Genomic DNA, 288,358 nt, shown 5'->3' on the forward strand with positions numbered 1-288,358 from the left:
TAAAGATGAAGAAAGAGAGAAGCAGCAATTTTTAATAAGCTTTCCAAAGGTACAGGCATTTTGGATTGGACATTTGTTCTTCTGTGAAGACTGTCCAGCACATTGCGGTACATGGTGCATTCCTGGCCCCAGGGACTGGATGCCAGTGGTCACATAGACCCCGTATCCTGACAAGCAGAACTGCCTCTTCCCTTTTGTTGCAGGCAGTAGAGTTCCAAGTGGTACCATCGAACAGCTCATTGATACCAGAGTCAGAATTATTATGCAGATACGACCCCTATACACTGCACTTCTGTAACAGCGGGAGCACATTTAACAAAAAAATGCCCCAGGGAGCCTCCCCCATTCCTGCTTCAGAGAGTGGTCTGCATCTTGATAGCGTTTATCTTGTATATAAATGCTCCTTAGACATGCTGGTGAGGAGGACCATTCTAGGCAATTCTCTGCTAGTTCAACTGGCCTTCTTTGCATCGCCACACGAGTGAGTGAAAAGTTCCTCAAAACCAAACCGTAGGGCTTCCCTGGTGGCGCAGCGGTTAAGAATCCGCCTGCCAATGCAGGGGGATGCAGGTTCAATCCGTGGTCCAGGAGGATCCCACATGCCGTGGAGCAATTAAGCCCGTGCACCACAACTACTGAGCCTGCGCTCTAGAGCCCGTGAGCCACAGCTACTGAGCCCACGTGCCACAACTACTGAAGAGCCCGTGCTCCGCAACGAGAGAAGCCACTGCAATGAGAAGCCTGCGCACCACAACGAAGAGCGGCCCCCGCTCGCCACTACTAGAGAAGAGCCCGCGCGCAGCAACGAAGACCCAACGCAGCCAAAAATAAATAAATAAATAAATAAATAAAATTTATTAAAAAAAAAAACAAAACTGTAGCTTTCCATCCTTTCCACGTAAGGCTCCTTCCTTCCCACCTCTGCCCCCATCTTTCCCTTCTAAATACACGACACTTCTCTGCAGCTAGCTGTTCAAGCTAAAAACCTGGGAACCTTCCTCCATCCTTCTCTTTCTCCCCACATCCAAAGAGCAGATTCAGTTGGCTCTGTCTCCAAAACATAACCAATATCTACTCTCCTCCGTGTCCCCTGGTGCCACCCTGTCCAAGCCACCATCATCTGTCACTTGCACCACAATGACAGGCTCCTGTGTTCCCTATTGGGGAGCATAGCAGCCAGAGAATATTTTTTAAATGTAAACCAGATTTTTTAATTTTAATTTTTATTTTACATTAGAGTATAGTTCACTTACAATGCTGTGTTAGTTTCAGGTGTACAGCACAGTGATTTAGTTATACATATATACATTCTTTCTCATATTCTTTTCCCATATAGGTTATTAGAGAATATTGAGTAGAGTTCCCTGTACTATACAGTAGGTCCTTGTTGATTATCTATTTTATTTTTGTTGTTGTTGTTAGTATTTATTTATTTGGCTGCATCAGGTCTTAGTTGTGGCATGCAGGAGCCGAGTGCACACACACACACGCGGGCTTAGTTGCCCCGCGGCATGTGGGATCTTAGTTCCCCGACCAGGGATGGAGCCCGCATCCCCTGCACTGGAAGACAGATTCTTAACTGCTGGACCACCAGGGAAGTCCGATTATCTATTTTATATAGAGTAGTGTGTACATGTTAATCTCAAACTCCTAATTTATCCCTCTCCCACCTTTCCCCTTTGGTAACCATAAGTTTGTTTTGTTTTTGAAGTCTGTGAGTCCGTTTGTGTTTTGTAAATAAGTTCACTTGTATCATTTTTTTAGATTCCACATATAAATGATATCATCTGATGTTTGTCTTTCTCTGTCTGACTTACTTCACTTAGTATGGTAATCTCTAGGTCCATCCATGTTGCTGCAAATGGCATTATTTCATTCTTTTTTATGGCTGAGTAACAGTCCGTTGTATGTATGTACCACATCTTCCTTATCTATTCTTCTGTTGATGGACATTTAGGTTGCTTCCATGTCTTGGCTATTGTAAATAGTGCTGCAGTGAACATAGGAGTGCATGTATCTTTTCAAACTATGGTTTTCTCCAGATATATGCCCAGGAGTGGGATTGCAGGATCATTTGGTAGCTCTATTTTTAGTTTTTTAAGGAAACTCCACACTGTTCTCCATAGTGGCTATACCAATTTACATTCCCATCAACAGTGCAGGAGAGTTCCCTTTTCTCTGCACCCTCTCCAGCATTGATTGTTTGTAGGCTTTTTGATGAGGGCCATTCTGACTGGTGTGAGGTGATACCTCACCGGAGTTTTGATTTGTATTTCTCTAATAATTAGTGACGTTGAGCATCTTTTCATGTGCTTTTTTTGGTCATCTGTATGTCTTCTTTGGAGAAATGTCTGTTTAGATCTTCTGCCCATTTTTCGATTGGGTTGTTTGTTTTTTTGATATTGAGCTGCATGAGCTGTTTGTATGTTCTGGAGATTAATCCCAATTTCGGTTGCTTCGTTTGCAAATATTTTCTGCCATTCTGTGGGTTGTCTTTTTGTTTCGTTTATGGTTTCCTTTGCCGTGCAAAAGTTTTAAGTTTAATTATGTCCCATTTGTTTATTTTTGTTTTTATTTTCATTACTCTAGGAGATGGATCCAAAAGGATATTGCTGTGGTTTATGTCAAAAGAGTGTTCTGCCTATGTTTTCTTCTAACAGTTTTATAGTATCCGGTTTTATAAATATAAGCCAGATTACATCACACACCTGTTTAAACCCCTACTGCCCTTAGAATAAAATATGCATTCTTTTTTTTTTTTTTTTTTTTTTTTGGTGGGATCTTAGTTCCCCGACCAGGGATCAAACCAGTGCCCCCTGCAGTGGAAGCACAGAGTCTTAACCAAGGCACCTCCAGGGAAGTCCCTAAAACATGCATTCTTTACCATGCCTTACAAGGCCCTCCGTGATCTAGCCCCTGCCTACCTTGCTGATTGTGGCTCATGCCACTGCCTCACTCAGTGACTATATACCAGCTCCCCTGACTCCTGCTGGACCTCTTAAACGGCCCGAACTCAGTCCTGAGTTCCTTTGCTGTTCACTCTGCCTAGAATATTCCCCCCAGATCATCTCTCAACTGGCTCCTTGATCTAGGACTCAGATTAAATGTCACTTTCTCCATGAAGTCTTCCTTGACCACTCAAACTAAAGCACCCCTCCCCCCATCATTATCCACTAATATCCCTGTCTTATCTTCTTCATGTCATTTACCACCATCTGACTTTATTTTGTTTATTTCTTGTCTCCCCCTTGTAGAATGTAAGTTTCAGGAAAGGAGAGGCTCTGTCTGTTTTGTTCAAGGCTGCATCCCTAGTGCCTATCCCAGCCTGCACAGATTGGGTTCTCAAAAATATGAATAATACTTTTGATGTACACAGTCACCAATTCCAATCAATTGACTAGATCTTTTGGCTTTCAATATACAGCCTCCAAAGTGCTGGGGTTGTTGTCTTATACACTGCCAATTGTCAACATGGACTTCAACTCACAACTGGTAGACAATATTTGCTATTTGACTATGGAACATGTAATTTCAAAAGAATTTTTTTATAAACAAACAAGTGAGGGGCCCTTGCTCTCTGATAACTGCTATCGTACCTTTATTAGGTTGGGAGCTAATTCTTCCTGGTTAGCCCCTAAATTCAGTAAATGCCTCCTCTCCCCCATCACATTTCTACAAGCTGCCATCACTAACAGAGAAACAATCATGTTCTTTGAGAAAACAATTGGCTTTCTCTCTGTATATTTCCATACTTTTTTTTTCTTTTTTCTGTTTTTTTGGCTGCGCTGCGTGGCTTGTGGGATCTTAGTTCCCTGACCAGGGATTGAACCCGGACCCTCGGCAGTGAAAGCCCAGAGTCCTAATCACTGGAGTGCCAGGGAATTCCCTCGCATACATTTTTAACAACCTCAAAACTAAACTCTGCATACGTAAAAGAAGGTAAACTACAATTATCCTGCAAGCAAGAAACAAAGGGCTCGTTCATGAGCAGAGAAAATTTTCTTGCTTCAGTTGTGGTGTGTGTGTTAGGAGAGCACTGTGGGGACCTCTTTTTGCACCAGTCACCGATCCCTTAAGGACTGAAGTCTTGCTGATGGAACTCTACCCAGAATAAGAGAGGAGAGAAACTTTTCTAAGAATGCTCACCATCCTAGACATTTCTGGGTTTTTTTCCCCCCAAGGAATGTGAACTATCTTGTTACATTTTTTTATTTTATCATTTAATCCATTTGCATGGCACTGTTGCAAAGCATCTGAAAAACACATTCCAAAGCAGAACTCATTGGAAGTAAGGCCACTGGCCTCAAAATTCAGTGTTCAGCAGTGCCTGGCACCTAGAGGACACTCAGTAAGTATATTAACCAAACCCAGAAGTTTGAGGGGGTCCTGAAAGGAGACTGAGCCCCAATTCCCAATGGCTCAATGATGAGTTCATTGCCACAATTACCAAGAGAGTAGGTGGAAATGTGGAGGATGAGGTGGTAGTAAATAAATCCTAAGATGCTGAGAACTCTAATCAAATATGAACTGAGGGTTCCATATGCAGACACTCCAAGAATTTTCCCAGGCAGAGACCAGTAGACCACAGACTATTACTGTCAGAAGCCCATAGTGAGACTTAAACATAAAGATGGCGGCAGGTTTGCTGCAGATGAACAAGATTTTGCTTTTCTAACCCTTCTGTACATGCTGCACGTGTAAAATGGAAATTAGTAGGCATGCCTGTCCCTATCCTCCTTGAGGGCTAGGGAACCTAGACTCTTGAAAGTCTGAGGTGGTGTTTTGTTGTTGCCAGGTGGGGATCACGGGTAAAAAGCAGTTGTTCAAGTGATTAGGTGCAGATTAAGTACAGCTTTATGGGCAGGGGGCTGAGACCTCGCATCCTATCCTTGGGCAGATCAGCAGACGCTGCAGTTCACTGAGGGCAGGGATAATTGATTCTCTAGCTACTCGCCAAGGAATAAAAGAACAGCTGGGGTTTGCAACTGTTGCGGCAGATCGATTTCAAAAGAGGCCTGGGGAGAAGAAGCTTGTGGCAGGAGCCGGGCTGGAGATAAACGCTTGGGTGAGCACAGCGATTCCCATGGGAGGGACCTGGGTGACATTTCACCTGAAGCTGAGAGGGTGAGAGTCACACCCTGGTTCTTGGTCCTGCCTTTATCAGTCACAGCGACAGCAGCAACTCTCTTGCTTGAGCAGGTGCAAGTACAAAGAAATGGAAGGACCTCCCCCCGCCGTGGGCCACAAACTAGAATGTCCTCTGTGCAGAGAGGCAGTGACTGGCCGCACTCACGTGTCCACGTCCTGCTCTTCTTCCCCGGCACGTAGCTGCCTTACGTTACCCAGGCGCCCTGGCGTCGATGGCCGTGCACTTGCTGTTCCTGGGGAACAGCCGGGGAAACATGGTGGAAGTGCCGCCGGCCACACTCAGGCCCGGCCCCCAGGTGCAACCGGTCCTCTCTCCTCATCCACCAGCTGACCGGAGACGACTTCGGGAAGCGGAGGGGTGGCGGGAGCCCGGGGCCCCAGTGACTGCCCACCCATGAGGACTACGGCAGGGAGACGAGGACTTGGGGGTGCCCTACGACAGCTAACATACTCCGAACAGCACCCTTCTAGAGCTGCAACTGCTGGAAACCCCATTCCCTGAACGAGCCTCACCAAGTCCCGTTGAGGGAACTGCGCGTCCGGGAGATGGGGCTCCACACGCCCGAGCTGCCTCTCGGGGTGCTGGGCCTGTGGGGCTTCCCAGCCTCCACCTCCGAGCCTGCTGCCCGGGCTCGCGGCGGGGGAGAGGCGGCTTCGTCCCCCAGGCCGGCTCAAGTGCTGCTGTTTCTCTAAGTCGAGCCGATGCCGGAAGAGCCTGTGGGTAGGCTCTCCTGCCTTTGCCTGCATACCCTGGGCTGTGTCCATGTGCGTATGTCTGTGTGTGTGTGCTTGCCTGTTTTTTTGTTTTTTAATTGTGTGCGTCTGTGTGTAACATAAAATTTTGCTATTTATTTTTTTCGCCAGAAATACCTAGTTTTTATCTAATATGAAACAATGAAACTCTGGTTATTAACTAGTTGAAGATAACACAAGGTCACTAAACACTTCATGAAAAAACATGAAACAAGATATAAAATTTGCTGTTTAACCACTTGCTTGTTTTTCTTTCTTTCATTCTTTCTTTTTGGCTGTGTTGGGTCTTTGTTGCTGCACGCGGGCTTTCTCTAGTTGCGGCGAGCGGGGGCTACTCTTCATTGCGGTGCACGGGCTTCTCATTGCAGTGGCTTCTCTTGTTGCGGAGCACAGGCCCTAGGCACCCGGGCTTCAGTAGTTACAACACGCGGGCTCAGTATTTGTGGCTCGCAGGCCCTAGAGCACAGGTTCAGTAGTTGTGGCGCACCGCCTTAGCTGCTCCGTGGCATGTGGGATCTTCCTGAACCAGGGCTCGAACCCGTGTCCCCTGAAATGACAGGCGGATTCTTAACCAGTGCGCCACCAGGGAATCCCCTTGTTTTTCTTCTTGCTATTAAAACAGAGGGCCCTAGGCCTTTGTAAGGATCACTCATCCCCGTTGGAGTTGAGATAGGGTCATTTTTCCCAGCTCCTTTTCCTCACAGCCCCCAGCGTAGCACATAGTGGCCATTCATCCTTCCCCCTTCCCTGTTTCCAGAACAGCCTCTGGACTCCGCCTGAGTAGGAGCTGCAGCCGTGCGTTGCCTCATCTCTTTGGGGGTCATGTGCTATGGAAATTCCAAAAGGTGTCCCATTTTCATTCACCCCCGGCACCAGCCCTACGGTGTAAAGAGCCTTTGCCGAGGTAGCTGCCGTGCCCTCACTGAAGTAGCCAGGTCGCAGAGGAAGTCTCATGGTGGAATGCGAGAACAGCTGACGGGGACCAAGTGTTGCCTCCAGAAGAGGTTCTGGTCAGGACTTGTTTGTGCCCAGTCCAGCATTCAGTGACCCAGACACAGAAATGCGTATGTGGGTGGCGGCTTTCGTCTCTTCCCCACCACTGATGTCCTCTTGTGCCCAAGTTTCCTTCCACTCCCGATACCCTCTTCTAGAAGAGCTGTCTTTCGCTGTTGCAGCTGAAGCCTCCAGAGTTCCTTTGGAGCATAGCTTTTGAGCACAAATTAGAAAAAGGCTCCTCCTCTGGCAGCCGCAGGTGCCCCGGTTCGGCTGGTGGAGGACGGACTGGATCCCAGCCCCGCTGGCCCCTTCCATCTGGCTGCGGAGTCTTTCCGGCAGCGGTGCCGCGAGTTACAAATAAGCAGTCCCCCTCCTCCAGCTCATCACCGTCACCCAGGGGCTCAAAGGCACAGGCTTGGGGGCTTTACAATGACCAGAGGTGCTTTCGATTACACTGCGGCAAACAGAATTCTGTGGACTGATCAGAGAACACAGCTACCGTAACACTGTTGCTCCTGTGGGGAAATGTATTCCTAGATCTTTTCAAACAACCAGCTGAAAAATAAGTCTCTAGGGGACAATCTGCCCATGAAAACCACAGGACCTGGGAATTCCCTGGCTGTCCAGGGGTTAGGATTCCATCCACACTCTTCACTGCTGAGGGCCTGGGTTCAGTCCCTGGTCTGAGAACTAAAATCCCACAAGCTGTGCGGCACGGCCAAAACCAGAACAAAACACAGGACCTATAGTGTGTGCGACTTTCTTTTCCTCATCCTCAAGCTTGTGAATGTCTATGGCTTACTCTGACTTTGGCCTTAGTTGGCTCAGATTTGATCTTGGCTCTCGCAGACGCTGCCCTACAAGTTGTACAAGCTTTGGAGAATAGACTTCTGCATGTAGGATTTTCTTTGCAACTTGAACCCCAAGCACAGGATGTATCTTTGTAAATGATTTTATTTATTTATTTATTTATTTATTTATTTGTTGGCTGCGTCAGGTCTTAGTTGCGGCACGCGGGATCTTTCCTTGCGGCGCGTGGGCTTCTCTCTGCTTGTGCGCAGGCTCATTAGTTGCAGCACGCAGGGTCTCTGGTTGTGGCGCGCAGGCTTAGTTGCCCCGCGGCGTGTGGCATCTTAGTTCTCCGATCAGGGATCGAACCGGCATTGCATTCCCTATTTGCAAGACGGATTCTTAACCACTGGACCACCAGGGGCGTCCCCTGTAAATGACTGATTTAATTAAAAAAGTGGACAGACGCTGATGATATGCATGGCTCCTCTCAGAGTGCTTATTTTGGTGCCATCCTAAAGCTGATGTTTAGTGGCTGATGGGTTAGGAGGGCAGATGTTTTAGCTTAGCCTTTTCTCCTGGGTAGTTCTCATCTGGGCATCATATTGATATCAAGGGACAGACAAAGCTGAACTCAACACCATCACTTGACCCCTTTTCTGATTTAGGAATTCTCCCCACGACTGTGCAATTTGAGGAGGAGGCCATCTCTGAAGTGTGTTTTGAATTTTAATATCTTTTCATACTGGCCTCTTTCTTTGTCAAGGCACCATGTGCGCATCTGGCTTAACTTGCTGACTAGAAAATTGAAACATACTTCTAGCTGGTAGCCAGAAACAAAGGGAAAAATTGTCTGTCTAAAGAGCCATTGAGCTGCCTGCCTTCCCCCTCCCCTCACACTCTCTCCTATATGAGCAGCCCCACAGGAACCTAACTGCTTTTGTATTAACGTCAGTCATGGCATTGCCCACAGGGATCTGTTGAGCTTTGAAAAAGTGAGTCAGGTTCTGTTAATTCAGCGTGGTTCATCGCAGCCCGGTGAAGCCTGCCACAGGGGAGGGTCTTGAGGGGGTCTCAAGTCATCTGCCAAGCCAGATCCTGGGTTAAGATGTATCTAGAAACCTCGCTCCAGGTTGTGTCCCTTTACCTCTGACTGCTTCTCCGCTCCTTAGACACCACTCCGGATAGGTTCAAGGAGTTGGCAGTGATTTCATCTGGAACCATTTTCCTGAAACACGTAAATATTTGTACCTCGGGGGACTCTCTGACTCCAGAAAAGCTTACACCAGTGTACATGCTGTGGAGGTGAAGCCTAACTCATGGGACACTCTGAGGGAGTACCGAGTTTTACCTAAGCAATAAGAGAATTTTGAATTCCAGCAACAGGAATAACCCATGACAGGAAAGGTCTACAGGAATAGAGAGGCAGGGTGGGTATGAAACTGGCAGTACCTGAAAGTCAAGCTTCCAGATGTTAACTGGCCTGTGGAAGAGGCGCCTGGGGAATGTCATCTCAGTTTGTCCTGCCCTGACCTTTATAATGACACGCCGCAGATGCTGGGCCCCGACATCCTGCGTAGAGTAGAAAGGCTGTCAGGTTTTCAAGACAAGGGCTTCAGAGGACTGGGAGGCCACCGGGCAACAGGAAATGAGAACAACCCTCCTCCGACGTGAAGGCAGCTGCGAAGCCTCACTATTCCCTGGCACCGGAGGAAGAAGAGAAGGGCCCTGCAGTGGGTTCTGTCTGGAGATGGGCTGAGGCTTCAGCACTCGAGAGTTTCCTGATCATTCAGCACTTGCCTGTGCACTTTCTTTTCTTGAAGACACCTGTGTTTTTTGGCTACCATGAGCGGGGAGAAAGCCAGGCTCTTTGGCGGCCTCCTCTGATCTGGTGTTCATGGCATCACACTGGTCATTTCCAGCAGTTATCTTCCTACCACAGGTGTTCTGTGGAGAGATTTGTGACATTTTCTTTGTACCGTTCCAATGCGTTCATTAAAACTGGGAGATGAATTCTATTCAAATGGTCTCTCCTCTCTTCTTGTCAGGTTCCCAGATGCTGGCCGCGCCCGGCCGTAAGTGGCTACATACACAGACCGAGGCGTGCTGGAGGACGGTGGGGACAAACAGAGCGAGTTTTGAGATTCTGTTGGTGCTAGAATCACTCGCTTTATTATTTTTTTTAACATTTTTTTTATTGGTTCTTTTATTTTTTTTTTTTATTTATTTTTGGCTGAGTTGGGTCTTTGTTGCTGGGCGTGGGCTTTCTCTAGTTGCGGCGAGCGGGGGCTACTCTTCGTTCCGGTGCGCGGGTTTCTCACTGTGGTGGCTTCTCTTGTTGTGGAGCATGGGCTCTAGGCGTGCGGGCTCAGCAGTTGTGGCTCGCGGGCTCAGTAGTTGTGGCTCACGGGCTCTAGAGCACAGGCTCAGTAGTTGTGGCACATGGGCTTAGTTGCTCCACGGCATGTGGGATCTTCCCGGACCAGAGCTTGAACCCATGTGCCCTGCATTGGCAGGAGGATTCTTAATCACTGCACCACCAGGGAAGCCCTAGAATCACTCACTTTAATCTATTCTTTCTGATAGGCAAAGGGGAAACATCCTTCTACCGAGCTCAGACTTCATAGTTTATGACGTTTATGAGCTTCCTCTTACCCTGAATTAAGCCCAGTTTCCCCTTTGATTTCTCCCATGGCTCCCTGAACCTTTCTTTCATGGCTCCTACATCACAGTTTGTGATTGTAGATTTGTGTGTATGTATGTGATTATTTATTTTATGTCTTCCGCCCATTAGACTGCAAACTTTATGAGAGCATGAGTCACATCTGTTCTCCTCGTGATTGAATCCCAGCACTAAGCACAGAGACTGGCATATGGTTGGGGTCCAATAAATATTTATTAAACTAATGAACAAGTGAATGAATGAATGAATGAATGGAGCTTGAAGAAACCATAGAGAGTAAGTCTAGTGCCGTCGTTCAATAGATGAAAATATAGAACTTAAATTATTCCAGTCTATGAAGCTTGTTTTTTTTAATTTTACATGTATGAAGACAGATTGAATTTGTCAATTAATTCCAAAGTATTGATTGAACATGTATTCTGTTGTGAGTGTTAGGGAACTCAAGGATGACTAAAAGTCAATTCCTACTTTTAGGAAACAGCAGTTAAACTGTTAAGAGAACAATAGTGACTATTCATTAAGTGCTGACTACTACATTATTTCATTTATGAAATAGGTTTTAATGTTCCCATTTAATAGATACACAAGGCAGGCTCAGAGGTAATATTGCTCAATTGTATTGAGCTTTTACTAGGTGCCAAAGTATTTCTACATGTTTTACCTCCATTCATAAATTTATTTAATCCTCAAGGCTTGACTCGGGGAGGATCCACATCCAAGCTTGGTCATGTGACTGTTGACATCTTTACTCACTGTTGGCCAGAGACTGCTCCTTGCCAAGTGGGCCTCTCCATAGCAGACTCACAACGTGGCACCTTGCTCTTCCCGAGAGAGACAGAGAGATACAGAGAGAGACTGAAGTTAAAGTCTTTGTAACATAATCTCAGAAGTGACTTCCTATCACATCATTATTATCATTTTCTATTCATTAGTAGTGAGTCACTAGGTCCAGCCTACACTCAGTGGGAGAGTATTACACAAGGGTGTGAATACCAGGAGGCAGGGATCACAGATCGTCCTAGAGACTGCCAACCACAATAAGGTTGGTTTAATAATCCAAAATCATTGTAATTCACCATGTTAAGAAAAGTATGAACACCTCAATATATGCAAAAAAAAAAAAAGTATTTGATAAAATGTGACACCACTGATGACAAAAACCCTCAACAAACTAGAAATGGAAGGGCTTGGTCTTATTCTGATAAAGATGTGATAGACTGCATTAATGGCCTGACTTCCTCACCCCTCCTGTGTCACACCCTTTGCCATGTAACTATACGGTGCCCTTCCACCATGGGCAAGATTACTGTTGACTCTGGACTCAGCCATATGACTCATTTTGGCCATATTTGGCCATAATATTTAGGATATTTACAGATGTGATGCCAGCAGAGTTCTGAAATGAGACTGCCTATTGGGGCTTGCTCTTTTGTTCTACCATTTACTGTGAGAAGGACCTACTCAAGCTAGCCCACTGGCCCCAGGAAGGGGATTAGAAACAGGTGGAACACAGCTGGCCCAGCTGCGGTACTCAGTCAAGCCCAGGTGAGAACGTAGCCCCTAGCGACCTGTAGATGCATGTGTGAGCCCAGCCAAGGCCAGCAGAACAGCCCAGTGAGGCCCAGCCCAGATCAGCTGATTGCCACAAATGTGTAAGAAATATCTATCGTTATATGACCCTGGGTTTTTGTGGTTCTTTCGTTATGCGACAAAAGCTAACTTATGCAGGTTATCTGCAAAAGTACTGTCAACTAATATCAACTTAATAGTGGTATGTTGAAAGTTTTCCTCTGAGACTGGAAACTTGTTAAATTTGACTGCAATTGATACCTCTTTTTAACTTGGTTCTGGACACTTTCGCCAGTGTAATAAGGCAAGAAATAGAAAACAATGATAGAAGGATAGAAAGAAAAAAAGTTGTCCTAATTTGCAGATGACATGACTATGTACACGAACAACCCTGAAGAATCTTCAGATCAATTATCAGAATTAATAAGTGAATTTATTTAGGTCACTGGATTCAAAGTCAATATACAAAACCAATTGTATTTCTGTATGCCAGCAATAAAAAAATTGTAAAATAAAATTTTAAAAATACAACATTTATAGTGGCATGAACAAGAATCAAATACCTAGGAATAAAACAAAGATTTTCAGCACGTCTGTACAAAAGACTATTGAGAGAAACTAAAGAAGCTACACTGAAAGAAAAAAGGAGGGCTATGTTGTGTTCATGGATTGGAAGACTCAACATTGTAAATATGTCAGTTATCCCCAAATTGATCTCCCCAGTGCAATCCCAATAGAATTCTCAACAGGTCTTTTGTGAAAATTTACATATCAATTCCAAAATATATTTGGAAACACAAAGGGCCAAGAATAGCTAAGGCCATCTTGAAGAAAACAATATGGAAATTATTTTTTTCTCAGAAAAATTAAATCAATATAATTAAGGCTCTGTGACTTTTTGGCTCAAGGATAAGCAAATAACCAATGGAACAGAATTGAGAGCCCAGAAACAGACTCACACATTTATGGATATTTAATTTAGGACAAATGTGATGCTCTGAACAGTCTTTTAAATAAATGTTTCTGGATCAGTTGGATATATATATGAAAAAAGAAAAAGAAACTTGACTCCTATCTGACTGTATACACAAAAAATAAATTCCAGTTAGATTGTAGATCTAAAAGTGAAAACTAAAACAATAATGTTTCTAGAAGATATCATAAGATGTCCCCATGAGCTTGGGGTAGGCAAAGATTTATAAAGTAGGATGCAAAAAAACACTAACCATAAAGGAAATGATTGATATTGATAAATAGATTAAGGACTGGTAAACTACAGCCCACAGGCCAAATCTGGCCACTTGTTTTTGTAAATAAAGTTTTACTGGAAAGCAGCCATGCCCATTCATTTACGTATTAACTATGGCTGCTTTCATGCTGCAGTGGCTGAGTTGAGTAGTTGTGTCAGAAATCTAATGGCCCACAAAGCCTAAAATATTTACTATCTGGTGCTTTTCATAAAAAGTTTGCCAACCACTGAATTAGACTAAATTAAAATTAGGAATTTCAGGTCATCGAAGAGCATCATTAAGAAGGTGAAAAGGCAAGTCTCAGAGTGGGAAAAACATATCTGACAAAGGTCTCCTATCCAAAATATATAATGAACCCCTATAAATTAATAAGAAAAAAAGCTCAATAGAAAAATGGGGGAGGTACTTCCCTGGTGGTTCAGTGGGTATGACTCTGTGCTCCCAATGCAGAGGGTCCCTGTTCAGTCCCTGGTCGGGGAACTAGATCTCGCATGCATGCCACAACTAAGAGTTCGCATGTCGCAACTAAGACCCGGCACAGCCAAAATAAATAAATAAATAAATATTTTTTAAAAAACGAGAAAAGAAAAATGGGGGAAAGAGATGAATAGGTACTCATCTCACAAAAGAAGAATGGCCAACACATTTTTTTTTTGGCCACACTGTGTGGCTTGTGGGATCTTAGTTTCCCGACCAGGGATTGAACCCAGGCACCCTGCAGTGGAAGCACAGGGTCCTAACCACTGGACCTCCAGGGAATGCCCTGGCCAACACATATATTAAAATTTGCTCAACAGCATTAGTCAGGAAATGCAGATCGAGAAATTGCTAATCAAGGGAGTTCCCTGGTGGTCTAGTGGTTAGGATTCTGTGCTTTCACTGCCTTGGCCCAGGTTCAGTCCTTGGTTGGGGAACTGGAAGCCATGCAGCGTGACCACAAAAAAGAAAAGAAAAAAAGAAATTGTTAATCAAAACCATAAAGAGATAGCACTATACCGCAGAGTGACTAAAATTAAAAGACTGAAAATATTAAGTGATGACAAGAATATGGAGCAACTGGAACTCCCATATGCTGCTGGTGGGAGTGTAAATTAGCACAAGTACTTTGAAAAACTATTTGGCAGTATCTACTAAAGATGCAGATACTATAACCCGTTATCTTCACTCCTAGGTATATGATGAACAGGTAAGCATGTGTTCTCCATAAGTCATGTACAAGATGGTAATAACAACATTATTTATAATAGCCAAAAACTTGTAACAATCCAAATATCCATCAGTAGTCGAATTGTGGTAGTCAATGGAATACTATACAACAATAAAAATTGAGTAACTGCTACACTCAACACTGTGGATAAATCTCACAAACCAAGTGTTGAGTCTTAGAAGCCAGACTCAAGTAAAAACATACTATACGATTCCAATTAGAATTGGTTGAAAATCAGGCAAAACGAATCTGTGATGTCAGAAGTCTAGAAAGTAATTTCCTTTGGGGAAGATGGAAGGGACCATAACTGGAGGGGGCCTGAGGGGCTTGATGCGACCAGTGTTCTACATTTTAATCTAGGTGGTTACATGGGTATATTTACTTTGTGATGATTCATTGAGCTGTACTCCTAAGCGTTACACATTTTATGTATGTAAATTATACTTAATTAAAAGACTTCAGTTTTGAGTTTCTGGGACTGAGTAGGGGAATGGCAAGGTCTGATTAGCTGAAGACTGGACACCTCAACCAATCACTGTGGCAAGGGCAATGAGTCTATCTAGACTGATTGTTGACAAGTATTTTTCAACAGGGGTGCTATTGGCATTTTGAGAAGTTAGGTCTTCAAGGTGCAAGACTGTCCCACAGCATCCCTGGCCCCCCAAACAGTAAATGCCAGTAGATGCCTCACCATCCCCCCATTTCTCAATTTGGTGTGTAGGGTGTGGGGGAGGGCACATTCTGCTTTGTTTGAAGGCAACCCCTTTATTTGTTGGTTGATTGATTTTAAAGAATTTAGGTATTTATTTATTTATTTATTTATTTATTTATTTATTTATTTATTTTTGGCTGCGTTGGGTCTTTGTTGCTGCACACGGGCTTTCTCTAGTTGCAGCGAGCGGGGGCTACTCTTCGTTGCGGTGCACGGGCTTCTCATTGCAGTGGCTTCTCTTGTTGCAGAGCACGGGCTCTAGGCACACGGGCTTCGGTAGTTGTGGCACACAGGACTCAGTAGTTGTGGCTCGTGGGCTCTAGAGTGCAGGCTCAGTAGTTGTGGCGCACAGGAGTCAGTAGTTGTGGCTCATGGGCTCTAGAGCGCAGGTTCAGTAGTTGTGGCGCACGGGCTTGGTTGCTCTGCATCATGTGGATCTTCCCGGACCAGGGCTCAAACCCATGTCCTCTGCATTGGAAGGTGGATTCTTAACCATTATGCCACCAGGGAAGCCCAGGAAACCCCTTTAGACTAATCAGGACCAACTTTTGGAGCTGGAGTAAATCCTACCAAAGCCACAAGGCTGATACATAATAAAAAATGACGGATGGCTTTGGGGAGAAAACCACAAAGGCCACAACACACTGATGAAAAACTGGGACCGAAAAAACACCCTTCACCCCTTTCTGCCTGCTCTACTGTCTTTCATTACAATGAGAGGGAAATTCCATCTTCCAGGGGAGATAGTGTGTTATGTTAGTGAAAATACTGATTTAATTGCTTTGATTGTGAGAAGTAGGTCAATGAAAAATAACTGATGGGCTGGTAAGTCTTATTTGCAAGTTAGTCTAATATCTCAAATGTCCATAAATGTGCTTCTACTCACAGGAGGAAGGGAGTTAATTTGACACAAATGCTTTTGTGAATATATACTTAACTCGTGAAAACTAGTTTACATGACAAAAAATGGGGGAATGGCTTAGTAAATGATAGCGTACTCACACAGTGGCCTAAGATGCAGCCATTAAAAGTAATTTTTCTAGGATTCCCTGGCGGTCCGGCGGTTAGGACTCTGTGTTTCACTGCCAAGGGCCAAGGTTCAATCCCCGGTCGGGGGACTAAGATCCCACAAGCTGCAGGGCACAGCCAAAAAAAAAAAAAAATTCTTCTGATGAAGTGTAGGACCCTGGAAAATGATCTGTATTTTGCAAAGTAAAGGATGCAGTATGCACAGAGGTACACACGCTATGATGGCAGATACGTAAAGTGTGCACACCTCTGACCAAGGACTGAAAGGTATTTTGCAAAAGCAAAAATAGTTGGTAGGATAATTTTTTTCTTTTCTGCAAATGATTCCTAAATTTGTTGCGTGGTCTTCCCATGAATGACAAACTAAAAGAAGGGAAAGCCTTTTTTCCCTTTCAGAAATCCCATTTCCCCCAGAAATGTACTGTAGTTTATTAAGCTCTACTCTGATGAGGTTCTTTAAAAAGGACTAGCCCACCCTATAGGGGTCGTGCAGTCAGGAATTCTACCTTCTGTTTCCAGCCCTGCTGACAGACAGATGATGGACCTCACGTGGGTCCTTTAAGCTTTTCCCATCTTTGAAGTTGAGAACAGTTCCACTTGCTGCTGCCATTTAGATTAATGAGGTACATTTAATGCCCATGAAGTTCATTGTGGCATTTCAGATTAGTCTTCCTTTGAGAAATTGGCAATGTTTATGCAGGAGAAAGAAACAGTAGGAGTGGTGGTGTGTTCTCAGAAGTGAATTCCTACAACCAATATTATTGCACAACTGCCCTGTGCAAGGCATTGTGTTGGAGTTATGCAGTGAATGCAAAGATGTCTAAATCATGGTTTCTGCCTTCAGGGAGCTTACAGTCTTTTTTTTTTTTTTGGCTGCATTGGGTCTTCGTTGCTGTGTGCAGGCTTTCTCTAGCTGAGGTGAGCGGGGGCCACTCTTGTTGCGGTGCGTGGGCTTCTCATTGTGGTGGCTTCTCTTGTTGTGGAGCACAGGCTCTAGGAGAGGGGGCTTCAGTAGTTGTGGCACACGGGCTCAGTAGTTGTGGCTCCACGGCATGTGGGGTCTTCCCGGACCACGGCTCGAACCCGTGTCCCCTGCATTGGCAGGCGGATTCCTAACCACTGCGCCACCAGGGAAGTCCCATAATTAGGTGTTTTAATAGCTGTTATTTGAAGGAGTTATGAGCAATAGCCAAATGTTATTAAAAAACAATCTCTTCTTAATGTTACAGCTTTGTGTTGTCTAAGATTAAAATATTTTTTTTCCAGAATCTATAAGGAATTATAGGGTAAAGCTTGGTTATACTGAGAATAGGGTACAAAACTAGGTCTTTTTTGCATTCTGCTTCTTCTGATCTACGTCCCATTTGTGTGTCATAGAGTTACAGACTCTCAAGTTTTGAAAGAGCCTAAAGAGCACTTCTAGTCCAGTATTTTCATACTGTGGGTTGTGAAATCAGTGGACTGGGTTATGACAGCATTTTCAACAAATACAACAGAATATAATAAAATTGCACATGGTAAAGATAAGTATCATTTAGCAAAAACCCTGTTGTAATGATTGTATTAGTTGCATAGGGCTGCCATAACAAAGTACTACAAACTGGGTGGCTTAAAGCAACAGAAATTTATTCTTTCACAGTTTTGGAAACTAGAAGTCCAAAATCAAGATGTCAGTAAGACCATGTTCCCTCTGAAACTCTGGGTGGAATTCTTCCTTTCCTCTTCCTAGTTCCCCATGATGGCTAGAAATCCTTGGCATTCCTTGGCTTAACGGCTGCATCACTCATTTCTGCCTCTGCTGTCACATGGTGTTCTCTGTGTGTGTGTCTGTATCCAAATTTCCCTCTTCTCATAAGGACACCAGTCATACTGGATTAGGGCCCACCCTAATGACTTCATCTTAACTTGATTACATCTGCAAAGACCCTATTTCCAAATAAAGTCACATTTACAGGTACTGGGGATCCCAACTTCAATATACCTTTGGAGGGTGGACACAATTCAACCTATAACAATTATATATATGTAAAACCTATGTATTGAGTCACAATGTAAAGTGTGCTTAATATTAGCCGTGATTTAAAAAGAAGAGGCTTGATAAACACTGTTTAATCTAACCAGTCATCCAGTTCTTGACTTTTCTGTAATAAGTTGACAATGGTAGTTGGGGCCACATGGAGCACATCAAAAGTAGCTGAGCATCTCAGTAGACACCCTGTGGGTCTGTGGACAATTCTGATCGTTGGCAGGACTTTTATCAGGGAAGGATTTATTAGGACTGTATACACAGCTCATAAGAGATCTAACAGAGCACCGTAAACCATCAGATTGGTTTTTGGTGTTTTTTTTTATAGCAGCGGTTACAGATAAAGTGCTCTTTCAGAACAAAGTAAAATATGGAAATAATAATAAAATTCAATAATTTAATGATAATAATAATTATTATATGGAATTATAATACCAGAAAGTAGTCACATCTAGTAATGGAAAAAATAAAGATTAAAAAAAATCCGTTTTGGGAATAACCTGGTGGTCCAGTGGTTAGGACTCATCGCTTTCATTGCTGTGGGCCCGGGTTCAATCCCTGGTCAGGGAACTAAGATCCCACAAGCCACGTGGTATGACCAAAAAAAAAAAAAAAAAAAAAGTCAGTTTTAGAGGCAAGTTTTAAACGTGACATATAAGGAGGATATCATTGCCAAAGCCTGAAGAAGGATGCGTCATCTTTTCAAATCTGAAAACATTATTCAGAGATCAAGATACTTTTCATTGTAGAAGACAGAAAAAATGAACTAGGTCAAAGGCTCCCCAAGCAGTAGATCCAGGTCTGCTGTAAAATCGTGAAGCCTTCCCTTTACAGATCTCCCAGTGTGTCACCACCAGTCTGCCCAGCTCTTTGAAATTCACCACATTTTCCTCTGCTTAGACACCTGGCCACCAGCACCGGCCAGCTCACTCTAGTGAAAAGACTACGTCCGGAAAAGGGTACCTAGACTGACCTTTCCTTATGTAATTTCTAAATAAATCATTATGTTTATTTTTACATTAAAAGCTTTACCATTTGATTCATAGGAGATCATTTTTAGAGTTTAAAAACACTCTAGGTAACAATATTTTTTTGTCTCTAAGGCATTCAGGCTACAAACAGTCCTATCAGTGATAACTCATCACCCTGCAGAGATTCTTGGAGGGGTGGGACTTAGGGGGGAGTGGCGGGGGGTACATCTTAAGATGAGAGAAAAGAAGGTATGGAGTTTGAAAAAATCTCATTCTGAAACAACCTCCCTCCCAACACCCACCTTCACACCTGCTGCAGAATCATACCTGGGGTCTTTGGTGGCTCCTGTGCTTTGGGCATCGCAGGGCAGGAAGGATGCTGAAGGTTGGGCCAGAGTTTTGATTTGGCTCTGCCAGTGATTTTCCTACCATTTTGACCAGTTTGTATGCCCATGTATTTTCTCACCTCTCCCTGGGAAGGCTGAAAGCGCAGAAGGAGCTTTGAGCCACCACTCATTTTGAAGGGCTTTATCCACACTAGTACACAATGGCATAAACCCTAAGTACACATTTCAGAGAGAACCCTCTACTTTCTTTTTGCTTTCAACACGAGCAGTTTTCAACCCTCCAGAGATCTCCTTTACCCCACCTCCCCTCCACTCCCTACACAAGGTAATGAGAGGGACTCGGGAACATACACAAGGCACAGAGTATTTAGTCTTTGTCCCAAAGTGGGAACAAAATGGTCTCCACCCTCTGGCATAGTTAATGCAGCTGCTTTGTTTGGGCTCTTTCTGAAATGAAAAAGAATCCCTTTTTTCACTCGCTGTTCACGGGGTATAAAGAGCTCAAGCGTTCCGTGTCAGGTAGGGGAAATCAGGCTTGTGTTTTAGTCATCCACACGATATTTGCTGGCACCCGGCACACCTCTCCACCCCCCTGTCCCTCAGGTCTTCCATCCTGGCAGCCCTCACTGTCCTAGACTAGAAGAGACCAAGGCTCCTGCGTGGAGTTTGCTTGATGTCTTGTCCCCCAGTCCTGTCCTATCCCCCCGAGTCCCCTTTTCTTTTGAACCTCACTGCCAAGTCTTATTTTGCATGAAAAACATGGTGGGTTTATCTGTGCTATCAATTTCTGATAAACGTACATTTTAATCTTCGTCAGCCAATGTTCCAGGCTCTAACCTTGCTTCAGTGTAGCTGCACAGCTCTTGCCCAGAAATGCTGTCGGCCAACTAAAACCATGTATTCAGGCAGCTGATTACAGCCAGAGACCCTGACCTTGAGCTGCGTTGCTGTGCAGTAATCCAAGCCATCTGTACTCAGCAACAATTAAAACCTTCAGATCTCTCAGGCGTTTCCTTCCTTTGATGATAACTTATGGGTTGCAGCAAAACTCCTAGGGAAACAGAGCAGTCTTTGGTGCCAGCTTGATTTCTGCAGGGCAGTTCTAAACAGAGAAATCCCCACTTGATGCAACAGTTCTTTTCTCAGCTGAATTGCAGGTACTTAACATCTAACAAACCCTGAACATTTAATTATTCTGATTGCCTCTTTTGCCCAGAGGGGCAGAGGGACCTTTTGTTTATGAAGCCAGAGTCAGACAAAATTATGAGGTAAAGTTTGTCGTGAAGAGCTCATGTCTCCCCTGTTGTCCAAATTTCTGTTTTTGGCCTCTCCTGCCAGCTTTCCATACCCTCAGAGGTCTTGCTGCCTTCTACTAATGAGATCCAAAAAAAAAAGAAAGTTATTGTTCCACTCCTTATCTCCTTACCTCCTTTCTTTCCCTTCAAAATTCTTGAACCTTTATGCTTGTGACCTTTCCTATGAATTCCAGGGGAAATGCGTATAATAAATACATTCAATCAAAGTGTCCAAGAAAGTCTGTCACCCTTGGGAGATGGAGGTGAGGAGTTATAAGGAAAAGTCCTTACAGGGAAAAGAATTTGAAAAAGAAGAGCTATATGTATACGTATAACTGAATCACTTTGCTGTACACCTGGAACTAACACATTATAAATCAACTACAGTCCAATATAAAATAAAAATTAAAAAAAAAAAAAAAAAAGAAAGAAAGGTCTTTACAGAGAATTGCTTTCTAATGGAAAGCATCAAATCCTTAGCAAATCCCTGGGGAGGAGGAAAGACTTGGTTGGCTGGAGTGTAGCAACTTACACTGTGTCCATTGCACTGTTATTCTGTAGAAGCAAGCTGTTTTATCTATAAGACTGCTATGTTGCCTGGCCAGGGTATTGTTAAGTGGAATGTAAAATACATAATTTAATTTAGTTTTTATTTTATTTTTAAAAATATATTGAAGTATAGTTAATTTACAGTGTTGTGTTTTTTTAATGTCATTTCTTTTTTTAAAAATTTATTTTATTGACGTATAGTTGATTTACAATGTTGTGTTTATAATTTAATTTTAAAGTCCTGGGTTTTGATAGTGGTGGGTCACCATCCAGAGGACTAACGTGCCTGGAGCTTGGTGGTGTCACCCGATCTCCACCCCCATTTCACGTGTGGGATAAGGGACAGATGCTTCTAGTGCAGAGGGTGGTATTCTGTTGGTATTTGCCAGGCGCTTGAGCTTGCACAGTTGTGGCTTCTATACTAAGAGGCAAGGTCCTGGTTGGTTTTTATCATTCCAACAACTTACAGCATGTAACTGTGTGAAGAAAATGGAAACTGTAACAGTTCTATTTTTGTTCTAGTTAAAAATACCTCAACACAGACAATGGCATCTCAACCCAGTATTTTTTCAAGATCATAGTATTCAGTTCTTTCATGGCTGACCTTATTTATTTCTTTAAATAAACATGGCTGCATCTTTAGCTTTCTATATTTATCAAAATCCATTTGATAAATTAGTACATCAGGGAAGAGCAAATTATTCCAAGTTTTATTCACATGGTTACTGAGAATAAAGTAAGGGAATAAAGGAAGATGTCACAGGGGAATATTTCTATACATTTGAGCTTTTGCTGCTGTGATGGATAGAAAACTGGAAAAGTGAACTGTGAACTGTCCAGTCAATTGTACATTTTGTAGTCCATTTCTACATGCCACAGAGTTGGTGAGGGCTCTGTATAATCACTATTTAAAATATTCATTCGTGTAGATTAAAATCTGGCATAGAAAAGATTTTTAAATATATTTTTCTTATGATAAAAGCAATATATATCTATTATAGAAAATCCATTAAATGTAAAAAAACATAAAAAAAGAAAAGAAAAATGACCCATAATTCCTCCAGGCTAAGATGATATATATAAATATTCTAGGCTTTTAATCATTTTTCTGTGCATAAATTATTTTTAGACAAAATTGGGGTTGTGCCATGTATTTAGTTTTGTATCCTACATTTTTTACTTGATATGAAATCATGGATATTTCTCCATGATACTAAATAAGATGATTTTAATGTCTATATAATATACATATATAAAAACCTGTTTCTATGTAACTTCTAATGTGGTTGAATATTTTTAATGGGGTAAAAATATTTACCTTTTAATTCCTATAATTTTTTCCATGACTTGTTTTTAGTTTTTAATTTGTAAAAAGTTTCTGTGACCAAAATTTTAAAAAACACTGAAGGGAATATAGCTGATATTTTATAATAACTATAAATGGAATATAACCTTTAAAAATTGTGAATCAAAAAAAAAATTGTGAATCACTATGTTGTACACCTGAAACATATAACATTGTACACCAACTATACCTCAATAAGAAATTTTTAAAATAAAAATAATAAAAAATAAAAAAACTTAAGGAAAAATTAGAAATAATTATACTGTCTTTTGAAAAATAGTAAAACCAAGTATTCAAATAATACCAAATGTGTTGGGCTTCCCTGGTGGCGCAGTGGTTAAGAATCCGCCTGTCAATGCAGGGGACATGGGTTTGAGCCCTGGTCTGGGAAGATCCCACATGCCATGGAGCAACTAAGCCTGTGCGCCACAACTACTGAGCCTGTTCTCTAGAGCCTTTGAGCCACAGCTACTGAAGCCCGTGTGCTTAGAGCCTGTGCTCCGCAACAAGAGAAGCCTGCGCACCGCGATGAAGAGTAGACCCTGCTCGCCGCAGCTAGAGAAAGCCTGTGCACAGCAACGAAGACCCAATGCAGCCAAAAATAAATAAATTTATCAAAAAAAAGAAAAAGAAGAAGAGGAGGTGTTCAAGACTTCGGCTTGCCCTGTAACAATGCATTCTGTGATGATTTGATGAACATTAACCTCCTAGCTCAATTCTTCCCTATATAAAGGAAAGGATAGTTTGTCTATCTTGTGTCAAGATAGCACAAACACATTAAATAACCACTGTGTTCTGCCACGATTATTTTGTAGACATATGCCCATGAACCTGACTTTCAAATAAACGGGAAGGGACACCTTTGATTTCCTAGTAGTGTTGAAAAGGAAGACAGGTGGACACACACACACACACACACACACACGAAAAGCCCAAATGCATAGCAAGGTTTTTAACTAGTTCTAGACTATTCATTACATATGAAATTTAGGGGTTTAAGGTGATCTTTCTAATGTGTATACTATTTAACCAGAGTGCTCAAGTAAAAGCTAAAATATTGTGAATTTTAATCTCATCTCTTGCTGTTAATTTCCTCTGTAGTCAGTATAAAATAGTTGACGGGCTGGTAGGAAACCTGAGTCCCAGGGTCAGTTCAGCTGTGATCATGGGCCCATCGCTGAAATTCTCCAAGACTCAGTTTCCCACCTGTGAAGTGGCAGTAATTACAGAGCCTTTAGGTGAAGCTGAGATAACTATGTGAGAAAGTGCCATGAGCATTTTAAAAACCATGGCCCAAGATACATCAAACTATTATTATTATACTCCTATTGTTTAATTTCTCCACGTAGAAGTGCAGCAATTAACTGAAATACCCCCCAATGACACAATAAAACTCTTATCTTTGAGGTTTTTAAAGAGCTTTGAAGATGAAAGTACGCTAAGAGGTTTCTTCATCGGAGATCGGGTCGCAGCTGAATTTATTTTTAAATAATGTAAGAGAGTCGGTGATTGTATTCAAGTGGAGGTATTAAAAATAGCATCTTTTAAAAATTTTTATTATAAAACTTAACATGAGAACGAATTGTATAATGAATTCCCATGTACCCATCAGGAACATTCAACAGTTGTCAATATTTTGCCACCCTTGTTTTATCCATTCCCTTTTCCTTTCTTTTGCTCAAGCAATTCCCAGACATCATATCATCCATACATACTTCAAAATATATTTCTAAAAACTATGCACATAAAAACAATGCCTTCATTGTCACTTAATAACTTTATCCTACAAATATTCCTATAATCATTTAAAAATAATACCATTATAACACTTTTGCAGCTTAAGAGTACTTGGTAAATGTTTTATACTTAGAACATCTCACTAAGGGACATACAGTCAAAATACTATTTTAAAGACATTCAGAACAATTATTTTCTTTGTGTGTCTGCAATACTAAATATCGTTAGTTTCGTTTATCTTAATGTGTTTTCAGTTTGTAGGGGGGTTGCTTTTTCCCCCTTTTGATAAAACTTTGATTTTAATTATGTAAACATTCACACAGTTCCAAAATCCAAACTATATACCAAGATATGTTCACATAGTTGTGATTCTGTCTCCTGTGCCTCCACTGGTTCCCTCCATCCCTCTAGAAGTAACTAATTTTTATTATTTCTTTTTTTGGTTTATCCTTCTGTTGCTTCTTTTAAAAAATATTCTCCAAATAGATAGCATGTGACAAACTGTTCTGCACTATTCTATTGGAATGATTAATGCTGGAGATCATTCCATAGCAATAGGTTGAGATTGTTCTCATTTCTTTTTATGGCTACATAGTATTATTTAGCCCATTGCCCAATTGATGGATACTTGGGTTTTTCCATTTTTTTAATTGTTATAAATAATGGTACAGTCATAACCTTGACCATGAGACATTTTATATTTTCATCAGTGTGTCTTTGAAATTGTTTCTCGCAAGAGGAAATGTATATGTAATTTTGCTAGATATTGCTAGATTATCCTCCCCTAGAGTTGTACCCATTTTGCATTCAAACAACCATATGTGATGTACAGCACAGAGAAATATAGCCGTTATTTTGTAATAACTTTTTTTTTGTGGCCACACCACGCAGCTTGTGGGATCTTAGTTCCCCGACCAGGGATCGAACCCAGGCCCTGGCAGTGAAAGCAGCAAGTTCTAACCACTGGACTGCCAGGGAATTCCCTGTAATAACTTTAAATGGAGTATAATCTATAAAAGTATTGAAACCCTATGCTGCACACCTGAAACTAATATAACATTATAAATCAACTATACTGCAATTTAGAAAAAGAAACAAAGAGGTTTGTATAATTGAAGATGTAATATAATGACAAGAATTAACTGAGTAAAAGGCAAAATACTCTCATGATAAAAAAGAAAAAATAGTCACTGTGATGGTTAATTTTATGCGTCAACTTGACTGGTCTGAGGGATGCCCAGATAGTTGGTAGAACATTATTTCTGAATGTGTCTGTGAGGGTTTCTTTTTTTTTTTTTTTTTAATTTATTTATTTATTTTTGGCTGCGTTGGGTCTTCGTTACTGTGCAGGGGCTTTCTCTAGTTGCGGCGAGCAGGGGCTACTCTTCGTTGAGGTACGCGGGCTTCTTACTGCGGTGGCTTCTCTTGTTGCGGAGCTCGGGCTCTAGGCACTCGGGCTTCAGTAGTTGTGGCTCGCGGGTTCTAGAGCGCATGCTCAGTAGTTGTGGCTCACGGGCTTAGTTGCTACACAGCATGTGGGATCTTCCCGGACCAGGGCTCGAACCCGTTTCCCCTGCATTGGCAGGCGGATTCTTAACCACTGCGCCACCAGGGAAGCCCTCTGTGAGGGTTTCTGGAGCAGATTAGTATTTGAGTTAGTACACTGAGTAAAGAAGACCCCCTCACCAGTGTGGGTAGACATTATCTAATCCGTTGAGGGCACAAATAGGGCAGAAGGGTCAATTAGCTCTCTCGGCTTGAGTGGGGATGTTTATCTTCTCCTGCCTTCAAACATCGGCACTCCTGGTTCTTGAGCCATCCGATTCAGACTGGGACTTACATACATTATTGGCTATCCTGGTTCAGAGACCATCAAGCTTGGACAGGGACTATACCACTGGCTTTCCTAAGCCTCTGGCTGGCAGACCAGATCATGGGACTTCTCAACCTCCGTAACCTTGTGAGCCAATTCTTCATAATAAATCTCTTTTTATATACCTAAAAAACCAAAAAACCAAACCAAAACAAGAAAACAATCATGTGAGAATGCCTGTTTCCCTGCAACCTCAGTAACAAAGTTGTCTAACTTTTTTGGATTTTTGCCCATTTGATAGAAAAGATGTTGTATCTTGCAGTAGTTTTAGTTTGCTTTTTTTCCCTTTCCAGTTTTATTAAGATATGATTGACACACCGCATTGTATATGTTTAAGGTCTACAGCATAATGATTTGACTTACACGTATCATGAAATTATTACCACAGTAAGTTTAGTGAACATCCACCATCTCACATAGATACAAAATTAAAGAAATAGAAAAAAATGTTTTTCCTTGTGATGAGAACTCTTAGGATTTATGCTCTTAACTGTCACATATAACATACAGCAGTGTTAATTTTATTTATCGTCTACATTATATCCCTAGTACTTGTCTCATAACTGGAAACTTGTACCGTTTGATTGCCTTCAGCCCATTCCCCTTCCCCCACCCCCATTTTGCATTTTTATTGTGAGGTTGCACATTTTTTTTTGTAGGTTTAAGGGCTATTTTCCTTTGTTTTTCTGTGAACTATCTGAACTTATCTTTTGCCTATTTTTCTGTTGGGTTACTGCTCTTCTTGATGTTTAGGAACATTTTTTGGATTATGCTGTTTGTTACAAAATTTACATTATTTTTGCCTGGTTTGTTAATTACCTTTCCCCTTATTTAAAAAATTAGGGCATAATTTATATACAGCCCAACTCACCCTTTTTAGAGCACCATTCGAAGAGTTTTGACAAATGTATACAATTGTGTAACCCACCATGACCACAATCAAGATTTAGAATAGTTCCTGTCATTTATCTTTGACTCTACCCATTGTATTCTATTTTGCCATGATTTTGTACTTTTTTTTTAGCTGCTACAACCATAACTTAATGTAAACAGTTTCTTTCAACAAATATCTCATTATTCTTTTCTGGGTTTTAAACAAACATTACATAGCCTGAATGTACATTCTACCTGGTAAGGACACATATAACTAATAAAGTGCTTTTTTTTTTTTTTTTTCTGTTAAAGCTGTTAAAGCAAAGCTGAATAGGGTTGCTCTTTTTTATTTGAGGGGTTGGTTGTGGTACAAGCAGTGGTGTTGCAGGAAAGGGGGACCCCTTCCAGGGCCTGAGAGTGGGAAATGAATTGTCCGAGGAGACACATGTGCTGACAAAGCAAGAGACTTTATTGGGAAGGGGCGCCAGGGTGGAGAGCAAAAGGGTAAGGGAACCCAGCAGGACTGCTCTGTCACGTGGCTCCCAGTCTCCGGCTTTATGGTGATGGGGTTAGTTTCCGGCTTGTCTCTGGCCAGTGACTCTGACTCAGGGTCCTTCCTGGTGGCGCACGCATTGCTCAGCCAAGATGGATTTCAGCAAGAAGGATTCTGCGAGGTTGGTAGGACATATGGACTGGAGTCTCCTCTCTTCTTTTGACCTTTCCAGAATTCTTCCGGTTGGTGGTAGCTTGTTCTGCATTCCTTACCAGGACCTCCTGTTTAAGATAACTCATGCAAGTGGTTACTATCGGGCCTGGCCGGGGTGGACGGTTTCGGTCAGTGGTTCCCCCAATAGTAGGTTGAAGGTGCAAAAAGGAATATGGCAGCCTTTAAAGGACTTTTGGTAGTTTTGCTATTTCCAATGTGCTACTGAGGGGCGTCAGGACACAACACCCCAAAATACTAAAGATCCTTTTGAGTGGAAAGCAACTGAGAAACAGCCAACTCCAGAAAAGCTCTAAAACCAGAGTATAAATTTCCCTTTTGTAAAGGAAATTTCCATTTTTATAAAGGAGATTTCCATTTGTAAAGGTGTCTTCCTCTCCTGTAGGCAGAGAATGGCCAGAGACTCTTATCATATGAGAGGACTTAAGTCTGCTTAACTAATCCTACTAAACAACCCTTATTTACCTGGTGCCCTTCCTACAACCTCCCCTCCTCCTTTGCCGTAGTCCAAAACCCCCTTCACACTGATAGAAAGATATTTAAACCCTGGGTCTATCTGCCCCTTTGGGCTTTCCATCGTTTTCTGGGAAGCTCCCTCATGCCTATGTAACAAATCCTTTTCTCTAAATGTGTCTTTTGTCAGTTTAATTTGTAGGGCCCTAGAACCTGGACCTAAGAGGATAAAGGAAAAATTATCTTCCTCCCCCTGTGACCTCCCCAGGTAAAATGTACATTCAGGCTGTATAATGGTCATTTAAAATCCAGAAGAGAAACATGAGATATTTGTTGAAAGAAACCGTTGACATTAAATCATGGTTGTAGTAGGTTTTTAAAAAAAAGGACAAAATCATGGTAAAATAGAATACAATAGGCAGAGTCAAAGATACGTGATGGGAACTGTCCTAAATCTTGATTATGGTCATGGTGGGTTACACAGTTGTATACAATTGTCAAAACTCATTGAACTGCATTATCACTTGCATTTTTTGAGTTTAGCGGGAGATTGAATTTTGCTAGGTTGTTTTTGACAGCAGCAGTCAGTGATACAAAGTTCAAGGATTTGCAGTCATGTCTCACAATGCAAAACCAGCACTCATCCTCTATGCACTGTGAGAGTCCCTCAGAAAACCACAGGAAGTTTCACAAGAGATGGTCAAGCTTGTTTGTTCTTCTCTGGTTGGTGTTACAACACAAGCCCCCGACCCTGCCTCCCAACACCCTCCTTCATGTCAAACCCGGGCTGGTAGTTCCCAAATGCCTGGCAGATAAAGTCTTAACTCCTTGGCTTATATTTCTTTCTTTTTTTTTTTTAAAATTAATTTATTTATTTTATTTATTTTTGGCTGTTTTGGGTCTTCGTTTCTGTGCGAAGGCTTTCTCTAGTTGCGGCAAGCGGGGGCCACTCTTCATCGCGGTGCGTGGGCCTCTCACTCTCGCAGCCTGTCTTGTCGCAGAGCACAAGCTCCAGACACGCAGGCTCGGTAGTTGTGGCTCATGGGCCCAATTGCTCCGCGGCATGTGGGATCTTCCCAGACCAGGGCTCGAACCTGTGTCCCCTGCATTGGCAGGCAGATTCTCAACCACTGCGCCACCAGGGAGGCCCCTTGGCTTATATTTCTACACCATGGCCCCTCATCTCTCTTGTCAACTTTTCTTCTCATCTTCAAGTGTTTGAATCAGCCATTTAATAGGCTGTGCTTAGGTTTTTGCTGGTGACCTTTCCTCTCGTCCCTGAACTTCCTACTCTCTTCTCCACTTGTCTCTCTGCTTTATGTCTCACCAAATCTCTTCACATTTTCTGATCTTTGGGTTATATTTTGACACATCTTCGTAGATGGCCTTGGCACAGTCTGTCTGTCACCATTATGTAATGGTTCCCTTGGGTATGTTTTTCTCACCAACTGAAGTATGAACTTTCGGAGGGCAGGGAACCTACCTTACACTTCTTTTATACTTTACCTGGTTTCTCTGGTGCTGTGCACATAGTGAGGTCTGAAATGGTACTTAATGTAACAAAAGAATGGAGGTTACAGAGCACCAGAGGAGAGCAGGGGAGAGCTTTAATTCTCCTCCAGAAATCTAGCCCCATCAGCAATTTGTCTCCTTTTTATTTTTTTAATGTAACTTTTTTTTTAAAATTCATTTAATTTATTTTATTTTTTTGGCTGGGTTGGGTCTTCATTGCTGCATGGGCTTTCTCTGGTTGCGGGGAGCAGGGGCTACTCTTTGTTGCGGTGCGTGGGCTTCTCATTGCAGTGGCCTCTCTTGTTGCAGAGCATGGGCTTCAGTAGTTGTGGCTCACGGGCTCTAGAGCGCAGGCTCAGTAGTTGTGGCTTATGGGCTTAGTTGCTCCGTGGCATGTGGGATCTTCCCCCACCAGGGCTTGAACCCGTGACCCCTGCATTGGCAGGCGGATTCTTAACCACCGCACCACCAGGGAAGCCCTCTTCTCTTCTTTTATGTGGACAATTTATGTAGCCCAGTTTATGCTGCCCCTAAGGCCTCCTCCATAGAAATTCTGAAGCCACCATTAATCTTTCCTGGACGAAAAAAAAAAAAAAAGCATTAATATTTAGCTAAAGCAGTTGTCTTAAGACACAGATTTCAAAGTCAGACATTTTGGGCTCTGGGTATAGGTACTATTTACTGAAAAACAGTCATCAGATCTCTGCCTTGTGTTTGTGATAAATGTTCCACAGTCAACTAGTGTTGAGGAGAATTTTCCTCTACCCTTCAAAGGTTCTTTTGGCTGGTCTAATAATCAGATTGACATCAGACAGATTAACAGGAGAAAAGCAAATTTAATTTCATATGTATGGGAAGTTCGAAGATAGAAGGCTAAAATGAGGTGTATATGCCATCCTGTGCTAAGGAATGGGAAAGGGGCCTGGGTCTTCACAGGAGAGGAGGGCAGTTCACAGGACAAGAAGGAGAGCAGATGTTTGGTAATCAGATGTTTGCCCTGCCTTGCAGATAGGTCACGCAGATAAATTTCTCTCTGGTAATAATTATCATTCTGGGAAGGACCCCCAATTTAAATTCTTCTAGCTAGTTAAGGCAGAGGCAGACGTTTCTCTTGAGCCCGCAGGGTTTTGACTGCCTTTAGCTCAAAATAATCCACATGCCAAAGTGGCACATTTTGGGGAAGCTTGTTCTGAACCCCTTCACCACAGAGCTCTCCCAATTCTCCATTCTTCCCTCCACCTCCCAGCCCCTTGAGATTAGTTAAATTTTAAGCAAAAATTGCAGAAAATGTCCTTTTATTCTTCACAGGTTATAAAATGAACATGTCTGTGGAGAGAACATCCCTTGACAAGTAGGCTCAGCAATAGATAGTGACTCCTTTTTTTAAAATCTCCCGGTCACAGCTCTGCTTTTAGAGGCCCCTGCAAGAGACGATGCCCGTGTGAATGGGCCGTAATAATGGTGACTATTCCATGGCCGAATGAGTGCAGGTTCTCCCTACCTGTATTCAAAATAAAAGATCTGGAGCTAAAAGCCCTTGGCAGAAGTGTCGGGGTAGGGTGGGGATTTAAATTAGTTGGAAAGACTGGTCAAAATAAATATTGGAAACTTCAAAGTCCCAGCCAATTGAATACGAATAATCATTTCTCTCATTTAAAAACTTCAGATAGCAAATATTTTTCACACAAGTACACTCTATTATAATGCATTTCAAATCAATTCACTGCAAATCATTCTGGCTGGCAGAAACCTGGTTTTTCTCTGAGGCAGTCTGACTAGATTGGTCAAGTCCCAAAGGCAATGTAGTACAGTGGTAAGGAGGGCAAACGTAGGAGCTAAGACTGTTTCATCCAGGGTAGCTCTTAGAGTTACTCCATGCTTCTTCTTCATCAGGGTATAACGATGGGGCTTTGGGGGATTAAATGAGTTAATACAGACCAAGTACTCAGAATAGTGCCTGGCACATAGTAAAAGTTGAATAAATGTTCAGTGAATTTTATTTATTTATTTTTAATTGAAGTAGAGTTGATTTACAATGTTTAGTTTCAGGTGTACAGAAAAGTGATTGATATACATATATAATTTTTCAGATTCTTTTCCATTGTAGATTATTATAAGATATTGCATATAGTTTCCTGTGCTATACATAGGTCCTTGTTGTTTATCTATATTTATTTTTGCCTTGTCTGAGTGATCCTCTATGGTAATAATATCTTAGGAATTAAAAAACAAGATACCAGTCGCTTCAGTTTTTTTCCTATAGGATTTCTTTCACTGAATGTGACTAAACTAGTACTTTAATGAAGGCAAACAAAGTATGTTTACTCAGTAAAATTCCCAACTATTTGAGGAACAACTCACCTAATTAAGTTTTAGTTTCAAACGCCCTTTGGAAGTCCTGTATCTTTGCCAAAATGATTCAAAATGATGTTTTTAATGTTTCGTTTTGGGTTTGGGGTTTTTTTTGCTCATTTGAGGGCAACTAGAGTTTTCATTCTAGAATCTTCATTCACCATGTATAGGTCCATCTTTTTAGCTTGGCTTATAAAAATTCTCAACTGACCCATATGTAGTTAATGGTAAGTGGAAAATACCAATGAACGTCTTAGACCCCCGTGGTGGTTTTGTGTGGTGTTGGGTTTTTACAGTTTATGAAGCTATAGCAAACAAAATTTTATTTTTGCTATATTTGGTTTTTCAGTCTTAAACTGATTTTTACTCTGGGGTATTTTTGCTTGTTTTCTGTTGAGATTTGCGTGAGAAAAGAAACGCTTAGGCATTGAAGTGCTAAATGTTTTTTCTCCTGTCTTCATAATTTTCTCTTACCACCATCGCAAACCCCCAGAGTGCCTAAACCAAGATCATATTAGATTTTTATCCATCTGGGCCTTATTGAAACTATTCTAGTAGTTATTGTCTTTTTCAAATAAAATATTTTTCACAAAATAGTGAGAGTCTTCAGATGTTTCAGGTCTGAGACCCCCTCCTCTCATTCTATAATCCATGGATGAAGTTCCTTGTAGTGTTAAAATGTAATTGTTTAAAAAGTTGCAGTTACTATCTTTTAGTTTCCTTTTGATTTTAAAATTAAGAAATATTCCAGGCATACAAAAAATACAGAAAATACCATAAAAAATCTCTTTTCAATACCTATATAAAATATTTATTAACATTTTAACATATTTGCTTTGCTCTTTTCCTTTTTAAAGAAATAAAATGCCACAGCTACAGTTAGAGATTGCTCCCCGATCTTCTTCTGAAGGGAAGCCTTCTCATCTGTCTTTTGTTTATCTTTTAATGGAGACAAGTAATTATCACTTGAGAGTTCGTGTTAATGTCAAGGGCTTTGAGGGTCTGAGAAAGAAGGTAACATGATAAAGTATCATAATGATAAAGGACTTTTTCATCAGCTATGTGCTTTCCCTTGGCCAGTTCTTATCAGAGTAATGAGGAAATGCAGAAGGCCAAGATGAAATCTACTTGGACACAGACACCAAACTATGGGGTTAATTTGGGAATAATCAAGCCAGGTAGTATCCTTTGTGTAAAATATTTTGGCTCATTCTAGTAGGTCCTAGTTAGGTTGGATTGGCAAATCTAGCGATGGGAAAGACCATTTGTTTTTTCCTTCATCTTGTCCTATACACCTGGGTAACCTCCAGGTTCATAGGTAGTGTATCATTTTCTTGTGTACTGGGGATGTGTCCAAACATGGAACTATTATCCTTACCTGTAATCATATTAGCTAACGTTAATTGAGTTGTTTTTATGTGCCAGGCACAGTGTATTATGAGCCTCATTTTATTTATTCCCTGTAAGAACTCTTCAAGATAAGTACTATTATCCCCCATTTTCCAGATATGGAATGGAAGGTAACCAAGTTAGACAATATGCTGTTGGTTACACCATCTTGGCCTGCATTTCAACATAGGCAGTCTGATTTCCAAGCCCATATAGTTAACCACCAAACACACAGCCTTCCAGTTATTATATTGTTTATTTCTGTTGTCATGAACAAAATGGATGTAATAAGAGTGATAGTTGATGACACAGTCCCTGTTTGTGTTGAGAAGGAAGAGTTACTGATTGTACTAGTGTAGCTACCCTGGTGCATATCCTCTAAGTATCAGCCCTGAAGTGATGAACTGCCATCATCTTTAAGTCTGAGCATCATAGAATTTTTGAGAGAAATTTTAGCATGTCTCGTTTCCTTTTTTAAAGCCATTTTATTTTTTAAAATTTTATTATTATTATTATTTTAGGCCACGCCATGCAGCATGCAGGATCTTAGTTCCCCAACCAGGGATTGAAACCGTGTCCCTGCACTGGGAGCACGGAGTCTTAACCACTGGACCACCAGGGAAGTCCATAAAGCCATTTTAAAGACCAATCCCTTTGGATGGGTTCTGCTTGTTTCAATGTGAGAGAATGACCTTTCTAAATTATTTTCAGGGGAACAATTTATCATTTTGAAAATCTTACTTCTGATTCTCTCTGTGTCTCTATTGATTCTATCCAATGTCAAAGAGAACAGAACTTGGCAGAAACATGATGAGAGGGACTTTCCAGCAGGAAAAAAAAAAAAAATGATATGATGGGACTATCTCAAGATAATAATATGGGCTGACTCAACTGGCTTAAACAGTTTTAAAAAATATATTATCTCACATAACAAGGAGTCCTAATTGGGGCATCTTCAAAGTTGGTAAATTCAAAGACCCATGCCAGTTCTTTGCATCATTCTGCTTTGCCATCTTTAGCCTCTCAGTTTTGTCTACAAAATGGCTACAGAATTCTCGGGAACCACATTTAGGGATGACAAGATCCAGTGGAAGAGAGCCTTATTTGGTGAGTCTCTTCTCAAGGTGAGGAAAATTTTCCCAAAAGCCACCCAGCTGACGTTCCCTCAGGTCTCAAAGTCTCAATGGCCAGGTCTGTAGGAGACCTGCTCACACATAAAGGGATCCCTGGCAAGGGCCATGGGACACCACAACTGACTGAAAATCAGGCTTTCCTCCCAAGCTGGGATTGGATCACCTTCCCTGGGAGGGGAGGATTCCTGAACTAAAGTCCTTGTTTGGTTAACAAGGAAGTGAGTAGTGGATATTGAGTATGTAACAAGGTCTAATATTTAGGGCAAGAAAGACTAATATTTGCTTGGCCTTATTTTTGTGCCAAGGGCTTTACATGGATTCTCTTGTTTAATCCTTTAAGTAAACTAAAGGAGCTAAAACAGGGACATTGTTATTTCCATTTTACTCATGATGAACCTGAGGCAGAGAAGCTAATTAAATTATTAAAGATCACACAAGAGTAAGTGACAGTGTTATTCAAATTCAGGTCTGCCTAACCTCTGAGGCCACGCTTCTTCCATAGGACAAAGGTATCAAAGCAACAGTTGTCTGTCAATGTGACCTTTATTATAAATCTCCCGGATAAATTACCTCAGTTTTTAGCATAACTTAAGAATATTACCTACAATTATGGTTACACAAATGTAGTCATAGCGTACATGCTGTTTCATGACCTGTTTTAAAAAATACTTGCTAATCTCATGAGTGAAAAATGTACCTTGTTGTTTTCATTTGCTTGAGTTTTCATAAGCCTTAACAGTTTATTTTCTGCCCAGCAACCAAAGGATTCCTTTAAAAAGGTAAGTCAAATCATGTCATTCCTCTGCTCAAAACCTCCAGTGGTTTCTCATCTCAGAGTGAAAAGCAAAATCAAAGTCCCTATAATTGTTTTCAAGGTACTATAGGAACAGTAACCTTTCTGTCCCTGTAACCTTTTGTATCGCAATTCCTATAACTCTTCCACTCACCCACGTCAGACACACTGACTTCTCTGCTCTTATTCAAACATGCCAATGCACTCCTGCCTCAGGGCCTTTGCACTCGCTGTTCTCTGCCTGAAATATTTTCCCCAAGGATATCTGCATGGCTAGCTCCCTTACCTCCTACATCTTTGCTGAAAAGTGACCTTTTTGGCGAGAGTGTCAATAACCAGTCTATTTAAAACATTCTTCATCTTTCTTCCATAATTTTTATGTGAGAGTACTTATTACCTTCTAACATATACTTTCCTTATTCATTTTGCCTAGCTCCCTCTAACCTTCACTAAAATACATGCTCTCCTAAAACAAAGATTTTTGTCTCTTTTGTCCAGTGATATATCCTGTGCTGAAATTAGTGTTTGGCAGATAGCATGTGCTCAATAAATATTTGTTGACTGAATGAATGTTTTAATTTATAAGTGACTGATAAGGTATTTCTATTTCTCCTTTTTTTAATAGTTTTTATTTACTTTAAAAAATATTTATTTATTTGGTTGCACTGGGTCTTAGTTGCAGCAGGCAGGCCCCTTAGCTGTGGCATGCAAACTCTTAGTTGTGGCATGCATGTGGGATCTAATTCCCCGACCAGGGATCAAACCCGGTCCCCCTGCATTGGGAGCACAGAGTCTCAACCACTGCACCACCAGGGAAGTCCCTATTTTTCCTTTTATAAACTGATTGTCATGTCCCTTGCTTATTTTTTCATTAGGTGTCGAAATTCTAATTGATTTATATGAGCTCTTTGTATTTTAAGGATACAGTTATGCACAAAATATTTCCCCCAGTTTTTCCCTGTCTTTTGTCATTATGTGTGTTAAAATATTAAAAATTTTACATAGTCAAACCTAGAAGTCTTTTCCTCTGTGATCTTGTGTTTTATTAGGACAAGTTGACAAAAGAAAAATTTTACCTCTAAATATATTTAGTCAAAGGGTGAGCTGTGTCTAAATTTTTTTTCTACATTTATTATATTGATATTTGAGTTTCTACTATTTGTGGATATATAGTACTTAAGGAATCTGATTTAAACTTCGTGATTTATAATCACATTTATAGGATTATTTTTCTCCTGGGTGGTTTATTTGGTGAGCAAAAAGGGTTAAAACTGTTACTAAAGCCTCTTCTTACAAATTCTTACAAATTCTCCTGTGTATTTGACAGTAAGTCCATTCACCTGAACTTGGTTGCACACATTTTAGTTATTCCATCCCCTTCCCTGAATTTTAAATGTTAAAAATGCTTAATGTGACATTTTGAATTTTTACAGACAAATTTTACAGACAAATACTAATTTCATGAACCAAATTTTAAATTCATAATATTTTTTTATCAAGAATACTACCAGGGGAACTGCCTGGCCGTCCAGTGGTTAGGACTCCACGCTCTCACTGCCTAGGGACCAGATTCAATCCCTGGTCAGGGAACTAAGACCCCACAAGACACGTGGTGTGGCCGGAAAAAAAAAAAAAGGTACTAAAGTTTGCCCAAGTGTTTAAAAAAAAATACTATCAGAAAAATATAGATATATGATTACTATGCTGATTTAGGAAACAGAATGCCAATTCTTCCTTCCTTTATTTATTGCTTTTTGTTGTTTAAAAGCAGTGCTTCTACTTAATTATTCAATTATGCCTTTTTGTTACACCTGATTCTAATGGTGTGCTGACAGGTATAAAAATTAATTCTGTCCTTTGGAACTTAAAAACAATACCAGGAAAAAAATCCTATTTATGGTATGGTGGATCACAAAGCACTTTAATGTATTTCTTCTTTTAATATGTTTCTTCACAGCATTCAGAAACTGCGTAAAATGATTTGTTCTGTGTGGGGTTATTTCCTTCTTTCCACTCACAATAAAACAAGTTATTTAAATTCTTTAACATATACATGACTCTTAAATTGGAGTATTTAATGAGGATTATGTTAATGAAATAATGGAAACCAAATGACAAAAATCTATTATAAAGTAAGTATATCATCTCATTCCCTTACATTAGGTTATGTGTATGGCATACATAGGGATCAGCTTAGACTGGGCGAAACAATATAGAATTAGAATTCCTGGTTTCTAATTATTCAGTAGCTGTGCGGCTGGGAAGGCGTTAATGTTGCAGGATCTTTAAAATGGGCTGTAACTCCAAGGCCTGCCTCCTGGGGTTGCTGTGAATCCCTTGGGTTAATAGACAGCTTTGCAAACTGGACGTGAGTAAGCCTGAAGGAAGATAGAGCAGGTATGCCAGCCTTCTTTCTGCCTGAAATAGGATGACTCAAGAGCCAATTCTCTCCTTCTTGTCATCTCTGGGCCAGCTCTCCCTCCCAGCTAGTCCACAAGCGACCATGGCTGACACGGACCAAGCAGAGGACCTAGAAGGGTATCTGAAGCTCTTCAGATCAGAATGATCCCAGCCCTGCCACCTTACAGCTCCCTTCCTTTCTTTAAGCCTCAGCTGCTCTAGGTGTAAAATGAGCATAAAATAGTCCTAACTACCTTATAGAGTTGTTTTGAGGACTAAAGGAGATAATGCGAGAAAGTTTAGCTATAATGGCTGAAAAATTTGTTTTCTAACCCGTCTCTTCCCCTCCTAAGAAACCTCTCCTAAAGCCGGCTTACTATATAGCAGGGCTGAAACTTCAAAACAGCCTTTCGGTCAGTATCTCTGCAAGGAAATTAGTATGATTTAAATCAATTCAATAACCCCAAGGTGTAAATGACTAACATCCACAGGTGGCTTGGAGGAAAAATTTGCATTTTAAAAGAGGATTAGCTGACAGGATTCAGAAAATAGGGATTTTTTTTTTTTTTTTTTTTTTTGAGGAGGGTGAATGGAGTTCCCTGAACCCTTCACCCCAACGCTGAAATCATGCCTTGTAGGTTTAAAGCGGATTGTGGAAGGGGACATTTAAAAAGCACGTTTAATTAATAAGTACTCGAACTGCAGAACTACTTCACCCCCCCTTCGCACCAAGTGGCCTCAAAGATCATAATGACCTTGGCGGTCCTTATCTGGGAATGAGCCCTCACTAGAAAGAAGGGCGAGAGGGAAAGACCGAAGCTCAACTGAATTTCCGGAAAGGATGTTTTCATTTGAATAAACTCAACCCAGTCGTTACCTCCCCATTCGTCTCAGCTAACTTTTAACCCTCCTGGAGGGCCGAGTTGCCGGAGTGCAGGACGGGGCGAAACGGCTGCAGGACGCCTGAGGGTCTTGCGGGGGTGGGGGGTTGTCCCTCGGCCGGGCAATCTCCACTGCCACCAGCTGGACCCCGGGAGGGGGCGAGCAGTGCGGGGACAGCGGAGAAATTTCCCTGCTCTGCTTGGGCCCTCCCCCAAACCCGAGCTAGCCGGGCGTGGGGCGGGTGGACTGATCTCAGAGGAATTGGCAGGATCCGGGAGGCTGGGGAAGCGACCGGGAGCACAGACGCAGCCATCGTGGCGGGGCTCCCGGGGTTCCCTATATACTGCTAGGGAAAAGCAGCACGCCTGGAACAAGCCGGCTGCGCCGCCCCCACCTGCGGCCGCGCGGGGAGCGTCCCGGGCCTTTCGGGGCGGGGCCCCAGGGGCGGGGTCGCAGGGAGCTTCAGGGCCCCAGCCGCGCCCAGAATCGGGCCGGGAAGCCGGGAGGCGGCAGGAGGGGCCCGGACGGCCGAATTGAGCGGCGGGCGCAGCTGCAGCAGGACGGCCCGCCGGCGGCTCGGGGCCGCGCGCCGGGAACCTCGCGGGGCGGGCGGGCGCGGCACCCCCTGCCTGGCCGCCAGCTCCCCGGGGAGGCGGCCCGCGCGCGACGGGACCAGCAGCATGAGCAGCGGCTACAGCAGCCTGGAGGAGGACGCCGAGGACTTCTTCTTCACCGCCAGGACCTCCTTCTTCAGGAGAGCGCCCCAGGGCAAGCCCCGCGCCGGCCAGCAAGTGAGTGGCGTGCCCGGTAGGCGCTGTAGCCGGCGCTCGGTCGCTCCTGGGGAGTCCCGGCGCGGCGGGACCCCCAAGTCTACGGGTCTCCGCGGGGCGCGCGGGGGATGCTCGCGAGGAAGGAGGAGGAGGAGGAGGCCTCCGAGAAGGGGTTTCTGTCTTTCCGGATGCCGGGGTAGTGCCTTGAGCTTGTGCGTGCGGGCGTGCGCGGGGCGCCCTGGGGAGGGAAGCCGGAGGGAGGGCGGGGAGGCGGAGGTCCCGCTCCCGCCTGCCGCGCCAGATGGCCTCTGTTGCTCTGCCTCCGGCGGCCGGCGGCTGGGGGGCAGTTCTGAGAGCCAGGAGGTGCCCGCCGGCCACTCCCCGCTTTTCCCCTGCGCCTGGGGACGTCCTTCGCCCCCTCGCGGGCCTCACGCCGGCCCCCACTATTAGTCCGTTCCCTGGCCTGTGGCCCCTGGAGTGGCTTGGGGGCCGTGTAACAGCCAGGAGTGGACGTGGGGACCTGGCCTCCCCTACCTTCCCGGTCCAGGCGCCTCTCGTGGCGGGATCGGTGGGGGAGCGCTGAGAGGAACGCCTGGCCTGACCAGAGCAGGCGTTCATTAAATCTTGGTAGCGGGAGTCAAGGTTGTGCGTTTCCAGTAAAGTCAATTGTATAGGTGCCTCGAATGTTTTGCAAACAAGTTCCGGTGCTAGGTAGGACCGGCCGGCGAGAGCTGAGCCTTCGGCCGGTTTCTTCCTTTTTTGGAGGAAGCGTGCCGTGGGAAGCATGATTTGGGAGAAGATGGGAAGAGTACTTGGGCCGGTTTCACCGACCGTGACAGTGTCTTTCAGGGAGGTTACCCCGAAACAGGACACTTGGGCAGACTTCGAAGTCGGGCGCTTGAACCCCGCGGCCTCCTGGCCCTGGGAGCCACACCAAGGAAGCCCTGCCAACCCAGACGTGCTCGTTATCAGATGAGAGAAGGCTGGACCGGAACAAATTGGTTGCTCTTAAAAAACAGTAGGCGCGCTCCAGACATCGCCATCAGACTTATTAGTTCTGGAGACTAGAAGCAAGGAAAATCGTTCAGGCCGGGTGATGCCTTCTGGGAGGGGTGAGGACGGAGTAATGTGTCAGGGTTTCCTTGCCAGACTTTTTAAGTTTATTTAACCACTTTATGAGGTCAAATTTCTTGTTACGATTCGGAAGTTTTTTGAACCTCTCAACTTCCAAACCAGAAGTAGGGGGGAGAGGGGAGAGGGAAGGGCAAGAGTGAAGTCGGGTACCCTTATTCAGTAGCAGGTAGCCCAAGTGAAGTTCTGGTTCAGTAGGTCTCCGTTCTTTATTGTTTCTAAACCTTAAGGCCATACTATTTACCAGTCACTTTAACCTGAGGCTGCTGTAACGAATGCCGCAAGCTAGGTGACTTCAACAAGTATGTGTTTCTGACAGTTCTAGAGGCTAGAAGTCTGAGATCTGGGTGCCAGCATGTCGGGTTCTGATGAGGGCCCCTTCCTGGCTTGCAGACAGCCGACTTCTGGCAGTGTCCTCACCCGGAGAAAGGGCTGCCTCTTTCCCGCTTAAGAGGACACTCACCCCATTGTGTGGGGGGCACCCTCAAGACCTGGTTACCTCCCAAAGGCCCTGCATCCCAAATCCTGTCACATTAGGGCTTCATCATGTGAACTGGGCAGGGGTGGGGCAAAACATTCAGCCCATAGCAAGTGAAATCTTATTTTTAGTGGAGTGTATTTTAAGGACATGAATTTGCTGTGAGGTTTCGAAGTCAGAAATACCCACCCTCCAGTCATTCGTAGAAGGATTGCATTTCCTTGTGCTTTTTTCACTTTGCTTTTCTCTTTCTTTCTTGACTTCCCCTTTCTTTCCTTTCTCTACTTTCTTGCTGTCACCATTTGACACTTGGAATAGAGATTGTCAGAGATGGTTGTGGTAGTTTGAAGTCTATTCCGGAGGTGACTAGTATCTCCAAAAAACTAGCTGGTCTTGAATTCTCCAGGTGTGAGATGCTCCTTGACAAGGACCAAAGTATCCGTGTTGAACTTGTATGAAAATGCTTTAGTGCTTTAAAAGTAAAAATATTTTTTTCTGGGTTTATACACACACAGTGTTTCTATGTTATACTCATTAACTTACGTAATATTCATCTAGTATCTATATATTATACTCATTTAATGTTACTTATTTAGCGTTTAGAATTGGTCTGACATCAATATGTATTTCGAAGATTGTGCTGAAAATCAGGACAGTAAGACCTAGACCTTTGCTTAAAGAGCTTCAAAGTATATTCTGAAACTTTATTGCCTGTGTATTTCCCCTTCTAACATAACACATACAGGGTGCTGAGTTAGAGGACTTATTTGCCAGTTACAGAAGGTGTTCTAATTGAATTTTTGTGGGCATTTGGGTTTATTTAAAGAGTGAATCTGTTAAATTCCTGATAAGATTTGTGAGTTAAGGAAGTAAAACATCATAAATTTAAAGCAAGGCACTCTTAATACAGAATATTTCTTTTACCGAAGGTTAGATAAGCCTTTTTTCATTTTTTACGCTGGTGATTGTAAGAATTAGGTAGGCACTTCTGACATATGGTGTAGAAGTGAAGTTTATCTTTTCTTCAGAGAGGTGGAAAGAGAAATGTTGTCAGAAGGATCTATTATTGATAATAGTGAGTTTTTTGGTGCTATACCACCTGGTGGAAAAGCCAGGAAAATATGGTTTCTAGAACTCTTGAAAATATCCAGGGAAAGCAAATTGTTTGTGGTAAAAGCAGGATGGGGAGAAAGGGGGAAGGAGGTTGAGAAATTTCTTTCTTCTCTTGCCAGGCAAAGGAACATAGCCCAACTTCTTTCTTTCTCCAAGAATAACAAAAATGTTATTTTCTTTCTTATTTTATATTGGTGCCCTCTTTAAGAAAGAAAAAAAAAAAAAGGAAAAGGCTTAAAAACCGGTCTGAAAAATATAGAGGGGATGAACATGTGTGCCCTTTTGGTGGTAGTTTGAATGTCATGCTTACTGCTGTATCCCCAGGGCCTCCATCAGTGAATATTAGTTGAAATGAATGAATTCTTTCCTGGTTTGATAATTGTTGGCTCTTTATGGGTTTTCAATGTACCCTGTCTCATGATTCTTCCAAGAATCCTCTGAGCATTAACCTAATGAAAGGTTAGGCCTTGTTAAGTGGTTCACCAAAGACCTCCATTTAGGTGGGGGAAAGGCAGAACTCGTTTTCCTGACTCAAATTCTGGTCTCCTTTTTGCTGCTTCTCGGCTATAAAAATAATTTTTGTTAGTTTGCTTTTTTATTTTTGGCCGCACCATGCGGCATGCGAGATCTTGGTTCCCTGACCAGGGATCGAACCTGCACCCCCTGCAGTGGAAGTGCTGAGTCTTAACCACTGGACCGCCAGGGAAGTCCCCAAAATAATTTTAATATTCCATTTTCCTTTTGCAAAATGGACATCTGTAGTTTAGGAGTTTCTTAAAATTTTGACACCTGATAGGTGTCATTCATATATCTTCATTACAGTGTTCATAAGTCATACTTTTGAATTCACCGTTTTGTTTCATGCAGAACCAAGAATGTCAACAGTCTGTTACCATAATTTTCCTTTTCTACACATTCAGGCTTCCAAGAGTAGAAATGGACTAAAATTGTTGGACTTCCCTGGTGGCACAGTGGTTAAGAATCCGCCTGCCAGTGCAGGGGACACTGGTTCGAGCCCTGGTCCAGGAAGATCCCACATGCCACGGGGCAGCTAAGCCTGTGTGCCACAACTACTGAGCCTGCGCTCTAGAGTCTGTGAACCACAACTACTGAGCCTGCGTGCCACAATTACTGAAGCCTGCGCGCCACAACTACTGAAGCCTGCGCACCTAGAGCCCGTGCTCTGCAGCTAGAGAAGCCACCGTAATGAGAAGCCCGCACACAGCAATGAGAGAGTAGCCCCCGCTCGCTGCAACTAGAGAAAGTCCGCCCAGAGCAACGAAGACCCAACGCAGCCATAAATAAATAAAATAAATAAATAAGAAATGGACTAAAATTATTAATATAATCTGTCAGCATGTCTTATTCTGCTTTTACTGTAAGCTAAGGCTTGAGCCTTGTGTAGATAATAGGAATAAGACATGATACTATATTCGCTTTAGAAGTAGAATAGTCAAGAAGTCTTGAAGAACTTGAAATTGTCTTCTGAACCATCCACGCTTTTAAAAACGTTAAACTGAAGAATGGTTTAATGGTTTAATAAGGCAAGCCTGTGAGACTCCACATAACAGGCCTCATAACAGGCCTCTGGGTTTTTTTCCTTATTATAATTTAAATAGTTTTGTGGTTCTCTGGTTCTGTGTCTCATTGCTAGAATCAACAGTAATGAGTTGCACTGTTTTATTCAGTGTTTCCATTGGAAGTTTTGGTGATAGACTGCGGGAGGTGGGGATGCAAAGAACCATGGTTTATAACATTAAAGGTATTTCGGTTAAACTTTTTATACTAACATTGAATCTCTATATTACTGAATATAAACATTCCCAGCAGTCAGTTTTGCCGGGTGCACAGTCGTGTGCACGTTTTGTTGCCGTGTCCGATATATTCTGTTCTTGCACAGTATTAATCCATTGGAATTTTGTGTTTGTGTGAGCAGGACTCACAGAGGCACATTCCTTTAACTGAATTGCAAAAGGAAGTTAGTCACCAATCTTATATACCCGCATACATGAACAATACACTCTCTCTACCTCATTTCTTCTTCTGGCTAACTTGCAAGATTTGGAATTAATTTGGAAAGCAGTGACACAAAACATTTACGAAAAGAAAAGCTAAAAATATCCAATAATGTGGTTATTCTTTTTAGACTTCCTTTGGCAGTCAGTGCATGTCATACTGTAAACATTCATCTTCTGGGACAAAAAAATGAGGCTGACCGAATGCTTTCTAGTGTGGCCTGATCACCAGCTTCTAGCCCGGAACATCAGTTCTTGCTTACTCCCAGCTTCCCACATAAATATCTGCCTTTTGATAAAAGCCCCAGTTCGAGGCTTGTTTTTCGCTTCCCATTTGTCCCAGGGTCATTAGCTAGCCAGACCCCTCTTTGGAAGGGATGGTGAAAGACAACATTAGATATGATAAGATATATGCTTGCAAAGGTACATCTTGGCTAACTTGGCCCGTTTGCATCCTTGTCTCATTGAAGAGCTGATACATATGTTGCCTCGTAGGAGGTTTTATTCTGGCTCAGCAAGTATATTATATATGTTATATAACAAGGCTCAGCTTATTGTTCGCTCTCTGATGCAGCAACTTTTAAATAACAGCCTGTAACTAGGACCCTAGTCTTTTTTTTTTTTTTTTTTTTTATTTATTTATTTTATTTTTGGCTGTGTTGGGTCTTCTTTACTGCGCATGGGCTTTCTCTAGTGGCGAGCAGAGGCTACTCTTCGTTGCGGTGCACAGGCTTCTCATTGAAGTGGCTTCTCTTGTTGAGGAGCACGGGCTCTAGGCGCACGGGCTTCAGTAGTTGTGGCGCATGGGATTTGTTGCTCCACGGCATGTGGGATCCTTCCGGACCAGGGCTCGAACCCGTGTCCCCTGCATTGGCAGGTGGATTCTTAACCACTGTGCCACCAGGGAAGTCCCAGGACCCTAGTCTTATTAAGCCTTCTTCAGTTGCCTTCAGTATCCAAGTTATTCCCCATCACAGAACCTGGGCCTGGAATTGCTTCCCTTAGTTCCTCTTCCCTTGTCAGCTTACATGTCACCTTCCCAGAGAAGTCTTCCTGAACCACCAATCCGAAGGAGGCACCCTTCCCTCTTAAAGTCCTCTGCTCTTTCCCTTCATAGCAAAAATTATAATTTGTTATTATATTTTGTTTAGGACAGAGACTAGCACGTTTACCCAGGGTCTAAAATAAATACCCGGCAGTTAGTAGGCGATTGAATGAATGGAAGCCTACTCATCATTTTGGTTGGAAGTCCCAGTACTTGGTACTGTGAGTTTTCCTTTATACACAGATGTACACAGTCCCCCCCCCCCCCCCCCCCCCCCCCCGCTCCCAACTAGACCATAAGCCTCCACAGTATCTTAGCCATTTAAAAAAGGATGATATTGGTATATCTGTTACTTCTAGTTTAGATATAACTGTTTTTTCCCTTATTTTAAGAAAACCATTCATTCATTCATGCAACAGTTGAGTTTAGTTTTGCAAACAGTTTATTTTTGCTATGAATGGAAAGAGTAGAAGGCTGAGGGGAGGGGTGTGTACTCGGATTGCTGATTCAGGAAGACTTCTCTGAGAAGGTGACGTGTAAGGAGGATCTGCATCTCCCCCCCCACCCCCAAATCTGGCTCTGGGGACAGAGCAGTGAAAAAATAATGTCCCTAGCCTCATTTAGTAATTTTTAAAAAGCTTATCAAATACACAAATTAAAGCATCTCTCATTTTTCTTTAAAGAGCTAGCTCCTTTAGTAAAAGGGACCTTTTAACTGTTTACAGTTTTTCAGGAACCACCCCTATTGTGCAAAGTCTGGTAAAGCTATTACATCTATTTAGATGGAAACGTTGGCTGAGATGTGTACCCCTGTAAAACAAGCCACATTTCTCTGCTGACATCTGTCCTAAACTTGTAGATGATTGTGTTCCAGCAGAAACATAATCATCCTATAGTTAGTTCTGGTTTGCCTCTCAGTGGCTAGGTGAAATGGTTTTTGTTTACTTGCTATATACATATTTTTAATGGAGAGGGCCCAGATACACACTAGGAAAGAGATGTCAGAGCCCATAAAAAAGATTAAAATGTGAAATAAATGTAAAAATGTCACAAAATAGAAGTGGCCATCGTTCTAAAACTGCGCTGCCCACATAGGGTAGTTATTAGCTACATATGGCTGTTGAGCACTTGAAATGTGGCTCGCCTGATTTGAGAGAGGCTGTGAGTCTGAAATACATACTGGATTTCCAAGACAAAGGAAAGAGAATATAAAATATACCAGAATAATTTTTTAATATTGGTTACATGTTGAAATAATACTTGGGATATATTGAGTCAAATAAAATTAATTTTTACCTGTTTATTTTTTACCATGGCTATTGGAAAATTTCAAGTTAGTGGCTTGCGTTATATCTCTGTTGGACAATGCTGTTTGCGCTAACTCTTGCCAGGGGTATGAATCTCCGTCTTTTAGATGGCTGCAGATGAATGGATGTGGTACCAGCCAGGCCCACTGGGAAGATTTTTCTTTGTGAAGAGGAACTTGCTGTTTGCTGTTTGGTATAGTTTCTTCTCAGCCTAGCTTGGGTCACACATATAAGCATTTTGAGATTGTGAAACTTTTCGTGTGGGGGGACTTCCCTTTTTTTCACTTGTGAGCTGATAGGATAAAACCATCCTAATGGCATTCTAGCTGCAACTGTGCCTTCAGTGTACAGAGGAGAGGGCTCATTCTTTCATAGAGTATTAAAACAGCCAGAGTAATCTGCATTTTATAGACTAATTGCTCACTGCTGCTACATGATTCCATCAGCTAAGATAATTTACCAATTATATATTGCAGCACTCAGTTCTTTTGCCAGATACTAAACAAAGTGAGATAATAAGAGAAGGAAAAAGGATGAGTTGGGGAATTGGAGACCAGAAGAATAGATTTAGAAGATCTTGGATTTAAAAGATTTAGAATGTAAGCAGCAAAGTGTTTTCATGAAATTAATGCAGGTTGGGCAGAGAGAGAGAGAGAGAGAGAGAGAGAGTGTGTGTGTGTGTGGATTGTGAAAGGAGTTTCCTAAATTCATTTCCCAAGTGTTTATTGAATATTCACAATGGCCTAGACTGTGCTAGGGATTCAGTGAACAAACCAGACTGAAACCTGCTCTCATGCGGTTTAGTTAGATCAACTCTTATCCATGGTAAAGAGCAAGATCTGAGTTCAAAATTTGGCTCCATGTTTGTTTTGTATATGCTGAAAAAATGAGTAATTTCTCATATGCATGTCATTTGTACTGGAAAGATTTTAAGATTTTATGAATAGCTAGAGCAATATGTTCTTAAATTTTATTTTATTTTTTGTTAATTAATTAATTAATTTTTGGCTGCTTTGGTACTTCCTTGCTGTGCGCGGCTTTCTTTAGTTGCGGCGAGCAGGGGCTACTCTTTGTTGTGGGGTGCGGTCTTCTCATTGCGGTGGCTTCTCTTGTTGCGGAGCACGGGCTCTAGGCGCGGGCTTTAGTAGTTGTGGCTTGAGGGCTCCAGAGCGCGGGCTCAGTAGTTGTGGCGCATGGGCTTAGTTGCTCCGCAGCATGTGGGATCTTCCTGGACCAGGGCTCGAACCCGTGTCCCCTGCATTGGCAGGCGATTCTTAACCACTGCGCCACCAGGGGAACCCCTTAAATTTTGTTAACAGTGCTATAAAAAGCACATCACAGATATTATTTATATATAAATATTATTTTGTACAATTGTTTTCTAGGTTTTTTCATTTTTCTGTTTTGCACGTATATAATCATACTGTACTATCATTTTTTTAAATTATGGTTTGGGAACTCTCTGGCCGTCCAGTGGTCAGGACTCTGCGCTTTTACTGTGGAGGGCCCAGGTTCGATCCCTGGTCAGGGAACTAAGATCCCACAAGCTGCGGTGGCATGGACAAGAAAATAAAAATAAAAATTGTGGTTTAGTACAGGTAACAAAATTTGCCATCTAAACCATTTTTAAGTGTTCAGTAGTGTTAAGCACATTTACATTGCTGTGTATCCAGTTGCCAGAACTTTTTCATCTTGGAAACTGAAACTCTGTCCTCATTAAACTACAATTCCCCTTTTCTCCTCCTGGCCAGCTCCTGGCAACCAGCATTCTACTTTTTGTTTCTCTGTGTCTCTCATCAGTGGTATCATACAGTATTTGTCTTTTTGTGACTGGCTTGTTTCACTTAGCATAAGGTCCTTAAGGTTCATCCATGTGTCAGAATTTCCTTCAAGTCTGAATCATGTTCCATTTTATATATATATGTACCTCATTTTGTTTATCCATTAATCAGTCGATGGACATTTGGGCTGCTTCCACCTTCTGGCTATTGTGAATATCGCTGTTGTGAACATGAGTGTACAGATATCTCTTAGAGACCCTGGTTTCAATTATTTCAGGTATATACCCGGAAGTGACATTGCTGAATCATATGATAATTCTATTTTTAATTTTTTGAGGAAAATTATACTAATAGATTTGAATCCTGCTATTTAAACTTAGAATTATGAGATATTGCTGCGTGATTTCAGCTATCATTTTGATGTCTACATTGTATTTTACTGAGTAGCCTGTTATTCCTGAAATAAGGGAAAACATGGATGTTTCTAATTTTGCTAATAACACTGTAGTGAACAAGAGCAAGAAACCTTTACCATTTATGGATTTTTTTCTATTTTTAGTAAAATTTTTATTTATTTTTAATTTTTTTTGGCTGTGTTGGGTCTTCATTGCTGCGCGCATGCTTTCTCTAGTTGCAGCGAGCGGGGGCTACTCTTCGTAGTGGTGTGCGGGCTTCTCATCGCAGTGGCTTCTCTTGTGGAGCACGGGCTCTAGGTGCGTGGGCTTCAGTAGTTGCGGCCCACGGTCTCAGTAGTTGTGGCTCGTGGGCCCTAGAGCGCAGGCTCAGTAGTTGTGGTGCATGGACTTAGTTGTTCCACGGCATGTGGGATCTTCCCAGACCAGGGATTGAACCCGTATCCCCTGCACTGGCAGGGGGATTCTTAACCACTGCACCACCAGGGAAGTCCTGGATTGTTTTCTTTTAGGGTAGATGTACAGAATAGAATTTACTGAGCATGAGGGTGTAACCATTTTATGGCTCTAGTTATTTGTTGTCAATTTAAGACTGTATTTTTATCTGGTTTCACTGCACCCTCAGCTCCACTGGATGTAGTCATTAAGAAAGAGGAAAAACTTCGTAAAGACACCTCATTGTTACTGCATTCCTTTAATTAACAGTGAATTTAGGGACTTCCTTGACAGCCCAGTGGTTAAGATTCATGCTTCCACTGCATCACTGCAGGGTGTTCAATCACTGGTTGGGGAACTAAAGATCCCACATGCTGCGCAGTGCGGCCAAAAAAACCCAAAAACCAAAAAACAACGGTGAATTTAATTTTTTTTGTACTTCTGAGTGGGTCTTCCTCTTGGTGTGAGCAATGTTCATGGCTTTTGACCATATGTCAGGTAGGTGGAAATCTTGAGAACACCGGTCTTTGAGTCTCATGCCTATTTAGCTGGGTAGATGCTTCCCCTTTTTTGTGGTCAGCTGAACTAAAGGTTATTTTTGACTTTGTTTGTACCAAAGGGTGGTTGCATGTTCTGGCCTTTGGAAATACTTTAGAATGTGTTTCAGGCTGACATCACTGAAACTCAGAGCAAAATACTTTTTGAACTCCTATAATTACACCACAGGAAAGGCATTGCTAAGACAGCATCAGCATCCTGTGAATACACTGTGGAATATTGAGGGTGGGGAGCTGGATGATGTGTCTCTTGCTAACCACGTGAAAAAGGGTGACTGGGAGTGCCTGCTCATCTTTGAATTTCAATAAATTTAGCATCAGTTTTCCAACCACTATGGTAGAATTTTGAGGAATCTAAGCTCTCTTGTAAATATAATGGGAACTGAAAAAAAGTTTAGGACAAACTAGTAAAAATCCCACCTACAAAAGAGGATTTTTATACTGTTTACCTGTGAGCTTATTGTTTGTGGTTGAGAAATTGCAATTAGATGGAATCTGTCCCCACAGTCTGCTTTAAGGTTCACCTGTGTCTGAAATTGTGGCTTAGTGTGTTATAATCTGATTAACCGCAAGTTTGGTCTCATTTAATTTTTTCCTTCTTTCAGAATATTTTAATTAAGTGAATCTTTTAAAAGGATGTGAAGTTATTTCTGACTTTAGATAGATTATGAACCCTCCTTAATCCTCATATTCTTAGACAACTCAAATTTACCCTGAAAATTTCCTACAGATGCTTGTTTTGAGGAATATTTTGTTTTGGTATTTTGCCATTTAGGTCATAGAAATTTGTGTGTCTGATACAGTTCTTAAACAGTGAAACAAAAACCAAAACAGTTTTATGAAAATAGAAAACATAGCTAGGTGCATTACATAGGAGAAAAAAAATACCAATACTAAAATGAAGTTTAACATTCCATGATTTTTTACAGTTAAAGGAGCTTTCCAGGGGAATTAAGGTTCATTTGGTTTATTTGGAGTCTTAATTTCAGTGGAGCTTTGAGATGAGAAACAAAGCAGAAGTTTTATTGGTTTACGCAGGTCCAGGTTTAATGGCACGGCAAAGGTGAATTCAGGGGTTGCTTGACTGTAGTCAGTGATTTCCCAGCTATGGGAAAATATAAATATTATGTAGGTGGCTTAAAGAAACAATATTACTTTTGTATGTTTAAGGCCTGTTTCTGTTTGTTTAAACACGCTTGTGGATTGCTTTTTCTTGCCTGTTTTCCTTTGGGGGGAAGTACTGCCGTTTCAGATCTGTCTGAGGTTTGGGAATTCCTTTCTTGCTTTTCCTAATGGTCTGGGGTGGGCACGCAGTGCAGTTGGCTGGCATGAGTGTGGTGGTTCTGCTGTGCTGAGGTGCGCGGTTGGATCCTCGGCTGTACCGTGGGTCTCGGCTAGAGGAAATTGGTCCTGTGAACTGTACCCAAAGCATAATTATTCCTGCCATTCAGTGGAGAGTATTTGGAGGTAGATCCTGTAGAAGAAGGAGTACCTTTCAAAAAGGCAAACCTAGCACCAATATCAGCAAATCAACTTGAGATCCATTCTCACTGCACTAGTTCCTGTGCAGTTTTCATTAAAATGGATCTTAGCGGGGAGGGGCAAAATAGGGGTAGGGAGTAAAGAGGTACAACTATTACGAATAAAATAAGCTACAAGGGTGTATTGTACAAAACAGGGAATATAGCTACTATTTTATAATAACTATAAATGGAGTATAACCTTTAAAAATTGTGAATCACTGTATTGTACACCTGTAACTTATATATTGTACATCAACTGTACTTCAATTTAAAAAAATCAATCTTTATAAGAAGAAAAAATAAAATGGATTTTGTTCTTTTTAGGTGAGGCTATTACTATAAAAAAAAGGGGGGGAACTGGATTTTGTTACAGGCTAAAAGGGCGGTGTGTTCGTTTTTTTAAAAAAAATTAATTTATTTTTGGCTGCATTGGGTCTTTGTTGCTGCACGCGGGCTTTCTCTAGTTGTGGCGAGCAGGGGCTACTCATTGCAGTGCGCAGGCTTCTCACTGTGGTGGCTTCTCTTGTTGCAGAGCACGGGCCCTAGAGCGCGCAGGCTTCAGTAGTTGTGGCACACGGGCTCAGTAGTTGTGGCTCGCAGGGTCTAGAGCACAGGCTCAGTAGTTGTGGCGCACGGGCTTAGTTGCTCCGCGGCATGTGGGATCTTCCCGGACCAGAGCTTGAACCCGTGTCCCCTGCATTGGCAGGTGGATTCTTAACCACTGCGCAACCAGGAAGGTCCCGGGTGGTGTGTTCTTGATTAACTGATTGCAAGCAGTCGTGTGAGGCAGCCTGAGTTAAATATTTGCTAGCTGTGTTGTCTTGGGCAAGTCATTGCACCTCTTTAAGCCTCAGTTTCTTCATCTGTGAAGTAGTAGCAGGCCTGGCACATAATAAGCAGTAATTAATGTTAGCCATTATTATTTGTAAAAGGTTCTACTATATATAATCATGTACTTTGAGTGTACTGGGTTGAATGGAGAACTGACAGTGGTTGAGAGATTTGAAGTGAACCTAATAACCTAGCCAAAGAATGAAAGACAGCAGGAAATTAGGTTGTGTCTCTGACTTTACGGACCAAAATGAATTGGGAATCTCAGTGTAATTGATCAGGAAGGCGCTTCAGTCATTCCTGGAGGCTTAATTTTCTTTTTCTTTTCTTTTTTTTCCCCCCTTCTGTATCACCGTGGTGCCTTTGTTTTCTGGTAAAGGGCTGATTCCTCCTGACCAAGCCTGAGGCCACCTATCCAAGTCTTCACCTTCTTCTTTTCTCCTTTAAAGCAAGCCACCCCAGTGGAAAGAGAATAAGCAGGCATATGGAAGTGGGGTTCTTTTGCCCAAGCCTTTATGAAAAAGTTAACACACTGTACGAAAGCTTTTTTCTTTTCCGCTTCCTCTGTTCTCCCTGTCTGATCTGCCTCTGAGTTGCAGGATTTTAGCTGCAGTTTTGCTCGAGGCTGCTGGCTTGACCGGGTGACAAATTACGCTTCTTCCTGGGGGCTTTCCTTTTTTCCTTCCGAAGGTCTAAATCGCCTTGTGCTTCATTGTTGAGGGACTTAGTCACTGTCTTGTTTCTGGTTTTCATAGGGTCGGATCAAATGCGGTAATTGATGTGAGCTTTGTACCGTGCTGCAGGGCAGATACTGCGGTACCGTGGAGACCCGTTCCACACGCGTGGCTAGCTTCCCACCCACAGAGTGTCTGTGTCCTCGCTTAGGCGTTTCAGGGTTGCTGGACGCATCCGCAGTTTGGAAACAAGCTCGCTTATGCAAAATTTGAATGCAGGCATGAAAGAAGCTCAGTGAGTCATGTGACCTGTTTGGCTAACTCTTCAGAGGTCACTTATGCTCTGTGGAAGTGGTCCGAGTGTTGGAATCTTGGTGGGAAACCTCTTCCTTTGGGCCATGTGAGCCTCCTGGGGTTTGCTATTCCTTTTCTGCCCCCAGCCTCCCCTCCCTTTGCTTGTGTGTTTCTTACAATAAATTGGTTGTCCGAAACCGGCTTTAGATTAATTCTGAATGCCGTTGTGAAGAATTTTAATCACTTTAAAAACCTCTAATTTGACTGAGCTGTAGTATTGCTGATGTACTCTTACAAATAATATCATCAATTCGTATGAAAGACTTGGAACAGTATCTGGCATGTGAGTACATGTTTAATAAACTAATGTTAACTAATATTATTTCTACTGATATTAGCATTATCAGTTTAAAACAATTTGGTAGGTGCTTATACTGAGACAGTGTGGTTCAGTAGAAAAATCTAGGGATCTAGAATTGGGAGACTCTTGCTTTTGGATCTGTCGTTTATCAGTTCTGAGAGCTGCAGCAGGTTCCTTAACTTCCTTGAGTATCAGTTTGGTAATCTTTAAAAGAAACTGTCATAGAGGAATTAAATGAGAAAATGCGTATGGAAGGTATTGCTAGATTATAAATTGTTGCATAATTGTAAGTATGACAGCATCACAGGTGTGTTTAGAGACTACTATAAAATTTTCTCCTGTTTTTAGTGTATATCTTGTCTTTTATAAATTGATTATAAATTCTCAGCCTATCAGTATTGGAGGTGACACTTGACAAATAGTTGTTGAAAAATGAATTTATTCCCCCATCTCATTCAGGTATGTCTGTTTGTATCTGCAAAGCGGTGATTTGTGTTTGGGGACCTGAACAGTTATATCTCCGCAAGTTTGAATTACTTTATGGATGGATTGTGCTGTTTATGAAGCACTCGGATGCTTTGGAAAAAGATGGCATTCTAGTTCATTGTTGGATGCATCAGGGAACCCGAGCAAATTTCATTAGTTTTAAGCCTTCCAGATTATCCTGTCTGTAAGCTTCATGAGGGCAGACCACGTCTGTCCTGATCACCACTGTATCTTCACTGTTAGTGTGGTGCCTGGCACAGGGCACGGAGAGGGGCCGTTGATATTTGTTGATTGACCAACTGATCAGACTTGATCAGACTTGCATCAGAATTATAATCAAGAAAAAGAAGTTGGGTGACATAGTGAAACAGATTTCTTTTGGTTTCAAGAGTAGTAATGATAAACAATGGTAATAGATTCTCTATCATGTGAAAGTGAGACATTTAGGTGAAATGGAAAGTATGCTGGGCTGGGGATGTGGAAACCTCCTAGGCCTGCTCTTTGTTAAATAGCGGATGTAACTATGGGAGTTACCTAGCTGCTTTGGGCTTCAGTTTCTTCCTCAAAGGACCTGTCCAGTTCTGTGACAAATAGTTAATTTATTCTAGAGCTGCATTCCTTATTGGAGGGAAAGTAACAGATAAGGCTTGAAAGGGATTCCATGAAACGTATTGAGATGCCAAATGAATTAGTTTGGAAACAGCTATCTTAAGTCGTATCTGGTTGGGTAGGGTTGAATTTAAGTGAATTGATTAGTCATCGTTTGAGAAATGTAGAATATGTAGAATTATTTCTTTTCCTGAAGAGGGAACATCTTGGGAAAGAAATCAAAGGGGCTGGGACTTTCCTGCTGGTGCAGTGGTTAAGAATCCGCCTGCCAATGCAGGGGAAATGGGTTCGAGCCCTGGTCCGGGAAGATCCCCCATGCCGCGGAGGAACTAAGCCCGTGCGCCACAACTACTGAGCCTGCGCTCTAGAACCCACGAGCCACAACTACTGAGCCCGTGTGCCATAACTACTGAAGCCCGCCCGCCTAGAGCCCGTGCTCCGCAACCAGAGAAGCCACCGCGATGAGAAGCCCGCGCACCGCAACGAAGAGTAGCCCCCGCTCGAGGCAACTAGAGAAAGCCCCTGCACAGTAACGAAGACCCAACGTAACTCCCCCCGCCCCCCCAAAAAAATCGAAGAGGCTCTTCTGCGGTGTATTTAATTCATCCATGTATAGTGCCAACAGGAATGGGTTTTGTGCAAGTTGAAGGGAACAGTTAATTGTTCTGAACTTCTATACTGCAGGATTTAGAAATATAGTGTCAAGAACTATTTAGGAAAGAGCCCACCAGGAGTGCCACATGGCTCAGAGACAGGGCAGGATGAGTGTATGAGAGTCATCTGCTTGCTGAGAATGCTAGGACAGGAGCCATTGTGCTCATTAAGCATGTGTGCTTGTGGGCTGGTGCAACATTGGGGAGTGAGGAACTGTATTCATTTCCTCTGGAAAATCTAATTTTTTTTGTTTCTAGCGTCTCCTTTATTCCAACTGCACATACCCTTGCCGGGTAAATGTTCCTGGAAAACTTCTTTTAGCAAGTTAAATCCTATTATGAAATGTCAGAGTCTATTGTCTAATACAACATAGCCAAATGCCAGACTTCTAGAGGCTTCTCTTGCCCACACTCTGTGTTGAGTGCCTTAAGCAGCCTCTCCATTCACTGATCCAAAAATACCCAGTTGAAGACTCGTTTCTTACAGTCTCTTGTCCTCTGATTGCTACACGTGTATTTAAGTATTGCTGTTGTGACAGTGAAAATTCTTGAAGGCTAGGGACTTTTGCTTCATAGAGGCCATGTCGAATGATTCATGAATGTGATGATTAACTTGGTTCCTTACTGAGGCATTGTCTTTCCAGGGAAGTGGGTTTTTTTGTTTGTTTGTTTGTTTTTGGCTGTGCCAGGGGTCTTGTGGGATCTTAGTTCCCCGACCAGGGATTGAACTCGGGCCCTCAGCAGTGAAATCACGGAGTCCTAACCACTGGACAACCAGGGAATTCCTGAGAAGGATTATTTTTAATCTGAGCAGTTTATTTAGAACTTCCCTCTCATACGATTCTTTTTTTTTAAAAATTATTTATTTATTATTTATTTATTTTTGGCTGTGTTGGGTCTTCGTTGCTGCACGTGGGCTTTCTCTAGGTGTGGCGAGCAGGGTCCACTCTTAGTTGAGGTGCGAGGGCTTCTCATTGCGGTGGCCTCCCTCGTGGAGCCCGGGCTCTAGGCACATGGGCTATAGCAGCTATGGCACACGGGCTTAGTAGTTGTGGCTCACGGGCTCTAGAGCACAGGCTCAGTAGTTGTGGCACACGGGCTCAGTAGTTGTGGCTCACGGGCTCTAGAGCGCAGGCTCAGTAGTTCTGGCACACGGGCTTAGTTGCTCTGTGGCGTGTGGGATCTTCCTGGACCCACTGCGCCACCAGGGAGGCCCCCTCTCATATGTTTCTAATTTCATATATACTTTAGGGGATATTTCAACAAGAAGCTGTGGGGGAAGCTTTTTCCTTAAAAAATTGGACTTTTAAACATTTGAGGGATTATTGATAATTTAGAATGATATAAATCTAGGTGGAGTGGTTCCTTTTCACCTGAGGAGTCTGAGGTTTTCAGCTGTTCTTTTAGCTGGAAGGAATATGCTTAAATGTATAATTACATCAAGTTTTGCTTTCAGCCATGGAAATCATAAAAAAATTATTTTTCTAGCAACAACTGTTTTTTTCATTAAACATATCCTAGTATTCCTGAAGTTTTGTGGTGCATTTTTGGTTTGGAAGATGTGTGATGTGATAATACAGAAGAGATGGTTGACTTAGTTAACTGCTCACATTTTGTGTTTGTTTTAATTTGAAATGTTGGCCTTATAAAAGTGAGTATCATGTCAGAATGGTTTATGTGAACTAAAATGTTAGCATTTTGTGGCAGTAAAGCACTGAGTCTCCAGATCCTAAATGTTACAGTCATTAAACATTATTTGCAGTATCTCTGAATTTACACAATGGCATTCCACTCATTTAGACACTTACTGATGTTAACAATTTTAGTGATCAAAAGGGAAAATATGGGCTGAACTATAAAGTAATAGATTTCTCCCAGAAGTATAATTTATGTCTCCAAAAAGGTTAGAAATATAAAGTTAAAAAGCTGCTTGGAGGGCTTCCCTGGCAGTCCGATGGTTAAGATGCTGTGCTTCCAATGCAGGGGGCACAGGTTCAATCCCCTGTCGGGGAACTAAGATCCCACATGCCGCGTGGCATGGCCAAAGAAATAAGATAAAATAAATTAATTTTTAAAAAAAGCTGCTTGGAAACACTAAAAGTTCTTTGTGGCTATCAGAACATATTATGTCCAGTCATGTCTACATCAGGAGTCAGTTCTAGCCAGTCCCCAGTGGTTGTTTAGTGATTGAGGAGGAATAAAGACAGTGAGAGTGGGGACAGAGTGGAGGCGGGGCCAGATTGGAGATACTGCTGACTTGGGAGGATTTGGTAGCATTGAATATGTTGGGGCAGTGATGGGACGTCAGGGATGAATTGTGGGTTTCTGGCTTGGGTGACTGGGAAGATGATGCCGTCACTCACCAAGAAAGGGAATATAGAAGAAAGACCAGATTTGGGAGGGAGGGTAAGTTCAGATAATGTATTGACTCCATGCAGTCGATAAATGTGGGATGAATGAATCTGGGAATGTGTATTTTGAGATGTCTGTGGGGTATCAACGTTTACTGGGTTTGTCAACCTGAAGATAGAGAAGGTAGACATGCTCTGGAGACAGAGCTTTGGGATTTGGTGAAGCCATGGGGTCTTCAACCAGAAGCATGGAGAATACCAGCGTTTAAGGGGTAGGCAAAGCAGAGTGTGCTCACGGAGATGCGTCAAGAAGGAGTGGCTGGGGAGGTAGGAAGAGAGCCCGGAGAGAATGGGTGTCCTGGGAGCCGAGGCGGGGGCCTGCCTCAAGAACAAGAGCTTGGCATGAAAAGATGCTCAGCGTTGCTAATCATCAGGGAAATACAGATCAAAACCACTGTGAGATATCACCTCACACCTATCAGAATGACTGTCATCAAAAAGAACATACAATAACAAATGTTGGCAGGATGTGGAGAAAAGAGAACCTTCATACACTGTTGGTGGGAATATAAATTGATGCAGCTACTGTGGAAAACAGTATGGAGGTTCCTTAAAAAACTAAAAATAGAACTACCATATGACCCAGCAATTCCACTCCTGGGTATATATCTGAAAAAAACAAAAACACTAATTCACAAAGATAATGTACCCCAACGTTCATAGCAGCAGTATTTACAGTAGCCTAGATATGGAAGCAACCTAAGTGTCTACAACAGATGAATGGATAAAGAAGATGTATATGTATACAATGGAATACTATTCTGCCATAAAAGAGAATGAGGGACTTCCCTGGCGGTCCAGTGGTTAAGACTCTGTGCTTCCAATGCAGGGGGCATGGGTTCGATCCCTCGCCCGGGAACTAAGATCCTACATGCCGCACAGTGTGGCCAAAAGAAAAAACAAAACAAAACAAAACAAAAAAAGAATGAGATAATGCCATTTGCAGCAACATGGATGGACTTGGAGGGCATTATGCTAAGTGAAATAAGTCAGACAGAGAAAGACAAATACTGTATGTTATCACTTATATGTGGGATCTAAAAAATATAACAAACTAGTGAATATAACAAAAAAGAAGGTGACTCACAGATATAGAGAAGAAACTAGTGGTTTCCAGTGGGGAGAGGGAAGAGGGGAGGGGTAATATAGGAGTAGGAGAGTAAGAAGTACAAACTACTAGGCATAAAATAAGCTATAAGGATATATTGTACAATACTGGGAATGTAGCCAATGTTTTATAATAACTGGAGTGGGACTTCCCTGGTGGCTCAGTGGTTAAGAATCTGCCTGCCAATGCAGGGGACACGGGTTCAAGCCCTGGTCCAGGAAGATGTGAGCCACAACTACTGAAGCCCGCGTGCCTAGAGCCCGTGCTCCACAACAAGAGAAGCCACCGCAATGAGAAGCCCGTGCACCTCAACGAAGAGTAGCCCCCGCTCGCCGCAACTAGGGAAAGCCCGCGCACAGCAACGAAGACCCAACGCAGACAAAAAAAAAAAGCCTTATAATAACTGGAGTATAATTAAAAATGGAGTAAAACCTTTAAAAATTGTGAATCAGTATGTTGTATGCCTGTAATTTATATAATATACATCAACTATACTTCAGTTAAAAAAAAAAAAAAAGAACAAGAGCTTGGTCAGTAGGACAGGAGCTGCAGAAAAGCCAAGAAGGACTGAAGCGGAGCCAGTAGGAGGTCTCTGGAGACCAGGAGGAGAGGCTCTTCAGTGAACTGGAGGGGCAGTCAGACTACGGTGGGAGGAGGAGTGAGTACCTGTGGACGGACTGGGGAAAGTGGCTGTAGGCCGTGGCCCCAGGAAGCTTGGCTGGGAAGGAGAGGACAGTGTAATAAAATGAGGAAGCCATAGGTCGAGGAAGCTTGTTGGGGTGTCGTCATTTTTAGTTGAGAGGCTTGAGTAGAAAGAAGGAGTATGGGCAGTGAGGATGCAGGTGAGGGGAAGGGGATTGTTGAAGGGGATAGCTAGCTGCCTTCCCCAGTGGAAGGGATGGTATTTGGACCGTAAGTGGAAGAGGCCTGCTTAGAAAGATGGCTTCTTGGAGAACACATGGGGAGTGAAATCTGGACGCATGTACATGGTACAACAGGAGGTGACTGGGAGTTTGAGTCGATGGCAGGTGGACTTGGATGGAGGAGGGGGTTTGCACGGATGGGGGGCGGGGTGTGGGCAGAAACCCGCAGAGGCAGAAGAGGGAGTGCTCGTGTGCCGGGACAACCAGCGGGTGTTGTAGATGGGGCAGCTGGTGTCACCCTGTGGGTGTGGTGAGAGCCACGGCTGGAGAAGGAAGTTTGGCTGGCTCTAAAGGGCCTTGCTTGCCAGCCTGACGACTGTGGATTTTGTTTTCTGGGTAAGGAGTTGCCATTTAGGGAGGAATAATGTGGCCTATGATTTTGAAACCAATAGCAGTTTATGGGATAGTTGAGTGAGAGACAGGGCTGCTGTCTGGGAGGCTATTGCAGTAACCTGTGTGAAGGTCGTTAGGGCTAGAAATAGGGCAGTGCCTTGGGACAGCTGAGGATTCCAGAAGTTAAGTGGGCCCATGGGCACCTGCCTGACTAGGTGAGGGAGGGAGAGGAAGGAGAGGAGGAAAAAGGAGAAGGAGGTGTGGAAAGCGGCTGGGAGGATGGCAGCACCGTTGTGGAAATAGCACAGGAGGAAGAGAGAAGCGGGTCTAGTGAGGAGGTGCGGGACAGTTCAGTTTTAGGCACATTTACAGAACATTTATGTAGTATCCAGCTGACCACCAGGACCAGGGGTCTGGAGCTCAGGAGAGAGGTCAAGGCAAGAGGCAAAGATTTGGAAGCATGAGATCATCATCCTTGAATTAGAAGTGGTTAAGATTTATTTCAAGGAACAAGAGAAAAATAAATCTTGATGTGGACCGTAAATGTAAACTTCTCAGACCATTGCAGTATATTTTTAACTTTCTTAGAATAAAGCCTTTGATGACTAGAATGTGGACATGCCCCCCAAACAGCTCAAAATTAACATGACAAGAAGATGTTAGGAAATATATTTAAGAACTTTCGGTAGAAATGCTGGTATCTTGATAGCTTTTTCTTCTCCCATTAAAATCTGTTTCTTTAATCCTTTTATTCTTTTTGATGAGACGTCAGAAGACTGGTGGGGACTACCTGTTTGTATTTTTGGAAAGTCTTTGAAGGTGAAGTATACTGTCCTGAGTGTGGTATCATTGCATTTTGTTTCCTGGCTTTGGCAACGGTGGATACTTAATAATTAGGTAGTCTAATGCAGTGTCCAGGGATGGATTTAAAAAGAAAACAACTGAAGTTGTTTATATATATATTTTAAAATTTATTTATTTTATTTATTTTTGGCTGCGTTGGGTCTTTGTTGCCTCACGCAGGCTTTCTCTAATTGCAGCGAGCGGGGGCTACTCCTCATTGTGGTGCGCAGGCTTCTCATTGTGGTGTCTTCTCTTGTTGCAGAGCACGGGCTCTAGGCATGTGGGCTTCAGTAGTTGCAGCACGTGGACTCAGTAGTTGTGGCTCGCGGGCTCTAGAGCACAGGCTCAGTAGTTGTGGCGCACGGGCTTAGTTGCTCCGCGGCATGTGGGATCTTCCCCGACCAGGGCTCGAACCCGTGTCCCCTGCCTTGGCAGGCGGATTCTCAACCACTGCGCCACCAGGGAAGCCCTGTTTATATTTCTTTTCAGGAAGTAGGCTGATTACAGTTTGCATTTAGCGAAATACTAAATGAGCCTTGCCTTGGGATCTCCCATAAAATCTACATTTTCCTGCTTTCCTTCCTAAAATGTATAAGCAGGTAATATTGCTGTTCTGTGGAAATGTTAATTACACAGAAGTAAATTCTTTAAATCTCTGGAATGTCCAGCAGTGTGGTGGGCATTCTAGAATTTGTGGAGGGATGTTAGTGATCATCCTCCCCTACCGCCAGCTACTCTCTGTCGAGCTATCTCTACTACTTCCATGTTGATTTAATGCCTAAGAGAGATTACTATGCCTGCTTTTCTGGTATCAGTAAACATTTATTGAGTGCCAGCTTTATACCCAGTTGCTGTGCTTGGCTATGGGGATTCAGAGAGGAATAAGCCAGTGTCCCTTCCCTCCAGAGCACACTGTGCAGTGGAAAGTCATAAAGAACTGTTGTGATTTTGTGACATAAAAAGAAATATGTATTTGTGCCTGGTACGAAACTTCTAAAAACCCTTGGCATTTCCTAACTGTTAAGAGTGAGAAAAGTGAAAGGAGTGTCTTTTATTATTCATAATAAGTTCCTTTCAACCACCCTGAGTTTATGTTAACAAGGTGACTTCTGAGAAGCCCCTAAGGTTTGAGGGGCTGGTTTCCAGGGGAACCAAGCACCTGATTCGAGAGTCTAGGGAGGGGAGAGGGGCCAGAGATGGGGTTCAATCACCAGTGGCCAATGAGTTAATCACTCATGCTTACGTAATAAAGCCTCCATAAAAATCTTAACTGAAAGCGTTTGGAGAGCCTCCTGGTTGGTAAACAAGGACAGGTGCTGGGAGGGTGACGTGCATAGCCGCTCCTAGCCCTTCCCACAAACCCTATCCTATGCTCTCTTCCGTTTGGCTGTTCCTGAATTGTATCCTTTGTAATAAACGGAATAGTAAATAAAGTGCTTTCCTGAGTTGTGTGAGCCATTCTTGCAAATGATCAAACCCCAGTTGGGTGGTTATGGGAACAACCTGATTTACAGCCAGTCGGTCAGAAGCACAGGTGACAACCTGGACTTGCCATTGGCATCCAGAGTGGGAAGGAAGCCGTGTGGGCCTGAGCTCTTAGCCTGTGGGGTCTGCTAACCCCAAGGTAGATAGTGTCAGAATTGAATTAAATTGTAGGACACCCAGGTGGTGTCTGCAGAGAATTGCTTGGTGCGGTGGGGAACTCCCACAGAGCTGGTGTCAGAAGTACAGTGTTGTATGAAGTGGAACAGAAAGTACAGAAAGAGTTTTCCTTTCAGAGACCATTGTGGATGCACATGGAAGGGCCGTACTGATGGTTGATAACAACAGTGGCTCATGTTTATGGCCTCATTACAGTGCATTTTACCTTGATTGCTTCATTTCATCCTCACACTGACCCAGGAAGTAGGCATGGCTATTTTCTTTGCACAGAAGAGGCACAGAGAGGTTCAATAGTAGATGGTAAATAGAGGAACCAGGAATAGAAACTGGGCAGTCTGGTGTGAGAACCCACACTTTAAAAAAGTGAGGAAGAGAGTAGGGGAAGCGGCAGTCTAGTTAGGGTACCTCTGCCATGTGTGCAAAATCAGGGGAAGAGTGTGTGGAGCTTGGGCTGGGGGTAGGGGATGGTGGGAGGAGAAATCATAAGGTTAAGGTTAAATTAAGCCTCATGGGCTAGTCTGAAGTCAAGTAGTGGCAGGTGATGCTAGAGAGGGGGATGGAGACCAGATTGTGAAAATAGGATGTGTCTTGGGACTTCCCTGGCGGTCCAGTGGTTAAGACTCCTTGCTTCCACTGCAGGAGTCCCGGGTTCCATGCCTGGTTGGGGAACTCTAAGATCCCACATGCCACGTGGTGTGGCAAAAAAAAAAAAAAAAAAAAAAAAAAAAAAGAAAGGCAGTGTCTCCTTTTATATCAAGGTTTACCATGAAATTCCTAAAAGTATACTTACAGTTTTGTGTCTATTGCACATTTACTGTAGACATTCAGAAGAAGCCTTTTGAATTTATAGCATTCTTATTTTCATCCCAATTGTACTGTCATCTAAAAAATATGAGTGTACCATGTGGGTGGAAATTATAATGATTATGATTGTCGCTCACAACTCCAAAGAAGTTGGGGGTTTCTGCGTGGTTTATTGTAATTTAAAGAGCAGTCTGTAATTAGCAGGCTTTGGAAGTTTGTTTCAAGGAGTGGTAGATGAAGGAGCTCTAGAGGCTGGTTGTACATCGCTGAGTGTTTGCCTCGCAGATGAGAAAGAAAATTTAAAGGATATGGATGAGTTTCAAGAAGTAAAGTCAGACACTCACCCTTATTGGCACACTGAGATGGCTCAGATGTTTGCAGTAAGGATTAATTGAGCACAGATCATGTGCAGAGTTTAGTACTACATGTAACTGGGTTATTATGAAAGAGTCCTGCTCCCTCCCTATAAAGAACTCTGGGATTATATGGGGAGACCTACATAATAGGATGCAATTTGTGAATAGTAACAAATAGCTGTATAAATGAGCATAGAAGAGATTAAAATAAATACATTTAGGAGACATTTAAAGTAAACACGTTGCAATACTACCCCTGATCTGTTCATCTGTGCAACTCTTGTTAAGCATGGGGACACCAGGAGGCAGAATAGAAAAGGGCAGACCTAATTAGGAATACCTCCTGAAGGTTGTAGAAGCTTGCTTGGATTTGGGTGTTGGAAGGATAAAAGCTCAAAAATGATGGAGTGGGTGTGTCTTTTATTTTTCTGTAGAAAAAGCACTGGTTTGTGTTGTAAAAAGGTTTAGATTGCCTCCAAAACATATAATAAGTTTTATAGACTTATTTTCAGAAATGCCATGTGTGTCTCTAATTGAGGTTATCTCCAGAGGTAGGTGGTTAGTGAGTACTTTCTAGAATCATTACAGAGTGTTATCTATGAGATTGGGATCGATCTTAAATTGGGATGTTCCTTCCCACTCTTTCTCCATAGTTATCAAATCAGATATTTCTAGGGAATCCAAGGTTGTAATAGAAAAGGAAATTATTTTTTAACTGTTATATTGTCAAAGTAAATAGTAATTTCTTGAAGCAGGTCAAAATGCTAGGAAAGAATTTTTCTTTTTACTATTGTAAAGTAATTCTGAATACGGTAATTATATAAAAGGAGTATGAATACCTTTGTAGCTGCCATCCAACTTAAAAGATAAGACACTGCAGATAAGAGTTGAACTCTGGGTTTCACTTCTGGCCCCATTTTCTCTCTCCCTCCCTTTCTCTCCATTTATTTTTTTTACCACTGCCACCCATGTATTTTATATTTTTACTACGGGTGTCTATGTAAATATTCATCATCAATAGTTAGTGTTAATTTTACATGTTTTTAAAACTTGTAGCTGTGGTGTCATAGTGCATGTTTTCATCTGTCACTTCTATTGTTCAACCTTGTTTTTGAGGTTTTTGCTGCTCTAGTTCATTCTTTTTAACTGCTCAACACACTATAGTGTATCCATTTTCCTGTTCATGGACATTTAATTATGATTTCCTCCCATTTTTCTCTAATACAAATGATATTGCAATACACATTTTTACATGTGTGTGACTTTCTGTAGGTTATAATCCCAGGAGTGGACCTACTTAGTCATAGGGAAGGGAATGCATCTTCATGTTCTTTGGGTACGTTCCTCAGTCCCATCTTTGAAATGGAAGCTTGAGGATTAGGACATTATTTCTTTTTAACTTGTATACTAATTTTCTTGAGACTATAATGGGCCTCTGAAAACTTGTGGTTTGGGGAAAAATTGGAATGCAGAAGAGGTAATGTTTATTATGTGTTAGTGGTTTGTAACTTTTGGTGATATATGTAAAGTTCCATTTAACTGAATAATGTATGGTTGCATATCTTCACCTAGGAACTATAAAAAAGAAATTCCTAAGCCCTATTTCTTTGATTACCAGTACCCACTTGAAGTTACAGTGAGTGTGGCTTGGTGGGGCAGGGGAGACTTTTTTTTTTAATTTTTATTTTATATTGGAGTATAGTTGATTAACAATGTTGCATTAGTTTCAGGTGTACAGCAAAGTGATTCAGTTATACATGAATAGTTAACATGTGTCTATTCTTTTTCAAATTATTTTCCCATTTAGGTTATTACAGAATATTGAGCTGAGTTCCCTGTGCTATACAGTAGGTCGTTGTTGGTTGTCTATGTTAAATACAACAGTGTGTACATGTCAATCCCAAACTCCCAATCTATCCCTCCCCCCCACCATTCCCCCTGGGGGAGACTTTTGAATAGATTATAACATTTTTTGATGGTGTTTAATTTAAGTTTTATACAGTTTACTTGAAAATCTCTTTAAATTAAAAACATTCTGTTGAGGTATAATTAACATACAAACATTATATTAGTTTCAAGTGTGCGAACATAGTGATTCAATATTTGTATATATTGCAAAATGACCACCACATTAAGTCTAGTTAACATTCATCACCGTACATAGTTATGAAATTGTTTTTTTCCTCGTGATGAGAACTTAAGATCTACTCTGCTAGCAACTTTCAGATAGGTACTACAGTATTCACTACAGTCGCCATGCTGTCCTGAATATCTCTTTTTAAATCCTCATTATGTCTCAGGGTGATCAAGTGGAAGGGAACAGGTGCCTGAATTATTAAGCGTGGGGTAAATCACGGCAGGATCTTTTTGAAATAACCTGGTGTGCTCTCTTTGGGTGAAAGAGTGTTTTGTTTTCTTATCATAGTCTTCCTGCTCAAGCTGCCTACGTGTAATTTGTGGCTTCCAAGATACCCATTGGACTGGCTTTAGGCTGATAATATCAGTTCCTTCATGTTTCTTCCTCAACTTATTTTTTAGAACTTTTTTGTAACTCTCTTTTTAATAAGATCCTAAAACCATTTGCCATTATGGTTTAGTTGTTTCTCCAAACATTTATTTCCTTCTGGCAGGAATCAATAAGAGGGCTACTTCTCATGGCTGTTGGCCACAAGTCCTGTGATATGTCATTATTGAGAGACCTTTTTTTTCTAACTTTATTTTTATTGATTGATGGGTTGATGTACAATATTGTGTAAGTTACAGGTGTACAATATAGTGATATACTTTTTTTTTTTTGTCAGTCCCAAACTCCCTAACTATCCCTCCCCCGCCCCTACCCGTCCCCCCTGCTGACCATAAGTTTGTTCTCTGAGTCTGTGAGTCTGTTTCTGTTTTGTAAATAAGTTCATTTGTACCATTTTTTTTAAGATTCTGCATGTAAGTAATATCATACAGTGTTTCTCTTTCTCTGTCTGGCTTACTTCACTCAGTATGACAATCTCTAGGTCCATCCATGTTGCTGCAAATGGCATTATTTCATTCTTTTTAATGGCTTAGTAGTATTCCATTGTATATATGTACCACATCTCTTTATCCACTCCTCTGTCGATAGACATTTAGGTTGCTTCCATGTCTTGGCTATTGTAAACAGCGCCGCAGTGAACATTGTGGCGCATGTATCCTTTTGGACCATGTTTTTCTCCAGGTACATGCCCAGGAGTGGGATTGTAGGATCATATGGTAGCTCTATTTTTAGTTTTTTAAGGAACCTCCAAACTGTTCTCCATAGTGGCTGTACCAATTTACATTCCCACCAAAAGTGTAGGAGGGTCCCCTTCTGACAGAGACCTTTTGAGCAGCATAGACGATCTCCTGTTATTTCTATGATGAAGAAATGAGGGGTAAACTTTGCATTTATGGATTTAATGTAGATCACTAATTCATCTGAGGCTTCTGAGGGCCTTTTATACTCTCCTCCACTGTCCCGCTGGTTTGGACTTGAAACTTTAAAGTAGGTGATGGTCAAAACTGACACAAATGGGAAATCCTGTGGATGTGGTATCCTACAAGTCTGTACCGCTGTTGACACTGGGTTTGAGAAGTAACTGACTCCAAGGAATATCTAAGCAAGTAATCTGTTCTTGAATACCGGAATTTCTTTGGTCATGTAAAAAGTACATAGTGATTCTTATACCTATACCTGGAGCCATCTAATTACAACTATTTGTTGCAAATTATCTTTTCTACTGCATTAGGCTTCCTTGTAAGCTGATAAGAATGAGCTCTGGTTGACAGCTCACCTGGTTAAATTGTTTGCTTTATCCTCTGACCTAGCACTTATTTTAAAAGTTTATCCTTAAAAAAACAAAACTATGTAGGGACTTCCCTGGCGGTCCAGTGGTTAGGGCTCTGTGCTTCCGCTGCAGGGGGCACAGGTTCCATCCCCGGTTGGGGAACTAAGATCCCACATGCTTTGCGGTGCTGCCAAAAAACCCCAAAAAACCCAACTATGTAAAGATCTGTTACAAGAACGCTCATCAAAGTCTTGTTTTTAATAGTGGAAAATTTGGAAACAATTTAAAGGCCCAACATCACATTTGTCAGGTATATAGATGTTCTACTGTTTTAAATTACTTGCAGATCACAGTGGTTAAAAGTATATGTGTGTGTGTGTGTGTATATATATATATAACAAAATTTACCATTTTAATCCTCTTTAAGTATATAATTAAATGGTATTAAGTGCTTTCACACTGCTGTGTGGTCAAGTTTCTTAATGGAGTTGATGATTATAACTATTTACAGCTTTCTTTGGGTTATTTTGGATATCAAAGAAGTGAATACATGTAAAAAGCTTAGACTGTGCCTGGTCCATTGTAAATATTCAATAAATATTAGCTATTTTATTTTTATATAAAAATAAAATGTGTGTATACATATATATTCATTCTTTATTTTAATATAACGTTGTATATAAGGTATACAACACGATGATTTGATATACATAGTGAAATGACTACTAGAGTCAAGCTAATTAACATGTGATTTCCTCACATAGGTACCATTTTTTTTGATGTGTAATGAGAGCACCTGAAATCTACTCTCAGCACATCTCCTGTATTCAGTACAGTATTCTTAGCTGTAGTCATCATCCTGTACAGTAGCTCTCTAGACTTATCCTGTATAACTGCAACATTGTACCCTTTGACCAACAAACATTAGCTGTTGTTGTTAAAGTATTCAATACGCAGATACTCACGGAATTTTTTAAATGGAAAAGATTTTTTTTTTATATATAAATTTATTTATTTTATTTATTTATTTTTGGCTGTTGGGTCTTCGTTGCTGTGCGCGGGCTTTCTCTAGCTGTGGCGAGCAGGGGCCACTCGTTGCGGTGGCCCCTCCCGCTGCGGAACACGGGCTCTAGGTGTGTGGGCTTCAGTAGTTGTGGCTCACGGGCTTAGCTGCTCCGCGGCATGTGGGATCTTCCCGGACCAGGTCTCGAACCCGTGTCGCCTGCATTGGCAGGCGGATTCTTAACCACTGCACCACCAGGGAAGTCCTACACATGTTGTTTTAAAAATCTTTTCCAGGGGCTTCCCTGGTGGCGCAGTGGTTAAGAATCCACCTGCCAATGCAGGGGACATGGGTTTGACCCCTGGTCGGGGAAGATCCCGCATGCCACGGAGCAACTAAGCCCATGCGCCACAACTGCTGAGCCTGTGCTCTACAGCCCGTGTGCCACAACTGCTGAGCCCACGTGCCACAACTACTGAAGCCCGCGCACCTAGAGCCCATGTTCTGCAACAAGAGAAGCCACTGCAGTGAGAAGCCTGCGCACCGCAACGAAGAGTAGCCCCTGCTGCCGCAACCTGAGAAAGCCCACACGCAGCAACAAAGACCCAACGCAGGCAAAAAAAAAAGAAAAAAAAGAAAATCATCTGTTCCAATCATGTTAAAAAAAAATGTGTAGTTTATCATTATATACAGAAAAAAACCCCACAAAACTGGCAGCATCTCTCTGGGTAATAGGTTAATCTCCTTTTGCTTCTGTGCTATTTTTCCTCCTATAATTGTCCTGTTTTTCTTTTGTAATATATATAAAAAAAATTTTTGCATACAAATTTTTTTCTGGAGTCTTTGGGTGAAAACACCCAGAGGTTGTTACTGGCAGGTTAATCCTAAAAAGGACAATTTGATTTTTCACTTTATCTCAGAGTTTCATTTGTTGTTGACTAATTATGTAAATAAAGTTAAGGTTCATTGTGGCTTGCATACAGTTGTGTCGAAAACATGCTTTCATACAAAGGCCACTTCCTTAAGGGTATCCTTAAAATTGTATATCGTTTGTTAATCTTACTGTGGTATTTTGTTTTTCTTAACTGTAGTTTCCTGTTCTTTCGATTTTGCATGTCAACATTGCTGAAAATAAATATTTTGCTCTGCAGGGTTGGTAAGCCAGATGGAGTGGTGTTTCTAATTCAAGGAAATAGCCTAAACCGTCATCAGTTAAAATTGCATAAAAAGCCAGGTGTACTTTGATTAGAGTAAGGTAGAGAGCCAGGAATAGTCTAGATTCCCTGTGCCCATGCTGTTAAAACTGTTCCCGAAGTAAAGGTGGAGAGAATATAGGAAGGAGTGGGGAACCAAGGACCGAAACATTTCTCAGCAGGGCCATGTGTTAGCAAATGTTGTAGTTTTCTTAATACCTGTTTATTTTATTGTATTTATGTTTTAAAACATGTATTTATTTATTTATTTGGCCACACCGGCAGCTTATGGGATCCTAGTTTCCTGACCAGGGATCGAACCCAGGCCCTGGCAGTGAAATCACGGAGTCTTAACCACTGGACCGCCAGGGAATTCCCTTAATACGTGTTTAAACATCAGTAAGTTTTCTTCTCAGTTTTCAGTCAGATTGCCTTAGGCATATGTGCCATATTTGTCCTGATTTCTAGCATACCTTGGAATGCCCAGAGGCTTGTGTAGGCGCTGGTATGAGAAGCAAGGGCCAGACAGCTTGGGTATTTTCTTATGGATTCAGGTGGAATTGTTGATGGTTTGCATGCTTTGAGAGAGCTTCTCTGAGTTTATTCAACAAATATTGAACACTCACTGGGTTGAGAATTTTTGTGGGTTGGGCCAAAAGGGAGTGAAGGAAATGGACAAATAACGCAAACAGTTATTAAGTGATGAATATCGTGTACTGTATTAATGTGTACTGAATGAATGAATTATTAAGTGATGAATATTGTGTACTGTATTAATGTGTACTGAATGAATGAATTATTAAGTGATGAATAGGTACTGTATTAAGTGCTTAATTGTATTATCAGTTCATCATCATCACAGCAACCCTATGAGACAGGTACTATTATCATCTTCACTTATAGGAGAGAGTACATTAGGGAAGAATTTATCCTTTCTTAAAAAATGTTTTCATCTTGAAAGTTTTTATGTACTTTTGATATATATTCTGTTTTTTTGGGTTTTTTTTGGCCGCACAGCGTAGCATGTGGGATCTTAGTTCCCCGACCAGGGATGGAAGCCTCGCCCCTGCAGTGGAAGTGTGGAGTCTTAACCACTGGACTGCCAGGGAAGTCCCTATATTCTGTTTTTTTCTTTTTTTTTAATAAATTTATTTATTTTATTTATTTTATTTTTGGCCGTGTTGGGACTTTGTTGCTGCACGCGAGCTTTCTCTGGTTGCGGCGAGCAGGGGCTACTCTTCGTTGCGGTGCGTGGGCTTCTCATTGCGGTGGCTTCTCTTGTTGCGGAGCATGGGCTCTAGGCACGCGGGCTCAGTTGTTGTGGCTCATGGGCTTCGTTGCTCCGCGGAATGTGGGATCTTCCTGGACCAGGGCTCAAACCCGTGTCCCCTGCATTGGCAGGCGGATTCTTAACCACTGCGCCACCAGGGAAGCCCTGTATTCTGTTTTATAAAGTAAAACTTTTTATTACTAGCCCTCTATCTTGCCATCTCTTATCAAAAGAAGAAAAAAGGATAAAGATTTTATTCCTGAGGTTAAGAATGGAGTATGTTGTGTCTTCAGACACAGAAGCTTCATCTTTATTTGTGTAGATATTTGAATGTTAAAAATTGAGATATAACTAATATAAAGTAAAATATACAAATCTTAATGGTACAGCTTAATGCGTGTCTCTCTCTGCCCCTTCCTCTCTCCACCACCAACTATCACCCAGATCAAAATACAGTACATTCTGCCACCCCAGAAGTTTCCTTTGTGTCCATTCCCAGTCAGTAATCTCCTCGCTCCTTGGCTAAAACCACTGTTCTGACTTCTGTCCCTGTAAATTAACTCTGCTTCATCTTGAACTTCATATAAATGAAACCACGCACTCACTATGCAGTCTTTTGCCCAGTGCAATATCATGTGATTCATCCGTGTTGTTGCATGTGTCAGTAATTCTTTTTTTTTTTTTTTAATTAATTAATTAATTTATTTATTTTTGGCTATGTTGGGTCTTCGTTTCTGTGCAAGGGCTTTCTTTAGTTGCGGCAAGCGGGGGCCACTCTTCATCGCGGTGCGCGGGCCTCTCACTATCGTGGCCTCTCTTGTTGCGGAGCACAGGCTCCAGACGCGCAGGCTCAGTAGTTGTGGCTCACGGGCCTAGTTGCTCCGTGGCATGTGGGATCTTCCCAGACCAGGGCTCGAACCCGTGTCCCCTGCATTGGCAGGCAGACTGTCAACCACTGCGCCACCAGGGAAGCCCTGTCAGTAATTCTTTATTGCTCTGTGGTATTCCATTGTATGAATATGCCATAATGTATCCATTTTCTTCATGAACATTTGGATTGTTTTCAGCTGCTTTGAACATTATTGTAGTACATGTCTTTTGATGGACACATGCCCTCATTTCTCTTGGGTATATACCGAGGAGTGGAATTGCTGTGTCATGGGGTGAGTGTTTGGCTTTAGTAGATATGTATTCTGACATGGTTAGACCAATGTAAATGCCCACCAGCAATGTATGAGGAGAGTTCCTTTGCTGCACATCCTTGCCCACAAGTTTTTTTTAGATGTTTGAATTTTTGCTGCATCTTCAAGTACAGAGCTTGGGAGAAGTTTGCTGATCGCTGCAACTTGGATAAGATGAAGATAAATTAACAATACACAATCAGCCATAAGATTTTGCTCAGCAACTTCTTCAGATGTAGTGGTTGTTTCAATGACAATTGAAAAAAGGCGGGTTGGATCCCATTCATCCACTTTTTCTTTAAATCAACTTTGTCAAAATTCTAGCCCAATTATGCTTCTGTTTTTCCAGGATAAGAGACTCATCATTTCCCCCCTCGTTTTCATGCTGAACTATCAAAAAAAATCACTTTACTTAAAATTCTTGTAGGAAACCTCATACTTCAGAAGGGATAAGTGTTTGATTTCTCTCCTTTCAACACATATTTCTTCTATTGATAATGGAGTGAAAGACCCAGGAAAAAATGTGTACATTTTGACAGTCTAGTAACAGTTGTTACAGCTTTTGTTGAGGGCCTCCTCTGGGCCAGTCTCTGTTCTAAGTGATTTGTATTCCTTAGCTCCTTTATTTTCCATCACAACCCAGTGAGGTATACTTACTATTCTCATTCCCATTTTACAGATGAGGAAACTAAAGCCCCGGGAGGTTAAGTAATTCGCCCAGGTTTATCCAGTAGTAAGTGTAGAAGCTGGAATTTTAATCTAAGTCTATCTAGCTTACAATGAGCAAAATTAGCCTCCCTCCTTATTATTACTAGTTTGTCAATCATAAACTAAATGATAGATCTCTACATAGATTTACTAACTCAGTTTCTTTTTAACCGAACATCCCCCTCCTTATCCCCATCTTGGCAAAAGATAAATGAAGCCCATATTTGTTTTATTCCCAAGATTAACTGTTTTTAAGCCCTCCAAGGAATATATGAAACAGAATGAGCAGGAAATAGGTCCAGTCTTCAGCAGTGCTGTATGTAGTCCCCAAGATGAGAGATGCGTATGGCCGACCGTGCCCTAGAAAGTGCGTGACATGGATGAAGAGCTGTGACTCTCGAGGTACCAGGCTTTGTGTAGGAGGTGTCTGGCCTGCGCTTTGAAAACCCGCTGGACCTTGGACATGTGGGCGCTAGAGGGTGGGCCGGGGGGATGGGGGGGTGGAATCTGTGCCCCAAGTTGCAGATACTCGTGTTTGATGGGGCATGAGGTATGTGTCAGGCATAAACTTGGCGAGTAGTGGCCTCCCAGATCCTGATCAGGTCAAGGAGGCTCTTGAATGTCTGGCCGAGCAGCCTTTTGAGGTATTCCCTGCTTTGGGAAGATGAGTGTGGGCAGTGGTATGGCAGCATGTGGAGGTGGAGAAGCCTCTGGAAGGTTTGCAATAGGATGTCAGCCTTGTGGGATGGAAGGTCAGGAGGGAGACCTGCGCTGGAGAAAATAGACACAGAACTGGTTGTAGGAGCTGTGGGAGTGGACGGAGACTCCTGGCTAGCTCTCTAGAGGAGGGGCGTTAACCAAGGGTGGGTGTCAGAATTGCTCATAAAACTCTTGAAGATACAGGCCTGGGCCGACCTCGGAGCTTCTGATTGGTGGTTCTGGGATGGATTTTAATAGAAGCCTCTGCTTATTCTAATGCACTTTCCTTCCCCACCCTGCAGGTTAGAATCTGAGGAAAACGGGTCTACGGAGACCCCTTTAGGACCCACTCACATCTCAGGGGCAGGAGAGTCAGAAGACAGAAATTCTGTCTTGAGAGGCAAGGGAGCAGCGTTAAATATCTCCAAAAAGGCCTTGTTTCCAAAGTGGTCACGCTGTCGCTGCTCAAACACTTCCAGAGCTTGCCAACTTCCCAGGCAGCCGTTTTTGGACAATTTTGAGGATCAGAAAAGCTTTTTGGTGAAATAAGCCAAAGTATCTCCTTGTATAGCTTTCACAGGGTGGGCCCTCCCTGCAGGGAGCACAAAGCTGGTCCTGCCTACAAGTGATGCTCTTTATGGTTATAAAGACAGTTTGCACGTCTCACCAGTTTCCCTTTTTCCTACCCTAAACACCACCAGTGTACTCTCGTGTCGTTTTCAGAGTCTTCATTATGATCCCCTTTGAACTGTTCCTCTTTGTCACTATTGTTCTTCAAAAAAGGCCTCCCCGCATTTAGGCGTTTTGACCTGCACAAAATAGAGGGGGCCATTTATTCCTCTCTTGTTGTATAGGTAATACACTTCTGCAATTTTTTTTTTCCCCCTGAGGGAGTGGAGGGATCCCAAGTACAGACCTTAAATATATATTTAATTTCATCTTGGATTCATCCTATTCTTTGTGCCTGTGGATCTTAACTGTGTTAGCTGGCCCACCTTCCCAGATGTCATTTTGCCAATTTGATAAGCAAATTTGATCCTCTCCCAGCAGAAGAGGAAGCAGGCCTCAAAGTCAGGCTGAGGTAGCCACACCTGGATATCTTTATCACATGACCTGTGAGTTCAGTTAGGAGCTGATAGACCAAATGCTAGTATCTAATCAATGTTGACTAATATATTACCTCACACCAGTCAGAATGGCCATCATCAAAAAGTCTACAAACAATAAATGCTGGAGAGGGTGTGGAGAAAAGGGAACCCTCTTGCACTGTTGGTGGGAATGTGACAGCCACTATGGAGAAGAGTATGGAGGTTCCTTAAAAAACTAAAAATAGAACTACCATATGGCCCAGCAATCCACTACTGGGCATATACCCTGAGAAAACCATAATTCAAAAAGAGACGTGTATCACAATGGTCAGTGCAGCACTGTTTACAATAGCCAGGACATGGAAGCAACCTAAGTGTCCATTGACAGATGAATGGATAAAGAAGATGTGGCACATATATACAATGGAATATTACTCAGCCATAAAAAGAAATGAAATTGAGTTACTTGTAGTGAGGTGGATGGACCTAGAGTCTGTCATACAGGGTGAAGTAAGTCAGAAAGAGAAAAACAAATACCGTACGCTAACACATATATATGGAATCTAAAAAAAAGAAAAAAAAAAGGTTCTGAAGAACCTAGGGGCAGGACAGGAATAAAGACACAGACGTAGAGAATGGACTTGAGGACATGGGGAGGGGGAAGGGTAAGCTGGGACGAAGTGAGAGAGTGGCATGGACATATATACGCTACCAAATGTAAAACAGGTAGCTAGTGGGAAGCAGCCACATAGCACAGGGAGATCAGCTCAGTGCTTTGTGACCACCTAGAGGGGTGGGATAGGGAGGGCGGGAGGGAGACACAAGAGGGAGGAGATATGGGGATATATGTATATGTATAGCTGATTCACTTTGTTATAAAGCAGAAACTAACACACGATTGTGAAGCAATTACACTCCAATAAAGATGTTAACAAAAAAATCATCCTCATTAAAAAAAAAAAATACTGACTGAGTTGTGCTCCGGATACTAACATAAAAAAATTGCTTTTGCACCCTAGGAGATGTTTACTGGGAAAGGAGTTTTAGGGGTCTTGCCTTTTCCTGCACCTTAAAGAGCCAATTGCACTAGAGAGATTTACTGTTGTAGGTGTTTCATATAGATTCTTACACATTTCTGCTTCAAATATATTACGTGCATTGGAATGTCCCTGCACTGGATGTTTACTTTTAGTCACACTGTTCTGCAAACTTTATGACTTGGGCATGTCAGATTGTTTGTGTGGCTAGTTCTTCTGCTTCTACTGCTGTTGACATTGATTTCTTACATGCTTTTAGAGTAGCGTCCAAGAGGTATTTGCTATATGTGCTTGGCTGCATTTGATATAAATAGATTTCAGGTTGGTGTTGGAAAGTGCCCTATAACCATATACAGAGCTAACTTATTAAGGGTATGCTATTGCATTTCAGACACTTAAATCTAATAATAGCAAAAGCAGTCTCTTAACAGGCTGTGCCTCTCTCTGATGCCCCTTCATTTTTGTTTTTTTAAAGTGCTGACTAAATGTCAGGAACTTTGGCAGCTTACCTAATTTAAGGCCCAGGATATTTGGAGAGGCAATAAAAATGATAATGACCATGGTGCCTTAAGAGGCATCTATTGAGAGTTACTTTGAAGGTACCATTTAATGTTTAATTGTAGACTTGGTGATTGTTATGTGTAAGTTATTAAACATTCTTGCTTTGAATTATTGGAAGTGCAAAGACAGTTTTGAAGTTTGCTACAACAAGCTAGTTGGTGGTTAGATATAGATTACCATGCTTTTCAGTATAACAGCAGTTTCCTTTTCTTCACTTACTGAATAGAGATGAGGAAGGGTGGTATCTTAGCTAAAAACTAGAGGACAGAGTTTCTAATGGCAGAATAAACATTGTAATCTTACGGTTTCTTGAATAATGTAATTTTCTGAATAGATAGTGTATTTTTATTTTGCTTTATAGAAACCCGTCTGTGACTTCTTTAAAGACACTGTCCATTTTTAAACCTTCTGTATCTTTCAGTGTGTGCTATATATATATAGCACAGTGTTTTTCTTCATGGCAGGTGCTCAGACTGTTGTTTAAACACACATCCCTGGCCCATGGTTTACAGGCATTATGTCCATTTTGTAGAGGAAACAGATTAATTTATTTGCCTGGCCAGTGCTTGAGCGGCACTCAGAACTCGGAGACCATCCAGTACTGAGATGAATGAGGCCTTTGCACTTCTCACTTAGTGTTGTCTTTTGCTGCCTCTTACCTCCAGGAGAGGTCCTTGAATATATGATGGAATTATGTCAAGGTTATCGCAGTAATCCCATACTTATATTACCTAATTGTGCGGTGCTTGGAGATCTTTGTTTCAGTATGTAATTCTCTTATCTTTGAAGTCCTCGCATCTTCAGCAGCCACCCGGAGCATGCCTACGGAGTGATGTCTGAGGACGATGACCCAGCTCAGGTTGACGCTGAAGGATCACCAGGTTGGCGGAGGGCAGTTTTCAGTGGAGCTCCTTTTCTGGATCATGAGCAAGTCCATTTTGGAAAAAGATCTGCCTGCTCCAGTGCCAGATGGCAGTTTTTCCTCTGTCAATTAGTAGCACCGGGAGGAGTCGTTTCTACCTGGGCATAATGATCTTGCCGATATTCTGACTGCTTTTTAATTAACACTCTATATTCCACCTGGAACGAATTCACCAAGATTGCCTTCTCTCATTTCCAAGTAAACGATTTCAGTAAACGTCCTGGTCTCCTTTGTTGCAGCGTTAACGTCTGTGAATGCTATTAAAAAAAAATTACTTATTTGCTAAGATTATTTGACTGTCAAGAACAAATGAGACCAGTACCTGTCCCAGGAGGAATCAGCTCCCACGAGAAATGAGGGTAAGGGGAGATTTTAAATTCAAAACTGGTTCATGGACGGAGCCCGTGCTGTCCTCTAAGCAATACTGGTGTAGATCCACAGAGGTTTTGAAATCGGCAGAATGCTCACAAGTTTTTTATCTAGTATTTAGCGCTCTGTGATTATGAGTAAATAATTAGCCTTTTTTTGTTTTTTTAAAAGCTGTGATATCCCATTTCTTTGATATTGCTTTATTTAAGAGGACACAGCATCAGAACTTTAAAGCACACATTACCAATTGAAGTGTCATTTCATAGCCTGTACTGTCATTATTGATGGGAGAGGCTGGACTCTCCGTAGAACAGGTGGGCAGATCTAGTCTCCCATGGTGTCATTGAGGCAAGGCCCAGAGAAAAGAACACTGGACGTTCTGCAGAGGAGGCCTCTCCTGAAATGCTTATCTTAGCCACTGTTTGTTACTGCTTTAAAATTATTTAATTGTAAAAAACGCAACAGAAACAAAAGTTACTTTTTTAGGAACATACTTTTTTAAAAATCATAAATTCTTTTATTCTTAACTTGAATCCAAGTTAGTGGGGGAGGAAGAGATCTTGGCATATGCCTAGCAACAAAATTTCTGAACACAATGTTTACTGGAAGGAATTATTTTTGAGGTTATTTGCGGTATATGTATATATGCATATGATGGTAGTAGACAAGTATTTATGGGACTTTCAAGTGCCTGCTAAGTACTTTGGGAGATGTGGAAGGAATATAAGACAATCAGTTAGAGACAAAGTTTAAGATCGTATTAATGGGAAGGAGTGAGGTGCCAACTACTAAGGGGTATAGGGTTTCTCTTTGGGTTGATAGAACTGTAAACTTGGATTGTGGTGATGATTGTACAGCCTTGTGAATATACTAACGCCATTGACTTGTATGCTTCAGATGGGTGGATTTTATGGTATGTGAGTTACATCTCAATAAGGGTGCTTAAAAAAAGATCTTATTAATGAGTTCACAGTGCAGAGAAGATTCCAAAATTGCCTGTGACTTCCTGCTTTCCTTTTTCCATTCTCCAGCTCTCCTGAAGTAGTTGAGACGAAAGATAAAAAAGACCAAACACTCTTCTGTTCTGGTGCTGGGGAAATGCTGAGTGAGTGGCCCCAGATCTGTGCAGTGAAAGTTGTTTACACAAGCCTTCAGGCTGTAAGCCCAAGAGATAAGAAAAATCAGGCTGAAGGCCCACTCAGGCAAAAACTGACCAGAGAAATAGGCCTGGCTGCCTGCTGGGAAATCTGGGGTTTCCTGAAACTGGTCCCTTAATTTGTGGACAATGCTAGGCCGTCAACAAAGTAGTAGTGCAAAGTAAGAGTAAAATTGTGGCACGTGCAACAGCATGGAGGAAACTTAAGACGTGACGCTAAGTGAAATATGCTGGTCACAGAAGTGTGATTCCGCCTCGGTGAGGCACCTGGAGTCGTCGGATTCATAGAGACAGAATGTGGAACAGTGGTTGCCAGGGCCTGGGGCGAGGGGAGCATGGTGAGTTAGTGTTTAATGGGTAGAGTTTCAGTTTGGGAAGATGAAGAAGTTCTGGAGACGGATGGTGGTGATGGTTACACAACGGTGTGAATGTGCTTAATGCCACTGACCACTTAAAATGGTTAGAATGGGGACTTCACTGGCGGTCCAGTGGTTAAGACTCTGCACTTCCAATGCAGGGGACGTGGGTTCCATCCCCGGCCGGGGAACTAAGATCCCATGTGCCGCACAGCCAAAAAAAAAGGTTAGAATGTTATAAGTTCAGTGTTGTGTTTATTTAACCACAATAAAAAAAATAATAAAGTGAGAGGGAAAAGGGAAGAGACAGGGTATTTGGATTCTCTACTAGACTGGACACCTTTTTTGGTGGCCTTGCCTCTGCTGCTGTCCTGTGTGTGTGTGTGTGTGTGTGTGTGTGTGTGTGTGAGAGAGAGAGAGAGAGAACCAAGGTGCTTAGTGAGGCCTCTACCTGCTCACTTTCTCTCTGGTCCTTCCACCAGTCCCTCATGGCGCATCCACTGTGTTCCAGAAGCTGGGCTGGGCACCGGGGAAGGATAAAAGTGTGCCCACAAGGCATCTATAATGCAGAAGGAGGTTGGGAGAGGTGCGTTTGCTTTTTTTTTTTATTTAAATGTGACCTTGCCTTGTGCTCATCTGTGGTAGGAAGTGTGGGTGGCACTATTTAGGTAGTACTGGATGGGGGTGGGGTGGGGCTGACCGTGAGATGTCTGGAAGCCTAATTTAAAGTGGTAAAATCAGCGTGTGGCTGAAATTTGATAGTTGCAGAGGTACTCTTTGGAAAGACAGAGTGTCTCTAGAAGAGTAAGACATGTCACTAGCTTAAAAATTCTTCGTGGAAGAAAGAATTCCTCATGGTGCTGGAGGAACCGCCAGGATGACAGTGAGGTAATCCATCTGATGGCTACTCTTTCCTGAGGTAACAGAAGAAAGACACAGCTAATTTTTTTTTCTTAAATAAATTTATTTATTTACTTATGGCTGTGTTGGGCCTTCGTTGCTGTGCGCGGGCTTTCTCTAGTTGCGGCGAGGGGGGGGGCTACTCTTTTTTTTTTAAAATTTATTTATTTATATTTATTTTGGCTGCCTTGGGTCCTCTTTGCTGCGTGCAGGCTTTCTTTTTTAGTTGCGGTGAGCGGAGGCTACTCTTCGTTGCAGCGCGCGGGTTTCTCTTTGCAGTGGCCTCTCTTGTTGCGGAGCACCGGCTCTAGGCGTGCAGCCTTCGGTAGTTGTGGCACATGGTCTTCAGTAGTTGTGGCTCGCGGGCTCTAGAGCACAGGCTCAGTAGTTGTGGCGCACGGGCTTAGTTGCTCCGTGGCATGTGGGATCTTCCCGGAACAGGGCCCGAACCCGGTCCTCTGCATTGGCAGGTGGATTCTTAACCACTGTGCCACCAGGGAAGTCCCAAGGGAGGGACCCGTTTTTGTGGAGTACTTTATTCTGATTTGAGATTTGTTTATGAATTTCACAATACAAGTAAATCATAGTCTTTATTTTCCTGTCACCTTTCCACTCTGTGTGTGTGTGGTGGTTTGCAGCAATTCAGAATACAGCAAAATTTGAAAGGAAGTTTAGAAAAATCAAATGCTAAGAATTATTATTCTAATGTTGCTGGAAACAAGTCTTCTGTTTTTTTCCAGAAAAGGAAAACTAGAGAATAATTGCACTAGTGATACTTCTTTCTTTCCACTTGCTCACAATTCCCTTCTCGTTAACCAGTTACATTTAGAAGTCATTGTAATAGGCATTTTAAAGGAAGCGGGTAACGAGCTATCTCATTGTGTTTAAAGCTGTGAATACCGAGGAGTTTGTGTTGGCCTGTGTCGTGAGAAAACTGCTGCCTGAACCTGGCTTGGTGCTGTTAGCTATGAGGGACAAAGGCTACTACTTTGTCGTTATACTCAAATTTCTTGACCTTCAGGGAGTAGGTCACAAATATATATATTTTAAAAATAGGGGGGACACTATCGTCTGTTTTTCCTCATAAAAGCAAGGGAATTTCTTTTTAAAATAGACTTTCCCCAATGACTAAAATAATATATACCCAACTCAGAAAATGTGGAAATTAGACAAAATGGATACATTTCTGGAAAATCTCTTTCTTTCAGGGAAGCTGTTGGTTTTGTTTTGAGCAAACTTTGTTTCTGCTGACTTGCCTCTCTCTCATCCCAGCAGTTCTTTCTGGTTTGGAAATCTGCTTTGTGGAGGGGCTTGTCAAGGACACAGCTCTCCGGTCTCTTGAGTTTGGAGGACTTGGAAGGCGGTCACCTGGCTTTCTCGCCCCATCAACTTCCTGTCTTGCAGTTTGTTAAACGCTGAAATCTGTGGTCTGGTTAGTGGAACGTCCCTCAGCGGCTCCTCACTTGTGAACATGTGTCACCAGGGCTTGTGTCTGAGTCTGAGGCTTGACAATCAAGAATGCATCTTGCAAAGGGAAAGAGCCCTTGTGTGGGAGGCCCTGGGTCCAGATTCTGGCCCCGCTAATCAGTCGAATTGTAGCGGCGACAAGTTCAACTCAGCATGCTCATGTGTAAGTGGTGTCGACTGAAACAAACGCACACCCTAAAAGCTGAGAATTATGTTTTATTTGGTGGACATACTGAGGACCTAAGCCTGGGAGACAGCCTCTTAGATACTTCTGAAGAGCTAAGGGAGGAGCCAGGGTATTTGCAAAACAAACAAACAAACAAAAAGCCCCAGGTAGTCGGAACATCAAAAGATTACTGTGTTTTGTTTTTAAAATAAATTTATTTATTTTTGGCTGTGTTGGGTCTTCTTTGCTGCACATGGGCTTTCTCTAGTTGCAGCAAGCAGGGGCTACTTTTCCTTGTACGCGCGGGCTTCTCACTGTGGTGGTTTTTCTTGTTGCGGAGCATGGGCTCTAGGCGCGCAGGCTTCAGTAGTTGTGGCACATGGGCTCAGTAGTTGTGGCACACGGGGTCTAGAGCACAGGCTCAGTAGTTGTGGCGCACGGGCTTAGTTGCTCCGCGGCATGTGGGATCTTCCCCGACCAGGGCTCGAACCCATGTCCCCTGCATTGGCAGGCGGATTCTTAATCGCTGCACCACCAGGGAAGTCCCCAAAAGATTACTGTTAATTAAAGAAAACCAGACCTCTCAAGTTAGTGCATTTAGCGCTTTTCTATGTATGGGAAGATGCAAGAGTCTGGCTCACTGACATAATTCCGTTGATGTGCACCTCGGCTATCCAGAGCCTGTATCCTGTGCTTTCCCATCCTGAGTCCCCTCAGGGTGCACCACTGGGGGTGCCGCAGTGGCTGAGGGCTTGCTGGCCACAACATCCTTTGTTTACTGATACAGTAGGCGACATTCTTTGTCCACAGTGGTGATAACATTTTTTTAGATAAAATTATCTGACTTATCTGCTATGTAGCAGGTTCTCAGAAAGAATCCTTTCCATGGATGTTATGCCCACCAAAACCTGCTTGTTTCTTTCATTCAGAAATGTTTACTGAGCACCACCTGTGTACCAGGACTTGCCCTCGGGACTGGATCCCAAAACAGAAAAATCTCTATCTTCAGGGAGTTCAGATTCTTGTGGGTGAGGCAGTAATAAATAAGATGACTAAATATATGATATTTTAGATAGTGGTAAGTGCTGAAGAGAACCGAGTGAAGCATGGAAGGTGAGATACGGTGTGTGTGTGTGTGTGTGTGTGTGTGTGTGTGTGTGTGTGTATGGGGGGAGAAGGAGCACTGAATTATTTAACCTGTAATGTAGCTGCGTGCTGTTTCTGTGTGTAATGGCGTCTTTAGGCTCTAGCTGGAGGCCAGCACTCACCCCTCTGTAGAAGTAGAAATTCCTTGCTGTCCCTGGCGTGGTGTTTCTGGGAGAAGGTGGGTTCTGGATCTTGCTTGGCTGGGAATGAGGGCTCCACAGCAAGGTTTAAGGTTTGAGGTGTGTGTGTGTGGTCTTTGGATATCCATGGAGAGTGCTTAGAATAGTGTCAAGCGTTCAATAAATTTTAGCTGTTATATGTTAACACTGTGTTGTGTCTTCTGTTATAAAACTCAAAGCTTTAAATAGAAACTGGAGGGACCACTTTCTTGGGAAAAAAGTGCCCAGTGCTAGAAGAAGTAATTACGTAAGTACCAAATTTGGAGCAGAGATGTAATGTTGACCGCACCCCCCTCCATCTTTCCCACACTGGTACTTCTCTTTTCAAACACCCCGTCTTCTCTCCTCCTCCCTCTTTCATCCCCTGGGGCCATTTTGGAGAAATAGGTTTTTAAAGCAGGAACCACAGTTAATATTTGCGACAAAGGCCGCCTTGTGTGATTATCTACTGAATCAATAGGTAAAAGGAGGAAACCTTTCAAAGAATAATCAGGTTTCTAAATATGTACAGGGATAAAGAGAAGAGGATAACAATCTAGTAAAGATGTGGTGCGTGCTGACTGGTGAAAAAAAAAGATACAGTGCTTTCTTAAACTTTGGCCATCTCTTGTTTAGTGGCTAAATGTGGGTTTTAGAAAATATAGAATTCCATTTAGGAGTGCAAGCTTATTCTATGTGGTTTATACCGGCAGTTTCTCATTACTTCTCAATGTTGTTTTTTAGTTTAAGGAATATGGATTTCTGGTTTTAAAAGTTATACTGGAAACTTTATTGAAGGCTACTGCTAAATCATCTTCTAAAATCAGAAAAGCAGTGAAGTATTGTGGAAAGTTCAGAATTTGCATGGATCTGGGTTAGAATGTCAGCTCCTCTCTCAGCCAGTTGTATAAAATTTGGGCAGATTAATCTCTCCATCTCAGTTTTCTCACGTTAATGATTTCTCGATCTTTTTAAAAAATAAATTTATTTATTTATTTATTTTTGGCTGAGTTGGGTCTTCGTTGCTGCGTGCGGGCTTTCTCTACTTGTGGCGAGAGGGGCCTACTCTTCGTTGCGGTGCGCGGGCTTCTCATTGTGGTGGCTTCTCTTGTTGCGGAGCACAAGCTCTAGGCACGCGGGCTTCAGTAGTTGTGGCACACTGGCTCTGTAGTTGCGGCTTGTGGGCTCTAGAGCACAGGCTCAGTAGTTGTGGTGCATGGGCTTAGTTGCTCTGCGGCATGTGGGATCTTCCCGGACCAGGGCTTGAACCCATGTCGCCTGCATTGGCAGGCAGATTCTTAACCACTGCGCCACCAGGGAAGTCCCTCACATGTGTAATGATTATTATTATCTCACAGGGTTGTTGTTGTGATGATTAAATGGATTAATATATGTGTGAGTGTTTGGCACAAGGTAGATTCTAAAATTTAACCTGATTTATCTGACTTCTGTCAGAACTAGTTTGTTCATTCTTAATATTGATTTTGAGAGCCCTCAGTCAGACTGCCCAATTGACAGACGTTAATTTTTTTTTTTTTTTAAAGAGTATTAGTCATTTTTTAATTTTTATCCATTTATCTATTCATGGTTGTGCTGGGTCTTCGTTTCTGTGCGAGGGCTTTCTCTAGTTGTGGCAAGCGGAGGGCCACTCTTCATCGCGGTGCGCGGGCCTCTCACCATCGCGGCCTCTCTTGTTGTGGAGCACAGGCTCCAGACGCGCAGGCTCAGTAATTGTGGCTCACGGGCCCAGTTGCTCCGTGGCAGGTGGGATCTTCCCAGACCAGGGCTCGAACCCGTGTCCCCTGCATTGACAGGCAGATTCTCAACCACTGCGCCACCAGGGAAGCCCCCAGACGTTAATTTTTAATGTTAGCTTTTCACTTAATGTTATTATTAAACACCAACTTTAATAATAATAGTAATAGTAATGATGGTAGCCAGCCATCATTATAAGGTGCTTTGTGTGTGTTATCTTGGTTACTCTGAACAAAGACCACCTGAGGGCAGGTATTTATATCATGTTCATTTTGCAGACAAGAAACTGAGGACAAGAAACTGAGGCGGCTTCGTGAGATTAAGAGATTCAGAAAGTAAGGAAAGAAAAATGTTAAAAGATTGCTCTTTATTGATCAAGGTAACATCTGAGCAGAAAGGTCGTGGGAGGTTGCTTATACAAGAGAGCATTTTGAAGCAGTCAGCCTTTTGCAGGGCAGAAGCCCAGTCCTGTGGCTACAGCGTGGAACCACTGTTTGTTTCATGCATACAGCACTGGGCCCTTTGAATGCCGATTGAATGGAATCCTAAAGGTCTGGTATATTTGCAGAGTCTCCCTGAAAATTCCCAGGAAGTTTCTAACTTTGCTTTCTTCTAAGTTGATCTGTTCCCCTGGGAAATAACTGGATTACTGCTGATGACTGTCAGTTCTCACTGGAATGAGAGTCCAGCCTATAATCTCTGTTTTGCAGGGAAGGAAATCGGTTGGAAAACAACAGATAGGCCTGCCCAGGGTGTCTGGTGACCAAGCTGAGATGTGCATGATTTCTCTCACTTGCTCTCTTCCTCCAGGATTGCTGAGGCTCTCCAGGCCGTTGGGAATTTGTGGTGTATCAGCGGTTGCCTGTCCTTAAACTTACCAATTTAGAACTTTTGATATACCCAATACTCCAATTACCTGCAAATCAAAAATTTAAAGTTCTAGAATGCGGCATTGCTCCCCACACTTATACTTGTGCTTATTTCTCTCTTTGAATGCCAACATTTTAGTGAATACGCAGAGAAATCATTTTTGGCTGTGTTGGGTCTTCGTTGCTGCGCGCGGGCTTTCTCTAGTTGCGGCGAGGGGGGTGAACCTCACCGCAACAGCGTTATGAAAATAAGTCCAAAGGGACATAGCAAACCAAGGTAAGAACCTTGATTGGATCAAAAACAGCTATAAAAGATATTTGTGGGACAAATAGGGAACTCTGAATATGGAATTGATATTGGATGATGAAACGAAATTATTGATTTTCTTAGGTATGATAATAAGGGTGTTTTGATTATGCAGGAGAATGACCTTATTCTTAAGATTCTCATGCTTAAGTATGAAGGGGTAGAACGCCATCATGTCTGCAATTTAGAAATGATTCTGCAAAAAATAAATAGAGCTCACCCCCTGCACAGCGGTGGCATTAAACCCACTGAGGGCAGTCGCTACACCTGCCCGAGTGCCTGACACATGGTGACATGCACAGTAACTGTCACTGAGTGGGAGTTCATTACAGAGAAACTAGCCAGCACTGCCAGCTCTACCCCTACACTGAGCTCCTCCAGGGTCCGGTCTGTCTTTGAGTCTTCCCCAAGCACCTTGCACAGTGTCGGGCACTCATTAATCTCTGTTAAAGGAATGGGGAAAATGCTCAACTAGTATTGATATAATAGCAGTGACCATCTGAAAGGGGTTGTTGCTTTTTCCTTGCAGACTCGCTGACTGGCAGGAATCCAAGGATGAAGGGGAATCTGTCTAGTTCTAGGGGGCGTTTTTAGGGAAATGAGGCTGAGTTAGTAACAGATCTGGAGAAGGAGCCGCAAGGTACTGGGTGATGCAGCCGAAATCCCCAAGACTGATGTATTTTTGCAGAAAATAAGCGGGTGCCATTGTGCATCGTGAAAGCTGAGCTTTCTGGAACTTCCCATCGTTAACTTTGGAATTTGGTTTGGTCTTAGGCTGGGCTAGTTTTTAGGTTTTAAGAGCATAGGGTAGACCTGCGGTTGCTCTCAGGTTATGAAACGTGATTAAGCCCCTTCTTGGGTAGTATTGGGAAGGGAAGGAAAACAGCATTTTGTCCAAATTTATTGCCTGTTGCTCATGTGTGTTTTACATTGTTCAGTGTTTTCTCAAGATATGCAGTGAGAAGTTCAGGCTGTAGTCAACTTTCTTCCCCAAGTACTAAGCAAATACTTACGGTATTTGGGTATAGAATGGAATTAGTTACAGATTGCCTAATGCCGATTGTTTATTTTCTGTTTTAGGGTGAAAGAAATGGGACACAAAGAGGGAAGACCATTTTTTATTTGTTACAAATTTGAAATCTTCCTCCCTCCCTCCCTTGCCCTTGTCTTTCTTTCTTTCTCTTTTTCTTTCTAACTACTGATAAGTCAGAGTGGTTAACTGAAGCAAACTCTAAACATACCCTTTAGCAGCATGCTAAAGTATTTTCTCTTTGTCTAAAATTAGCTGATTTGAGCTAGGCGCTCTGGTATTCAGCAGCCTTCCATTAGGTGGTCCAGTTCCTCCTCTCTGGTTTTAAGAGCTCTGGATAGCATGTTTGATGGGGAAGCAAACTGGGAATGACTTTATCTTTTGCAGAAGAATTTGCAAATATCTGAGGCAGGTTCCAGCTTAGATCTCACCTCCTGCAGGGAGCCTTCCCCAGATTTTTCTCTCCTGCACTCTCTTCTGGACCATCTGTCACTTTATCCTCCACTAAAACCACTTTTCATGTCCCACCCTGCCCTGAAGGGCAGACGCTGTGCTGCTTACTGTCCTGTCTGTGCCTCACATAGCTGTTGGCTAAATATTTACGTGCTTAACAGATATTTGTTGAATACTAAAATTGGTGCATTGACTAAGCAGATAGAAAGGAAAATACTACTTGATGGTGAGGTTGAGCAAGAGACTTATCTTTTCACATGAAAATTTAGAAGGAAGTGGGGATAGAAAAGAAAGTGGGAGAGAAACTAGTTGAAATGGGAGTGGCTCAGAAGTGTTGACAAGGTCAGAATGTGGTGGGAGAAGCCCCTTGCCTGGAGGAGAGCTGGAGGAGGGTGGGAGTGGAGGGTCTCACACCCACCCTCCTCCAGCTCTAGGGCCCATCCTCCTCTGCCTGAGCCCCAGACGGCTTTGTGCATTTCTAAGTTGTGTTTTGCTTTCCAGTATTTATGTATGTATGTATGTATGTATGTATGTATGTATGTATGTATTTATTTATTTGGCTGTGCCGGGTCTTACTTGCGGCACCTGGGATCTTTGTTCCAACAATGAGGGCTCTTCTAGTTGCGGCATGCGGGCTCTTAGTTGCAGCACGTGGGATCTAGTTCCCTGACCAGGGCTCGAACTCTGGCCCCCTGCATTGGGAGCGCGGAGTCTTAACCACTAGACCACCAGGGAAGTCACGTGTTTTGCTTTTTAAAACAATGTCTGTGCTTTCAAAAATATGGTTTACCTGCTTTGATTGGGAAATGACATTTATTTTTGTGAAATTATGTGTACTTAGTAAACAGATTCCATTTGTTAGTGTTGGGAAATGTTTTTCAGTTGGGGGGTGTCCGTGTGTGTGTGTGTGTGTGTTCTTTCTATCAGTAGTTCCTTGAGAGAAGAGGGCTATAGCTTGTACTCTAGACCAATAGAATTTCTGTCTTAGGCATGTTCCCATCTTACAGGACCAGACTACATCCCATTTCCCTGCCTGAGTTCTGAATCAGTTGAGAAGACTGGAATAAGGATAGAGACCAAAAAATTTACCTGTACCCCTGGTAACAGATAAAGCCGATGTGGAGACTGCAGCTTATCGCTGTTGGCAAGGGGCCATCCCGAGGCTGACCTCCTGTGCTGTGCTGGGGATCGCCCCCCTACAGGGTCAGAGCAGGATGCTGGCCCCCACTGAGGACAGAGGGAAGGGCCGGCTATGCATGCATGCCCACTTTCTCTCCTTCCAGAGTCACTGCTCCCATTCCCTTTCCTTGTGGGCACAGAGACTGATGGGGTGGAGAGAGGAAACCTTCTTTTCCTTTTAAGAGGTAAGAAAATGACACCTGGAGAGGTTATGTACTTTCCTAAGGTCACCCAGCTAGTTGGCAACAGATTTTTCTCCTGGCCTCTCCAGGCCATCTGGTATGCGTAGAAAGGACATGGTTTTGGAGTTGCCCAGGCCTCATGTTCACATGCTACCTCTGTGACCTTTGCCTGGGTTTATGCATCTATACAGTGGGGTTAACTTTCTACCTCAAGGGCTCTTGAGGGTTACATTAGCTCTAACCTGTGTTTAATAACCTGGGCCGGGGACTTCCCTGGTGGCGCAGTGGTTAAGAATCCGCCTGCCAATGCAGGGGACACGGGTTCGAGCCCTGGTCTGGGAAGATCCCACATGCCGCGGAGCAACTGAGCCCGCGTGCCACAACTACTGAAGCCCGCTCGCCTAGAGCCCGTGCTCCGCAACAAGAGAAGCCACCGCAGTGAGAAGCCTGTGCACCACAACGAAGAGTAGCCCCCGCTCGCCAACAACTAGAGAAAGCCCGCGCACAGCAACGAAGACCCAAGGCCGCCAATAAATTAAAAATAAATAAATAAGTAAATTTATATATACATAAAAAAAAAAACCTGGGCCAGTCCCTTTCCTTAAATAAGCGTCACACATGTCACCCTGCCAGCCTGGGGCAGTTACCAATCCACCAGTTCTTTTTTTAAAAAATCTGGCTTGGAGCCTCAGACAACTTGGTGATTGGGGGATGGTTCTCAGCAGAGTGGGACTTGGAAGTTGACTATTTTAATTTTGATGTTTTGGAAGGAAAAAAAATTGCTTCTAAGGAGAAAAGTCCTAAATTGAAAGACATTTACATGTCACACGCACCCTAGAAAAACTTACATCACATCAGAATTGATTTTATAGTCAGGAGTTGAAAGCGGCCTGTTTAACCTTGGGGAGCTAATGCCTTTCAAATCTAAATATTCTCACTTCTAGGACATTCTTTAAGTAGCTGTTGGAGAAGTCTTGTTTTGTCATGTGTTAGAGGAGTCTATGAAAAAGTTCGGGGTGGGAGGTGGCGTGTGCACATTAGTGGCTTAAGTGAAGGGGTGGAAAGGTGAAACAGCCTTTGTGTAAGGGATCTGGCCCAGAACTTGTACGTTGTGATGGGATGTAGTCCCTGTCTTGGTGTTTCCTTAGATGTACTGGATGAACCAGTTACCCATGCCCTCCGGGACACTGTTGTTTCAGGCGATGCCCCCCTTGGGGACAAGGATACAGCTCCAGGCAGGCGCACATCCTGTGTTGAATACTGTGCATTGACCCTCCACTTGCAGTGTCTGCTGTTTGCTTCCTGTCTAGATCTTCAGTTTAGCGAAGTACACACAACTTTGATCCGCATGTTTGTTTCAGACCCCTAATGCCAGTATATTCATTAAGTTCACTTCAGTTTCTCTTCTTTCTTCCAGTTCAGGTCTGCCTTTCACTTTATAGCCCACACCTCTCAGCTGAGCAGCACCCCGAAACCGGCTCCAGGTGCCAGGGGGGAGAGGGGGGGCAGGGCAGCGGGGCTGCCGAGGATGAGGACGCCTAGTACTGAGGAAAGGCGGGGCGGGAGGGCACTTCCTCAGGCCTTGGGCTTCCTGTGCACGCCTGGAGGAAAACGGAGCTGGAGGGTGTGTGAGCCCTCCCCTTGTGCAAGTGACAGAAACATTCCTGCACAACAAAGAAAATCTAAATTGCTTGTAAATTACCCCCCCCCCACCACTGCCAATTAATGGCAATTCAGTTTCCTGGGCGACTAGAATATAGCTTTTATTTATAAATTAGTCGACTAATAGGGTAATGTTTAAAAAGCTACTTTTCCTTTTGTCAGTCCTTGGCCATAGCAGTCTTTTTTTTTTTTTTTTTTTAATAACTAGGGAGGCCTTCTTTATTTTCCAGACCACAGTGGCTTATTGTCACCTGGGAGATCTCTAGTTTGCTCTCTCTAGCAACTTCCATATGTTGACGTCTGTAAGTGCATTTGGCTGCCGACGTTAGCTTTGTCACGACGTTAGCTTTGTCACTTCGGTGTCTCTGTTCTCAATGTCAGAGTTGTTTCTCTGAGGGTGGCTCACCCGTCAGGGGCAGTCGGCACATCAAAGTGTGTTCAGTTACTCTGGCAGAGTGCTTGCACTGCTTTTGTTTACTTTTGTTTCCAAGGCTGTTTTTTAATTTAATTTTTTTTTAATACATGAAAGTCTTTTTCTCCCACCCGCACTAGATTTTACTCCCCACTCCCTCCCCAGTTAACAGTCATACAGACCAGAGAAGTTTTTGAGAATTTTGTAAAAGTTTTTACAGAAAGAAAAAAAAAAAAAAGCCTCAAATCTTACCAATCAGGCATAAACCCTCTTAACGTTTTGGAATATTTCCTTCTAGTTTTCAGGCAAAAACCCTCTTAACATTTTGGAATATTTCCTTCTAGTCTTCATGCACAGTTTGTTATACTGGATGTGCAGTTTTCTCCTCTGATTTTTTTTTTTCCCCATTAGAATGTCTCCATAGGCTTCATGTTAACAGCTCCTGTATGGTCCCTCTTAAGGTGTATGAAAGTATTTAGCCATTTCCTTAATGTTGGGCATATAGTTTGTGATTTTTAAACTAATTCTCTGTGGACCTGGCCAGTTTACCAATTCCCTAGTAAATTGCTAGTTGTGTTAGTACCTCACCCTCCAAAACTCAGGCTGAATCCTGAGTGTCAAACACCTCAGCCTCAGGAAGCCAGTGATGCACAAAACTGAGGGTCTCCCCACGCACTTTCACTGCCTTTGTCCACGGTCCTTCTCTCCTCTTTCTCCTTTCTTGGCTGAATTGGCTTTGCATCAGACAGGCCTGCTGTGAACCTCAGCCCCTGCACTAACTGCGTGTTCTTGGGCCCATGAATTCTTCTAAACCTCCATTTTCCTATTTGCAAAATAGGGATAAGAGTGATTCCCCATCACAAGTTATTTTAAGAACTGTGAGTCAGGTGTGAAGGGTGTGGTGCGGTATCTGGACCTGGGGGATGCAGCTGCTTCCATCCTCCTGCTGCTCTGCCCCTTCCAGGGGTTCGGGTTGCCTAATTCTGCCCATCCAGTTTTGGAAGAAGAACAGAAAGGAAAGGGAAGCAGAATGGGGGAGGTGTATTGAGAAGAGTGTAAAGTTCAAGTGTTTGTTTCGGCACCGCCTGAACCCTCCAGGGCAGGACGTCTGGGCCCGGATTGAGCCCCCCTGGCTGGGGTCAGTGAGGTGGGAGGGGTGGTCCAGGGGCGCCAGGCCCTTGGGCATTCACCTGGGGGGGGGGGGTGTCTGCCTCCCTAGTCTCTCTTCTGGCCTGTCTGTGGGTGTCACCTGACTCACCCCAAGCCTCTGCCTCTGCCTCTGACTCTCTGACGGAAGACTCCGCCGAAAGTCTTCTCCTGAAGCCTTTCGTGTTTCTCACCCCATCCACAGCGAAGCAGGAGGGCAAGAAGGGATTTCTGTAGAAAAGAGCATCTTTAGCAGTTACTTGTGTGAGGCTCTTCAAGGCACTAATCCCCCTGATTTCTGTATGAATTGCTCTAACTTATCTTTTAATTACTCCAGAGTCCTGTCACCTCCTTGGTAGGAAGGAGGAAGGTGATTCCTCAGATAAAACCCACACCCGGGACAGCTGAGGTAGCGCTGAATCTGTAAACGTTCTTCGTGTGCCCATTTTCTGCACAGATCATTATCCTTCTGAGAGTGGAGCACATCATGTATTGCCTATGAAGAATACATGGATACAGAAGAATGAGTCCTCGTACACTTGGTACTTCAGCCATGCCTTTTAAGGGCTATAAACAGACTTAATCAGCAGAGCCATCTTGAGTGCAGTGGAGTGCGTGGGGGAGGAGAATTCAGGACGAGGCTGTGGATTGAATTAATGGGAGCAAGAGTGATATAAAGCAGCTTAACTCCTCATGGGTCCCTTCACACTTTCACCTTTGTCTATTAAAAAAGAAGTTCATGGTCTGGACACGTGGCTTGGAAGGACTGCCTATTCTCTCCCTACTCCTGTGGTGCTATCTCGGCACCTCAGTTGGTATGAGAGCGAGCTGTACAGATGTGTTTGGACTAGTGCATTAGTAGGGCTGCACTGAGTAAGAATTGAGGATTTACAAATCCAGGCCTTAGAGGAGCTGGATGGGATTGTCTCCCTGGACATTGTCAACCTGAACAAGTTGTTGTCGTCTACGTTTTTAAACTCTGTGTCACCTGAAAATGGAGAATCTAAGTTGCTTTTAAATCTCCTTTTATTCTGTGGTGGCAACTTTTTTAAAAAAAATTTATTTATTTATTTTATTTATTTATTTTTGGCTGCGTTGGGTCTTTGTTGCTGCGCTCGGGCTTTCTCCAGTTGCGGCGAGCAGGGCCTACTCTTTGTCGCGGTGCGCGGGCTTCTCACTGCGGTGGCTTCTCTTGTTATGGGCCACGGGCTCTAGACAACGCGGGCTTCGGTAGTTGTGGCACGCGGGCCCAGTAGTTGTGGCTCGCGGGCTCTAGAGCGCAGGCTCAGTAGTTGTGGCGCACGGGCTTAGTTGCTCCACAGCATGTGGGATCTTCCCGGACCAGGGCTCGAACCCGTGTCCCCTGCATTGGCAGGCGGATGCTTAACCACTGCGCCACCAGGGAAGTCCTGTGGTGGCAACTTAAGACTCCGTATTATAATTGGCAAGGAAGAAGACACCAAGCTTGCTTCTGATAGCTTTTCTTGGAGTGCTGGTCTACAGACATTTCTTACTTGCTTGAGGCTCTCCGTCCTCTGTTCAGATTCGGTTGCAGCTGGCAGGGGGATGACTCCGTTGGTCTGCAAGCCTCTGCCCTTCATTCTCGGATCCCTGCTGTCGTGGAGCTGGAGCCTGCTGAGTTTCCCAGATGGGCTCCACCCGCCTCCTCCCTGGCTGCTGCAGTGTTCCTTCATGCTTCCTGTCTGGCTTCCCTCCAGACGAGCCTGCTCACTTCCCTTCTCTGGAACCTCCCCTTATTGCCAAGGTTTCACCAGGGATGTGGTGGTCACCAGACCTCACCTCCAAACCCTGACCTTTGAAAGAGCCTCTCTCGTCCCTGGGGTGACCTGAATTAGGGAGCTGTGGCTCGTAATTGCTGCCAAAGGAAATGGACGGCTGCTGGGTGACCTGTAGAGCCTTGAGCAGTGACAGGTCTTAATCTAAAATTTAGGGCGGGCGTTACGTAATCGCTCGCCATTGTAGTGCCAGTCTCCCTTCCCTCCTGGTTTCCCAGCCATCTCTTATATGTATTTTTCCCATTAATTTTCCTGCTGCCCAGTGGACTTCGTAAGTACTTGATTAGGGTGGTGTTGTAGATGGTACAGAATCTTAGAAAACTTACTGCTGAAAGGGACCATAATCCAATGCTCTCTTAATAATCAAGGAAACTGAGTTTTTGAGGCCATGCCTTCCTTTGGAAACCTGAGTCTCTTCTTACCGAGATCTCAGAGATGGGAGCCGGGGCAGGGGCAGGAGTGCTGGCTCACCTCAGGCCACATTCTTTTTCTAATTATCGAGTGGGATTTGGATGTGCTTGGCTCTGAGGCCTTTCATAATCTTTCCTTTCTTTGTTGCCTAGAATTTAAAGAAACTTAAGCCAGTTGTGAAATGTATCACCTTTCAGAAATGAATAGCATCTGAATTGACTCCCTTTGAAAACATGTCAAACTGGGATTTTTAAGTCCGAGTGTAATCTGGTATGCCTTGAGGTTGGGACCTCCAGCTGGGGCACGCTGGGGAGACTGGTCCACCTCCAAGTTTGTTTTCTGGCTCCAAACAAATGAGCGGCTGTTTGACGATTGGCACGCGACCCGGTTTTAAAAGTACAACCATATAGGGTATGGCAGACTGGTAACCGGGGTGGGGGGGGGGTTTACAAAGTGAGGTCATGGAAGGCCCAGATGAAACGCTTTTAATGTGTATCACAACTGCAATTAATCTTATTAACATGCTGGGCCTGGGCCTGCTCTCCTGCCCTGGGTGTGCAGGGGTATTCGAGGGGCATGCTTTGAAGGACTCTCTTCTTTGATGGTGCAGATGGATAGCAGAAGCGTATCAGACTTTGTATCTGGTACCATAAAGGCCTTTTGTGTGCCCGTGCAGACGCATTCAGTTCTGAGAAGCAAACAAAACGATGCAGATCGATACGATGCACAAAAGAGGATGGGTTTTCAATGCAGTCTTGTAGCTGTGGGCTCTGGGACCAGACAGAATCAGGTGAAAAGGGGATGGAGCTCCCTCCTAGGTGCCCAGCATCCAGCTCGTTCTAGTTCTGGGAGTGAAAGATTTAAAAACATGACTTGTTGGGAGGCAAGCGCAAACACAGGAAACAGCAAACCGTAGAAGGTGCTGCAGTGCTAAGTCTGAATTGATGGGGTAGCGCAGGGGTTCCTGAGGCTGCTGTGGTTAGGATGGCTTCCTGGATGGGGTGGCCTCGTGACCCTTGGGAGGGTCACAAGGTGAGGGGGGCCGGTGGGGGGGACAGCACATGGTACTCTCGGGGGAGAGATAAGTGGGCCGAGTGGTAGGGTGGTGCAGTGGTAGGGGTAAGGCTGGAAGAATTTAAAGGCAGTAGATGGCACACTTTGATCTTTCCATCTCTCTCTTTCACAAGTGCATGTAAGAGAAGGCTAGTACAGTACTGCGTCCTTATAAGGCTGCTGCCCAGTTGTTTTTGCGGCCCATTTTTTTTTTTTAGAAGTCCTCTAAAATACCCATCTAGACTCCCTTCTGCCGTTCTCTTTGTTATTGTTTAACAAGTAGCCTTGCAGACAAAGAGGTTGGTTTAAAATTGTTGGGTTCAACAGATGTGGTTTGGGTATGCTAATATATTCTAAAAAATACAGAGTCTACTCACTAAGTGAATGATGGATGAGAAAAGAAATATCTGTACCTGAATAATGTACCCATTTGCTCATAATTAATTAATGTCACACTTAAAACATTATTAAAGGTCTGTTCTCTTCAGGTTTCCTTGCTGTGTGCACCCTGTGCGGGTTTCTCACCTGCAGGACTTCTCAGAGCCTTTAGCATTCTAAAGTGCATTGGGAATCAGTGCAGTGGGGGGTAGTGGAGGAGGAGGCGGGCAGCCCTTTCTGTCCACAGGACATCTTGGAGGATTAGCGGTCCATGGGGCACCCTGCTGTTTGACAGTGCTGTGTGCATTGCCCTTGCCCTCTTAGCTGCCCTCCATTTGTCCATTTACTTTTCCTACCCCAAGATAACAGTGATGCATATCTTGAACCAGGGAGGGTGAGGGGGTGTTACCTCCCTCCCTTCCTTTTTCTTTGCTATTAGAGCAGCAAACGTCTTAGATGACTGCATAGAAGAGTTGCCTACAAGCTAAATTTGGGGAAGATGAGTCCCCAGATCCTCATATAAATGGAAATAGAGTCCTAGCTCTATATCCTGCCATTAAAAAAAAAAGAAAAAAAAAATCTTCCCATGTGGCAGGGGGAACAACCTGAGAGCCGCCAGGATGAATCAGCACGCCAGTGGCCAGACACCAAGATAAGCGTGACTCTAGGCGTGGCACTCACTCGTCCTGCGACCAACCCTGGTGCGGTGAGAACACGGCAGCAAGCAGCAAGCTGTTCTTTTAAGGTCGAGAACAGCAACCCCCAACACCCCAGAAACAAGTGTTCTGGTTCTTTCCTTCAGGAATAGACTCTTCCTTGCTCTAGGACAGTTGTCTTTTTACTGTCACATATTATTTTACTTTGCTTTCTTGTGGCTTTTCCTCCCTGGTTGTTCATTTACACCTGTGCACATTACAGGACAGCTTCACGCTGTCCACTGGAGTCCCACAAGCTGCACGGGGCTATGCACACTTAAATTATTTAAAATGAAATAAAATTTAAAACTCAGTTCCTCATTTCAAATGTTCAGATACCATGTGTGGCTGGTTCTTCTTTGGACAAGGTAGATACAGAATGCTTCCGTCATTGCAGATAATGCTGGTGGATGGCACTGATGTATATCAGCCATGCCGATCCTTGTCTGGGAAGACTTTTCTGGGTCCCCTCAGCACCTCTGGCTACTTTTTTAAAAGTTGTTTTTGTTGTTGTTTTGTTCTGTTTTAGCATCTTAATGTGCTTCCGATTTTTTTTTGGCTGCACCTTGCGGCATGTGGAACTTCCTGGACCAGGGATCGACGCTACGCCCCTTGTAGTGGAAGCATGGAGTCTTTTAACCACTGGACCACCAAGGAAGTCCACCTCTGCCTACTTTAACATCTTAGAGGTTGTGGTACCGCAAGTGAGGAATGTCTGACAGACATCAACTGTAAATACGAAGCTGTCCCCCGTGGCCTTTCTTGGCACACATTCATCAGGGTTGAGCAAGACATGCTCCCAGCCTAAAAGACCCTCTTGGGGCTTTGCAAGCTTAGCTCTGTGTGACAGCCCTTCCTGTATTCATCACCGGGTTTCCACTTTGCACACCTAAAGGACATCTCAGGACAGTGTTTTCCTGCGAATCACACTTTAAAATCTAGTTCAGGAGCATCTAACCTGACTTGTTGAAAGTTTCTTTTGAGCCCCCCAGACGGCTTGCTCACTAGCTCCTGAAAATCACTGCTGCATACTGTGCTTATGTGCAAACCTGCTTTGATTTGCTTGTAGGTCCCTCCCTGATTGCAGTAGAAGGATCTCTCCCAGAGGAGATTTTTCTGTTTTGTTTAGGTACACGATACTTGGTTTGATGTCTTTTGTTGGAACAGAGCCTGGAAGAAAGACATGTGAAGGAGTCATTACCTAGACTCCATTCCATTTGAGCTATCCCTGAATTCCATTTGCAGCAGGGCTGACTGGTCCAGGGAAGTGTGGTCTTAAGGATGAGAGGTGCTTGGTGTTTTATTCCGTACACAGTAAAAGGCTGGCATTTGTTCTATCTGTAATTGCACTGGGTACCCCAGTCTATTTGGGACATGAGTAGGTGACTGCCTGTTTCTCCAACTGGAGAGAAGATGACAAGTAGGAATTCATGAGTTTGGAATGGAGCCTCACTTAGAGAAGGCACCTGTTGACTTGGTAAGTTTACCCTTCTCCACTGACACAGGCTGGACCCCAAACCTGGCCAGGAGTCAGAGCTGCTCCCCATGAGAGCGGCAGGACCACCAGTGGGGAGGTGATGACACTCTTACTGTCTGTCATGCTCCTGTCACGGGCACAGTGCATATATTGTCCTCCACTCAATCAGGGAATCTATGCTATTTGCATTTTTTAAAAAGGGTCGGTAGTTTTATTTTTTAAAGAGGTCTGTGATGCAAACAAAACAACCCCACACATGCCAGGGGGTGGGGCAGAGAGTAAGACAAACTTGACTAGACTGTGAGCCAAGAAAAGGCAGAAAGGCAGGGACCACAGTGGTGTCTCCCGGCTTTAAGTGTTTGGTACAGAGATGGGCACCAGTAGGCAGGCAATAAATAGTTGTTGATAATAAATGAGTTGTATTATATTATATTTTCATAACAGTTCTATAAACTCCATATTGCTTTTCACATTCTAAAGAGATAAGAAAACTGAGACTCAGAGAGGTTAAATAACTTGCCTATGGTCACACAGCCAGAAGTGGCAGAGCTGTGATTCAGACCTAAGTGTGCCTAAGCCGTAGACCACACACCTTCACCAGGCTCAAACAGAGGGAGCGGTAGGGCCATATTCACCTTCTCGCTCTCCCTCTTTCTCTCGCACATAGTTACTCTCAGATGCTTTATATTTGTTAGGTTTATTGTTATTGTTGTATTTTTAACTTAAATTATTTTATGCTGCATTTATATAGTCCTGTCAATTATATCTCAATAAAACTGGAAGGAAAAAACTTTAATTTTGATATTATTTCAAAATTACAGAAAAGTTAGCAAGAAGGGTATGAACAGTGTCCAGACCCTTTGTCCAAGTTTGTAGGGGTCTGTATATTCTTGGACAATCTTGATTTGCGATCCTCTCTTGCCTAGGGCGGGGCCACACTGCCTGGGATTCCTATGTGTCTGCGAGGTAGGGCGTGTCCTTTATGAAAGGTCACCGGTGTAAAAACAGTGATGTGACCCCACCCAGGAACTGAGGCAAACCCGAGAGCAGCCGTCCAGGGCTTGCTTGCTAGATGTAAACATGAGAGAAGAGTCTAGGGTTTATAATTTTGCGTGGAAGAACTCTCCCTCTGAGAAACTGGAGGGTTTGGGGAATGTAAAAGAAAAGTGGCTTATAAAAAAGATGACTTGTAACTTCCCAAACAGACACTCTCAGGCGTGGCATCATACCTTCCTCCGCTGCCAAGAACAATAATGGATGCGTTCACAGACTCATGCGCCCATGCCATTTCCTCTCCTCGCCATACAATTAAAGATGAACGTCTGTGCTCCGCTGTCTCTGTTCCATGCCCACCACACAGGTTTTTTTTTTTAACCCTCTGCTTCTTGATTTCACTTCTGTACGCATTGTACCTACTTCCTCCCTTCTGGGTTCCATCCTGCGAAGATAGCCGTATTCCCAAAGGCACTGTGTTTGGAGGACAGGCGGGGTTCTTCCCTGTGTGAGAGGAAGAGGTGGGGGGGTCTCTTTTAAAGGGGCAAACAATCCGGACGTTTTCCGGATCAGGAGACTTTCTCCAGTTCTGACACTAAAAGAAACCAGTGTCCTCCGCTCCAGGGCCTGAGCTTGCGACTCCTGTGCCTTTTTCCCTCTGCTGCCAGACTCCTTCACTCGGAGGAACTGTGCTTAGTTATCTTGGAGGCCTTTTTTCTTTGACATTCTACACTTATACTCCACCTGTGCTGGACAGGAAGTGCCGTGAGGGCGGAGGTGCCGTCTGACGTACCCACGCAGAGCAAGGCCTGGCCCACAGCTTCTGCTCAGCAAATATTTGCTGAATGAATAGGCCTTGATCTGTGGCCTTGGTGTACAGTTGCTGCCTCACTTGACTTAAATATACAAGATCACAGTGACTTCCCTGGTGGTCCAGTGGTTAAGAGTCTGCCCTCCCACTGTAAGGGGGCACGGGTTCGATCCCTGGTCGGGGAACTAAGATCCCACCAGCTGCGGGGAGTGGTGAAAACAAACAAAAACAAGATCACAGAAGAGAGTGTAGATCTTAGAAGTTCTCATCACAAGAAAAAAAAAATTAGGTATGGTGATGAGTGTTAACTTACTGTGGTGATCATTTTTATATACATATAAAATTACGCTGTACACCTGCAACAAATACAATGTTATATGTTAATTATATCTCAATTGAAAAAAGAAGACAACTAATTTCTCATCAGAAATAATGCAAGCAACTCTTTTCCTGTTATTATGACTCAAGGCCAAAAAAAAAAAAATACAGTGGTGATTGTTTTCTAATGTATAAGAATACTGAATCATTATGTTATATACCTGAAACTGATATAATATTGTAAGTCAATTATACTTCGATGAAAAAAAATACAGGATCATAGCCCTTTAGGTTTTAGCTGCTTCTCTGGGATTTGCTTTCCAGTTCATCTCACTTTTAATAGTGAGATTTTAGCTTTGGAAAGGATCTTTGGGTCCACCTGTTTTCTGTCGTTGCTTCCTACAGTTTCCTGGGTTTTTAATCTCTGATGAAGGCAGCAGAGTGGTTATACAAGCATGTCTCAGTTATCTGTATTTGGATGACCCAGAGCAAGTTTCTCTTCCCAGACTGGCTTGCTCCTTTGACTTTGCTCAAGCTTCTGGGAAGGATGACTTGAGGAGGCCTCAGGATGGACGCTAAGTCCAGTAGCATCAGCAAAACCTGTGATTAAGAACTCACCAAAATGGGGCAGTTCCCTGGTGGTCTCGTGGTTAGGATTTGGCGCTTTCACCGCTGTGGCCCGGGTTCAGTCCCTGGTTGGGGAACTGAGATCCTGAAAGCCTCGTGGCGTGGCCAAATAAATTGAACAGACATTTAAAAACAAAAAACAAAAAACTGACCAAGATAACTTGACCACCCTGCCCTTTGCTCTTAATCACTCCCATCACCCCTTCTCTGTCTCTTCATTCTTAGACTTCTTCCTTCTTCTTTAAGTAGTAAGCCCCTAAGGTGTATCTATGCTACAATATTCATGTAATTTGCTGTTTTGTATATTTTTAATGGTGAGCCTTTGGTTTCCTCGATTCCTTGAGTGGAGCCATCTTGTCCCATTGGTCACACCGGGGAAGCAAATCTCTGCAAGCAGGAAGCACCTTGGAGATGCCTACTCCAGTCCCTTTATTTGATAGGAAACGAGGGAGCAGATGCAGACAGGTTAGTAGCCCAGGGCACAGGATTAGTCAGTGACAGACCCGGACTAGGCCCAGGTCTGGCTGGAATGCGACACTTTCCCAGCACCCTTTGCCCTGCCATCATCACATCCCACCCCCATGAAATGGAAAATCTCTTATTGTATACATTTTTTGGTCTTTAAAAAAAAATTTTGTTTTATAATTATTTTTTTTATTGAAATGTAGTTGATTTACTATGTTTCAGATGTACAGCAAAGTGATTCAGTGTTATATATATATATATCTATAGATACATCTATAGATATATATATATATATATATATTTTAATTTATTTTCCTTTTCTTTTGGCTGCATCGGGTCTTAGTTGCGGGACACGGGATCTTTGTTGAGGCTTGTGGGATCTTTCCGTTACGGCACGCGATCTGCTTGGGCTTCTCTCTAGTTGTGGCGTGCGGGTTTTCTCTGGTTGTGGTGCACAGGCTCCAGGGTGCGTGGGCGCTGTGGGTTGCAGCATGCGGGCTCTCTCATTGAGGCGCGCGGGCTTAGTTACCCCGCGGCATGTGGGATCTTAGTTCCCCGACCCGGGATCGAACCCGCGTCCCCTGCATTGGAAGGCGGATTCTTTACCGCTGGACCGCCAGGGAAGTCCCCAGGTACATATATTCTTTTTCAGATTCTTTTCCATTATAAATTGTTAGAAGATATTTAATATGGTTCCTTATACTATACTGTAGGTCCTTGTTGTTTGTCTATTTTATATATAGTAGTGTGTATCTATTAATCCCAAATCCCTAATTTATCCCTCCCCCCTCTTACCGTGTACTTTTTAGGATATGCTTTGAAGAGTCTTCGGACAGTTCATAGTGAAAAATGAATGTTGAAACAGAGACTGTCTCATTTTCTACTTTAGCTATGGCCTGTAGCTGCCTAATTGTGGATTGGAAGGGGCAGGGCCAGCAGAGAAATGTGAGAGACACGTTGGGAATAGTCATTGAAGCTTCTGAAAAGTTACTTTAATCTACAGCGTTTTCTCCCCCTAACCACTGACGCCAAAAATAAGACTGCGTTGGGGTTTTACACTGGTAGATAGAATGCTCCCAAGGGACTTGGAGGCTTGCTCCTGAAGCTGGGCCATGACCATGCCGTCCCCCCAACACTGACCCCTCAGTCCATACTAGGACAGGGCTGGCATCGAAAAGTTACTGAGATGACTTGTAGTCGGTACACCCCTCTCGGGGTCTCCAATCCAGGAACTTGAGACCTGAATGGATTTTATACCCTTAAAGCTCTCCTGCAGTTTCTGTCGTGGCCATTCCGTGTGTATCTATCACAGTAGCTCACAGTGGGTAGGTGGGAGCAAACACCTGCTTCGATAACCTCCAGCTGTGAGGTTGGGGTGATTATCTGGCTGGAAAAGAGGTACCTTTTTAAAGGTTTTATTTTTGGGGAGAAATCATCCGACCTTATTGTTCTTCCTCTCTGTCCTGAAGATTGTTAGGACCCTTCGTCTTTTTTGAGTTGCTTCTCAGGTTTGAATCTGATTATGCAGGCTTCCTTTACGTTTTCAGACACCCACACGGGAATGGTGGGGATCTATTCTATTTAGTGGAAACAACATAGAGGACCTGGATTAAAATTGAGCTTGGTCTCTTAACCAGTTGGGTTGTCCCCGGCAAGCCACTTGACCTCTGTGAGTCTCAGTGTCCCTGTCTGTAACAAGGGGATGGTAATTAGTGAGGATTAAATGGGGATCCCATATGGAAGTACTTGGAGTTACTGAGGGTTGGTGGGCTTTGGAATCAGGTTTTTCAGGTAAGCTCCAGCACTTCTGCAGAGCAGTTAAGTTTTTATTAGTAGGTTGATTTACTTCTTAGAACTTGATCTCATCCAGAAACCAGAGTAAAAATGCCGACTTGGGTAAGTTGTTGGGAGAAGTAAATGCAATATAAGTCAGGTGCCTGGTATACCGGGCTTCGTGGGGCCAACATATTGTGGAGTGTGGCCATCAGTGATTGCATATTAGCCGTCGCATGATGTCATGCCCTGGTTGAGCTCTTTAGACAAAAACAGTTAGTGAATGTTTCACAGTGATGAGAGGATTTAACTAAAATCTTCCCCTCCAGAGTGTGGGGAGGCAAGGGTGGGGTGAGACTGGGAGGGGCAGGGGTTGAGAGTGGGTGGGTCCAGGAAGTCTGGTTACTTGTATCTTGGCATGAGGATTTGTTTGGAAGATTAAATGACCTTCTTGGTAGTTGTATAGAATTTGACAGGTCAGTGATTAGTGCCAGTTTAACACTTATTAACTACCATACTTTTTGCTGATAAAGATGGTAAAGCTATAAAGATCATAAAGTTCATAGGATTTGTGTGTGTGTGTGTGTGTGTGTGTGTGTGTGTGTGTGTGTCAAGGTAAAGTGCTCCGTAGTTGTTGTTATATGGAATGTGAAAAGAATCCTGGCTTATCTGCATTTTTTTCTGTGATTGCTCATGTGTGACTTGGCTTATTTTTCTTCTAGGATGTGGAGAAAGATAAGGAAACCCACAATTACCTCAGCAAAGAGGAAATCAAAGAGAAAGTTCATAAATACAACTTAGCAGTCACCGACAAGTTGAAGATGACCTTGGTGAGCACCCATACTAATAATACTGTTTAGGTTGACACGTGTTGAAAGACAACTATAAGTTGTTGGTACTACAGTCTGCATGTTTTAAAATCTCTGAATCATACTTGCAGAAGCTTAATGGTCAAGGTATACAGGACCAGAGAATGGGATATTTCTGCATCTTTCAAATGAAAGCTGCATTTTGAAGTAGCTTTATCTCAAAATCAATCAGCACTGCCTAAAATTTTATTTTAAGACATGTTATGACCCCCAAAGGATTTTTAACGCTGAGTGTAATCCCTTGCCTGTTTAACACATGGGCAGTAACTCAGATTCTAATAAGGCCTTAGATAAGTTTTATCTTGTGTAAATAAATTTGGAAGTGTCAGGAAAAGGATCTTGTGCCCGTGGATTGGGATCTAACTGAGCTCGGATTTTTCTCAGCTGGAGAAAAATGTGTAAGATGGAGTATGTAATACTCAGCTTTCTACATTGTTGTTTCAGGCTCCTGCAGCTTTGTGCTGATGCTGTTAGAAGCTCGGTGGGGAGCAAGAGTGTAGGAGGGAGAAGCACAGGCTTAGTGACAAAGAAAGGGGAGCCCAAGGCAGAGCCAGATGCACGTTCCTCTAACTGGTCTGGCCTCGCCCATCCACTTGATGACTTTCCTCGAGGCACCTGCCATCCCTCGGTGCCAATGTCCAGGGCCCTTGGACCCCTGCCTGGCAGTCTATTGACTGTGAACTGACAGAGTTCAGCAAAGGACAGGGCGACCGGTTAGAACAGGCCCTACTGAATTCTGTGACCCTTGGGGAGGAGCTTTTAAATATAAACCCTTGTGATAAAGGATCCCTCCCTAGGGGGACTCCACCAAAAAGGGGAGACAGCGGATGATCTCAAGATTATTCCTCATTATTCCAGCAGTCATACTTCTCCTTCTTCAAACACGGTTTTTATCAAAGCAGAAAAATTCCACATCCCTCCTCTTCCCCTTGGAGATTAAAACAGATGCAAGTTTCCATGTCGTTTCAAAGATTAAAAAAAATGTGAAGTGTTGTATAATACTTTCCACAAGAATGAATGAGTGAATTAGTATTATAAATTGACCTTGTGGAAAGGAAGAAAAATAATGGCCTATAAAGGAGATTTTTCATGTTCTGTGTTAACTGTGTCATTTATTTATAACACCTGAAGATTTGTTTAAATAAAACATTACAGTGTTTTTTACCTAAACATACTAAAAGTTAAAAGTGAAGACCAGACTATTGTAACTATTTTTAGCAACTAAGAAATAATAATTCTGCATCAGTTAAGACAAGTGCTAAACTCATCAAATTGTGTATATTAAATATGTGCAGTTTTTTGTATGGAAAAATTGTACCTCAGTAAAGCTGTTAAAAACATACTTATAAAAAAAAAAAAACATACTTATATATAGAAGGAGGCATCAATACCATGTTAAATCAAAAAAGACAAGTGCTTGGGAATTCCCTGCCTGTCCAGTGGTTAGAACTCCGAGCTTCCACTGCAGGGGGCACGGGTTCTATCCCTGGTTGGGGAACTAGGATTCTGCATGCTGTGTGGCCTGGCCTCCCCGCCCCACCCCCCCCCCAAAAAAAAAGAGAAGTGCTTGTATTATAATGTCTATAGTTCACATCATAGCTTGAATTTGTTTTAAAAATGTTGCTGCTTGAGGTGTCTGAAATGCCTCATCATGTATCCCATGCTGTGACAGATCCCATGCTATATAAAAAAGGTTAAGCAAAATTGGTAATCTCTGGTACCACTAGGAATGAAAATAGCTTGTTTTCTTCCCGTCTGCTCCTTGTTACTTGAGTATTTCAAAGTCCTAGTTGTGACTTTCCTTTTTTGTGTGATAGCTGGTCATCAGTTGATGTTGTTTCCTTTGTGCAGTTAGCCTGGACATATCCCCAAGCTTTAATAAGCCTTGTGGTTTGGCCAGCATCTGTGCCAGGGGATTGTAACCTTGCCCGTGGGCCCTGACCTTTCACATGTAGCTTCAGTGGCAGGAGTCCTGGACTTTGGTCCCCACATCTGCCCTGCAGACCTCGCCTCTGGAAGCACTTTCCTGGAGCGTGTTAACCTCCCCCAAGGTCATTCCCTGAGGGGCAGTCTTGAGTGAGGTTCTGCCACAGAGCTGAAAAAGAAAAGAACAAGAGAAGGAGTGTTTCACCTTCCTTTTTTGTTGTTGTTTTGATATGCTCCTTCCCTAAAATGCCCAGCTAATGTGTGTGTTTTTATTCCTGCTTCAGAATTCAAATGGGATTTACACTGGCTTCATTAAAGTACAGATGGAACTCTGCAAACCTTCACAGACTTCTGGAAAACTTGCTCCCAGTAGCAATGGCTGTATGAATACACTTCACATCAGCAGCACAAACACTGTCGGGGAAGTGATCGAGGCCCTGCTCAAGAAGTTTCTTGTGACCGAGAGCCCTACCAAGTTTGCACTTTATAAGCGTTGTCACAGGGAAGATCAAGGTACCCTGCCACACTTAAAATGAAAATGGTCCCTGCTTTTATTTCTGTCTTCTGGCCTCATTAGTGGAAGGGAGTGATAGGTGTGTCAGTTATGTCAGGGCCCAGGGCCAGATTCTGGAATAAATGGTGATCACGGTGTGTGCTTAATGCTTCTTGGCTGTCTGTGTCTTTCAGTTGGACAGTTGTGGGTCTTAGGAGCCCAGAGGCATCCATATGTGATGGGTATTTATGGAGGATTTGTGATGTGCACAGGAGGATAGCCTTTTTTCTTTTCTTTTTTCCGTCGCTTTGATTTTAATTCTCTTTCGGACAGAAAAGAACGCATCTGCGCTTGAAGTTTTCAGTAGCACATCGACGTTGGATGTGCATCCGAACATGGAGTGATTGGTGGCCTTGCATTCCCGAGACCCGAGGATCAGGAGGCACATGTGTATTAGTGCACATTGCAGACTTATGTAAATGGCACAGCCTTGGGCTCTCCTTTTCCCTTAGCCTGCCTCGCACTAGGTGTTCCCCGGGGGGCGTGTTGGCACCCTGGCCCCCCAGGGGCGCATGCAATGGGCAAAAAACGTTTTGATCTGAGGTCCGCCTGTCTGAACTTAATACCCACAATCAGTGGATTAAAAAGAGAATCTTAAATTACTGCATGAAACTGAATAAGATATTCCAGGTCAGGTCATCATTGAACAGAAATTGATACCAATGGGGGGCAACAAGTGATTCAGTGATTCACTAAGTGCTAATTTGAAAATGGTGTGTATATGTGAACATTTAAGCTTTCCCTAATTTTCCTGGGTTGAGCCTACAGCAGCTGGAGCAGAAAATAAACTCACCTTGGCATCATGGGAAAATCCTTTGGTTGCCTGGGGATGAAACCCAGCTGGATGCTGAGTATGGTCATGTTTCTTCAAACCGTATTATGGGCTGGGCTTGCAGGACACAGAGATGAATAGGATAAGGTTCCTGTCCTCCAGAGGCCACAGGCTCAGCAGTGGGGGGAAGTTTACATCTACAGGGAAATCAGCACCTACAATGCGGTTGTATCCGGAAGTACTGAAATAATACAGGTCAATTCAGATGGCATTTTGTCCTGCCAGCTTCTTTGCCTGCCCACCTGGACTTCAGCTGCATAATCTGACGGTGATAGCATCTTGCTGATATATTACCCACACGGCAAATCTTTCAACCCTGCAAGGCAATGCCAGTACTGTGTGTGTGTGTGTGTGTGTGTGTGTGTGTGTGTGTGTGTGTAGCACAAGATACATGTAGCTGGGCTTAAAGCCACCAGAGCTTGTGTTTGGACGGACTGCTTCGTTTGTTTGCGGCTGCTAATTCTAAATTAATCTGTAGAGAGATTTGCTTCTAGAGTTCTGATTTCATGTTCTTGGGATGGTATTTTTTTATTGTTTTTAAAGGGGTTTGCAGATCCTTTTTTTAAGTTTATTTTGCTTTCTAAAAAGGAGGAGCAGAATTAATCGTAAGCCCATTTGAGGAGCGATACTCATTTAAATTCCTTCTTGAGAATGGTTTCCTTTTTAATCAAGGCACAGTTCATATTATGCAGATAGAATAGAAATAGTATAGACTTCATCCCACTGTGGGCTACTTATTGGTAACAAGATGAGGAGGATGGTGCCTTGGTAGCCAGGGTAATAACACTGTTGCCTTGATCTGGGGGCAGGGTGGTGAGGGGTGCTGGTCTGGGGAATGATGTCGTGCTCTGTTTGTGACATGGCGCTTGTTCCTCACCAGTCTACGCCTGCAAGCTCTCAGACCGGGAACATCCACTCTTTCTGCGTTTGGTAGCAGGGCCCAGGACAGACACACTCAGTTTTGTTCTTCGTGAACATGAATTTGGAGAGGTAAGTGATTGTCCCTTCTTGCTTTAGACTCTACAGACCAGCTGGCCCTGTCTTATTGCTCTGCTCTAGTGACTTTACCATTGCAGAGGAGGACGGGTTGGGGGCGGTGGAGGGGAGAGGGAATGCGTGTGCCTGTGTGTCTGTCTGTGTGTCTGTCTGTCTGCCTGTCATGGGAGGAGAGGTTGTCCTGTGGAGGGAGGGTAGCTTCCTGTGTGTTTTTGAGTTGTCAGAAATGAACCCAAAGTTAGCCTACAATATAATTCTTTTATAACACTCATTATGTTGGTCTGTGATTTTCAGAGGTGGGAAGAAATAAAATCTTTTTAACTTGATCTCCACCCAGAGAGTCATTTTCACCCCTCTACCCCGGAATTACTCTAATCCAGCTGAGCTTTGAAAGTCGACACTCTCCATATGTTTGCTGCTAACCAAAGTCCCCAGGCTCCTTCGCTCTAAAGGGGAGTAAAAGGAAACGCCATCTCTTTACTAGGAAAGACATTTAACTTTTTAGAATCTTTGTTTCCTCTTTGCCCAGATGATTAAGAAATTATGTTTCTATGTACATCATTTGCCATTTTCTCTCCAGGGAGGATTGTATTTAGGTCAACTCAGTTGAAGGAAAAAGCACTTCAGACTGTCCTTCTAGATAAAGTGTCACTTGAGGAAATCTCTCAAGCTCTGGGTCTCAGCCTTTTGTCTGGAATCGGAAATGGCATGAATTGTCCATGCAGAACATTTTGTAATGTGGTGAGAATAGAGTTTCTAGGTTAAAAGTTAGGAAACCAAAACTCTGCTTCCTACTGTTCCTCTTGTTAGATTAGGAGCACGACCTTGGGTAAATGTTCTAATCTTTTCAGTCCTCAGTTTTAAAATCTGTAAAGTGGGACTAAAGACTTGAAAAGTTGGTTTTGAGTCGCAAATTAGAAATGTATGTAAACATGCTTAGTAAAGAGTATGTTTATATGTCAGTGTAAATTGGAACTTAACTAGGAAGTTTTAGGAAGACAATGATTTTGGACATTTTGGAAGCTTCTTTCGATTCTCATGTTTTGAAATTTTTAAAATCCACTCTCATTTTGGGGAGAAAGCTGGGTGCAGAAGTCTAAAATTTGGCTTCTGAGTTTGGCACGTAGCAGCCTTCCCTCTGCAAGCCCAAGCCAGACGCATCAGCTTAGTCTTGTCAACGTCTTATCTTTCTTGGTGCTGGTTTCTAAGTGTTGCACATAGTTTAGTGCAGTTGGAGCTACATTGTCTGGGAGGGAATTATGTTGGCTTAGTTTTGAAATTCACTTCACATTGTGTTCTAATGTTCCGGACTGCTGTTCTGACCTCTGTATTGTGTTCTGTTTCTCGGGTTTTCAAGGTTAACTGAATTGAGGGAAGAAACTTTCCATAGCTGTCAGGGAGTGGGAGGGAGATGATATTTTATAATGTCTTTACTTTGAGGAATTTACGTGAAAAATAAGATGTTAATTTTTAAATTAACAGAATATTCTAATGTAGAAAGTTTTGCTCTCCTGCTTCACTTCTCATTTTCTTTAAAAACTAGCTCACACTCAATCTCTGAGAGCCTTCTGTCATTGGCCCACTTGGTGGTTTTATTGTGTCTCCTCTCTCTGCACCTGTATTAGGTCATCTCGTCTTTTCCCTACCCCATACCCCTGGGAATCCCCTATCAGAAACTGCTCCTGGCCGAGACAGTGATTCTCAGCCCAGGACCCAGGGCCTCCTTTTGGGCGGGGAGGACGTGTAGGTTGAAAAATAAAAAAAACCCTCCCAGGTGAAGCCATATACCCTTCTTGATACTTACTGCTTAAATTTTTAAAATTTTTAAAGAAAAACCCGACAAACATTTATTTTGTGCCTGCTAAGTACCAGCTTCTGTTAGAGAAAGAGAACTCAGAAACTCAAGGGCCAAAGACAAAGCCCAAATAGTGAGAAGTACAATAGTTGCAGTGTAGGCGAGAGAGATACTAAGCAAATAATTATAATAATTTTTAGATCTTTTGTGATCAGGTTGTGTTCAAGGCTACCAGAGCCCAGTGAGAGCCTCTAATAGACTTAATCCTGGCTGGGAGAGAAGGGGAGGAAATCATGGCAGGCTTCTTAGAGAAAGTGGCATTTAAGCTGGGACTTGAAGGTTGAGAAGGAGTTCGCCAGGCGAAGTGGAGGAAGGGAGAGCATGTGCAAAGCCATGTCAGGTAATGAGTGAGGGGCACAGTGAGAGAGATGTGGCTGGAGAGGGTAGGGCCTTTCAGACTTAGCAGAAACAACCAAGGGAAGCCATTGAATGATTCCAAGCAGGGGAGGGTCATGCTTAGATTGGCATTTTACAGAGAGTATTCATATTCAGGCTGGCTGTTTGGTGGAGCTAGGAGGCTGTCCCAGGGATGGAGGAGAAGATGGCGGTAGACAGCACTAGGGAGAGCTGCCTAGGAGGTGGTGAGATTGATCGTGGGAGCTGGGAAAGAAGACGGTGACAATGAGGGCTCCACGTAGAGGGAAGGTGGAGGGAGTGTGGAGTTATCTCTCATGCCTCTCGGGGTTAGAGTGTCTATAATGGACTTAGGCATAAGGAGGACTTTGGTCTTAGAGCCCTTTTGGAGGAGGCTGGGAGGAGGGGAGCAGAGGGCGATGGGAGGGGCGGGGCGTGGAGGGCGTGGAGGTCTGGTCGGGAGGCTCAGCTCTTGTCCAGCAGGACTTCCGAGAGGGCCGGGCGGTGCTGGGCAGTGTGCGTTGGGAGGGGAGGGCAGCCACACCTCCCTGTGCTCTGCTTGCCGTCCGCATTCCTCAGTCTTAACGCTGAATTAAACACCTGCCATTTTTTTCATATTTGTGTTCTCTCACAGTGGGAAGCCTTCAGCCTGCCAGAGCTACAGAATTTCTTGCGGATCTTGGACAAGGAAGAAGACGAGCAGCTACAGAACCTGAAGGAGCGCTACGCGGCCTACAGACACAAGCTGGAAGAAGCCCTCAGCGAGGCCTGGAAACCCGGGTAAAGCGTGGGGCTCCCTGCCCCTCGGGGACAGTGCGGGACCTGCGTGCAAACCAGCAGCCAGTGTGTCTCTTGTCGGAGGGCGGTTTTCTTGCCCCATGATGCTAGGGCCTTTCCCCTTAAAAAATCTCTAGATCTAGTTCCCCAAACCGGGTCACGCAGCATCCTGCACCTTGGGCATCCTCTGTAAGGGATTCTGCAAGCTTGTTCTGTTACGGCACTGCGGTGTTACCTCTTGGCAAGCTGTGAACCTGTAGTCTCATCTGGAGCATTCTAGAGTGTTTTGAAGCATGGACTCTGGGTTTTTTTTTCCCTCTTCTCTTATTTTGTTTTAGTTATTTTAAGTATGTGATGAGGATGTTAAGCTTAAGGTTGTGCAAATGATTTTTTAAAAGCTTAACGAGGAATCTATCTGAATACTTGTCTTATGTTGAAACTACCTGTCTGTTATTGTTTGTTTGTTTGTTTTAAAGGTCACAGGAAACGATCCATGTGAATTGAAGGGCACAGGAAGCTAGGAGCTCTGAGGGGTTGGTGAAGGATTTTGGAGGAGTCTGACAAAGAAAGTAAAGGGCAAGTTTGGAAGAAGGTGGGGTGGAAGTGGGGAGCCCTGATGGGGGAGGTGTTTTGGGCAAGTGGATGGTAGAGGAGAAGGTGAATTCGCTTGTGGACGAGTTAAAAGCTTTCAGTTTAGAGACATGAGATCCATTGTCATATTGCTTGACAATATGAGTGAGTAAAATGTGGGAGCAGAACCAAAGAAAGTAGGAGCTGGGCCAGAAGGAGGGACTAACTGCAGCTGAGCAGAGAAGGCAGGTGGATCTTTCAAACAGGGACAGAGCCGCCCTCTCGGTGGACCAGCGCCCCTTCTGCCTTCCTTCCCGGAGTGGAAGGTCTGATTGGTGCAGCTTCTCTGGGCCGATGGGGCAGTGAGCATCTGCTATGACTCCCGTGAAGTGACAGTTTTCCCCCGAGGTCGTTTTCAAAGTGGAAAAGGAGTTTGGGGAGGAGGCACTTGCCCTGATTGTTAGCATCCGGGGGACTTGTCAGGTGAGGAGCTCCCAGTATACTTGTGACAGTCACTCCCTCCTCTCCCTCGGTTTCCCTTTTGTCTTTCCCTCCCTTCTTCCTCCTTCCCTCTCCTCCCTGCTTTCCCTTCTTCCTTTGTCTTATCAATAGAAGTGCGATCTTACATAACGTAGAACAGGGGTATGGATTAAAGACCCAGGACAGTCAGACCCTCAGTTCCAAAAGGGTGACCTGACTGTAAGGAGGCGGGCAGTGTCCACCCCCAGCGGACCACACAGGAGGGGGGCGTTCTTTATGGAAACATTTTAACAGAAGTGCATGTTCCTGCAAACCAAAGAAATGCATGTGCAATAAGAGCCTTCCTTAAAGCAGGTTAATAACCTCATTTTACACAGCAGTTAATCTGAAAACAACAGGAAAGGTGTACTGTGCCAGTCTATTTTTAGTTTAGATATTGTTTGTTTATAAATTCCCAAGGAATTGTTAACACTTTGGTGACACCTAATGGATTCTTTTTGAAATTCCAAGGTGCTTCAGTTCTTTGCCTCTTAAGTGAACTGTGCCTTTTTTTATTGCATTTCTGTTCCCTTCTTGGTGGCTCTTCTGACTTTTCAGAGAACACCCGTCTTGCTGGAGGCAGATGTAAGTGTCGCTTCTACTGTGCCACACACGTACTGAGACAATCATATCTTCCTAAGCTTTTTAAGGAAAGTTGGAAAGAAAAAAAAAGTAGAAATAGCTATAAAATATGTATGGCACATCTTGTTTAATTTTGCATGTAAGTTCTTTTTAGTGCATCAGTGAGGTTTTAGTGACATTGTCATCCAACGCTTTTACCTTCATTGTTCAGGGAACGCCTTCATGATTTTCATACTGGTTTTACTATTCAGATGATGGCTTGGGTGTGAGTATACTGTTATCGACCACCTGGTCTTTTAATTACCCATCCCAGTAAGTTCATATTTTGTGAAGCCTTTGTTTCTCAGATGAAGACACTGTTAGAACCTTAAAGTAGTAGCTGATGGGTATCTGTGAAATTTTTTTTTTTTTTTTTACTTGAAGTAGATTGTCTAGATTAGGCATCCTCGTCTGTATTATCCAGGACCTCGCTCATTGTCATGTGCACTACAAGTTGCAATTTGGAAAACTTACTGTGTTGAAATTCTGTCGGTTCATGGTTCTTGAAGACCGACGGTCTCTCCCAAACACTGGTGACTGCAGCAGCATTTTTAATGTGTAAAAGGCCACTGAGGCCAAAGATTTTTAAAAATCATTGTACAAATTCTTATGTTAAATTAAACTATCTAAGTTTTGCTGTAATACTGTTTTCTCTTCAATATGTGATGGTACAGGAACGAGGTTAAATGAAGTGGTAGTATTGCAGGGGAGCATTTTAAATCGCAGAAGTAAAAAAATTATAATATTTATAATTTTGATGAGTTTATTTTTATGGGGAAGAGTTTTCTTCCCTAAAATTGTTTCTGGTATGGCAAATCGTTTCCATTATTAAAAGTTGAAGTTGTTAGTTGATGTTTGTGTGTTTTTATTTATGGTTATACGCCAGATAAAAGAAGGTCACGGGTGGAAGGAGCTGCTTTTGCAGATACGTGGGGACACGGGCTGGAATGTGACAACTTTCACTAGGTTTGAATGGGGCACATTTGTTCTCCCAGATGTCATTTTTTCCTTTGCCTTATCCTCTGGGGAGAATAACCAGAGATGAGTGTCTGCCCATACAACGCATTCCTAAAACAATTGCTTTGTGAAATATACATATATTTACAAGTTTATAAAGCATGCGAATAGGTTAAAAATTATTATAAAGTGGCTGCCCTGTGACCACTACCAAAATAGAACATTGTCTCTTTCTTAGCCTCTTCCTTCACCACCCGTTCCTGCCCAGAGGCCTCCTACCCTTAAAATAGACCACTTTCAACATTAAAGTATCTTTTTTGGGGTCTATGTGACTGTCTCACATGGGCTGGGTGCACAACTGCTTCTCCTCTTAGGCTTCCAAGCCTGCTGGAGGCAAGTGTTCTTACTACTGCACTGCTCCCTAGAGGCACTGGCGAAGCAGGTCCAAGTGTTCTTACTACTGCGCTGCCCCTAGAGGCACTGGTGAAGCAGGTGCAAGTGTTCTTACTACTGCGCTGCCCCTAGAGGCACTGGCGAAGCAGGTGCAAGTGTTCTTACTACTGCGCTGCCCCTAGAGGCACTGGCGAAGCAGGTCCAAGTGTTCTTACTACTGCGCTGCCCCCTAGAGGCACTGGCGAAGCAGGTGCAAGTGTTCTTATTACTGCACTGCCCCCTAGAGGCACTGGCGAAGCAGGTGCAAGTGTTCTTACTACTGCGCTGCCCCTAGAGGCACTGGCGAAGCAGGTGCAAGTGTTCTTACTACTGCGCTGCCCCCTAGAGACACTGGCGAAGCAGGTGCAAGTGTTCTTACTACTGCGCTGCCCCCTAGAGGCACTGGCGAAGCAGGTGCAAGTGTTCTTACTACTGCGCTGCCCCCTAGAGGCACTGGTGAATCGGTAAGGAGGAAAGCATTTCAAGTACCATAGCTGCTTTGTAAGTGAAAATATTATGATAGAAATGATGGCTCAATATGGATCTTTTTCACCAAAATATCCAGAAGAATCTAGTTTGGAAGTTTGGCTTGGGTTACTACCCAAGGTGCAGTGAGAGTGTTTTGGAATTTTTATCCCTTAAAGGGAGTTAGCTTCCTGCCCTAGGAACTTGTTACCTGTTGATAATAGTTTAAATGAATATTCTTATGTTGCAAAATTAGTTCTCAAGAATTGTACACTGTTTTGGGACTCTGTCAGGTGATCCTGATTATGAGTTTTGTGTTTTTGAAAGAAGGAGGAAGGTCTCTATACAGATCTTCATTAATCTACAGTGGGGTTATGTTCTAATAAACTCATTGTAAGTTGGAAGTATCGTAAGTCAAAAGTGCATTCCATCCACCTAACCTACCGAACATCATAGTTCTGCCTAGCTTACCTTAAACCTGCCCAGAACACATACATGAGCCTACAGTCGGCAAAATCATCTGACACAAAGCCTATTTTATTAGAATAAAGTGTTGAATATCTCATGTAATGTACTGAATACTGTCCTGAAAGTGAAAAACAGGATGGTTGTCTGGGTACAGAATGGTTCTAAGTATATTGGTTGTTTACCCTCGTAAACAAAAAATATCACTAGCCCGGGAAGATATCACAATTCAAAATCCAAGTACAGGGGCTTCCCTGGTGGCGCAGTGTTTAAGAATCCGCCTGCCAATGTAGGGGACACAGGTTTGAGCCCTGGTCCAGGAAGATCCCACATGCCATGGAGCAACTAAGCCTGTGCACCACAACTACTGAGCCTGCGCTCTAGAGCCCGCGAGCCACAACTACTGAAGCCTGCATGCCTAGAGCCCGTGCTCCGCGACAAGAGAAGCCACCCAATGAGAAGCCCACGCACTGCAACGAAGAGTAGCCCCAGCTCGCCGCAACTAGAGAAAAGCCCACGCGCAGCAACAAAGACCCAACGCAGCCAAAAGTATAAATAAATAAATTAATTTAAAAAAAATCCAAGTACATTTTCTACTGAATGCGTATCACTTTCACATCATCGTAAAGTCGAAAAACTGTAAGTCAAACCATCATTAAGTTGGTGACATTCTGTACTATAATAGCAAGTTCAAACACAGTGCTTACCATGTGCCAGGCATTATTCTGAAAAGCTTAATATGTATTAACTCATTTTCTCTCCCATGAGATAGGTATTGTCAACATCCCCATTTTACAGATGAGGAAACAAACGCATTGAGGTCCAGCAACTTGCCCGCGGCCCCTCTGGGAGTGAGTGGCAGAGCCGCCCTGCCTGTCCACTGGCTTTTCCTATAAGCTCTACCTAGTTTTTCAGTAAAACTACCTGTGAAGGGCCCATTAGGATGCCTCGAATGGGCAGTTCATCTGAAAGCAGGCCTCTTTAGGCACAGTTGGGGTTTGTGGCTTGATGTCAGAGTGCTCTATCATCCTTTTGTTGTTGCTGTTCATTTAGCGTTCCATTTAAGTGATTTTACTAAGTTACGTAGAAGGAGACGCCTACCTGTGTTTTTGTTTACAGGTTCTGTTGCGTGAAAGAAACTGACAGAGAGCAGGTAACCATACCCCGTGTTCTCACTGTAATTAGTAAAATAATTCCCTGGAACCACCAGAATAATAGCTTCAGGGAGAAGTCACAGTTCCCAGGAGCCACCAAATACTTGCAAACGCTGGAGTTTTACTCCCTCATCAAGGATGATCCTCTCCAAAGAAACATGGGAAACTAAGTATTCAAAGTCTTGAAAGTATACACCTGTCTGGTGTGAATCACTACTTGCTTAATTAAGTGCTAAATTAAGAAAGCAGCTTTGTATAAAGATGGGGGGAGAAATGGGGCGGGGCTGGGGGTTGGTGGTGGAAAGGAGTGGGCAGGTTAAATAACTGTGAGGTAAGATGTATTAACTCCATCTGCAAGGTTAGTTTGTTTTTTAATTGGTGTGTAGTTGTTTTACAATGTTGTGTTAGTTTCTGCTGTACAGCAAAGTGAATCAGCCACACGTATACATATATCACCTCTTCCTTGGATGTCCTTCCCATTTAGGTCATAACAGAGCATTGAGGAGAGTTCCCTGTGCTAACCGTCTGTTCTCATTAGTTATCTGTTTTATACATAGTACTGTATATATGTCAATCCCAATCTCCCAATCCATCCCACCCCCGGGTTTTTTAAGTTCTGTTGGTTTTTGTTTTTTGGGGGGTTGGTGGTTTTGGTTTCATTTTGGGTTTTTGACAGATCTTTCCCTTTAATTCTATAAGGTGAGAATGACCAGGTAGAGGACAGACCTTTTCATCTTAGTTTCCAAAGTCACTTGTGACTCACTTGGTGGCAGCTGAACTCCAAAAGCTCCTCTTTTCTCCTTTCTGAGAAAGGTGAGTATTGGCGTTTGAAAATGTTTCCACACAAACAAAACATCAGGACTCTTTGTAAATTTCAAGAGAAGTTGGGTTTTGGCTTTGTGTTTGGGAGGGAGTTCCTTTTTTTTTTTTGCTTTACTGCGTGGCTTGTCCTCACCGGTGAAAGCGCAGAGTCCTAACCACTGGACCACCAGGGAATTCCCAGGGAGGGAGTTCCTTTAACCAGGAGAGTTGGTATTGATTTTTCTAAACAAGGAGGGTTACCTTGAACGTTCCTCTGTCTTTAGTGGCACAGATCTGGTTGTTTGCCTGGGTGCACCCTCCCCTCAATTTAGCCATCCTGTGTGGACACAGGAGATTAATTAAACCCTGTGCAGTTCCTTTTCTCTGAAGTGGGATTCTAGGGGGCTCTGCTCGAGAGGGCTTTCTGATTTTCAAGTGTGATAAAATTTGCTAAAGTTCTAGTAATTCTGGAGCAGCACACTGAGGTGTCTTGCCAAAAGTTAGAATCCTTGAATTATTAATCTGTGGGTGGGAGGTGATAGCTTAAATCTTTTATAAATTCAAATCTTTTATTCAAAACTACAAATGGTGTCTTCAGATTCTTTTTAGAATGGCAAACATTTCAAATGTTTTCTCTTGCATGTGTGATCTCTCAAGGAAAATGTTCCAAGTCAATGACTTTTAGGTAAAATCAAGCATGTCACTGAATGCCTTATCAATAAAAGATGATTGTCTGAGAATACACCGCAGCCTTAGAAATCGAGGAACCTGGCTATCAGCCTTCAGAAAACCCCAAGCCTCATTGCCTTTCTTCCAGATAAACTTGCTGCAGGAGTTTGTGTGTGCTGGGGAAGGGCGTGTGCTTCAAGGAAGATAACGAGCTAGTGTGTAGGGTGTGGGTGAGGCTGGGACCATGTTCCTGTCCCCTGTGTCACCTTCCACCCCCAGCTTGCTTTTTAAAATTTTCGTTCTTTTGCAAGTAAGGCGATCCAAGCAGAGGCGCAGTAGGTCTTGGGGGAAAAGTTGTTATGAAGCTAATAGTTGGGAAAGGGCAGTGCTTAAGATCTGCTGGAAGAGATTTCAAGACAAAACTGAAGTTATTACTCTGTCTCTTTATGGACCACCTCCAGAACTACTGGAGGTGCTGATTTTTAAAAGGAGGATTTAAAAATCTTCCCCCACACCAAAGCTAATACTAGGCCCTGAGAATCTGCTACCTTAATAAGCACCCCATGTTTTTTCAAATACTAACTGTAAATCTTAGAGCTCTCCAGAGTATTTCAGAGACTGAAAGGATATATCCATGTGCACAGTTGTACCCCTCTCTCTCTTTTTTTTTTTTTAAACAAATTACTTCCATACTGAGAGTAATGGCTAGCCTGCAGAGAGGCTCCCTGACCTGCCTCATTTAGCACTGGAAAGGATAATTCTATACATAGCTTGACCCTGTGCCCTGACCACGGCTAATTGGATCTTAGTTAGACTTCGGATACAAGGCTGTTGATCAGTTAAACTTTCTTAAAATTTTAAATAAAGAAACAAAGGAATTGTAGTTAGTCTGTGATGGGTACTTATAAACCAGGGGACTGAACCCACCATTGGGCCTTGTTTCAGGGGCAGAGAAAGACTACAGAGAAAGCAGGAGAATAGAGCAGAGAGAAGCAGAGAGGAGAGGCCGTGTGGCCTCTGGGAGATGGAAAGTAAATTCAGAACCTACTTGATATTTGTTAGCTGTTGGATGCCTAATCATACCCTCTTCCCTCAGGAAGGAATTATCTTTGTTTACGTGAGCTGTGTACTCATGTGCCCATTTCTACGATGGGATCCAGAGGAGAAATAGAGGGAAATTTATAGTATTGGGTTGGCCAAAAGTTTCATTTGTTTTTTTCCGTAAGATGGCTCTAGTAGCACTTAGTTGTCTTTAACTTCATTCAAAACAATTTTGTTAGATTGTATGTGACAGCTGTCTTATCAGCGTGCATTTAAAAAAAGACTTATCAAAATTGGTGAGTTTCTGTGTAGCCATTTTAACACATTATTGACCGGGGAATTTTTGCAGACTAACGCCTGTGGCTGTAATACGTCTCCGGTCAAAAATGTGTTAATATTGAAGGTGGAAATAAAAAAAGCAACATTTTTGGCATATTATGCTTTATTATTTCAAGAAAGTTAAAAACGTAACCGAAATGCAAAAGAAGATTTGTGCAGTGTATAGAGAAGGTGCTGTGAGTGATGGAACGTGTCAGAAGTGGTTTGTGAAGTTTCGTGCTGGAGGTTTCTCACTGGACGATGCTCCACAGTCAGGTAGACCAGTTGACAGCAATCAAATCGCGACATTAATTGAGAACAGTCAACGTTATACCATGCGGGAGACAGCTGACATACTCAAAATATCCAAATCAAGAGTCGAAAATCATTTGCACCAGCTTGGTTATGTTAATCACTTTGATGTTTGGGTGCCACATAAGTGAAGAAAACCTTGACCATATTTTCACATGCGATTCTCTACTGAAACGTAATGAAAATGTTCCGTTTTTAAAATTTATTTATTTATTATTTATTTTTGCTTTGTTGCTGCATGTAGGCTTTCTCTAAGTTGTGGCGAGCAGGGGCTACTCATCGTTGCAGTGCGCGGGCCTCTCACCATGGTGGCTTCTCTTGTTCTGGAGCACAGGCTCCAGGCGTGCGGGCTTCAGTAGTTGTGGCATGCGGGCTCAGTAGTTGTGGCTCGTGGGCTCTAGAGCACAGGCTCAGTAGCTGTGGCGCATGGGCTCAGTTGCTCCGCGGCATGTGGGATCTTCCCGGACCAGGGTTCGAACCCGTGTCCCCTGCATTGGCAGGCAGATTCTTAACCACTGCGCCACCAGGGAAGACCTGAAAACGTTTCATTTTTAAAACAAATTGTGACGGGTGATGAAAAGTGGATACTGTACAATAATGTGGAACGGAAGAGATCATGGGGTAAGTGAAATGAACCACCACTAACCACACCAAAGGCTGGTCTTCATCCAAAGAAGGTGATGTTGTGTATATGGTGGGATTGGAAGGGAGTCCTCTATTATGAGTTCCTTCCAGAAAACCAATCGATTAATTCCAACAAGTGCTGCTCCCAATTAGACCAACTGAAAGCAGCACTTGACAAAAAGCGTCCAGAATTAGTCGATAGAAAACACAAAATCTTCCATCAGGATAACACAAAGCTGCATGTTTCTTTGATGACCAGGCAAAAACTGTTAACAGTTTGGCTGGGAAGTTCTGATTCATCCACCATATTCACCAGACGTTGCACCTTTGGATTTCCATTTATTTTGGTCTTTACAAAATTCTCTTAATGGAAAAAATTTCAATTCCCTGCAAGACTGTAAAAGGCACCTGGAACAGTTCTTTGCTCAAAAAGATAAAAAGTTTTGGGAAGATAGAATTTGAAGTTGCCTGAAAAATGGCAGAAGGTAGTGGAACAAAACGGTGAATACGTTGTCCAAAAAAGTTCTTGGTGAGAATGAAAAATGCATCTTTTATTTTTACTTAAAAACCAAAGGCACTTTTTGGCCAACCCAGTACTAAATGCCTATTAGAAAAGATGAAAAGGCTCAAATGGATGACCTCAGCCTCCACTTAAAGATACAAGAAAAAGGAAAGGAAACCCAAAGTAAGCAGAAGAAAGGAAGTAATAAAGAGTGGTAATAAATGAAATAGAAAACAGAAACAAAATCAATGAAACCAAAAGTGGGTTCTTAAGAGATCAACAGAGTTGATAATCCTCTAACCATACAGACCAGGCAAGAAAGAGAAGATGCAAATTACCACCTCAGGAACAGGAGAGCTGACATCACTACAGATTCTACAGATAAACTTGATATGTTTGTATTTAAGGTCCTTGCATTGAAGTAAGTTTCCTTAAAAATTAGTGTTATTTTGTGCAAAAAAAAAATAAATAAAGGTGAGTTCTACACATTCCTAATTTGGCCTAGTTTTGAAAAGTTTGCCAAATGACAAGTGCTGATCTCGCTTGGTGCTATCAACTTTTTGGTTCCCTCAGAAATTTAGTTATTTACAGTATGTAACTTTAATGCATATGATCAATAATATTCTAACTTAATATTTAAGCCTACTTTCATATTATTGGAAATACAGTAGGGTTTATGCTTATTAAAATGTGAATTATTATTGTTTCCTTCCTTCCTCCCTCCCTTCCTTCCACCCCTTCCTATTCCCCTCCCTCCCTCTTTTTTCCCCCCCACCAACAGCTTAGAACAAATTGTAATCATATTTGAGGAATGAGTGTATCTGTTTACTGTTGGGTTCTGTGATAGCTGTATTCTTACAACCATCCTTTTTCTTTTTTTTTTTAACCTGTCACTTATATTAGTTTGTTCTGTTCTTCGCATAAAAAGAAACTTGAGTAGAACACCAAGTGTTTTAACTTCTTTACTTCAACAAGTATGTATAAATTACCCAAGGATGTTAGGTACTGGGTAGATTATGCTGAGAAGGAACGTCATGGTCCTGTCTTCACGGAAACCAGACTATGAGCAATGCAAACTGGTAAGTGTCACAAAGATAAAGTACTGAGTGCTGTGAGAGTCTACTACTTAGGCAGTTAGAGAAGGCTTCCTTAAGGGAGTGACTTAGAGCTAAGATTTTAAGGATGAGCAGGAGTTACCTGGCAGAATTCATGATTTACATGAAAATTTTCTACACAATGGCCACTGGTTTCTCAGATCTTTTTTTGGCAGCCTGTTATATGGGCGTCACGCTAGCTGTTTTTCCTCTGTTATGAGAAAGGAACTTATATAGGTCTAAATAATTCTCCACAGGTTAAGAGTTCATCTTTGGCAAGGGCAAGTTAAAATTTACAATGGCAATTGCTCTGGATCAAGCTCAACTTTTTTTCCCCTGTAAAGTGGAGTGGGTGTCATGTGTTGGCTTTCCTCACAGGGCTTATGTGAGGACTGAATAAGATAATGAAGGTCAAGGTACTCTGTACATCGCAAAGCCTGACATAGTGTAGAGTGGTATTATTCTCCAAGTTCTTCTTCCTATAGTGGTATGGCTGCTTTACTACTGGGCCAAGATTTTTACATATCATGTTGACACTAAAATTCATCTAAGAAGCAACACCTAGGATGTAATTTCCAGGAGGGGCATTTTTTTCAAACAAATATTTTCTTGGTTTTTGTTTTTTAGACTCGTGTTCAGGGAAGGCAAAACAAAAGATTCTAGGGCAATTAGTAGACCAAGAAATCTTCATTCAGTGCCTTTCCTTGTGCTCCCCATAAATACAGTGGCAGAGTGTTGTCTGACTTCTCTGACAGGTCAGACCCAAAATGCTCAGAGCAGCTGGGACTAGGGCTGCCCGTGCCGTCATGTTACTGTGAGGTGCTGAGCGATTCAGACCAGAGGGTCACACGTAGGTGCTGTCTGGGGGCCTTGGCCTTTGTTTCTGCTCAGTGTTGCCATGCATGTGAATTCTCACCCCAAGACAAGTGAGCCTCTACCACTAGGAATCTCTGTGGGGACTGGAGCATATCTTCAGCTCTTTCTGTATCTCTCTGAGCTGCAGGGCATAACATCTGTGGGACTAAACATGTCACAGTGTCTGGAAACAGCTCCTTGGGCAGCTTTGAGAAGGGATGGGGCTGCTCTACAGGCAGACCCTGAGCTACAGCTTCCTGCCTCTCCTCGTGAAGTCAGTGTTCACCCCTGGCTGAACCCTTAACTAGGGCCTTAAGTGGCATTACAGGAAGAGGAAGGGGGCAGGATGACCGAGGCCCCCAGTGTTTGTTTTCCCCTGCTGTACAGAGGACTAGACTCAGCACCCTGGGCTTCTTTTATGGGAGCCTCCGTCAAAGTGCAGTCACAGGCTGAAGGCTGCCTGATAGATGACTCAGTTAGTAGTCACTCATTCCGGACTGCGGAGAGAATCCAAGATGTCATGTTGATGTCAGGCCTAATGAAGTTGCTCCTCACCTGATGTGGGAGGAGCTGGGAAAAGCAGGAGGATTGGGGAAGAAAAGGACACAGGGCAGCCACTTTCTTAGGGACTTAAGCAAGAACAGAATCATTCGCATTTCTGAGCTACTTTCCTAGCATTAGGATGAGGCAAGGGAGTAGCGTCTGATGATCTTGGACAACAGGTGCCTCAGAAAGCAGGCCAGAATCTTGGCCTGTAGCAGCTGCTAAAAGAGCAGCTCCACCCCTGTGCTGTGCTCTCCCCTGCACCAGCCTTTGTGGGTTATGGAGACCCCCCCCTGGAGGGAAGACTTGGATTTGTGTCTGGGGTCTGCCAGCCGAGAGAGTCCATTAAAATATTTTCCAGCATGTGCTGAGACCAACAGTTGAGCAACCATTCCAACAAAGCAGCTTCTACTTGGTTTTAGTAATTATAGCTGCAAAATGGCGTTTGCTTATACTCTTAAAGTATGTAATGTATGTAAGACTTTTTTATTCCCCCTTTGGAGACAAGTCGAGCCTCTACCACTGGACAGCTTTGCTCTGTCGCAGGTACCTACAATTGGATAGGTTTTGGCAAAAGGTTTGCCCCAGTTTCTCTTGGTAAACCAGGTTTGGTCATTATATTAGTCATACATTGCCATACATAGTTACACATTTTTTTTTCTTGTGATGAGGATGTTTAACATGTACTCTTTAGCAAATTTCAAATATGCAATTCAGTATTATTAACTATAGTCACTGCGGTGTACATGACATCCTCATGGCTTGTTTTATAACTGGAAGTTTGTGCCTTTGGACCCCCTTCACCTATTTCTCCCCCCCCCCCCCACCTCTGGCAACCATCTGTCTGTTCTCCATATCTATGAACTTTGTTTTTGTCCTGTTGTAGTTGGTTTTTTTTAATTCCACATATAAGTGAGATAATAAGGGAGATTAGCTCGGTGCTTTGTGACCACCTAGAGGGGTGGGATAGGGAGGGTGGGAGGGAGACGCAAGAGGGAGGGGATATAGGGATATATGTCTACATATAGCTGATTCACTTTGTTACACAGCAGAAACTAACACACCATTGTAAAGCAATTATACTCCAATATAAATGTTAAAAAAATGAGATAATAAAGTATGTGTCTTTCTCTGACTTATTTCACTTAACATAATGCCCTCAAGGTCTATCCATATTGTCACAAGTGGCAAGATTTCATTCTTTTTTAATGGCAGAATAGTATTCTATTGTATGTATATATATACATCTTCTTTATCCATGCATCCTTTGACGGATAGGATACTTAGGTTGTTTCCATATCTTGGCTATTATAAATAATGCTGCAATGAACGTGGGATTTCAAATCAGTGTTTTGGGTTTTTTTTTCAGATAAATACCCAGAAGTGGGATTACTGAATCATATGGTAGTTCTATTTTTAATTTTTTGAGGAACCTCCATACTGTTTTCCATAGTGCCTATGTCAATATACATTCCCACCAACAGTGCACAAGGGTTCCCTTTTCTTCACATCCTTGTCTTTGTCTTTTATTATTTTTTAAAAAATTAAATTTTTTTTTAATTTAAAAATTTAAAAAAAAATTTTTTTTTTTTTTTTGGCCATGCTGCACAGCTTGTAAGATCTTAGTTCCCCGACCAGGAACTGAACCCGGGCAATGGCCGGTGAAAGCGCGAAGTCCTAACCACTGGACCTCCAGGGAACTCCCCCTTGTCTTTTTGTTTGTTTTTTAAATACATTTATTTATTTTATTTATTTATTTTTGGCTGCATTGTGTTTTCGTTGCTGTGCACGGGCTTTCTCTAGTTGTGGTGAGCAGGGGCTACTCTTCCTTGTGGTGCACAGGCTTCTCATTGCAGTGGCTTCTCTTATTGCAGAGCACGGGCTCTAGGTGTGTGAGCTTCAGTAGTTGTGGCGCACGGGCTTAGTTGCTCTGAGGCATGTGGGATCTTCCCGGACTGGGGCTCAAACCCATGTCCCCTGCGTTGGCAGGCAGATTCTTAACCACTGCGCCACCAGGGAAGCCCCTTGTCTTTTTTGATAATAGCCATTCGAACAGGGGTGAGGTGATATCTCAGTGTGATTTTGATTTGCATTTCCTGATGATTAGTGATGTTGAACATCTTTTCATATACCTGTTGGCCATCTGCATGTCTTCTATGGAAAAATGTCTATTCAGATCTTCTGCCTATTTTTTAATTGTGTGTTTTTTGCTATTAAGTTGTACATGTTCTTTACATGTTTGGGATATTAACCCCTTATCATACATGATTTCTTAATAGTTTCTTCTATTCAGTAGGCTGCCCTTTTGTCATTGTTTGCTATGCAGAAGCATTTTAGTTTGATATAGTCCCATTTGTTTGTTTTTGTTGCCTTTGCTTTTGGAGTCAGATCCAAAAAATCACCAAGACTGATGTCAAGCAACATACTGCCTATGTTTTCTTCTGGATTCTTATGGTTTCAGGTTTTACATTCTTTAATCCATTTTGAGTTAATTTTTGTGTATGGTGTAAAATAGTAGTCCAGTTATACTCTTTTGCATGTGGCTGCCAGTTTTCCCAGAACCATTTATTGAAGATACTGTCCTTTCCCTATTGTATATTCTTGGCTTTGTCATAAATTAACCATAAGTGCATGAGTTTATTTCTGGGCTCTCTATTCTGTTCCATTGATCCATGTGTCTCTTTTTATGCCTATATCACACACTTTTGATTACTGTAGCTTTGTAATATAGTTTGAAATCAGGGAGCATGATGCCTCCAGCTTTGTTGGTCTTTCTTAAGATTGTTTTGGCTATTTGGGGTCTCTTGTGGTTCCATCCAAATTTTAGGATTGTTTGTTCTGTTTCTGTGAAAAATGTCTCTGGAATTTTGATAGGGATTGCATTGAATCTGTAGACTGCTTTGGGTAGTATGGACATTTTAACATTAATCTTCCAATCCATGAGCACAGAATATCTTTCCATTTATTTGTGTCTTCTTCAGTTTCTTTCATCAGTGTCTTAGTTTTCAGTGTATAGGTTTCTGACCTTCTTGGTTAAACTTATTCCTAGGTATTTTATTCTTTTTTGGAAGGCAGCTATGCTCACCGCTAAACCACCAATGCTGCACTGTTTTATTCTTTCTGATGCAGTTATAAATGGAATTAATTTCTTAATTTCTTTATTTCTTTTTCTGATAGTTTATTAGCATATAGAAATACAAGATTTTTGTACACTGATGTTGTATCTTGCAGCTATACTGAATTCATTTATTCTAGCAGTTTTCTTGTGTGGAATCTTTAGGGTTTTCTGTATATGTCATCTGCAAATAGTTACAGTTTTACGTCTTCCTTTCTGATTTGGATTCTTTTCATTTTACTTGCCTAATTGCTCTGGCTAGGACTTCCAGTACTATGGGTTTGTTTTTTTTTTTCTTTCTTTCTTGACTTTTTATTAGAAAAAATATTTTACATATAATTTTAGTTTTTTTTAAACATCTTTATTGGAGTATAATTGCTTTACAATGGTGTGTTAGTTTCTGCTTTATAACAAAGCGAATCAGCTATCCAATACTATGTTGAATAAAACTGACAGTGGGCATCTTTGTCTTGTTCCTCATCTTAGAGGGAAGGCTTTCAGCTTTTCATCGTTAGCTGTGGACTTGTCATCTATGACTTTTATGTTGAGGTATGTTTCCTCTGTATGCACTCTGTATGAGTTTTTATCATGAACATTGAGTTTTGTCAACTGCTTTTTCTGCATCTATTGAGATGATCATGTTTTTTATCCATTTTGTTAATGTGGTATATAGCACATTGATTTGTGGATGTTGAACCACTCTTGTATCCTTGTACTAAATTCCACTTGATCATGGTGTATGAGTCTTCTAATGTATTGTTGAATTCAGTTTGCTAATACCTTGTTGAGGATTTTTGCCTCTATGTTTATCAGGGATATTGACCTGTAATTTTCTTTTCTTATGGTGTCCTTGTCTGGTTTTGGTATGAGAGTAATGCTGGCCTCATGAGTTTGGAAATGTTCCTTCCTCTCCTGTTTTTGGAAGAGTTTGAGAAGGATTGGTATTAGTTCCACTTTGAATGCTTGGTAGAATCCACCAGTGAAGCTACCTGGTCCTGGACTTTTGTTTATTGGGAGGCTGTTTGATTACATTCAATCTCCTTACTAGTCATCAGACTATTCAAATTTTCTATTTCTTCATGATTCAGTCCTAGAAGGCTGTATGTTTCTAGGAATTTATCCATTTCTTCTGGGTTATACAATTTGTTGGCATATAATTAGTTGTTCATAGTACTCTCTTACGATCCTTTGTATATCTGTGGTACAGTTGTAATGTCTCCCCTTTCACTTCTGATTTTACTTAATTGAGCCCCCTTTATTCTTGGTGAGTCTAGTTAAGGGTTTGTCAGAGGAGATGTTTTCACTTTGTTTTCGAAAGTCATGCTGTGGAGCACGACAAGGAGCCCCTTGAATGGTAGTGTCACCTCCCCTTCTTAGTCTGAAACTGTGTTTTCCCTGTAACTACAGATATCGGGGATGAGTTCTCAATCTACACAATAATGTCCTGGGCAACAGGAAGAGAGTAATTTCCTTTCATAACCCAGCCCACGGTCCAGGCAGAGTGGGCACTCACTCAAGACATATGAGGGAGGGTAAAATCCTTCTTAGATCACAGAGAGAGCAGAGTTTAATAGATAGACGTCTTTAAAGCCACATCTTTGAAATCTTGACTCTTTGACTAATGAGCTTTGTGAGCTTGGATAAACTAATCTGAGGAAAGAAGCTTGTTGGCAGAGCCATTTTTATCACAATAAATACTAATTACAAGCATTCTATGTATTTCTCTGCCCTTTGAGGACCTATCAGCATCAGTCAGAGGGGCAGGTTGTGAGGATATATAAGATCTCAGGTCTCACCAGCAGAAGGTGGTTATGAAAGCTTCCTCTCAAAGACTAAGATTTAGAACTGTCATCTACTCTGTGGTACTCCTGAAGCTGGCTCCCATGTCCTGCATGCAAATCTTACATAGTAATTCCTAGGCCATCAGTAAAGGTCTCTGCACAGTGCGTTCAGCTTGGGGCCTTATATAGTAATTCCTAGGCCATCAGTAAAGGTCTCGGCACAGTGCATTCAGCTTGGGGCCTTTAGGTTCTCTGCTCTTGCTGCTACAGACTTCAAGGTACACACGTGACTAGCCCTTTAAACCCATGGCAGGCAGAGAAAGAAAGTGAAACAAATACTAAATCTGTACAGTGTCTGTCTGGGTCTATAGGGCAGGGTACAGTCTCAGTGGGAATGGGGGTGGGGCTACAAATTAGAAAAATGGATTTAGTAGAGTCTGTACTTACCCTCACTTTGAGTCTATGTAAATAAATGTTCTCCTCTTCCTTGGTGGCTTGATACTGTGATAAACTCAATTGTTTTTCTGATAGTAGTCTGGAAACTTTATGGGTATCTTCTAACATCTTGTTTTTCTGCTTGGTCTTCAGAACTTATAAGAGGCAACCTACTAGGTCTGGGGTTGGCAAATTATGCTTTTTTTTGGTAAAGTTTTGTTGGAACATAGCCATGCATATTCATTTGTGTTGTCTATGGCTACTTTTGTACTGAAGCAGCAGAGTTAAGTAGCTGTGATAGAGACATAGCCTGCAAACCTAAAATATTAACTATCCCTTTAAGAAAAAGTTTGTCAACTCCAGGACTTACTTCTCATTGAGGGCAATGGATCACATGACTGAACATCAAGGCAAGGCACCTTTGACGGTGAGCTTAGTTTATCTAATTTAAAGCTGGTCAAGGTAAGTTGTTTTTTTTGTTTTTCTCCAAACTGTAAATGCATAATGATTTATCAGGAAGGATTTTCTACATGGTGCTCATCCAGGGATACTGGGCAGCAGGGACCACACATATACGAACGAGGTTTCCAGGTAGGGACTATGGTACCCAATGCGGAACAGCCCATCTCCAGTACTAGGTGAGTGATTAAAACATTAAACGGTATACAGCAAAGAACATTTTGTCAAAATTATCACTTGTGGACTGAAACAAAGGACACATTCCCACTAGAACAGAAATAAATTTTAATTCATTGAAAAGTGCAGCAGTGAACAGGGTCCTTCAAAGGGCACTTTCTTAGTCAAATGACTGAGATGACACAGAGCCAGGGCAGAATAACTTCTAAGAACAGATGATGCAAACACATGAATACACAAATTTAGTTGGACCTAAGCAGTGGTGAAACAAAAGACCCAAATATTCCCACCTAGTTCCACTGGTGAATCAGTTTAAATACCCTTTGCTTTCTCTTAATAAGGATCCTGGGACAATTTATCTTCTTTCATTAAAACACTAGTCCTTAGACACAAAAATATAACCTTCCATGGCTATCATTACTATTTTGTACAAAAACCCTACTGTTGTCAATTAAAATGTATTTTGCAACAGCACCATTGGTCAAAGATACTCAAAAGGCATTCCCTACTTTATAGTTGTAGGGACTGTTATTTTACTTGAGGGAGAGCTTTGTAATAGGCAATCTTATAAGGCAAAAATCTCTGTTCTTCCCCAAGACCTCTGTTCGTTCCTAATGGTTACAGTTTTCTATTACCAATACACATGGACCTGGTCTTCTTAAAAGGGAAAATAATCAAAATTCAAATCAGTACAATTAAGAGAGAAACAAGGCAAGCCTCTTGCAGTGGGGCCCTTGTACATATTCTGAAAAATTCCAGTGCATTTTGTGGTCTGTAGTCTAGAAACTGAGGTCTCTTTATGAAAGATGATTTTAGTGTAGATCCAGAATGCAACCAGTCCAAGAGAAAAAGTCAAATTAGAGGCCATTCAAAAATTAGGGGTACAAAAAAAGGGCTTCACTGCATTCCACCCCGCCCACCCCCCAAACAAAAAGTCTGATGAATGTAAGAGCAGTGGGACAGGAATACTATCAATCAGCAGCTGATGTGTCACTCTTAACGACGTCATCTGTTTTCAGGAACCAGCATCATAAAACTGAATAATATGACATCACAGTACAAGACCTGGTAAGAGTTGGTTTCTCTTTATTCAGGAATAACCATGGTCAACTTCTATTAATGTGGAAGCTGACTGATTGATTGATTAATGTTAAGACTCAAAAGTGTAGAATAAAGCCAATACCCATACTCAACATTGTAGTTTGCTTTTAGTTACAAAATTGTTAGAATTTCTTTTCCTAAAATGGTCACAGCAGAGGTATTCATTTCACTTGCCCATTTCACCTCTAAATACCACCACAGTTACTGGGATTGTATGAGGTAAAGGAATAAACCCAATGGCTATTAACCCAACATGGCTATCTGGAATTGTGATAGAAAAGTTACTTATGGCCATGTCTTACAAAGTGCTTAAAGCTCAACCTAGGACCTTACATAAAGCTAAAATCACTACTGCCTGAGTTGAACAGGTTATAAACCACAGTTCCTCCTCCTCCCCTGCTGCCACATCACCAATTAACCTTCTTGTGAAGAAGACACAAGAAATGGGATTGGTCTTCGAGCCAAGAGACAAAAATGCGGGTGTTCTAAACAGTGAGGAAATCTCAAGAAGATCGGGTTTCGACAGAGGAATAGTGAATTAGGCCCAGATTACACAAGACTCCAAAAACTCAAGATGAAGTTTTCTGAAAGGGAAGAAGGTAAGTAGTTGGTACTCTGCATCAACTCTAAGAAATTCTTACATCTTATAACAAATGAACAGAATGTCAGCAATATGCAGAGGGAGTCTCACAACATCACACATGGGACTAGAACCCAGGCTCCCTGCTGGACAGGCACTTACTACACCCTGATCTATAGCCCTTCAACCTGTCAACCAGAGAGCCCTACCTACAGAAGGCCCTCAGAAAACACAACCTTCGCCAACCCTTGGAAGTCCTTCTCTGCTGAAATACTTAACCCACTTTATATTTCAGATCCGAGAAAGGAAAGTATCAAGAGAAGAGACATTCCCCAGATACCCCTGGCGTTCACTGGCGCTTCACGTGGTTAGCAGCTACTGGAAAGTAGATGTCCATCACCTTCAGTAACTACCTGGAATTAGCCTTTACCAAAAGCTTGCTACTGTTCTATTTCAATGTAGCACCAGCCCAGAATTTCCAAAAAATGAACAGAGCTTCATTGATGCGTTTTGAATTTGTGATCCATTGTGATGGATATTATAAACAGTGTACTTCTACTGATCTAAAAACAATGGTATTTGTTCTTAATCAGATGGATCAGCTCTGATGGTTATTCTTCAAGCCATGTGATATTAGTATTTTTGATAGTGAAGTGTTCAATCTCGAATGCTATGCAGGTCCTCTGATTTTAGGTCAAGCTGTATACCAAAAACCTTGCCCCCCTAAAGCATCGCCATTTATCTGAATGGATTTACAAATCTAGACTTTGACCACATGGGGAATAATCAAGAACTGTGGCCCCAGGACAGAAAGGGTTTGGTGAGAACAAAGACCTCAGGAGTATCATCATCAGTTGAATAAAGGGACCAGGGACAGCCACTCCTGACACACAGGCAGAGTTCACAGTTTAACACATTGCACAAGGAAGTCAGCTGATTGGGTTGCTTTTTCAAACAGGACTTAAAGCCAGTCCAGAAACCCTTCCAGGCATGGTCTTGAAGACTAGCTACAGACACCTACTACAATCACTTCATCAGAAAGAGGCGTGCAAGGGATCCAACTGCAGAGGTGCTACAGATGTTTTGAAAACCTTCGAGTCCTGACACTGCCATGATTGTTGAACATGAGACGAGGGTCAAACCTGTATCTGGGCACAGAAAAAGAAAAAAACAATGTCACATTAACTACAGTTAGCCATTGAGTACTTCATTCAGAATATTAACTGGAAAGAATGGCAGGAAGGGATACAAAAGGAACAATTAAGTCACCAGAAGGGGATCTAGTGAGAAAGTCTGTAGTACAAAGCAAGAGTACTTAGTAATTAAGAGCATTTCCATCATAAGTCAGCAAGCACAAAATAATATAGTGGAAGTGGAGAGGAGGAGAAACAGAAGTAAGGCTAATCCTGAAAGGGGTTAGGAGGAAGGGTTTGAGCTTACTTTTTTTTTTTGGGGGGGGCAATCCCTCAACTATAAAGCAGCCTGGGGAAGAGTCTAGTCCTTGCTGAAAGCCCTTCCAACATTTTCAAAGGCCTGTCTTCTTTTTCAGTTTAGACACACAGACTGTGGTGGGTAAGAATGCAGGTCTGCACCTGACAGGAGCTTGAATCTGGCTCATTATGAACTTAGGTAAGTCACCAACCCCTCTGGCCACCAACAAAACAGGAAGGCAACTCATGTAAAACATGTGGCACATAAAATCACTTATTTACCACCCATGGGGAAGTAAGAATGAATGCCAATGGTAACTTGAGTTGAGACCTGGCAGACATGAAGAACACAGACTGGGGACTTCTCTGGTGGTCCAGTGGTTAAGACTCCGAGCTTCCACTACAGGGGACACGGGTTCCATCCCTGGTTGAGGAACAAAGATCCTGCATGCCTCAGGGCGTGGCCAAAAAAAAACACCAAAAAAAACCCCCACAGGCTGGCTGGACTTTGTGTGATCTGGAAATAACATTGTATTTTACTTTTATCTGCTACCTTATGGTAACAGACACTAACTCTTAGTATTATTTTACAGCAGGGGTTGGCCAAGTTTTTCTGTAAAGGGCCAGATAATAAATGTTTTAGAGTTTGTGGGCCACACAGTCTCTGTCCCAACTACTCAACTTTGTTGCTGAAGTGCAAAAGCAGCCCCAGGCAATACATAAATAATCTGTGTGCACTGTATTCCAACTGGTGGTGTCTGGAGTGGGCCTGTGATATCTAGTCTGCTGACACCCACTCTAGAATTTAAAAGAAAACCAGGTGGAGTTTAAATAGCTCAGGCTAACATCAGCAAGGCCAGCATCTAGAATCTTAGTTATAAGCCTCCCGAATGTGTGCAAGACAGTTATGGTTAAAAAAACAAAGCAATTTCATGGAAGAAGGAGAAGAGGGAAAGGGCCTGAGAAAATATCTGAAGAGATACTAGCTGAAAATTTCCCTAAAATGGTAAAGGAAACAATCACCCAATTCCAGGGAGTGCGGAGAGTCCCAGGCAGGATAAACCCAAGGAGGAACACACCAAGACACATATTAATCAAACTGACAAAAATTAAAGACAATGAAAAAATATTAAAAGCAGCAAGAGAAAAGCAACACATAACATACAATGGAATCCCCATAAGGTTATCAGCTGATTTCTCAGCAGAAACTCTGCAGGCCAGAAGGGAGTGGCACAATATATTAAAGTGATGAAAGGGAAGAACCTACAACCAAGATTACTCTACCCAGCAAGGCTCTCATTCAGAGTTGACAGAGAAATCAAAAGCTTTACAGACAAGCAAAAGCTAAGAGAATTCAGCATCACCAGACCAGCTTTGCAACCAATGTTAAAGGAACTTCTCTAGGCAGGGGAAAAAAAAGGCCACAACTAAAAAATTAAGAATGAGAAAGCTCACTGGTAAAGGCAAACATACAGGAAAGGTAGGAAATCATCCACACAAAATTATGATATCAAAACCAGCAACTGTGAGAAGAAAAGAGTACAAATCCAGGATACTGGAAATGCATTTGAAATTAAAAGACCAGCAAATTAATCTTGTATATATATATAGACTGCTATATCAAAACCTCATGGTAAATGCAAACTGAAAATCTACAGCAGATACACACACACAAAAAAGAAAAAGGAATCCAAACACAACACTAAAAAGTTGAGCATCAAATCAGAAGAGAAGAGAACAAAAGAGGAAGGGGAGAAAAAAGACCTACAAAAGCAAATCCAAAACAATTAACAAAATGGCAATAAGAACATACATATTGATAATTACCTGAAATGAAAACGAACTAAATGCTCCAACCAAAAGACACACACTGGCTGAATGGCTACGAAAACAAGACCCATATATATGCTGTCTACAAAAGACCCACTTCAGATCTATGGACACATACAGACAAAGCGAGGGGATGGAAAAAGGTATTCCATACAAATGGGAATCAGAAGAAAGCTGGAGTGGCAATACTCATATCAGACAAAACAGACTTTAAAATAACACCCCACTTTCATCAATGGACAGATCATGCAGACAGAAAATCAATAAGGAAACACAGGCCTTAAATGACACATTAGACCAGATGCACTTAATTGATATTTATAGAGCATTCCATCCAAAAGCAGCATAATATACATTCTTTTCAAGTGCACATGGAACATTCTCCAGCACTTATTACATGCTGGGCCACAAAGAGAGCTTCAATAAATTTAAGAAAATTGAAATCATATCAAGCATCTTCTCCATCCACAACACTATGAGATTAGAAATCAACTACAAGAAAAAAACTGTAAAAAGCACAAACACGTGGAGGCTAAACAAAATGCTACTAAACATCCAATGGATCAGTGAAGAAATCAAAGAGGAAATCAAAAAATACCTAGAGACAAATGAAAACGAAAGCACAACAATCCAAAACCTATGGCATGCAACAGAAGCAGTTCTAAGAGGGAGTTCATAGCAATACAAGCTTACCTAAGGAAACGAGAAAAATCTCAAACATCCTAACCTTACACCTAAAGCAACTAGAGAAAGAAAAACAAACAAAACCCAAAGTTAGTAGAGGAAAGAAATCACAAAGATCAGAGCAGAAATAAATGAAATAGAGACAAAGAAAACAATAGAAAAGATCAATGAAACTAAAATCTGATTCTTTGAAATGATAAACAAAACTGATAAACCTTTAGCCAGACTCATCAAGAAAAAAAGGGAGAGGGCTCAAATCAATAAATTTAGAAATGAAAAAGGAGAAGTTGCAACTGACACCACAGAAATACAAAGGATCATAAGAGACTACTACAAGCAACTATATGCCAATAAAATGAACAACCTGCAAGAAATGGACAAATTCTTAGAAAGGTACAATCTCCCAAGACTGAACCAGGAAGAAACAGAAAATATGAACAGACCAATCACAAGTACTGAAATCGAAACTGTGATTAAAAAATTCCCAATGAACAAAAGTCCAGGACCAGATGACTTCACAGGCAAAGTCTATCAAATATTTAAAGAAGAGTTAACAGGTTTCCTTTTGAAACTATTCCATTGAAACTATTCTCCAAAACTGCAGAGGAAGGAATACTCCCAAACTTACTCTATGAGGCCACCATTACCTTGATACCAAAATCAGACAAAGATACCACAAAAAATGAAAATTACAGGCCAATATCACTGATGAACATAGATTCAAAATCCTCAACAAAACACTAGCAAACCGAATCCAAAAATACATTAAAAGGATCATACACCATGATCAAGTAGGATTTATCTCAGGGATGCAAGGATTTTTCAATATCTGCAAATCAATCAGTGTGATACACCACATTAACAAACTGAAGAATAAAAATCGTATTTTCATCTCAATAGATACAGAAAAGCTTTTGACAAAATTCAATAACTATTTATGATAAACACTTTCCAGAAAGTGGGCCTAGAGCGAACCTATCTCAATATAGTAAAGGCCAATGCTTACATTGTTAGGCCTACACCTAACATCATACTCAATGGTGAAAAGCTGAAAGCATTTCCTCTAAGATCAGGAACAAGACAAGGATGTCCACTTTCTCCATTTTTATTCAACATAGTTTTGGAAGTCCTAGCCACAAGCAATCAGAGAATAAAAAGAAATAAAAGGAATCCAAATGGGAAAAGAAGAAATAAAATTGTCACTGTTTGCAGATGACATGACACTATACATAGAAAATCCTAGAGATGCTACCAGTAAATGACTAGAGCTCGTCAGTGAATTAGGTAAAGCTGCAAGATACAAAATTAATACGCAGAAATCTGTTGCATTTCTATACACTAAAAATGAAAGATCAGAAAGAGAAATTAAAGAAACAATCCCATCTACTGTCACATCAAAAATGTAAAATACCTAGGAATAAACCTACCTAAGGATTCAAAAGACCTGTACTCTGAAGACTATAAGATGCTGATGAAAGAAATCAAAGATGACATAAACAGATGGAAAGATATACCATGTTTTTGGATTGGAAGAATCCATACTGTCAAATGACTGTACTACCCAAAGTAATGTACAGATTCAATGCAACTACCCAAAGCGATGTACAGATTCAATGCAATCCTTATCAAATTACCAATGGCATTTTTCACAGAACCAGAACAAAAAAATTTTAAATTTGTATGGAGACACAAAAGACCCTGAATAGCCAAAGCCATCCTGAGAAAGAAAAACAGAGCTGGAGGAATCAGGCTCCCTAACTTCAGACTATACTACAAAGCTGTCATCAAAACAGTATGGTACTGGCACAAAAATAGAAAGAGAGATCAATGGAACAGGATAGAAAGCCTGGAAATAAACCCACTCACCTATGGTTGATTAATTTATGACAAAGGAGGCAAGACTATACACTGGAGAAAAGACAGACTCTTCAGTAAGTGGTGCTGGGAAAACTGAACAGCTACATGTAAGAGAATGAAATTAGAACATTCTCTAACATCATACACAAAAATAAACTCAAAATGGATTAAAGACCTAAATGTAAGACTGGATACTATAAAACTCTTAGAGGAAAACATTGGCAGAACACTCTGACATAAATCACAGCAACATCTTTTTTGATCCACCTCCTAGAGTCATGGAAATAAAAACAAAAGTGAACCAAGGAAACCATAAACAAAACGAAAAGATAACTCACAGAATGAGAGAAAATATTTGAAAACAATGTGACTGACAAGGGATTAATCTCCAAAATTTACAAACAGCTCAAGCAGCTCAATATTAAAAAAACAACCCAATCCAAAAATGGGCAAATCTAAATAGACATTTCTCCAAAGAAGACATACAGATGGCCAATAAGCACATAAAAACATGCTCAACATCACTAATTATTAGAGAAATGCAAATCAAAACTGCAATGAGGTATCACCTCACACCAGTCAGAATGGCCATTATCAAAAAGTATACAAACGGGCTTCCCTGGTGGCGCAGTGGTTGAGAATCTGCCTGCCAATGCAGGGGACACGGGTTCGAGCCCTGGTCTGGGAAGATCCCACATGCCGCGGAGCAACTGGGCCCGTGAGCCACAACTACTGAGCCTGCGCGTCTGGAGCCTGTGCTCCGCAACAAGAGAGGCCGCGATAGTGAGAGGCCCGCGCATCGCGATGAAGAGTGGCCCCCGCTTGCCGCAACTAGAGAAAGCCCTCGCACAGAAACAAAGACCCAACACAGCCAAAAATAAATAATAAATAAATAAAAAACAAACCTTGCCTGGAAGTCAAGAGATCTTGCTAAATCAGTTCCAAACAGTTGACCTTTGAGCAAATCACAACTCCAAGCACTATTTCCTCATGTGAAATTTACCTGTTTGGGCTCTAAGGGCTGTAGGGGAATTCTATGGTCGAGTCCTTCTAACACTTAACGGGGCTGCTGCATCTGACCTTCTGTGGCCCAACATTACAGTCCAAGATGTCCAAGTCTCATGACCCTCTATGCAAGATTTAGTTAGATGCTGGCTTTAAATTCCTAGAGTCAGTCAGCGACTGCTATAGACATCTAACTTTATTTAGTTTGGTAAAACATTCTGAGCAAAGTAGCTGTTAGAAACTGCAAAAATCAGCATGTGTCAATTAGAAGTCTAGTGCTTTTATCTTAGAGAATGAACTTCCTATTTCAAGGAACTGCCACCAAGTGAGGATCCATTTCACTAACTTGGAGGAAAGATTAAAGCTGGGTGGGCAGAATGCTTGATCAGTTACTAATTACACATTAACAAGATTATCCATATAAAAGTTAATTAGCTTAAATGATATAAAATTATGATAAATATTGTCTTTTTATATTGTTACCTTTAGTTTGCTGGCATCTATGTCTCTTTGGCTCTATATACACTATTTAAAAGCAAAAGTACTACATTTCTTTAATAAATAGTCTACAATCCCCTTTCTCTACTTATTCACATACATTCCTCACTGATTTGGATTGAAGATACCACTTCACATGAAGGTAGCTAAATAATTCACTAGTTTCCATCAGCTTAGGACATCATTCTTCCCTCTCTCCTATAATCAGAGTGTAAGAACTGAAATAATCCTTTCCCAATGAAAGTCTGATTTTGAATTTTATAATCTTCAAGCAAAAAATGACAGGCTTCTTGCCACACACAGCTCAAATGCATGGTGTGCTGACAGCCATGTTACTGATGAAAAGTTACTGTTTAAGAGGAATGAGAGTAGGAGGAACAGAGCTGACTTAGTAGGTGAGCGTTAAATATCTTTCCAACCTTCACATATTGCAGCGGGCTTATTTATTTAGACACTTGAGAGTTCATACTTTCTATTTCATTGTGTGTATTTAATATATTAAATTTACTGGCAAGTATTCAAGTTTCTGTAATTGGGGCTTCTGAGAAATGAAATGAAAGCATATGCTCTCAGAAGCACTAGGGAACAGGGTAGCCCTGGGTCATCTTACACTAAAGCAACCCCAGATGTCACCAGTGCCATCAAGTGGTACCATGACAAGCATCACAGGGAGAAAGAAGAGCCCCGTGTGGTACGGGCAGGGCTGTGCCTCCAGCTGTAGCACCAACTGGCTGTGGAGAGCAGCTCATTTTCCCAGCACAACTGGCTGCTGCGCTGGGACACAGTGTTCCCCTTGTAAAGAGAGAGACAGCTCAGCTCAGAGCAAGGAGGACCCGTCAGGCTCCCTGTGCCTTAAAGAACGGCAGGACTGCCAGAGACCACTGAACAAAGTTTCTGAGGACGATGCAAACTTACCCGGGGTCAAAGACCCCTGGAGTGCGGCAGGTTGGTCCAGAACAGGACTGTAACATCATTAGACGATAGTTCATCTTTCCTAAAAGCTCTGGGTCTATACTTTTAGCAATATTATTGATTTGGTGTGGGTCTGCAGTCAGGTTATAGACTTCTACAAACACCTACAGGAAATGAAAAGATGGAGGCAAGAAAAAAGCAAGGGTTACATTTGAAGAAATACTCATGTGAGTTATTTCTAAATGGGAACGGAGGAGGCAGATTAAAGACCAAGGCCCAGGAGAATATCATCCGGTCTCAAGATTCTCAAAAAGCCCAAGGGTATAGAGGAGACAATGGAGCATCTGTTCTGGGGGTTGAATTGCTTTGGGTCTATGGCCCACATGCTGGAAAGGGGCCTCCAGCATCCCTGTGCCTTCAGGCAGTCAGGAGGGGAGAGAGGGGGAGAAGCTTATTACCTTCTGTAATTAAAGCAGAGAACCGAAGGCTGGACCCTCAAATGGCAAGGGCTCAGAAACTAGACTTAGTAATGAGGTTACTGAGTGAGAGCTGACATTTGAAGTTTATCTTTGCCTTACAATTGTGAAGATTCAAATGAGAACAGATACGAAAGTACTCTAACCTGTGTTACAAAAATGTTAAGTTTTCCAATTTTAAAAAGCAGTTTTGGATAAATAACACCAATTGAGGAAAAATACAATATTATTTCTAAAATTAGACACATCTAATATCACTATTTCCCCATAATCTGTACTTTGTTCTCCAAACTGGAGTTAGTGATAGGCTAAGAAGATGTACTGTAGATAAATTTTGCCTATAAAGGCTTCAAGTAGCTGCTCTCGGACTATCACTTTTAAAGCAGAAGGAACTGAGTTTGAGGGAAGCTCTCTTGCTTGTTGTCCGAAGTGCTCAGAAGCTACAAATAAATAGAGAGCAAGTCAATTTCTGAAAAACACGACGGGCACCGGCTCCATATGGCAAGATGTGGGCTGCCAGGTGGGGTAGGTGCACACTCGCTGATAAACAGTAAGAAACCACACGGGACGGCAGTCAGTGTGATCCTTCAGATAATCCACGCTGATCCGGGCTGGCTGAAAGCCACCTTCCTCCAAGGGTGCTGCCTTTAACCTGCTAATCTGTTTGATCAGCACTGGACTGCACTGTGGTGGCGACAGAAGGGTCTAAACCATGCTGGTTGCCAAGAAACTTTCTAAGAGAGGCCCCAACTCCTTTCATCTCCATAGAAGTTGAGGCACCTTACCTTCACCCCAAACTTTCAGAGACGCAAACAGACCAGGCATGTAGCATCCTGAAAAAGTGAACTGCGTGCATTTAAAGTGTAAGTGTGGGTGATGGTGGGAGTGGAGAAAACCCCACCCAGCAAGGTGAGTTAGAGAAGTCAAGTATGGCCTTGTGCAATCTTAGTTCCTTAACTGACGGAAACCCAAGGTCAAGTACAGATAAGAAACCCATCCTCCCCAGGGAGCATCCTTGGAATTGTTCTTCTGCCACGAAGTTCAGCCAACAAAGCCCTGGCAGTAGACACAAGGGGTGGGGGAGGCAGCAGGCCCTCTTACCTCCTGGTCATCAAACTCGCAATACTGTAAATTCCACATTTCTGACATGGTCCTCACACAGGCATACGTGTTGTTATATGCATCTTCACACACACAGTCTGGGAAACATTGCTGTAGGGACATTTAAAAAGTTAACTGAAGAGCATTCTTCTACAGTAACGAATGCGACTTGCTTACCACGGCGGCCAGGTTGGCTCAAGCCAGACATACAACTGGACAGAAGTGAGGAAGCCTTTCACAGAGAAGTAAATCAAAAATAGATGTGAGGCTCTGTTCCTTACTGAGGGCTGACTGGATTAAGGAAAATGGGGTGTGGCTGCTTTGTCTGTAGACTTGCCATCCCTGCCTGCTACTCTCCCGACAAGAATTAGCTGTAATGAACACCTGTAAAACGTATGGGTTGGTAAGGAGAAGAAATCAATACACGGATGAGTCACTACGAAGGTGTATTAGGATCTTTCATCCTAAAGGGTTGGAGAAAAAGGCTAAAATGAGCTTTGTGGAAACATCTGTAAGTAAGTTGTTTATGAGTGCTCTTATCACCAAATAGGACTTAGGTCTTATTCCATCCTATCTTCCATACCATCTTTTGGTTGGTTCTTTACTATACTGTAACACTCTGGTGTTCGGCTTCCATTTGGAGTTGGCTCTCCTATTTCCCATTCTCTAAAGAGAGGCTAATGTCACTGTTACCACCTCCACGACCAGCCTGGCTGCCACCAAATCAAGACACACGCCATGGCACGGTTACAGGTGGAAACGCCGTCTCTCTGTTGGATGCCACTGATAACATCCCTAATGAAAAATGGTACCGCGACTGGGAAGGGTAGAAAAAGAGGAGGGGGTACTGATAAGGTAAGAAGATAAGCAGATATGTGAACTTGTTCCAAAAACCGGAAGAATTCGAAGTGCACCTTCTGACAACAGGTGGGAAGGATCATTTTTCAGGATTATTTTTACCTCTGTCTATCTCCTGATCTCCCAGAGTCAAGTGACAAAGTGACAGGAGGAGGACTCAGATGAAGAGTTTCAGCACTTGGCACATCTAAACCAATGCCATACTGTGCTGTCAGTGAGAAAGCTACTAAGCCAACTCGGGCTACACTCACGGACACTCCAGGACTCAGGGAAGGACACGTTGGGTCGGTGACGTTACGGCCTTCTCCTTGATATTCCACCAGGACATCCGATCGCCAAGTCAGATTACTGGCTCCTTTCTAGAAGGAAGAGCAAAAGTGGTTTCTGTGAGGCATGTAGACTGTGATAAAGATGTCATTCATTAATAATGTTATTCATTCTACTGCTAAAGGGGACTTGGGAGTCAAAACACATTGGACTGTTCGTTCAGTAACTGAAGGGAATGACTAAAACAGAGACATTTGAAGGCTACCGAGTATCATGTTTGGTATTTATAGAGTCCTCACAAGTGATGTGAATTGCTTTGAGCATTTAATAGTTATTTCCCAAGACTACTTCTGTGAAGCAGGTCAGGAGCTAAGCAAGAATCAAAGTCACAGGGCAAGGTGCTGAAGGTTCAGATCAGAGTAAACAATACTGTCTGCAAACCCTGTAAGAACTCTTCTAAGCTCATACTGAGAAATTCAACAGGGCTGGTGTACTAAGGACTGTATTAGGGTTGAAGTACTTCCTGATGGTCAGAATGAAGATACCATACATATATCAACTCATTTACTTTTTGCTGCACATCAGTGGAGCAGAAGGAAAGCAGCAGCAGCATTTGCAGTGGGGAAGTTTAAGACAGGTACACAAATGGCGAAAGGAGGAAGGATCTGGGAGTTAGAGGGAGTTTGGGATCAAAAGAACAACGTGAGCACAGGATGGAAGCAGAACACCTGGTGGTACGGGTTCCTGATATCCAGCTTTCAGACAAGGAAGCAGTGCCAAGGCAGGTGGAGAGGCAGGCTGGTACCAAACAGAAAAAGGTCCTGATAGCAGGCTGCCCACTTGTTCTACAAAGAGCAGCAGGTGATGGGAAGCTACGGGAAGGAGGGGTGGGGAAGGGGGTTTGAGCAGGGAAGTAACACAGCTAAGGCTGTGCTTTAGAAAAGTCGGCCCAGCCGCAGAATCTGGAGATGGAGTGAAGACAGGGATGGGGAGGCCAGGTTAGAAGGGGCTCTTACTATTTTTTTTTAATTTGATTATAAATATTTTAATAGAGGATCTGTATGATACAACCAAACAAGACCTAAATCAATGGAGAGACATATCGCATTCATGGATTGGAAGACTCAACATAATAAAAGGTCAACTTCCAACAGAATTTTTTTGTCAACATGGACAAGCTTATTCTAAAATGTATGAACAAAAGGTAAAGGCGAAGGGGCTCTTAAAATGGTCTACAGCCTTAGTAGTCAAAGTCTGGTTTGTGGTCTATCAGCAACACCTGGGGGCTTGTTAGAACTGCACAATCTTAGGCCCTACTTTAGCCTTAAGGAGCCAGAGTCTGCATTTTAATAAAACCCTCTGGTGACTCATAGGCACTGTGAAATTCGAGAAGCACTGCTCCAAAACAATGGTGCTCAAAATGTGCCCCCAGCAGGATCAGTATCTGCTGGGAATGTGTTACAAACACAAATTCTTAATTGCCCGTGGGAGTGGGGAGTCATCTGCATTTGAACCAGCCCCACAGGCACCGCTGATGAATGCTAGTTTGAGAACCACGGCTCTAAGGACCCGAGTGGACCTATTCAGCCTGGTGACCACAGTGGGGAATGCGTGATGGCCTGCACAAGGCCGTGGAATGCCACACTGCCTGGAAAGGGAGTCAGAGAAGAACGTATTTCCTAATCACTATGCTATGATGAAACCCGAACAATCCTGTGCCGATGAAGGTCTCAGAAACCCTAAGTCACAGGAGACTTCAGAAGCTGCCGCTCCCCTGAAAGAAACCATTCTGCCAACCCCGAGCCACGGAAGCTGGGGGTCAAGGGAAAAGCTTATCTGTCAGATTTGAGTGGACCTCAAAACCCCACACTTAAATGTCAAAGTATGTAGGGGTAAAAAGAGTGCCTGGGAGGTCTAGAGCAGAGGCCTCTAACTTGGCTGCAAATTAAAACCACTGGGGGAGACTTGAAAATCCCAAGGGCCAGGTCACATCTTGGGCCAATTAATCAGGCTCGCTGGGGCTGGGACCCAGGTGTTAGTATTTTAGTTTCCCAGGTGATACTAATGTGCCACCAAGTTTAAGACTGATGGTCAGGAGGGGTCACGGTCTGTGCCTTTATAGTCTCTGTTGCAACTATTCAATTCTGCTGTTGTAGCAGGAAAGTAGGCCAATCAATAAATACATGGAGGCTGAGTTCTGAGACACCTTCATTTACAAAAACCGGGGGTGGGTTCGACTTGGCCCACAGGGGTTGGCCAATCCCTGGTCTACAGCAGCCCTATCCAGCAGAACTTTCTGACTGAAATGTTCTGTAACTGTTGCCCAATACAATGGCTTCTGAGCAACTGATATGTGGCTAGTGCCACTGAACAACTGAATTTTTCATTTTATTCTAGTTAATTTAAATAGTCTCACGTGGCTAGTAGCGGCCTATTAGGGCAGAGCTAGAGGTATAACAGCCACAAACTGCTCTGCAGCCCTAATACATCAGAGGTTTCACTGGACCAACCTCCAAAACAAAACAACAAGGCAAAGAGCCATGTCCTAAGTGGCATTTCCAAAACTTTGCAGAGAAATTAACTATGAAATAACATAATGATTTTAGCCCTGTAGTGAAGGGGTTTTTTTTCCTAATTAGAAATAAACAAGGTATACAGTATAAGATTTGTATGGGAAGAGTTAAGAAATGTAAATTTCCCTCTATCTGATCTATAGATTCACTGTAATTCCAGCCGAAGCCCAAAATGATTTTTTAGGCCATCTGAAAAGCTGTTTTTAAAGTTTATAGGGAAGAGAGGTAACCGCCTCTTAGGATACCCCTAAGAACAATGAGAAAGGCGCGCCCACGCAAAGATTTAACATACAGCTTTATAACAAGATAAAAAGATACTGGTTCAGGGAGAGACAGATCTGTGGAACAGAAAAGACAGCTGAGTATTTACAGAGAAAAAAATGAAATTGGATCCCTGACTCCTACCACGCAAGAAAACCAATTCTAGATACATCAAGGACTTGAATGTAGAGGCAGAACTACAAACCTTTCAGAAGAAAATCTGGGAGCATTGTTTTCTGACCTCAAGATTCAGAAGCATTTTTATAAACAAGACACAAAGAACACTAACCATAAACTGAGATGATTTATACATTCAACTCCTGTGTTCTCATATCTTAATGTAGGGAAAAGACAACAAACAGCAAGAATATAATGGGCAAAAAGAGGCATTTCACAAGGGAAGAAGCACAAAAGGCATAATGAAAGATGATTCACTGATCAAAAACCCAATTTAAAAAAATGCGTAAAGGATCTGCATAGACCTGTCTCCAAAGAAGACATACAAATGTCCAATAAACATATGACAAGATATTCAACATGATTAGTCATTAGGGAAATGTAAATCAGAACCACAATGAGTACCACTCACACCCACTAAGACATAATAGAAAGACTGGTAACAGCAAGTGCTGGCAAGGACGTGGAGAAACTGGAACCCTTTTACACTGCTGGTGGGAATATATAAAACGGTGCAATCACTTTAGAAACAAGTCTGGCAGTTCCTCAAAAGGTTAAACATAAAATCACCACGTGACCTAGCAATTCTACTCTTAGGGATACACTCAGGAGAATAGAAAACATTAGTTTGCCCCCAAATTTATACACAAATGTTCACAGCAGTATTATTCGTAATAGTCAAAAACAGGAAACAACCCAAATGTCTTGTCAACTGATGGGTGGATAAATAAATGTGACACATCCACATAATGGAATATTATTCAGTAATAAAAAGAAAAGTACTGATACATGTTACAATGGGGATGACCCTTTTCAGCCAATCACAAGAGACCACATACTGTATGATTCTATTTCTAGAAAATGTCCACAGTAGACAAATCTATAGAGACAGAAAGTAGATTAGTGCCTGCCTGGTGCTGGGAGAGGGAGCAATGGGGGAGTGACTGCTAATGTATTTGGGGGTTTCTTTTTGGGGTGATGAAAATGTTCTAAAATTAAGATTATGGTGTGGCTGTACAACTCTGAATAACTGTAAACTTTAAACTTCTGAATTGTATAGTAAGTGAATTAAGCTGTTAAAAAAATGATTCATCTCGGGCATCTCTGGTGGCGCAGTGGTTAAGAATCCGCCTGCCAATGCAGGGGACACGGGTTCGATCCCTGGTCTGGGAGGATCCCACATGCCGCAGAGCGACTGAGCCTGTGTGCCACAACTGCCTAGCCTGTGCTCTAGAGCCTGCGAGCCACAACTACTAAAGCCTGCACGCCTAGGGCCCGTGCTCCGCCACAAGAGAAGCCACCACAGTGAGAAGCCCGCACGCAGCAACGAAGACAAATGCAGCCAAAAATAAATAAATATATATTAAAAATAAAAAAAGATTCATCTCATTAATAAAGAAATGCACAGTAGGACCAAATATAATTTTGATCTTTTTCACCCCCTAGATTGGCAAATATTAAGTAGTCGGACAGTTTCATATAGAGCAAAGGGAATTCTCATAAGTTACTGGTGGGAATGTAAACTGATGACGATTTTGTACAATAACTTGGTAATATTTGTAGGAATGAACATGTGAGGTTCCTGTAACCTTGGTGCATATACACATGCTCACTGGGAAACATGTATGAGAATGCTATAGAAGCAATGTTCCTAGAACAAAACTGGGAACACCACAAATGTACATTGACAAGAAAACATGATCAAGTAGTGATGCATTCCTTCTTACAATGGAATATTAGGCATCTGTGAACAATATGGATCAATTTGCAAACAATGATGAATTGAAAAAAGTCCTGATTACAACTGGTAGAATATCACTTTTACAGTGCAAAACAAGACAAGTATTTTTCCCCCCAAGATAGGTATGTTGTTTAGGGACACATCCATGATAATTACTAAAAAATAAAAGCTAGAGATTAACAACCGTAAAATTCAGAAAAGTGCTCATTTGTATGGGCAGGTAAGGGGTGGGATGGGGAGGAGCCCATAGGAAGATGCATCAGTATGGGGAATATTTCAGTTCTTAAATGGGGTGATGGGTTCATGTGTATTTCTCGTGTTTCATAACTTATGTGAGTTACGGGTATTCTCTTGTATAAATCATATATTACCTAATAATAAATTGTGATAGACTCAGACAAATCAATGAGGAAGAGTCATCTATAATGAGTATTGATCCTTCAAACTTCTCTATGCTTAAACATATTTACATACATATTTAATGAGAAACATGCTGTTTTGAAACTTTTTCTCCCTATAGTATGTGGTGGGCATGTTTCCAAGTCAATGTATACATACCTACACCATTTAGTGTTGGTTTAACAGTCTATTGTTTAATTGTGCCACAATGTGACCAATTCCCTACTGTATATTTAGGTTTTCAATTTTCTTCTATTAATACATGTAGTTTTTTTTTTTTTAATTTTATTTATTTATTTATTTATTTTTAGCTGTGTTGGGTCTTCGTTTCTCTGTGCAAGGGCTTTCTCTAGTTGCGGCGAGCGGGGGCCACTCTTCATTGCGGCGCGCGGGTCTCTCACTATCGCGGCCTCTCTTGTTGCGGAGCACAGCCTCCAGACACACAGGCTCAGTAGTTGTGGCTCACGGGCCTAGTTGCTCCGTGGCATGTGGGATCTTCCCAGACCAGGGCTCGAACCCGTGTACCCTGCATTGGCAGGCAGACTCTCAACCACTGCGCCACCAGGGAAGCCCCAGTACATGCAGTTTTTATACTTAGCTCTGGGCAGTGCTAGGCACTAGGTACTCAAATATTTCCTTTTTTAAAATTTCTTTTTATTTATTTATTTTTGGCTGCATTGGGTCTTCGTTGCTGCGCACAGGCTTTCGCTAGTTGCAGCAAGCAGGGGCTACTCTTCGTTGTGGTGCACGGGTTTCTCATTGCATTGGCTTCTCTTGTTGCAGAGCATGGGCTCTAGGCACGTGCGCTCAGTAGTTGTGGCTCATGGGCTCTAGAGTGCAGGCTCAGTAGCTGTGGCGCATGGGCTTAGTTACTCCACGGCATGTGGGATCCTCCTGGACCAGGGCTTGAACCCGTGTCCCCTGCATTGGCAGGCGGATTCTTAACCACTGCGCCACCAGGGAAGCCCCCTCAAATATTTCTTGAATGAATTTTGTTTTCTTAAAATAAATTCTCAGATGGGACTGCTTGATGTGTATTTTGCAGTGATGGGTCTTGTTAAATTAGCCTACTGATAGCTTATACTGATTACATTTCAATGAACAGAGTCTGAGTAGCTTTCATTTTCTCAAACTTCTGTAAATACAGGGTATTAATCTTTTTAATCTTTGCCAGTTTTACAGGCGACAGAGGCCTCCTTTAGTTAAGCATTTCTTTGATCAGCATTGAAGCAATTTTTTTGCACTGACTTTGGCCATTTTTAATTCCTCTGGGAGTTGACTATTCACTTCTTTTGCCCATTTTTATACTGGGGTATTAATCTTTGCTTTTAAGAACTCATCTATTAAAACTAATTACCCTTTTTCATGTATGTTGCAAATATTTTCCCAATTTGTCACCTGTTTTAATTTTATGATGGGGCTTTTGGGGGAGAAGGGAAAAAGGGAGGATATAGAACTCTGTTCATGTGTGTCCCATCTTTTTTTAAGAAAACTACTTCCCACGACAGATAAGAGAAAAATTCTATCCTCTGCTCCCCTAATTTAACAGCTTTAAGATTTAAATTTTAAGTCTACTTATATAACCTGGAATTTATTTCAGAATCTTGGCTCAGGCCTGATTTAGGGCTTTATACTCACCAAAATGGGCAAGAAAGACATCCCATCCATCTGTGTCTTATTCAGATTGTAGCCAGCGATGTCCAAAATAGTAGGACCCAAGTCAATGTTAGCAACGAGCATCTATGAGAAAGAGGAAAAAACAGTCAATTGATCTAGAACACAGTTTGTCCCATTTTCCTTTTCTATCTATACTAGAGTTCTCTTCCCCCCAACCCACCTGTGAGACAAACAGCACTTACTATTATCTTTTGTACAACCCATACTTCCTACTGCATATATTCAAATATAACTATAATAATTTAAAATACAAAACATAAAGCCTTATAAAGTTTATAATACATGCTCCTGGGAAGTTAATGTTTATTCTACCCATACTGTTACCACTGATAAAAACATTTTTCAAGATTCCTTTAGGATTGCCTTGAGTCTGTTACGAACGATGAGAAAAATGTCGGGCTATTTTATACAAAGTGTTTTCCAACTTGATTATTCTTATTAGTTCACTAAACTTGACTTCAAATTGACTCCTGACGTTTTTTAAAGGCTCAAAGGTTGAATGCTTGTCACCAATGAGGATGTTAGCCTTTTTAATAGTTTTTTGAAGTGACAACACTGGTAAGAAATGTTTGCAGTAGTTTTTGAAGACTGCAGAAAACTCATCCCAACAATGCATCAATAAGTTTCCTTAAAGAGCACAAAACTTGGATGTTTTTATTTTTTAAATTTATTTTCTTTTTTAAAAATAAGTTTATTTTATTTATTTATTTTTGGCTGCGTTGGATCTTCGTTGCTACACATGGGCTTTTCTCTAGTTGCGGAGAGCGGGGGCTACTCTTTGTTGCGATGCGCAGGCTTCTCATTGTGGTGGCTTCTCTTGTTACGGAGCACGGGCTCTAGGCACACGGGCTTCAGTAGTTGTGGCTCACGGGCTCTAGAGCGCAAGCTCAGTAGTTGTTGCGCATGGGCTTAGTTGCTCCGCGGCATGTGGGATCTTCCTGGACCAGGGCTTGAACCCGTGTCCCCTGCACTGGCAGGCAGATTCTTAACCACTGCACCACCAGGGAAGTCCCAAAACTTGGATGTTTTTAAACAAAGATTCTAGAAATTAAAGACATTGTCCAGCATTTATACCTTGCCATATCTCCTTGATTTATTGGACTATTTTTCTTCTGTATACAATATCGCTACCAGGCCTAAACTAGCATAGTCCAAAGTCCAATAGGGATAGAACAGGAGTCATACGTGTAATTTAAAATTGTCTAGTGACCACATTAAAGTAAAAAAAAAAAAAAAGAGGTGAAATTCATTGTAAATATTTAAATATTACTATTTCAACATGTAAGCAATACAAAAAGGTGATGAGATTTTACTTTAAAAAAATTTTTGAATCAAGTGTTTGAAATCTGGTATTTTACAATTATAACATCTCAATCTGGACTACCCCATATATGTTCTGGCTCAAGAACCACATGAACTTTTGTAGCAGAGAGTCTAGAAGCCACGTGGTCACAGGCTAGAAAAAGCCTTGGAGTGATGGAGACAATCCACCAGGGAAACGAAGGGAACTAGTGTTCACTGAGCACCTATTCTGGGTCAGTGCTTAATGCTTATCCTCATTTAATCCTCCCCACAGTCATAGAAAGCAGTATTTTCCCCATTTTACAGATGAGGAAATGAAAGAGAAGTAACTGACACAAAGTCAGCAGCCTGTAACTGGAAAAGCTGTCGTTTACTGGAAATAAATAACAGTCTTTAAAACTGTTGAGAGGGACTTCCCTGGTGGTGCAGCGGTTAAGAATCCACCTGCCAGGCCTTCCCTGGTGGCACAGTGGTTGAGAATCTGCCTGCCAATGCAGGGGACACGGGTTCGAGCCCTGGTCTGGGAAGATCCTACATGCCGCGGAGCGACTAAGCCCGTGAGCCACAACTACTGAGCCTGCGCGTCTGGAGCCTGTGCTCCGCAACAAGAGAGGCCACAATGGTGAGAGGCCCGCGCACCGCGATGAGGAGTGGCCCCCACTTGCCGCAACTAGAGAAAGCCCTTGCACAGAAACAAAGACCCAACACAGCCATAATAAATAAATAAAGAATCCTGGTCAAAAAAGGTGATGATTTACTTTCTAAAAAAAAAAAAAAAAAATCCACCTGCCAATGTAGAGGACACGGGTTCAAGCCCCAGTCCAGGAAGATCCCACATGCCACGGAGCAAGTAAGCCCGTGGGCCACAACTACTGAGAGCCCACGTGCCACAACTACTGAAGCCTGCTCGCCTAGAACCCGTGCTCTGCCACAAAGAGAAGCCACCACAATGAGAAGCATGCACACCACAACAAAGACCCAATGCAGCCAAAAAAAAAAAAACAAAACACAACTGTTGAGAAAACTCAGATCATCTCAGGAGAAGCCAAATGGGGATTTAAAAAAAAATCTAATCCTATTAATTTAAAAACAAAACCGAAGTACAGACATGAAAGGCAAGAAGCACCGTTCAGTAGCAGCCAGGTTTCCTGGTAGCTAGGATGGCTCCTGGAGGGCAGAGTGATACACATATCCTGGCTCTGAACCAATCAGTGTAACTCTGCAGCTGTTGGAAATTACCCTTCAGTGGCAGGCAACTCACGGGAAAAGCAATCCATATGTTGCTGAGGATAAAAAAACACAAAAACTATGTCTCTAGGGATTACACAAGACCCGGTGTTAGAGATATCTTTCCTGGTTCCAAGTACCCCAGGCAGACTGAGCGGCTTAGAATACAGTGAACAAGAGTGAGTATGAATACAGAAGAGACCATAGCAGGAAAGGAGAGACAAGCAGAGACACCACCTCCAGAATCAGATAAAGGCAACAAGACTCCAAAATGTGACTGACAGATCTCCAGTGATGTCCAGAACATGAATGAAGTCAAGTCAGTCCCACAGGTATTATTAACATGTCCAAGGCACCAAAATAATAAAACCCACAGAGATAAAACAGTGACTGCCAGTCTCAGCAGGAATTGCCTCGAGCCATCAGCAATGGGTGGGAGCGCCCTCTAGTGGCAGTTTGCTCTATGGGGGGAGGGGAGGAGAAAGGTCTGCAAGATCCAGGACAAGTCAAGTAGCTAATTCGGCACAAGTACCATAAACGCCATCACCAGGACTCTTTCTTCCCAGGTATCTACAATGATCACATCCTCCCTAAAAATGACGGACAAATTCTCTTCCTACTGGGTTTTGTTTGACTAAGACGTAGAGTCTCAAAATTAGCATACAGTGTCAGGAGATGGGAGACTTCTAGTAGATACCAAGTATGGGTGAAGAATTCAAGAAAGAATTATACCTCTCTCTGGTTTTTTTTTTTTAAATTTGTTTATTTATTTATGGCTGTGTTGGGTCTTCGTTTCTGTGCGAGGGCTTTCTCTAGTTGTGGCAAGCGGGGGCCACTCTTCATCGCGGTGCACGGGCCTCTGACTATCGCGGCCTCTCTTGTTGCGGAGCACAGGCTCCAGACGCGTAGGCTCAGTAATTGTGGCTCACGGGCCCAGTTGCTCCGTGGCATGTGGGATCTTCCCAGACCAGGGCTCGAACCCGTGTCCCCTGCATTGGCAGGCAGATTCTCAGCCACTGCGCCACCAGGGAAGCCCTCTCTCTGGTTTTTATACAGCCAAGGATTAGAATGGATACTATGAGCCCATCACCCTAATGACATCTAGAAACATTAGCATTTCAAGTTCCTAAAATGGTATTATTGCTTTTATCACTGAGTATAAAGATCCATTTAAGGACTGGAAGAGGCTTCCCTGGTGGCGCAGTGGTTGAGAATCTGCCTGCCAGTGCAGGGAACACGGGTTCGAGCCCTGGTCTGGGATGATCCCACATGCCGCGGAGCAAATGGGCCCGTGAGCCACAACTACTGAGCCTGTGCGTCTGGAGCCTGTGCTCCGCAACAAGAGAGGCCGCGATAGTGAGAGGCCCGCGCACTGCGATGAAGAGTGGCCCCCGCTTGCCGCAACTAGAGAAAGCCCTCGCACAGAAACGAAGACCCAACACAGCCAAAAATAAATAAATAAATAAATAAATAAAATATAAATTGTTTTTTTTTTAAAAAAAAAAAAGGACTGGAACAGAAAACGCTCTGACAAGACCAAGTAAATTATTTCATGAATCACAGCCTCACAGTTTGTTTGGGAATGGTCTTAGGATTAAAGTATATATACGTTTTGATCAAACATAAGGCCCTAAAAGACTCTGGGGGGCATGAGATCGAGGGATATCATGCCTTGAACCTGCTTATTTTTTAGCTCTGGAAGAAAGACAGTGCTGCAGAATTACCCAAAAGAATAAGGGCTCCCAGGAGGGTACATCAGGTTTTCAAACAGACTTTTAAGCCCTGATGTTAAAGAGTTCATGTAAGGCTTTCAAAAAAAAGACTCAAAGCACACCAGAGAGCACCCCAAATCCATCTACTGAAAAGCACTAGGGAGGAGATACGGGGATATATGTATATGGATAACTGATTCGCTTTGTTATAAAGCAGAAGCTAACACACCATTGTAAAGCAAGTATACTCCAATGAAGATGTTTAAAAAAAAAAAAAAAAAAGAAAGAAAAGCACTGAAAGCAGAGAACTCTACATGTCTTGGGCTGCTTCATCTAGATTTGCCCCTCACGCCCCACTTCCCTAACAAGGAGTAAGCCAGGGCGTCACCTAGTTACACTTGAGAATTTGCCCTTAGCATCCTCCCAATTTCACATGGGGAAACCAAGGCTTAGTCTATCCAAAGTCTTAAAGCCAATAGGTGGTCTTCCTGACTCCCAGTTCAGTTTTATTTCCCCTGGATCATGCTATGTCATTTCCATTTTTGTACTAACCTTTTCCTTTCTTAAAGCCTGCTTGAAGAAATTCTACCACCAGATCTAAAGCTAGATTCATTTATAGCCAGAGGAGAAGACCTCAGCAGCCAATGTTTGGCATCCACCCATACCACCGGCCCCTGGCTCACCCCAGCAGCCAACACAAAGCCAGATCCACTGGTCAAACGTGTCCTATTTTGGCTACTAGGCTGTTGCCCGCGCAGCTTATTATGCTCAACTCACCACTCTGTGGCCCTCACACAGAACCTGCACCAAGACAACTCTGCTGCCAGCACACGATGAGTCACCCACCATCTCTGACACACTGTGCTAGATGGAAGCGGGGCACTTCATACATCTCAAACCACATATGTCAGCACAGAGTGTCAAAAACCATGGTTTTTTTTTTTTTTTTTTTTTGGCCACGCCGCTGTGGGATCTTAGTCCCCCAACTAGGGATTGAACCCAGGCCCTCAGCAGTGAGAGTGCAGAGTCCTAACCACTGGACCGCCAGGGAATTCCCAAAAAACCATGGCTTTTGAGAATAGACAGTTAATTTTCAGACCTGGTTTTGCCACTTTCTGTGTGACCCTGGTAATATATCCATTCACACAACTTGGATGTCACCCACTGTATGTTAAGGGTTGGGTATTTTTTTTTTTTTAATTACAGTTGATTTACAATGTTGTGTTAATTTCTGCTGTAGAGCACAGTGATTCAGTTACACACATATAGAGATACATTCTTTTTTTTAAATATGCTTTTCCATTATGGTTTATCATAGGATATTGAATATAGTTCCCTAGGCTATATAACAAGACCTTTTTAAAAAATTTTTATTTTATATTGGAGCATAGTTGATTAACAATGTTGTGTTAGTTTCAGGTGTACAGCAAAGTGATTCAGTTATACGTGTATCTATTCTTTTTCAAATTCTTTTCCCATTTAGGTTATTACAGAATACTGAGCAGAGTTCCCTGTGCTATACAGTAAAAGGACCTTGTTGTTTATCCATTGTATATATAATAGCTTACACGTGCTAACCCCAAACTCCCACTAAGAGCTGGGTATTCTAAGTTCGGATAATACCTCTCAACTAGGGACTCCTAGAGTCAAAAAGACAAACTCAGTCGGGTGTGGTAAGTGTGAGGCCAGCTGGGAAAGGTACCCACTCCATGTGGGGCGGGGGTCTACAGTGACGTTCATTTAGGGGAGCCCTAAACCGAAGCCCCGAAGGACAATTAACTTAGCCAGGTGAAAGGGGCATGAGGTGGGCATTCACACAGAAGGAGCAGCCAGCTGTACAAAGGCAAGGAGGTGAGAGAGATGGTTCAAGTAGGAAGTAAAAGTAGTTCAGGACAACTGCCACCTTCTGTCCTTTGAACAGGCCAAGCTCATTCTCCTATCTGTGCCTTCACACGCACCGTTCTGCCGTTCAGGATACCCTCCCACAGATCTTTGCATGACTCAATCCTTCTTGCTTGACACCCAGGTCTCTGCCCAAATGCCTCAGAGACTTTCACTGACAACTGAAGCTCAGGTATCTGGCTCCCCCTGACACAGGGAGTTAAGAACTGATCTTCTCTGACGGCTCTTGCTGTGGCTCCAAGGCTCCTGGTATACTGCGCTGGCACAGGAAGATACTTAAGAAATACTGTTGTCTGAGCTGTAGTGTAATGGTTGAGTGCACAGACTCTGGTTAAGTGTATAGCAGCCAGACTGCCCGAGTTCAAGCGCAGGGCTCTGATATTCTTTGGCTACAATCATCTTGGGTAAATCGCTGAACTTGTATACCTCAGTTTCCTCATCTGTAAAATGGGGATAACAATATTCATATCTCATAAGGCTGTGAAGGTTAACTGAGTTGATACAGGTAATACACTTGGAACAGCACCTGTCACATCCTAAGCATTCAATAACTGTTATTATTGTGGCAATGGCTTCCTAGGACCTGGTTTCACTTAGCTGGCTTAGAGAAAGTGAAGTTTCTGATTATAACATTTAGTGCCACTGTTAACTTGAAGGAAAAAGGAACAGTCTGTTCCATAGGCAGCTGGCTGACACGTCACTCTGTTCTCATCAGCCTCCTTCCCCGCACCGGTTAGACATGGCCCTGCTCCTCGGAAATGCACACAGGTGCAGACGTGCTCTCCTCAACCAGCTTCCAACACCAACATCAAGAAAGCACTTTTAAGACTGAATGGTCTTCCAAACTTGCCTACCTCCGCTGACAGGAGAGGCCTGTTTAGAGGGTAATGAATTTGTAGTGGAAGGTGACTGCCTTTAGGAATGTGGGTCTTAAAAGAAAAAGAAAATTCAAAAGGCACTTATGAAGGCCATTTTAAGTTTCTGAGAGAATTTTAACAGAATTCCATCAAGAGCACCGTGAAAGGAAATAAGTGAAGGGCAGACGTTTAAACAAAGTAAACATTAAACCCCCAAATTAAACTCATGCACCAGTATACCCAGAAATTCTGACCTATTTTCCAGTTTTAGCTTAAATTATCCATTTGCTCATTTTCTTTTGTCTCACAGAGCTGGGACTAAAATTGTGGTATTAGGGAAGAGAAAACAACTGGTAGAGCCTATCAGTTCTTATCTCCCGACACTGGACCAGTGTTTTGGATCAAGGTGCCCATGAACTCTAGGAACAAAGTACCTCAGTATTAGGAACCCAGTTTGAAACCAAGTGGAAATGGTAACAAAAGAATGTGGTACTTTATGACAGTACTAGGAGAGAGAATCAGTAAAGTAGAAAGGCATTAGTGAGGAAGAGCCCCACAGGGAGGGGGACTAAATTCTCAGACAACACCCTTTCTGCAGCCTTATACTCAGAGGGAGGTCAGACCAGCAGCAGCCGTCACCTGGGAACACCTAGGAGCAGGCTGGAATGCAGAATCAGAATCTGCATTTCAACAAGGCCCCCAGGGGACATGCACACACAACAAAGCCTGAAGAGCTTTGCTCTCCCGGGCTATGGGCCCCAAACTGGGCTGCCTCTCAGAATCATTGTGAACTTAAGGAAAAAAGCAGAGGCAGGGATTCTATTCCAGTCCAAGTGAGTCAATCTGAACCCTTCTAGATGTTGAGCCTTTCAGTTTCAGAGGGTAGTTTTGATGAGCACCCTGGTGGAGAGTCACGGCTCGAGGACCAAGTAAAAATCTAGTCTCAAAACACAAGCAAAAGCTATTCATGCTGATATGATACGTACACATCTAATAGTGGGTGGCCAGCAGTTTACTGGTATTATGCTAAGTGAAATATGTCAGACGGAGAAAGACAAATACTGTATGATATCACTTATATGTGGAATTTAACAGATACGACAAACTACTGAACATAACAAAATATAGAGAACAGATACAGAGAACTAGTGGTTACCAGTGGGGAGATGGGATGGGAGAGGAACAATACAGGAGTAGGGGATTAAGAGCATTAGGGATAAAATAAGCTACAAGGATATGTTGTACAACACCGGGAATACAGCCAATATTTTAAAATAACTAAATGGAGTATGACGTTTAAAAATTGTGAATCACTGTATTGTACCCCTGTAACTTATAGAATATTGTACATCAACTATACGTCAATTAAAAAAAAGAAAGAAAAAAGAATCACTGTTTGCAAGGCTTATAAATACACTTGCAAAAAAATCTTAAGCCAATCAGCCTTCATCCTCAAAGGAGGAGAAACTGAATCAGTCTCCTCTTAGGAGGAAAAGCTTTCTTTCCTCAGGCAAATGCTACATCACCTTGTCAGCAACCTACCTTGCTTGTCTGATTTGGTTTGATCCCAGGCCCTCGAACCAACAGTGGAACTTTGATATCAAACTCATACAGCTGTCTTTTGTCTATTGGCAAAGAAAACTGTCCTGAAAAAAAAAATGCATAGGGTAAAGATGGAGGCAAGATAGAAATGTCACTCATGCATGCATTCATTCAATAAACAGTAAAAATCAAAAACAGCCTTGTTCTACTAATTATGGTGTTTTAATGGAAAGCTTAAATTTGCCTGGGTCTCTTATTACTACAAGGCAGGAAACAATGAGCTCATCTTTAAAAAAAATGCCTAGAGGGACACCCTGGTCTAAAATAGGCAAATTCAGCAAAAAGAATGACTAGAAAGTATTGAAGCAAAAATATGCTATTTAGGTATGACACTCGACCTGATCACAATTGAATGAAGTTACTCTAAAAGCTGCTAAATAAAGGGACAAAACCATTTATCCAGCCTTTCCTGAATAAACTATATTTCAAGATAACCAAACAGTTGATGAGGGGAATTTCCTGAGGAATTCCAGCCAGTAAATTCAGAAGGAAGGACAGAGTTATGAAGTCAAACTTTGCAATTTCTGAGGGAATAGATTTAAGCAACAATCATCAATGGAAGTTTTAGCCACAAAAGGTCATAGGATGGGCTCAGGTTGATACCGCATGAGCCATCAATCAGTAACAGCATCCCTAAAGTAAGGCAAGCAGACACCCCAGCGGCATGATGTGAATGAAGCAATAAGAAGTACATAACAGCATCAACTAGAAAGCATTCTTGTTGAAAACGTGAACTTCTATTAAGACTCTAGATCTAACTACCAATCTATAGAAAATGTTGAGTATAGATAAACGAGTTAAGGCATCACATGAGCAATTAGCTACATATGGAACGTGAGATATTCTAAAGGACAGAAGACCAGTTTTCCCAATAAATCCGTGGCAAAGGACAGCCTTAAGACACATAAAAACTAAAGGTAGCATATGGACTTTGTGTAGGTTCTGAAAGGTAATGAACTAGTCAGATGCACAACCAAGTGCTGACATATGGAATCACAACATCTGGAGTTTCTTCAAAACCTTCTAGCTAAAAAAGAAACATGAAGAAGGTATGAGGAATTCAAAAGATTGGCCTCGTGCAGCTGAAAATCAAAGCTGGACAACGGGAGTTATTTTACATAACAACACATGAAATACCTAATCAATCTGCTCCTGTGCAGACAAACCTCAGATTAATTCCCTTCAAGTTTAGGAAATTTAAAAGAGTGGAGAAAGGAAAAAATACTGATTTTTAACTAGAGAAGGTCCAAGTAGAAAGGATGAAAGTCAAGGACACGGGGGTGACTCATACTGCAGTTGTGAAAGAAAAGACAAGAAATATAAAACAAAACTCACACACACCAAAACACCTCATTTCACAGGAAAGTTTTTCCCAGGACAACCCTCTCGTGGTCTTCCTGTGTCAAATGTCATACTCCTATTCCCCGAGATCCACTGTCCTTAAAATCTAGCTCAGTTTCTCACCTACTTCATAAAGCCTGCCTCTAACCCATCAAGCTCACTCTCTGCTCAGACTCCTAGAACACCATGTAATTCAGCCTGTGAAATAGAAAATATTTCTATATATTCCCTGGTCTCTCACCAGGGGAAATGAGCTGGCCCTCTAACCAGAGGGGCCCTGAGGGCAAGACCCTCCCTCTGGCCTGTCCACTGCTGCAAAAGGACAGGAGCTCCTAGAGTGCTACTGATTGAGCGAGAAAGGAAAGGCACCTCGCAAAGGTCATGGTGCCCCTTACCTGTGTGATAGCCATTGTCTGAGGTGTAAAAGATGTAGGTGTCATTGAGCTCCCCGCTGAACTCCAATCGCTTGACCAGCTTCTCCACAAGGTCATCAACTGACAGCAGAGTCTGCCACCTGGATGTGAACAGAGGGCAGCAATGGGACTTCAGAGACAATGGCTGAGGTACTGCCATCTTGCCAAAAAAGCAAAAGCAAAGTCCAAAAAACACCTCAAAACCAAATCAAAACAAAAACACTCCCAACCTCCTTCCCAAAAAAAACCCCTCAGAGCCACTCTCCCCAAAAGCTCAAACCCCCTATTTCCTTTCCTTCCATTCATTGCAAAACACAGATTAGAAAATTCCAGCATACAATTAGTTGATTCCAAATTTAACCTATTCTACAGAAATAAATGAGGCTTTTTATAACCAGTAAGCTTTATTATTTATCGTGGCTGGTGATGAGAATAAAAGACTATTGGAAGGGAAAGTTGTCAACTCAGCACTGACTGATAGAGATGAATTCAGATAGACCTGGCTACAACAATGTTTAATGGTCGAACTAGGGGTCAGCGAACTATAGCCATGGGCCAAAGCTTGACCACTGTCTGTGTTTTTGTTTTTAACTGTGGTACAAAACACATAACATAAAATTTACTGTCTTAACCATTTTTAAGTGTATAGGTCAGTAGCATTAAGTATATTCACATAGTGGAACAGATCTCCAGAACCTTTTCACCTTGCAAATCTGAAACTCTACGCCCATGAAACAACAACTCGCTGTTTGCTTTATGTATAAAGTTTTACTGTAGCACAGCCATGCTCATTCATTCTTGTCTTGCCCAGGGCTGCTTTGTGCTCCAACAGCAGAGCTGAGCAACAGCGACACAGACCATACAGCCGACAAGCCTGTAATATTTACTATCTGGCCCTTCACAAAAAGTTTGCCAACCCCTGGTCTAAAACTAAATGCACCTTAAGAGAAAGTAAGAATTTCCTGAAAGCTAAAAACTGCAAAGGCAAATATTCTGCTCTAGTCTAAGCCTTTGGGTCTCAGGCAAATATTGGGGCTAATCTCTCAGAAAGCGACCTTTTCTTTAGATATAGAAAATGGTTAAAAAAACCAAATGGCTCCAATATGCAATGTTTTAACAAGTCATAAAAACGGACTGTTTAATTAGACCTGAGGTCCAAAGGCCACCTTGTAGCTAAAAGTAAAGACCTCCCATCAGAGTCTCTCCCAACATCTTGCTACCCTCTGATTTCTTCTCAGAGGTAACCACGTGGTGCAGTTCCCTGTTCATGGGCTGCTTCTGAGGGTCCTCAAAGACCACCTAGACTGGAAAGGAGCAGCTCTTACCTTTTCCTAAATGCATTATCTAAAAACTGTATTGAAGAATTAGTCATTGGCGTCTTGGCTTGCCTAATTAACCAGTGCTTGTTCTAAAATTTAAAAGAAAAACAAAAGTTAACACCAAGTCACCACAGTCAGACTACTAGAATAGATAATGAAAAGGATCATGTACTTGAGCAAAAAAGGAACTAACTGGAGCCTGTTTAAGCAACTTCAGATTTTCCCTCCACCACCCACCCCCCCCCTTCCCTCCCCTGTGTTCGTAAAAAAAAAACTTTCTGCAAATTATCACTCATTCTTTAGCTTCTTCTCATCACCTCCTTAATGGCAGAAGGCCTGGGCTCCTTTGTTAGCAGCTTTAGTAAGAGATTTCATGAAAGATACTGGAAACTACTAACCAGAAGATTAAATTTATAACTTGGGTCTACCACCCAAACTATAAAAGGATAAATATCCACTTTACCTTCCTCTAAGTTTTGCCTAATAAGTCATCATTCCATGGCCCTCTATTTTCCTACCTAAGATAGCGATCATCCTTGGACCTTAGGAAAAATCTCATCATAGCAATTTCCTAAAACTTCAAGTCCAAATCTACAGGAGTCTTCTCATATAAATAAAAAAGTCACAGTTAAAAAAAAAAAAAAACGAAAAACAAACATTGCCAGACACCATTGATTCTCTCCTCCCTATTCATAAAACCCTAAGCTGCCATCTCGCAAACTGTGATCCTCAAAGCCTTTAGTTAGCATGCTTGACAAACGCTATAGAGCATCTCTTCCTGTTGCAAATTCATGTCAGAACACGAATAACTCTGAGAAATCCTGTAGCAGAGTGACTTATTTAACCTGAAGTTTCTAACCTTACTTAGTCATGGGAACTTCCATGAACTTCTTTTGGAACACAGAGAGAATGGCACCCAGGTTTCAAACTCGGTTCACTCATCTTTAATGTCATCCATGGCAAGCACATGCCTACAATGTGCCAGGCAACATGCCAGACGTTTCTGTGTATTTTAATCCATACAAGAGTTGCAGGAGAGGTCAGGATCCCCGACTTCAGAGAGAAAAATGCAAGTTAAGCATCTTGCTCATGGTCAGGTCACCTAGCCAGAAAGCGGTAATACTGACTCTAACTCCAAGATTCATTCTTTCTACCACCTCACAAGCAACTAAGATTTCTGGGTAACAGGCATGAGGCAGTAGAAGCTTTCTGCCTTTGAACTAGCAAACTGCCAATCTCCTGTGCCATGGGAAGGGTAAGTGACATACGAAGTGAACAGTATTTAGGTCATGGCCTGCTCTGGCTCACTTCTCCATTCAAATTCCCTTCCCAATCACGTTGCACTGTGTCACCCCTCTTCTTCCTATGCCTCGGGCCTGGTAAGGGCCACCCAAAGGAGACTGCTGCAGGCCCAGCTCAGCCCCAAGACACATGTCTCAGCCACTGCCAGGCAGGAGGAGTGCCAGCACAGAGGTTATCAAAAGAGCCTGTCGTCAGGAAAGATGGCATTTCTTTACCATTCTCCGCCGACTCTCCAGCTGCTCACTGGGTGTGTGGCAGGAACCTTACCTGATTTCTGAAGCAAGTGTATACTACCTAGTATATTAGCGACAGGTGCAATTACCTTTAAGAGATTTAGAAGGAAGACCAACTATATGATTCAAAGGCTCCCTGACAAGTACATTACACAATTAATCACATCGAGCATGGCTTAATGCAAGGGTTAGGGGAAGCTACCGTTCCGTGGATGTTGAAGTTCTTGTTTCTTGGTGCAAAGACGTTCTGGAAGGTGTTCTGGTACTGAGGTGCAGCTGTCCAAGGCGAATGAGGTGCCGGAGTGGAGATCATCATGAAGAACGGCTCAGAATTGGACTTGTAGTCCAAGAAGTCCAAGGAGACATTGGCCTGACATACACAAAGATCTGTCATTGCTTACCCTACCTCACAGCTGAGGACTTGATAGATACCTGTTCTCTGGTGAACAGGTGTACAGGGCCCTATTAGCTTTCCACCAATCTTAGCATACGATCTATGTCACAGTCACTTGCAAGCGTGTTGCTGGAACAGATCATTTGGCTTTCAGGCAAACACAATAAAAAACTGGAAAGCACACCATCGAAGAAAGCAATTAGGATTTTGATGATTTTACATGACCTAAAAATTGTTATGCCTCCCATAAGGAAAAAAAATAGTAATTCAGCCATTTTAGTACTAACTTATATTAATGTAGCTTGGAGTATATACATTTATGCAGCTTAGAGTATATACGTTTGATGCTTTAAAGAACATAAAAAGAGAGCCAACCTAATTCACAACAGTGGGAAAAGTGAATTAAGTTACTGTAATTTTACAAAAATATGTAGAGTAGATATCCTAAGTTATGCCAGCTGAAGTAGCTAAACTAAGCGAATAATATTAAGTCCAAATACACCACACCAGGGTTTTAATTTATATGGACTTAAATTTTTCGTTTGCTTCTCTGGAGATACTTTACGAAAATGAAAGCTTCCCACATACATGCTGTGTTTTTAATTTTATGGTTGATTTACATCTTCATTTATTCCCAACACTAAACTCAAAAGATACTATCAATTTCTTATCACCATCCCGTCCCCCTACTTTACTCCAGCCCTGTCAAGAAACCCTGTGGTTTCTCCAACCTGTCAGGCACACTCCTGGTTCAACACCCTCACGCTTTTTGTTCCCTTTCCCTGTGGCACTCTTTCCCCTGATCTGTATAGCTCACTCTCATCTCCTTTAGGATTCTGCTTAAATGTTATCTAAGTAACTCCCATACCCTGCCTTATTTCTCTAACTAATCGCCATCTAACAAGACGACACACATATGGGTAAATAAAATCCTCCACTAAAAGGTTACCGTCCACAGAATCAGGGACTTTGTTTCATTTACTGCTGAACACCTGCTATAATGGGTGCTGAAGTACTTGGTGAATGAATGCCCTATGGGAGGGCTGTCATTAGATACATCTTAAACAGGAAAGGACAGTCCCAAATTCCCCTCCCGATTTCAGTATTTTTTATATATAATATACAATGCCTGAAGAACTCCCCTATCCCTATCCCGCCACCCTCATGATGAAGCTGCCATCTTGTAGCTTGTGAGTAAAACTGGGGTCAAGAGTAGGAACCCCTACAAAGTAAAACCTCTTCAAAGTAATCTCCATAGTCTTAGAGATTAGCCTTTGGAAAAGGGATTTGCTGCTGGAATTTCAAGAACATTAGATCTGAGCCTGGCTTAATTACAAAGAAAAACACCCTCAGGAGATTTTAATCAGCTGGAAATATTCTTTGGCAGTTAGACCAAGTTATTATTCATGTTACCCAACATTAACAAATACAAGTAAAGATTTTCTAGGCAGAGACTTTAATTAAACATGAGCTAAAGTGCAAGGACAGAGCTTCAGTAACTCACCAAAACATCTGTCAGGTAGTCCACACTGTAGTTTTCACCGTGCTTCCGTGCCTTCCCATTGATAGAGAGGGTATAATTATAGTATTTAGAATTCTTTTCCTATTAAAGAGAGGAAAGTAAGATTTTTTATGAGGTCAGCACACAAAATGAAAGCTGGAAACCATGCTGGGCTAAACTATACTCTGTTTAAATAGTGATAAGACCAAAAAAAAAAAAAAGGTAATTGCTCAAGTCAATATTGAATTGGACTTTCTGACTAGGGTTTTATTAACTACTAGCATAGTTTCAATAATATGTCCTAGTTTAAAAAGCCAGAAATGGATCCGGTAGAACAGCAAAATATGTTGCTAAACCTTGTGGAATGCAAGACAAGTATCCCACAGCAGAGTGACTCACAAATCAACAGACTTTCTTCTAAGGAGACAAAATGGCCAATCATAAAAGCAAACCAAATAATGTCAACATCAGAGCTACCGCAGAAAGTAAATAGCATCTGTAGGGTTGTGCAGAATTGTCACTGACTTCATTAATCACTCACCAGGGCGTACCAGTAACTCCAGCCTAGAGGAACGTGTGCTAGTCCACCCGCATCTGGGGCTCCGTACTGGAAATCAAAACAAGCAGCGCATTAGAAGTCCCTAGGACAGGACCAGACCAAAAGGAAACAGGAAACTTTCAGAATCTTTTTAGATCAGTGCCTGAAACATGGTAGGTGCTCAATTTCCTCAAACACATAACAGTCAAAAAGTAAAGAACATTAGGGCTTCCCTGGTGGCGCAGTGGTTAAGAATCCTCCTGCCAATGCAGGGGACACGGGTTTGAGCCCTGGTCTGGGAAGATCCCACATGCTGTGGAGCAACTAAGCCCATGTGCCACAACTACTGAGCCTGCACCCTAGAGCCCGCGAGCCACAACTACTGAAGCCCACGTGCCACAGCTACTGAAGCCCACGTGCCACAACTACTGAAGCCCCCGCACCTAGAGCCCGTGCTCTGCAACAAGAGAAGCCACCGGGATGAGAAGCCCACGCACTGCAAGAAGAGTAACCCCCGCCCGCCACAACTAGAGAAAGCCCGCGCGCAGCAACCAAGAACCAATGCAGCCAAAAATAAAATAAATTAAAAAAAAAAAAAAAAAAAAAAGTAAAGAACACTATCGTCCTAGGAACTTCTGAAGCAGGAGTTGGCAAACTATGGCTGGAGGGCCAAATCTAGCCTGCCAACTGTTCTGTGTGGCCAGCAAGCTAAGAATTTTCTTCCAAACATTAAAAAATATAAACACCAATCAAAATCAACTATACTTGAATAAAAAAAAAACAATCAAAAGAGGAATATTTTTGTGACAAGTTGCATCAGATTGAAATTTCAGTCACGGTGAAGTTTTACTGGAACACAGGCACACTCACTGGTTTATGTAAGTCTGCTTTCCTGCTACAACAGCAGAACTGTATAGTCACTATAGAGACATATGGCCTGCAAAGCCTGAACTATTTACTTCTGGCCCTTTACAGGGAAAGGTCACAGAGCTTAGGCCACATGGCTCATTTGCTGAGCTACTGATGGCCTAGACTGAATGGTCCAGCCAACCTTGTGGCTAACAGCCCAAATCATCAGACTACAAGCTACCAGCCTATCACTTCAGCTGTCCTGCTGACGAAGTCTACTTTTGGACTCAATTTATCTGATGAGATGAATTAAGTGAAGAGACCACAGAATCATCCCATTTTATCTCGACAAGGCTTAATACTGCCCATTTAAGGCCGTGCCTCTAAGAACTAAATCTTTGTATTTTTTTTTTTTTTTGGCTGTGTCTGCGACATGTGGGATCTTAGTTCCCCGACCAGGGATCGAACCCATGCCCCCTGCATTTGGAAGCACAGAATCTTAACCACTGGACTGCCAGGGAAGTCCCCTAAGTCTTTGTATTTTGAAGAATTTCTAATTTTGTATATGTTAGATGATCTTCAACATGCAAAGCAGTGTAAGGTCTCTTTATGACCTATAGCTTTAACCCATCACACTGCTCATGATTCTTTTCAAACTGACTCATTTTTCATCAAATCCACAAGGTTGCAAATCCCCCAACTGTTGAGGGGAGGGGGAGAATTAACAAAATTCAGATCAGATATTAAGATCTCTAGCAACCACAGATAAAGTTCATAAGAACACGTACATCTTCTCTTTGTCCTGAATCCCCAGTTTTATTTTAAGAGATAACCCCAAACACTCTCAAACACATTATTTCTTTTAAGCCTGAACTTTGACTAAATGCTAAGGCCAATGTGGTGGACTCGAGGCCCTGAAATCTGGCCTTGGCAGGTCACAGTGAGGCCTCCCTCCATCCAGGCCCTCAAGGCCAGCACACTAACCACTCAGCCACATGCTTCAATGGCCTGAATGTCTCAGGCTCTGGGTGCTTTTCCTTCAACACTGATCTCTCCACAATCTGCTCCCAGTTTTCAGAAAATGGGTTAAGCATTAAGCTGTTATAATTCAGGAAAAGATGCCCAGAGGAAAAAATTCTTCACTCCAGTCCTGATAAAAGGGAAATGGAAACAAAGATACCATGACAGCCAAAGGACAAGCAGAATTCTTCAGGAAAAGGGGGAAGATGCATCAGACCACAGCAGTCCTAAGACAATTTTTAAACAAATGCTCCAGAGACTATTTAAAGAAAGAATAACCACAGTGCCCAAATCATGTAAATACGTTCATGTAAGTTCTGGTTTAACAGGCAGATTAAGAGAAAACAACATATACCAAAAACCGTTTAACATGACTTGAACGGATGCTAATTAAAAAACAATTAACATGAATCATACTAATTCACATTCAAGCTGTTTTTAAAAAGAAAGAAAGGGAATAATTAGACCATTCAACATACCTCATTTAAGTATTTCCCTGCAAAAAAGGTTTGATAACCACACATTGATCTGAGAATTGCTGGGAAAGTATCTGGTTCTTGGATCTTCTGCCAAGACTTACTACTGCAGTTTCCCTCCAAAGTGTTGTTAACGACGTGATGGTTATGTGGGTACTTCCCTGTCAGGATACTGGCTCGGCTTGGACAGCAAAGAGCGCTTGGCACATACTACAAACAGAAGAGAAACAAAAAAGGCAAAGTTACACAAGACAGATGGATTTCTCATCATTTCTAAAGAGAAAGCAAGCTGCTCAATGCTCCAAAGTCAAATTTCTAGTTTCCCATGGAATAGAGGTTTTCTTTATACATGACACATTTCAGAGCTGCTTTAAGTCCCCTAGTGGAGACAGTAAAGCAGATAGAACCCAGAAAACAGATTTCTTTTTCAGCTGGTTTCTTTCTACAGGATAACCTAAAGTTATTCTAATTTCATCTGCCAAAGAAATATTTACATGCAAGGAATACAGCATGGTGGGAGCTAGGTCTTGAACAAAGATAAAGAATACTACTTGAATCTAATGTGGCAGAGAAGCAGAGGTTCATTTTCAGGCTGATCTGTAGCTTTATACATTTCCTGCATCACTTTATACACTAGACACAAATTTTTTTCCTACTCTAATTATGCTTCTATTAGCTCCTGTGATCAACGGAATTACCCTATTCAACCCAATATTTGTCTAGGTCTTAATACTCATCACCGATCCACTTTACAGAAGGCTAATAGTAGCTTATACTCACACCAGCAGGGAGGGAATGCTCATTTGAGCACGCCCTTGTCAGGATTACATATTATCCCTTTGAAATACTTAGCATTTCTTTGGTCTTTCAAACTGGATTTGGCATTTTTAAATACCGGTGAGGATGAACATTCTCATGCATACTGACCAACTGTGTTCATGTGAATGGCTTGTTCATGTGCTTTGCACATTTTCCCCTCTTATTACATAAAATTTGAGTTAAGGAAGGATTCAATCATGTTACAAATACTTCCCACTTTTTACTTTTGCTTTTTGATTTTGTTACATGTTTGACTTTTATAATTTTCACATTGGCAACTCTTTTAATTCTCTCCCTTTTATATTTCCTGACCTATTTTTTGGCCAATGCCACACTGCTCACTGGATCTTCATATAACATTTACTATCCAGTAGGGAAATCTCTTCCTTTAAACATTTTACCTTGATTATTCTAACCTACTTATTATTTCAGATAACTTTGGAATCACTTAATTCGGCCTAAAAAAAATCTTGTTGGGATTCTGATTAGAATAAGCGTTTTATAATCTTGTGTCTTTCCACAGAAAATGATGTGTCTATCTATGTATGAAGTATTGGGTTGGCCAAAAAGTTCGTTCGGGTTTTTCCGTAACATCTTTTTTTTTTTTAACTTTTAACATATTTTCCTTCTTCTTCTTTTTTTTTAATCAGTCATCAATTTTATACACATCAGTGTATACATGTCAATCCCAATCGCCCAATTCAGCACACCACCATCCCCACCCCACCGTGGTGTTCCCCCCTTGGTGTCCATACGTTTGTTCTCTACATCTGTGTCTCAACTTCTGCCCTGCAAACCGGTTCATCTGTACCATTTTTCTAGGTTCCACATACATGTATTAATATATGATATTTGTTTTTCTCTTTCTGACTTACTTCACTCTGTATGACAGTCTCTAGATCCATCCACGTCTCAACAAATGACTCAATTTCGTTCCTTTTTATGGCTGAGTAATATTCCATTGTATATATGTACCACAACTTCTTTATCCATTCGTCTGTCGATGGGCATTTAGGTTGCTTTCATGACCTGGCTATTGTAAATAGTGCTGCAATGAACATTGGGGTGCATGTGTCTTTTTGAATTACGGTTTTCTCCGGGTATATGCCCAGTAGTGGGATTGCTGGATCATATGGTAATTCTATTTTTAGTTTTTTAAGGAACCTCCATAGTGTTCTCCATAGTGGCTGTATCAATTTACATTCCCACCAACAGTGCAAGAAGGTTCCCTTTTCTCCACACCCTCTCCAGCATTTGTTGTTTGTAGATTTTCTGATGATGCCCATTCTAACTGGTGTGAGGTGATACCTCATTGTAGTTTTGATTTGCATTTCTCTAATAATTAGTGATGTTGAGCATCTTTTCATGTGCTTCTTGGCCATCGGTATGTCTTCTTTGGAGAAATGTCTATTTAGGTCTTTTGCCCATTTTTGGACTGGGTTGTTTGTTTCTTTAATATTGAGCTGAATGAGCTGTTTATATATTTTGGAGATTAATCCTTTGTCCGTTGATTCATTTGCAAATATTTTCTCCCATTCTGAGGGTTGTCTTTTCGTCTTGTTTATTATGGTTTCCTTTGCTGTGCAAAAGCTTTGAAGTTTCATTACATAACATCTTCTGTAATGAACTTTTTGGCCAACCCAATACTTTATCACTCACAAAATTTTGTAACTACATTTATAGGTCTTAACCATTACTGGCCACCACCAGCTATTCCTAGGGTCTATATTTTCCTGCTGTATAAGTGGGATCTTCTCTCCCCCATGTTTCTCTAACTAGTTACATGGAAGAAAGTTACTTCTATTTTTTCATTTCTACCTTACTAAATTCTATTAATTTAAAAACTTTTCCAACAACTCTATGTTTTCTAGGCAGAAAATCCAGACAAGTGGAAATAACAATTTTTGTCTTTTTCCAGTACTTTTACCCCTGAATTCCGCAAGATTTATGCCAACGACTAGACAGTTCAGAAGAACATTAAGTGAGAGATATTGGGCCCTCGTCTCTTCCCTAACAGCAGTGCTCTGAGACTTTAACCTTAACTCTAAGTTGTGCTATTTGTTTGAAATATTCATCATAGTATGGCTGTAACAGTTTAATAAGTTACAAGGAAAGGATGCCAACATTTCAGAGGAGTTTCAAGCATCCACTGAGATGAATATCTAATTTTCCTCCTTTTAACCACTGATATGTTGTTGAACAATATAATAACCACCATTATGTAGTGGTACTTACTCTAAGTTAGGCACTGATATAAGTGCTTGCTTTACATGTAACAATCCATTTAACCTCTGAGACAGGTTTTAGTATCCCTATTTACAAATGGGGAAACCAAAGGCCAAAAAGGTTAATAAGTTGCCCAAGGTCGCACAGCTAGGAGGGAGGCAGAGACAACATTCAAAACAGGGTGATCTGGTTCCAGAGTCTGCTCTTAACCACAACACTATGCTGCTGTTCAATGGATTTCCTGATATTAAGCTGGGCTACCACTGACTTGGTTATGAGCATGGTTCCTGAATTTGATTTATTAATATTTTATTTTGGATCTTTGTATTTATGTTTACACATGTACATATACACATATATTTGTATTTACATATATGTACACACACATGTACACATAGTTGTTGTTGGGTTTCTTTCATTTTGCTGCTATTATCTTTGTTGGGTTTGGCTATCAGGGTTAATTGGGTTTTGTAGAGTAGCCTGCAAGCTTTTACCATGGAACATTTTACACAGTACAAATGTTAACCGATTCTTACAATCCATTTTCAAACCTCAAACAGTGAAGTTTTAAATAAACTTCTCTAGTTCTTAGTTGTAGATGAGAATGGCTTACAAAATACCTGTAATTAATCTTCAATTGTTAAGAAGTAATATTTCAATTAAACAAATTTATATCACATTAAATAGACTCCTTCCCTTAGATCAGGCATTTAATTAGAAAATAACCACATAAATTACAGTAGACTACCCAAAAGTAAGTGTTTCTTCTTAGAACATAAACACAATTAAAGTCTAACAAAATTAAATCAGCTTCAAAACTTACAGCACTGGAGAAAGTCATCCCCATCTCTCCAATGAGCGCCTTGGTTTTCTTTAGTGGTGTCTGTAAAGTAAACAGTTATCTATTAAACAATTTCTTCCAATAAACTAAAACACACAGAACAAAATTCGTGTTTTTTTGTATCTTACTCTCAACCTTTTACTCCCAAATGATCAGCTCTGTCTGACACTAAGGAACAGCCAAGTGTCCCGTGTGATTCTGGAGATGAACCAAACAAGTTTGGTTACAGTCCTGTGCAAAAGTTCAGGGAGTTATAATGCTTGCAGGAAGGGAAAGTTCACAGCTGATGGCATTATACTAACAATGTTGATTTCAATGTAATGAAATTTTGGTGCCCTTCTCTCATTTGTCACCAGCTGCCTTCCAAACAGGTGGGGCAGATCTATCTCTATTAATTCATCTTTAGAAGCAGAATATGGAAAATGATATGAAAGGAGCCTTCCATCCTTTAAAACAGAAATAAAACAACACTTAGGTTCTGAAAGCCAGACAAGGCCCCGACACTAACTCAAATATCAGACACTCGGTGGTGAAGCCCAGATGCACACTTTTTGACCATAAGCTCATGGCCCTCTGCACTAGACCAACCACCACCTCCAGCAAAGACTTGAACTAAGTGGCAAACACATATACAGAAAACCTTGTCAAGCAAAAGACTAGTCAGAATATTATTCCGTTTATATCCTTGCTTTTTATCTTTTGCTCAAAACTTAAGATCCTGACAAGTATAGAGAACAACTAGTTTCAAATCCTTGAGTGAGGATAAAAAGTATGAAGATGGTCACTTAGATATAAATAATAACAATAAAAAATACTAATAATCTTTATCCAGATTCCAGACAGCAAGAAAGGACGATGTGAAGAAACTTATTTCAGTTGTATTATGAGTCAGCTCATAATGATTCTGAAGTTCCTGTGAAAGCTGAGACCATACTGAACACAGTTTTAAGTGTATTTTGTTGTGTAATAATTTCTTAAAGACTAATAACCCAAATACATAACCATGTTAACAAGAGGATCATTTTCAATACTGTAAAAAAGTTATCCCCATTGTTTTATACAGATGGTAGAAAACCTAAGTAACCCATTAGCTAGAGAATTCTAACTTATTCAGGAATTTTGAAAAATCATGTGACAAAATTCAACATCCGTTTATGATAAAAAACTCTCAAAGTGGATATAGAGGGAATGTGCCTCAACATAATAAAGGCCATATATAACAAGTCCACAGCCAACATTCTACTCAACAGTGAAAAAATGAAAGTTTTTCCTCTAGGATCAGGAATAAGACAAGGATGCCCACTCTTGCCATTTTTATTCAACCTAGCATTGGAAGTCCTAGCCAAAGCAATTAGACAAGAAAAAGAAAAGGAATCCAAATTGCAAAGGAAGAAGTAAAAAACTATCACTGTTTGCAGATAACGTGATACTATATATAGAAAATCCTAAAGACATCACCAAAAAACTACTAGAGCTCATCAATGAATCTGGTAGGGTTGCATGATACAAAGTTGATATACAGTTAATATTAATAAAATTAATATAGTGCTGCACTTCTATACAGTAACCATGAACTATCAGAAAGAGAAATTAAGGAAACAATCCCATTTACAATCACATCAAAAAGAATAAAATACCTAGAAATAAACCTACCTAACGAAGTAAGAGACCTGTACTCAGAAAATTATAAGGGACTGATGAAAGAAATTGGAGATTACACAAATAGATGGCAAGATATACCATGTTCATGGATTGGAAGAATTAATATTGTTAAAATGACCATACTACCCAAGGCAATCTGCACATTCAATGCAATCCCTATCAAAATATCTATTTATTTAATTTTTTGGGGGGGTTATGTTGGGTCTTCGTTTCTGTGCGAGGGCTTTCTCTAGTTGCGGCGAGCGGGGGCCACTCTTCATCACCGTGCGCGGGCCTCTCACTATCGCGGCCTCTCTTGTTGCGGGGGCACAGGCTCCAGACGCGCAGGCTCAGTAATTGCGGCTCACGGGCCCAGTTGCTCCGCGGCATGTGGGATCTTCCCAGACCAGGGCTCGAACCCGTGTCCCCTGCATTGGCAGGCAGACTCTCAACCACTGCGCCACCAGGGAAGCCCCCTATCAAAATATCAATGGCATTTTTCACAGTACTAGAACAAATAATTTTAAAATTTGTATGGAAACACAAAACACCCTGAACAGCTAGAATAACCTTGAGAAAGAAGAACAAAGCTGGAGGTGTCATGCTCCCTGACTCCAGACTATACTAAAAGCTACAGTAATCAAAGCATTATGGTGGGACTTCCCTGGTAGCTCAGTGGTTAAGAATCTGCCTGCCAATGCAGGGGACACAGGTTCGATCCCTGGTCCGGGGAGATCCCACATGCTGTGGAGCAACTAAGCCCATGTGCCACAACTACGGAGCCTTCACTCTAGAGCCTGGGAGCCACAACTACTGAGCCTGCGCATCTCAAGCCTGTGCTCCACAACAAGAGAAGCCACTGCAAGATGCAACTAGAGAAAGCCCGTGCACAGCAACAAAGACCCAATGCAGCCCAAAAAAAAAAAAAAAAAAAAAAAAAAGCAGTACAGTACTGGCACAAAAACAGACACGTAGATCAATGGAACATAATAGAGAGCCCAGAAATAAACCCACACACTTATGATCAATTAATTTACAACAAAGGAGGCAAGAATATACAATGGAGAAAAGACAGTCTCTTCACTAAGTAGTGCTGCCAAAACTGGACAGCTTCATGTAAAAGAATGAAATTAGAAAATTTTCTCACACCATATACAAAAATAAACTCAAAATGGCTTAAAGACTTAAATATAAAACATGACAACATGGGCTTCCCTGGTGGCGCAGTGGTTGGGAATCTGCCTGCCAATGCAGGGCACATGGGTTCGAGCCCCGGTCTGGGAGGATCCCACATGCCGCGGAGCAACTAGGCCCGTGAGCCACAACTACTGAGCCTGCGCGTCTGGAGCCTGTGCTCCGCAACAAGAGAGGCCGCAATAGTGAGAGGCCCGCGCACCGCGATGAAGAGTGGCCCCCGCTTGCCGCAACTAGAGAAAGCCCTCGCACAGAAACGAAGACCCAACACAGCCAAAATTAAATAAATAAATTTTTAAAAAAATGACAACATAAAACTCCTAGAAGAAAACACAGGCAAAACATTCTCTGACATAAACTGTAGCAATATTTGCTTAGATCAGTCTCCCAAGGCAAAAGAAATAAAAGCAAAAATAAACAAATGGGACCTAATCAAACTTATAAGCTTTTGTACAGCAAAGGAAACCATAAACAAAACAAAAAGACAATGGGCCAGGAGAAAATATTTGCAAACATTGCAACCAACAAGGGGTTAATTTCCAAAATATACAAACAGCGTATGTACCTCAATATCAAAAAAACCCCCGAAGAACCCAATCAAAAAATGGGCAGAGGGGCTTCCCTGGTGGCGCAGTGGTTGAGAATCTGCCTGCCAACGCAGGGGACACGGGTTCAAGCCCTGGTCTGGGAAGATCCCACATCCCGCGGAGCAACTAGGCCCGTGAGCCACAATTACTGAGCCTGCGCGTCTGGAGCCTGTGCTCCGCAACAAGAGAGGCCGCGATAGTGAGAGGCCCGCGCACCGCGATGAAGAGTGGCCCCTGCTTGCCGCAAATGGAGAAAGCCCTTGCACAGAAACGAAGACCCAACACAGCCAAAAATAAATAAATAAATAAAATTTTTTAAAAAAAATGGGCAGAAGACCTAAATAGACATTTCTCCAAAGAAGACATACAGATGGCCAACAGGCACATGAAAACATGCTCAACATCATTAATGATTTGAGAAATACAAATTGAAACTACAATGAAGTATTACTGTATTACCTCACACCAGTCAGAATGGCCATCGTCAAAAAGCCTACAAATAATAAATGCTGGAAAGGGTGTGGAGAAAAGGGAACCTTTCTACACTATTGGTGGGAACGTAAATTGGTGCAACCACTACAGAAAACAGTATGGAGGTTCCTTAAAAAACTAAAAGTATAGTTAAGATATGATCCAGCAATCTCACTCCTCAGCCTGTATCTGGAAAAGACAGAAACTCTAATTTGAAAAGATACATGCACCCCAATGTACACAGCGGCACTATTTACAATAGCCAAGACATGGAAGCAACCTAAATGTCCATCAACAGATGAACAAATAAAGAAGATGTGGTATACATATATATATACAGTGGAATATTACTCAGCTATAAAAAAGAATGGAATTTTGCCATTTGCAGCAACGTGGATGGACCTAAAGATTATCATACTAAGTTAAGTAAGTCAGACAGAGAAAGACATATAATATTATATGGTACCACTTTTATGTGGAATCTAAAAAAAATAATACAAATGAACTCATTTACAAAACAGAAACAGACTCACAGACATAGAAAACAAACTTATGGTTAGCAAAGTGGGGGTGTGTGAAGACATAAATTAGGAGTATGGCAGTATATATAAAACAGATAAAAAACAAGGATTTACTGTATATAGCACAGAGCACTATACCCAATTATCTTGTAATAACCTATAATGGAAAAGAATCTGAAAAAGAATATATATGTATTTATGACTAAATCACTTTGCTGTACACCTGAAACACAACATTGTAAATCAACTCTAGCTCAATTAAAGAATAAATAAAAAGCTTCCGCAGAGCCAAGAAAACCATTAACAAAATGAAAAGGCAACTTATACTGAATGGGAGAAAATATTTGCAAGTCATATATTTGATAAAGGGTTAATATGCAAAATATATAAAGAACTCATACAATTCAACAGCAAAAAAACAGCCAATTAAAAAATGGGGAGAGGGGACTTCCCTGGTGGTTCAGTGGTAAAGAATCTGCCTTATAATGCAGGGGACGCAGGTTTGATCCCTGGTCAGGGAGCTAAGATCCCACATGCCACAGGGCAACTAAGCCTGCGTACCACAACTACTGAGCTCACGCTCCTCAACTAGAGAGCCTGCGTGCCACAAACTACAGAGCCCATGCGCTCTAGAGCCCGCACACCACAACTACAAAGCCCATGCGCCCTGGAGCCTGTGCACCACAAATAGAGAAGAGAAAACTCAAACGCTACAACTAGAGAGAAGCCCGTGCACCGCAACGAAAGATCCCTCATGCCTCAATGAAGATCCCGTGTGCTGCAACTAAGACCAGACGCGGCCAAAAATAAAGTAAATAAATAAATAATAAATAAATCTTAAAACAAAACAAAACAAAAATGGGCAGAGGATCTGAAAAGACATTTTTCCAAAAAAGACATACAAATGGCCAACAGGTAAATGAAAAGATGTTTAACATCACTAATTGTTAGGGAAATGCAAATCAAAACCACAATGAGATAGCACTGCACACCTGTTAGAAAGGCAATCATCAAAAAGACAAGAGATAAAAAGTGTTGGTAAGGATGCAGACAATAGGGAACACTTGTGCAATTGCTGGTGGGAATGTAAACTGGTTCAGCCAGTATGAAAAACCATATGGAGGTTACTCAAAAAATTAACAACAGAACTACCATATGGTCCAGCAAATCCACTTCTGAGTATTTATCTGAAGAAAATGAAAACACTAACTCGAAGATTAAATACCCCCATGTTTATTGTAGCATTATTTACAGTAGCCAAGACATGGAAACAACCTAAATGTCCATCAATGGAAGAATGGAAAGGAAGATGTGGTATATATATATACCATGGAATATTACTCAGTCATAAAAAAGAATGAAATATTGCCATTTTGATAACATGGGTAGACTCTGAGGGCATTATGCTAAGTGAATTAAGTCAGAGAAAGACAAATACTGTATAACCTCACTTGTATGTGGAATCTAAAAAAACAAAAAAAACCAAGTTCAGATACAGAGATCAGACTAGTGGTTGCCAGAGACAGGAAGTGGGGGGTGACGGTGGGTGCAGTGAAATGGGTGAAGGGTGTCCAAAGGTAAAAACTTATAGTTATAAAATAAAGAAGTTGGGCTTCCCTGGTGGCACAGTGGTTGAGAATCTGCCTGCCAATGCAGGGGACACCGGTTTGAGCCCGGGTCTGGGAAGATCCCACATGCCGCGGAGCAACTGGGCCCGTGAGCCACAATTGCTGAGCCTGCGCGTCTGGAGCCTGTGCTCCGCAACGGGAGAGGCCGCAATAGTGAGAGGCCTGCGCACTGCAGTGAAGAGTGGCCCCCGCTTGCCGCAACTGGAGAAAGCCCTCGCACAGAAACGAAGACCCAACACAGCCATAAAAATAAATAAAAATAAATAAATTAAAAAAAAATAAAAATAAAAAAATAAAGAAGTCATGGGGATGTCATGCACAGCATGGCAACTACAGCTAATAATACTGTATTGCACATTTGAAAGTGGCTAAGAGAGTAGATCTTAAGAGTTCTCATCACAAGAAAAAAAAATTCTGTAACTATGCATTATGATGAATGTTCACTATATTGATTGCTGTGATCATTTTGCAATATATACAAATATCATTATGTTGTACACCTGAAACTAACATAATGTTTTATGTCAATTACACCTCAATAAAAGAAATAAATTTAAAGGAAAAAAAAAGTTCTTTGATGATGTGGTCTTAGATCCACAATAGGTTCCCAGGGGATGCTAGAGATATGTAAGGTCTTTGCTAACCTTCAGAAGGAATGTCACCAGCCATGATCTCCCACAAAACATCACTGGGTGCTATCCTCAAGTAAAAAACACTGGGCTGAATGAAACATTGGGTTGATGAATAATCTGAGTTACAGTGAGTACACAGGAAGGGGAAACAGGAATGCAAGAGTTACAGTGAGTACACAGGAAGGGGAAACAGGAATGCAAAGTATAAATAGGAAAAGGACTATGTGAGCTGATTATAGGGAACAATGGTCAAATTGTCTGGTATTGATGCAAAGCTACTGAAGAATATCTGATTTACAGTAAGACTAAATTGTGTGATTATAACACATTTACTAAACACTTAATGTGTGCCAGGCATTGATCTAGGCAATGGTGGACAAAAGACAGAAGGTCCCTGCCCTCATGATCCTTGTACTCAAACAACAGGTAAACAAACAAACAATTATTTCAGGCAGTGAAGAGTACTATAAACCAGGACCATGTGCTTGCAGGTGATGAGAGGAAAGGGGAAAACTACTTTCAACGAGTGGTCAGGAAAGGCCTCTTTCAGGATGTAACTTCAGTACTGAGAGTCACATGATGAGTCAGCCAGGCAAAGCTCCAGAAGAAGATGCTTTCAGGTTGAGTGAACAAGTAATATGCTGCCAGAGAAGGAAAGCAACACATGTGAGGGCAGAACAAAGGTCAGCGTGCTAGAAGCAGCACAGTAAGTAAAGGGAAGAATGGGGTAATGAGACAAGGTCAGAGAGGTAGGCAGGGGTCAGATGATGACACAGGGCTGCACAGGAATTCAGATTTTAGTTTAAGTAAGAAATGTATATTAATAACCATAACCTTTATACTGCTAATGGTAGTACAAGTGATAACCATACTCTGTGCTTAATCAAACGAGTCCCAAACAGGAAACCACACTGTACCAAAAAACGTGTATGTGTGTCCATGCTAACCTGAATGATAAAGTGGATCCTTAAGATCTAAGCAAAGATAGTGGCTGGTCACGTTAAGGCCAAACTACATTCTTTAAGAAACAGCCAATCTTACACTTGCATATGACTAATGTGCTACTTTACTCATCTGAAGCAAAAAAACCCCCTAAGGAGTCATCTGCTTTCCTGGGCCCCATATACAGCTGCTCTGAAATAAAGTTTTGATAATTCGGATAATTCTATAGCTAACTTTTAACAATGAAAGATCACTTTGCCTTAAGCAAAGACATGATGTATTCATTCTTCCCCTACATCTCCTTCCCTCACTTCCTTGAGGTTTTGACCAAGTGTCAGTTTTTCTAGAGAATGATTTTAAAAATAGCAACCTGTGCTTCAGTGAAGAACAGTGTGTCCATCACAGCATAACAACATTCAAGTAAAATCAAGAAATGGATGAACGGTTCCCTGGGCAAAAACTAAAAATGGAGTCCCACAGATGAAAGCTACAACAAATACAATGAACGGTTAAAGATGATGCTACCACATAAAAGACTACTTGAAAGATGATCGCAACATTCAACATCAAACCACAGTCATACAAGTGCTATAATCCTTTGACCTGAGTTAGTCTGGGGGACTGATACTTGTTTATTTGCCAACTATGGCAGCAATTCATGATCTTTTTTTGGGTCAGAGACCTCCCTCTCTCCATAAAAATGAAAATAATACACATGAAGTATTACGTGTAAATTAAGGAGTTCCATGTCACCTGAAGAAATCTCTGATCTATGGTGTGACTATGCTGATGTGGGTATGTGGAATGACATCTGGTAAATCAGTATTACCACAGTATTCTAGAATAGGAGAAAAAGCATATAATCTCAGGGCTCTTACACTATAAGACACCGGGCTTTGCCCCTTATTATAGCTATATGAACCTTGGCCAAGTTACTTAACCCCTTCTAAGTTTTAGTTTCTCATTTTTTAAGATAAGGACAATACCTACAGCAGAGGATTCCTGTGATAATTGAAGCACTGTATAAAACACTTCACACTCTGACTAGCTCCAAGTAGGTTCTCAAATGCCGTTATTTCTTAGCTCTTCCCCTTCAAGTCCTGTTGGACAATCAGTGGTATTTAGAGTATTCTGTAAAAGGTTACAGGAGAAGACAGAATTCTCCAGAGAACTGGGAGTATTAAATTTGACTTTTTCCCTCCACTTAATTTTGGCTCTTCTCTCCAGCACAAACATCTGTATAAAAGAATCTGCTACTGGTTTAAAGAAGCAAATAGGATTAACAGGCTAAAGGGAAGAAACCTCAAACATACACAGACCACATTGGTGGTCTACAAGAATTGAAGAAACTGAATTCTGAATACCTTATATTTAAGTGATGGATTTTGTTTTCAACGGAGCCGTGAAAGCTGGGCCTTTTAATTAAGTCACTAAACCATTATTAAGTTTTGATAGAGATGGCTTGCTTTTTCTGGACAAAACACTTCAAAAGCACACACACAAATTTGTTTTAAAAGGAGTTTTGTGTGGAGGATAAGTGTAGCAGTTGGAATGGTGGAAAAAACAAAGTAAAATCCAGGAGGGCCATTAAGTCAAGACTCTTCATTGTCAGTGGGGCTGGGTAGAAACTAAAAGGCAATGAGGTACATGTGGCAGAACCAGCGGGGAGTCAAAACGCAAGCATCTTAAACATCATTTAGAAAAGACTCTCAGGAGCTTCCCTGGTGGCGCAGTGGTTGGGAGTCTGCCTGCCAATGCAGGGGACATGGGTTCGAGCCCTGGTCTGGGAAGATCCCACATGCCGCGGAGCAACTAAACCCATGAGCCACAACTACTGCGCCTGTGCGTCTGGAGCCTGTGCTCCGCAACGGGAGAGGCCACGACAGTGAGAGGCCCGCGCACCGCGATGAAGAGGGGCCCCCGCTCTCTGCAACTGGAGAAAGCCCTCGCACAGAAACGAAGACCCAACACAGCCAAAAATAAATATAAAATAAATAAATTAATTAAAGAAACGTTTAAAAAAAATTAAAAAAGACTCTCATACCTTTGAACACAGCCCTGAGGAAGAAATACATTTTAATGCACAACTAAGACATATCTATATATGGATATGCTTACCTTGACCTCATGTATCACACAGACATTTTCTATTCTACTCTATTCCACAGGGAAGTAAAAATGCTGGTAGCTACTCACTAAACTGATTTCACAACTCACTTAAGGGTTGAAATCAGCAGTTTGAAAGACACTCAGCTAGGGTGTTCCCACACAGTAAAAGTTAGGAAACTCGTGCCTAAAATGTTTTCATAGCATTTAGCTGAAAGCAAAAAGAGAACTGAAAGGAAGAAAGCAATAAAGCACTTGTTTTTAAAAAGGTAAGAGTAATGCCATACCCAGGGTCAGAGCACTAGTGAGGATTTTGTCTGGACTGCCACAACTACTCATGAGCCTGGGGCAAGCCACTTTCTAGGCCTCCGTGAGCAGGGGGTTGGGTAGATGTTCCTGAAGGTCACAAATTCGAGAATTCTAAGATCCAGAAGCAAAATTCACTCTGGGAAAGAATGAAGTCTCAGGACACCCCCCATCTGATATAAAACGGAACGCTGACAGTATCTAATGCATCAGCCAGGTGTTCAATTAGGCTAATTGAATTTTCTTGATTCTTGTGAGGCAAAGCACACCCTGAAGAGTTCTACAACCTACCTACCAGAATAGTTCATATCAACACTTATTTTATAAATATCAGGCACAGACACTGCACACAGGGTCAAATGCAGAAGTGGCCAAGGTTCCTCAAAGAGGGGGCTGGATTTGTCCTCTAACCTGAAAGACGAACAATCAAGGCTTGCGTGCTCTTAGCCAGCACCTGCTCCTCATTGGTTCATCCCATCCCTAACAGGCGTCCACATGTTTGTCTTGAGACATGAAGCAAACTCCTCAGCAGTAAGGTCCAGACTAGAAGCTCCGTGTGGTGCGTGCGTGTGTGTGGACCCAGGAGAGACTCGGGGCAAAGAGGAAATAGAGTCCCGCAGCTCCATAAGCCTGCGCCAAGGGCCTGGCGCGGCAAAAGCAAACCTACCCAGGGTCGAGGCAGCTAGTTAGGAATGGGGAACGAGGGCCAGAAACCAGGGAGTCAGCCCGGGAGATGGAGGGGCGGGGCAGTAACAGAAAGAAGAGTTACCATGCCGCCGAGCATTTCGTCCTGGTCGTCGGCGAGAAGCAGCACCACATTGGGCCTCCGAAAGCCCGCCGCCGCCGCGGAGACCCCCAGGCAGCCTCCCAGCAGCAGCAGCAGCGGCGCTGGGCTGCAGTAGGGCAGGTGGCGAGGGCTGCCCCGCCGGGGCACACCCAGGGCCAGAGGCAGGAGCCGCATGGCGGACAGGGCTCCGGGGGTGGACCCCGGGCGGAGGGGAAAGACGTGCAGAAGGCTAGAGAGCGAGAAGCCCACGAGCAGCTGGAAAAAAAATGACTGCACTGTGAAGGCCGGGGTCTGCGGTCAGGCGTTTTCTACCGGGCGCGATCACGTGAACCGGGGGCAGGAGGCGGAGCACGCCGTGAGGTCACGTGACGGGTGGCGGGGCGGGGCTCCGGACCGAAAGGAAGAGGGGAGAGAGCAGCAGAGAGGGAAACCCGGAAGTCGGCGGAAAGGGGGGAAAAGCCGTAGGGGAGCGAGACCCGCGCTTGCTCCCGACTCAGGCAGGGGTTGGGTTTTGGTAGGACCCGTTCCAGGGCGCTTTGTTCAGGGATTAAAATGGGGGGGGGGGGGACGATCAGATAAGAGGAGGAGGGAATCAGCCAGTAGGAAGCAGTTAAGAGAAAGGAGGAATGTGCCTATGAGGTAGTAAGATCAGCTGGTGGGCAAAGTCTGAGCCGTACCGTATTTAATCCCTGAGTCAACAACACTTGAGTGCCGTTATATTTAAATGCTTTTAATTTTCTCTACAACTCAATTTAACTCCAAGCCTGGTTATGCTGTTCCTCAGCTGATATCGTGGTTTCAAACAAACGATTTAGGGATATTCTGACAGCCTAATATTCCTTGATGAATTTTGGAATATTTACAATAACATTAAATTGGTGAATTTTTAAATTTTTTTAATTTATTTTTGGCTGCGTTGGGTCTTCGTTGCTGCGCACCGGCTTTCTCTAGTTTCAGCGAGCGGAGGCTACTCTTCGTTGCGGTGCGCGGGCTTCTCATTGTGGTGGCTTCTCTTGTTGCGGAGCACGGGTTCTAGGAGTGCGGGCTTCAGTAGTTGTAGCACGCAGGCTTAGTTGCTCCGCGGAATGTGGGATCATCCTGGACCAGGGCATGAACCCATGTCCCCTTCATTGTCAGGCAGATTGTTAAAAATTGGTGGATTTTTGAAAGACCTTTTAGATGATGTTGGAGGATGTGCACACTGAACAAAAACCAAAACACTGCGACATGGTCACCCAACCAAGTTATTAAGTAATGTTTAGGGATTAAAAATTCCATGAAACTAGGGCTCCAAATATTTCTGTGATAGCTCTAGAACAGCTCTACCCTGCCCCTCTGCCCAAGTCTAGGAAAACAGAAGTATCTCTGGCCTTGGAGGGTATTATGCTTAGTGAAATAAGTCAGACAGAGAAAGACAAATACTGTATGATATCACTTATATGTGGAGTCTAAAAATGAAAGAAACTGGTGAATATAACAATAATAAAAGAAATATCCCTGGCAAGGTGAACCACCAAGACTTATTCCCAACTGAGAACAACAGGCTGTACCTCCTGGTTCCTAACAAATAAGGTGTATTTTCTCTAAGCTGAACCCTCCAACTGGAAGTCTTCAAATCTGTGAAAGCACTGTCATATAAGGTAAAAATAATTATGGAAGTGCTTGGGAATGTCATACACACAACTATCAGGCTTATGCAAAAGGAAACATCCTTAGTTTTATTACTTTTTTAAAAGTAAGTCTACAGAAGACAAGATAATCTTTTAAAAATGAAGTAGAATATATAAAATAGAAAATTAGTAAGGACCTACTGTATAGCACAGGGAACTCTTTTCAATACTCTTTAATGACCTATATGGGAAAAGAATCTAAAAAGGAGTGGATATATGTATTAATGTATGTATAACTGATTCACTTTGCTGTACAGCAGAAACTAACACAACATTTCAAATCAACCATACTCCAATAAAAATTATAAGAAAAAAAAGCACAGTGGAAAATAAGAATGAAGTAGATTTCCACTGCAAAAAAGGATTGTGCTGAGAATCTGGTCAGAGTACTTCCCAGATGGCCAGTGTACTGTGTTACAGCCTCAGGCTAGGCTAATTTTGCACACTGATGGAATAACCAACCCCTATGTATTCAGATTTCAAGACTTCCAGTAAGACTTTCTGCACACAAAAATAATCTATTCCATCTGCACTGATGCTCCGGATTGTTAAATTTTCTCACTGTTTTTGTTTCAAAACTAGATTGTAGGGCTTCCCTGGTGGCGCAGTTGTTCAGAGTCTGCCTGCCGGTGCAGGGGACACGGGTTCAAGCCCTGGTCTGGGAAGATCCCACATGCCGCGGAGCAGCTGGACCCGTGAGCCACAACTACTGAGCCTGCGCGTCTGGAGCCTGTGCTCCGCAACAAGAGAGGCCGCGACAGTGAGAGGCCCGCGCACCGCGATGAAGAGTGGCCCCCGCTTGCCGCAACTAGAGATAGCCCGCGTGCAGCAACGAAGACCCAACACAGCCAATCAATCAGTCAATCAATCAATCAATAGAAATGCTGTAGAATTATAAAAAAAAAAAACCCAAAAAACTAGATGGTAAATTATGTGGGGCTAAATGCTGTAGAATTATAAAAAAACAAAAAAACAAAAAAAACTAGATGGTAAATTATTTGGGGCCAGAGATTGTATAATTAGGTACCAACTTTGTTCCAGATGCTAGGCTACTGCTGAGGAGACACTGTCCCTCTTTCATGGAATTTGCAATCTAGTGGCAGAGAAATATACAACCTAACAATCGCAGTAGTATATAATTACAAATAGGGAGACATACTATGAAGGAAAAGCAAAGAGTGTGATGAGCATTTAAGGGCGTAGGGGGCTGATCTAGTCTAAGACACCCTGAGGAAATAACCTTGAATGGCAGTCTGAAGTTTAAAGGAGATAATTTGTTAATAGAATAGTTGGGTGGTAGAATGTCTCCTAGGCACGGAGTACAGCATGTGCAAAAGTCCTAAGGAGGTGCATTCAAATAACTAAAAGAAGCCACCATGGTTGCAGCTGAGAGAGAGAAGGAAGGGGATAGGTAGGCAGGGCCCAGACCCTATGTTAAGGATTTTGGTCTTTATCCTAAGGCTAATGGGAAATCACTGGAAGAGTAGAGGAGAAATATAATCATACATGAATTTTTATTAAGATCCTTTTGGCTGTGGCACGGTGTACAGACTAGAAGAGGACAGGAATGGATAAAGGTAGATCAGTTAGGTGGAGAGATGATGATAACAGTGGCAAATCCAGATTTTGTGTGGCCTGAAGCTTATATACAATTTTGGGGGCTCCTTAAGAAAAAGAATAGCAATTATAAATACAAAATTAGGTACAAAAGTGTATATTTATTTAGACTGAGAAAAGAAATCACAATATTATAAATTATTAAAAGTTGAGAAATATTGCAAATAATGCAAAATGTAAAAATAACAAAATATTTTTATTAATAAACTGTCAGGCATGCCTCTCCAAACTTTTTTCCCAAATTTTATGGCTATGTACTCTTTAATCGACTCTTCATATGACCATGGTTTGTATATATCTTCTATAGAGAGAATACAAAGATAATTTATTTTTTCTCTAGCATGGTTGATCAGTATTTGTTTTTTTATTATTAATAGCTCAGAAAAAATTTTTTCATCCTTGTAGTTCAGTATTTGTGTGTGTGTGTGTGTGTGTGTGTCTGTGTGTGTGTGTGTGTGTCTGTGTGAAATTTCAGGAGCTCTATCAAATATTTTTATATGGGCATTTCAAATTATCTTGCACAGTTACTAATCTTAGATATTCCTTGAATTGAAGGCAGTACATCAGTGCACTCATTGTAATCACATATTATGAGTTTATATGAATTTCACTGATGTCAGCTTGAGGTCAAATCAGAAAAAAATTTAAACATTTTTAAATGAATTTATATGATTCACTTCTCTTTACAAATTGTCAAACGACTCAAGAGCCTATTTATTACTTTTATTTGCAATTTGTCTCTTCCTCTTAGTCTTGCCTTAAAGAGTACGTGTGAAGGGAAACAAACAGTTGCCCCAGTTTTCTACCTGGAGGCACATCCTGAACCAGGGAGCCAGGAAAAAGGTCCCATGCAGAACAAAGTTGAGTTGAAAAGAGAAAGATTACAGTTAAGGGGGACTGAAGCAGCTGGAACATGTGGGGCAACGTTCCAAAGAGGAGGAAGCTATGTAGGTGCAAAGCTTCATAAATCTGGGTAGATATCTTTGTGAGACTTTGTTGAACACTAAGATGCACATGCCTGGGGTGAAGGCACCATAAGGTAACGCAATGCATGACCAAGGATATATAATAATTCCCAGAGGAGCTGGAAATGTTTGAGATCCAACCAGCCAGAGGGAAAGTCTTTCTTGATCACAAGGAGCATTCAGTAGAGAACCCAGAAAGGTTATACTTCTGTAGTAGAGCTAAACTATCATGCGTGAAAAGTACTGTATGCCTACAATGACAAAGTTTAAATACAAGTCTCAAAGTGTCAAGCTGACCTGCTAGAAACTTAACTTGCTTGCCAAAATAAGGCCCCGTACTCTTTTTTTTTTTTTTAATTTTATTTATTTATTTATTTATTTATGGCTGTGTTGGGTCTTTGTTTCTGTGCGAGGGCTTTCTCTAGTTGCGGCAAGTGGGGGCCACTCTTCATCGCGGTGCGCGGGCCTCTCATTATCGCGGCCTCTCTTGTTGCGGAGCACAGGCTCCAGATGCGCAGGCTCAGCAATTGTGGCTCATGGGCCTAGTCGCTCCACGGCATGTGGGATCTTCCCAGACCAGGGCTCGAACTCGTGTCCCCTGCATTGGCAGGCGGATTCTCAACCACTGCGCCACCAGGGAAGCCCCGGCCCCGTACTCTTTAAGGGAAGACTACAAAATCTAGATACTTGACAACATGAAATTTACAATGGCCTGGATCCAATTAAAAAAAAATTACTACACATGCCCCCAAACAGGAAAATGTGACCCATAACCAAAAGAAAAACCAGGCAGTAAAAACAGATAATAAATGACGAGATGAAGGAATTAGCAGATCAGTGTGTTAAAACACCTATTATAACCATAAGTTGAAATAGAGTTTAAACAGATCTGGGCATCCTGCAGAACATCATATCCATCCATTACATTGATGACATCATGCTGATCAGGCAGGATGAACAAGAGGCATCTAACAGGCTGGAATCTTTCATATGACACGTGCTCCAGAGGGTAGGAGAGAGACCCTATAAAAATTCAGGGACTTGGCACTTCAGTAGAGGATCTTAGGGGTCCAGTGTTGTGTCAGGACATTGCCTCCAAAGTAAAAACAAATCGCTGCTTCTTGCATTTCTTACTGCAGAAAGGGAGGCACAGTGCTTGGTAGACCTTTCAGTATTCATAAGCAACCCATTCTACCTAGGAGTACTGCTCCAGCCCATATACTGAATGACAGGAAAGGATACCAGATTTGAGTGGAGCCTCGGGCAGAAAAGTACTCTGTAGCAGACAGGCCTGGTTACAAAATCTATAAGGCCCTGCGTGAAATAAAAATGTGGGGCCCTTTGTTAAAAAAGCAGGAAAGGGGCTTCCCTGGTGGCGCAGTGGTTGAGAATCTGCCTGCCAATGCAAGGGACACGGGTTCGTGCCCTGGTCTGGGAAGATCCCACATGCCGCGGAGCAACTGGGCCCGTGAGCCACAATTACTGAGCCTGCGCATCTGGAGCCTGTGCTCCGCAACAAGAGAGGCCGCGATAGTGAGAGGCCCGCGCACCGTGATGAAGAGTGGCCTCCACTTGCTGCAACTAGAGAAAGCCCTCGCACAGAAACGAAGACCCAACACAGCCATAAATAAATAAGCAGGAAAAAAGTGCCACTGAAAGTGGTAAAATGTAAAGTTTTTCATTAAAAAATATTGAATTACTTACAAAATGCAATGGGTGTTATAGTGATACATGGATAACACTGTAATCTTACAAACTGCAGAGAAACTTTTGGTGTTATAATTTATGTAATACAAGAAATAATGATTATTAATGTGATATCTTGATTGATTATATAATTTTTCTGGCTTGCTTTCCTATAAATTCATTTCATAGGCCTACAAATTCACAATTTCCTACAAATTCATTTCAAAATCAAAATGTGTATTTTTAGCAACTTCATTTTCAATTGATATAACTAAAAGTGATCTCGTGACTCTCAGCAAATGCCTGACTGCAAATAATTTTTAATTTTGAGGAGGATCTTCTGATATAACTGTTACTGGAGCTGTTAAGAGTATTTTATAGGGTGTATAACAGTGGGATAAACTTTTGACAGATTATTTCAAAATACAAATTTTAGCACAGGTAGAGCTGATGATTGTGGAACAATTTTTCTAGAAACATTTAAATCTCTCTACAGATCAGTTTTATTTAGATATGAATTTAATTTCAATGTAAATCATAAATTATTATAATTTTGCAATTGTAAAATTGTGACTGGTGTAATAGTTACATTGTGATATTTCCTCCAACATTTCCTGTAACTTGTGAAGGGCCTAAAAGAAACCTCAGATGGCTTCAAGTTTTTATATAATTCGGAGTGCCTGTTTTTGCATTCTATCACTGCATCTTCAATTATAAGAAAAAATTAAAATTTTAAGTTGTTTTCATCGTTAATAATTGGTTTATCTGGAGCTATATTTGAAAATAGTGTTCTTTTCCATCAAATGCATTGATCTTTAATTTCTTTCTAAGACTGTGGAAATTTGATTTACCACATTGCAGAAGTTTTCAAAACCAGAGACTAAACTCAGTGACGAATTCTAATAATTTTCTGATATGCTTTATTTCAATATCATATGTGTGCTTGTATTTTATAATAATTTACTGACAAAATGTAATGCCTGAAAACTGGCATTTTTTGCACAGATTTGTGATGTTTGCACAGATCTCAAAGATCTGTGCAAACATCACAAAGATGGCATTCAGGAAACAGATGGGCAAGCTGGATCCCCACAGCAGGTCCCAGCACCAGTTTTAAGTAGAAAACCTTTCTTTCTTACTGCTGTTGGCCACCACTGCTGCTTTTCCACTGTTCTCTCTACAGTTGCTGCCACCAACCTGGGCTCTGGTCTCTGCCTGCCCACCTGGGGGCCCTGAGGCTCCCTGGACCGCCTGGAGGTATGCACATGTGACAATTTCTTGGTGCCTGTCTGCTGCGTGCTCTACCCCCCAGTCCTGGCTTATCTCTACTGCTCCTGCACACCTTCCATTGTCGCACTGGACTTCACTTACAAAACACAAGTTCAAAGAAAATATTGTTAATAATTTCAAGATGACAACAAAACATTAAGCCAAGTGTGGGGACATTCTGAAAGAGTGCAGCTCTGTACAAGTGCAGAGGTCACATCCTGAAGTCCACCCTGGTGGCAGGTCCAACCTGTGATGCAGGTAGCCCTTCTGCTTGGGCCATACCTGCAAGCAGACCCTATGGCATTCCAGGTGTCAGTGGTGGGAACAGATGCAATGTGAAACACACTCCAATAGGAAAAAATCACAATGCAGACCCCTGTGGTTTTGGAGCAAGGTCATGATACCTACCTATAGCAGGAATCACACATCTTTTGAAAAACAGCTCCTAATGTACTGAGCCCTGAGAGAGATGGGACTCTTGACCATGAGGCACTAAATGATGATGCTACCTGAATTATCCATCACCAGTTGGGTCCTCTAGGATTCCCAAGTCATAAAGTTGGTCAGGATCAGCAGTAGTTCTACAGAAGATGAAATGGTACATCTGGAACCAAGCATGAACAAGACCAGAGGGCACAAGCAAGTGCATGAAGAGATAGCCCAGACTCACTCATCATGGTTGCCCCGTACTCCTATCTCAGCTCACACCTGGGGGACTATAGACCAGCTGAAAGAGGAGGAGAAAGTCTGAGCTTTGTTTAAGGATAGAACAGCTTGGTATATGGGTGCAAAGTGGAAGTGGTTGATGGTTGCATTATAGCCTCACTCGGCTTGGCCTTGAATGACAGTGGTGAGAGAAAACCATCTTAATGGGCAGAGCTTTCAGTGATGCACCTGACCATCCAGTTTGTGTAGAAAGATGTGACCTGAGATTAGAATATATATGGACTCACTGGCAGTGGTGAATGGCCTCTGCTGGGTGGTCATGACCCTGGAAGGAAAATGACTGGGAGATTGGAGATGGGGGGTTCTGGTGTGGAGGCATAGGGATAGACATGTAGGAATAGGCACAAAGTGTGAAGATCTTTGTATGATGTGTTTACGTCCACTAGAAAGCATTCACATGGAAGAGGCACTAAACAATGAATTAGGCAAAGCAGCTGAGGCCATTGATGTTAGTCCGCCCTTGTCGGTGGCTACCTAAGACACCTCACTTACTCTCAAAGAATGTCACTTGAATATGGGTGAGAGATCAGAAGTTCAGTTCCCAGCTGATATGCATTGAGCAATCACAACTACTTTTTCTACTCTTGCAAAGGAAAGGTTATAGTCTGTCACTTTGAAATACAGTATAATAATTATTAAGCAGTAGTCAAATGAGATCTCCAAAGTTCTCTAAGCACTCAAATTTTATGACTTACATGTCATTCAACATTAATAGCTCTTATTTATTGACTGTCTACTATGGATTACTATGTATTTCCCAAGGTCTAAGGTTTGGTGGCTTTTTAAAGTATGAAAATCCCCTTTTGACCTCTTATCCCAACTTTTGGGATTGAAAAATATGATTCTTCATGTATAGTTATTAAATTGAAAATAGAGATTGTATTGCATTCCAAGGATATAAATAAATTGTAATCAGCAATTAATTTTGAGAAAGAGTGAGCTTCTATGAGGAGAAGCTGAAACCCAGCAACGACCTTGTGCATTTCTCCTGTGACTCAAGAATGAGTAATCCCTGAAGGATTAGAGTGAAAGGTTAACTGCTAGATTTTACAAATCAGCCATTCCAAGAATAATCATAACTTTCATCACGGCAATTTTGTCTTTATGTGTGTTTGCACACGCTGAAAAAAATTATCAAATTATTAATAATGCTGAGAGTCTTAAGGTAGTTTTATTTTTTATTTTTTTAAATAGAATATCATTTATTAAATGGGATAGTAGGGAAAATACTCATAATAAAATGTTGAGCAAGAAAACAATATACAAAATCCATCTTATATAGGTTAAGGTAGTTTTAAATGACAGGTGACAAGGTTATTGGCAAGACCCTGATACAGGTTTGGAAATAATTAAAATGTTCATGGTCTGTATCTTGTACACAGATTTATATAAATTATATTCTATAGATTATAGTAAATTGTACTCAACTTAGAGATAGATGCTTCTTAGCTACTTGTAAATATAATGCAATATTGGACCTTATATCTGATACAAATAATTAATATAATTATTTAAATAGTAAAACTAAAGTTCCAAACAAATTAAAATGCTGATTATTATTAGTAGCATAGTTAACCATAGTAAATTTAATTTAAGCTATTAATTAGTCGTGATCAGTTTGAAATCATATTCTGTCAGGCCAATGGTTCTCTCTCATATCCAATTAGTTGGCTTCAGACCTTTAGGGAACTCATTGGGGAACATCCCATCACCGGGCAGCAGTAATGTAGGGTACAAAAATGGGCTGCTCTTTGCCAGCACCTCTTCTAGGACTCTTGTTTAATGGAACTCACTTTTCTTAGGAAAGTAGGTAATTGGTTGATCTTTTCTCTAGTTTTCATATTATTCATTCAGTTAATTAATTCAACAAATATTTATTGAGTACATATAATGTGCTAGCATCTGTTCTAGGTGGTGGGCATACATCAGTGAACAAAGGAGACAAAAATTCCTGCCTTCAGGAGCTTATTTTTAGTGGCAGAAGACAGAGAATAAAATAAATCCATAGATGGTATAATATGTTGGAAGGTGGTGAGTATTATGGAAGAAAAGAGAACAAGGAGGGGGAAGAAGGGAATACTGAGGGTTAGGGAGCTGCAATTTTAAACAGGGCGGTTAGGAAGGATCCACTGAGAAGATGACATTTTATTTTATTTTTTAAAAATTTATTTATTTATTGGCTGAGTTGGGTCTTTGTTGCTGCGCGCAGGCTTTCTCTAGTTGCAGCGAGGGGGGCTACTCTTCATTGTGGTGCGTGGGCTTCTCATTGCAGTGGCTTCTCTTGTTGTAGAGCAGGGGCTCAGTAGTTGTGGTGCACGGGCTTAGTTGCTCCGCGGCATGTGGGATCTTCCCAGACCAGGGCTTGAACCCGTGTTCCCTGCACTGGCAGGCGGATTCTTAACCACTGCGCCACCAGGGAAGCCCTGAAGATGACATTTAAACAGAGACCTCACCTGGTGAGAGAAGAGTCACGTGGATATCTGGGCCAAGATCATTCCAACAAGGGCAAAGGACCTTGAATCTGCTTTCCTTGTTAGTTTTTATTTTGCCAATTTTCTGTCCTCAGGTGATTTGGTAATGATGGGTAACAGGAGATGATTTTGGAGTTTGATTAATTTAGAAATGTTGACTGTCAATGACCTACTGTTTTTCGTGGCCTCTTTCACCATCCACTTCAGCTCACTTTGAGTTTCTTTATAGGTCCTGATAGTGATACCCCAGATGTGAATTGTGCTGAAGGCTAGTAGTCATCACATCTCTTACTGGAGATAGAGAGAAAGGGCTGGGAAGTCAACTAAGAAAAGAGATCCAATTTCAGCGTTTCCCTTTGTTTAAGTCCTGCTTGTTGCAAAGTTTGACATCTGAAGGAAGGATTTCAGGACTGTATTCAATGATGGAGACAACAGAAAAAAAAAAACCAAACCTCAAAAAACAAAACAACAACAAAATAACAAATAATTCCATTCCTTCTACTGCATACATTTTAAAGTTAAATGGATACAGTAGTAGTTAACACAGTTACAAAACCATAAAATACTATTTCTAGTATAATTTTAAATTCTGGATACATAAAGGAAAAGTTATAAAACTTCTGCTTCCCTTATATTAACTCTAGTTTCTAAAAGGGTCCTATTGCTCTCACTCTATGTTTACATGTATTTTGGTGGTGATGCCAAGGGACACCAGGTTTCTACAGGCTCTATTATGAAAGTGCCTTGAAAAGTAAAAAGTGTGTTGAACAAACATAAAATACCACCATTGTTCACTAGGTGCTTTGCTGTTCCTTTAAAAAATATGGCAAGTATTTAATAGCATTAGGAGATAGACAAATATATACACATCCGTACTGAAAGCCAGACACTTTAAGCTTTACGGAAAGTTCACTTTATTCTTTGTGAATTGGTAGTTATTCAGCCTCTCTGTGCTTCAGCCCCCTCATCTGAAAAGTGAGGAAAAAATAGTACTTTGTTACCTTTGTAACTGTATGGTGACATATGTGAGCTAGACATATTGTGGTGATCATTTTGCAACATATACAAATATCGAATCATAATGTTGTACTCCTGAGACTAATATAATGTTATAGGTCAGTTATGCCTCAATAAAAAAATAGTGCTTACCGCTTTATAGGGTTAAAGTGAGAATTAAATGGGATAATTCATGCAAAGAACTCAGAACAGTGCCTGGCACACAAAAAGTGCTCAAAAACGTTGAAAATTATTACTAAATTCACAAAAATATCTACAGTGGAGGGGCACCCAGTTCTTCCATTGAGGTGTAGGGTAAAGATACATCTCTTAGGATATCAGGTAAACTTTTGATTTTACTGATAGAATCAGCTGCATCAATTTATTAATTTTGCCTTCTCATGACACGTATTAAATCCTCATTCTCTGTTAGGTCTTGTGCCAGGGCATTAGTTGATTTTAATCCAGTACTTTATCTTTCACCGAAGGAAAAAAGTTCACAGCGTTATTAAATCTCAAGTATATGCCAGGTCTTCAGAAAAGTTATTGTCAGAAACTAAACTAAGAAAGCCTTTAAAGGCGCCCAGATCAGGTGGGAAGGTGAGAAGGGCTGGGCATTGTGCCCGGAGTAGATGAAGGAGGGAGCTCCCGGCCTATTGATGGGCGCTTAGAACTCTACCGGGCACTATTTCGAGCTGGTGGCTGAATAGGATGCTAGAGCTGCCCTCTTTTTGAGTTAATCACGTTCATAAAAGTGAAGGTGGCAGCAGCCAGAGCGCCCTTCCCCCTCCGGGCTAAAGGCTTCATCCTGATTCGTTCTGGCCACATCCTGCTCCTGGACGCTCTTCAGAGATCGCTCCCGGGCGTAGGCTGGCCTCACCTGTTGCAGGTGTCTCCAGGTATCGAGAGGCGTGGCCGCCGCCCTATCCTCCCCACCCGGGGCCGAGGGGAGGCGGCGCGCGTACAGACCCGGGGGGAGGTCGGGCGCTTGGGGGATCCGGAGGTCGCTGGCGCTGCGCCCGGCCCAGGACACCCCCAGCGGGGCCGAGGCCGCGCCTCCTCCCGGAACTGGCCGGCGCGCCGTGGCGCCGCGGGAGCAACGGCGGGAGGAGCGGCGAGAGCCATGGAGGTCCTGCCCGCCGGCGGGGGCCGGACGGGGCTCCCGCAGCCTGAGGTGAGGCCGGAGGACGCGGGGCCCAGAGTGCCCCTGGTTGTAAACCTGCGAGGGGCGCCCCCGGCGGAGCGAACGCGGGGCTCCCGGGACTCCTGGGAAGGCGAGGAGGACCCGGAGCCCGGCGAGCCTCGGGGCAGCTGCACGGCGTCCCTGGTGAGCGGGTTGCTCACCGAGCTGTACAGCTACACGGAGGAGGAGGAGGCGGCCGGCGGGGGCCGCGGGCCCGGGGGCCGCCAGCGGCGCCGAGACAGCCTCGACAGCTCGACGGAGGCCTCGGGCTCCGACGTGTTCCTGGGCGGCCGCGGCGGCGCCGGCGACTCCCGTGTGCTGCAGGAGCTGCAGGAGCGGCCGAGCCAGCGGCACCAGATGCAGTACCTGTGGCAGAAAGGTGAGGGCCGGGGGGAGGGGGTTCCCGGGAGCTTCCCGGAGTCGCGCCCCCGCTGGGACAGTCCGCGCTCTCCGGCTCACCAGTGCGCACCTGTGCTGATGGGCCGTGCGCCCAGAGGTTAAGTTTGGGACGTCTCCTTTGATCTGGCGCGGCTGGCCACAGTGTCACGGATTCATGACTAAGTTCTTATTGTCCCCCCATCCCTTCTCGAGTTGTCGAGTGAAGCATCGGTTATCGGAATGGTACCAACGGGTCTCCCCCCTCCCCCCGTCCCCCATCCTCCTTGTGTTTGTGGAGGCCCAGGGGGAGAGGCAGTCCAGGTTCTAATTTCACCAGAACAGCTGTTAAGACAGGTTTGGAGTTTCCGATTTGTCTATCTGAAGTTACTCAGAGGGCTCTGGGAGAATAGAGGCGACTCTTGGGGCTGGTTTAAAAAAAAAAAAATCCACTTTTTAAAAATTTTATCTTAAATCCGCCTTCCTTGGCCACACCACTGGGAGAGTGTTTAACTAGTGAGGCAGAATAATTCAATAATGCAGTTTCTAAGCAGAACGTGTGAAATCCATTTCTCAGAACGTCTGGTTTCAAGAAGCTCACTAGGTGGATTTTTTTCCCCCTTGGGTGGAGGATTAGTGGAGGGCCCTAGGGCGTTGTCATTATCACAGCATTTAACTGCCGGTACCTTCAGTTGGAGAGGTCGATCCCAAAATGGCCTTGGCTTTGGGGAGAGAGGCTAATTTGGTTTCTTTTGTTATCAGGCTCTGATGCTGTGTCCTAATTGAGATTTTTTTTTTTCCTCAGCTGTTCATAATAGATTTCCTTTCAGGCACTTACAGAGTTATTACAGTTGTCTTTTTGTATAGATATATCAAGACCTCAATTTACAAAATGAAGTGAGGTGTGGAAAAACATGCTAAGCCACTATAACATTTCTTGAGTTAATGTCCTTGTGCTAAATTACCAGGAAAGGGAGGAACAAGAATACTATGGATGGGTCTCCTGTCTCCTATTTGTAAAGTCAGTCCAGCTGGTGCCGGGATGGGGTGGGGTCGGGGGGCGGAACCTAACTAGAAAAGGAATAAATTTGCCTGCTTTCTGAAATCTGTGTAAACAGCTTTCAGCTTCCTCTTTTGGCTTCCTGGTGAGGATTTTTTTCCCAGCTGATTGTTACAAATGGCTTCCACCTTCCTTCCCGCACCCCCCCCCCCACCCCCCGCCTGGGACTTTAGCTGGAGTTGTGCTGTTTAATTTTATACAATTATTTGGCTGTTCTGAGTGTTTATGCCAAGAGTTCTGCAGGGCAGTAGTTCTTTCAGAATCCAACAGAATCAATTTTGAAGACTTATGATTTGGCTTTCTGTTTTTTACAAGGTTACTTACTTTTCATTACGGAGAGAATTTTGTGGATTAGTGATTTCCTTTTGGACGAGGAAATTTGGCAAGCTAACGTTTAAGGAAGACGTCACAGTACAGCTTTGGAAATACAGATTTCAAATAAGTGACCACTCTACTAATCATTCATAAGACCTGTAAGAGTCAGTTTTGCCCAAGTCTCAGTCTTTCTGCATGGTCACCTATCTGCTTATCTCTTCTTTCCTTGTAGTCGACCCTATTAGGATGTACATGGTGCCATATTATGATAGTCCTTCACACACAAACACACACATAATACCCCTTTTCCTTCATCGATAAACATCATTAGAGTACTAAGAATAAAGAATCAGGTAATGGAAACAGCTGTCTACTTAAATAATTTTACAGATTAGGTTATTTGATTTTTTTCAGGGTCAAAAAAATATCCCTCCTAACATAATATGTAGTTAAGACTCTCTTATAATGTAGATAACCTGTGTATTAATTCGCTCTTCCCTCTGTTAGGGATTTTGTTGTAGCACCTATTTAGATATTTAGCATGTGTGGGTCGTTTATTTAAGTGAGGCACCAAAATGGTTTCTCAGGAAGTCTAAGCGCTCTTTTCACTGTTGTCATTAAGGGCGTGAACTTTGGAGTTAGAAAGCTTGAGTTAATATCCTGCCACTGTTCCTTACTAGTTGTGTGACCTTGGGCAAGCTCTTTAACCTCTCTGAGTCTCATTTTCCTCACCTACGAATAGGGATAATAATACTACTACTTCATAGTCAGGCAGAGAAAAAAAAAATTATATCACTTATATGTGGAATCTAAAAAATAATACAAATAAATTTATTTACAAAACAGCAACAGACTCAGACACAGAAAACAAACTGATGGTTACCAAAGGGGAAAGGGGGTGGGGAGGGATAAATTAAGAGTATGGGATTAACAGATACGCACTACTATATATAAAATAGATGAACAGCAAGGATTTACTCTATAGCACAGGGAACTATATTCAGTATCTTGTAATAACCTATAATGGAAAAGAATCTAAAAATATATATAACTGAACCACTTTGCTGTATACCTGAAACTAATACAATATTGTATTACAATACAATACAATATTGTATTACAATTACAATACAATGTTTTAAATCAACTGTACTTCAGTAAAAGAAAATGCTACTACTTCATAGGGCTGTAGTGAGAGTTATGTAAGTTAATGGGTGTGAAGTGCAATAAATGTGAGATATTGTTTTTATTATTATATACACTGGAATTCCTTAAAGAGGAAATTGTCCAGTCTGTCAGTTGATGATCTCATTTTTCCTCATTTATTGAACACTGTGTTAGGAGCTATGGGCTGATGCTGTGGGACATAATAAAGATAAAGGAGACCTTATTTCTGTCTTCCAGATATTTATATACCAGCAGATGTTGCTGTAAAAGACATTTTCAAGTTCAACTCTGAAGATTTTTCCTACATTGGACAGTACATATCATTCAGAAAATCACAGAGCTCTAGGTATCTGAAGAGTCACCGAAAATGACTCTTTTGTGGAAGGAAAGTGTAATTGAATATAAGATGATGATATCCCTATCCCTTTTGTTTCTGTTAATAGAGGGAAAAACTTTAAACATTCGAATTTGCTCTATTTGAAGGAATCTGGGATTGAAGAGTCTCTGGTGTCTTCTTGTTGCTCGATTCCACATTTAATCATCCTAAGAACCCAAATGTTTTCAGTTAACCTAAGTGTGTTCTTCTCATTATATGTCACCACATTTGAACTCAAAGTGAAATAGCTGGCTGTTGTTTTCTTCTTCACAGTAATTCCTTATTCTTACTTTAGTGCTCTTTATATTAATGTTTATAAAGGCTATTCACATTTGTTTTTCAGAATAATCTTGTAGAATTTGAGACTTGGAGCACTGCCTTGCCTGAGATCACACAGATAAATGGATTGATCCAAAGGCAATCCTTTTTAACTCAAGGTCAAATGCATTTTCCATAATGAGGTCAATCAAGTATGACAGCTGTTAAAGCAACCCTCACCCACTTCTCTGACACAGACCCGGACAGTTCACTTCCTGTGATCTCTGCAATGTTTTTCTTACTTTTGCACACTTCGTTTGTTCTCTTCTGATCCTCTCTAGTTTCTCCAAATCCCTTTCAAAATGAGTAGATCCAAACCCCACACAGGACCTCTAACGAGGGCCTAGCCTGTGCCACGCCGAGTGGAAGGCTTTGCCTGCCTGGCCGGTCACAGTATGGTGACTAATGAAGTACGACATTAGTCATACTAATAGGCAGTATGACAAACGAGACTCCCAAATTGTAATGATTATTCGTATAAATGTTGTGGTCACTTCTGATTCCCAAGTCTTTTTTCATTTGTAGAAAAACTGCTGTTGAGAATATTAGTTTTATAGATGCGAACTGTCTTTTATTTATCTGTTTGAAGGACATATTTTCTACCATATGTGAAGATGAAATGTTGTACTCAATGTCAAGCTATGGGAAGACTGTGTATTTAAAACAAAACCATTATCACTACATTTATCTATATTAGAAAATGTGGTAATATTACTTACTTTTAACTGATCATTTACAAAAGTGAGTGCTTTTAAAAAACATTCGTTATCAGCTGTTAGATTTATCATTGATTTAACAGACTAAAGATTCTTTTCTTGTAAGCTTACCATCTGAGCACTTTAATGATAGAAAAAATACATGCCAATTTTAAGGCAATGAAACATAAATTTGAAACCAGAGCTGGATATCATAAGAGTCTTTGCTTACATGTTACAAGTAGCCTCAAGAATAAAATTTTCTTACAGTCTTTGCATGGACAGGGCAAGAAATATTAATACAAGAGTGACTTATTTCATCAGAACCTTTTAGCTGAATGTTTACATGTAATCCTGGGTGAGAATCCAGGATTACTTGGTTTAAATGGATATTCCAGAGATTTATCTCATGATTGGTATCACATTGGAATTTGTATTCCTCTCAGGGTATTTATTGTTCTATTTTCCTTTTTCTTTACTGATAGACACAAATGAACTGAAGATGATCCTTGGAGAGCTAAAGTACAGGATTGGCATTCAATCGGCGAAATTACTTCGGCAGCTGAAGCAGAAAGATAGACTTGTGCACAAAGTACAGAGGAACTGCGATGTTGTGACGGCGTGCCTGCAGGCTGTGTCTCAGAAGAGAAGTAAGTGCTGGATTGGGGTAAGCCCTTTTGCCACGTGGGGCCGGAATGTTAGTGAAGCCATGCCAGTAGTCATTATGCTTTTGAATATATGTATTGAGAAGTTTTAAATGGAAGTCTATACCTTCAGAACTAAGAACGATGAACAACTCAGACAGCTTCCTATATTTTTCAGTTAAAATGTATATGACATGTCTGATGTTACAATGTAGTTAGTTTTATTCTAGATTTGAGGTAGCACTTCACTTTGACAATGGTTATTTTTGCCTGATGCTACATAATGACTAAAATCTTTATTTTTAAAACAGCAGCAAAGAGACACAACCTAAAAGGCATGTCTCTACTTTCTTATGCTGTGTTGCTCTAATAAGTGAATTAAACAATTGATTTAAAAGAAGGAGACTCTCGGAACAGGATCTTACAACTTGCTCTGAAATCTGAAAAGGACAAAATATTTTAACAAATTAAACCTGTCTTGTGGGTAATCCATTCATAAGTAAGAGATGCATGGTTTATTAACTGAGTTAAAAACAAAATATTAACTTACTAGTCCATGTTAGATACTGGATATAAAAGCTTGTGAATTGATTTTTTAATTCTCCATGCAAGAGTTTTATGTTTTATTCTGCTAATGTTTCCCTATTTTTGTTTTTTATTTTTTATTAACATGCAGCGCGGCAGAACAGTATGTTCAGGTATGGTAAACAGAGGCACGATAATGTGTTTTGACAGAATGCCCGTGGCAGCTTTTTAGGTGCATGTGAAAGTTGCCTTTTCTTTTTCCTTTACCCTGTCACATTTTGTATGTAACGTGACACTTCATAGAGTTTTTTTTAAAATTCCAAATGAAGATGTGTCTGTTTTCGTAAAACAATTTTTAGGGCTTGATTAGCTTCAGATAATAAAATTAATAACTTAAATTCCATTCTTATGTTTGTTATTAAAAGAAAGTACTGTTTTCTTCCTCTCCTTTTATTATATCACTGTTATCCCGAAATTATTATTATGTTGTTTACTGAGGAAGGTTTCAACCTAATGTGTATTAAACGGAATACTTCTTTATTGTTATAATGATGTAATAGTCCATACAAGAAGCAGGAATATAATTGAGTAGACTGGTTTTGAATAGGGTTTTCCCCAGAGCCAGACACTTGTCTGAAATAGGTAGAGATATATAGATATACATGTACATATATAGATACACATGTATACCATATAGTACATGTATATCTGTATATGTGTATGTATATAAAAAGTTGTCATGTGTTATAAGTATTTGATATTTTTCCATGGATTCTGGTTGATTCACTAGTGTCCAGTAAAAATGGTATTATTTTCCCTTTTTATTTTGAAATGTTTTGATTTTGATTTTTCTCTTTTCAACTGTGTTTTCATCTTCCCATTGTTTGTACCAGAAGTTAAAAGCACAAAGTGGTAAATGCATGGATTTGGATGTGTGGGAAAGTATAAGGGGGGGGCATTGGAGCCAGTGTCAGGAGACAGAGAGGAATGTCAGGCTAGCACAGGATCACAGACTGGTAATTACCAGAGACTGATAATCATTTAGAATTTCACTTTGCTTGACTGATGAAAGGACCGGCTTTTATGTCTTTTTAGAAAAATGTGTCCACATGCCCCCGATTTAATTTGTGGATTTGTGGGTGCAGCATTCCTATGTATTTTAGATTTTTGTCTCTTTAAATCCAGAGTTTTGCATGTCAGAGAATATGGGGTTAATGGCTCCTTTCCTTGGATTTCAGTTCTTACCTGGGTAATAAGACTCTATTAAATGGAACAGAATGGTTTTTTTTTGTTGAATTAAGAAATAACAGTGTATTAGAATTATCATTCTCATCATATGATAAAGTATTATGATGTAGACGTTGTTAGAAATTTGACTAAATGGTTATTTATCCATTTGAGAACTCCAGAGGTTAGATTTTTTTTAAAATTAATTAATTAATTAGTTTATTTTTGGCTGCACTGGGTCTTCGTTGCTGCGCGCGGGCTTTCTCTAATTGTGGCGAGCGGGGGCTACTCTTTGATGCGGTGCGCGGGCTTCTCATTGCCGTGGCTTCTCTTGTTGCAGAGTGCGGGCCGTAGGCGCGCAGGCTTCAGTAGTTGTGGCACATGGGCTCAGTAGTTGTGGCTCGCGGGCTCTAGCATGCAGGCTCAGTAGTTGTGGTGCACGGGCTTAGTTGCTCCACGGCATGTGAGACCTTCCCAGACCAGGGCTCGAACCTGTGTCCCCTCCATTGGCAGGCGGATTCTTAACCACTGCGCCACCAGAGAAGCCCCAGAGGTTAGATGTTTAGTGACTAAATGCCTGATTCCAGTAGTTACCCATTTGTCCTCTTTCCTCAAAGTCAACTAATAACAAATATGTTTAATTAGATTAGTCACTGAACTTTCAGTTTAGTGGTGACTTTCAGTGATGCATTGAATTACAGCATACGTGTTGAGTTGTTTGCATTTAATGTGCAAAAGTCAGATAACCCCTATTTTCCCCTCCATATGGATTCAGTGCTTACGATTCTTTCTGTAAGTGACTTTTCCCCTTTTATAACATGCTATAGAATTAAACAGTTTTCTTTTTACATGTACTTGAAATATTTTTATTGTTGTTAGTTTTACAAAAACAGGGTCATATTATAGAATTAAACAATTTTAATCTTTTATTAAAATGGATTATTTCCTGTTGATACACCAAAGGGGATATATTAATTTTGAAATAAGAATCATAAGTGGATGATGATTCAGAAAGTGTGGATTATGAACCAAAATGACTAGATCATTTTTATTTCTAACACAGGTGACGCAACTGCTTAGACTTTTTGATTTTCTACACCAAGCCTTATGGTAGAATCCCTTTATTTTCAAACTGGGGTGAGAATAAGAGCAGGATCAATATTTGCCTTATAGAACAGCAGATTTTTTCCCTAAATTTTACCGTTTATCTAAGGGTAACCATAGTATAACCACTTCAATATTAATCTTAAAATTAATAATAAGAATGGTATCAGCAGCTACTATTCACTAAGTATGTGCTTTATGTGAAAGTGTTGGTTTTATCTCTCATAGCAATTCCAAAAGTATATTGTCTTTAGGCACATTTTATTGGGAAATTGAGATTCAGAAAGTTTACGTAGTTTGCCTAGTGGTTGAGAAGGAATTTGAAGATAGGTATCTCAAAACTTCACTCTTTGTACCGTAAACATAAGAGGGGTCTGCTTTTTCTTAGCAATTAGATTGATACTTCTATAATACTGGATTACTGTTGGAGCAATAAGAAATTTGTAACATACGAAGGATATAATACAGAGTTTCAGGTTTATTAGAATATACTTTAGCTTTATGCTTTAGCATAGTTTGCATGTGAAGTAAATATCTTTTCTTGGCCAGCTGGATTATGGAACAAATGTAGTGTGGTGGGCAGGAAAATCTACCCAAAGGCATTAAGATGATGGGAAGAATAAGGTGAATATTTGGCCAGGAGTTTGATTCTGATGTTAAGATTTTTAAGTAGTTTGCTTATCCTGTGGTTTAACTATTTTTCCTGAAAACAGAAGGGAGGCCATCTTAATGATCAGCATTGCCTAGTTCTACAGTTTTCTGCATTGGTATATTAAATGTTTGTTATGCTGGTTGAGTTTGTGAAAGGTGTTATAGATCAAGTGATAAAATCTAGCGGTGGAAAACTGAAAAGAGAAAAGCATGAAAAAAAAACGTGAATGTAAATGGAAATATTATCTTTATTTTAGCCTGGTCTATAAGTACAGGAATTTTAGGCAGCTTATAGACTCATTTTATTAATGTGTCCACCCTGGCATCCTGATAATATGATTAAATCTTGCTATCATAAGTGCCTGGTAGAGACTGATACTTTGTCAAATAGTGAGTGGTCTTTGTTCTTCTTTTTCTGTGGGTCTCTTCTCTACAGTAGTACCTTGTCCTCTGCGGCAGAAGAAGGAATTTGTGTGACCCTGAGTTTGGTATCACTGACATTCAACATTTTCCACTAAGAAACAATTCTCATTGTTTTTTAAAAAATTATAAAAGTAATGCACTCAACCAGCCATCTACTCCTAGGTATTTACCCAAGAGAATTGGAGATGTATATCCCCACAAAAAATTGGTACATGAATGTTCATAGCAGTTTTTTTATAATAGCCAAAAAATGGTAACAACCCAAATGACTGTCAATGGATGAATGGATAAACAAATGTGATACATCCATATGATGGAATATTATTCAGCCATAAACAGGAATGAAGTTACTAATTCATGTTACAACATGGATGACCCTTGAAAACATGATGCTAAGTGAAAAAAGCAGGCACAAAAGTTCACATACTTTATGATTCTATTTTAAATGTTCAGAATAGACAAATCCATAGAAATAGAAAGTAAATTAGTCATTGCCAGGGCTTGCGGGTAGGGAGAATAGGAAATGACTGCTAATGGCATGGGTTTCTTGCTGGGGTGGTGAAAATGTTGTGCTGTCAGATAGCGGTGATGGGTTTGTTTTTTTTTTTTGTTTCAAAACAATTGATTAAAAAAAGCTATAATTTGATGATCATTATAGGTGGATAAAGGGTACATGGGGCTTATTGTACTATCTTCTGTACTTTTATGTATGTTTGAAAGTTTCCATAATAAAAAGTGAAAAAAAAATTGAGTTCTTGTACAAAAATATAGAACAAAGTGGCTCATACCATTATGATTTGTGTATGATTCATACATGTTACAAGCAAAATAACATGTTGCCTGAAAATACTACCAGAATATAATAAGGAGAAAAATGCAGATGGGTGAATTCCTAAAAATGCCACACATCCACTGGTAGCTACAATTTCCAAATTCAATACATCATTCCCAAGATAAGTTAAAAGGCAAACATTTTAAAAGGAAGGTCTGAAAAACATACATTTTTCAAAGGATCACCTGCAAGTTTAAGAATTCTGTGAATATACTAAAAATCACTAAATTGTACAGTTTGAAAGGGTGAATTTTATGGTATGTGAATTATATCTTAACAAAAAGTGTTAAAATAATAAGGAAACTTTGGAAAATACAGAAGTGTAAAAAGAAGAGGAAATACCATTTTCTAAAGACAGTCTCTTAATGTTTTTGAATTTTTATTCAAGTGGTTTTTTAATATGAAGTTTTTCCAAAGTCGGTGTACTGTATAATATTTCTGTATCCTGCCTTTTTCATGTAACATATTATAAGCTGGTGCCATTGGCATAAATTATTCATAAACATAATTTTGAATGATTAATGCACTATTTTTCAGTCTACCATTGTGCTTTGTCACCACATTGTAATAGTGACGAATCTCCTTTCAGTTGTGAGTACAGAAACACAACTCAAACTGATTTAAGCAATAAAGGAAATCGATGGGCTTACATAATTAAAAGTCCAAGGATGTGCCTTCAGGTGTAGCTAAGTCAGGTAAATACACGTGCTCAGAGAGTATCTGTAAGAATATGACTTCATCGCTTAGCTGTGCTTTCCTCTGTATTGGACAACACCAAAATGGCCAACAGCAGCTCCAAATCAGCAAACTTACCAAAAAGAACATCTTTTTCCGTAGCTCCAGAAAGTCCCATAATTCACTTTCCTTGACCTAGTTGGGTCACATGCTTACTAAGACTCAACCCTTTTTTTAATGTATGTAAGAAGGTGTTAAGGTGATAAGTGCCATAGGGGAAAAAAAAAAGCAACAGGAAAAGGCAGATTTGGAGCAGCCAACAATTGGTGTTGGTGTTGTCAGTCCTTTAAGTTTTAACTCTTCTAGTGAGTGTTTTAGTGGCTGCGTGATTTTCATTTTCATTTTGCTGATTACTAACGTGGTTCAGCACCTCTTCATATGTTTACTGGCTAATTGTCTCCTAAGAAAAGGATTGTCTCCTTTTTCTTATAGATTTGTAGGAATTCTTTATGTATTCTGAATATGAGTCTTTGTCAGATACATGTGATGCAAATACCTTCTCCCACTTTTTTGGCTTGCATTTTCACTCTCTTAAGAGTGTCATCTAGAGGGCATCTATGAACATTCCATTGGGAGTCATTCTTTCCTATCAGGCATCTCACCTGCTGCTTTGTGTATTTGGTCAGATTTCTGGCATGTTTTGTTTCCTGTTGTTTAGTAAAGGTGCTGTTCCTGGGATGTACTAAACCAGGTGATTTTTTTTTTTTGATTTTTTTTCCTTTTGATTTAATATACTGAGAAAGAAATGGGACTGTTAAGATCCATTTTAGGAGTGGTGTGTGTATTAAATAGCTATTCTTTCTGGAACACAAGGACAGGATTGTAATAAAAGGAGATGGAACAGTTTAAAAAAAAAAGTGTCGTTTGATGAACGAGAGTTCTTAGTTTTTATGTAGTCCAATTTACTAGTCTTTTAGCTTCTTGCAGGGCCAGCTTCACAGGCATGTGATCTGTGTAGTCACGTGGGGCCCATGCTCCTTAGGGCCCTACACTTGGTTTAATGCTCTGCTGTTGCTTTTCTTAGTGATTTTTGAACAAGGGGTCCCACAGGTTAGGTAACCAGTCCTGCCTTTATAGCTGGTGCTTTCTATTCTCCCATTATATTTTCAGGAAGCTTTATTATTTTGTTTTCAGATCAAGAGCCACCTAGAATTGATTCATTTTGTTCACATGAAATGAGAAAGGAGTCAAATTTCATTTTTGTCCAGAAAAATAAAATTCATTTTTGTCCATTTGGACATCTAATTGACTCAGCACGGTTTATCAGAGACCATCCTTTTACCACTGCTCTGTGGTGTGATTTTTATATAAATTTCTATATGTGTGTGGGTCTATTTGGGGGCTCTTATCCTATTTTGTTGTTTTATTGGTCTATCCTTGAGCCAATGCAACACTGTCTTAATTACCGTGCTTTATAATAACTCTTACTCTCTGATAGTGTAGGTTCTTACACCTTGTTCTTCTTCAGGATTGTTTTGCTTATTATTGGCTTTTAGGGGAGAATTGACATCTTTATAATGTTGGGTCCTCCAATCCATAACTATGGTATTTAAAATTATTATTCAAATTTATTTGAATAATATTTTACAGTTTTCTATGTGGAGGTCTTACATATCTTTTACTATATTTATTCTTAGGTAATTGAGTTTTCTTGATGGTATTTTAAATTGGTATCTTTTAAGAAATTCATTTTCTATTTGTTTCTAGTACATAAAAGTATGATTGTTATCTGCATATTGGTACTATATCCAGTAATCTTACTTTTTCTTTTGTTGATTCTAATACTTTATTTGTAAAATCATTTGTTTTTTCTAAGTACATAATCTTTATCATCTGTGAATACTGTCAGTTTTATGGATTTCTTTACCATCTTTTCATTTATTTTTCTCATCTTGTGTACTGGCTAGGACCTCCGGTTTAATCTTGAATAGAAGTAGTGAAAATAAGATGAGAATTTTTGTCTCATGTACAACCTCAGAAGGAAAGTTTTCTTTTTATCATTTCACCATTAAGTACAATGTTTGCTGAAAGTTTTCTGTAGAAATCCTTTATCAAATTAAGAAAATTCTCTCATCCAATTTGCTAAGATGCTGAATTTTATCACATACTTTATTGCTGTATTGAGATAATATGTTGAATTTTATATTTTTGTTGAATGGTAAAACAACTTTGTATTCTTGAAAAAAATCCTACCTAGGTCATGAGATATATATATACACACATATAATATACACATGCATATATACACATATATATATATACACACACAATATGTATATGTACATACATACATATATACATTGCTAGATTTGTTTTGCTAATATTTTGTTTATGATTTTTTATGGCTATGTTCATGAGTGAGATTAGCTTATAATTTTCCTTTCTTGTAATGCTCTTGTCAAGTTTTGGGAGTCTCATAAAAGAAGTTACAGAGTGCCCTCTTTTTCCATTCTTTGGAAGAGATTGTGTAAGACTGGAATTATTTCTTTCATAAACGTTTGGTAGAATTCACTGGTAAAATATTTGGGCCTGAAGTTTCCTTCATAGGAAGGTTTTAAATTTTGACAACTTAAAAAATTATAGGATTATTTGTATTTTCTATTTCTTTTTATATCAGCTTTGGTAAATTACATACAATTTGCCCATTTCACGTAAATTTTCACATTTATAGGCATAAAAATTTTAAGAATTTTTTTTGGTTCCTTTAGTGTTCCACAATATTAAAACAATATCACTGATTTAAATAGAAATTCACTTACTATTTAAGATATCTATTATAGAATGCATCACCATAAAGAAGAGTATTCTAATACATGTATATATATTAAAAAATAAGCAAAATCTGTGTATGTGGATATCTACCTATGAAGATTGAGTAATAAATATTACTGGCACATTAGAAGCCCTTGTGTGTTCCTCCCTGGCTGAAATCTCCTTTCTCCCCTGCGTTTGTGTTAATTATTCCCTTGCTTCTCTTTATAGTTTTTCTGCCTCTTGTACATATTCCTAAACAACATATAGTTTTGAAAAGCTGAGTAGCAAGCCCATGCCTAGTTGTGTAGGGAAAGGGTAACGTTGCTGCCTCTGTTAGAGAAAAGCTCTCAAAAGGTAAACCAAACCGTTTCTGGGGCACAATCTGATGTTGGGTTCCTCAGAGAATTCACAGGAGCCCCTTCTGGGGGAGTCAGAGGGCAAGTCCTGTGGCATCTGCCAGGGCTGTGTTTTGGGCTAGTTGATGAATGATCAGCTAAGCTGGAGGAGTGGACTGCTGCTTATTTTTGATTTGAAGCTTGCCAATATGGCCTTGCTCTTGCTCTCAGAAGCAGGTCCAAGCAGAACACTTTTGTGGGCATGGAGGGGCGTGGAGAACAGGCACTTCATCAGCACACTGTGAGATAAACAAGCACAGGTGAGAATCTGGACCAGCTCACCTGGGCATTCTCTCTTCGAGTTAGAAAGAGGGTCCAATAGCAGGAAGCATCTTGTGTTGACTGCAGTCAACACAACCGTTGCCTGTTGTGCCCTGTCTGATGCACACCCATGATCTTGGGATCTCTCTTCACTCTCAGCCTGGAGGCTCTCTTTTTCTCCTGTGTTGGATCTGTTACTTCCTGTGTCCTGTGTTTTCTTCTTTCTTTCTTTCTTTTTTAGTATCATTGCCCATATCCCCTTGAGGAAGGGTGCCTGTGAGGTAAATTTTTGGAAATTGTGCAGGAATGAAAATATCTTTATTACATCCTTGCTTTAATTGACATTTCTATACCTGTTTTATTGCCTTGCTTTCATTGTTGGTCTAGAGAAGTCTAGAGTCTTTCTGATTCCTTATCCTTTGTACTGGACTGTTTGTTTTTCCTCTTTGAAAGCTTGTGGGATCTTTCTTTGTACTTGGTCTTCTGGAATTCACGATCATGTTGCTTGGTGTGGGTCTATTTTCACCCACTGTGCTGGGTCTAGACGGGCTCTTTTGATCAGGCAACTCTGTCTTTCAGTTCTGAAAAATGTATGTGAATTAATTCTTTGATGCTTTTCCTCTCTCCTTTTATTTTTTCCTTTTTCCTCTTTCTGGAATTCTATTGTTTGGCTGTCGGAACGTCTGGACTAGTTCTGTAATATTCTTGTCTTATTCTCTATATCTGTTGTTTATTTATTTTTTTTGCTTTACTCACTCAGAGATTATCGCAACTTTATTTCCCACTCCTGTTATTGAGACCTCTTTTTTAAGTTAGTTGAATGTTTCATGTATATATATGGTATTCTGTTCTTATTTCATAGATGCAATCTATTTTCTTATTGCTCTAAGGATATTAATGATAGAGACTAAAAGAGACAAACAGAAAATAACAATTTGGAGGAAATAGATTATCCAGGGAGAAAAGAAACCTTCAAAATGCTGTTATAATTCAAGTCTTTCCCCGGATATCCAGTGATCCTTGACTGTCTGCTCGTTAAGTGTGAGAATCTAAAAGAATGAGTTGAACTCTGAGCTCACCCAGTAGAGCTTGTGGACCTTGAGCTTTACTGGAGTGTCATCTGGATGGGCCCTTTCTTATAGGGCCCCCCAGGTCAGTGTCTCCAGGTTTTTCTTGTGGAGCTGGTCAGAGTCCTCAGGGAAGAGTCCTCTGACTTCCTGCCCGGATGGTGAAGGTCTGTGGGGCTAAGAGCTGGGTCTCTGCACTCAGCATTCAGTGTGCATATGGTCACTGGATTCCCTCTGTTTTAGGTAAGGTTCCCACCCTCAGCTGGTTGTCCGGCAACTCTCTGTTTTAACCCTTTTCAGAAATGAAACCTTCGGTCTTTTGCAGGGATGGAAGAGGAGTAATTGTCCAGCCTCGTGAAGTAGAGGAGAGGATATAGGGATCCAACTGCTTCTCTCAACAGCTTTCTCCCAATTCTCCTTATGAAGCCTGGCTGCCTGTCTCTGAGTCTTCTGTGGAATATGTGGTGTAATAGAGGTTGGATTTCCACTTTCCCGTGCGATTTGGGGATTTGGCTTTCTAGGATCTACTAAGTCAATTTCTACTTGTCCATATGTTTTTTCATCTTGAAAATTCTATTGCTGTTGTCTCTGATGCTTTTTGTTTTTTTTACTTCTTGGTCCTTGTGGGTTATGACAAACAAAAATCTCTTAACTGTATTTTTAGTGTGATTTTGGTGGGGACCAAAATTAGATGGAATTTTTTTTGAATCTTCCTTCTTAACCCAGATGTATGTATTCCTTTTTCATAAGCTCATTTGTTTTGCTAGATGGAAAGAAATTAGTATTTTTTCAGCTTTATTGAGATATAATTGACATATAAACAAGTTAGCATTTAGATTAAGGTGGATGTGCCTTAACTTTGGAACTTGGTTGCAGAGTTGTGACTTTTGGTATAAATTTGTTAATACTGATAACAGATTTAGGTTTGTTTTGATATATAATTAGCAGCGTGGTCTGCCCTAAAGTAAGACTATGACTAGGTGAAAGAAATTGGATTATTATTGTTTACAACATATTTTAGCAAGTTTCCTCTCATTTTCTTTTTTTTTTTTTGGTTGTTTCACTTTTTTTTTTTTAATTATTTATTTTTGGCTGTGTTGGGTCTTTGTTTCTGTGCGAGGGCTTTCTCTAGTTGTGGCAAGCGGGGGCCACTCTTCATCATGGTGTGCGGGCCTCTCACTATCGCGGCCTCTCGTGTTGCGGAGCACAGGCTCCAGACGCTCAGGCTCAGTAGTTGTGGCTGTTGGGCCTAGTTGCTCCGCGGCATGTGGGATCTTCCCAGACCAGGGCTCGAACCCGTGCCCCCTGCATTAGTAGGCAGATTCTCAACCACTGCGCCACCAGGGAAGCCCACCTCTCATTTTCTTTAAACTCTTAGTGTCTTGCAGCTGAGTTTTTTTTTTCATTTTGTCATAATTTACTTATTCTTATCCTTACTGCAAATTTGTGAAATATTTGAAAGTACTGTATAGCTTTTGAACCTCTAACTTCTGAGAGATTCTTTTTTTTTTATAAATTTATTTATTTATTTTTGGCTGCATTGGGTCTTCGTTGCTGCGCGCCGGCTTTCTCTAGTTGCGGCGAGTGGGGCTACTCTTTGTTGCGGTGTGCGGGCTTCTCATTGTGGTGGCTTCTCTTGTTGCGGAGCATGGGCTCTAGGCGCATGGGCTTCAGTAGTTGTGGCACGTGGGCTCAGTAGCTGTGGCTCATGGGCTCTAGAGCGCAAGCTCAGTAGTTGTGGCACTTGGGGCTTAGTTGCTCCGTGGCATGTGGGATCTTCCCAGACCAGGGCTGGAACCCGTGTCCCCTGCACTGGCAGGCGGATTCTTAAACACTGCACCACCAGGGAAGCCCCTGAGAGATTCTTGTGGCTTTGGAAAAAAACAAAACAGTAGCTGTTTCTTGTGCACATTACAGAGAGAACTGGTTTTTAGAGAAAAACGTCTGAATCTCAAAGTCATAGTAATTTAGAGCTGGAAGAGAACTTAAATCTGATTTCTGTTTACTCCCAACCTTAGGGCTGGGCAAAGTGAGGCGGAAGAGTTAAGAGTGTTGCCGAATATAATCTGCAAAACAAAAAAACAAAACAAAAAAACGAATCACTATGATGTACACCTAAATCTAACCCAGTATTGTAAATCAACTATACTTCAGTTAAAAACAAAACATTGCGGAAACTCACTCTACTGGTTGATGACTCAGTCAGGGCTCCCCTGGTTGGTGGTGCCCTTGCTATCAGTTGTGACAAAAGAAAACTGTATATACAGCCAGCAGGGGGAGTTCTCTTTCTCTTTTAAGCCTTCCTAAGAACCGTGTTAAATTTACATTCTCTGTATTGTCACAGCTTGAATCCTGGTTCTGCCACTTCCTCAAGGTACAGTCTCATGTAAGTTCTTTGACATCCCTGTGCTTCATTTTTCTCATCAGCTAAAAAAGGGACATGATGATAATACCCACTTTGTAGGGTGGTTATGAGAACTGAGTGAAATTATATAAAATGCTTATAGAACAGTGTCTGGCCATATTACTTACTATTATTGCCATTATTTCTGCTGTGGGGAGGTTTAGAGGCTGCCCTTTCTACCAGCATTTGGATACTTGCCTTTTGAAGGCAGTTGAGAAGGTTGGAGTTGGGGTTGCTCACATTTACAAAAATTGATGGGATGGGATTATTTGAGGAGGAGATATTAGGTGATCATAATTAGGGATTTTAGACTTCTTTAGCTCTTTGGCAAAGGATGGCTTACTCTTGTCCAATAACATGCAAGGAGATTGCTCCTCTTTTATGTGTTTCAGTTGAAAAGATGATAAGTAAACACATTATGTCTGAAAGTAGGCAACTGCCTGTGTGTACAAGGACAGTAGGGTCCAAGGTGAGAATCACCCAAATCCTCCTTGAAGCATTTCAAAGAAGAACTAGAATGAGAAGAATGACAGAAATGTGCTATGTGGCCAAGGGTAGGTGGGCTGGGGAAATATTCCAGGCAGAGATAATGGTGCAGAGGCTGCGAGGACATCAGGTACTTAGGATAGTTTTAGTAATCTAGTATTTCTGGATATAAAATTAGAGCTAGAGGGAACCTCAGAATTAATCTAGTGTAACTGCCTCTTGAACATAGAACACTAGTGTCTGTGAACTGCCTTCTCAACTAGATTGAAAGCTGTTTGAGGATATGGCTATTTGACAATAACTACTTGATAAGTGAACATTTAGTACATAATACTAACCGATAATGAGAGTGCAATCTTATCTCTACGTGAGGATGAAGTGAGTAGGGAAAATTAGATGATATCACTCTCGTTAGAAAGAAAGTTTGAAAATGTATATACCAGGCAGCAGGAAAATAGCAAAGACAGATAATTCAGCTGTGTTGTCTTTATAGAATATGTCCTTAACAGCATTGAAAATTTTACCTACTCAGTTCTAAATATGGATCTGACCTATCTCCCTCCCCAGACTGCAGGACCTTTTTTTTCCTACCTGCTTCTTGGCATTTCTGTCATGATTTTACTTTCGATGTCATTGAACAATAATGTAATTTTTTTTTCTGGGGAGGGCATGAACAAGTAGATGTTTATAATGGACTCTGTATAGAAATATATTTTAATATCTTATGTTGGAAGAGAATTGTTTCTAATGAATGCACATCGTTGCCCATGCCTAGTCTTTTAGATAGAGCTCTTTTTCGGTCTCATCCAGTATTGCCTTCTCAACACCATTTGCAAAAAGGAATGTTCCAGGACATGGTCAGTAAGGCAACATCAAAGTTTTCTCTTTGGCCTGCAATCTCTTCCATAAGATTTCTGCTGTGTATGAAAGTTGCTGTAGCTGGGTGTCTTCGTTTTTTTGTGTGTCTAGTTCCTCCAGCTCAAGGTGGGGAGATCTTCTCCTCACATCTTACTGCCACTACCCAGGATTTCCAGCAGAGGGCAGGCTTGCTCCTTTCCCTGATCTGGGACCTGCGCTGTCTTCTTCCTGCCCAGTCTGTCGCCTCTGATATCCAGCAGTCTTCTGATCTGTCAGATCACACAGTTTCTAGAATCAGTTATAATATAATTAAAAACTAGTGGAAAAGGGACATAAAAGTCATTCTTGTTTTCTCCATACACCTTGATTCTTTGGGGCAGATGTCTTTTAGCCCACGTTGGTGGCCCTCTCTGAGCTTTTTCTGCCCATATTCTCCCAGGATGACCCACGGAAGGTATAAGGGACTCAACCCTCAACGCTTGTAATGTGAGGCGGTGGTGGTCTTCATGTTGGAGGATGATTCTTAATAGGTCGTTAAGGAGGCTTCTCAAATTTGATTCCCACATCGAGGTCCACAATGTTGCAGCGTTCCTACAAAAAGACACAGATTTACATGGAGCTAAAGTCTATACACATCCATATTAATAGATTTTTTTGTTGTTATTCATGGAAAGATGTGATAATAATAATTCTCCTTTATAGAGGAGGAACTAAATTTGCAAACAGTATTGGGCTGTGAGTTCAGGAGTCCTGGATTCTGTTTTTGATGTTTCTGGATTTTCTGCAAATCATCCTGCTTGCCTTTGTTCACCTGTTTGTAAAAACAGTATTCTTCTTGGGGACTTACTGGTGACTCTTCTTCAGAGTGTCTCATTGAAGAAAATACATTTTCTCTTTCAAGTTTTAGCCGTTGTATTTGAGAGTGGGGAGGATTCACCCCACATCAGAAAAACATAACAAATTTCCCAGGAAAATGACCATCTCTCTCTGCCCTCCCAGCCTGACCATTAAAAAAAATTTAGTTGCAATCAATTTATCCCTTTGTACGAGTGAAAGTGAAAGTTGAACAATGAGTAGAAGGTGTCCTCATTATAGGACAGGGAACTAATAATTAACCCACCTGTGGGAAGACCCGTGGCATGTGAAATTCACTCCACTTGTGTCGACCAGTTGCCTTCAGCATCCAGTGGTATCCACGTCCTTGCCACGGATGGCTGGGACCAGGCTCTCTTAAACTTTCCCATTAAGTTAATGCTCCTTGCACTTGAATTTCAGTCTGTGTTTTACTTGAAACCATATCCAGAGTGGGTGTCAGTGCTGTGACTATAGTTAGGGAATGTGAGCCTCAGAATGAGTAAATGACCTGAGTTTTCCCAGTAAATCAACCTAATTCTCCTCTCAATTCATAGAATCACGAAATTTGAGCTCCTTGGGGATCATCTAGTCCAACACGCTCATTTTACAGATGAGGAAATTGGAGGCTCAGAAGTGCTAATAAGATGGTTGTAACCACCTCACATCCATTAGGATGGCTGCTATTAAAAAAAAAAAACAACCGCAGAAAATAAGTGTTGGCAAGAATGTGTGAACAATTGAAACCCTTGTACACTTTTGGAGGGAAAGTAAAATGGTGCTGCTGCTATGGAAAATGGTATGACCGTTCCCCCCCAGATTAAAAATAGAATTACCATGAGATCCAGCAGTTCTTCTGGGTATACAGTTGTCTCTAGGTGTCTGCAGCATATGGTTCCAGGACCAGCTGTGGGTATCAAGTTTCTCTGTATCTACAGCTCCACATCTGTGGAATCAATCAACTGCAGATCAACTGCAGTGTAGAACTGTAGTATTTATTGAAAAAATCTGCATATAAGTGGACTAGCACAGTTCAAACCCATGTTGTTCAAGGGTCAACTGTATACCCAAAAGAATTGAAAATAGGGTCTGGAAAAGGTATCTGTACATCCACGTTTATACCAGCATTATTCACAATAGCCAAAAGGTTGAAGCACCCCAAGTGTCCATTGATGGATGAATGGATAAACAAAATGTGGTTTATACATATGGTGGAATCTTTTTTAAAAAATTTATTTATTTTTTGCTGGAGTATAGTTGCTTTACACTGCTGTGTCAGTTTCTCCTGTACAGCAAAGTGAATCAGCTATATGTGTACATGTGTCCCCTGTTTTTTGGATTTCCTTCCCATTTAGGTCACCACAGAGCACCGCGTAGAGTTCCCTGTGCTGTACAGTAGGTTCTCATTAGTTATCTATTTTATACATAGTAGTGTATATATGTCAATCCCAGTCTCCCAATTCATCCATACGTTTGAGAGTGGTATCCATACATTTGTTCTCTACGTCTGTGTCTCTATTTCTGCTTTGCAAATAAGTACATCTATACCATTTTTCTAGATTCCACATATATGCGTTAATATACGTTTTTTTCTCTTTCTGACTTACTTCACTCTGTATGACAGTCTCTAGGTCCATCCATGTCTCTGCAAATGATACAATTTCATTCCTTTTTATGGCTGAGTAATATTCCTTTGTATATATGTACCACATCTTCTTTATCCATTCCATTCCATGTTGATGGACATTTAGGTTGCTTCCATGTCCTGGCTATTGTAAATAGTGCTGCAGTGAACATTGGTGTGCATGTATCTTTTTGAATTATGGTTTTCTCTGAGTATATGCCCAGGAGTGGGATTGCTGGGTCATATGGTAGTTCTATTTTTAGATTTTTAAGGAACCTCCATACTGTTCTCCATAGTGGCTGTATCAATTTACATTCCCACCAACAGTGCAAGAGGGTTCCCTTTTCTCTACACCCTCTCCAGCATTTATTGTTTGTAGATTTTTTGATGATGGCCATTCTGACTGGTGTGAGGTGATACCTCACTGTAGGTTTCTTTTTTTAATTGTTCACATTTATTTTATTTGGCCTCACCTATTTCTCAACATTTAGGACTACTGTTTTTTTTTTTTTAAATTAATTTTTATTGGAGTATGGTTGCCTCATTGTAGTTTTGATTTGCATTTCTCTAATAATTAGTGATGTTGAGCATCTTTTCATGTGTTTGTTGGCCACCTGTATGTCTTCTTTGGAGAAATGTCTATTTAGGTCTTCCGCCCATTTTTGGATTGGGTTGTTTGTTTTTTTGATATTGAGCTGCATGAGCTGCTTATATATTTTGGAGATTAATCCTTTGTCAGTTGCTTCGTTTGCAAATATTTTCTCCCATTCTCAGGGTTGTCTTTTCGTCTTGTTTATGGGTTCCTTTGCTGTGCAAAAGCTTTTTTTTTTTTTAACATCTTTATTGGAGTATAATTGCTTTACAATGGTGTGTTAGTTTCTGCTTTATAACTAAGTGAATCAGTTATACATATATATATGTTCCCATATCTCTTCCCTCTTGTGTCTCCCTCCCACCCTCCCTATCCCACCCCTCTAGGTGGTCACAAAGCACAGAGCTGATCTCCCTGTGCTATGCGGCTGCTTCCCGTTAGCTATCTATTTTACATTTGGTAGTGTATATATGTCCATGCCACTCTCTCACCCTGTCACATCTTACCCTTCCCCCTCCCCATATCCTCAAGTCCATTCTCTAGTAGGTCTGTGTCTTTATTCCTGTCTTGCCACTAGGTTCTTCATGACCTTTTTTTTTTCTTTCCTTAGATTCCATATATATGTGTTAGCATATGGCATTTGTTTTTCTCTTTCTGACTTACTTTACTCTGTATGACAGACTCTAACTCCATCCACCTCACTACAAATACCTCCATTTCGTTTCTTTTTATGGCTGAGTAATATTCCATTGTATATATGTGCCACATCTTTATCCATTCATCCGATGATGGACACTTAGGTTGCTTCCATGTCCTGGCTATTGTAAATAGAGCTGTGAAAAAGCTTTTAAGTTTAATTAGGTCCCATTTGTTTATTTTTGTTTTTATTTTCATTACTCTACGAGGTGAGTCAAAAAAGATCTTGCTGCGATTTATGTCAAAGGGTGTTCTGCCTATGTTTTCCTCTAAGAGTATTATAGCGTCTGGCCTTACATTTAGGTCTTTAATCCATTTTGAGTTTATTTTTGTGTAGGGTGTTAAGGAGTGTTCTAATTTCAATCTGTTACATGTAACCGTCCAGTTCTCCCAGAACCACTTATTGAAGAGACTGTCTTTTCTCCATTGTAACTGTCATTTTCTCTTGACATATGGTAGAATCTTATTCCCCCTTTAAAAGGAAGAAAATTCTGACATGCTACAACATGGATGAACCTTGAGGACATTATGCTAAGTGAAATAATCCAGTCACAAAAAGACAGATAGGTACCCCTTATATGAGGCACCTAGAATCGTGAAATTCATAGAGACAGAAAGTAGAATGGTGGTTGCCAGGGGCTTGGAGGAGGGAAGATGGGGAATTGTTTAATGGATTACAGAGTTTCAGTTTGGGAAGATGAAGAGTGCTGGAGATTGGTTGCACAACAGTTCAACACTACTGAGCTACACACTAAAAATGGTTAAGATGGTAAATTTTATGATACCTGTATTTTACCACCCGCCCCCCCCGCCCCTCACCAAAAGAGCTTATGTCCACATGGATAGTTGGTGTTTCATTTACTCTCAACTATTCTGTGCTTGTCCTAATATGCCATTAATGATATTCTTTCCACAAAATTAATCATGCATCAGAAGCTAAAGCATCCTTCCCCCAACCGGTTTGTCACTGCCCAGAAAAATAATTTTCACTGTTGATGTGTGGATGCTGTTTGACTCTCCATCCTCCTCTTTTCAAATCACACCTTCCCACTCTGTGCTCCAGGCGGGATGCATTACAGCTGGTACGTAAAAAAGTTCACCGCATTCTCTCTTGCCACATGCTCTTTGCTTTGGTACTCTTTTCTCCGCTACCTCTATATGGTAACTTCTATTTTTAGGATTCAGCTGAGGCATCATTCCTTCTGGAAAGTACTTTTGACCCCAGAGTCTGAATCTGGTGCTTCCTCTGGTCAGGCTCGTCCTGGCCACGTGGAATTATCCTGCTCTGTTTCCCGGTCTGCATCTCACGCTGGACTGTGCCTTACTTACTCGATGTTCCCAGTGTCTAGCACGCCGCTTGCACAGGGTAGGGGCTCAAAAACCTTTGCCGGAAGATGAACTGCGTCTTGGAAGATACTGCTGTAAGAGAGACATATTCAAAACTGCCCAACACCAATCGCTGATCTGCAACTCTCCAGCTTTTTTTTAAAGTTCATTTTGAATCATTGTGGTAAAATACATGCAACATGAACTTTGCCATCTTAACCATGTTTAAGAGCGTAGTTCATTGGTATTAAGTAGAGTCTTATTGCTGTGCAACCGTCACCACCATCCATCTCCAGAACTCTTCATCTTGCAAAACTGGAACTCTGCACCCATTACACAATGACTCCCCATTCCTCTCTCTCCTCAGTCCCTGGCAACCACCATTGGGTATGTGTCCTTTTGTGACGTGCTTATTTCATTCAGCCTAATGTCCTCAAGGTTCATCTATGTAGTAGTAGCACGTGTCAGAATTGCCTTCATTTTTAAGGCTGAATAATATACCACCATATGTATGTACCACATTTATGCATTCATCCATTGATGGACACTTGGGTTGCTTCCACTCCTTGGCTATTGTGAATAATGCTGCTGTGAACATGGGGTAGCTCTGACTTCTTAAGCATGACAGGTCTGTCCTTGTGCCGTCCATACAGCACCACATAAAAAACACACATTTTAGACCCTGAATTCTTACAGCCTCCATCCTGAACCATTTTTCTCCATCCATCTGCTTTCTGTCCTCTTCCAGTCTCCCCAGCATTGATCTTGTGACTTGTTTTCTTCACTTAGAACTGCATCTGTGGTTTCTGTCTGCCTGTGTGATTCATACGTACCCCCTTGTCTGTGGTTTCGGATCAGTCATGTTACAGGTCCAGTCGGAAGACTTGCTTCTTTACCTCGTGGGGTTTGGGATCTCTTGACAGAATGTCTCCCCCTCCTCCTCCCCCTCTACTTTCTCCACCCCACCAGGCTTTTCTCTTCCACTTTGCCAGCTATTCCCATTGGAGAAGGGAGGCTCCACTGGCAGCAGCCCTCCCATGCTCTGTTCGGTGTGAAGCCCCCCTTCCTTACCCTTGGCCCCTACTGCTCCCCCTTCCCCCATTTCCCATGATTCCAAGGCCTTGGAGAAATGAAAAGTGACCTCTTGAACTAGAGACAATTGCAAAATATAGCCACCACTCCCAACAGCCCTTGTTAGTGGATTGGGTGGGAGAGTGGCTAGTTTCACATCTGTCCTGACTGGGGCCATCCTACTTCTCCCCTGTCATGTGCTGTCTGTCCCTGCAGAACTGTCTTTTTTTTTTTTTTTTTTAATTGTTGTTGGAGTATAGTTGTTGGAGCAATGTTGTGTTAGTTTCAGGTGTACAGCAAAGTGAATTAGTTATACATATAGCCACTCTTTTTTAGATTCTTTTCCCATAAGGGCCATTACAGAGTGTTGAGTAGAGTTCCTTGTGCTATACAGCAGGTTCTTATTAGTTATCTATTTTATATATAGTAATGTGGATGGACCTAGAGATTGTCATACTGAGTGAAGTAAGTCAGGCACAGAAAGACAAATATCATATGATATCACTTATATGTGAAATCTAAAAAAAGGGTACAAATGAACTTATTTACAAAACAGAAGTAGAGTCATGGATGTAGAAAACAAACTTATGGTTACCAGGGTATAAGGGGGGGAGGGATAAATTGGGGGATTGGGACTGACATATATATAAGCACTGTCTTTTCACTCTAAACCTGGACACTTAGGTTGCTTCCATTGGAGGGCATGTATTTTTTGTGAATTAGTGTTTTTGTTTTTTTCAGATATATACCCAGGAGTGGAATTGCTGAGTCATATGGTAGTTCTATTTTTAGTTTTTTGAGAATCCTCCACAGTGGCTGCACTAGCTTACATTACCACCAACAGTGTACAAGGGTTCCCTTTTCTCCAAATCCTTGTCAACATTTGTTATTTGTGTTCTTTTTTGATGATAGCCATTCTGACCAGTTGTATACCAAATTTTGTAATGCAGCTGTTGGACATACAGCAAGGAAGCATCTGAAGCGTTGACTCACTGCATCAAATCTTTAACATCAGTGAGTGGTTAATGAGATTTTTCTACTGTCTGTGATATTGTGCAAGAGTTTTCAAACACATTTTTAAAAGTCTGGGCAACTTAGTTTGAATCATCTCGAATGTTATCCTAACTCCGAGATACAGTGATTGTGACAGCTGGCCCCTGCACAAGGGGGAACACAACAATGGCACAAAAATTATTCGAGACTGATTATACCCCAAGTCCTCTTCATTTAACATTTTCTCTCTATGGAGAGGGTCTTTGGCTTGTTGCTTTCTCAACTAATGAACCAGCTTCCTGTCTCCTGTTTCACATTTGACAAATTATTCTCAGAGACAAATCATATCTGCAGTTTCTTGGGGGAACTTCAAGGTGGCCCAGATTTTTCCTGGATGAGTTATAGGGTGGGTTGATGCAGAAAGAATTGCCCCATGAGGTCTCCACCAAGCCCCATGTTGCTGTGGGTTCTAATGAACTCCTGCATGCCCTGCCACGTATCCTATAGGACACAGCTGGTCTTCTGTAATCCTTACCTAAGAGCTTCACTCATTTGCTCTGCCATCATGGAATCTTTCTGTTTACCTGGCAGTGCTGGGCTGACCTTGTTGATGCTGCTTCTCTATTATCTCTACCAGTATCTTGTTTGTTTTAGTAGGTAAATAATAAATGGGGAGTTTGAGGAAATTATGGATGTTTCATTCACTTGGTAACATAAATGAGGCTGTGAACAAGTCTCCTTTCAGAACTTCCAAAGTGTTTTTGATCCTGCTCAGATCAAAAATACCTGCTTTATTTTATTGGCTTGGTGTAGCTTTCCAGTGAGATAGACCTGGTTTCAAATCCCAACTCCACCACTTATTAGTTATATGGCCTTGGGAAACTTATTTACCCTCTTTGTTTTTTCCTTCTTTTTTTTCCTTCCTTCCTTCAGGAATAAAAAAAAAAATTAGAAAAGTACAAGGAAAAATAAAATAAATTCCCATATTCCCACCACTCAGAATTAACTATTTATATTTGAATATATCTTGTTTTAGTCATTCCCGCCCCCCCTCCATGCTTAGTAAAAAATTACCCTGATAATATATGTATACACTCTCCTTTTACTCCCTATTTCTTGGGGAATAATGTTTACCTTGTTGGGTTAAAATGAGATAAGATAATTAAACACCTAGCCCAGTGCCTGATCCATAGCAGACAGCTGGTACACGGTAGTTGTTACTTATTTCTCTCCTCCCACGCTTACTTTTCTCTTGGTACATCTCCATTAGAAAATTTAGTACTGGAAAATCGACAAACTTAGAAAAATTATTTTTTTGACAAACTCTTTCTCCTTCTAGGGTGTATTTGTAACCCCCCAACCCCAACTTGAGGAATTGATGTTGATACATGTAGAAATGGATAGAATACACCATACAACTTATTTATACGGCAAATAATAAAAATACATTGAAAGACTAGAACTTCCTGATGAATGATGGACTACATTTGGGAAACCCTTTAAAGAAAATGATTGAATCAAATTTTAGAAAACTGCATGCATTATTTAAAAAAGCTGTAATATTGGAGGAATAGAAAGATTGAGAAGAAAATTACTTACTTAAACTCTGCTGTGAAAGATTGATTTCTTCCCTGTAGTGATCTTGCAAAGCAAGAGGCTGTTGGGTAATTAATGCTGGGGCTTTATTAATTTATGAAGAGCAGGGAAGGATTAGCTTGTCTGCACTGAAGTGAATTCTCCCCAAGTAACATGTTTAAAAAAAAATCAAGATGATGAGAAATGTGAACAGTTTGTCAATTTAAATGGATGTTCCCTTTTATGAGCTTCCTAGACTGGTTTCGCTCTAAAATCTCTGCCCAAATGGAAGGTAACATAATTAAAGAGCAGAGATGCTTCAGTGACCAGGTGGCATCATTTGTAATCTACAACAATGTTGATGTATAAGCTTAAAATATTTTTCCTTTAAAAAAAATATTCCGGGCTTCCCTAGTGGCACAGTGGTTGAGAATCTGCCTGCCAATGCAGGGGACACGGGTTTGAGCCCTGGTCTGGGAAGATCCCACATGCCGCAGAGCAACTGGGCCCGTGAGCCACAACTACTGAGCCTGCGCGTCTGGAGCTTGTGCTCCGCAACAAGAGAGGCCGCGACAGTGAGAGGCCCGCACACCGCGATGAAGAGTGGCCTCCGCTCGCCGCAACTAGAGAAAGCCCTCGCACAGATACGAAGACCCAACACAGTCAAAATAAATAAATAAACAAATAGCGTTCCCTTTATAAAAAAAAAAAAAAATCTACATGATCAGAAATGCAAATTAAAACAACACAAATATTAAAAAAAATTCTGAGTGCCTTTAATACTATATATTAATGGCACAATAAGTCATTTACTATAAGACAGACAGCATAAGTGCTTTCTCTGTATCATTTGATCCTTAGAATAACCCTTATGAAGTAGATAGTTTTCCCATTTTATGGATGAGGAAACTGAAATAATTAACTTACCCAAGTTTAGATAGTTACTGAGTGGTGGAGCCAGGTTTCAAATCCAGGTAGCTGGTTCTAGAGTCTGATTTTAGCTGCTATACTATGCTGACTGCCATTATATCTAGAATTTCAGGAGCGTCTTTCACCCGATGAGTAGAGCAACTATGTGATATTTGAGCATCTTATATTTTGGAGACTTGTCAGGGAGACTAAGAATAGTGATTGTGGATTTTTTTTGGGTACATTGCATAAATGTCAGTCAAAATAACTTTTCATAAACACATCTGGTTATTTCTCTTGTAGTTGAATAAAAAGCCCTTTTTTAAGGAGTGGGAAGGTCTAGCTCTCATGGTCTAGCCATGATGAGTTTATGGCGTTATTGTCCATGTTCATGTACTGAGTGTCGGAAGTGTATGAGCCCCGTGCTGGATGCAGGCAGGGGAGGGGAGAGATCCAACGATGAAGAAGTCTTAGTCCTGGTGCTCAAAGCAGTTTATGATCTATTGAGAAGCCTATAAATAATTCAAGGGCATGGATGAATCAGACGTGGGGGTGGGAGAAGTGTGGCATCTGAAATACAGGTGTTAATGCGGGTACCATTTTAAAATGTCCAGTCAGCAAGATCCCAACCTGATACTCTTTGTGTCATAGATGCAATTAAAAAATTTTACTGAGTCCCTACTGTATTTCAGGCCCTGTGCAAGAAAATTATTGTGTATTTTCCTAAAATACACTGTGGTACTTAGTTTTCAAGTATTAGGAAGGTTTAAAGTTTAGAGAAACCAGGGTTAACTTTATTTAGACATAATCTATTCCCTCCTTAGGAGCTGGTATATCTGATTGATGCTGGTGTTAGGCCAGAGTGACATACTGCCAAGTGACACTCTGTGGTAAGCTGGGACTAAAGATGGTGGTAATTCAAGGTGCCAGTGCTGCTATATTAAGTACATGAGTATATTAGGCCACACTCGTGTTGTTTCTCGAAGAGAAGGATTACATCGGAAGTATATTTATTAAAAGCATCTGCTTTCTTAGGAGTTTTTCTCTAGTACCAAAACTTTAAGTTGACTTGCAAAAACTAGAACACATATATGACCATTTTAAATATTACACTGGTGAATTCCTGTATCTATGGAGGTAAAGATAAAAGTGGATGTAAGTCACCAGATATAGTACCCTTTGAAATGCTGAGGCCTGTATTGACTGACATACCATAAAATTCCTCTTACCTCCAAGTATCTGTCACCCGTATAATTCAGGAGACATGCATTTTCCTTTTTTTTAAAAAAATTAATTAATTAATTTATTTATTTTGGGCTGTGTTGGGTCTTCGTTGCTGCGTGTGGGCTTTCTCTAGTTGTGGCAAGCGGGAGCTACTCTTTGTTGTGGTGTGTGGGCTTCTCATTGCGGTGGCTTCTCTTGTTGCAGAGCACGGGCTCTAGGTGCGTAGCCTTCAGTAGTTGCAGCACGTGGGCTCAGTAGTTGTGGCTCATGGGCTGTAGAACGCAGGTTCAGTAGTTGTGGCGCACAGGCTTAGTTGCTCTGCGGTATGTGGGATCTTCCCGGACCAGGGATCGAACCTGTGTTCCCTGCATTGGCAGGCGGATTCTTAACCACTGCACCACCAGGGTAGCCCCATTTTCCTTTTAATGTAGTTCCTAAGATGATTTGCAGTTCCTTTCTAACACCTGTCCTGGACTCTCAGACAATAAGAATAATAATATAAAGATAATGTTAGATTTTTAGTAAATACATAAAAATTCAGTTTGTTCAGACTTCTCTTTTTAAGTAAAGAAAGTATAATGGTACATTAAAAAAAATATCCTTAATAAGGATTGAAGCCAACTGGATCTCTTCTGCTTAAACTTCAGTTTACCTGAAACTATAACAATCCAAACTGTATTCTCCCAGCATTATAGTTGGTCAGGATTTGTATTGGATTGAGGAAATCTTACAGAGTAAGAGACCTGAATATCAGTTCAGTTGCTTTCAGAGAATCATAGTGTTGGAAGCTGTTTTACTGATACTGATGCTTGAACCTCACCTCGTTTTAAATGCCCTTTCACAGCACTCCTGACTGCTGGGCTTGCAGTCTTTGCCTGAGAACTCTAAAGAAAGGACATTTATGATCTCCTGAGGCTGTTTTACTACAGTTATAGTGTCCTTAAATTTTGATGTCTGCCTCTCTATAACCCCATTTAGCAGTTCTGGTTTTGCACTTTGGAGTGAACATGAAGCTAACCTCAGTTTTCCTCCCATTGAGTGAGGGCACCAGGGTAAGAATGTAAAAGAGGAGCATCTGGTGAGGACCTCAGTGGGGGTGTTCTGGCCAGGCAGACTTTCTCTGTGGGTCAGATCCTGATCCTGTGCTGGGCAGACTTCTGGATAGACTGCGAGCAGGGCCACTTTAACCTTTATCTTGTACGATTATCAACAAACACTAAGGAGGACACCCCAGTGCAAATGTATTGAGTGCCTGCTTTGTACCACTACTGTGTTAGAATCTTGACTTTCATTATGCCACCTAATTCTCACAAGTACTCAGGTAAGTATTGTTAATTCTTAAGATGAGGAAACTGAAGTGCAGAAATTTTAAGTAACTTGCCCAAGGCATAGAGCTAGTAAGTATGGACGTTGGCATTCCAATCTCGGTCTCCCCGCCACGTGGGCAGGCCCTTTCTGATACACCACATTGCCTCCTGAGGCCTTATCAGGTGCAGCTTTTATGAGCTCCCTCATCAGTTCACATGTTCTACAGTCTTCTCTTCTGAATGAACCCATCTGGGAGAGCTAAGGCTCCCAGGCCAGCCAAGCCAACATTCATGTTAATTCGAATCTCTCTCTTCTTCCTAATACCTCTCTAGTCTTAACCATCAAAGTTAAGCATATTATTTTCAAAGGTATCACCTTTTTTCTCTCTAGGAACATATATTTCTAAGCCAAACTGATCTGCATCAATAGGTATGACAAACCTCTCCTTTCATATCCCTCAACTGGGTCAAAAAGGATCTCAGAATGGCTTAGTATAAAGGTTGGGAAATCTTAGCTAAATAGTCAGTTGTGACCAGGTTGAACAATGATTTCATCTTCTAAAGTGATGGATCTCAGTCTTCCAGACTGAGATCCACTCCTGATGTGCAGATAAAAGGCTGAATATCACAATTATGAAAAGAGCACAGATGAGCTTGGTCTTTGGCCTGCTTTCAGGTGAAATTTAATAGTTCAATAAAATGAAGCCCTGGGAAAACATTGGAATGTATGATACCTAGGAGGAGGTAGAGATAATGGTATCCCTCCAAGTACTTGCATAGTATTTAATTAATTAATTAACTTTTAATTGAATTATCGTTGATGTACAATGTTTATAAGTTACAGATGTGCAATATAGTGGTTCACAATTTTTAAAGGGTATACTCCATTTATAATTATGTTTGCTATAATCACACTCCCTGACTTCGGACTATACTATAAAGCTATAGTAACCAAAACAGTATGGTGCTGGGAAAACTGGACAGCTACATTTAAAACAATGAAATTAGAACATTCTCTAACATCATATACAAAAATAAATAAAGCCTAAATGTAAGACTGGATACCATAAAACTCCTAGGGGAAAACTTAGGGAGAACACTCTGACAAAAATCGTAGCAATATTTTTTCTGCATAGTATTTTATTTTTTATTTTTTTATTTAAAAAATTTTTTTAAAGTTTTTATTGGAGCATAATTGCTTTACAATGATGTGTTAGTTTCTGCTTTATAACAAGTGAATCAGTTATACATATACATATATCCCCATATCTCTTCCCTCTTGCATCTCCCTCCCTCCCACCCTCCTTATCCCACCCTTCTAGCTGGTCACAAAGCACCGAGCTGATCTCCCTGTGCTATGTGACTGCTTCCCACTAGCTATCTATTTCACATTTGGTAGTGTATATATGTCCATATATACACTACCACTGTCTCACTTTGTCCCAGCTTACCCTTCCCCCTCCCTGTGTCCTCAAGTCCATTTTCTAGTAGGTCTGCGTCTTTATTCCCATCTTGCCCCTAGGTTCTTCATGACCTTTTTTTTTTTTTTTTTTTTTTTAGATTCCATATATATGTGTTAGCATATGGTATTTGTTTTTCTCTTTCTGACTTACTTCACTCTGTATGACAGAGTCTAGATCCATCCACCTCACTGCAAATAACTCAATTTCGTTTCTTTTTATGGCTGAGTAATATTCCATTGTATATATGTGCCACATCTTCTTTATCCCTTCATCTGTTGATGGACACTTAGGTTGCTTCCATGTGCTGGCTATTGTAAATAGAGCTGCAATGAACATTGTGGTACATGACTCTTTTTGAATTATGGTTTTCTCAGGGTATATGCCCAGTAGTGGGATTGCTGGGTCGTATTTTTAGTTTTTTAAGGAACTTCCATACTATTCTCTATAGTGGCTGTATCAATTTACATTCCCACCAACAGTGTATGAGGGTTCCCTTTTCTCCACACCCTCTCCAGCATTTATTGTTTGTAGATTTTTTGATGATGGCCATTCTGACTGGTGTGAGATGATGTCGCATTGTAGTTTGGATTTTGCATAGTATTTTAAATGAACCTTTCACACTGTCCTATCACTACCTACTTTGTCTGTCCCTTAGTAAACTATAAGCTTCTTGAGGGTAGAGAACATACTGAATTCATAATTTTATTCCCCACAGGCCATAGCACAATGCCTTTCCCACAGCAGTTGAGGAATAAATGTTTATTTCACTAATGAATGAATGAATAAAAGAAATAGGAAGATGTCTTACATGGGCAACATAAACCTGCCTCAAGTGGTGTTGAATCAGTTTCAGTTATTCTGAAGCAAGAAAATACTTCCTAGAAAATAGAAAATCTTGGGTTAGCTATGCATCTGAAGTTACATGGACCTGGATGCAGGGTTTTACATATATTTCCACTATGGTACTGTGAAATGGGACTTCACTCCAGCTAGGAATTAAATTTTTATATTAGATAAGTTTTGAATTTGAAACTTTCTGGCCTGTAAATAAAACCGGTTATTCTTAAAATACTTCGTCCAAAATATTTGAGTGTGCTTGGGGGGAATGTTAAGAGTGGTTTTGGTTTTGAAAATATCTGATTAAAATGAATGGTCCTGAGAAAGCATAAGCAGGGACTATTGGGAGGTAGAAGACGGTGCTGAGTGTGATTTGGTGTTGGAATGTCAAAGCTTCTCGGTTCCACGCTGGACAGAATCCTTTCTCTGTGATAAACAAAATACAAAAGCTACACCTGATTGTCTTCAAGGATGCCTGTATTTAAGTAGAGAAAGAGGTTTTTATGACTAAAAAGGGAAACCATACAAAAAGAAAACAAAATGTCCCATGTACATCATGTGATGTGTCAGATAATTGTAAGGTTTTTCCTTTCCCCTTGGTTTCTTCCTGCTGTCCCGCTTCTGTGTCTTTCATGCGGGAAAGTGGTTATGATGCTTATCTCCATGAGCTCAGAGTTGTGTGGGCTCCGTCCTGGACAGTGAGTTGAAGGAACTGCTTATTAGGGTCCTACTCTTTTATTTATTTATTTATTTATTTATTTATTTATTTATTTATTTATTTAGGCTGTGTTGGGTCTTCGTTTCTGTGCGAGGGCTTCCTCTAGTTGCGGCAAGCGGGAGCCACTCTTCATCGCGGTGCGCGGGCCTCTCACTGTTGTGGCCTCTTTTGTTGCAGAGCACGGGCTCCAGACGCACAGGCTCAGTAGTTGTGGCTCACGGGCCTAGTTGCTCCGCAGCATGTGGGATCTTCCCGGACCAGGGCTCGAACCCGTGTCCCCTGCATTAGCAGGCAGATTCTCAACCACTGCGCCACCAGGGAAACCCAAGGCCCTACTCTTAAGTAGTTCTGAGGAGAGTGTTAGCTTCTTATGTGACTGATCAGTTTACCATCCCTTTAGGAGATATTACTTTTCCTATTTAGGAGTTGCTCACAGACCTTCAGAAATTGTGGGGAGAGCAGAGAGGAGAAGAGTGACTTTTATGCCACCAGACCACCACCCTTTCCATTAGCACAAGTGCAAAGATGTACCATCTCCTGCCCGATGGGAGACAGTGCTGGGCCTGATGTCCGGTACAATCTCTTCTGACCCTTTGAGACTTGTGGGTTGGAGCACAGCTGCCAGGGGCCTCTGAAGCCGTGAGGATGAGTTCCAGGCTCACATTCTCAGAGCAGACCAGCTCCCTGTGTTTTCTCTCTCTTTGCTTCAGGTTTCCGGAGCTTTTTCTCTTGGTAACTGTCACCACTGTCTCTGTTCAGTCCCTGAAGATAAACACATAGGCCCTTTGTATTTTAACATTTTACTGTTAAACGAAAGTAACATCATTAGGAAACCACAGGAATCCCAAACCTGATTCCCTTCTGGAAGCCCCGTGGGACATAGCTTTTATTTATGTTGGACTTGTTTTTTCTTCTGGCTTGTCCCCTTTCTCCATAAAGGAATAGTTTGCTCTCAAGAAAGCCTCACTGCCGGCACGTAAGCCTGAAGATGCAGGGGTAGCTGAATGATCCCTACTTCCTTGTTTTGGCCTGGGAGCTTAGATCTCTGGGGATGTACCATGGGTATTGGACTCTCTGAGACATTCAGAGTATTTCCTCAAAGCACTCATTTTCTTTAGCAAGCCAGTAACAGATTCTCATCCGATGTGAAGTTTTCCTTTTTCCCAAATTCAGCTTAAATCATAACTGCTCTGGACCATGCCAAGGTACGATTTGCCCAAATGTGAATTCATTGATATTATTTGATTAGTAAAAATCACTCAGTGAAGAGTGATGGGAAGTTGGCTTTGGCTGGAAATCTCACCAGCTGAGATCCTCAAGCAGAGCTCATGCTGGCATTGTTTCCTCTGCAGGTTGACTTCAGATGACATCTTTTGCTTTTGGAAAACAATATTCCAGACACAAATAAGAAACTATGAGTCATACAATAAATATAATGCTAGGCTTGTGCCATGGCTGTTTTTAGAACATTGTATTTTAGTGCTTAATTATCTGTTTGCTACAAAAGTTGGCAGTCTTGGCTTTCCTCTCCAATGTAAACAAAATAATATTACTTAATTCCTTCGTTATGTATTGCTTTAATAGTAGAAACTCTTAAATTTTTTTTTTGTGAGTTTCAACTTCTATGTAGTTTAGAATGGGAAGTTTTCAAGAAAGCTTTTTTTTTTTTTAAGTCAGTTTTTCCTTGTAATAAATCTGAGTGAAATAGAATTTTTATCTTGAAAGTAAACAAGCCCCTGTCACTAATAGTAAGAAGAATGCTGTAACTGAAGAATTTCAGAGACAGGCCTTTTTGTCAGCCAAGACACATCTGGGTGGGTTGGCAATCTAGGGTCTACACTTCAGCTTTGGCAGCCCAGAAGTTTGATTTCTTCAGCTCACTGAGAGTTGAGCAAACTCAGGGATATTGACCACTGTTAACTGGTCAGTGTGTCCTCTCCTCAGTGGCAAAGTCTCTATGGGAAGCCAAATGACAATCAAAAGTTTGCTTGGTGAGCAGGGAGTCTGAGCCAAAGGGTGTGGGATGGTCTGAGTGGTGGATGTCAGCCAGCCCTGTACGTCCTCCTTTCTACTCAGTGTTGGGCTACATCCTTTGGGCTCAGTGTTGTAAAGCAGAGCCCATTGCTCCTCCTCTTGACTGGCGAGGCTGTCTTTCCTGCTGGCCCACTGCTAAAACTGAGCATGAACAGCCTTTCTTGTTAAACGAGAACATGAACCCTCTATGGTTTGAGGAGAGCTCTGGAAGATGATACTGTGCATGCACTTACCACCTTGGCCTGGATTTTCCCTCTCCTTCCAGTTTTCTTCCTTTAACTATGGGTGTTCATCACCATCTTCACCCAGGGTCCTGTGTGGTCCTCTAAAAAACTGTCCAAAGCCAAACATCAGATATCTTTCAATTATCGTTCTCAGGCCAGAGCAGTCAAGGGACATCTTATTAAAATTAAGAGAAAGCTGAAGGAGAACAAACATGTACTGAAACTATAAGCATCAGGCTGAATAAGCGTAGATTTCTGTACCTGAGATTGGTGTGCAATGTTGGGAAATCTAAGCCAAACAGTTCATCACGACCAGGTTCAACAATGATTTTATCTTCTAAAGTGATGAGGCAGACTACTGCCTGTTTCAAGGCATCTTTATCTCAGTCAGGTGGGCATAACTGAATAGCTTCTCTATCCCTATCAGCTGGCTTTACTTTTGCAGATGACAAATGTCATGTCAACAGATTTTTATATGTGAAATGTATATTTCATGCTTAGTGTTATATCATTTCTGACATTGTCCTCAAATTCTGAGGGCAATTCACAAAGTCCAGAATGTGCTGATTACAGAATAAGTGTGCCAGAGTCATGTGAAGGACTTCTTTTTTAGTTCTTTCAGAATATTATTAGAAATGCATTTTTTAAAAAGTTAATACTTTCAATCAATAGCAGCCATTGTTTTTAAAAATTTATTTATTTATTTATATGTAAGTATAGTTGATTTACAATGTTGTATTAGTTTCTGGTGTACAGCAAAGTAATTCAGTTATATATATATACATATTCTTTTTCATATTCTTTTCTATTATGGTTTATTACAGGATATTGATTATAGTTCCCTGTGCTATACGGTAGGACCTTATTGTTTATCTGTTTTATATATAATAGTTTGTATCTGCTAATCCCAAACTCCTAATTTATCCCTCCCCCACCTCCTTTTCCCTTTGGTAACCGTAAGTTTACTTTCTATGTCTGTGAGTCTGTTTCTGTTTCATAAATAAGTTCATAAGTTCATTTGTGTCATGTTTTAGGTTCCGCATATAAGTGATATCATATGGTATTTGTCTTTCTCTTTCTGACTTACTTCACTTAGTATGATAATCTGTAGGTCCATCCATGTTGCTGCAAATGGCAAAAATTTCATTCTTTTTTATGGGTGAATAGTATTCCATTGTATATATGTCACATCTTCTTTATCCATTCATCTGTCGATTAGCAGTCCATTGTTTTTGATGCTCAAAGTGTTCCATCTTTGGCCAATAGTATCCTATTTGTGTGGCTCTCATGTCTTTTTGACATGACCCCATTAGTCTTGGAGCACTTCCTTCCTTCCTGAATTCATCAAGATATTTCAGGCTCATCTTGTACTTTTTCCCAGATTTGGAATCAGTTGCACCTCAAAGGAGCCCTGGTTCCTTTTAGGGGGGAATGGTTTTTTTTTTTTTTTAATTAATTAATTAATTTATTTATTTTTGGCTGTGTTGGGTCTGCGTTTCTGTGTGAGGGCTTTCTCTAGTTGTGGCAAGCGGGGGCCACTCTTCATTGTGGTACACGGGCCTCTCACTATCGCGGCCTCTCTTGTTGCGGAGCACAGGCTCCAGACGCGCAGGCTCAGTAGTTGTGGCTCACGGGCCTAGTTGCTCCGCGGCATGTGGGATCTTCCCAGACCAGGGCTCGAACCCGTGTCCCCTGCATTGGCAGGCAGATTCTCAACCACTGCGCCACCAGGGAAGCCCGGGAATGGTTTTTAGAGACGACATCCTGAGTGCTGGGGGTGTTCACTGCTTCTGGGTTGTCCTTAGTTCTAAACCTATTCAGTGGCTTTATATGTATTTTTGAAAAGAAAAAAGATGAGTTCATGCTATTATTTCCATTTAAAATATACTATTGCAGGATTAAAAAAACTTAATTTCTTTGGTTGCACACTTGTATTTTCTGTTACACTGAAAACATCTTGATTTCTTTTGACATTAACATATTTATTTATTTTTTCATGAAGAAAACATGTAGACTTTAATATTTGAGTAAGAAATTCACAGAAAATATCATATAACTGCTTAGTTAACATACCAAAAAAAGTTCAACTGTACTACTAATAAAAAATGCCAATAAAAACAACAAAATGACAGTTCTCTTTATCAAAGCAGCAAGTGTTTAAATGATAATACTGAGAGCTGTTGAAAATGGAGGATGAAAAGGTGTCAATCAGAGACTAAACTGGTACAATCCTTTAAGATTTAGTTTAGCAATGTATGTCATATAGATGATTATGCCTTTAGGTCCAATAACCCCACTGTGGAAATTCATTTTAGGTGTTCAAAAATCTAGTAAAGCTTAGTCAACAAAGATATCCATCACAACATTACTTGGTGAAACATTTAAAATCACCCCAAATTAGCAGACTGATTATGATGTTAACATAATTATTTAGGTTATCCTATAGTGTACATAAGAATTAAGAAATAACACTAATATTATTAATAACAGTAATGCTACTGAATGACATTTAAGATTTCTTTGCAGCTCTTTTTGCCCTTGGAGTCTATACCACCATTGATATCCAGGCGTAACACTACACTCTAAAACAACTTACTCATTTTTTCTGTGTTCTTATGCCATCAACAGGATTTCTAGTTAGGTTCATTTGTTTCCATTCATTTTCAAATTTTAGGGTTTTCTTTTTGCTTGATTTATTAATATTATTAATATAAGATGTTATTCCAGAGTCAAAACTACATAAGGCACATCTAGAGAAATCTGTTTTCTATTCCTCTCTCTTCTACTACACTGTTACCTTCCACATAAATACTTTTTAGTTTTTTTTAATCCATCTGGTGTTCCTTCTCTAAATATTAGCATATAAAAATATCTTTGTATTTCCCTCCACATCCTTTCCTTTCTTATGACTTATTCATCATTATGATTAATATCCATTGGTGAATGTCGTAATGTCGTAGTTTAAGAATGATTAAAAAAAAAAAAGTAATTATCACTAACCGTTCTGCCTACTGAAGTCTCTGGCTGGAGAGACGGGGGAAGCACTTAAAAAAAAAAAAACTCTGCTTTTAATGGAACACTTTTATCTTGAAGTCTACTCTTCCAAAAGAAACAACCATTATTATAATAATAATTATAGATTTAATATACAAAGTATATATTAATAGTAATATATAATAATAATAATTTTAACGTGCTTCCTATGCCTCTCTAAGATGCCAAGAAAAAGAGTTTAACACAATTTGGGATGAAGCTGGTGCTTCACCTTCCACCAACGTTCCCGCCGCGCTGCTAGATTCTTCCTGCGGTCTGTTGACCGACTCTTGCAAGGCTGCTCCGATGAGGTGGGCAATTGCATCTCGCTGGCGTTCTGGACCTGAGACTCGCTCCGTTTGGTGCCCCCTCCTGCACCTTCCAGATCTTGGGAGAAGCACGGAAATCTCTGTCACTGCTTCTGGTCCCCGGGCGTAGTTGCTCAGCCGCCGCTCCCGGGCTCCGGGTCTCTGCGGCTCCCCAGCGCAGGTGCCGCGAGCTGGCGGGGCGCTCGGGAGCTAAGGCAGCCCCGCCTGCGCACGGTGATGCCGGGATTGGGGGCGGGAGCGTTGCCTCCGTCTCCGCGCGCTCGCTCGCTCCCGCCCTCCTCCCCGCCCCAAGTCCTCTCCTGCCTCAGCCTTGCAGGCTCCGCACTGCAGATCTCTGCCGGCCGCCCCGCGCTTGGCGGCTCCCGCGGTGCTCCGCAGGATCCCTTGACCGCCGAGCACTCTTGCTGCTTTCGAGAGACCCTCGACTAACCGGTCTGGCCGAGCCCCACGCGCGCGAAGCCGCTCCCCCGGCGGGACAGCGAGGACCCAGGCGGACGGCGGCCGCACGGGAGCCCAGGGCGCTCTCGGATGCGGCAGGACAAGCTGACCGGCTCCCTTAGGCGCGGAGGGAGATGCCTGAAGCGGCAGGGCGGCGGCGGCGGCGGCGGCAGTGGCGGCGGCGGCGGCGTGGGCACCATCCTGAGCAATGTGCTCAAGAAGCGCAGCTGCATTTCCCGGACCGCGCCCCGGCTGCTCTGCACCCTGGAGCCGGGTGAGGACCCGGGGCGGCAGATGGGGCACTGGAAAGTAGCTTGGCGACCCCGGAGCTGGTGCCTCTGCCTCAGCCGAACTCCGCGTAGGCCGGGGAACACCCGCCGGCCGCCCGGTGCTGGGTACTGCGGCTGGGCGCAGGCGGGGCTGGGTCGGCCTGGGAGGGAAGAGCGCGGACCGAGGCCTGGGCGGGGGTAGCGGCCTCCCACGGCGCGGAGGACCGGCTGCTGCCGCCGGCTGCCCGCGCGCCCCCATCCCACGGCCTGCTTGCGGTCCAGCCCTGCTTGTGCCGGGAGCTGCTGGCGAGCGATGCGCTCGGTCTTCTCCGAGTGGTGGGAAAGTGTTGGCGGCTACCCGGGCTATCAGAGGCCGAGCAACCAGTTGTGCTTCGGACCCACAAGAAGCCACACCTTGAAAGAGGTGTGTGAGGCGGAGAAAGGCACAGGTCTGATGCTTGGCGTCAGAGGAGGAGGCAGTGACCGCGAAGGAAAAAATCGGGTGCATTTTCTTGAGGGTCCCTGCTTCGTGAGTGCCGGGATCGTCTCACCTGGAGCCTCTAATTTGTGTGTCCGGGTGGAGAGCGGGCAGGAAACACTCCTGCAAAGTAGAGGTTCTTTCTGTAGGTAAAGACTCAGAGTTCGCCTGGCTGTGCTAGGCTAGGCCCTTTCTGCGGTCAGCCTGTGTTTACACATCCCTGCTTCTCCAGGCTGCATAACTCCGCGCCTGCTCCACCACCCGGCATCCCTCCGCAGGGTTTTATGAGCCCGGCCCTGGCACGCGGGCCCCTGGGCATAAGGCTTTCTGGCTAGGGGTGGCCGCAGAGGGAGCCGGCTGTACTCGTACCCGTGCGTAGCGCACACTTGTCCCCGGAGTGGCACCAGCTGGCTTCCAGGTGGGTTTGTCCTCCCCCAACGCCGCCCCATCCCGCCTCCCAGCGCCTTTGGAGACCTTCTGTCCTGAGGCTGCAGGGGAGAATCTGTCGAGGCACTGAGCCCCAAAGGGTGGAACACGTCGCTGCCTTTCCGAACCTCGTGGTTTCTTTGTTTTTCTCCCCAAGGAAGTGTCTAGTTGCAGAGACTGTAGTAGTTATTCACTGTCTTCCTTTAGCCTTAAAAAAAGAAACCTCCTTCCCACGTTAAAAGTGTTTTGTATTTCTGAATCCGGAACAGCCAGTGATTACCAGATGAAACATAAACCTTCTCCCCTCCCTTATTCAATTAGAAGAAAAGAGGTGGAAATGACCTGATTTCAGCTTTTGCCTGCAGGCAGCGAATGATCAATTCCAGTTAAATCCTGTGACTCATTTTTGATAGAAAATAGTTGTGATTTTGACTAACCCCAGCCAGGTTTCAGCTCGGCAAGGCGATCGGCATCGTGCCCAGCAGGTACTTCTGAAAAAGGCAAGGGAGCATATTCGGTCATACATGCAAGGAATCCGAGGCTTTTAGGTCGGTTGAAATAGGAGCGTGGGACCGAATTTCCTGGTCTTTGTTATAATAAAGCAAGCGTCATGACTATACGCTCCTCCATTCAGCACCCTGTGTCTGGACAGCAACCTCACAAAGAGGTCCGTTTTATCGTGTCTTAAATCATGCGCGCCAGCTGGAGGCACTCTTGTGGTCTTTGTATCATTGCGCTGCACTGAGGCAGGACTTAATTTAAACCATCTCAGAGAATTGGGAATCCGTCGGGGTACTTAATGTACCTTCGAAGAAGAAAATCTTACCTATCTAGGCAGAGTATGGTTTTGGCCCTGAAGCTCTGAAGAGAATTATCAGGGCATTGATTGGATGCCTGGTATTCTGTATCACACACAGCTTGACTTTAGAAATCTAGGACCCAACTCATGTGTACACAGTATTCTTCTAGGACTCCAAGAAGGACATCTTCATACTGTCACGGGCTTGGGCAAGTCAGACACATCTCTTTTCAGCTTCTTGACTCCATATATGTTTTTTTTTTTTTTTTGTGGAGCTTTTTTTTTTTTTTTTAAACATCTTTATTGAAGTATAATTGCCTTACAATGGTGTGTTAGCTTCTGCTTTATAACAAAGTTAATCAATTATACATATACAATATGTTCCCATATCTCTTCCCTCTTGCATCTCCCTCCCTCCCACCCTCCCCATCCCACCCCTCTAGGTGGTCACAAAGCACCGAGCTGATCTCCCTGTCCTATGTGGCTGCTTCCCACTAGCTATCTATTTTACATTTGGTAGTGTATATATGTCCATGACACTCTCTCACCCTGTCACATCTCACCCCACCCCCTCCCCATATCCTCAAGTCCATTCTCTAGTAGGTCTGTCTTTATTCCCGTCTTGCCACTAGGTTCTTCATGGCTTTTTTTCCCCTTAGATTCCGTATATATGTGTTAGCATACTGTATTTGTTTTTCTCTTTCTGACTTACTTCACTCTGTATGACAGACTCTAACTCCATCCACCTCATTACAAATACCTCCATTTCATTTCTTTTTATGGCTGAGTAATATTCCATTGTATATATGTGCCACATCTTCTTTATCCATTCATCTGTCGATGGACATTTAGGTTGCTTCCATGTCCTGGCTATTGTAAATAGAGCTGCAATGAACATTTTGGTACATGACTCTTTTTGAACTATGGTTTTCTCAGGGTATATGCCCAGTAGTGGGATTGCTGGATCGTATGGTAGTTCTATTTGTAGTTTTTTAAGGAACCTCCATACTGTTCTCCATAGTGGCTGTATCAATTTACATTCCCACCAACAGTGCAAGAGAGTTCCCTTTCCTCCACAGCCTCTCCAGCATTTATTGTTTCTAGATTTTTTGATGATGGCTATTCTGACCGGTGTGAGATGATATCTCATTGTAGTTTTGATTTGCATTTCTCTAATGATTAATGATGTTGAGCATTCTTTCATGTGTCTATCCATATATGTTTTTTAAAAGACACCTGCATAGCACAGGGAGATCAGCTTGGTGCTTTGTGACCACCTAGAGGGGTGGGATAGGGAGGGAGGGTGGGATGGAGGGAGACGCAAGAGGGAAGAGATATGAGGATATATGTATATGTATAGCTGATTCACTTTGTTATGAAGCAGAAACTAACACACCATTGTAACGCAGTTATACTCCAATAAAGATGTTAAAAAAAATTGTCATGGAATTTCACCTCAATAATAAAAAAGCCTAATGTGAATATAGCGTATAATCTTTATATATTCTCCTATTTATTTACTTCTATTTCATAGATTTGGGATTTGAGTCAAAGAAGTTTATCTAAAGTTGTAGATAACTTGGAATTAGAGTTCAGTTATATTTTTAGCTTGGAGTCTATAATTAAACGTATAAACTTACCTTTAATGAATAAGTCTATCATGACAGAATTTAAAAATACACGAAAATCGCTAAATAGTCTTGTTAAAGTGGATTATTCCACAAGTGGGAAGACAGTGACATTATTTTTATAACTTTTGATATTTCACTGACATTTCTTTAATAGACTTAGTCCATGCAAGTGTCCTAGAAAACAAATTCTGTAAGTAGAGAATTCTCTTCCTAAGTTTCATAAATATTAATTATGCTGTGCTAAGTGATTTACAGTTAATTATTGCAACAACTAACTGAGATAGATGTTATCCTCATTTTAAGGATAAAGAATTGAGACTGAGACAGGTTAAATAATTTGTTTGACTCTAGGAACCAAAGGTGAATTAAAGTGTGCATGACTCCAAGCCTGTGGTGTCATTTTTTTGTTTTTGCACTACTCCAGACAGCGGTGGAACCACCATTCTGTGTGATAAGCTTCATTCTACTACCATAGGACATTTTTCTATCTTAAAAATCAGTATTCTTTTTCTTTTAACAAAATTGACTACGATTTAGTAAAAATAAATGTTTTAAAAATTTTATGATGACTCAGTAGAATCATGTTAATTTTTACTTTTATTTTATTTTTTTTTAAAGTTAAGATTCTTTTTATTTATTTATTTATTTATTTATTTATTATTTATTTATTTATGGCTGTGTTGGGTCCCTGTTTCTGTGCGAGGGCTTTCTCCAGCTGTGGCAAGCGGGGGCCACTCTTCATCGCGGTGCGCGGGCCTCTCACTATCGCGGCACAGGCTCCAGATACGCAGGCTCAGTAATTGTGGCTCACGGGCCTAGTTGCTCCGCGGCATGTGGGATCTTCCCAGACCAGGGCTCGAACCCGTGTCCCCTGCATTGGCAGGCAGACTCTCAACCACTGCGCCACCAGGGAAGCCCCCTCTTTTTTTTTTTTAAATTTATTTATTTATTTATTTTTGGGTGTGTTGCGTCTTCGTTTCTGCGCGAGGGCTTTCTCCAGTTGTGGCAAGCGGGGGCCACTCTTCATCGCGGCCTCTCTCGTTGCGGAGCACAGGCTTCAGATGCGCTGGCTCAGCAATTGTGGCTCACGGGGCCAGTCGCTCCGCGGCATGTGGGATCTTCCCAGACCAGGGCTCGAACCCGTGTCCCCTGCATTGGCAGGCGGACTCTCAACCACAGTGCCACCAGGGAAGACCTACTTTTATTTTTGATGTGACGTATTTTTTCCCCAAATAACAGTTATTTATGTATTTTTCTTTTAGGAGTTGACACAAAGTTGAAGTTCACCCTTGAGCCATCTTTAGGTCAAAATGGTTTTCAGCAGGTAATTTTATTTTTGGTTTTGAAAATACCTTTATTTTGGGGTACCTACAGGATACACTGAGGTATATTCTCAAAGTGGGAAAATTAACATGTGCTTGGATATGCCTAAGAAGATGAGTCAGTTTTAAAAATTACAGATAAAATAACTTGTGAAGCTATAAGTGACTTGGATTTATACTTGCAGTGAAAAATTTTGCACTTTCTTTTAATGGTTCAAGTGTGAAAAAAAATTTAAAAACCAAATGCTGCTATTCCGAATCTGTAATACATGTTTTGATTTCAGAGTTCCCAGCCTTTGTGTGTGTACTGCAGTTGGATCACGGGTGTGTTAAGGGTACCTAAGTGGGGGACCTTGGGGCAGTCACAGCCCTTAGACCAGTCATATCTGGCTGAAAGAAGCTCTGAATGTTTACCCCTGTGTTCTGTATAAATTTTATCATGGTCTACGAACGTCAAGAAGGGGACAAGTTGAAAAGTGCTTAACCAGATCAATATTATCACTTTGACAGCGTTTCTTCTTTGTTTCTAGTGGTATGATGCGCTCAAAGCAGTTGCCAGACTATCAACAGGAATACCAAAGGAATGGAGGAGAAAGGTGAGGAGGATTTGTATGGCTAAAATACAAAAGGACCATCACTTTGTCCCTCTTTAAAGTGTCTGGAATGTCAAAAAGGATATTCTAGATTTAGTAATTTGAAATCTGTCTCTCTTCATTATTCATTAATTCAGTAAGTATTTAATGATTATCTATTCTATGCCAGGTACTGTTCTGCCGGGTACTGGGGATACAGCAGTGGAAAAAAAAAAAAACAGCAGGCCAAAATTTTTGTCCTCATGGAGTTTACAATGCATATAATATAAAGTATTTCAGATGATGCTGAGTGCCATGCATAAAAATAAAGCAGAGAAAGGAATAAGGAGAGAGGGGAATGGAGGTAAGGAGGTAGCATTTTAAATGGCAAGGTGACATTTGAATAGGGCCCTTAAAGAGGTGAGCCATTGGCCACGTAGCTACCTGGTGGGAGAGTACTCCAAACAGGAAGCACCCTCAGGTGAGAGCATCACTGAGGAGTATGCAAGCAAAAGCAAGAGGCCAGGGTGGCTGAAGCACAGTGAATAAAAGGGAAAGCAATGGGGGTAGGGTCATAGAGGTAATGTGATGACCTTAGGGGAATGGCAGATCATATAGGACCTTACGGGTCATAGTAGGTCTTCTGCCCAGTGTGAGATGAGAAGCATTGGGAAGTTTTGAGGAGGAGAATAACATGATATGACTTATATTTTAAATGGACCACTCTGGCTACTAACTTGAGAATATGAAGGACAAGGGCAGCAGCGGGGAGACCAGTAGGAGGCTTGAGATAATTCAGGCAAGAGGTGGTTCAGGGTTGTGGTAGTGGAGATGGAGAGAAGGGGTCAGATTCTAGATATATTTTGAAGGCTGAGTTGACTTGAATTCCTACTGGATTGAATAAAAAGTGTAAGAGGGATAGCAATGACTTCAAGATTGACCTGAGCTACTGGAAGGGTAGAGTTACTGCTTTCCCAGAGAGGGGACAAGCAGGTGTGTGTGTTTGTGTGTATGTCTGTATAGTTGGGGTGGCGGTGGATTAGACAGTTGGTTTTGGATATGTTAAGGTTGAGATGCCTATTAGATGTTTAAGTTGAAGATGTCAAGTGAGCTTTTTTTTTTTTTAACATCTTTATTGGAGTATAATTGCTTTACAATGGTGTGTTAGTTTCTGCTTTATAACAAAGTGAATCAGTTATACATATACATATGTTCCCATATCTCTTCCCTCTTGCATCTCCCTCCCTCAAGTGAGCATTTTGACATATGATCCTGATGCTTAAGAGAGAAGTATGGCTGGAGATATTAATCAGTGTTATTCCTGCTAAATTATGTTCAAATACCAAAACTTGAATTGCCATCTTATTAATTCATAAACGTAGTCTTTTTTTCCTTTTTTAAAAAATTTTATTGAAGTATAGTTGATTTACAATGTTGTGTTAATTTCTGCTGTACAGCAGAGGGATTCAGTTATACATATATATACATTCTTTTTCATATTCTTTTCCATTATGCTTTATCACAGAATATTGAATATAGTTCCCTGTGCTATACAGTAGGACCTTGTTGTTTATCCATTCTATATATAATAGCTTGCATCTACTAATCCCAAACTCCTAATCTATCCTTCCCCCACCCCCTTCCTTTTTGACAACCACAATTCCCATTCCTTTTTTTAAATTTAATTTTTATTATATATTGGGGTATAGTTGATTTACAATGCTGTGTTAGCTTCAGGTGTACAGCAAAGTGATTCAGTTATACATATACATATAGCCATTCCATTTCAGATTCTCTTCCCATATAGGTCACCACAGAATATTGAGTAGAGTTCCTTGTGCTATACAGTAGGTCCTTATTGATTATCTATTTTATATATAGTAGTGTGTATATGTTAATCCCAAACTCCTAATTTATCTCCCCACCCCACATTTCCCCTTTGGTAACCGTAAGTTTGTTTTCGAAGTCTGTGAGTCTCTTTCTGTTTTGTAAATAAGTTCATTTGTATTATAAACCAGGTCTTAATACTCCCAGAATTTGAAAATTTTGGTTCCTCAAAATGCACATTAGAAATGGCATTATGAAACAGCTTTTCCAGATAAGGTAATGAAAGGAGTAAAAATATCCAGTGATTCCTTTAAAAAAGTTATTCATTATAGGAACCCATCTGCCAGTTTTTTGTGTGTGTGAGAGAAGGATGATTTAAAGGCAGAGGCCACTTTATGGTAAAAACAGGCCCATTCTCCACGGATGACCAGGGAGCTCTTGCCCAAGCATAGAGCGCCATCCAGAGCCAAGTATAACAAGCTCATAAGCTAATTTAGCTATTCCAATGAACTGAAATAAAATTTGAAACGTTTTTATTTTCTTAACAATATCCCTAATGGCTGGATCATTGCTTGGTACATAGTAGGAACTCAACAAATATTAATTGAAAGAATAAATGAAAGCCCCTAATTGGTACAGTTTAGTACAGCAAACTTTTCAGTGAGATTCTTAGAGATTTCTACATGTAGGCTATATCTGTTCTAGTAACAGCTCTCATTTTCGTATTGGATGCAATCATTATTTCCTGATAAAGAAAGATGAAGTTATGTATTTTACTTTAGCATTCTTTTTTATTAATATTTTAGGTTTGGTTGACCTTGGCAGACCATTATTTGCACAGTATAGCCATTGATTGGGACAAAACCATGCGCTTCACTTTCAATGAGAGGAGTAATCCTGATGATGACTCGATGGGAATTCAGATAGTCAAGGTAATGCCCCTAAGTTTGGCTTATTGTCCTAACTTAGAAGAAAGATTCTAAGAGCCAGATATTTCCTGGACAGAGGATCAAGCCTTATGGATTGAATGTCCATGTATTTCCTGCTTCCTAATTTCATTAGTTAACAGCTTTTTAATGGGGAACTTGATGATGCCTTGTCCTCATAAATTTGTGTGTTGCTAGTAAGAAGAAAACGTTTCCATTCGTATTCAACGTATTTATTTTGCTCACATGATAGGAAATTGAAATTCCTTTTTTCTTTAGCATGGGTCAGTGCTTTTAACTGGATTTTAATGTAAAAGTCACTGAGAAATTTAAAGTTAAATCTATTTCATATTAGAATAATTGGGCACTTATTAGGATTTTGGTAATTTCTTAACTGTCATTTTATGAAGATAGTTAGATTGACTGATGGGTTTACTTTAAACCAGATGGTCAAATGCTCAAGCCAGCTGTGGTTCACCTACCTGGATTATTACAGTTGATTAGAGCCTGGCACTGAAAGCCAAGGATGCTGATTTGATTTAATCCCATTATTATTCTCTTACATAAGCCTCTAGCACATGCTTTTTATTTTATATGAGTACATTACGTGTGATGCTAAACTGAGGTTTTAAAAGGAAAGTTGTTTCATCTAAATTTCGGTCACCAGAAGTTGGCTAATGTTTTGGCAGATTTGAAGATATTTTTTTCAGGAGGAGGTACTAACTAAAAGGAGCTATTTTCTCATCTAACTTGGTCTGTTTCAAGCATATAATATAAAAAAGGAACTTTTATATTGTATGCTTGAAAAGCCTTTGCATTATCCACGTTTGAGCTGTGTATTTGGAATTTAGGTATATGTTTCCCAGAGATGAAGTATTCCATATTTGAAATATTTTCTTTCTATTTAAGTTGTGAATTAAGGCAATGCACATTTTGTAACAATCATGTTATTAAGAGAATTTTTTTTTTCTCATTGAAATGAATGATATGTCAGTAAAATGACTTCAGCTCCTGAAAATCATAGTCTCTGTTTGGTAATTAAATTATAGATATTGCCCTCATTAAATTTTTTTTTTAAAATAAAGAATTTTATTTATTTATTTATTTATTTATGGCTGTGTTGGGTCTTCGTTTCTGTGCAAGGGCTTTCTCTAATTGCGGCAAGTGGGGGCCACTCTTCATCGCAGTGCGCAGGCCTCTCACTATCGCGGCCTCTCTTGTTGCGGAGCACAGGCTCCAGACGCGCAGGCTCAGTAATTGTGGCTCACGGGCCCAGTTGCTCCGCGGCATGTGGGATCTTCCCAGACCAGGGCACGAACCCGTGTCCCCTGCATTGGCAGGCAGATTCTCAACCACTGCGCCACCAGGGAAGCCCCTGCCCTCATTAAATATTAAAGCACAGTAAATGTTTCTGCCTCTTTTATACAAATTTATAAAACAGCTTGGAGAGAATGATTTTTCTGTCTCTTTACAGTACCGGTTACATTTTTTAAGAAATTAATTAATTAATTAATTTATGGCTGTGTTGGGTCTTCGTTTCTGTGCGAGGGCTTTCTCTAGTTGGCGGCAAGTGGGGACCACTCTTCATCGCGGTGCACGGGCCTCTCACTATCGCGGCCTCTCTTGCTGCGGAGCATAGCCTCCAGACGCGCAGGCTCAGTAGGTGTGGCTCACGGGCCTAGTCGCTCCATGGCATGTGGGATCTTCCCAGACCAGGGCTCGAACCCGTGTCCCCTGCATTGGCAGGCAGATTCTCAACGACTGCACCGCCAGGGAAGCCCCTATATTTTTTTATTCTTTTCATTTTGCTCCTTAATACTATTTGGAGTTTTGATAGCTAAATATTATATAATTTTTTGTAGAAAGAAATAATGTTATCATCTATCATACATGTGTTAAAATGACTTGTTATTTGAGATGTATGATTAAAATAAACTGTCAATTTATTTGGAATTATAATGCAATATCAATTCTGAGTCCCTTTTTGTGTTAACTCTGGAAATACTTGTGGTAGAAAGTTTGCCTGACTGAAATTCCTCTTGAAAATGCCTCAGCATATTAGAAAACTAAAAAAAAAAAAAAAAGTTTTGGTCCATGTGTTTAAGTTGCATATACATTTTTGAAAACTAAAATCCATGTTGATAACTCTGACTCTACTTAATGCTGAGGCAGAGAAAAAGCTAAAGTTTTTTTTTTTTAGAGAGCTTAAGGAGGTATTTTAAAAAACGTTGTTTCCCTCTCATTTTAGGATCTTCACCGCACAGGCTGCAGTTCTTACTGTGGCCAGGAGGCTGAGCAGGACAGGGTTGTGTTGAAGCGGGTTCTGCTGGCCTACGCCCGATGGAACAAGAATGTCGGGTATTGCCAAGGCTTTAACATCCTGGCTGCACTAATTCTGGAAGTGGTGGAAGGCAACGAAGGCGATGCTCTGAAAGTGAGTATCAGGCTCTGAAGACGGCAACTAAAATTCTTCAGAGAGGGAAATACTGGAGCTATAATTTCTCTTCCCTGGTGCTCCACCTCCTTCCAGGGTACTGACTACACCTTTCTTATTATCCATGATACCATTTCTCCCAGGTTAAAGCCTAGTCACATGACAGACTTATGCAGCTGCCAAATTTGAGGAGAATGATTATGTTTTTAGTCTCACTTATGAGACATCATATTTTTTTAATTGTATTTTATTTTATTTTATTCTTTTAACATCTTTATTGGAGTCTAATTGCTTTACAATGGTGTGTTAGTTTCTGCTGTATAACAAAGTAAATCAGCTATACATATACATATATCCCCATATCTCCTCCCTCTTGCATCTCCCTCCCACCCTCCCTATCCCACCCCTCTAGGTGGTCACAGAGCACCGAGCTGATCTCCCTGTGCTATGCGGCTGCTTCCCACTAGCTATCTTTTTTACATTTGGTAGTGTATATATGTCCATGCCACTCTCTCACTTTGTCCCACCTCACCCTTCCCCCTCCCCGTGTCCTCAAGTCCATTCTCTACGTCTGCGTCTTTATTCCTTTCCTGCCCCTAGGTTCTTCAGAACCATTTTTTTTTAAATTCCATGTATATGTGTTAGCATACGGTATTTGTTTATCTCTTTCTGACTTACTTCACTCTGTATGACAGAGTCTAGGTCCATCCACCTCACTACAAATAACTCAATTTCGTTTCTTTTTAGAGACATCATATTTAAAGCAAGCTAAATACTAACTGTATTGATTATCCAGTGATGCATAACAAATTAATTGCTTCAAACAGCCAATGTGTATTACCTCACAGTTTCTTTGAGTCAGGAATCTGGGTGCAGCTTAGCTGGCTCAGAGTCACATCATTGTGGCATTCAAACTCTCAGCTGGGGCTTTAGTCTCATCTGAAGGCTCGATTGAGTAGGGAGAGCATGCACTTTCAAGTTCATTCATGTGGTTGTTGGTAGGATTTCATTCATCATAGATTGTTGGACTGAGAGCCTCAGTTTTTCTGCTGGCTGTTGTTCTTTGCTATGTGGGCCTCTCCATTGTACAACGTGGTGGCTGGCGTCCCTCAGAGTGAACGAGAGAGTAAAAGAGAATGAGCAAGTCAGAAGAGATTACATTACAGATCTGTAGCCTAATGTCAGAGGTGACATTCCATCATTTTTGTGATCTTTTTTTTTTTTTTAACATCTTTATTGGAGTATAATTGCTTTACAATGGTGTGTTAGTTTCTGCTTTATAACAAAGTGAATCGGCTATACATATGCATATATCCCCATATCTCCTCCCTCTTGCGTCTCCCTCCCACCCACATTTTATTTATTTATTTATTTATAAATTTATTTATTTATTTATTTTGGCTGTGTTGGGTTTTTTTTTTTAACATTTTTATAGGAGTATAATTGCTTTACAATGGTGTGTTAGTTCCTGCTTTATAACAAAGTGAATCAGTTATACATATACATATAGCCCCATATCTCTTCCCTCTTGTGTCTCCCTCCCTCCCACCCTCCCTATCCCACCCTTCTAGCTGGTCACAAAGCACTGAGCTGATCTCCCTGTGCTATGCGACTGCTTCCCACTAGCGATCTATTTTACATTTGGTAGTGTATATATGTCCATATATACACTACCACCCTCTCACTTTGTCCCAGCATACTCTTCCCCCTCCCCATGTCCTCAAGTCCATTCTCTAGTAGGCCTGCGTCTTTATTCCCATCTTGCCCCTAGGTTCTTCATGACCATTTTATTTTGTTGTTTTTTTTTTTAGATTCCATATATATGGGTTATTTGTTTTTCTCTTTCTGACTTACTTCACTCTGTATGACAGAGTCTAGGTCCATCCACCTCACTACAAATAACTCAATTTCGTTTCTTTTTATGGCTGAGTAATATTCCATTGTATATATGTGCCACATATTTATCCATTCATCTGCTGATGGACACTTAGGTTGCTTCCAAGTCCTGGCTATTGTAAATAGAGCTGCAATGAACATTGTGGTATATGACTCTTTTTGAATTATCGTTTTCTCAGGGTATATGCCCAGTAATGGGATTGCTGGGTCATATGGTAGTTCTATTTTTAGTTTTTTAAGGAACCTCCGCACTGTTCTCCATAGTGGCTGTATCAATTTACATTCCCACCAACAGTGCAAGAGGGTTCCCTTTTCTCCACTAGTTGCTTGTAGTAATCTCTCATGATCCTTTGTATTTCTGCAGTGTCAGTTGTTACCTCTCCTTTTTCATTTCTAACTGTATTGATTTGAGTCTTCTCCCTTTTTTTCTTGATGAGTCTGGCTAATGGTTTATCAGTTTTGTTTATCTTCTCAAAGAACCAGCCTTTAGTTTTATTGATGTTTGCTATCGTTTCCTTCATTTCTTTTTCATTTATTTCTGATCTGATCTTTATGATTTCTTTCCTTCTGCTAACTTTGAGGTTTTTTTGTTCTTCTTTCTCTAATTGCTTTAGGTGTAAGGTTAGGTTGTTTATTTGAGATGTTTCTTGTTTCTTAAGGTAGGATTGTATTGCTATAAACTTCCCTCTTAGAACTGCTTTTGCTGCATCCCATAGGTTTTGGGTTGTTGTGTTTTCATTGTCATTTGTTTCTAGGTGTTTTTGATTTCCTCTTTGATTTCTTCAGTGATCTCTTGGTTATTAAGTAGTGTATTGTTTAGCCTCCATGTGTTTGTATTTTTTTACAGATTTTTTCCTGTAATTGATATCTAGTCTCATAGTGTTGTGGTCAGAAAAGATGCTTGATACGATTTCAATTTTCTTAAATTTACCAAGGCTTGATTTGTGACCCAAGATATGATCTATCCTGGAGAATGTTCCATGAGCACTTGAGAAGAAAGGGTATTCTGTTGTTTTTGGATGGAATGTCCTATAAATATCAGTTAAGTCCATCTTGTTTAATGTATCATTTGAAGCTTGTGTTTCCTTATTTATTTTCATTTTGGATGATCTGTCCATTGGTGAAAGTGGGGTGTTAAAGTCCCCTACTGTGATTGTGTTACTGTTGATTTCCCCTTTTATGGCTGTTAGTATATGTTTTATTTATTAGAAGCCAGTCACTAGGTCCAGCTCATATTCAAGGGGAAGGGCATATACAAGGGTGTGACGACCATGAGGTGTAGATCCTGAGAGGTCACGCTGTAAACTGCCTTATTTGTTATGCTTAATTCTGGTTGGATCTTGTTAATAGGTTGCTTTCACATCTGGGGCAAGGTATGAATGAGGTAGGCTGAGAGTGAATGTCTGTGATGGAAGGTGTTTGCGTGGAGAAAGGTTATGAAAGTGAATTATGTTTCTTATCTTTTAATCTTTGATGTCTAGGGCCTTTTTTAGTAAAAAAATTCTGGAAACACTTTGAGATGGTTCGCTAGCAAGTTAAACTTATAGGTCTGAATGTGACTCAGTGAGTCACCACAAATAGTCTTTATGAGAAATGAAGCATTTCAGATGTAGAGGATGGCCACTGCCTTATTTGCTTGGCGTAGTATGGGGTTGCTTATTCATATTTGAACGCTGAAGCTGTTTTTGATTGCAGTGTTGTGTGATGGATGGGATGAATACTTAGTCTTTGTATTCAAGATCGCCCCCTCCTCCCAATTCTGTGTTTGATTGCGGCAAATAACTTAGTGATATTCTCAATCACTCACTTAATGTCATATGGAAAAATAAACACATTTTCCTCCTGGTTTTATATACATCGTGGTGAAATTAATTATAAATCCAGCATGACATGATCTAAATCTGTATTCACCCTCTCGATTTTTCCATTCATGTATTTAAGGAAACAGCTTTGAAGGTACTTGTTCATCAAATAGGCAGGGGTGAAGGGGAGGAGGCAGTGACAAATCAAATACGTGAGTTTAAAACATTTTTTATTAAGAAGCAATTTTGTTTATTCAGCCTATCAGCTTTAGTCAGTTTTTTTTTTCTGGTATAATTTGCATGACTATGGAATGAGAACTGTCCAGTTGAAATGTTGAAATAAATAATTCGGGTTAGAGAGTGAGGTGAAGAGGTTTGAGGAAGGGGATATAAATGCCAATCAAATCACAAAATCTCAGTGATATTTGAGAAACCAAAAATTCACATAAAAAGATGGATTATTCAAAGCTGAGAAACTGAATATTTATATTTCTGCCTCTAAGAAAATGAACTCTGTGGAATGAAATGACATCATCATCATTTAGGAATCTTGTGGTTAGACATTTAATATGCAGAGGAAAGTTGGGTTTATGAAGACACTTCCGATGCTAAGGGAAATATTGGATGTCAGTGTTTTTCCAGCAGCTCTTTTGGCCTCTGCAAGTTGTAGTTATTTGGGAAATTAATAGTTTATCAGAGTAGGTAAACCATTTTCCCTGCTTTTTTGGCGTTTACTGTTTTTTCTTAGTAACTGTTTTTTTTTTAAAATTAATTAATTTATTTAATTTATTTATTTTTGTCTGCGGTGGGTCTTTGTTGCTGCACGCAGGCTTTCTCTAGGTGTGGCGAGCAGGGGCTGCTCTTCGTTGCGGTGCGCGGGCTTCTCATTGCGGTGGCTTCTCTTGTTGCGGAGCACGGGCTCTAGGCACGTGGGGTTCAGTAGTTGTGGCTCGCGAGCTCTAGAGCGCAGGCTCGGTAGTTGTGGCACACGGGCTTCATTGCTCCGCAGCATGTGGGATCTTCCCGGACCAGGGCTCGAACCCATGTTCCCTGCATTGGCAGATGGATTCTTAACCACTGCGCCACCAGGGAAGCCCAACTGTTTTGTTTTTAACTATTTGTTAAAAATTTGAAGCTTCCCCATTATTTTTTTAATACTTCATTTTTAAGAGCAGTTTTAGATTCATAGCAAAATTGAGAGGAAAGTACAGAGATTTTCCATATACCCCTTGGCGCCCCCCCTGCCCCCCCCCGCCACACGACAGCCTCCTCCATTATCAGTATCACTCACTAGAGGGGTACATTTGTTAAAATCAGTGAACCTACATTGACACTTCATAATCACCTAAAGTCCACAACTTACATTAGGGTTCACCCTTCGTGTTTTACATGCTACGGGTTTGGACAAATGTATAATGACACGTAGTCATCATTAGAATGTCATAAGGGTATTTTCACTGCCATAAAAATGCTCTGTTTTCTTCATTCCCCGCCCCCCCCCCCCACTAATCTTTTTACTACTTCCATAGTTTTGCCTTTTCCAGAATATCTTATTGTTGGAATCATACAGTATGTTGCCTCTTCAGATTGGCTTCTTTCATTTAGCAATATGCATTTATGGTCTCTCCATGTCTCTTCATGGCTTGATAGCTGAATTCTTTTTAGTAATGAATAATATTCCATTGTCTGGACCTACTGGAGGACATCTTGGTTGCTTCCAAGTTTTGGCAATTATGAATAAAGCTGCTATAAAAATCCACTTGTAGGTTTTTGTGTGGACATAAATTTTCACCTCCTTTGAGTAAATACCAAGGAGTGCAACTGCTGGATTGTATGGTAGGAGTATGTTTAGTTTTGTAAAAAAAAAAAACTCATCAAACTGTCTTCCAAAGTGACTCTACCATTTTGCATTCCTACCAGCAAAGTCTGAGAGTTCTTGTTGCTCCACATCCTTGCCAGCATTTGGTATTGTCAGCATTCCAGATTTTGGCCATTGTAATAAGTGTGTAGTGGTATCTCACTGTTGTTTTAATTTGAATTTCTCTGATGACTATGATGTGGAACATCTTTTCATAGCTTATTTACCATCTGTATATCTTCTTTGGGTGTCTGTTAAGGTCTTTGGTCCATTTTTAAATCAGGTTGTTTGTTTTCTTATTGTTGAGTTTTAAGAATTGTTGTGTATTTTGGGTGACAGTCCTTTTTTCAGATCTGTCTTTTCAGGTATTTTCTCCCAGTCTGTGGCTTTTCTTCTAATCCTCTTGACAGTGTCTTTTACAGAGCAGAAGGTTTAAATTTTAATGAAGTCTAGCCTACCAAGTATTTCTTTCATGGATTGTGCCTTTGGTATTGTATCTAAAAAGTCATTTCCCTACTCAAGGTCATCTAGGCTCTGTTATCTCCTAGGAGTTTTACGGTATTGCGTTTTAGATCATAGGTCTATGATCCCTTTTGAGTTACTTTTTGTGGAGAGAGTAGGGTTGTTCCAGCACCATTTGTTGAAGAGACTGTCTGTTCTATTGCCATTATGTATCCTATTTTTTTTTAAAGATCTAATGTTTGGTCTTTGGAATACAGTAGTAGGTGAAGTAACATAGCTGACACAGTACATAGCTGGCTCTTATGTCTTATGTCAGATTTTGAGATGCGTTTGGACAGAGAATTTCATTGTGTCACAAGAATTACTGTGATAATCGAAATTCTTTTTCTTGTTTTCATGTAATTTTGAGGGATTGTAATCGCTTCATAAAAACTTATAAATTCATTAAAAAATCTTTCTTGGTATTATATAGCTTATTCTAGATGAAAAGTGCAGTAATAGACTGTTACCTTTAAACTTTGCCTTCAGATCCCATAAATCTTCTCCTTACCTGTAGAGTGCGAGGTCCCTGACAGTGCCCTCTGCTCTGCTGACAATCTGCTCTCCCCTTCGCTGGCCTGGGCCCTCCAGGACTTCCTCCCTCCACACAGGCTGAACGTACTGCTTTTACTGCTAAGCTCCTATTTCCAGGGTGATGCTGCATTTACCTGGTAAATTCTGACCCTGTGTAAGAAGGCTAAGGCGGTTCCCTGGGCCTGTTCACTCCTATAGTAAAGGCCGCGGGGGGCCTTCTTGAGAGTATGTCCCCAGTCTTACTGACTTAGTCAAAACTATGACCCTAGGGCTTCCCTGGTGGCACAGTGGTTAAGAATCCGCCTGCCAATGCAGGGGACATGGGTTTGAGCCCTGGTCTGGGAGGATCCCACATGCCACAGAGCAACTAAGCCTGTGCACCACAACTACTGAGCCTGCGCTCCAGAGCCCGTGAGCCACAACTACTGAGCCCGTGTGCCACAACTACTGAAGCCCGTGCACCTAGAGCCCGTGCTCCGCAACAAGAGAAGCCACCGCAATGAGAAGCCTGTGCATCTCAATGAACAGTAGCCCTTGCTTGCTGCAACTAGAGAAAGCCTGCGTGCAGCAGCGAAGACCCAACACAGCCAAAAATAAATAAATAAAATAAAATAAATAAATTTATAAAAAACAAAACAAAACAACTATGACCCTAAAAGTAGAAGTTACAAGCCAAGGATGAGGGGAAAATGGGCCCTTGGCAGGTCTGGGAGAAAATTTTTTTTTTTGGAAAATAATGTTTTGTGATATGCTGAAAATCAAAATATGAGACAGCTACTTCTCCACCAATGTATAGGACCCACTATGATTTTGTTCTTTTATTTTTAAAATTAATTTATTTTTGGCTGCATTGGGTCTTCGTTGCTGCGCACAGGCTTTCTCTAGTTGCGGCGAGCAGAGGCTACTCCTTGTTGTGGTGCGCAGGCTTCTCATTGCAGTGGCTTCTCTTGTGGCGGAGCACGGGCTTTAGGTGGCGGGCTTTAGCAGTTGTGGCACACGGGCTCAGTAGTTGTGGCTCGCAGGCTCTAGAGCATAGGCTCAGTAGTTGTGGCACATGGGCTTAGTTGCTCCATGTCATGTGGGATCTTACTGGACCAGGGCTTGAACCTGTGTCCCCTGCATTGGCAGGCAGATTCTTAACCACTGCACCACCAGGGAAGTCCTATGATTTTGCTCTTAATTTTGCTTTTTCTGTGCTCTAGGGAAAGAGCAGGTCTTCTAAGGAGGAGGGCATAAACAGAGCATGCAGGCTGACGTATAGAACTCACGTGTGTTTTGCTGGGTCATTCTGGTGGTTCTTGACATCTTAGAAAAGATGCAGAAAAATCAGAAAAGTCAGAATGAAAATAGTAATTTGAAGAGCATGAGACAATCTCATGAAAGAAATCCCTATTTAAAAGTACCATTTGCTCAAACAAAACCTTGTTGCACTCTCCCAGGAGAGGAAGTGGAGAAAAAGCCGACATCAGTTGTCCGAATAACCCAGGTTGATGGTCAGTGAATCTTGAGACCGGCTGCAGTTGGGATGTTTCATGACAGGCCAGCTCTTGGTTTTCAGGTTAAGGTTGTAAAACTGTGCTGATATCAGGGAGCCGACATTGAGATTCCTGCCGGCTGCTGAGAAAGCACGTGCTCCGTGGCTTCTCAGAGGGAGGCTGAGGGTTTTATTTATCATCACAGCTACTTACAGGATGAACTCAGGTCTAGCGGCCCAGCTAGAAATTTTAGACATTGGCAGATGTGGGGTCTGAGGTACTTAGGCAATTATGCCGCCCGCTTCTTACCCAGGGGAAGAGGAGCCTTGAAAATCCAGAACATTTGGTTCTGACATATGTAAAGGATAGTGTGCTTTGGCTAACTGCATTTTATCTGTTTAAATATGTTCTGTTTAGGATATATTAGTATACCGGTTTTTATGAAGCAATCTTTTTTTTTTTAATAGATTTATTTTGTTTATTTATTTATTTATTTATTTATTTATTTATTTATTTATTTATTTATTTATTTTGGCTGCGTTGGGTCTTCATTGCTGCGTGCAGGCCTTCTCTAGTTGCGGCTAGCAGAGGCTACTCTTAGTTGTGGTGCACGGGCTTCTCATTGCGATGGTTTCTCTTGTTGTGGAGCGCGGGCTCTAGGCGCGCAGGCTTCAGTAGTTGTGGCACATGGGCTTTAGTAGTTGTGGCTCACGGGCTCTAGAGCGCAGGCTCAGTTTTTGTGGCGCACAGGCTTGGTTGCCCCGTGGCCTATATGAAGCGATCTTATTCCTTTTTTTTTTTTTTTTAATAAATTTATTTATTTTTGGCTGCGTTGGCTCTTTGTTGCTGTGTGCGGGTTTTTCTCTGGTTGAGGCGAGTGGGGGCTACTCTTCATTGGGGTGCGCGGGCTTCTCATTGCGGAGTCTTCTCTTGTTGCGGAGCACGGGCTCTAGGCGCGTGGGCTTCAGTAGTTGTGGCACGTGGGCTCAGTAGTTGTGGCTCACGGGCTCTAGAGCACAGGCTCAGTAGCTGTGGCACACGGGCTTAGTTGTTCTGCGGCATGTTGGATCTTCCCGGACCAGGGCTTGAACCGTGTCCCCTGCATTGGCAGGTGGATTCTTAACCACTGCGCCACCAGGGAAGTCCAACGATCTTATTCTTTATCTTTTTCTTCAGATTATGATTTACCTTATTGACAAGGTACTTCCTGAAAGCTATTTTGTCAACAATCTCCGGGCACTGTCTGTGGATATGGCCGTCTTCCGAGACCTCTTGAGACTGAAGCTCCCTGAATTATCTCAGCACCTGGATACTCTTCAGAAAACTGCAAACAAGGAAAGTGGAGGTAGTGACGATTCAATGCTATTTTACCTTTGAAAATAGTTTACTTCTCTGGTTCCACTGTACGTAAGTGCCTAAACCTTGAATGGAAATACGTATTTTCAGATATTTCTGTTGGTGAGAGTTTAATGCAATGAGATAGATTTCTAGAGAACAAAAACAAAACTAAAAACAAAACCAAGAACAAAAAACAGAGGGCCAAATGTTGAACCTCTAACTGGTTATGGTTAGGAACTCAGTCAAGACCCTAAGACTTCACCAGTACCAGATCACCAAGTATATATTGTACTCTAGGTAAAGAAGGGTATCCGTGTCTTGCCATCTAGTTAAACTGCTTTAAGTTGGCACCAAAACTATAGGAGTTCTTTAAAACTGAGCTACAGGTACAACATAGCACAGACTGTGGTTTTGCCTCAACCATTGATGTTATGGAGAGTGGAATATGTATTTTCATAAAGTTGTAGGAGGTAAAAGCAGTCCTTTGGACTGAGCTCCTTTTATTCATTCATGCAAAGGGTATTTAGATTTACTTGAGATGAACGGGCCTGTTCTTGCTGGAGAAGGGCTCTTCTGGACCTCTGTTTAGAACCTGAGCCCTGCAGGAATGGACTGGGCTGAGTGGGGCGATGATGGAGACAGCTCTGCAAGCAGCTCTGAGTCTCCTCCATCTAGCCGGCTTCGTCCAGTTTCCCAAGTACCTGAGCTCGTAGCTGTCATTATACCCACTGCTTGCACTTCTCTGGCTGTGCTCAGGATACCAGAACTAGAATAGTCAGAAGTTTGCTATGCTTCCTTTAAGTGGTTGCCAGTTCCTGATCCATGCATTTAAATCTGGGAAAATACGAAAGGATTTTGAGGACCCTATCTATGATTAAAATACACTGGAAATTTTAGTGACACCTGAGCGTCTCTAAGAATTTTCTTCTAAGTCGTTTGAGCAATCTTACTTAATTCGGTTGTGCAGTATACTTGTGAACCGATGGGGATTTCATAAAGCTTCCAGAGGACCAAACTTTTCTGTCCTGGAGTCAGACACACTTTTACTGGGCTCCATGTTTCCCCCAAATGCCCTGTACTTGCTTAAGTGGTGACCTCAGATTCTAGTCTCTGAACAAAGATATTCCTTTGTTCATAGGTAAGAAGCAAGAAAATGAGTGCAGGAGAACAGATTTGTTTTGCTTGTACTTGGGTAAATGCACCTTCTGACTGTAATTTGGAGGGATAATTAGTCCAAATGTCTAAATTTTTATATTTCATTAAAATACACGCTTATGTGATCACAGGAAATCCGAGGGGACCCTTTTTTTAGTGAATCCAGAAACTTCAAAGTGAGGTGGATCCCAGGTCTTTAAAACGGTATAGTTTAGTTTAAAATATTGTAAAATTTCACTTTGCTTGATCTCCGAGTATTTTGGGATTTTCCAGCTTTATTTCTGTTACTGATTTCTGGTTTAATTCCATTGTGGTCTGAGAACTATGTATAAATCAAGAAGTAGACAAGTAACTGCTAATGAGCAATTTTATTTTTATCAGCAGCATTTGAATAAAGGTAGGCTTTAGGAGGTTTCGAAAATCAGCTTTTACTTTTGAGAGGTTAAAATCCTTCCTTTTTATCCTGTTTTCGGTAAGGAAAACATCCTCCTTAATTTTCAGCACCCCACAATAGGTAGAGCCAAATTAAATTTTAGGTTAAGATTTCTGAAATATCACGAAGAATCTGTGAAGTTCGTATTATTGAGATTTTTATTAAACACACCTATGTTCTTCCAAAAAAAAGGAAGGACAAAAGGAGGAAGGAACCAGAATTTAGAGATATAAAGAAATCAGTCAGGAAATAACATATTTGGGTGGACATGGGAGACTGAAAGAGGGTATTTTTACATCTTACAAGTTGTCGATTCTGGAGAGATGTAGAGTGTTTGTTTTATTTCAGGTGGATATGAGCCCCCACTTACGAACGTCTTCACGATGCAGTGGTTTCTGACTCTCTTCGCTACGTGCCTCCCTAACCATACGGTTTTAAAGATTTGGGATTCAGTCTTCTTTGAAGGTTCGGAAATCATCCTAAGGGTGTCGCTGGCTATCTGGGCAAAACTGGGAGAGTAAGTGATTTCCCACTGCTGTTCTTTTCTGTGGTGTTGAGGGCCTTACACCATTTGTGTGCTCTAACAAGTAAAGGATTGATATTTAGGTTTGAGGAGGAGAGAAAGTTGTGACCTGGGTGCAATTGCTTCTGCCTTCTGAACTCTCAGCTGGCTCTTCTGTGAATGTGGGGGGCAGAGAGAATCCATTTTACTGAAGGAGGCAAGCTGTTTCAGGCCTGTAGGTCTCCTCCTCCTCAGTGCTGGTGTCCTGCCTGGTCCAAGCTGTCGGCATCTTTCCTGACACTGGTTGGGGAGAGGGAAAGGGACTTAGGTGGAAGAGGAACAGGCAGATCTGGAGAGGACTGGGTAGATTTGTTGGTTAAGACTGCAATTTGGCTTATGTTTGAATCTTTATAATTTATTTTGTGAGCTGTGATAAAATTAAATGAGATAATATGTATAAGGGTATCTAGCATGGTGCTTGGTACCTAGTCAACGGTAGAACTTATTTCATTTCATCAAGAGTTAATTCTATGTTGAAATCTGTTACTACTAAACAGATTTTACTTACATTCTTGTCTAGTAGCAGAGCTGAAAAAACTAGGGTATTTTCACCTATCTCTAATATATTATGACTAGTACATTAAAATTCTGCCTTTTGGGTAATGGAAGAGACATCAGGATGAAGTTGTTGCAGTTAACTGAAGATGCAGAGGATTTTTTAAAAAAATTTTTATTGGAGTATAATTGCTTCACAATGCTGTGTTAGTTTCTGTTGTACAATAAAGTGAATCAGCCATATGCATACATATATCTCCATATCCCCTCCCTCTTGAGCCTCCCTCCCACCCTCCCTATCCCACCCCTCTTTGTGGTCACAAAGCACCGAGCTGATCTCCCTGTGCTATGCTGCTGCTTCCCACTAGCTGTTTTACATTCGGTAGTGTATATATGTCCATGCCTCTCTCTCACTTCGTCCCAGTTTACCCTTCCCCCTCCCCGTGTCCTCAAGTCCATTCTCTATGTCTACGTCTTTATTCCTGCCCTGCCACTAGGTTCATCAGTACCATTTTTTTTTAAATTCCATATATATGCGTTAGCATACGGTATTTGTTTTTCTCTTTCTGACTTAACTTCACTCTGTATGACAGACTCTAGGTCCATCCACCTCACTACAAATAACTCAATTTCATTTCTTTTTATGGCTGAGTAATATTCCATTGTATATATGTGCCACTTGAAGATGCAGAGAAGTTTTTAATGTTTCTTTCCTAGAGCTGTTAAATGACTTGAGCGGGTACCCATAGACGACACGGATCAAAAACTTTTTCAGTAGCCTTTTTATCTATGACAAGTTGTTTCCTGGGAGACTTGCAGTATTTTTTACTTTTTGTAAGAAAGATCCACTGACTATCAATTCAGGGATTAAAAAAAATCATTGTTGTGTGGAAGTATTTTAAAATATCATATAGCTATCTCCTTTGCCTTTGTTTTATTGTACATAGCTTTTCAACTAGGCAAATAAATTCATCTGTGAGGGGTTTGTTGTGCTATTTACTTATCTGATTACTTTCTTCCAATGTCTACCTCTTTCTGCAGTCACATATTTCCAACCCACTCTACACCTCGTAAACTCTTTGAGCTTTGATAATTTCTCTATCAAACACTATCACACTCTAACTGGTATGATAGTTACTGAGTAATTAGCTTATGGGATTAAAATGCTGAAGCACTTTACTGTATGCTGAGTCAGTTAGGGTCCCCTTTTTGTTAGTTCTTAATTATGGGGCAGGAGGAAAAGATGTGGTTCTCATTTTATTCCCATCTATCCATTATCTGTAGGATCAGAATTTATTCATATGGTCATCCCCAAGGATGGCACACTGTTGAAATAATAATAGCTACACTTAAAATCCAATATTCATGGAGTGCTTGCAATGGACAGGCATGGTTCTAAGCACTCTAGATGTAAAGTTAACTCATTTAGTCCTCACCATCATCCTATGAGGTAGGTACTGTTATCATCCCCATTTTATAGATGTGGGCACTGAGGCACAGAGGAGTTAAGTAAATTGCCCCAAATCACCCAGTTAGTAAGTGGAAAGGCCTGATTTTGAACCTAGGTACTTTGGCTCTATAATCTGTGCTTTTAATAATGTGAATCTATTGCTTACAAATGGCTCCTGTTTATGAAGTTCAGGGATCTATGAATCAGACTGGTAGAATTTTAAATGTTTCATAGTCTTTGCTTATTATAATTATACATGTTTTGAGCGTGCAGCTTGTTAAACGAAAGGAAAGGCAACCAACATGTATACAACATCAAGTACCTGCAGTGCCGTCATTGTGTTAGGAAGTTTAAACACATCATCTCATTTGATTCTCCCCACAACCCTGTGAATTAGGTAGGATTATTCTCCCTGTCTTTTCAAGTGAGAAAACTACCCCAGGAAGGCTAATTAGCTAGTTCAGTGTCTCACAGCTAATGAGTAGCGGAGCTGGGACTTAATCCTGGATCTTTCTGACTGTAATCAGTCAGACTCCAGGGCCTGTAATCTTGTCCACAAACTTTCCATTGGAAAAATCGTAAACAGTATGCAGGTGATCTCCAGCTTATGTGTACCTGAGTAACATATGTGCCTTGTGTGTGGTTATCCACGGAACCCTTCCCATCACCCTGCTTCTGCAACGTGAAATTTCCTCCTTTGCTCCTACCAGCGGTACGTTTGGAACATGTAAGCTGTAGACCATCTCCTTAGCCCCACTGGCATCTCCTTCACATGTCCTTTCTTCTCTGACCTGACTGCCTTGGTTCCCTCCCTCGTTGCCTCATGCCTGGCACTGTCCTCCCTGGCCTCCCCATCGTACCCCGAACTCGCCACGCCACCTCCCGGGCAACCTTGCCAAGGGCATGTCTGTTCCCACACTCCATATTAAAGGCCTTTCAGTGCCTCTTGTCCTGAGGGGCCCCGGCAGGCAAGGGAGGGCTTTGCGATCTGCTCTCTGCACCTCTCTGCCCTCAGCTCTCCCTGGCGCCCCCAGCTATGCAGCCGCTCCCATGCTGGTGGTGGGGACCTACGTGCAGTTCCCCGCCCCGGTAGTGCCTTCTGTCTCCTGTATCCACATCTTTGGGATGCTTTTTCCACCTTGTCAACCTGCAGAATATTTTTCAAAACTCATCTTAGGCATTACTTCTCTTCCTCACTCTTCCTGCCGCTCGCAGGATAAACTTAATAACCACTTTATTTATGCCCACATGCTACTCGGTATTTTTCATTGACACGTCAGCCGTTTATTTCATTTATTTATTTGCATGATTGTGGCAGTGGGATTTGAACAGCACTCCAGAGCATGGAATTTTCCCATCATCATATTGTTTTTGGATGGCTCTATGGGAATCCCCTAACCTTAGTGTATGCCAAAGAGCATGTCTTATGATTGGTGGGCAAATAGAGTTATCCTGCTATAAGAAGAATGTCATAATAGATAAAACAAATACACAGGTCTCTTTGCTTTGGGTTATTCTTTCCCCCTCTAGAAGAAGGATTAAAGTCTCACCTGTCTCACAGGATGGGAGGTGACAGATTCTTTATTTACATGTTGAACCAAATACAAGAAACAGGGTGTAATTTCCAACTAGCAGCAGTGTCCTGAGAAGGGCTGAAAAGACTACCTGTGAAAATATCCTGTGGACTGATGAAATATGCAGATAAAGTTTTTGTATATTTCATCTTTCACTTCTACTGTGGTTTGGTTTCAGTCTGTCGATGCCACTGCAGTTTGAAGATCCAGAGAAACAGATTCCCTCTAGGGAATAATTGTACTTGGGCACCCAATTTCCTGGTTATAATTTCTGATCAGTGATGGGTATTCTGATGTGTAGAATGTGTCACATGGAAACAATAAAGATGCCACAGGTGGGGCTCTGAGTCAGGGGAGCAGCATAGCAAAGATGGGAACTCATCCTAGAATAAGTACCTTTACATTGCCCTTCGAATTTTTAAAATCTTTTCTCTGCCTAAAACAGGCTGTACTGTGAGTGTATCATAGGATTTTGATTTTTGTTGGTTGCTAACTTGGTCGATTTGATGGCAGGAGAAAACATGTCTTGTTGTGCCTGCAGCATGTACCTGATAGCATGGGTGTCCTAAACAGTTCCTTTTTCTGTCCTTTATCTAGGCAGATAGAATGTTGTGAAACAGCAGATGAATTCTATAGCACCATGGGGCGCCTTACCCAGGATATGCTGGAGAATGATCTTCTGGAAAGCCATGAACTCATGCAGGTGAGTGGGCAGTGCCACCCCCCTTGGCTCGGGGGACCCTGGTACCGTGGGAACAAGCAGTGCCAGAGCAGCGGTCTTGGGAAATGTATTTGCCCAGCCCTCAGATGTAGTTTTACAAATGACCAAGAGTCTATATATAATTTGTTAAGAATCTAACTGTGTCACAAGAGGAAGGAAGAAATGGATATTTGTTACGGCTTTCGTTCCAACTGTGTTGCTTAAAAATCATAACGTGCAATACGAAAACAAACCAAAAAACCACCAGACCTCCTCCCTCACCCCCAGATCACCAGGTATTTGTTCTGAATCTGATTCTTAGCCGTAAAGGGAGACTTGTGGGGAGAAATAATTATTTCTGGGAAGGGATTATTGAGGATAAAAAAGGAGATTATTCTAATCAGCATTTTGGTTTATTTGTTTTGCCCACATTTGCAACTCATGTTATTACATATGAATCATAAATTTCAAAATGGAAGACTTGAAGGGTTTTGTCATTTTTCTGGCATGTTGCTGTATCTCAAGATTACATTCGCCAAATCATTAAAATTGGCAGTGAGTATAGAAGAGATAGCAGATTTGTGAACACGCTCTCTTCCATTAGGCTCTGTAACATGATTTTTCTGCAGTCTCCTCCCGCTTCTGACCACTGCTTCTCTTCCTAGTTCTTCCTTCCTCCTGCCCACTGACCAACAGTTGGTCTTGTCCAAGGTTGTCCTTGGGCCTTAGTTCCTTCTTTCTCTGTGTTTTCTCTCTCCTTTTTTTTTTTTGGTGTCAGCTTTCATGTTGGGTTCCATGCCTGCGGTCATTTTTGGGTGGTGGAACCCAGTCAACAGGTTAGAAAACAAAGACTCAGGCCCTGATTTAGGACTTGTCAAGTGAAGAGGTTCCACTCCTTTGCTTGTATCCTGCTACCTCCAGCTCTTTCTCAGAATCCCTCACTTTTAGCAGACAGCTGCCCGATTCATTGAGAATACTGACCACCTGGTATAACTTCCCTGAACATTCATATTTTGTATTTCACGTTTTCTTTGCATTGTCATCTGGTCTTTCTTCCTTCCTGTCTGTCTCAGAGGTGGAACGCTCTATCTGCCCCTGACCTCTGTGTTCTGCTTTCAACTCCTCTCACACATCCTGGGCTGTTGCTTCATCGCTCATTCTGTCTCTTAGAGGGAAGTGCCTTTTATTGAACATTGTTGTGGATGTGAGGTCCCAGCTTGGCATTTTCCACATGTGAGATCCTTTACATCCTACAGAATTGCCTGGTTCACGTGCCCCAAGCGGGACTGTGAGATCTCATCCCTTCTCCCTCACTCATGAAACTACAGTGACTACTCACTGCCTACAACACAAAGCATGGATTTCTCAGCTTATCATCCGGTGCTCTTGACTGTCTGGCATTAAACCATCTTTTCAGCCATAGTTCCTATTCCTCCCTTTTGTACCCTTGACCTCGTCTAGTCAAGTCACACTGTCTTCCGTGTTCCCAGAAATGCCTGGGTATATGCCTGCTCTATACCTTTGCTCTCTCGGTTCAGTCTTTCTCTTCTCCCTTCACGTGTTTCAGGCCTGCCTCCTTGTGAAAGTTCCAGTTCAGATGGCATCTTCTTCGTGAAACGTTCTGATAGTGTCAACTGAAAGCGTCTCCTTCTTTGACTCACCATATTTTCCTAGTACCTCTTTTGTGAGCCTTCATTACATTCTACCTTGATTTGAGGCTGTATCTTATTTCCTCAGTGATATTGTAAGTTCCTTGAGGACAGGGGCTGTGCTTTGCTCATAACACAGAGCACTTTGCCTTTTACTGGTACTGCACAGTAAATGTATTAATTCATTAAGCAAATGTCTACTGAGAGTCTGCAACTAGTTTTCTACCTTCTCTTTCTCAGTAAATGTTTGCTGAATTAAACCACACTCGGAGATGATGGCCCTCCTTCTAGGGTCCCTCTGCCCTAATACAGTCCTCACTTTGCTCACAGAGCATTCGTCCACACTTACTGCTTTGGTCATTTTATTGTTCTTCATAAAACCTTCTGTGCTTCCTTGTTATTAACTGCAGTAAATAAAATGTTTTGGCCTAGTTTTCTAGGCCCTGTATTAACTTCTCCAAATATTAATTGAGCATCTCTCTCTGTCAGAAGGCTTTCTTGAGGGAATTAATATCTGGTTTTACCTTTCAAGATGGATAGGAGTAGGTCGGGCTGTGTGTGTGCGTGTGTGTGTATCTGTGTGTGTGTGTGTGCATGGGTGCATGCACGTGTGGGGTGTGTGGGTGTATATGTTTGAGGCAGTGGTGCAGAGCAGAGAGGCAGTTCATGGCTGAGGGAACAGCATGAGCCAAGGCATTGGCAATGAAAACCTTTATGGTGTGGGAAGGAAGCTACAGGAGTTTGGTATACAGGGATGGCTCGTGGGAGACCGCTACCCATGGTAAGGAGTGTGGACTTGATCCTGGAGGTCAGTGGTTGTGAGGTTGTGTTTGCTGGAGTTCTTGGGCCTCTGTGGAACCTTTGGAAAGGGAAGAAGAAGAGCTGTGGGCCTGAGAGGTTTTAGGAAGAAGAGGGAAGTGGTCTCAATTGTGTCTGATGTCGACTACAGGGGCAGCTCTGTGAAGGGTGGACTTGAAGGGGTCACCGTGGGGAGGCAGTGAAGGGTAGAAGCAAGAATGGAACAGAGGCAGTACTTAGAAGATGAAGTTGACAGGACTTGGCCATGGGAAGTGGACATGGGGTGAGGGAGAAAGACAGGGAGAGCCAAGGACAGCCCCCAGGTTTCTGGCTTAGGAAGAAGAGGGAAAGTTCACGGGGGGAGGAAGGTGGATTTGTCTTCACACTGGTTGCATTGGAGGTATTCTGTGGTTGCCCCATTTCTTACCTATGCAGAGGCGCTCCCCACTACTTCACAGCCAGGACCTATTGCACTGGCCATAGCTCTGTCCCCACCCAGTCCTCTGTGGGCCCTGCTCATCCCCATGACAGGGCTTGTGGTTCCCTCTGGCACCCCATCTGGGCAAATCGTTTCTGTCTACTGGATCCCACTCAGTCTGTTCTCCCCTCCCCTCAGGCTCTGTCATCTCAGCCCTCGTTGATGATACCTCTTCCCTACTCCTTCAGTACTTCAGATTGTCAGCAATTGACTTAATGTTCATTACAAATTATTTTATATTGTTTGGTATTTTTTCAAATATGTTAATCTTATCTAGCAATTTCCTTAATGATAAGGGCCTTGTATTACTCTGTATCCCCATAACATCTAATGTAGTGCTAAGAATCCACCTGGTTGCTCAATGCATACACAGAATTATAGAACATTAGAACTTGAGGCAGTGGTTTTCAAACTTGACTGTGTATAAGCAGAATGTCAAGAGTGAATTAAAAGGCAGATATTTGGCCTGTGGGTGGTTCTGATGCAAGTGGCTTTGAGCTGACACTTAGACAAACACTGGTTTGAAAGAAGCTTAATGGTCCACGTAACCTAATTCTGTCGTTTTACAGAGAAGAAACTAAGACATGGAGAGTGAGCATCTTGCCATATTCTTAGGTTGTCTAGTGGCAGACCCAGGACTGGGGCCCAAGCTCGACACCTGGCCAAGTGCTTCTCCTCACCACCCAACACAGGGCTTCCACCTTATTGAAAACATGACTTTCTAAAAGCTGAAATCCCTTTTAGAAGAATGAGCAACGTTTTGTCTCACCTAAAGTTTAAACATTGCCAGAAGGAATGATAGATATGTTGAGATACTCCATCTTTGTCCTTTAGGAATTTCCAGTCTTAAGTATTAGGAGAAAGGAGCACCCCTTCTTTTTTTTTTTTTTAAAGGAATTCCTTTTATTTTTATTATTTTATTATTTATTTATTTATTTTTGGCTGTGTTGGGTCTTCGTTTCTGTGCGAGGGCTTTCTCTGGTTGCGGCAAGCAGGGGCCACTCTTCATCGCGGTGCGCGGGCCTCTCTTGTTGCGGAGCACAGGCTCCAGACGCGCAGGCTCAGTAATTGTGGCTCACGGGCCCAGCTGCTCCGCGGCATGTGGGATCTTCCCAGACCAGGGCTCGAACCCGTGTCCCCTGCATTGGCAGGCAGATTCTCAACCACTGCGCCACCAGGGAAGCCCCAGCACTCCTTCTTTACTCTGCTTTAAGAGAATCCTGGAAGGAAAAATGTAGGCTGTGGCTTGATTGGTTAGAATTCCATTTTAGTAGCATTTCTCCTGCCGAGGAAAACATCTGGTGAAGATGAATTGAGCCTAATTTTGTACAATTTATGTTTTCATGTTTCTTTTAAAGCATGTCAATAATGAAAAAGAGAAATATAGTTCCTTTTCAGCAGTGCCTAAATATAAATGTCTATTTAAATGTGTGTTGGTAGTTTGGGCAGTAAATAGGCTTGTTGGTTTTCCTTGACATTGTAGAGTATTAAGGAGAGAAATGCTGAATGTCATTTCAAGCACTCTCTTTTCTGTACTCTTAAAAAAAATTAATTCAATGGCTGTGATCCAATTATGGTAGACTTTAAGTCTGTCAGCAAACCTGAAATGACTCCAGATGAAAAATTTGGACTGCATACAATATCTTTATTTCCGAGCTGAAGAGATGAAAACGTTCTCCCTGCTTGGTCTTCCGTATTTTTTTCAGTTCTAGGTGCCATACGCAAAATAATCTACTGGGTTTTTTCTCCCTGCAAATTGCATCACTCTTTTATTTTACTAGTAATGGCCATTTAAAAAAAACAATAATGTTAGAAAAAGATATTGGGAGAATGCTGATGAAATGTATATGGATTTCAGTAAGACTTTTGACAAAATCTCTCATGAATTCTTTAAGAGTAATATAGAGAAAAGTTAGTTAGATGCTGTTTACTAGATGGGTTTTAGGTGCTTAGGAAAACCTAGCCCAAAGTGGTTGTCAATAATTTACTATTACCTGCGGGGAGCTTTCATGTGCCATGAGGCAGGACCTGCCCTTGGACTGTTCCCTTTTTTCTATCAGTGATGAAGTAGAAATTACATGGATGTGAATGCTTGTCCAGTAGAAGGTTACTGTTTGATTAGTTAGTGCTGTCAAAAATGAAACCGTCTGCCTTGCAGAATTGTGTGTGCCCGTAACTGAAAGTGTTTAAGCGATGCCTTTATGATCATCTGTTGGAAATGCTTTAGAGGGAACTCCTGCTTGGGAGGGAGGTTGAACTAAATTATGTTTAAATTTCTTTCTAACCCTAAGACCCTATTCATGTACTATACTTTGGCTCTAAGATGATTAGTAAAATTCCTTTCTTGAAATCTGTTGTAAATCTCTGATTTACACAGTTGGAAATCTACAGCTTCTCAGGTATCCTGAGGACTGTGGTCGTGTGTGTGGTGTACCTTCATGGGATAAACATGCCTGCCGACATGTGAGACCTTTAAATAAGTGAGTGAATATATGCAAAGTACTATAAGCACATTTGTTTCAGGAACACCGATGTATGCTTTGAAGGGCTAACTAAAAGTAAATTATAGAGAAAGAAAGACCAGGAATAGAGAATGCAGCTCAGTGGAGCCAGTGTTCTTTTTGGTCCAATGTCTTTAGCTGAGTCGCCCTTGAAGGAGCTTGGTAAGACCCCAGACTATTTACCCTGGAGCAGGATGGGACAGAGTAGGGGCAAGATGTACTTCCCTTTCTTTCTTTTTTTTCTTTTAATATTTATTGGAGTATAGTTTATTTACAGTGTTGTGTTAGTTTCAGGTGTACAGCAAAGTGAATCTGTTATACATATACATATATCCACTCTTTTTTAGATTCTTTTCCCATATAGGCCATTACAGAGTATTGAGTAGAGTTTCCCATGCTATACAGTAGGTCCTTATTAGCCCTTTCTTTTCTTATACACTTCCTTCATGAGGCTGGACAAAGGAGTTTTCTGATAACTTTTAATAAAACTGGCAAAAATAAAACACAAGTGAATCTTCAGCTAGACATCCCACTAATTGTCTCCAATGAGACATCTTACTTTGTTTGTAGAGAATTTTGAAATTCCTAGCATTAATAATTTCATCTTTTAAACTTGAATCCAGATGGTGTGGGTTTCTCTTTTATTGAGATATGATTGGCATATAACATTACATTAGTTTCAGGTATACAACATAATGATTCGAAATTTGTATATATTGTGAAATGATCACAATAAGTCCCGTCAACACCCATCACCACACACAGTTACAATTTTTTTTTTCTTGTGATGAGAACTTTTAAGATCTACTCTCTTAGCAACTTTCAAATACGCAATATAGTATCATTAACTATAGTCACCGTGCTATTCATTGCATGGTATGGGTTTCTTGAAATCTGAACCAGGTTTCTAAATTGTTAAGGAAGAAAAATCTCATGAGGGAGGGACAGGCTGACTCTTGGCCCAGCAGTGGGACCAACATTTGATGTGTCAGAGACTGACGCTGCTGTACTGAGGCCCAAGTAGAGGTGCCATGCTCTGGACTTAAAGCTGGGGTGCTGAGGTTTTCACATCTCTCCATTTCCCCCAAAAGGGTATGTGGAGTTAAGACAGGTCACAGGAGCAAGGAGGGAAGAATTCCATACTGGCAGTAAAGCAGCTTCTCGGGCTGGTAAACTTTGTGGGATCAAAAAATGTGAGAGTGTACTCTGACCATGTTATTAATGAAATTATATGACGTATTTCAGGCATACAGAATGTATTAAAATAATATAACAAAACTTACACACCTACGACCCAACTTAAATAAAACATTAACAACACAGGTGAACACCCTCATACCCTTCTCTCTGATCCCGCCACCCCCTCTCCTCTCAGAGGTAACCAGCATCCTGAGTTCCATGCCTTCATTTTTTCAAGTGAGAAAAAGGAGGCCTGGAGAGGTTGGGAACCAGCTTAGTCTCACACTCCAGACTAGTGGGAACCACAGGGTGCCTTCTGCTTCTTCCCAGTGGGGAACAGTTCACTATTAGTAAATTTGTACTGCTTCTCAGCCTTTGGGGTACACAGATCTTGCTGGACTTACGATGGGGTTACATCCAGATAAACCCTTCATAAGTTGAAAATGCATTTAATATACCTAACCTACCAAACATCACAGCTCAGCCTGGCCTGCCTTAAACATGCCCAGAACACTTACATTAGCCTACAGTTGGGCAAAATCATCTGACACGAAGCCTATTTTATATGAAGAGTTGAATGACTCATGTAATTCATTGCACACTGAACTGCAAGTGAAAAACAGAACGGTTGTCTGGGTCCAGAATGGTTGTAAATGTATTGGTTGTTTGCCCTCGTGATCACGTGGCTGATGGGGAGCTGCCTTGTCCAGCATCACGAGAGAGGACCTATGGCGTATCGTAAACCCAGGAAAAGTTCCAAATTCTAAATTCGAAGAAGGGTTTCTACTGAATGTGTATCACTTTCGCACCTTCGTAAAGTGGAAAAAATCATTTAAGTTGAACCGTTGTAAGTCAGGGACTGTCTGTAATCAAGTATGTGTGAGATAATATGACTTGGAGATGACTTTTTGTGGTAACTTTGCATAATAAGCAATGGAGAATCAAAGGGAAGGAATTTTAGTCAACACTTCCTTGTTTGGAATCTTGGGATGTTACACTAAGGTGTAAGCGGATACCACAGAAGTTTGGGGACAGTCAGATGTGCAGACTGTTTAGAATCGAAATTATGGTGGACTGTCCCGGTGGTGGCTCTGAGTTATGGGGTGAGGCTGCAGTGCTAGGAAGCCCCTTTCAGAGCCCTCCTTTTCCTACCTGTGCAGATATTAGACATCTCCTAAGCCTTCAGGAAAACAGTCCTGCTGAAATGAAAAATACCACTTCAAAATATTGTCCTAGAAAAGTGTTATCAGGACATTTGAATGGCTTCCTGGAAGAAATGAAAGTTAATGTGGTTAATATACATTTTCTGGTGAATAAGAACCTGAAAGATTGAAGAAATATGTTTGGAGCAGTTAAATTTTTCATAAAATTAAGAGAACAAGCAAGATGATTTTCCTCCTGCTGGTAGAATGGTATATAATCTTAAAATCCTGGAGGAAGCACAGGTGCTTTTCCCATTTTTATTTATAGATTTTTAACAGCCTATGCTTTACACCCTGTCACTTTTTTTCTTTTTTCTTTAAAAATAACAGTTAACAATTTTCACCTAGAACTGATTCACAGACATTTGAAAAGGTGGTATCTTTGGAGAAAGCTTGCAGGTGATCACAAGATTGTCCCCCAGACGTAATTGTATCCGGAAGGCTGACATTTAATGCCTATAACGATCATCAAGCAAAGGTTTGAAAAACGAGTGGTACATATGAAGAAGATTGATGGGTTCACTGTGAAAGAAGTAATAGGGAGCTGTGAATTTCTGAATTAACCCATCTATCAAATGAGCAAGAGAATGTCAGACTGTCCCCATTTGCCCACCCACGTTCACCAGTTGGAGTGCCCAGTCCCAGCTGGGTTGATTTGGGGACTAGCTGTTGTTTTATCAGTATTCTTTTTTTTTTTTTTTTTTTTTTTTATAATATCAGTATTCTTTTGTCTTTCTCTAAAACAATATTGAAGTATATTCTCTCCACCTGCTGTGTAAGGAGCAGTATCTACCTCTTCACACCCAAATCATAGAACTTTAATGTCTTTGCAGGATTGATAAGAGTTGTTTAAGGCCACCTGTTCAGACTTGGCATTTTTGTTCTTGTTTTCCAGACTGTGTATTCTATGGCTCCATTCCCTTTTCCACAGTTGGCAGAGCTGAGGGAAAAATACACCTACAACATTACACCATTCCCAGCCACAATTAAGCCCACCTCAGTTTCTGGGTAAGGTCCTTTTTTTTTTTCCTTGTTGTTTTCATGATGGAAGACTTAATACCTTAATTTGTTATTAATATTTGTTAAACCCCAGAAATACATTTGAAGTAGTTTGGTGCTTAAAATCTGAATATCTCTTTCCCAAAAGTTTTGATTTAAATTCAAGAGGGAGATTTTTGAAAGTGTACTTTCCAAAGAAGGTTGGAACATAAACTAAAGGGATATTTAGCAACCCCACAACTTATTTAAAAATATCAAATATTAAAAATCTCAGTAATTAAAAAAGGGTCGATTCAAAAAAGTGTAGGCAGATGAGCTAGTTTAGACCAGAAATTGACAAATATATATATATATACACACACACACAGGAATTTAATATATGAAAATGTAAATCAACACTGAAAAGATATACTATTTAGTAAATGGTGCTGGGCTAATGAGACTCAATCTGGAAAGAAAGAAAGTTAGAGTCATACTTTACACCATACATCAGGATAAACTACATAGAGATGAGACAGTTAAATGGAAAAAACTGAAATAATAAGCAGAAGAAAATGTGGAAGGATATCTTTAGTTCTTTGGAATTGGGAAGGCCTTAATAACTGACTCAAAAAAAACAATAAAGGAAAGAAAATTAAGTACTTTAAAAATAATTTTCTGCATGACTAAAACCAAAACAGAGCAAAAGAAAACCTCCATAAGCAGACACAAAAATATTTGTGAAAAAATATTTGTAACTGATTCCTCTCATATATAAAGTTCTTAGAAGTCAATAAGAAAATGACCACCATCTGAAAAATGATGAAAGTATGGGAATAGGCAGTTTACATAAAAGGCAACTTCACTTGGACTAAGAGAAATGCAGCTTAAAGCAAGATTGAGATTCTGTTTTTTTCACCTATCAGGTTGACAAAAATTCAAAAGGTTGATGTGTTCTCTGTTGATAAGGCTATAGGGAAACAGGCACGCTTACACTTTGCTCATGAGAGGTTAATTACCATGCAACTTCGGGCAGGCAATTTGACCATATTTCCCCAAATTACTATTGCATATATCCTTTGACCCAGCAATTCTACCTTTCTGAATTATCCAACAAATATATTTGTACACATGCAAAACACAGTATGTATAAGGTTATTTATTGCAGTGTTGTTTATAATAGTTTAATATTGGAAACCACTTGAGTGTGCATCATTTAGCAGCCTGGTTCTATAACGTGGGCTACATACGTACAATACAGTACACACATACAGTACAGTGCAGCCATTAAGAAAAGGATGAGGAGGAAGCTCTGTGTGAATATGGAGAGATTTTTTTTTAGGTGAATAAAAGCAAGGTGCAGAAGAGTATACTTATATATAGCATGCTAATACTTACGAAAAAGAGGAGAAAAGTAAGACTGTATAGTCATATTTGCTTATTTAACTGATAAGGAAGCTGAAGAATACATCAGAAACTAGTAACAGTGGTCACCTGTGGGGATTAAGTGGGGCAAGAACAGGGTAGAAGTTGGACAGGGATGGGAGATGGACTTAATATATATATAAATTATATAAATATAATATATAATTATATAAATATAATATAAATATGTTATAGAAATTAATGTATATAATTTATATATATGTCATTTAAGTCATGTGGCTATATTACTTATTTAAAAATAATACCACGTTTTGAAAAAATATTCCTTTTTCTTTTATGTTTTCCAAGACGACGTGGTAAGGTCAGAGACAGCGATGACGAGAATGACCCAGACGATGAAGATGCTATTGCTAATGCAGTGGGGTGTCTCGGACCTTTTAGTGGGCTCCTGGCACCTGAACTGCAGAAGTACCAAAAGCAAGTTAAAGGTAAAGAGGTGGCATCTATTAGATACTCACAATGTGTTGGTTCACTATAGCAAGGGTAGTATTATTGTGTCCTATAAATGCCTGTTGTTTCCTGAACTGATTACCACTATTAAAGGTCTCTATTAAAAGCAACTTCTCTGGGGGCTTCCCTGGTGGCGCAGTGGTTGGGAGTCTGCCTGCCAGTGCGGGGGACGCGGGTTCGGGCCCTGGTCTGGGAAGATCCCACATGCCACGGAGCGGCTGGGCCCGTGAGCCACAATTGCTGAGCCTGCGCGTCTGGAGCTTGTGCTCCGCGGCAGGAGAGGCCACGATAGTGTGAGGCCGGCACACTGCGATGAGGAGCGGCCCCCGCTTGCGGTAACTAGAGAAAGCCCTTGCACAGAGGCGAAGACCCAACACAGCCATAGATAAATAGATAAATAAATAAATAAATAAATGGATCATCACGTTAAAAAAAAAAAAAAGTAACTTCTCTGTTACTTTATCATTTAGGAGGATCTCTCTGTTATGTGTTACGTGCATAATACATATTTCTTTTTCTTTATGATTCGTTTTGCCTCCCACTCGTCTGATTTAACGTTGTGTGCTCAGTTCCTTAGCACCGAGCCTGGCATATAATAGATGCTTACCACATTCTGTTTGAGTTAAATTGTGAATTCATTATAGACTGGCTTCTTTTCCACTATAGAAATACTCTCTAAAGCCAAAATATTATGGTACCTCTACTTGAATTTCAGTGACCAGAAACTCATTATCTCATAAGACATTCTGCTAATTCCTCTGCTTAGCCCAGGGTTTCTAGTTTTGAAGAGATAAACTCCACTTACTGGTTCTATTAATAGTTCTTCTCTTCAGAACTAAACAGAACAAGTCTGCTCCCTCTTCTGCTGGATGTTTCTTTGAATCTTGACGACAGTCATCACGGCCCCCAAAAGTTTCTTCATGGTCCAAATTCAGAATTTCTCAAAGATACGTCTTCCAGAACTTCTAATGTTCTATAAATTCACCTCTAAATGTCCTGCAGTTTGATAGTATCCCTCTTAAAAAGTGGTGCTCTGAATTGAATGTCATGCTATGTTTTTTTCTTGCAGAAAATAGATCGGACGTTATTCGTGTAATGAACTCTTTTGAAGCAGTTCATGCTTCCCCCACTATGATCTTTCCTATCTTTGGTGGCAGCTCTTCCTTTATGACATTTATTCTAGTTTGAAGACCATTCTCCTTGCTGAAAGAGGACAGAAACAAAAGATGTCAGGCACCTCTGCATTCTCTTTGCCATCTGCTAGCTTTATACTGCCTTCTCAAAGTCATGGGGCTATTTTCTTGTTTTTGTTCCTCTTGCTTGCTTTTTGTTTGTTTGTTTTGCTGTTGTTGTTTTGGTCGTGGTAGTTTTGAGTATGTTCTGCAAGCCTTAGCTTGTTTTGAGTTTTAACCTGCTTAATGTTCGGTTCATGTCATTTTGTGTGTGTGTTCTTGGTATGTACTCCCCTGTCATCTTTTTAAATGACTTTAAAAAATCTGAACTCAACAAGAGTTCTATTGGTTTTGTAATGGTTTCTATCTCCTCTTTAGTTGCCTGATTTTTAGCTTTTGGTTTCTAGCCACGGGATCAATAAGTATTTTAACTCTAACGTTTTTGAATCTGCTTTCTGTCATCTGGGTCTATGTTCCATTTTTTCCCCCCTGTTATTCTTTCTGTGCAATTATAGGCTCTGGGATGACATGGTCATTTTCACCTAAATTTCATCCTTAGTCTTTCTCGTTGGTTTTACTTTAGTTAGATTAGAGGTCCTCTTTTAATTTTCTTCTTCTTAGAGAAGTATTTTCAATAAAAAAGAAAGTTTACCAGATGTTCAGTCTTTATCTGAATAACACTTTCAGCAGATGTTAGGATACTTGAAATCCCCTACTAATCTTTTTTTTTAAGCTTGTCCCCAGGCAAGTTTTACATATCGTGTTAGAAAAGCCTCATTTTATCCCCTGTTTACCTGTGTGGCATGTGAGTGTATTTTCACACTGTACTTATTTCTGTTTCTTGGAGGTAATCTCAAATTTATTTAAGGGATAAATCTACTAGTTGTTGGTGTTAACAGGAGCAAAAACCACATCAGAGATAACACACATAGTAGACAGTCAGGAAATGCTTGTTAAATGAATAAAAACATTCATTTCTAGTGATACCATGATCTAAAGTCTTGATAATCTTATAGAATGTCTTGCTGGTTTTTTTTTTTTTAATTAATTAATTAATTTATTTATGGCTGTGTTGGGTCTTCGTTTCTGTGCAAGGGCTTTCTCTAGTTGCGGCGAGTGGGGGCCACTGTTTATCTCGGTGCGCGGGCCTCTCACTGTTGCGGCCTCTCTTGTTGCAGAGCACAGGCTCCAGATGCGCAGGCTCAGTAGTTGTGGCTCACGGGTCTAGTTGCTCCGCAGCATGTGGGATCTTCCCAGACCAGGGCTCGAACCCGTGTCCCCTGCATTGGCAGGCAGATTCTCAACCACTGCGCCACCAGGGAAGCCCCTATCTTGCTGTTTTTAACTTAAGAAAAACTAACTTTTAATGACTGACTAAACCCTACAGTGTAAAATTTACAAATTTATAGTTGTGAGTCCTCATGCAGTTAGTTATATGGAACCTTGTAAATCCTCATGCAGTTATATGGAAATCTGTACCCTGACTTTAGACAGCTAGAGTTATATTTTTCTAAGGGAATTTTAGAAAATGGCAGTGATTTTTATCTGGAAACAGCCGACCTTATGTCCATATAATGAACAAAGGGGTAATAAAATCAAACAATGAACCCACACAGCTCGTTTCAGACTCACAGTTAGCCTAATAAGAAAATGCAGAAATATTTTCAGGACCAAATAAAAACAAGTACTAGACAAATTGTACTGTACATGTTTTTTGTGGTTCAGAATTTCCTGGAGGTTAAGATACTACCCCAGGTTATATAGTGTAATCAATTCCCAGTTAGTCCCGTTCTCCTCCAGTGATACTGTCTCCTTGTCTCTATTCCGTGGAATATAGAACCAAATGGGGACCAGAATCTGAGATCCAATAACATTGCGGAGCTGAGTCCAGGAGCGATCAATTCCTGCCGAAGTGAATACCACGCAGCTTTTAACAGTATGATGATGGAACGCATGACCACAGATATCAACGCGCTGAAGCAGCAATATTCTCGGATTAAAAAGAAGCAGCAGCAGCAGGTTCATCAGGTGTATATCAGGGCAGGTAATGTACTTCTTTGTTTGAGTCAATTTCAGCTCCGTGTCAACTTGTGAAAGGAAGACCGAGTATTCCCAGGATGGCCTGGGAATTACTGCTCACTCTGGCTCGGCATCCACCAACACAGCTGGCAGGAGACAATAACATCTTTATCTTCTCACTTTTTATTTTATCTTATCAGGCTCTAAATAAGAGAAAGGTCCCAAGGACCAGGCAGTTGATGGTATTCAATACCTCTTTACTCTGTATGCTTGTGGAGAAGGCTTTACAAATGATTAGAATGTTGCAAAGTCATGCAGTCCTTGGATTTGAGACATTTTGGAGCTGTTGCCTCCTAAATTTCAGGCATTTGGAAGTAGAATTTAGTCATCTGTGTACTGGTAAATAATATTACTACCAGTCATTTAGGTAGTAATATAACAGATGTTGTGATCAGAGGAAAAGGAAAAAGCCATTACTGTGCCTCACTGGTGGGTTAGCAGTGTCTTGGGAGTCTGCTGAGAAGAACACAATTGTACTGCAGTTGGAAATGCTCTTTTCCAAGGATTGCCAGGCTTCTTTTTTCCTTTAAATTCCTAAAATCCCAATGAAAAATCTGATTTATTGTTTAATATATGCTGATTCGGGAATTGGTTTGTCTTATTTTAAGTGAAATCCTAATGAAAATGATGCCAATCCAGGATTAACCAAGATATAAATTTGACATGTGTTTAAGAGGCTTGTGAGCATGTGACTGATCTTGCATAAAAACTGAATTTACCTTTCACTTGTTGGGGAGGAGTAGGCAACTTCTTAAAGATTCTTACTTTATCCTGAATCATTAAAAAAGCAATCACAAAAGGAACTAACAACTATAACACTTTAATTTTCAAAACATTGGCACATACATGTCCTCATTTGTCCTTAAATCTATGAGAAAGGCAAGGACAGATATTCCTATATCCTTTTAAAAAATGAGGAAATGGTAATTCAGGAAGGCTTAGCAACTGTCTAGGATTATATAACTATAGTGAGTGGTCAGACCAGGGCTAGAACCCCCATGTTCTGATTCTTTATGCAGTTCTTTTCCAACCACTTTCAGAAGATTTAGGTGGAATGGTGAACAATTGCCATTGGGTACTAAATCAACCCAGTGTCTGTACTCTAGTCAGGGGTCAGCAAACTATGGTTTGTAGGTCAAATTCTGCTCACTGCCTGTTTTTATAAATAAAGTTTTATTGAAACACAGGCATGCCCATTTGTCTACATATTGTCTATGACTGCTTTTGCACTACAGTGGCTACAATATTTATAGTCTGGTCCTTTACAGGAAAAGTTTGCTGACCCCCTACTCTAGATCAGGGTTTATGTGGTTATTTTTAGGGAGAGATTGCTGCTCAAGGGCAGAGTTTGAGAGCATTGTTTCTCAAACTTTAGTGTGAATACGCATCACTTGGGGATGTGTCAAAATGAAGAATCTGCTTCAGTAGCTGTGGGTGGGACTGAGATTATGCATTTCCAATAAGCCTCCAGGCGATGCCACTGCTGCTGGATGGGGATTGCACTTTGAGTAGCAAAGGTTTTAGAGGAGATGGTGTAGGATAGGATCAGCAGCACAGGCGGAGAGATTGAACTTGAGCTAGAGGCAGAAGTCCTCAGCTTCTGAGATTTAAAGGAAGGTGGTAAGGATGGTGGTTGAGGTACCAGCTTCCTAGGTTAGGGAGGACAGGAAGTTAAGGCTTTTCAGTCCTGATAGCTTCTGTTTTTATGAAGAAATTGGAGGAAAAGTTGTTTGGGAGTAAGTTGAAGGTTGGGTGGGAGCTTAAAGAAAGTAACGAAGATTTGGATCGGCCATCGGAAGCAATGGGAGAGGGAAAGTTTGTTCAGCGGCACTGCGGACCTAACAAAAATAGGAAGTTATGAATTTAAGGGATATCAATCCACATGGCTGTGTGACTTCCTCCCATCTGCACCCCCACCCCCAGCAGCTATTAGCAGCTCCTATTTTGGAAAGGAGAATGTGAATTGTGGATCTAGAGTGGAGTTTTGCCAGGCATGTGTGATAAAGCCATAGGGATGCCTGGATGTGTGGTTATTGGTGAGGTGTGGTCCAAGGGAACCACCGTGCATCTAGCAGGGTAGGGGTGTAAGTGAGCCGAGGAGACAGTGAGAGGTTATGAGAAGATTGAGGGATCAAGGAACGGAAATCTTTATGGTTTAGTACCAGGTATAGTTACATCGAGAGTCTGAGAGCTGGAAGAGTCAAAGAGAGGAATATGAGAGTTAAATATTTTTCACATGAGGCAGATCTGTGTGATGAGGTTTAGGATGGAACTGGGCAGGTGGAGGATGGGTCAGTCACCGAGGCAGTAAAGTAACCGAGGTAGGTAAGAGGACATAGAGTGAAGAGGAAACAGGTGTCAGAATTCCAGTGAAGATGGGACTGTGACCAGAGGTAGATGGATAGGAGCAGTCGAGAAGCACAGACGGGAGTTCAGCCGCGTGACCTAGATATCAGGAGGAAGGCTGTTCGCACAAAGACGGCGGGCGTCTTCTCTTGATACTTCTGCCTGAAGCTGTTGTCCCTGGGGCCGTGAGTGTTGAAGCTTCATTGGAAATAGGGGCTCGGTCATAGCCACAGGATGAGGATAGTAATAGTGTTAACAGTGCCTTCCAGGAGAACACAGCTTTTGGTGCTTTCCTGTTTTCAATTTGCTTTCAAAGTCAATTGAGGACACAGGAGTGGAACTAGGGCCAGGCACTAGATAGCTGTGATGTCACTGCATTTTTACCACCTTCTTGTCACTTCTCTCATTCTGCTGTCTCTCAGTAATATGCAGTGTGTTGTTTTCCTACCTCTCAGAAGCTGACAGCTGGTAATCTATATGGTCATAGTGTTTGATCTGTTATTTAAAAAAAAAAATCTTCAGATTTCCTAGATACAAGACCTCCGAGGTTGCTTCTCAGGCACAAGGCTCTCTGTAAAAAACATTAGGGAGACTGGGCTCTAATTAGTAACAAGGGATCAGAGTCTGTTCCTTTTTGTATCCTCAGCCCCTTGTCTCCTCCTCTTTGAAGAGGAGGGAATCCGTACCCCAGGCTCTAGGATCGAATTCAGTTTCTGCTGCCTTCAGTTGCATGACTCTGCCAAGAGCTGGGAAATATGTGGGCAGGGTCTGGGGACAACCTGTGTGTGACTCCTGTTCTGTGATGGATGTCTTTCTCTGTGGTACCTTTCACACGACCTTTCAACATTTCTTTCAGACAAAGGGCCAGTGACCAGCATTCTCCCATCTCAGGTAAACAACTCTCCAGTTATAAACCACCTTCTTTTAGGAAAGAAGATGAAAACGTCAAACAGAGCTGCCAAGAATGCTGTCATCCACATCCCTGGTCACACAGGAGGCAAAATATCTCCTGTCCCCTATGAAGACCTTAGGACCAAGCTCAATTCTCCATGGCGAACTCACATCCGGGTCCACAAAAAGAACACGGCGAGGACCAAGAGTCAGCTGGGCTGTGGGGACACCGTCGGGCTGATAGAAGAGCAGAATGAGGGCTGCAAGACTCACAACCTGGGGGCAGTGCAGGCATTTTCCTCCGATTGTGCGGGGGCAGCTCAAAGGGAAGGTGGCAGCTCTGACGGCGGCACTGGGAGGACCATCGAAGGGCAGTCTCCAGAGCCGCTGTTTGGGGATGCTGATGCCGATGTGTCTGTGGTCCAGGTGAAGTTAGAAGCCTTGGAACTGAACCCAAGGGCTGCTGCTGCTGAAACTGAGCCCAAGGTGCCCTGCCAGCAGCACATCCCGGAGCCGCCAGATGCACCCGGAGGAAACAAGGCCCCTGGCAAGTCTCCCCAAGGCAGCCACCCGAAAACTCCCATCTTTAGCCCCTTTCCCAGCGTCAAGCCACTGCGGAAGTCAGCCGCTGCCAGGAATTTGGGATTATATGGTCCTACAGAAAGAACCCCAACTGTGCACTTTCCTTACATGAGCAGGAGCTTCAGCAAGTCCAGCGGTGGAAACAGCGGTACTAAGAAACGGTGACATCTCTCAGCAACTGTGTATCCACATTCCCCTCTTCATAGTGGCAGAAGGGTTCCAGCCGGATGGCTCCAAGAGAGCTTCAGTTGTCCATTGAAAACGAAGAGATAGGTTCAGAGATGAGAAACGGTCCATAAAAATGGGAATTGGAAATTTTATAATGGGTGCTAGAATAGGGATGTCTTCCGATCATCGATACCGTGGGTTCTTGTGGCAAAATAAATATTGTGGTTTTAAAGTGTGACGTTTTCCCAACTTTTCATTGTGAGCTGTTTAGAAAAGACTTTGCATCTAGGCTGTTAACCCCTCTTCCTTCCTCCTGTTCTGAGGGCCTTCAGGGTGCCTGTGACAACCCCCCACCCAACCTTCCAGTTCTCTGGGTGTTGTTAATACTCAAGCATGCACACAGTAGCTTGCTAGAACAGAAACTGTAAAAAGAAAGTAAGTTTCTTAGTTGCAAAGAACTTCCCAGTTTCCCTCTTCATGCCCCGCTGGGGGGAATGCTTGTATGTGTGAGTTTTCCTTCAGTAGTTTCTTTCAGCCTGTCTCAAAACTGGTTTTTATTCTTGTGCTAAAATGCAGGAGAAAAATCTAGATAGCCTTTCTTTCACTTTCTATTTCTACCTGCAAAAGGAAGAAAACCTTTATCTGTTGAAATATAGCTTGATCATCAGCTGGAAGATCTTATGCAGAGGACACAAATGGGTTACGCATTAAGCAGTTGCTCTCAACAGCTCGCTGATTCCACTGAGCTTTCCTCGAGCTTCATGTTCACCTCTTAAGGAGAGTTTTGGTCCTCAGTGGTGGGATGACCAATGGGCTCTCCACAGAGCTTGTCTGGCCTCCACCAAGCAGCTCATTTACCTACCAGCTCTCCACTGCAGATGCGAGAAGCCTCTGCTCAAAAGCCAGAACGTTGCACCTGCAACTCTGTTACTTGAATTTTGTGCTTTTTTTTTGGGTGGGAGTACTTTGTTGAGTACTTTCTTACTTGAACACTGCCTTTCCCTGGAGAAGGCCCCAGTGCTTTCTAGCTCTGTCTCACCCATTCCTCCCCAGAGACAGCACCTGTTATCTCCACCATGCAGATGGGAACTCTGAGCCACACAGAGGTGAAGTAGTACTTCAGATACTCAAGGTAAATACTCCTGGTACTCAATGTGACTCAGCCACATTGCCTCCAGTGCAGTAGGTGGGTTTTATGCTCCTTGTACCCAGATGCATTGGCTACAGAGGTTCTAGAAACCAAGACTGGGAAGCTATTCACTGCACTCCCTCCTGACTCAAAGGACCTTTCTCCAGATGGTACAGAGTCCTGTGATGGCGTTTCATAAAACCAGCTTTGACCTTCTTATCCAAAAAGGTAGTTCATTTTAAAAATGCTTCATGCAGCTGTCATTTTGGCTGGACAAAAGGCTCACTCCTCAATCCCCTTCTCCCACCAACATTAGAAGATAGACTTGGCATTTTTATCCTCGTTCCCTGGAAGACCTCGGCTAGGCTTGCCGGCATTTTGATGATGCAGTCAGTATTCATTTGAGCTAATTGGATTGCTAATTCTGAAACCAAAGCTATAGTTTTAGAAAGAGTTTTTACTATGAGAGGCACTAATTTTTATAATAAAATAGAGAATGTGGTTGTGTGGGCTTTTTTGCACAGAAAACACAGGAATGATATATACAGTGAGAAGAGTTATCCCTTTTGTGGTATTTTTACCCTCCAAGAACTGAAGATGGAAAATATGACTAATAAGTTATTGCAGTTTTGGTCTTGCAGGAGAATTCTGTGCCATCTGAAGTTAGCCTGTAGCTTCTTAAAAAGCAGCCACTCCCACAGCCTGTGTCTTGGGAAGGGTGTAGGTGGAGAGTCGGGATTACTTTGCATACCACCCCCAGGACAAGACCCACTGCATTTTCCAAAGTTAAGCCAGTGATTCGATTTTCTTCCATCTGCTGAACTTTACATTCCACCTTATATTCTTTTCTCCTCCCCCTTCCCAAGTGAGTCAGAATAGTCGTGTTCCCCTTGAGGGATGTCTGACTTGAATAGAGAATTTTTCTTTTCTCTCTTGAGTCAGCTCCCAGCTCCCGGAGGGTCTGGGTTTGGGGAGGTGGGTAATGGGGTGGAGGGCACTTACTGCAGTTCTTAGGCTTGTGCCATCGCTGTCTGCCACCTGTCTTAGGGTTAGTAGCGCATGCTGTACCTGTTTCCTGGGGTTGGTCTTCCTGAGAAAAGAATGGATGTGATGGCACACGGTTTGGGATAAGTATTTGTTGAATGAATGAATAAACTACTGAAAGGATAATAGTCCTTTGAGGTAAAAATGACCTCATCAGGATTTCAAAACCTGACAGATTCCTGCTAAAGCACTGTGTCCTGTTAAAGTGCATGCATTGTACCATGTAATCGCCATGTGTATCGGTCAACTTGTGAGCTTTGCCTACTTTAGAAAATAAAGAATCTGCAGTAGCCTGTAGCACACAGCATGTACGAAGAGACCAGTATGGACTTTTATCTTCTTTGTATTGGACACTGTATGCCAGCACCAGAAGTACTTACCAAGTAGCGATTTCTTTATTTTTAGATATGTCTGTACCCCATCAGCACTTAGGCCGGAGCCGACTCCTGATGTCTCTGCACCTCAGTTCTCTTACAAAAGCCTCCAGATAATTTAAACCTAGTTTGTAATGTCAACCTATGGGGCTGTAACTGTTTGGAATATTGTATTCCCTTTATCAGTCTCTCTTGTTCTGAAGAACTGTACTGATTACAAAGATATATGCATAAAGATTTTCATTGTTGTAGCTGTTGTGATGTTGTTTATCTGAGCGCCTGCATAGAACGCTGTTGTGACTTTCCCCACCCCCTTCTCTTACCCTGTCAGCTTTACCCCACCTTGGTCGCGTGAACCAAGAGAACAGCCCAATAAACTCCATCTCCGCCGGTCTAATCACTGGGTTGCAGGGTGGCCTATGACCTGCCAAGAACTTGGCAGAATGGCGGGTTCCCGAATATGAGTAAAAGAGTTTATTCAGGAATGTGTGTATGTGTGTGTGAATGTATGTGTGTGTATAAAAATAACCTGTGGATCTGTCATTTTTCTTTGTTTTAATAAAATAGAACAATAAGAATGCCATTTAGCTTCCTGGTCTTATGGATTCTAGATAACGGAGAGCCGTGGTCAAGTGTACAGCCTGCCATCTCCCCTCGTAAAATCTCCCTTTACTCTTTCTGAGCCACTTTTTTTTTTTTTTAACATCTTTATTGGAGTATAGTTGCTTTACAATGGTGTGTTAGTTTCTGCTGTATAACAAAGTGAATCAGCTATGCATATACATATATCCCCATATCTCTTCCCTCTTGCGTCTCCCTCCCTCCCACCCTCCCTATCCCACCCCTCTAGGTGGTCACAGAGCACCGAGCTGATCTCCCTGTGCTATGCGGCTGCTTCCCACTAGCTATCGGTTTTACATTTGGTAGTGTATATGTGTCCGTGCCACTCTCTCACTTCGTCCCAGCTTACCCTTCCTCTTCCCCGTGTCCTCAGGTCCATTCTCTACCTCTGCGTCTTTATTCCTGTCCTGCCCCTAGGTTGTTCAGACCATTTTTTTTTTTTTTAGATTCCATATATATGCGTTAGCATACGGTATTTGTTTTTCTCTTTCTGACTTACTTCACTCTGTATGACAGAGTCTAGGTCCATCCACCTCACTACCAATAACTCAGTTTCATTTCTTTTTATGACTGAGTAATATTCCATTGTATGTATGTGCCACATCTTCTTTATCCATTCATCTGTCATTGGACACTTAGGTTGCTTCCATGTCCTGGCTACTGTAAATAGTGCTGCTGAGCCACTTTCTTTTGCTACCTACAGCCGTCATTTGAGGCAGCATTTTAAGTATATTAGTTTCCTAATTAGAAAAATAACATGTGCTAAGAAAATCTGGAAAACAGAAAGAGCACGAGGAATCATTGGTATTCTGGTATGGGTCTCTCCACTATGTTTTTTTATGTGTGTTTGTGTATATACACACCACTATCTACAAAAAGGTATATTGAGAAAACTAGTTTAAGCTTTCTTTCCAGTAAATGCTCTTTTACAGTATCATTTTCAGTAACTGTTATTTCATCATGTGTTTATGCCAGAATTCACATAACCAGTGTCTCATTGTCCACGAGGTGTTTTTTTTTAAAAATTGAAGTGTAGTTGATTTTCAGTATTGTGTTAGTTTCAGGTATATAGTAAAGTAATTTGGTTATACATATATATATGCATATATTATTTTTTGGATTCTTTTCCATTATAGATTATTACGAGATATTGAATGTAGTTCCCTGTGCTGTACAGTAAATCCTTGTTTTTTTATCTATTTTATATATGGTAGTGTGTATCTCAAACAGGTATTTTTTGATTGTAGATAGTACTGGAGAGAACATCCTAGTACTTATAACTTTGTACACAGCCCTAAGAATTTTCTTAGGGTATGTTCATCCAGGTGGAGTTGCAGGGTCAGAAAGTATGTGCATTTTTAAAACTTATATCTATGTATCACCAAATTGCCATCCTTGAGGATTGAACTTACTATGTATACAAGCAGAATGCCTGTTTCTCTACACCTCTGGATGAGGCAGTAGTTTCTTTCTTTTTTTTCCCTAGGACCTCCATCATTGATAGAAGCAGTGATAATTGGCATTCATATCTCATTCCTGACTTTTAAGAAAACCATTAAGTAAGATGTTTCCTGAGATTCCTGGTAGGTATCTTTTATCAGGTTAAGGAAAGTACCTTTTATTCTTTGCTCACTAAGAGATTTTTAAAAAATCAACAAATATTTAACTTTATCAAATGATCCCTAATTGCATCCTTTGAGAAGGAAGTGGTGCTTGAGATTTGGTATCTTTGAACTTGAGAAAATAGCCATTACTGGGTTTCATCGAAGCATATTAAGATATTTTAGAGTTGCAAGTGATAGCAGTGAAAGTTTTATGTGCAAACTTTCATTGCACTGTTAAATTTACTAGAGGAAATTTGGAAACAGTATAAACAATGTAAACATCTGAGAACAGGGGTAATGGTTGCATGAATTATGATCTACAGGAGGGAAGTGCAATGGCCCATGAGTGTTTGGGCCATTGAAATGGCAGTTATCTCTTACCCACACGAGGCAGTTCAGATGAAAGTTTCAGTGAAGTCTGGAGTCATAGAATCACTAGGATACAGCTACGGATGGGAAGCACTTACTGGATGATGGCTAAAGCAGAACTGTGCAGTGTAGCTCTTCCACAAAGGCAGCCTGGGCTCAATTAAATGGGGACCAAATGGGGACCCATAGACTCTTGGGGTTGGATCAGCTCCCGTGAATTTCCTTGCTGCCTATGTCCTGAATCTGAGTCTACTTCTTTCCTGGTGCTCAGCTCTGATCAAACCCACTGACCTTTTTCATGATCAAACCCACTGACCTTTTTCAAAGTCACTCTCTATCCCATTCTCTTCATTCCTTCCAGCACAGGCAAGCCTTATCTGACTGCTACACCCTGCATCCCAGGGGCCTCGAGAGTCTTCTTTTTAAAGTTAAAAAACCAGAAAGTTGACTGTTTCTTAATATTTGCATTCCTTCTATATATTCCTGTAACACTTCTAGTTTTTCTTTAGGTGATGTTGATCCTTGGGAAGGAGGTGGATCAATTTCCCTAAGGGGCCAACAGCTTTCTGGGTGGGACTTAGCTGATATTTCAACGCAGGTGTCTCCCAACCCCTGGAGAGTTTAGAAATCTGCATTAAAACAAAATAAAGCAACAACAAAACAAAACAAAACCTCCCCTAGAAATTTTGATACTGAACTAGATTTGACAACCACTGGTCAACCTATTTTCAATGTCCTTCAACTAGTCTCTCCCATCCTACCCCACCTCTCTCTGTTACCGTGGCTACACATTGCTGCCGGAGTGATTCTTCTAAAATGAAAAACTGATCAGACCATTCCTCTGGACAAAATCCTTCAATCGGTTCCCATCTCCTGGAGTGTAAAGGCTAAAACCCTTGTCTTAGTTTGATCTGGCCCGTGGTTATTTTTCCAGCTTATTTTCCCACCATGTTTCCCATTCATTGCCTTCTGCAATCTATCAGCAGCAGCAGAATAACATCAACCATTTGTTGAGATCCTATCTGCTAGGCACTATACTAGCTCCTTTATATATGTTATCTCGCTGGCCTATTCCTCCCAAGAACCCCACAAAGCATATTATTCCTGTATTAGAGATGATAAAAGTGGGGTGACTTGTTATATCTTTGACCACGTTTACCTTATGGTAAATAGCAGAGTCCAGATCCCTCTGACGCCAGAGCTTAAGCTCTTTGCCTTGCACTGTCTGTGAACTTTGCATACAGCAACTTGAAATTCCCTGAAAGCTCCTTGCTCTCCCAACACCCTCATAACTGTGTATTCATTAACCTCCGCCTAGAGCACCCTCCTTGCTCCAGTCTGCCTGGGAAACACCCACTCATCATTTTAGTCATATCACACACATCAATGGGGTCAGATCCAATCCCTGCCACTTTCCAATAGTACGATGTTGTGTAAGTTTCTTAACATCTGGGACCGTCTATTTCCACATCTGTATAAGGAGGATAATCATTTCAACCTCATAAGGCTTGTTGTGGGCTTCTGCTATTTTTGCTGCCTAGAATTAACTACCTTCCTTTGACAACAGTGCCCTGGAGAGCTCTGTTCTCCTCTCTCTCCATGTAGTCTGGTGAAGTTGATGCCCCAGGAGCACAGGGACCAAGCTAAGCCATTCAGCACTCTCCCTCTTCCCCCGCCATGGTGTCTGACCCATGGTCAAGCACATGGGCAAAGAAACTCAATTCCTGGGCTCTTGTTTTGAACTCCTGGGGAAGCTGATTTGCTCGTTTTTTAGTGGATTTGAACCTAAAGGAAAAAGCCCAGGAGTTGCTGCTGGCAGCCATCTTGTAACATCTCCCCATGAGAGGAGAGTTTCTTGGAGAAGAGTCAACACTGAACAAGCAGAGCTCAGAAACAGAAACCAGGCCCTTTTTGTATCAGATGACCCCTGGATCAGGCCATACCTGAAGTTAAATTAATGTCTCTACACCGTTTATTACATCAGCCAACATTCCAGTTTTTGGTTTTAGCCTGTTTGGTTGGGTTTTCTATCATTCATATTAAAAACCTGTCAGTTGGAACAGGCATTTTATGAAGATTATAGGTTAAAAAGGCAAAATAGTGGTACAGTCAGTAAAAAGTAGCTAATAGTTTAGTCAGTAAAAAGTAGCTAATATTTTTAGTTTAGTTTAGTGAGTCAAACCTCTCCTGAGCTCTATTATTTTTTGGGGGCTCTGTCCTCCCCATCATAATAATAGATAGTGTAAGCTGGTGATAGAGTCAAGGAGAGAGGTTCTTGTTTTACGAAGAGGGGTCTTTCCTCCAGCCTTTGGATCTTCTTTGGCCTTGTGTCTCCTTGTGGCAGAAGGACAAGTGATTCTGAGTATGAAACGATTTTCCACCAATCTTACCTACTGTTCCAGCCCCATCTGCATTCACAGCTGAGTCCTGTGGAGAGCAGAGAAACTATATGCAAAACATGGAAGGGTTGTTTTAACCGAATTCTACAAAATTTGGGAGTCCAAGCAGCATATTTGGGGAATTGCTCTCACCGGCTATAATGGAAACTGAGGGCATTTCCTTTCCCTCGCTCAGGTGCCCGTGCAGCTCTCTGACAGAGAAGGCTCTGGAACAGCTCTGGTGGCATCTGCTGGGAAGCAGCAGGGCTGGGTTGGGGAGTGGGCCTCTTGGGGAGCTGAGGTGTCCAGCAGAGTTGTAGGAGCACCTGCTGGGGAGCACACCTGTTTGGGAAAACAAGAGAAGCACCTCTTGAGGATTTCAAGAAAACCTTGCCCTGTGTTAAGGGGATAGGAAGACTTTATAGGCCCTACCTCAAAAGATGTTTGTGGGAACAGTGGTTTGAGTTGTTGTTGTTACAGGGACCCTATCTGGACAAAAAATTTGCTGAGGTCTGTGAAAAGTCAGGTTACATGTAACTGTCACCTGATAAACTCCACAAATGTATATGCAACCAAACTAGCAGGTGGTGAAAAGCTTAAAGTTTTGGTTTTTTTTTTTTGCACGTGGAACTATGGACCGGAGTTTCTAGTGCATTTTTTAAGTGGGAAACAAATCACAGAATCATGGAATTATTTAACAAAAGTGTTTGTATTGGAATAATGGAATTACTAAATGTCAGATCTAGAGATCGTGGAGCTCAGTGGTTTTTAATATCTTTAAGCAACAGGACATTTACAAAATTATTTAAACTTTCACTTTGCACATATTTGCACATGGTGAAAATTCAAAATGTACAAAAAAGCACATGGTAAAAACTAGGTCTCCCTCCATGCCTTGTCTCTTAGCCAACCAATTTCTCTACCCACTGGAAACAACTGCTACTACTTTCTTGCATACCCTTCCAGGAAGATTTTATGCATATTCAAGCACTTTCACACACACATATTTATAAGTAGCAGCATAATAACCTTCTGAACCTTTTTTTTTTTTTAAATAAATTTATTTATTTATGGCTGCGTTGGGTCCTTGTTACTGTGCGCAGGCTTTCTCTATTTGCGGTGAGCGGGGGCTCCTCTTCCTTGTGCGCGTGCTTCTCATTGTGGTGGCTTCTCTTGTTGTGGAGCACCAGCTCTAGGCGCGCGGGCTTCAGTAGTTGTGGCATGCAGGCTCAATATTTGTGGCTCGTGGGCTCTAGAGCACAGGCTTAGTAGTCGTGGTGCATGGGCTTAGTTGCTCCACGGCATGTGGGATCTTCCTGGACCAGAGATCGAACCCATGTCCCCTGCATTGGCAGGCGGGTTCTTAACCACTGTGCCAACCAGAGAAGTCTTGAACCTTTCTTTTATACTTAATGTATCATGGAGATCATTCCATAACAGTGCAGGTATCTACCTCAGTCTGTTTTTACTGCTGCATTTCATTTTACTCTACACAGTGGATTTACCCTCTTGTACATTGTTAGATAATTTGGTTGCTTCCAATATGGAATACGCATATCCTTGTACATGTGTTGTTACGTTGCAAACGAGCAAGTTTTGCTATAGGATAAATTCCTAGATATGGAATTACCTGTTAACAATGTGCATTTTAGATTTTGGTAAAGTTGCCAAATTACTATCTACAGATGTTCTATATATAAATTTTGACTTCCATTGGTGATGTATGAAAATGCCCAATTCCTTCTACCCTCATATTATTCAGTATCTTACCAAACCTTTTGATCAGGTAGTTAATGTACATTTAAAAAATATATATGAAGTTAACATTTATTTAAAAATTCTTTATGTGTCCTTTGTTCATAGCCTTTGCTCATTTTTGTTCTTTTTATTTTTATCCTTATTGATACCAGTTCTTTATACACTAAGAAAAAATGTCCTTGTCTGTAATATGAGTTGTGATATTTTTTTCATTGCTGATTATCTTTAAATTTGTTTATGCTACTTTGTTTTTTATTTTATTTTTTTTAACATCTTTATTGGAGTATAATTGCTTTACAATGGTGTGTTAGTTTCTGCTTTATAACAAAGTGAATCAGCTATACATATACATATATACCCATATCTCCTCCTCCCTCTTGCGTCTCGCTCCCACCCTCCCTATCCCACCCCTCTAGGTGGTCACAAAGCACCAAGCTGATCTCCCAGTGCTATGCGGCTGCTTCCCAATAGCTATCTATTTTACATTTGGTAGTGTATGTATGTCCATGCCACTCTCTCACTTTGTTCCAGCTTACCCTTCCCCCTCCCCACGTCCTCAAGTCCATTCTCTACGTCTACGTCTTTATTTCTGTCCTGTCCCTAGGTTCTTCAGAACCATTTTTTTTGGATTCCATATATATATGTTAACATATGGTATTAGTTCTTCTCTTGCTGGCTTACTTCACTCTGTATGACAGAGTCTAGGTCCATCCACCTCACTACAAATAACTCAATTTCATTTCTTTTTATGGCTGAGTAATATTCCATTGTATATATGTGCCACATCTTCTTTATCCATTCGTCTGTTGATGGACACTTAGGTTGCTTCCATGTCCTGGCTATTGTAAATAGAGGTGCAATGAACATTGGGGTGCATGTGTCTTTTTGAATTATGGTTTTCTCAAGGTATATGCCCAGTAGTGGAATTGCTGGGTCGTATGGTAGTTCTATTTTTAGTTTTTTAAGGAACCACCATACTGTTCTCCATAGTGGCTGTATCAATTTACATTCCCACCAACAGTGCAAGAGGGTTCCCTTTTCTCCACACCCTCTCCAGCATTTATTGTTTGTAGATTTTTTGATGATGGACATTCTGACTCGTGTGCGGTGATACCTCATTGTAGTTTTGATTTGCGTTTCTCTAATGATTAGTGATGTTGAGCATCCTTTCATGTGTTTGTTGGCAACCTGTATATCTTCTTTGGAGAAATGTCTATTTAGGTCTTCTGCCCTTTTTTGGATTGGGTTGTTTGTTTTTTTGATATTGAGCTGCATGAGCTGCTTGTAAATTTTGGAGATTAATCCTTTGTCAGTTGCTTCATTTGCAAATATTTTCTCCCATTCTG

At 41.7% G+C, this 288,358-nt stretch overlaps 3 protein-coding genes across 6 annotated transcripts; 2 read left to right on the plus strand and 1 right to left on the minus strand.

Moving 5' to 3' along the window:
* The first annotated feature begins 39,145 nt into the window (after positions 1–39,145).
* Positions 39,146–120,223, plus strand: RASSF3 (Ras association domain family member 3). Its single transcript, XM_082351305.1, has 6 exons — positions 39,146–39,581; positions 103,395–103,502; positions 105,752–105,980; positions 107,733–107,842; positions 110,692–110,837; positions 111,311–120,223. The coding sequence occupies exons 1-6, from the start codon at positions 39,471–39,473 to the stop codon at positions 111,336–111,338; spliced, it is 732 nt and encodes a 243-aa protein (XP_082207431.1). The 5' UTR covers positions 39,146–39,470; the 3' UTR covers positions 111,339–120,223.
* An 8,611-nt stretch (positions 120,224–128,834) lies between these two features.
* On the minus strand, positions 128,835–181,228 carry GNS (glucosamine (N-acetyl)-6-sulfatase). The gene is made up of 14 exons (XM_082351247.1): positions 180,842–181,228; positions 170,027–170,086; positions 166,162–166,368; positions 163,817–163,882; positions 163,279–163,377; positions 161,583–161,750; positions 159,852–159,934; positions 158,509–158,627; positions 156,713–156,816; positions 148,132–148,233; positions 141,327–141,434; positions 140,218–140,328; positions 138,644–138,804; positions 128,835–131,572 (listed from the first exon to the last, which is right to left on the minus strand). Exons 1-14 carry the CDS (start codon positions 181,031–181,033, stop codon positions 131,497–131,499), a joined length of 1,656 nt encoding a protein of 551 aa, XP_082207373.1. The 5' UTR covers positions 181,034–181,228; the 3' UTR covers positions 128,835–131,496.
* Positions 181,229–186,742: 5,514 nt separating this feature from the next.
* Positions 186,743–280,865, plus strand: TBC1D30 (TBC1 domain family member 30). Of its 4 annotated transcripts, none has more exons than XM_082351236.1 (13): positions 186,743–193,821; positions 198,234–198,398; positions 238,225–238,286; positions 238,815–238,880; positions 241,490–241,615; positions 243,858–244,043; positions 253,286–253,454; positions 255,384–255,552; positions 259,714–259,819; positions 268,519–268,631; positions 270,336–270,475; positions 273,507–273,713; positions 276,951–280,865. In XM_082351236.1, exons 1-13 carry the CDS (start codon positions 193,383–193,385, stop codon positions 277,730–277,732), a joined length of 2,730 nt encoding a protein of 909 aa, XP_082207362.1. In that variant the 5' UTR covers positions 186,743–193,382; the 3' UTR covers positions 277,733–280,865. The 4 variants fall into 4 exon arrangements, with proteins under 4 accessions (XP_082207362.1, XP_082207363.1, XP_082207364.1 ...); XM_082351237.1 differs by having other exon boundaries at positions 277,023–280,865; XM_082351238.1 differs by lacking the exons at positions 186,743–193,821; positions 198,234–198,398 and adding an exon at positions 231,527–233,633.
* The last annotated feature ends 7,493 nt before the right edge of the window (positions 280,866–288,358 follow it).

This window comes from Balaenoptera borealis (assembly GCF_965194805.1).
Source record: "Balaenoptera borealis genome assembly, chromosome: 13".
NCBI classification, from domain to species: Eukaryota; Metazoa; Chordata; class Mammalia; order Artiodactyla; family Balaenopteridae; genus Balaenoptera; species Balaenoptera borealis.

Coding starts and splice junctions, on each gene's coding strand:
- TBC1D30 (XM_082351236.1), top strand. CDS start 193,383: ATGGAGGTCCTGCCCGCCGGCGGGGGCCGGACGGGGCTCCCGCAGCCT. Junction 238,287..238,814: donor GTCAAAATGGTTTTCAGCAG/GTAATTTTATTT, acceptor CTTTGTTTCTAG/TGGTATGATGCGCTCAAAGC. Junction 259,820..268,518: donor AAAGCCATGAACTCATGCAG/GTGAGTGGGCAG, acceptor CTTGTTTTCCAG/ACTGTGTATTCTATGGCTCC.
- RASSF3 (XM_082351305.1), top strand. CDS start 39,471: ATGAGCAGCGGCTACAGCAGCCTGGAGGAGGACGCCGAGGACTTCTTC. Junction 103,503..105,751: donor ACAAGTTGAAGATGACCTTG/GTGAGCACCCAT, acceptor TTCCTGCTTCAG/AATTCAAATGGGATTTACAC. Junction 105,981..107,732: donor TTGTCACAGGGAAGATCAAG/GTACCCTGCCAC, acceptor GTTCCTCACCAG/TCTACGCCTGCAAGCTCTCA.
- GNS (XM_082351247.1), bottom strand. CDS start 181,033: ATGCGGCTCCTGCCTCTGGCCCTGGGTGTGCCCCGGCGGGGCAGCCCT. Junction 163,883..166,161: donor CAGGGAAATACTTAAATGAG/GTATGTTGAATG, acceptor TTTGATTTCCAG/TACGGAGCCCCAGATGCGGG. Junction 158,628..159,851: donor GATAATGCATTTAGGAAAAG/GTAAGAGCTGCT, acceptor GTTCACATCCAG/GTGGCAGACTCTGCTGTCAG.